Source organism: Gorilla gorilla, chromosome 6 (assembly GCF_029281585.2).
Source record: "Gorilla gorilla gorilla isolate KB3781 chromosome 6, NHGRI_mGorGor1-v2.1_pri, whole genome shotgun sequence".
Classification (NCBI taxonomy): domain Eukaryota; kingdom Metazoa; phylum Chordata; class Mammalia; order Primates; family Hominidae; genus Gorilla; species Gorilla gorilla.
The window spans coordinates 114305001-114520401 of record NC_073230.2 but is presented as its reverse complement, the minus strand read 5'-3'; the positions used below and the strand labels follow the sequence as shown (position 1 = coordinate 114520401).

Here is a 215401-nt window from a genome sequence, read left to right as displayed (position 1 = left end):
GACTGGGGAAGTGATAAATGTCCATGAAATCTTCACAGTTTATGTTCTGCCATGGCTTCAGCCGGTCCCTCCGTTTGGGGTCCCTGACTTCCTGCAACAGACAGGAGTTCCAGACCAGCCTGGCCAAGATGGTGAAACCCCATCTCTACTAAAAAATACAAAAAAAATGAGGGTGTAGTGGTGCATGCCTGTAATCCCAGCTACTTGGGAGGCTGAGGCAGGAGGATCTCTTGAACCCGGGAGGTGGAGGTTGCAGTGAGCCGAGGTCACGCCATTGTACTCCAGCCCGGGCGACAAGAGCGAAAATCCGTCTCTAAATAAATAAATAAATCTGTCAGGTGGTCTCCATCTCATAAAACCAGCTCCAGCAAACAGGGGTTGAAGCTCAGGATCCAGGCTGCTCTGTGGCCCACAACCCAGTCGAGCCAACAGGCCAAGACCTTCCTGACTGGTGGCCAGCGCCATGCCTGCAGGCCGCTCACACCAGAGATGCCACTTAGAACTCTCCACTGAGGAGTTCGATCGGTAGCGGGAGCAAAGAGCGGACCCCAGAGAGCCCTGAGCAACCCCGCTGCTGCCGGCCTAGTTACCGTCATACCACGGGAGGAGCCGCAGCTGCCACAGCTGGCCCCAGTCTCCATCACCGCAACCATGAGCAGCAAGGCCGAGACCCAGCAGCTGCCCGCCACCCCCGCCTTTCCCCCCACTGCCCCCCTCCCGTCCCCCCGCTGCCCCTGCCCTCAGCGCCACGGACACCAAGCCCGGCACTACGGACAGCTGCGCAGGGAGCAGTGGCCCGGGCGGCCTCGCATCGGCGGCGCCTGGCAGCGGGGACAAGAAGGTCATCGCAGTGAAGGTTTTGGGAACAGTAAAATGGTTCAATGTAAGGAACGGATATGGTTTCATCAACAGGAATGACACCAAGGAAGATGTATTTGTACCCCAGACTGCCATAAAGAATAACCCCAGGAAGTACCTTCGCAGTGTAGGAGATGGAGAGACTGTGGAGTTTGATGTTGTTGAAGGAGAAAAGGGTGCGGAGGCAGCAAATGTTACAGATCCTGGTGGTGGTCCAGTTCAAGGCAGTAAATATGCAGCAGATCCTAACCCTTATAGACGCTATCCACGTCGTAGGGGTCCTCCACGCAATTACCAGCAAAATTACCAGAATAGTGAGAGTGGGGAAAAGAACGAGGGATCGGAGAATGCTCCTGAAGGCCAAGCCCAACAATGTCGGCCCTACCGCAGGCGAAGGTTCCCACCTTACTACATGCGGAGACCCTATGGGTGTCGACCACAGTATTCCAACCCTCCTGTGCAGGGAGAAGTGATGGAGGGTGCTGACAACCAGGGTGCAGGAGAACAAGGTAGACCAGTGAGGCAGAATATGTATTGGGGATATAGACCACGATTCCGCAGGGGCCCTCCTTGCCAAAGACAGCCTAGAGAGGACGGCAATGAAGAAGATAAAGAAAATCAAGGAGATGAGACCCAGGGTCAGCAGCCACCTCAACGTCGGTACCGCCGCAACTTCAATTACCAATGCAGATGCCCAGAAAACACTAAACCACAAGATGGCAAAGAGACAAAATCAGCCGATCCACCAGCTGAGAATTCGTCCGCTCCCGAGGCTGAGCAGGGCGGGGCTGAGTAAATGCCGGCTTACCATCTCTACCATCATCCGGTTTAGTCATCCAACAAGAAGAAATATGAAATTGCAGCAATAAGAAATGAACAAAAGATTGGAGCTGAAGACCTTAAGTGCTTGCTTTTTGCCCGTTGACCAGATAAATAGAACTATCTGCATTATCTATGCAGCATGGGGTTTTTATTATTTTTACCTAAATACGTCTCTTTTTGGTAATAACAAACGTGTTTTTTTTAAAAAGCCTTGTTTTTCTCAATACGCCTTTAAAGGTTTTTAAATTGTTTCATATCTGGTCAAGTTGAGATTTTTAAGAACTTTATTTTTAATTTGTAGTAAAAGTTTACAACTTGATTGTTTCAAAAAAGTCAACAAACTGCAAGCACCTGTTAATAAAGGTCTTAAATAATAATAATAATAAGAACTCTCCACTGGGCACCCTCAAAATTGCACAAGTTCCTTCTGTTATTAGTTCATGCTGAGTTGTGATGCCAGCACTTCAAGCCTTGTTAATCATTGGATCAACAAGTACCGAGCTAGGTGCTAGAAAGAGATGGAAAAAGGCACCTGGGCCCAGCCCTAAGCCTGGATCGCGGACAGTGACGTTGGTCCACACCTCACCTGCCCTCTCTGCCCTGCTACATGCCCCAGACTTGCCCTGAACCGTGAGCTCTAGAAATTCCAGGTCCGGGTCGCGGCCACAGGGCAGTCAGGCGTGTCACGTGACCGCGCCGGGTAGAGAAAGACAGAGTCGCACGGCTGAGACGCCAGGCAGTCGCCTAGCAACAGCGGGACGCGGAGCGATGGAGACCAGCAGCAGGGAGCTCCAAGCCGCGGAGTATTTGGAAAAGCATCATATCAAGGAGTTGGTTAGCTACCTCACCAGCGCCCTCCTTTTCTTTCGGCCGGGTAAGGGCCCCCATGCCCCGGTACAGCCATCCCTCCATGTGGGGTTCGCTTCCCACACGAAACCCCCCTCTTACACATTCGCTTTCCACTGCCTCCCAGCCACGTGAGCCCTTCTGCTGTTGATTAACTCTGTGGCCTTCAATAAAAGTCCCTCAGGCTGCAGTACAATGGTGTGATCTCCTTTCACTACAACCTCCACCTCCCGGGTTCAAGCGATTCTCCTGCCTCAGCCTCCTGAGTGGCTGAGATTACAGGCGCCCGCCACCATGCATGGCTAATTTTTGTATTTTCAGTAGTGACAGGGTTTCGTCATGTTGATCAGGCTGGTCTCGAACTCCTGACCTCAGGTGATCTGCATGCCTCGGCGCCTCAAAGTGCTGGGATTGTAGGCGTGAGCCACCGCGCACGGCCAAAGTTTTTAATCTGGCAACTAAACAATTGATAGGGTAGGATAGAAGATGTTCTAGAGGGGATCGCTTTTCCTGACTTTTTTTACACATCTGAACCCCCTACAAAATTTGAATCGTTTTGTAATTTGGGAGTGGTGTGTCATTTAAAAGTTATATTTAGGTGAAAATGGTTTTATGTCCTCCCCAGGGTGCAGAATTGTAATTTGCCGACCTCCATATGGAGCGTCCAAAATGCCAAAATTGTCCATTTGCTTCTGTGTAAGGAAATGGAAATACCAAACATTCCAACTTTGCCAAAAAACACCCAACCAATATCATGTATAGGAGACAAAGTTCTTGCTAGTTGTTTTAAAGTATTAAAACAAATATTAGAAAAAAAAAAGGCCGGGCACGAGATGGCGCCACTGTAGCCTGGGCGACAGGGCGAGATTCTATCTCAAAAATAAAAATAAAAATAAAAAATAAAAAAATAGGCCAGGAGCAGTGGCTCAGGCCTGTAATCCCAGCACTTTGGGAGGCCGAAGCGGGTGGATCACTTAAGGTCAGGAGTTTGAGACCAGCCTGGCCAACATGGTGAAACCTCGTCTCTGCTAAAAATACAAAAAATTAGCCGGGTGTGGTAGCGCATGCCTGTAATTCCAGCTATTCGTGAAGCTCCTTGGGGGCGGTGACTCACACCTATAATACCAACGCTCTGGGAGGCTGTGGTGGGCAGATCACTTGACTTTAGGAGTTCATAGACCAGCCTGGGCAACATGGCAAAACCCCATCTCTACCAAAAATACAAAAACTTAGCTGCACGTGGTGGTGCGTGCCTATAATCCCAGCTACTCAAGAGGCTGATGTGGGAGGATCACGTGAACCTGGGAGGCGGAGGTTGCACTGAGCGGAGATTGCTACTCAAGCCAGGTGACAGAGTAAAACACCATCTCAAAAAAAAATTTAAAAATAAAGACAAATGTTAATTTTCTTCATCATAACAAGGGATATATTATGTTACATTCGTTATATAAAATATTTGTCAACGTTTATTTTTAAATTTCATTTTTATTGAAGTGGATGTATGGGGTTTAAAAATTGAAAAGTACTCCAAAGCTTATAATAACAGCATTCCTGTTGCTATCCCCAGCTTCTGCACAGAATAATTTCAACTCTTCTAGCAATATTCTTTGCTATTTATCTTGAGATTTCTAAATAACAGGCCTATATTGCTGCTGCTTAATGTTTTTCCCTCTAGGTTAGATACTAGCTTTATGCTGTGGAAGATGAAAACGCGCCTTTCTTAAACACACACCTCATACACCTGTTCCCACTCACACCCATCTTCCAGATAAATTTAGATCACAATTTTGATATCCTCAGTATTCAGAATTTTTAATATTGTTAAGCAAGTATCTATACTCCTTATACTTTGCTGATTATATTTCCCTTGTTGTTTTCCCTGGTTAATAATATATTTACATTTTTGGCTTAAATTTGTGTGATCATCACTAATTCATCCATACCCTCTTTTGCCACAGTACAGCTCTCCTCTCATTACATTTGCATTCACTGCGTAATTACCCCCACCACCACCACCCAAACCCCGTACCCCCAGCTCTGTGTCTTCCTGCTCCAGTCTGGACTGATAGCTACACAGTGGTTATTCACGGCTTCCCCTCACTCTGGTCGTAAGACGACTCTTCGCCTCTCTAGTGTTCGGAGCCTGTTTTATGGCACAGCCAGCAATCCCTCATTCTTGCTTTACCGCTTTCTTCTGGTGGAGCATATCCTTTAGTGGCTTCCTGAGAGAGCGTGCTTTGAGGGGTAAAGATTTTGGGAACACACGTATATAAAAATGTGAGTTCCTACATTCAAAACTTTTTAATAGAGTGGAGGCTGTGCACAGAGGCTCACACCTCCCAACACTTTGAGAGGCCGAGGCGGGTGGATCACTTGAGGTCAGGAGTTAGAGACCAGCCTGGCCAACATGGTGAAACCCTATCTCTACTAAAAATACAAAAATTAGCATGTGCCTCTAGTCCCAGCTACTCGGGAGACTGTGGCAGGAGAATCACTTGAACCTGGGAAGTGGAGGTTACAGTGAGCTGAGATTTCACTGTTGCACTCCAGCCTGGGCAACAGAGTGAGACTCTGTCTCATAAAATAAAATAAGAGTGGATACAATTTTAACTTGGAACATATCGCCCTCAGAATTTTTAAGGCATTGCCCCATTGTCTTCTAATTTCTCATGTTGCTCTGAAGAATTCTGATGTCATATGTCATCAGATTCTTGATCTGGCTATGAGGCAAGTTTATTCTTTCTGGAAACTTTTTAGGATTGTCTTTTTATCTTATCCCTGGTGTCCTAAATATATGCCTTGGAATGGTTTTGTTGTGGTTGCTGTTAATGTATTGTGCTCTAGGTACTTTATGGTCTTATTAAATTTGGAGATATTTTTCTTTCAGGGCTAGGAAGTATTTTTCTTATTTTCCTTACCTATATCTTTCTGGAATTATTATTGGATATTGGACATCTTGGCTTGATTCTCTAATTTTCTTTACATCTTGATATGTTGTATAATTTTTATCAGAAGAATGCAATTTACGAATCTGCAGATTCTCTTGAGAATTTACCAAATTGTTATTTTGATGCTCCTCACTGACTTATACTTACATTTCCTGTCTTCATTAGTGGTTCTTTATGGGTAAGATGACTGTATGAGTTATCATCCAAACCAGGGATATTTTGAGTGAAAATAGGTACTATTAATAATTATGCCAGGACAACATCGTAAACTAGGACTGTCCCAGGCCAACTGGAACCTTTGATTATCCTGAATACGGGTATCTTAAACATGATATGAACAACGAAATTTAAAAAGACAGGCTTGGGATGGTGGCTCACGCCTATAATCCCAGCACTTTGGGAGGCCAAGGTGGGTAGATCACTTGAGGTCAGGAGTTCAAGACCAGCCTGGCCAACGTGGTGAAAAACTATCTCTACTAAAAATACAAAATTATCCAGATGTGGTGGCACAGTGAAATGCTGTCTCTACTAAAAATACAAAATCAGGTGTAGTGGCACATGCTTGTAATCAGTTATTCGGGAGGCTGAGACAGGAGAATTGCTTGAACGCGGAGGCAGAGGTTGCAGTGAGCTGAGATTGCACCACTGTACTTCCAGCCTGGGTGACAGAACAAGACTCTGCCTCAAGAAAAAAAAAAAAAAAATTGAAAAGACAAAAGCACCATGGCAGCCAATGGGTCAACTGAATGAAAACTTAATTTTTCTGAGTCACAACATGAGCCCACTTACCTGATCTGAGTGAACTTCAGGATAGTCTCTGAGCATCTCAAACAGTTATAATACACACAAACAGAGGCCTTCATTTGGCCATCTCGGTCGCAACACAGAATCACACTCAAAGCAGCACAGTCATTCCAGCAATCAAGAGTAATTTGAAAGGAATCAAAAAGACTTTAATTCATAATCCACAGTAAAACCACTCAAAAGTCCTTCCTCCTTGTTCCCAGCTGTATTCTCCACAGCAGCTGCAGATCTTATCAGGTTCCAAATTCATGACACTCAGCCCATCCAACTCTTCTGTCTCCTCCCTATCTTGCATGTTTTTCTCAGCTCTTTATTATGTCAACCAATTTAGCATCTTGAAGATTCTTTTTTTCCTCCAGCACAAAAAGCCTTGTACCCATCTGGCAAAACCAGAATTTTCCAGTAGAAGGCGTTATGGGGGGAAAAGAACCTAAGCAGATAAAGACAAAATTCTCTTTGGTGGAAGGGAAGTCTGGGAATACTCATACATTAATTACATACCTACCACATAAATAGTGTAGCTGTTTTTTAAAACTGAGACGTGGGTACCACTTTTTTTTTTTTAAGACGGAGTTTTGCCCTGTCGCCCAGCCTGGGGTACAGTGGCACATCTTGGCTCACTGCAACCTCCGCCTCTGGGGTTCAAGTGATTCTCATGCCTCAGTCTCCAGAGTAGCTGGGATTACAGGTGCAAACCACCGTGCCCAGCTAATTTTTGTATTTTTAGTAGAGACGGGGTTTTGCCATGTTGTCCAGACTGGTCTCGAACTCCTGACCTCAAGTGATCCTCTCTCCTCGACCTCCCAAACTGCTTGGATTACAGGTGTAAGTCACTGCACCTGGCTGGGTACCATCTTCAATAATGAGAATTCCGGCTAGGCACGGTGGCTCACACCTGTAATCCCAGCACTTTGGGAGGCCAAGGCAGGTGGATCACGAGGTCGGGATATCGAGGCCATCCTGGCTAACACAGTGAAACTCCATCTGTACTAAAAATACAAAAAAATGAGCCAAGCATGGTAGGGGGCACCTGTAGTCCCAGCTATTCAGGAGGCTGAGGCAGAAGAATGGTGTGAGCCTGGGAGGCGGAGCTTGCAGTGAGCTGAGATTGTTCCACTGCACTCCAGCCTGGGCAACAGAGTGAGAATCTGTCTTAATAATAATAATAATAATGAGAATTCCTTAAAATATCTTTATAAACACCAAAGCTGGGGAGAGAAAACCATAGGTACAGAAACACTGAGCCAGAATAAGAAGGTAATGAAGCTAAAGAAGGGGTGGGCTGGCATGCAGAGTATGTATGCAGTGCTGTTGAAGTTTCCTGCCTGAGTCCTCCTAATGGCAGAGGAGAAAGGACTTGTCCATTCAGTGTCTGGGACCTTAGCCTGATGTGGCATAAGAAGTTTCTTTGAAGTCGTTTTGTCCTAAAAATACATGAGATCTGTTCTTTCGTAGATATACCTATTTCTTAATATAAATGTTTTGTATTACTCACCAAGGTATGATTGATGCTTAGAAAGACACACTAGCTTTATCCTGTGTCTTTGTGAAGCCCCTGGTATTTCTTTTTTTGTTAAGATGGAGTTTCGCTCTTGTTGCCCAGGCTGGAGTGCAATGGCGCGATCTCAGCTCACTGCAACCTCTGCCTCCCAGGTTCAAGCGATTCTCCTGCCTCAGCCTCCCTAGTAGCTGGGATTACAGGCATGTGCCACCATGCCTGGCTAATTTTGTATTTTTAGTAGAGACGGGGTTTCTCCATGTTGGTCAGGCTGGTCTCGAACTCCCAACCTCAGGCGATCCTCCCACCTCGGCCTCCCAAAGTGCTGGGATTACAGGCATGAGCCACCGCACCCGGCTGAAGCCCATGGTATTATGACATGTGTCCCAATTTGAAAACCTTGGAATTACAGACGAGTTGCAGAAAATAAGACTAGACGGTTTAATTGGGCAATTACTATTGAGGAAACAGGTAGGCAGTCCCCCATTCTCAATTCCAAAATTCTGAAAGCTCTAAAAACCAACAGTTTCATAAGTTAAGTGTAACAGCAAGACCTGACCTGACCTGAAATAATTTGGTAGGAAAAACTTGCCTCAGCTAGGGTATATTGGGAAATATAATTGCTGGTTGTTACAAAAAGTAGCTGGGCATGGTGGCGGACACCTGTAATCCCAGCTACTTGGGAGGCTGAGGCAAGAGAATCAGTTGAACCTGGGAGGCAAAGGCTGCAGTAAGCCAAGATTGCACCACTGCATTCCAGCCTGGGTGACAAAGTGAGACTTCATCTAAAAAATATATATATATGTATGTATGTATATGTTTATGTATATGATATGGTTTGGCTGTATCCCCGCCCAAATCTCATCTTGAATTCCCACACATTGTGCAAGGGACCTGGTGGGAGGTAATTGAATCATGGGGCCGAGTCTTTCCCATGCTGTTCTTGTGATAGTGAATAAGTCTCAGGAGATCTGATGGCCACTTTTTTTTTTTTTTTTTGAGACAGAGTTTCGCTGTTGTTGCCCAGGCTGGAGTGCAATGGCACGATCTTGGCTCACTGCAACCCCCACCTCCTGGATTCAAGTGATTCTCCTACCTCAGCCTCCTGAATAGCTGGGATTACAGGCATGCACCACTATGCCTGGCTAATTTTTTGATTTTTTTTTTTTTTTTAAGTAGGGATGGAGTTTCACCATGTTGGCCAGGCTGGTCTTGAACTCCTGACCTCAGGTGATCCACCCTCCTTGGCCTCCCAAAGTGCTGAAGCTACAGGCGTGAGCCACTGCACCTGACCTGATCTGATGGTTTTAAAAACAGGAGTTTCTGGCTGGGCACAGTGGCTCACGCTTGTAAACCCAGCACTTTGGGAGGCTGAGGCAGGCAGATCACAAGGTCAGGAGATCGAGACCATCCTGGCTAACACAGTGAAACCCCTCTATTAAAAATATACAAAAAATTAGCCAGGCATGGTGGTGGGCACCTGTAATCCCAGCTACTCGGGAGGCTGAGGCAGGAGAATGGCATGAACCTGGGAGGTAGAGCTTGCAGTGAGCCAAGATCGCACCTCTGCACTCCAGCCTGGGCAACAGAGCGAGACTCCATCTCAAAAAACAACAACAAAAAAAAAAGGAGCTTCCCTGCACAAGGTCTCTCTTTGCCTGCTGCCATCCGTGTAAGACATGACTTGCTCCTTTGTGCCTTCTGCCATGACTGTGAGGCCTCCCCAGCCATGTGGAACTGTAAGTCTATTAAACCCTTTTTCCTGTATAAATTACTCAGTCTCAGGTATGTCTTTATCAGCAGCATGAAAACATACTAATAGAGTACATATATTTGTTTATATATACTGTGTATATGTGTATATATATATACTGTATATATGTGTGTACATATACGGGTGTGTGTCTATATATATACACGTGTGTGTGTGTATATATACATATGGGTGTGTGTGTATATATATGTGTATATATATATATACACACATTGTGTGTGTGTATGTGTGTATATATATGGTTGCTGGCTATGCTGCCATTTCCCAGTGACAATTCTATGCTGTATAAAGAGGGAATATGAATTTTTAGGGGATGGCTTTAATAAAATTAGACAATTATATTAATAGTAACCCAAATGAGAGAGATTGCTGTGGGAGTGGTAGAGTAAAATGAATTTGAAAGCTATTGAGAAAAAACTCAATAGAGACTATCATGACTGACTAGATTTCACCATTGAAGATGCTTCCCATATTTTAGTAGAGTGTGGTAAAGTTTGCAAGCTTTAGAAGCACGTTGCCTGGATTCATACTGGCTGTGTGGCCTTGAGCAAGTGACTGTTGTGAGGAGTAAATGAAATGATCCATAGAAAATGCTTCACACAGTACCAGGCATATAGGAAGGGCTCAGTTAGCTATTATGATTAAGATGTTGAACCTGAACATTGTATCCCTTGAAAAATTGTTTTTTATATCAGCTGACATTGTAACATAGGTGGTTAGTAACATTTGGCTCTTCCTTTCATGATTTAAAAAGATTCTGTCTTTATTATATATATGTATGTTGTGATCATTTTCAAAACATTTTTAAAAGCAGGTAGAGTATAAATTGTAGTCTCCAAACATAAACATTGTAACATCCCATGCAGCCTAAAGGATACACAATAAGCCTGGTTTGGATTTTCATCAAAATGGTACACCAAGTTCCATTAGCATTATTTACTTATTCAAGCCTTAAAATGAAATGTAGTGAGTTGAAATTCAAAGTTGGCCTTTTTCCAGTTTCTGAATTTGATATATGGTCCAGGAAGAAGAAACAGAAGACTTCATACAAAATGTGACTGCCTTTAGTAGCCTATTTATTGCTAGAGCCTATTTGTACAAGTAAGGCACAATATTAGATTTAAAAGTCTACTTCTGGTTTCAACACATAAATTCCCAGGGATGAAAAAGATGGAGTGGAAACCTATAAATTAAAAGATTTAAAAACATAAACTGAGTGAAGAGACAACCTATGCAATGGGAGAATATATTTGCAAACTATATGTCTGATAAGGGGTTAATATCCAAAACATGTAAGACCTCAATAGTTAAAAAAAAAAATTTTTTTTAATGGGTAAAGGACATAAATAGACATTTTTCCATAGAAGATATAGAAATGGCCAACAGGTATATGAAAAAATGTTCAATATCATTAATTGGGTGAATGCAAATTAGAACCACAACGAGATATCACCTCACACCTGTTAGAAAGGCTGTTATCAAAAAACAAAAGAGAGCTGAGCACGATGGCACATGCCTGTAGTCCCAGCTACTCAGGAGGCCGAGGCAGGAGGATCACTTGGGTCCAGGAGTTCAAGACCAGCCTGAGCAACATAATGAGACCCCATCTCTAAAACACTAACAAAAGATGAAAGATTTCAAGTGTTGGCAAGGATGTGGAGAAAAGGGAACCCTTGTACACTACTGGTGAGATTGTGAATTAGTACAACCATTATGGAAAACAATATGGTGGTTTCTGAAAAACTTAAATATAGAACTTATCTGGCATTCCCACCACTGGGTATATACCCACAGGAAATGAAATCAGTATGTTGAAGAAATACCTGCACTTGTATTCATCGCAGCACTATTCACAATAGCCACTATACACAATCAGCCTAAGTGTCCATGGATGAATGGATAAAGAAAATGTGATATATACACAATGAAATACTATTCAGTCTTAAAAGATGGACATCCTGTCATTTGCAACAACATGGATGAACCTAAAAAACATTAAGTGAAGTAAATCACGCACAGAAGAATACCTCATGATCTTAATTATATGTGGAATCTGAAAAAGTCAAACTCATAAAAAGAGTTAAATGATGCTCAAGAGCTGAAGGGCAGGGGGATTGGGGAGATGTTGGCCAAAACATACAAAATTTCAGACAAAAGAGGAATAAGTTCAAGAGATCTACTGTATATCATGGTGACTACAGTTAATAATATATTTTATATTTGAAAATTGCTGACAGAGTAGATTATAAGTGTTCTCACTATGAAAAAGTATGTATAAGGGGACTTCAAAAAGTTCATGGAAAAATGGAATTAAAAGATTAAAAATTATTTCTCAACATAAGCTCTATCAAATTCAAGATACTTTTGTAAACAACGATACCAGCCATTTAATCCATCCCTAAAGAACTCTGAGGGCCCTGGGAATTTAACCATGTCAATGCAGTCTTTTTTATATCATTAAAGAAAAATGGGTGCCCTTTAAAGATTTTTTTAAGATCAGGAAACAAAAAAGTCAAAAGGAGCTAAATCAGGACTGTAAGGTGGATGCTAATGATTTCCCATTGAAACTCTTGTAAAATTGCCCTGTTTCATGAGAGGAATGAGCAGGAGCATTGTGGTGGTAGAGAAGGACTTTCTGGTGAAATTTTCCTGGGCTTTTTTTAACTAAAGCTTTGGCTAACTTTCTTAAAACATTCTCATAATAAGCAGATGCTATCATTCTTTGGGACTCCAAAAATTCAAAAAGCAAAATGCCTTGAGCATCCCAAAGAAGTGTTGCCATGGCCTTTGCTCTTGACCGGGTCAACTTGTGCTTTGACTGGACCATGTCACCTCTTGGTAGCCATTGCTTTGATCGGGTTTGTCTTTGGGATGATACTGTAGAACTACGTTTCATCTCCTGTTAACAGTTCTTTGAAGAATCGCTTCAGGATCTTGATCCCACATTTAAAATTTTCCGTTGAAAGCTGTGCTTTTTTGTCTGCAGCTGATCTGGTGCAATGGTTTTGGCACTGATTGAGTGGAAAGTTTGCTTAACCTTTTCAGTCAGAATTGCATAAAATGAACCAACTGAGATGGTTCGGGCTATTGTTTACGCTGTTAATTGTCAGTCCTCTTCAATTAGGGCACAAACAAGATTAAGTTTGTTCCTCACAAATTGATGTGGATAGGGCTGTAGTGAAATTGGCCACAAATTTTAACAGTTGAAGTTGGTGATGGGTTCATTTTACTTTTCTGTCTACTTTTATAAACATGAAATTCTCATTAATGATGTAACTTTAAAAATTTTTTTTTTTTTTTTTTTGAAACGGAGTCTCGCTCCGTCGCCCAGGCTGGAGTGCTGTGGCGCAATCTCAGCTCACTGCAAGCTCCGCCTCCCGGGTTCACGCCATTCTCCTGCCTCAGCCTCCCGAGTAGCTGGGACTACAGGCACCCGTCACCACGCCCGGCTAAGTTTTTGTATTTTTAGTAGAGAACGGGGTTTCACCGTTTTAGCCAGGATGGTCTCGATCTCCCGACCTCATGATCCACCCGCGTCGGCGTCCCAAAGTGCTGGGATTACAGGCGTGAGCCACCGTGCCCAGCCGTTACTTAAATTTTTTAAAGAAAATATGAGTTGGCCAAGCATGGTGGCTCATGCCTATAAATCCCAGCATTTTGGGAGGCCGAGGTGGGAGGACTGCTTGAGCCCACGAGCTCGAGTCTGGTCTGGGCAACATAGCAAGATCCTGTCTCTAACTTTAAAAAAAAAATGTAAGAGTAAAGCTTAAGATTGAAATGATAAAATGGTCAGGCAGCAGGCGTGGTATATACCATCCAAACTGCTCTATCACTACTGTTTTTGGCTTCTTTTCATCATGATTGTTCTGCATTATTTCTGAAAAGTGAGTTGATTGTGATTTTTTATTTTTAAAATTGCTTAAACTACAGAATATTTATCCAAATTGCTTTGTTAGAAATGAGTACATGTGCTTCCTGGAGGACCATATTTATCAGTCTTTGTTTTTATTATATATTTATATGTGTGTGTGTGTGTATATGTGTATATATGTGTGTGTATATATATATTTTTTGTTTGTTTATTTTGTTTTTTTTTTTTTGAGACAGAGTCTTGCTCTGTTGCCCAGGCTGGAGTGCAGTGGCGTGATCTTGGCTCACTGCAACCTCTGCCTCCCGGGTTCAAGCGATTCTCCTGCCTCAGCCTCCCAAGTAGCTGGGATTACAGGCATGCACCACCACGCCTGGCTAACTTTACTAGAGATGGGATTTCTCCATGTTGGTCAGGCTGGTCTCAAACTCCCAGCCTCAGGTGATCCGCCCTCCTCGGCCTCCCAAAGTGCTGAGATTACAGGCATGAGCCACCATGCCCGGCCTATTATTTATATCTTATCAATTATTTAGGTGGCCAACTTCTTCCCTGTATTATGCTGTTCCCTCTATGTTTTTGGTTTTCAACCCTGTCTGCAACTTATAGTCACTTGGGGAGTTTTTCTAAAAAATGCCCAGGTCCAGTCTCTATAGTTTTCTATTCTATCATCTGAGATAGGGCATTTGTATATGTAATTATTTAAGTGTTCAATGTCTTACCTTCTTTCTGGACTGTTTATGAAAACTAAGGCCTGTGTCCCCAGCGCCTAGTACAGTGCCTTTGCTATAGCTGTTTAATAATTGTTAAATGACTACTTCTATTTGCGACATATTTTAATTTCATATCAGAAAGAGCTGGAACTATTCTTTTGCAGAAAAACCAAAAGAATATTTAATATCTCTATTGGAACGACTGAGAATTGCAAAAGTAACAGGCGTAGCATTTCCTTTCTTTATGGATAACTCTAACATTGTGGCTATGTTTGAGATGATGGACTCCTCAGGCAGAGGCACCATATCATTTGTGCAGTATAAAGAAGGTCAGTACATTCTACAAATTGAGGTAATAGTTTGTGGTCATTCCACAATTTTTTCTAGCAGAAAATACTTCTCACTTTGTAAAATTCTCACTTCATTTCTTCTCATTATTTTACAGCCCTAAAAACCCTGGGTCTAAGCACTGAAGATGAAGATTTACAAGATGATGGACATAAAATAACTTTGGATAAATTCAAGGAGGAAGTGTAAGTTTATTTTTAAGTGACAAATATTTTAATAAGGTGGCATGATTTTGAAGCACAATTAATACCTTTAAAATAGGTTCCTATCTTTTGAAAGAAATATTTTGTTCCCTTGAAACTTTCAGCTGACTGGAAAGTGAGGACAAGGAAGGCTGACAGTAAAGTCCCTAAACTTGGGAATAGGAGGGGAAAATGCTGGGGTTAGAGAGGAAGTTCCAGAGGCAGCTCCATTCTTTTTTTTTTTTTTTTTTTTTCCTGAGATGGAGTCTTGCTCTGTTGCCCAGGCTGGAGTGCAGTGGCAATATGTCGGCTCACTGCAACCTCCACCTCCCGGGTTCAAGCGATTCTCCTGCCTCAGCTTCCCAGTAGCTGGGCTTACAGATGTGCATCACCACATCCAGATAATTTTTTTGTAGTTTTAGTAGAGTCAGGGTTTCATCATGTTGGCCAGGCTGGTCTCAAATTCCTGATCTCAAGTGATCCACTGCCTCAGCCTCCCAAAGTACTGGGATTACAGGCATGTAATGGGCTGTGCCCAGCCAGCTCCATTCTAAATAGGAAGCCCCAGCAATTCTCAAAGGATGAGGTGAAGAAGCATCAATATGCTAGGACAACTAACAGAAACATTTTGAGCTCAACACACTAGCTGGAAACTCTCTCTATAAAATACATACTAATAGAATTTATCTCAAAATATTTCCTCAAAATTATCACAAAGTAAATGTTTATCAGTAGCATAGGCTGCATGTTAGTCTGATAATTTTAGATTTTGAGATATTACAGGATTAAAAGTACTAACCCACTGCTAAGTCAGAGAAAAACCATTAGAATAAAATTTAATAATTGTAGAAAGTTTCCAGGGAATCTAGCTCAATTTTTTAAAGAGTTTTACTCTGAGATTTTATTAGTCAAGTAACTATTATTGAATACACCCCAAGGACAAGGAAAAGTTACAAGAAAAAATAAACTTTTGAGACTTTTGTCTCATAAGTTACATAAATAATAAAAATGTTTAATTACATTCCCTACCACATAGGAATGTTTGAGTCAGAGTGCCATGGCCTGAAATGTTTCATCCAGAAAGAAAGGGTTGCCCACTGTCACACAGAATGAAACTAGGAAGCATTTAAAATAGAAGGGCATTTGTGAGAAATGAAGAACAATCCTATCTTATTCACCATCTCACAATGTGTTTTGTTTTTTTCTTTAGAGACAGGGTCTTGTTCGCTTGCCCAGGCTGCTGTGCCGTGTCACAATCACAGCTCACTGTAGTCTTGACCTCCTGGGCTCAAGCTAGCCTCCCACCTCAGCCTCCCAAGTAGCTAGAACTACAGGCATGCATCAGGGTCTTGACATGTTGGCCAGGATGGTTTCGCACTCCTGCCTCAAGCGATCCTCCTACCTCAGTCTCCAAAAGTGCTCGGATTACAGGCATGAGACACTGTGCCCTGCCAGTTTCCTTACAGAAATACAGTTAATTCCCAAACTAGATACAGGTGCCTCAATTACAAATATGCATTCAAAGGGAGTTTTAAAAAAATTTATTGGCTATGTTTGATTATCCACAACAGAATTTCCCTTAATTAGCACAGGAAATTGAAAGTTGGTTATAATTTAATATCTCTGCTCTTGTCTTCAACAGACATACTCAGCATTTATACTTGTAAATAGAATTGAGTTTTCATTGTTTCGTTTTCTGTTTTTGTTTCCTTAGGAACAAGAGGATGAAGGAAATATGGTCAGCATTTTAATAACACCATAAATCCAAGATAATAAGTAATTCTATAAAGTTTTCCAGTTTCATTAATTCAGAATTTCAATTTCATCATATAACTTGAAATCCAATTGGCTTCCTCTTTCTTAGAAACAAAAACCAAAGAAACCTTTTTCTGAAAGACATTATTTTCCAGTATTAGGCCAATTTGTCCTCAAATTAAGTAGAATCTCAACATCTTGTTGAGCCAGTTTGTAAATTCCAACTTCATTTAATGCTGCTGTGGCAGGAAGCTGCCCTGAAGCTGACTGCAGTACATCTTTCAGGAGTAGTGCAGAACCGACGTTCAAATTCAAAACAATACAGGCTTCTTTTATACTGTTTAGGAAAAACAAAGGAGGGAAATGAGATCTCCATTATCTGCATCAATTATATTACAATTTTGAGAATCCTAAACAGCTTCTCTGCACTGCTGGTCCACATGTTCTCTATAAAAATATTTATGGATTTATTATTTGGTTCTTTTAACATGGTAAGACTACACAGGTGCAGAGTTGCTATTTCTTTAGATTACTATAAGGTAATACGATCCCTATTTCAATATGTATCTGTTATTTCCCTAAATACAATACTTAATATTAACACTGTATTAAATATAGCTATAACTTTAGGTAGATTAGAATATGGGAAAAGACAAAAATAAGAGATAAATGAAAGCAGCAGAAAGAACATTAAAATAAATTTTAAAAACAGTCCTATGAAACATGTAAACATAAGCTTTCATTTTATAAGTCTAAAAGGAATGCTTTATAACCTCACAAAACCCAAACATAATTTAAATTTTACTTTTTTTTTTTTGAGACATGGTCTTGCTCTGTCACCTAGGCTGGAGTGAAACTGCATGATCATAGCTCACTACAGCCTCAGCCTCTCAAGTAGCTACGACTACAGGTCCACACCCCCACACCTGGCTTTTTTTTGTTTGTTCATTTTAATACTTTCTGTAGAGATGGAGTCTTGCTATGTTGCCCAGGCTGGTCTCAAACAGCTGGCCTCAAGCAATTCTCCCACCTCTGCCTCCCAAAGTACTGGGATTACAGATGTGGGCTACTATGCCTGGCCTATAAATTTTAGATCAACAAATCCTGAAACTATAATTATATTTAGAACCAAAATTAATGTCAAATGTTTAAGGAAACAAATTTCTTTCAGGCCTGGCCTATTACGTATTAAACATATTTGTAATTTTTTTTTTTTTTTTTTGAGACAGAGTCTTGGCTCACTGCAAGCTCCGCCTCCCGGGTTCACATCATTCTCCTGCCTCAGCCTCCTGAGCAGGTGGGACTACAGGTGCCCGCCACCACGCCTGGCTAATTTTTTTTTTTTTTTGGTATTTTTAGTAGAGATGGGGGTATCACTATGTTAGCCAGGATGGTCTCGATCTCCTGACTTTGTGATCTGCCCACCTCGGCCTCCCAAAGTGTTGGGATTACAGGCGTGAGCCACCACGCCCGGCCCTGTAATTTCTTATATTTAGTGAATAGGGCACAACTGTACTTGTTTTCATTTTCTATTTATTCCTCCAGTAACTAAGCAACTAGAAGCATTAAACCAAATACTAGAAAACAAAACCCAACATGTAATTTATATCTAGTTCTGAAACTTTTTGAGGTCATGGGTCACATCTATCATCTTGGTTTCCCCATTGTGCTGTAAGCATACAGTAGATAGACAATGTTTTAAAATTTCAACTGATCTTATCCCACCCAAACATCTCCAGAACCCTAAAGTTAAAAGGAGTTAGCCTCCTGTAACAATTTGATACATTAATATTAATTGTTAAATGTTGAGCTTACTGTTTAAAATAATTTTCTGGTCTCTTGCAATAGTGAGAAAACAAAGGGAAAAGATTCCGAGTCATATCAAACTGCAGCTGGGCTGCTCCTCCTTCATTGAAGTGATTAGCAAGAATTATCTGAAACAAAGAATAATTCATATAACAGTTGTCTTTATTATCACAGCCCAAAAACAGTCTATTCTTACTTACTTCTTGGTAGATGTATACATCCAGCTTCTCTACGAGCATTTGCCAGAAAATTTTAAATAAGGAGAAACAAAGCTGCTGCTCCAGCTGAAGTAAATGGTCCCGTAACGTCAGCAGCAACGGGCAAGCCGAACTGGACAGGGACATCACTGCCTGCTCTGACTGAGATGGCAAGGACAACCATCTGGAAAAAACACATTTTTACCAAAAATTTTTCATCAGTTTCTATTTTTCAAGTTTTTAAATCATTTTAAATTTGAGGAAGTGTTCTGTCCTAGGGCATTTTGGATAAGAAAAAATATACAGCCTAACATTAAAAGCTCTATCAGAAAATAAATGTACCTGTATTTATATTTTCACTCTCAAATACTCTTTAATATGGGGATATATCCAAAATATCCCCAAATTTTAATATGTGAATTACTGATATAAAGCAATTACAATTTAAAATGTCACTTAATTTTTGCATTTTATTTATGTAGTTTTTCTTTTTTTTTTGAGACAGAGTCTCGCTCTGTTGGCCAGGCTAGAGCCACAGGGTTCAAGCAATTCTCGTATCAGCCTCTCAAGTAGCTGGGATTACAGGTGCCCACCACCACGCCCAGCTAATCTTTGTATTTTTTAGTAGAGACAGGGTTTCGCCATGTTGGCCAGGCTAGTTGCGAATTCCTGCCCTCAAGTGATCTGCCCGCCTTGGCCTCCCAAAGTGCTGGGATTACAGGTGTGAGCCACTGCACCCAGCCTGATTTTAGCATTTTAATTAAGACATCGGCTAATATTATGCTCTAATTTTCAGTAAAAACAGGACTAATAAACGAATTTTAAGCACTCTGTGTGGCAGGGACTATGCTAGGACAAAAAGATACTGCTTGCTATCAAGGATGAAAGTAACACAGGTGTTCACAGTGAATGGTAGTGGAATAAACCACAACAAAAGTATGCAGAGTACCACAGGTGCACTTTACTTTGCAAAATGGGAGACAGGTTAGGCTATTCAACCCCAGATCACACACTATCCTATTGATATATTTACAAACAACTAAATTATAATCAGTTTATTCTGATTAAGAATGTCAGCCAGGTGTGGTGGCTCACACCTGTAATCCTAGCACTTTGGGAGGCTGAGGCAGGTGGCTCGCCTGAGGTCAGGAGTTGGAGATCAGCCTGCCCAAAATGTGAAACCACATCTCTACTAAAAATACAAAAATTAGCCGTGTGTGGTGGTGCATGCCTGTAGTCCTGGCTACTTGGGAGGCTGAGGTGGGAAGATCACTTGAACCTCTAAGGCAGAGGTTGCAATGAGCCAAGATCGTGCAACTGCACTCCAGCCTGGGTGACAGAGTAGGACTGTCTCAAAAAAAATGTCCAAGAGAACATACTTTAGAAATATTTCCATCAACAATAAAATTTAAAGTACATAAGGCCAAACCAGGTTCTATCTAGACACCTTGGAAATCTGACCACATATTCTTTAACTTTTACCAAACTGGTGTTAAGAGCTGACTTACATAGAGGACATACCTTTCTTTTTTATACAATTTTGCAGCATCTTTAACTTCTCTAAAAACGTGGTCTACTTGACGGGTCAACATATCATGCTTTAAACGTTCTAAGAGGTTAATCATGTCATCAAAGACAGAACTCTCCATAGAGGCTAGCTGTCCTAGCTGCAGTTTACTCAGAGTATTATTCTCCGCAAACACCTCCAGTGCAGCCTGTTGAAGTTGTAGAAAGAACTGAAAGCAAAAACATGTTAACACATTAACATACTTTTTTTTTTAACAGTTTGAAATAGAATTCATATGTCATACAATTCACCCATTTAAAGTGTATAATTCGACCGGGCACGGTGGCTCACGCCTGTAATCCCAGCACTTTGGGAGGCTGAGGTGGGTGGATCACCTAAGGTCAGGAGTTCGAAACCATCCTGGCCAACATGGTGAAACTCCATCTCTACTAAAAATACAAAAATAAGCCGGGTATGGTGGCATGTGCCTGTAATCCTAGCTTGAACCTGGAAGGTGGAAGTTGCAGTGAGCTGAGATCATGCCTCTGCACTCCAGCCTGGGCGACAAAGTGAGACTCCATCTCAAAACTAATAAAAGTGTATAATTCAATGATTTTTTTATATATTCAGTTGTATATCCATCACAATTTTAGAACATTTTCATCACTGTCCAAGAAAAGCCCTCACTCTTAGCCGTTATCCTCCAATACCGTCTCCCCACTCCCTCAACTCATAGGCAACCACTAATCGACTTTCTGTCTCAATGGATTTGCCTATTCTGGACATTTCATATAAATGAAATCATACAACGTATGGTTGGTTGTGACTGTCTTCTTTCAGTACATTTTTAAGGTCTATCCATATTGTAACACGTATCAGCACTTCATTTTTTTACATTGCCAGATAATATTCCATTATATAGATAGACCACATTTTATTTATCCATTCATCAGCTGGTGGACATTTGGGTAGTTTCTACTTTTTGTCTATTATGAACAAATGCTGCTGTGAACATTTTTGTACAAGTTTTTGTTTGTTTTGTTTTTTTGTTTTTTGTTTTGAGACGGAATCTCGCTCTGTCGCCCAGGCTGGAGTGCAGTGGGGTGATCTTGGCTGACTGCAGTCTCCGCCTCCCGGGTTCAAGCGATTCTCCTGCCTCAGTCTCCTAAGTACCTGGGATTACAGGTGTGTGCCAGCACACCTGGCTAATTTTTTTTTTTTTTTGTAACTTTCGTAGAGATGGTGTTTCACCATGTTGGTCAGACTGGTCTCAAACTCCTGACCTCCTGATCCGCCCGCCTCAGCCTCCCAAAGTTCTAGGATTACAGGTGTGAGTCACCAAGCCTGGCAGTACAAGTTTTTATGTGGACATATGTTTCATTTCTCTTGGTATGTACTGAAGAGTGGAATTGCTGGATCTTATGGTAAGTCTATCTTTTAACAGTTTGAAAGGCTGGGCATGGTAGCTCATGCCTGTAGTGCCAGCACTTTAAGAGGCTGAGGCCAGAGAATCATTTGATAGTGAGACCTTATCTCTAGAAAAAAATAAAAAATTAGCTGAGTGTGGTGGCCACAGACCTGTAGTCCCAGCTACTCAGGAGGCTGAGATGGGAAGATTGCTGGAGCCCAGGAGGCAGAGGTTGCAGTGAGCCAAGATTGTGCCACTGCACTGCAGCCTGGGCGAAAGAACGAGATCTCATCTCAGAAAACAAAAAAACAGTTTGAGGAACTGCCATACTGTTTTCCACAGCAACTGTACCATGTTACATTCCCACTAGTCAATGTTAAACTATTCTGAAATGGAACAATCTCAAGATATATTGTTAACCGCAAAAAGCAGAAGAGTTTGCATAGTATGTTACCACACGTTGACATACACACACCAGTATTTATATAAATAGCTTTAGTAGTATATACAAGAAATTGATCAAAGTGATTGGCTTTAGGGAAGATTAGAATTAAGACTTATTTTCACTATATATATTTTTTCAATATATACAGTTTTGTGGCTTTTGAATTTTGTATCACATGGATTACATATAGTGAAAAATATTTTTCTCTTTCAATTTCTGTGTACGGTAATCATGAACTTAAAAAAAATGACACTATCGGCCAGGCGTGGTGGCTCATGCCTGTAATCTCAGCACTTTGGGAGGCTGACGCAGGTGGATCACCTGAAGTCAGGAGTTCGAGACCAGCCTGGCCAACATAGTGAAACGCCATCTCTACTAAAAATACAAAAATTACCTGGGCATGGTGGCAGGCGCCTGTAATCCCAGCTACTCGGGAGGCTGAGGCAGAAGAATTGCTTGAACCCAGGAGGCAGAGGTTGCAGTGAGCCGAGATCGTGCCACTGCACCCTAGCCTGGGCGACAAGAGCGAAACCCCATCTCAAAAAATGACAACAAAAAAATGACACTATCTACTTGTTTTTTTTATTTTTTATTTTTTGAGACAGAGTCTCACTCTGTCCCTCAGGCTGGAATGAAATGGAGCAATCTCGGCTCACTGCAATCTCCCCTCCCTGGTTCAAGCGATTCTCCTGTGTCAGCCTCCCGAGTAGCTGGGACTACAGGCGAGCACCACCATACCTGGCTAATTTTTGTATTTTTAGTAGAGATGGGGTATCACCATGTTGGCCAGGCTGATCTTGAACTCCTGACCTCAGGTGATCCACTCGCTTTGGCTTCCCAAAGTGCTGAGATTACAGGTGTGAGCCACCATGCCTGGCGTTGTTCTAAATAAAATTAAAAATATTTTTTAAATGACACCATCAACAAGCATTTAAGCATAAGATTATAAAGGTCTGAAATTTTATTTTTCCAAAATAAAATTAACAGAGGACTAAATAAATCACCTTGCCAAGGTTATTTTTTTTTCTCTAAAACTCTGAATAGCATTAGGCCGTGAACACATCATAAGCCATATTAAGGTCATCAAATATTTGGCTTCCCTTGATGGCCTGGCACGGTGGCTTACGCCTGTAAACCCAACACTTTGGGAGCCTGGGGCGGCGGATCACTTGAGGTCTGAGGTTCGAGATCAGCCTGACCAACATGGTGAAACCCCATCTCTACTAAAAATAGAAAAGTTAGTCGGGCATGGTGGCGCACACCTGTAATCCCAGCTACTCAGGAAGCTGAGGCAGGAGAATAACTTGAACCTGGGAGGCAGAAGTTGCCGTGAGCCAAGATCACACCACTGCAATCCAGCCTGGGTGACAAAGTGAGACCCTTGTCTCAAAAAAAAACAACAAAAAAAAAACATTTGGCTACCCTTGAAATGTTTTCTTAAGAATTTTCAGTTGCTTTTCTTTTAAAGTTCTTGAAATAAAACTAATTAAAATTTTAAAAACCAAAAGCCATTGAGAATTCTCCCAAAGATTTCATGGATAACGAACAAACCATAAAATCTGGTGGTTCTTTTTTTTTATACATTTACTATTAAAATTCTGACTACCCAACATGAACCTAAATCATCTCTTTGTCTCTCCCCATCTCCCTCTCTCCTCCCGTGCCCACGCCCCATATCTTTTTGCATGACAATGTGTCACGGGCATCAACTACTTTTACATGGCAACTTTTCCCCTTTTAACAGTACCCCAATTTTCCTTTGGGGAACCACTTCCCCAATCTGAGACAACTTAGGTGGTGTCAGCCCTATCCTTTGGTGCCAGGGATGCACACATAACTTGGTAATACCATGCCCTGGCTGCACTAGTGATTGTTCAGAGATAGACATATGAGAGGCACCTTGGTATTTCTGCTGAAACTATCAGAGAAGCAGCACTCTTCTTTTGAGATTGCAGAAGGACCATGTGAGCCTGGAGCCACCTGTGGCCACACGTCCAGAGCCTGACTCAGAACAAAACCAGAAATGGACAACTTTAGAACAGCCATGCCTAATCCTTTTAGAAAGTTAAAACCCTCACCTCCCATATCTCACCCCACATCCCAACTTAGGCCAGTTTGAATTTGATATCTGTCACCTACAACTGAAAAATTCCTAATTCTGAATGGCTGCTTATTTCAGGCTTGGCACAATCTGGCAACTGGCAGACAGTTATCAGTAGAGAACCTGAAACAAATGGAAAGTGAATTCTGTCCATTCTTTTTCCTTTTTCTAATTATGCAATACAACAGCTTTAATAATTTTTACTTACTTATACAGTATTCACTGGCTGAAGGACTGTGAATATGATTAAAGAATGTTTGAGGTTAAGACAGAACTTGCACTATATAGTTATTGTTTTTTTTTTTTGAGACAGAGTTTTGCTCTTGTCACCCAGGCTGGAGTGCAACGGCGCAATCTCGGCTCACTGCAACCTCTGCCTCCCAGTTCAAGCTATTCTCCTGCCTCAGCCTCCTGAGTAGCTGGGATTACAGGCGCCCACCACCAAGCCTGGCTAGTTTTTGTATTTTTAGTAGAGATGGGGTTTCACCATCTTGGCCAGGCTGGTCTCGAACTCCTGACCTCAGGTGATCCGCCTGCCTCGGCCTCCAAAAGTGCTGGGATTATAGGCGACAACTACCGTGCCCAGCCACGCCTGGCTAATTTTTTGTATTTTTAGTAAAGATGGGATTCCATCATGTTGGCCAGGCTGGTCTCAAACTCCTGACGTCAGGTGATCCACCCACCTTGGCCTCCCAAAGTGCTGGGATTACAGGCGTGAGCCACCACACCCGGCCTGATTTGCACCATCATAACCATGCTAGGACACAATTCATTCACAATTTGAACAATCAACTCTGAAATTTATTTCTCTGCTGACAGAGAACCTAGTTAATTCAGCATGAGATTATACGTTTTCTAAGGGTAGGGATGATGGCTAATTCATCTTTCTTTTTTCGGCAGGGGGAGTTGCCCAGGCTGGAGTGCAGTGGTGTGATGAAGGCTCACTGCAGTCTCAACCTCCCGGGCTCAAGCAGTCTTCCCACCTCAGCCTCCAAGTAGCTGGGACCACAGAGCATGCCTGCCATGCCCAGTTAATTTTTTTTATTTTATTTTATGTAGAGACAGGGTCTCCCTATGCTGCCCAGGCTGGTCTCCAACTCCTGAGCTCAAGTCATCCACCCACCTTAGCCTCCCAAGCAGCTAGGACTACAGGGGTACGCCACCATGCTCAGCTAATTTTTTGTATTTTTTGTAGAGATGAGGTCTCACCATGTTACCCAGACTGGTCTTGAACTCCTGGGCTTAAGTGATCAGCCCACCTTGGCTTCCCAGAGTTGGGATTACAGGTGTGAGACATCATGCCCAGCCATCTTTCTTAAACAGACTATAGCACCAAGTAAAGCAGTTGCTGATGTTCTACAAATAATTTCATTGAAGAAAAAATTCTGGCACAAGAATCAAGAATAACAATTTGTTTCATATTACTAAAAACGCTTAGCAGAATATGGAGCTGTGGGGGTGCTGAGAGAATACTTACTTAAATTAGAAACACAACACATAAAAGTACAAAATGAATGCATGTATGCTAATTAGCTGACTTTATTTATTTATTTTTTTTTTGAGACGGTTTTGCTCTTGCTGCCCAGGCTGGAGTGTAATGGCGTATTCTCAGCTCACTGCAACCTCTGCCTCCTGGGTTCAAGCGATTCTTCTGCCTCAGCCTCCTGAGTAGCTGGGATTACAGGCATGTGCTACTAAGCCCAGCTAATTTTTTTATTTTTAGTAAAGACAGGGTTTCACCATGTTGGCCAGGCTGGTCTCGAACTCCTGACCTCAGGTGATCCACACGCCTTGGCCTCCCAAAGTGTTGGGATTACAGGCATGAGCCACCACACCCAGACTGATTAGCTGACTTTATAAACAAACTGATCATTACCCTCTATCGTATAATCATATTATGAAATAATTGTTTTATTTTCTGTGCTCAGCAGAATGACATTATGCACATGGATTTCAGTTATTTTTATAGGAAAAAAACTTTAACTAATTACTAAGTCCCAGACAGAGTACAGATAAGCATAAACTATGATTGTGTTTATCAGATTTTTATCTTGTTTATATCTATGATGAGTATATTTATTATATTTATTTTTGCCCCCTATTTATTTAGCTTATTTAAAATTTAAATAAAAATGGTTTTTGTTTGGCTTTTTCTTTCACATTAAAATAGGTATTATGAGGAATACATTTTCTTCTATACAATGCTTTAGAAGTAACCATAAATTTTTGTTCTACATATAACAAAATGTACTATATAGTGCATTAATTGGTATACAATTTTTATTCCTAAACTCATAATTTAAAATTTAATGCTTTCTAGACTTCCTTCCTAATCCAGGCATTTAATGTTTTTACATGTCCATGTTTGAATATATTTCATTTCTGCTTTTATTTCCTGTTTTATTGCATTAAGATAATGTACAGAAATTTTAAATTAATTTATCTTGTCCATCTTTGTGACTCATCTGGACACACTTGAAAATTGTGTTTTTCCCTGTTATACTATGGAATATATCACTAATCTTCAGTTAATCAATCTAATTATTTAACTTAACAATTTTTTAATTCTCACTTTACCTATCACATTCTAATAGTATATTTAAGTCTTTAGTTAAAATTGCATTTGTCTTGTTTACCTTTCTGTTTTCATTTTATGACACAATTATATATTTTATATTTTTAATAATTCATATTAAAATTTTCATAGTCATTATCAGATTTATTCAGTACAGTTAGTTTCTTTAATATTTAATGTCTATTCTATTTTACCATTTCATGGTCATCCTAGTTCTCTGTTTATGCGTTCTGTCATGAAATGTACTTTATGGGACACCCAAGTTGGTATAAACCTAAGTTGATTTTGTATTCTCACAGATGATCTCAGAACAGTGATTCTTAACCTAAGGGCACCCTGTTCAAGAAGAGAGTTCTGAAGGTACTCTGAGATTATGTTAATATCTAAACCATCTAAAAGAATTCATCTGTCTATGTCAAGGTTATAAAGGCTAATTAGACTTTTGTTTGGAAGCATCTATTGGAAAATCTGGTTGCCAAAGAGTCCTGATAGCCAGGATATTCCTTAAATTAATAAAAACAGTAAAAATAAATTACTACTTAATAATTATACTTAGGCATATCAAATCTGTCAGTAGGTTTACTTAATAATAATTAGGCAGATCAAATCTTGTCAGAATCTGCATGGAGAAGGCAAGGGTCAGTAGAATTTGGAGGGAAAAGGTCTTATGGTATTTGTTAACTGGACCCAAGGTTTTTATTTATAGATTTATTTAAAATATACCTTCCAATAAATCAGTTAATTTTTTCAGATACAATCATAGTGCTGTTTTTTTAAAAGAGTTCTTACCTTTTAGAGATAAATACTAATATATATCTCTCTATATAAATATTACCATGAAATATGATATCTGAGATCTGCTTCAAAATAATCAAGTATTGGGGGGCAGAAAAGAGGTTTAAATAAAACAAAATTGGTGTAAGAAGTTGAGTGAGCTAGGCATGGTGGCTCACACCTATAATCCCAGCACTTTGGGAGGCAGAAGCAGGTGGATCACCTGAGGTCAGGAGTTTGAGACCAGCCTGGCCAATAAGGTGAAAACTCGTCTCTACTACTAAAAAAAAAAAAAAAAAAAAATTAGCCAGGCGTGGTGGCGGGTGCCTGTAATCGCAGCTACTCAGGAGGCTGAGGCAGGATAATCCCTTGAACCCAGGAGACAGAGGTTGCAGTGAGCCGAGATCGCACCATTGCACTCCAGCCTGGGCAACAAGAGCGAAACTCTGTCACAAAAAAAAAAAAAGAAGTTGAGTGATAGCCACACCACAGAAGTTCATTTTCCTATTCTATTTACTCTTGCATATATTTGAAAATATGATACATGAAATGTTAGTTTCTTATTTTTATTTTTTGTAGAGACAGGGTCTCACTATGTTGCACAGCTGGTCATGAATTTCTGGGCTCCAGTGATCCTCCCACCTCAGCCTCCCAAGTAGCTCGGACTACAGGCATATGCCACCATACCTGGCTAATTTTATTTTATTTTTTATTCTTTGGAGAAATGGCGTCTCCCTATGTTGCCCAGGTTGGTCTCCAACTCCTGGGCTCAAGCAATTCTCCCATCTCAGCCTCCTAAAGTGCTGGGATTAAGAGCATGAGCCACTGCATCCAGCCAAATAGATTTTTAATGTATGAAACAATTAAAACTTTAAATGTTTCTTCCTATTTTCATGACTCTTTATAATCTGTCATGTTTTGAAGACATTCAAGAGGTATTAAACATTATTCTTTTATTTTCCTTAAAGTCCTGGATTGCTTTTGACATCATTATTTAATCTTAGCTTTTCCTGTGATTGCAATTACCATACATGAATATTTCCAAGTATGGTTCACTCTATAAACAACTATTTCATGAAAGGCTTGCTTGCTTTTCCAATGATTAAATACATTAAAATATCAGGACTATTTAACTACTTGAGATTTGATTGAGAAAAATGTGTATTTTAATTACACCTTCTAATTATGGCACTATGGTTCTGTCTAGCATGTTTATTTTTGCTTGCAATAGATTCAACATTTTGAAAAGTATTAATAAAATAGTTCGAACTAGTAATATATCACTTAATATAAAAGCATATTAACTCACAACATTGTCAGCCCAATCTGCTAGTACTGTTGAGATGTAGTTCACAGCATTAAGAATTGCACAGTATCGAAAGCCAAGGGAAGCTCTAGTCTCTTCTTTCATCACCTGTGTTAATCGTATCCTAAAATCATCTACTAAGTCCTTCTGTAACTCCAGGAACTGAAGCTTTCGGGAAGCTGTGGGAAGATTTTTATACCTGTCTGTGGAAAAAGTTATTAAGACATATGAAGGTTTTGGTACCATCTATGATATAGTTATAAGTTTTCCCTACTGTCCTGCTTCAGTGCTTTTGTCAAAAATCAATTGACCAGTCAAGAATGGATTTATTTCTGAGCTCTCTTAAGGATGTGAGTTTCAAAAGTATATACGTTTGCCAAAACTCATTGAACAATACACATAAGATCTGCACATTACACTGTGTGTAAACTATACCTCAAGTTTTTAAAAAGGCAAATGAAAACATTATATATAAAAATGACAGTTTTGGCCAGGTGTGGTGGCTCACACCTGTAATCCCAGCACTTTGTGAGGCCAAGGCAGGTGGATCAACTGAGGTCAGGAGTTCAAGACTAGCCTGGCCAACATGGTGACACCTCATCTCTACCAAAACTACAAAAATTAGCCGGGCAGTAGTGGCGTGTGCCTGTAATCCCAGCTACTTGGGAGTCTGAGGCAGGAGAATTGCTTGAACCCGGGAGGTGGAGGTTGCAGTGAGCCAACATGGCACCACTGCTTTCCAGCCTGGGCAACAGAGTGAGACTCCATCTAACAAAAAAAAAAAAAAGAAAAAAAAGAAAAAAAAATGACAGTTTCTTCAACAAATAAATGGCATTTTTTTAAAAAAAGAAAGAACTTCAATAAATTAAAAGATACACAATTAAGAATTTACAGGCAGTTGGCTGGGCACAGTGGCTCACACCTGTAATCCCAGCACTTTGGGAGGCCGAGGTGGGTGGATCACGAGGTCAGGAGATCGAGACCATCCTGGCTAACACAGTGAAACCCCGTCTCTACTAGAAATACAAAAAAATTCGCCGGGCGCAGTGGCTCACGCCTGTAATCCCAGCACTTTGGGAGGCTGAGGCGGGTGGATCATGAGGTCAGGAGATCAATACCATCCTGGCTAACACGGTGAAACCCCATCTCTACTAAAAATACAAAAAATTAGCCGAGTGTGGTGGTGGGTGCCTGTAGTCCCAGCTACTCGGGAGGCTGAGGCAGGAGAATGGCGTGAACCCGGGAGGCAGAGCTTGCAGTGAGCTGAGATGGCGCCACTGCACTCCAGCCTGGGCGACAGAGTGAGACTCCATCTCAAAAAAAAAAAAAAAATTAGCTGGGTATGGTGGCGGGTGCCTGTAGTTCCAGCTACTCAGGAGGCTGAGGCAGGAGAATGGTGTGAACCCAGGAGGTGGAGCTTGCAGTGAGCCGAGAATGCGCCACAGCACTCCAGCCTGTGCGACAGAGCGAGACTCCGTCTCAAAAAAAAAAAAAAAAGACAATTTACAGGCAGGCATGGTGGCTCACGCCTGTAATCCCAGCACTTTGGGAGGCCGAGGCAGGTGGATCACCTGAGGTCAGGAGTTCGAGACCAGTCTGGGCAACATGAAACCCCATCTCTAGTAGAGCCGCCACCATGCCTGGCTAATTTTTTTGTATTTTTAGTAGAGACGGGGTTTCACTGTGTTAGCCAGGATGGTCTCGATCTCCTGACCTCGTGACCTGCCCACCTCAGCCTCCCAAAGTGCTGGGACTACAGGCGTGAGCCACCGTGCCTGGCCAACTGCCTGTAAATTTTTGTATTTTTAGTAAAAATACAAAAAAAATTAGCCAGGCATGGTGGCAGGCATCTGTAATCCCAGCTACTCAGGAGGCTGAGGTAGGAGAATTGCTTGAACCCAGGAGGCGGAGGTTGCAGTAAGCCGAGATCACGCCATTGCACTCCAGCCTGGGTGACAAGAGCGAAATTCTGTCTCAGAAAAAAGAATTTACAATTGACATGACGACATGTCTGAAATTTTCTTTGAAATACTCCAGAAAAAAAAAATTGAGGAGTAAAATATAACAGAAAAGTGATAATTGCTTTAAACTTTGGTAATAGGTACCTGAGAGTTCATCATGTTATCCTACTTTTGTGCATGTTTGAAAATTTTCTGAATAAAAAGTTTTTAAGAGACACATGAATTTTCCTTAATTTTTTTGTCTTAGTGTTTTTCATATTTTTCTTATAGTTAAAAATATGGAATGATGACTGGGCGCGGTGGCTCACACCTGTAATCCCAGCACTTTGGGAGGCCAAGGCAGGTGGATCACAAGGTCAGGAGTTCAAGACCAGCCTGGCTAAGATGGTGAAACCCCGTCTCTACTAAAAATTCAAAAATTAGCTGGGCGTGGCAGCAGGTACCTATAATCCCAGCTACTTGGGAGGCGGAGGCAAAAGAATTGCTTGATCCTGGGCAGCAGAGGTTGCAGTGAGCCGAGATCGTGCCACTGCACTCCAGCCTGGGTGACAGAGTGAGACTCCGTCTCAAAAAAAAAAGGAATTATTTACTGACTGGGCTGGAATGATACTTCTTCAGGTTACCAGACAAGCCTAAGAAACGGACAGGCTAGTGGTTGACGAAGGTGAAGAGGGCCAGGGATGGTGGCAATGAGGGTCCAGTGGCACCTGGACAACAAGCAGGCCCACAAGGGGGCAACATGATTGGCTAAAGACCAACCAGGGCCAGAGGATGCTAGGCTACCCTCCAGCCAGAGAATCCCTGCACTGTAACAAAAGTTCCTATTACTACTCCAATCCTTAAAATTACTTCATTATTTTACTCTCTTCTGCAATCTTTGATAAATCAAGATCAAGACAATATTTAAAATATAGGCCAATCACCATTTACTGAAGACACCTAAAAAGCCAAATAGCAAGACAGTTTGGATAATAAAATTAAATTCCTATTTAATTGTTTTTGTGTAATTATTCAGGAAGTTTTCCTTCATGTATACCAATGTTTAAATCCTTAAATTATTAAAAACCCAAAAGTTAGAATATTGTGTTAGATTTCTACCAATATAGAAACTGAATTTGAAGATAACAACCATCATATAATATTAATTTGCTGAGCCATTTATTGATTACTTTATTGATAGAGTCTCACTCTGTCACCAAGGCTGGACTGCAGTGGCGCGATCATGGCTCACTGCAACCTCTACCTCCCACGCTCAAACAATCCTCCCACCTCAGCCTCCCAAGTAGCTGGGACTACAGGCACACACCACCACACCTGGCTAATTTCTGTATTTTTTTGGAAGAGAGGGCGTTTCACCATGTACCCCAGGCTGTTCTCGAACTCCTGGGCTCAAGCAACCTGCCCGTCTCAGCCTCTCAAAGTGCTGGGATTACAGGCATGAGCCACTGCACCCAGCCTACTGAGCTACTTTAAAAACTACCACGTGAAAACAGTACTTTTAAAACAAAGTCATATCTTAAAAGACATACTTACCAGTTATAACCAAGAGTAGAGTCATAAAAGTTTCTGCACAATCTGGAACTTTCATTTCATCCACGTCAGTGATATCCTTATATTGCGATACCCAGGCAGCTTCTGAGGAAAGCATTGAGTCCATTTTTTGAAGAGCAACTGATAAGCAGACAAAACAATTATGTCAATTAAGTAGTTACAGTCGTTCCTAATTATTCAACTTGTAATTTTTTAGGAATGATGGCTTTTCTATAAAAAAGAAACAAACCTACAATCTCCCACTGGTTGTACTAATTTAACTTAATTAATGCTTTAAACAGGATACTTTACTCCCACCCCCAAATTTTGAAAATAGTTATGTTGACTAGATAAGCTACAGTAAAAAATATTCTATTGGCCAGGCGCGGTGGCTCACACCAGTAATCCCAGCACTCCAGGAGGCCAAGGTGGGTGGATTGCTTGAGTCTAGGAGTTCACAACCAGCTTGGGCAAAACCCCAGGGAAACCCCATCTCTACAAAAAATACAAAAAGTAGCCAGGCATGGCTTGCATATACCTATAGTCCCAGCTACTGGGGTGGCTGAGGCAGGAGGATCACCTGAGCCCCAGAGGTCGAGGCTGCAGTAAGCCATGATCGGCCCACTCCACTCTAGCCTCGGTGACAAAGTGAGACCCTATCTCAAAAATAAAAAAATAAAATATTCTGACACTTTGGGAGGCCAAGGCAGGTGGATTACTTGAAGTCAGGAGTTCCAGACCAGCCTGGCCAACATGTTGTAACCCTGTCACTCCTAAAAACAGAAAAATTAGCCAGGCGTGGTAGTGCGTGCCTGTAATCCCAACTACTCGGGAGGCTGAGACAGGAGAATCGCTTGAATGCAGGGGGTGGAGGTTACAATGAGCTGAGATCGAACTACTGCACTTTAGCCTGGACAACAGAGCAAGAGTCTGTCCCAAAATAAATAAATAAAAATAAAATAAATTATATGATAAAATCTATAAAACAAACACCCCACTGGCTTGACTATTCCACTCTAGAAATATGTAGAGTGTAATTTCAGGAAAAATGGAAGTTTCATGTGAAGTAAAGAAAAGATTATCTCTGAAGGAAACAGAAAACCCTGAAAAGGAAATTTCAAATGGCTCTAGTTCCTATTTAGAACTGGAGAAGAAAAATATCAAAAATGTATATCCACAGAAACAGACATATCTCCCTACCATCTGGCCACATCAGCACTTACATTTTCTCTCCACAGTCAACCATCTCTGAAAACAGGTTTCCTCTGATAGAATATGCATACAACTAGCAAAAGTGCCAGGATAGCCATGAACACTGTGTAGCTCCCTTTCAAACAAGAGTACTTCATCCACCAAATGACAGAAGAGATTGTCATCATATAGCAGACAAGGAATATCAGTGGCTAACTTCTCAAGAACCAGCATCATAAGGCCCCGAGAAAATTCAAGCTAAAAAAATACACAAACATGAGGTATGTAAATAAAAAGTTATCCATGCACACATACAGTTCTAAAACAGAAACACTTATGACTGAGTCTCTTACCCTTGCGTTTACCAAAGAGCCTACTTTGTCTAATATTGGCTGAATCTTCTCATCCAGAAATTCAGTATGGTTTCCAATCCACATAAGTACTTGAGCCAAGTACCATTCTGGCTAAGGAAGGAGGAAAATAGTTTGAATTCTTAAGTCATTCCAATTAGAAAGTTACAATTACATGGTTCTATTTAATTGTATATGCACAACACTTATAAAAATTAGTTGAAAATTCCTGTATGTAAGAGCACAATTTCTACTCCGAATTTTAAACTCCTGCAAGGCTTAATAATCAAATGTTTGCCAATGTACTCCCAACAAATTTCAATAATATGACTTAAGTCAATTAACTCATAAATTTACAATGCCATATATATTTAAAACCTAGCACTTCAATAATATGTAAAATGATGAGTATTACAAAGAACTGATGGCCTATATTTTTTGAAATAGCATTTGAAAATAATTTTAATATTATTTTCTTATAGTTTTTATTTTCAAAAAGTAAATCAAGAAAAAATTGCTGGCCAGGCGTGGTGGCTCATGCCTGTAATCCCAGCACTTTGGGAGGCCGAGGTGGGTGGATCAGCTGAGGTCAGAAGTTCAAGACGAGACTGGTCAACATGGTGAAACCCCGTCTCACCCAAATATACAAAAATTAGCTGGGTGTGGTGGTGGGCACCTGTAATCCCAGCTACTCAAGAGGCTGAGGCAGGAGAATCGCTTGAACCCAGGAGGCAGAGGTTGCAGTGAGCCAAGATCGCGCCATTGCGCTCCAGCCTGGGCAACAAGAGTGAAACTTCATTCCAAAAAAAAAAAAAAAATTGCTAATCTGCATTACAAAAACTACACATGTCTTATACAGGTTTAAGAGCAGAAATACCAAGTACATGCCAGGCACAGTGGCTCACTCCTGTAATCCCAGCACTTTGGGAGGCTAAGTCAGGTGGATCACCTGAGGTCAGGAGTTCCAGACCAGCCTGACCAATATGGTGAAACCCATCTCTACTAAAATTACAAAAATTAGTCCAGTGTGGTGACATGTGCCTGTAGTCCCAGCTACTTGGGAGGCTGAGGCAGGAGAATCACCTGAACCTGGGAGGTGGAGGTTGCAGTGAGCGAGATTGCACCACTGCACTCCAGCCTGGGTGACAGAGCGAGACTCCAACTCAAAAAAAAAAAAAAAAAAAGAAATACCAAGTGCTTACTATTTGCTTTGCTTTGTTTTGCAGTGATAACTCAGCAATATCTGATGCCCAAGAGCGGAAATACCATTTTTCCTACAGTATATGAACACAAGTCCTCAATTATATGTATGAACAGCAGTAACAAAACAGGAATGTAGCCCTTTAGAAAAAAAAACAGAAATGTGAAGAGAGTCAGATTTTAACTTAAACCAGCAAAGGTATAGAAACTCTAACATTTGTTACCAATAAAAACCAAGGACAAGAGCTGGCAAAACACACCTTGCTTAACACATTAGTCTGCCGGTTCCCTCTGAAATGATACCTGAACCTCTTCTGAAGAGGAGTCAGCATAATCTGGATGGGCAGGATGACAGAAGGGGAGGCAGGAAGAGAGTATTTTTCTGGGAGTTGCTTTGGCTCAGTAAGTAATTCATCTCTGACATAATCAAGTCAAGGAAAAAGAATCAAAAGCATACCTAATATACACACACATATGTATGTATACACACACAATAAATTTTTCCAACAAATGTATCAGATACTCAGTAGAGTTAATTATGATGCAAATAATATGTAACCTTATTTTATATTGAATAAACATAGTTAATTCTTTATATTGAATATACATTCAGTTAAAATGCACAAAAAGCCAGGCATGATGATAGTGAATCATGCCTGTAATCCCAGCACTTTGGGAGGCTGAGGCGGGTGGATCACCTGAGGTCAGGAGTTCGAGGTCAGCCTGACCAACATGGAAAAACCCCGTCTCTACTAAAAATACAAAATTAGCTGGGCATGGTGGTGCACGCCTGTAATCCCAGCTACTCGGGAGGCTGAGGCAGGAGAATCACTTGAACCCGGGAGGTGGAGGCTGTGGTGAGCCGAGATCATGAGATCACGCCACTTCATTCCAGCCTGGGCAACAAGAGCGAAACTCCATCTCAAAAAAAAAAGCACAAAAATGGTATTAGAATTAATCTATAAATCTTTCCTAAAATAGTAACAAAAAAAATTCAAGTATCATTTGATTAAATTCACGCTATGTTACTAAAGGTTTCCTCCCAATTGCCCATTTGTTCTATTGCCCCAAGAGACCTTTTTGTGCTATGAACTTGGACCAGTCATGTATCCCGGAACTCTTCCTTACAGCCCTCACACCTACAAGCAATTCACTTTGCAAGAGTACAGTCCACCACTCGGTGGACATTTACAGACCAAGTCCAAACACAGGATTCTTATTTAGCTTTCTTGGCCACTTTGGAAAAGTTTTACTCTCTAGCCACAAACCCATTCTAGGAAAAAGAAATTTTAGTAAGTTTTCAGCTGCAACAAAGATACGAGGTTTGTAGTTTCAAAAGCTGACAAAACAGTGTCTCCAGGTAACTGTACATCTCCAGGGCACTGGCAGGTCGACTTAAGCCAACAGCTTGTGATTGAGGGGGTGCGATGAATGGCCAATGAAGCTGTGCTAAAATTTCCTCAAAATCACTGCAATGGAAAAGTAACACATACATTTCAGTACATCACCAAATGATCACCAAATACCCATCGGAAAGCAATTACCACAAAATATGGGTAAATTCCCTACCTTGTAAGCTTGTCCTTGAGAATTTTATGCCAGAATTTAACTGTGGCTCTCATGAAACCAAGAAGATGAGTACAGGATGATTCCTGAAGTTTGATGTCAAGTTCTGCCATAGACACTAGAGTGGAGGCTGCCTCCGGTACATTATTGGTCATCAGATATTGCTGAATGTTATCACTGTAAACAAAGTAAAGCAAATTTTTTTTTCTTTTGAGACAGAGTCTCACTCTGTTGCCCAGGTTGGAGTGCGGTGGCATGATTTGGCTCAATGCAACTTCTGTGTCCCAGGTTCAAGTGATTCTCCCGCCTCAGCCTCCACAGTAGCTGGGATTACAGGCATGCGCCCCCATGCCTGGCTAATTTTTTTGTATTTTTAGTAGAGACAGGGTTTCACCATGTTGACCAAGCTGGTCTTGAACTCCTGACCTCAAGTGATCCGACCGCCTCGGCCTCCCAAAGTGCTGGGATTAGAGGCATGAGTCACCGTGCCCAGCCAAAAGCAAATTTAAAGAACGGATTGCTCAGAATAATTTCAAATTCGGAAAAAGTGCTTCTTCTTCATGTTTTATGTAAAGTTACATCCAAGGAAGAATGAAGCACCACCCTGAGGTAGCCTTTGTTTTTTAACAAAGCAGCACCCTGAGGCCTTTTACCAAGGCCTCTCTGGGAGTCTAGAGTCCTCTACTTCTGCATTCTTCTAAGAGCAGCAGCCTGCAGCCTATGTTCAAGACCTCTCCCGGGACCTTTCCCTTCCTACTCCTCCTGACAGACCTGTTTTGTGTCATATTCCTTTGGGCACCACTCATTTCTGATAAATCTGCCTTTTACAAGGTCTTCAGTAACTTAATCCAAGGGAATAATGTGGTAGTATCTGGTAAAGTCAAGTATGATGGTCTTCAGTTGTTACCTACTTTGCCCAGCTGAACTTGATTTCCCACTTCAAAGAAATATAATTCCAGGCGGGGCTTGGTGGCTCACCCCTGTAATCCCAGCACTTTGGGAGGCCAACATGGGTGGATCTCCGGAGGTCAGGAGTTTGAGACCAGCCTGGCCAACTTGGTGAAACGTCCCCCCCCCCGCCCGCCAATCCCCCGTCTCTACTAAAAATATAAAAACTAGCCAGGCATGGTGGTGGGCACCTGTAATCCCAGCTACTCGGGAGGCTGAGGCAGGAGAACTGCTTGAACCCGGGAGGCGGAGGTTGCAGTGAGCCAAGATCACGCCACTGCACTCTAGCCTGGCAACAGAGTGAGACTCCATCTCAAAGAAAAAGAGGCCAGGCGTGGTGGCCTCTTTGGGAGGCCAACATGGGTGGATCACCGGAGGTCAGGAGTTCGAGACCAGCCTGGCCAACTTGGTGAAACCCTCCCCGTCTCTACTAAAAATATAAAAACTAGCCGGGCGTGGTGGTGGGCACCTGTAATCCCAGCTACTCAGGAGGCTGAGGCAGGAGAATTGCTTGAACCCAGAAGACAGAGGTTGCAGTGAGCTGACAGGGTGCCGCTGCACTCCAGCCTCAGCAACAGAGTAAGACTCCATCTCAAAAAAATATATATATATATACAAATATTACAGAAGAATTTCAAATGTACAAACAGAATACGAGTACTGCCTTTTTTTTTTTTTTTGAGAGAGGCTGCAGTGCAGTGGTGCAATCACGGCTCATTGCAATCTTAACCTCTCGGGGCTCAAGCGATCCTCCTACTTCAGCCTCCCGAGTAGCTGGGACTATGGGTGCTCACCACCAAGCCTGGCTAATTTTTTTTTTTTTTAACAGAGATGGGGTTTTGCCATGTTGCCCAGACTGGTCACAGAATTCAGAGCTCAAGCGATCTGCCCACCTCAGCCTCTCAAAGTGCTAGGACTACCGCATGAGCCACCATGCCCGGCAGGAGTACTGCTTTTAAGGAAGGAATGAAATAGATTTCCTCACAACACTAAAGCATGAATGACATTTACAACATAGGAAAAGCTAGAGAAACAAGGTTCACTCAGAGTGATAGTGCTACACTATAGTATCCAAGAAACAGAGCTAATATAAGGATGCTAATTCTAGCAAGAAGAAAATACTTGCAAAAAGACAATGTACATCAGAATAAAAATAGGCCATTATAAAGAAATTTAGAGATGAAGAAAATCCCAGAAGCTCTAAAGGAAAGCTGGAAATGGAGAGATTATCATAAAAGACCTCAGGGAAATAACACATTATTAAAGACAGAAAAATAACTGTGCTCTACCTGCTTATGAATTTGATCCCTATTTCTAATAAAAATCCCTCGGCATATTTCCCTTATAAACAATTCAGATATCTGAAAAGTTTATCAAGGCCAGGTGCAGTGGCTCACGCCTGTAATCCCAGCACTTTGGGAGGCCAAGGCAGGCCGATGACTTGAGGTCAGGAGTTCAAGACCAGCCTAGCCAACATAGTGAAACCCTATCTCTACTAAAAATACAAAAATTAGCTGGGCGTGGTGGCATACACCTGTAGTCCTAGCTGCTCGGGAGGCCAAGGCAGGAGAATCGCTTGAACCCGGGAGGTGGAGGTTGCAGTGAGCTGAGATTGTGCCACTGCACTCCAGCCTGGGCAACAGAGGAAGATTCCAACTCAAAAAAAAATAAAAAGAAAATTAAAATAAATAAGATAAATGTGAAAAAAAAGAAGAAAAAAGAAAAGGTTATCAATAACCATGGACCTAATTTAGTTAATCTATTACTTTGGCTACTACAAGAGTGAGGCTTTCAAATAACGTATTTTACTTAATAAAGTTATTAACATTGCCCCTTACTGATATTTCCTTTCTGAGGGACAAGGAGAAATGCAGCAAAATAAAGCAAGGTTTAAAATTCCTTCACTGCAAATAATTTATCTAAACAAGAATGAGATGTTCTAAACCACTTTATATGTAAAACTCATACATGCAAAACAAAGTTTTTTTGTTTTTTCGTTTTTTTTTTTGGGGGGGACGGAGTTTCACTCTTGCTGCCTAGGCTGCAGTGCAATGGCACAACCTCAGCTCACTGCAACCTCTGCCTCCCGAGTCCAAGCAATTCCCCTGCCTCAGCCTCCCGAGTAGCTGGGATTACAGGCACGCGCCACCATGCCTAGCTAATTTCTTTTTTTTTTTTGTATTTTTAGTAGAGACGGGGTTTCACCATGTTGGTCAGGCTGGTCTCAAACTCCTGACCTCGTGATCTGCCCGGCTCGGCCTCCCAAAGTGCTGGGATTACAGGTGTGAGCCACTGCACCTGGCCTAAAAACAAAGATTTCTATATTATATTGATATGTAAAATTCTTTAAAATGTTGGGAAATATATGCAAGAAAAAGAAATACATAACATATCCATAACAAAAGTAATATTAGGTTTATTAACTATGATACATTTGAAACAGGACATTAAGACTCTCGGAAGACTTTTCTCCCTCAGGTTTTCCAGGCAAAATTAATCGTTGCTGACAGCTTTGCAGCAACTACTAGTTAAAACAATGCAAGGATAGGGGGGACCTTATCATCTACTAATCTAGGTGGAAATGTTACTTTGGGTTGTTTGAAAGGCAAAGCTAGATACAGTTAACTACCAGTGATAGGTATTCAACTCAAAATGAACTAAGGTCAAGCCTTACTTCCTTTTTTGTTTTCCCTACCCAGAGGTAGCAGAACTCTTGTTATTCATCCAAGAATACTGTGTAGCTGTTATGATTCCCACTGAAAAATATTCAAATTATAAAAAAGCAATCCATTTCATTAACTGACCAGTTCTAAAAATTAAATAAGAATAACTATTACCAAACTCTGTGTTTTATTAATTTGGCATTACAAAGAATAGTCTTTATCATGTGTTCATAATCCAACTGTAAGACTTAAAAGTTTGGCCGGACGCGGTAGCTCACGCCTGTAATCCCAGCACTTCCAGAGGCCGAGGCTGGCGGACAGCGAGGTCAACAGATCGAGACCATCCTGGCTAACATGGTGAAACCCCGTCTCTACTAAAAATACCAAAAAAAAAAAATTAGCCAGGCATGGTGGCAGGCGCCTGTAGTCCCAGCTACTCGGGAGGCTGAGGCAGGAGAATGGCGTGAACCCGGGAGGTGGAGCTTGCAGTGAGCCGAGATGGCACCACTGCACTCCAGCTGGGCGACAGAGCGAGACTCCATCTCAAAAAAAAAAAAGACTTAAAAGTTTAACGTACTTACATTACCTTCTTTCAAATGCTAATTAAGCTCCCTGAAAAGCTTATGTTCACTCACAATAAAGGAAAAGAATCATTATCATAATGCTATTTTCACAACAACTGGTAAAATTATATTATTATAATCTTTAATTAACTCAATTATTTAATGACACACATGTACTCTCTAAAACAGAAGCCTCAAAGGAAAATAGTAATTGTGAGAACAAAGCGGCCCATTTTACCTTAGTTCTTCAATTTGTGAAATCCATTTAAGGTAAGCAAGATGACGTTCGATCTCTTCAATCTGGCTAATCATGGCTCCAAGATCATCCATCCAAGGTTGCGCAGTCAGCAAATGGCTGTTAATGGTGCTGAAGAGATGAGTTTCCTGCTCCAGAAACTGATTAAGAAATTGCTTTGATTCCTCTGCATTTTTTAAGGCACTTCGAATTCTTTTAGGAATTTCTGATGAAATTGTAAGTACCTGACCATAATTTTAAAAAAGAAAGAAAGAAAGAACAGCGGCAATCAGATAAAATTTTCACAATTTTTTTTTTGAGAGGGGATCTCATGCTGTTGCCCAGGCTGGAGTGCAGTGGTACCATCATAGCTCACTGCAGCCTGGACTTCCTGGGCTCAACCAATCCTCCCACCTCAACCTCCCCAGTAGTTGGGACTACACGTATGCACCACTACACCTGGCTTTTCTATTTTTTTTTTCTTTAAATAGAAACAAGGTCTCACTATGTTGCCCAGGCTGTATGTAACCTTTTTTATTAGTTCATTCCCTTCAAAATACACATTTTTTGTAACAGAACTGAAAATCATCCATCAAAACCTTCAAAAAAAGGTTTGATTTCTTCATCCTGTACTAATCAAATCCAAACATAACATGATGTTTTATATACACACAAATAGCAGGAAGAAGTATGCCTTTGTGTTGAAAACAATAAGTGAAACAAAAAAATAAAAATAAAATAAAAAATATATGCATACATACATATACACATACCTGTAGAGAAAGGGACTTAACTCACTGGCTCCAGTAAGCATCTAGAGGTCTGCCTCCATAGGCTCAGTAGAGGATCCAGCTAGAGAAAACTTATTTTATTTTTTTGAGACAGAGTTTCGTTCTGTCACCCAGGCTGGAGTGCGATGGCGTGATCTCAGCTCACTGCAACCTCCACCTCCCGGGGTCAAGTGATTCTCCTGCCTCAGCCTCCTAAGTAGCAGGAATTATAGGCACGTGCCATCACGCTCGGCTAATTTTTGTATTTTTAGTAGAGACGGGGTTTCACCACGTTGGTCAGGCTGATCTCCAACTCCTGACCTCATGATCCGCCCACCCCAGCCTCCCAGAGTGCTGGGATTACAGGCATGAGCCACCATGCCAGGCCGAGAAAACTTATTAATACATGCTCTACCTGCTAAATATTTTCCTTCAAAGCAAAGGAAGGGCCGGGCACGGTGGCTCACACCTGTAATCCCAGCAGTTTGGGAGGCCAAGACAGGCGGATCATTTGAAGTCAGGAGTTCGAGACCAGCCTGGCCAACATGATGAAACCCCATCTCTGCTAAAAATACAAAAACTAGCCAGGTGTGGTGGCACACACCTTGTAATCCCAGCTCTAGAGAGGCCAAGGCAAGAATCACTTGAACCAGGAGGAGGTTGCAGTGAGCTGAGACTGCACCACCGCACTCCATCCAGCCTGGGTGACAGAGCAAGACTCCTCAAAGAAAAAAAAAAAAATGCAGGCTGGGTGTGGTGACTCACACCTGTAATCCCAGCACTTTGGGAGGCCAAGGTGGGTGGATCACAAGGTCAGGAGTTCAAGACCAGCCTGGCCAAGATGGCAAAATTTTGTCTCTACTAAAAAATACAAAAAAATTACCTGAGCATGGTGGCACACACCTGTAATCCCAGCACTTTGGGAGGCTGAGGCAGAGAATTTCTTAAACCCGGGAGGCAGAGGTTGCAGTGGGCCGAGACTGCGCCACTGCCATCTAGCCTGGGTGACAGAGCAAGACTCCATATCAAAAAAAAAAAAAAAAAAAAAAAAAATGGAAACAAAGATCTCATTCTAACAGGCTGAGCATCTATATTTTGCCAACATCCCCCAGGTGATTCTGAATTAAGGCCAGGCTAAGAAGCATCGACTTGATGAGATGATATCCAGGCAATGCCTTTAGAAACGGCATTTAGTGGCCAGGTGCAGTGGCTCACGCCTGTAATCCCAGCACTTTGGGAGACCAAGGAGGGCAGGTCACTGGAGGTCAGGAGTTCGAGACCAGCCTAGCCAACATGGTGAAACCCTGTCTCTACTAAAAATACAAAAATTCAGCCGGGCACAGTATCTCATGCCTGTAATCCTAGCACTTTGGGAGGCAGAAGCTGGTGGATCACTTGAGGTAAGGAGTTTGAGACCACCCTTGCCAACACGGTGAAACCCCGTCTCTAATAAAAATACAAAAACTAGCCGGGTGTGGTAGTATGAGCCTGTAATCCCAGCTACTCAGGAGGCTGAGGCAGGAGAATTGGTGAAACCAGGAGGCGGAGGTTACAGTGAGCTGAGATCGCTCCACTGCACTCCAGCCTGGGCGACAGAGTGAGACTCTGTCTCAAAAAATAAAATAAAATAAATACAAATACAAAAATGAGCTGAGTATGGTGGCGCATGCCTGTAATCCCAGCTATTCGGGAGGCTGACGCAGGAGAATCACTCGAAACCCGGAAGGCAGAGGTAGCAGTGAGCTGAGATCACACCACCACACTCCAGCCTGGGCGACAGAGAAAGACTCCATCTCAAAAAAAAAAAAAGAAAAAGAAAATGGCATTTATTAAATGAATTTTTTTTATAGTATGTGGGAAAACATATACAAATATTAGTCATCAGCAAAATACAAAGAACATTATAGAATAATTTCAATCAACAGTGATTAGATACTTATTCTGTACCAGGCACTGCGCTAGAAATATGCAGATAAACAAGACACAGCATCCGTCCTTCAGGTCACTTTGGTATATAAGAGTGTTGTAAGCAAATAATTTCAACAGTGGGATTAATGCAATAAAATAGACAGGCTATATTTAATGAATGGGCACATTAATCACCTAAAGATCTTGTTATAATACAGATTCTGATACAGTAAGTCTGAAGTAAGACTGAGATTCTGCATTTCTACAAAGCTCCCAATCTGCCTAAACTAACATGGTATCAGCAAGAGTGGGAAAGATGGGCCGGGAGCAGTGACTCACGCCTGTAATATCAGCACTTTGGAAGGCCAAGATCCACTTTTGGGCAGATCACCTGAGGTTGGGAGTTTGAGACCAACCTGACCAACATGGAGAAACCCCATCTCTACCAAAAATACAAAATTAGCCGAGCGTGGTGGCACGTGACTATAATCCCAGCTACTTGGGAGCCTGAGGCGGGAGAATCACTCGAACCCGGGAGGTGGAGGTTGCAGTGAGCCAAGACTGTGCCATTGCAGTCAAGCCTGGGCAACAAGAGTGAAACTCCAACTCAAAAAAAAAAAAAAAAGAGTGGGAAAGATGGGATGGATACCAGAGATGTTGAGGCTGAACTCAGATGACTTGGTGATGGGATAGAGGATGAGAGGATGATAAGAAGGAATCTAGGACTCCTAGGCTTCAGGTCTGGGTAACAGGCAGATAGTGGTGCCGTTATCTAACCAAGACAGACAAGCCTCTAAAAAATTGATCAGTATAGTTTTGGACACGCTGAATTTAAGGTTCAATAAGGAATTTCAGTAAAAGTTTCTGTGGTCATTAGGGAAACAAACCTGATTACAGTGGGTAAAAGATGAATGACAAAAAGTAGAGATAGGTAACAAAGGTTACTTTCTGAAGCCTGACAATCAAAGGAAAGAACTAATACCTGCTAAAAGATCAAGGGTTTTTTTGTTTCTTTGTTAAGGTTTTATGGAAAAGACCTGTCTATGTGCACATGCTGAAGGGATAGGACTGGTTGACGAACACAGGGTAAAATTATAAGAGTGACACAAGTTTACTGAGGTGGCAGAGAGAACCTGGGGTATAAGGTCTGCCTTCGACTGATCCTTTGCTGAATGAAGAGGTTAAAAATGACTGCACATAAATTTGTGGATTGTGGGATAGACTATTCAACAGACGGAATTCAATGCTACTAAATTCATGCTAGGCTTCTATTTTTTTCTGCTAGGGAAAAGGAAAGGGCAGAATGGACAGGTTGGGTAGATGTCTCAAACAGAATCTGAAAGAACAGTTGAGGGGAGTAGCAGAGGAGCTGATGTTCCCATGGAAGGACTGCTGGTGGGGCTGAAGACTCAGCCAGGGTGGCAGACCACACACATAGATTGGCATCAATCTACTCAGCTGCATGACTTCCTCCAACTGGGCCCACAACAACCTGCCTGCAGGAGTGAAAAGGCAGACAAAGCCAGGCTAAACTTGAAGACTAGCAGTAGTTGTGGTGGGAAGACAGGAAGGTGTGGGGGCCTAAGGTAATGGGGACAGGAGAACATAAGATGACCAAAAACCTGGAAATAACCCACACAGAATTTACTTAACCTAATTTAGTAGCTATATGATAAAAATGTTTTATCTTGGCCGGGTGTGGTGGCTCATGCCTGTAACCCTAGCACTTTGGGAGGCCAAGGCAGGTGGATCACGAGGTCAAGGAATCGAAACCATCTTGGCCCAAATGGTGAAACCCTGTCTCTACTAAAAATACCAAAATTAGCTGGGCGTGGTGTCGCGTGCCTGTAGTCCCAGCTACTCGGGAGGCTGAGGCAGGAGAATCACTTGAACCCAAGAGGCAGAGGTTGCAGTGAGCCGAGATCACGCCATTGCACTCCAGTCTGGGCGACAGAGTCAGACTCCGTCTCAAAAAAAAGAAAAAAATGTTTTATCTTTGACAAACACACCATTGCCAAGTAGAGGGGCCTACTTATTTTTTTGTTTAAGCTTATACTCATTGGGTTTTTAAAAAATTATTTTAAGTGATATGTTCATTGTAAAAGAAAAAAAAACCTATAAATACATAGAAATATATATTTTTGAGATCGAGTGTCGCTTTTGTTGCCCCGGCTGGAGTGCGATGGCATGATCTCAGCTCACAGCAAACTCCGCCTCCTGGGTTCAAGCGATTCTCCTGCCTCAGCCTCCCGAGTAGCTGGGATTACAGGTGCCCGCCACCACACCTGGCTAATTTTTTTTGTTGTATTTTTAGTAGAGTCGGGATTTCACCATGTTGGTCAGGCTGGTCTCAAATTCCTGACCTCAGGTGATCCACCTGCCTTGGCCTCCTAAAGTGCTGGGATTACAGGTGTGAGCCACCGTGCCAGGCCTAAAAATATTTTTTAAATACATCACTTGTCAACCAACCACACAGAAATAACCGTTACGTTATACTTCTTTTCACTTTATACTTCTCCCTATGGGTACATTTATTAAAATCTGAAATGTGGCCGGGTACAGCAGCTCACATCTGTAATCCCAGAACTATGGGAGGCCAAGGCAGGTGGATCACCTGCGGTCAGGAGTTCAAGACCAGCCTTGCCAACATGATGAAACCCCATCTCTACCTAAAATACAAAATTAGCTGGGCAGGGTGACACATGCCTGTAATCCCAGCTACATGGGAGGCTAAGGCAGGAGAATTGCTTGAACCTGGGAGGCGGAGGTTGCAGTGAGCCAAGATGGCGCCATTGTACTCCAACCTGGGCAACAAGAGCAAAACTCCGTCTCAAAAAAAAAAAAAAAAATTGAAATGATGGTGTTTACACCATGGTATATATTTTTGTATGCCATGAAATTATTTGCTTGTAAAAGCAATTTAAAAGTCCCTGTATGTTCACTAGAAACAGATTGAAAGGAAAAAAAAGTCACTCTATGAAAATCTATGGAAAATGTTAGGTCTCACTATGTTTTCAAGACAAACCATATCAGTAGGAACTTTGTCTTTTACCTAATTTGTAAAATAGGTAATACAATGTACGTTCTTAAATCCTCTTAAACAGTTTACAATAGACTATTTGTCACATTCTATATCTTTAAAATTCTATATATAATAGATTATATTATATTGTTAAAAGTATACCACTGATAATTATTTCAGTGAGTTTCAATACTTACCTGTTCTTCTAACTGCATTTTACTTACTGTCCTCTGTTCTATGAGTTTATCAAGTTTCTTTAAAGATTTAAGGTCATTTCCAACTTCCTTTTCTATGAATGCAGACACATAAGAAGCGAGATCACCATTATCTGTACCTTCACTGACTTGTTTACTTCCAATAAGAACTGTAACATTTATGTCACCTACAACAAAAGAATAACAATTACTCAATGCCACTAAGTACTATGGAGTTAAAGAAAATATAAAACATGTAAAAGCAGTTTATCTGCCTTCAAAGTTAATAATTTTGCCAGGCACGGTGGCTCACACCTGTGATCCCAGCACTTTGGGAGGCTGAGACAGGTGCATCACCTGAGGCCAGGAGTTTAAGACTAGCCTGGCGGCCGGGCGCGGTGGCTCACGCCTGTAATCCCAGCACTTTGAGAGGCCGAGGCGGGTGGATCACGAGGTCAGGAGATCAAGACCATCCTGGCTAACACGGTGAAACCCCGTCTCTACTAAAAACACAAAAAATTAGCTGGGCGTGGTGGCGGGCGCCTGTAATCCCAGCTACTGGGAGGCTGAGGCAGGAGAATGGTGTGAACCCAGGAGGCGGAGCTTGCAGTGAGCCGAGATCGCGCCACTGCACTCCAGCCTGGGCGACAGAGCGAGACTCCGTCTCAAAAAAAAAAAAAAAAAAAAAAAAAAAAAAAAAGACTAGCCTGGCAAACACGGCGAAATCCCGTCTCTACTAAAAATACAAAAATTAGCCAGGCGTGGGGGCACAGGCCTATAGTCCCAGCTATTCGGGAGGCTGAGGCACGAGAATCCCTTGAACCCAGGAGGCAGAGGTTGCAGTGAGCCAAGATCACACCACTGCACTCCAGCCTGGGCGACAGAGAGAGACTCTGTACCAAAAAACAAAACCAAAACAAAGCGCCACTGCACTCCAGCCTGGGCGACAGAGACTCTGTATCAAAAAACAAAACCAAAACAAAACAAAGCTAATAATTTAAAGAACAACACACACTGACAAATGCCCAGAAGAATAGCTCTAAAGCACTCTATCAACCAACTACTGCAAAATGCTTAAGAGCTGAGGGAAGTATTAAAGGAAAAATTCCTAAAGTGTGATCCAATAACCACAGGTTTCAATAGACAAGGAATAATACCTTTTCAAAATGTGTAAGGAACCAGTAGTATGGTCTAGAGCAACACCAAAAGAAGACTCTTGTTTTAAAGTGTTTTTAAAAAGACCGGGCGCAGTGGCTTACACCTGTAATCCCAGCACTGTGGGAGGCCAAGGCAGGAGGATCACTTGAGCCCAGAAGTTCTAGACCAGCCTGGGCAACAAAGCAAGACTTCATCTAACAAAATTAGCCAAGAATGGTGGAACACACCTGTAGTCTCAGGTGGGCTGAGGTGGGAGGATTGCTTGAGCAGCCTGGGAGATGGAGGCTGCAGTGAGCCACGATCTCACTACTACATTCCAGCCTGGACAGCAGAGCAAGACCTCATCTCTTAAAAACAAACAAACAAACAAAAAAAAAGTAAAAAAGTTTTGGCTGGGCGAGGTGGCTCAGGCCTGTAATCTCAGCACTTTGGGAGGTTGAGGCAGGCAGATCACAAGGTCAGGAGTTCGAGACCAGCCTGGCCAATATGGTGAAAACCTGTCTCTACTAAAAATACAAAAATTAGCTGGGCATGGCGGTGCATGCTTATAGTCCCAGCTACTCGGGAGGCTGAGGCAGAAGAATCGCTTGAACCCGGGAGGCGGAGGTTGCAGTGAGCCGAGATCACGCCACTGCACTCCAGCCTGGGCAACAGAGTGAGACTCTGCCTCAAAAAAAAAAACAAAAAAAGGTTTTTAAGCTTCAAATGTCATTGATGTCATTGTACAAAGATATCTTTGTCAGAAACAGAAAAAAGAAAATATGAGAGAACAAATTACTAGGAAAAAATCAAAATGACAAATGCAACCACTAAATAGTATAAAGTGAGATTCTTTCCATGGCAAATAAACTACCTGTTTTGTGACATTTAATAAGTCCAATACACATTAGGCTTATTAATATTAATATCTAAATAATGATATGCCGAAGTGCAAAATGTAAATGTCAGATATTGTTCAACTATTTATGTAAAGATTAACAGAATATATACCAATGTTTTATACAGAGTATGTTCCTGTCTCCACCCCTACACCCCAACAAACAAAATTTCCTTTGTTCTACTTAACTTATATGAATTAAATTAAAAGATTTTTCACATGCTGTGAGAATCAGGAGGTGGTACTGACCTTTTCCCCCTTTCCTGTTCAGTGCAAGATCCAGAACCCAAGCTATCCATTGTGCCTTCCCAGAGAAATTTTAAATTGACAATTTAGAGGGTAGGAGAGGCAATATTAACATAACACTATGCCTCAATTTTCCAACTAGAAAACAAATTGTAACATTTGCCCCAGCCTATATCTCAAGGTTATAAACGGGACTATATAATACAAATTATATATTAATTATACTATATAATTATATATAATATTAACGTATAATAATCTACTATTATGTACAGAATTCACAATGCCTTTTTTAAATCTTAAATAAAACAAGTGATTTGTGTGGTGTATCTGCAGATAAATGGAGGCAGGAAATGTTTTGTGAATGCTAAAGTTGCTGTATCTTAGGGAGGAAATTCCACCTTCATTTTTTAAAAAAAATTACACCCACTGGGCACAGTGGCTCATGCCTATAATCCCAGCACTTTGGAAGGCCGAGGACGGTGGATTGCCTGAGGTCAGGAGTTCAAGACCAGCCTAACCAACATGGTGAAACCCTGCCTCTACTAAAAATACAAAAATTAGCCGGGTGTTTGGCGGGCACCAGTAATCCCAGCTACTGAGGAGGCTGAGGCAGGGGAATTACCTGAACTTAGAGGAGGAGCTTGCAGTAAGCCGAGATCGCGCCACTGCACTCCAGCCTGAGAGACAGAGTGAGACTAAGTCTCAAAAAAAAAAAAAAAATTACACCCTTGATGTGTAACCATTCAAATGTGGCATAGTACATTCTTAGCGAAATGACATTCTTCAAAATGACACACCGGTGGTTTGGGAGGTTTTTATGTGTCTCCTTTTCTATTTTTTGTAAAGAGCACTCCTAACTGCAAAGCAGTTTGAGCTGTGGAAAGAGGAACAAGGTCAAAGTCCTTGATATGATAGTCTACATCTATTATTTTATTAAAATGACAGCTCAGTAGGCATCAGACTACTTTCCAGGCATCTGAATGAGGCAAAGGTGGAAAATGGAAAGGGAAGGGTTTAACTGAGAGATACAGGGCACTCTCAAATCCTTCAAGAAAAAGGAGCTGAGATGTGGCAGTTATGACAGTCATGTGCTATGGACTGCTCAGAGCCTTCTTTCTGAGGCAGATTCTATCAGCCGCTAATGTTAAGGGCAAATCTTACTCCTAAGGGCCATGTGGTAATGTGGGCACCGTTTTTCTTACTGCTACACATTCCCAACTGTTTGCCACAGTCAAAAGAATCAAAAATCCCAATAGCAGAGCTATCACATGCTTTTCCCCTTCCTCTCCCAAAAAATGTCACTTCAAAGGTCCCTAAAGAGCCCTTGATTTGCAATGACCTGCCATCAAAGTAAAATGGCAAAAGTTCACATCCCTGACATATACTCCCGTACTAGGGAGGAAATGGTGGTACTGACCTTTTCCCCCTTTCCTGTCCAGTCCAAGATCCAGAACCCAAGTTAACCGTTGTGCTCTTGCCAGAGCAATTTTAAATTGCCAATTTACTGAAGGTGAACTAAACAACTGTCATTTGCCTCCTTTGAACCCAATTAGGGTGGTGGTCGTCTGTCCTAGATCATGGGCCCCTCCAAATTCCTGATGCTTAGTAAGTTGATGTTTCATTAAAATGACAGGCAGGCCCCAATTATTCTGAGTACTGTATGATAGGCAGACTTCCAGCGAAAACACTCTAGTCCCTGTACTAGGTATGGATCGGGAAGTGCTCTTCTCCAAAGCATCCCATATTTTACAATTTTAGAAAGACAAAAATATGTTTATCATGGTCATCAGTATGACCATATAAGCATGCTGTGCAGAAAACGATACTGCATCTAAAAGATAGGCAAAGAACCTTTCTCTATTGCAGACCCTGGAAGGCTGAGTTTGGGCGGGATAGCTGGGAAGAAAAAGCTAAGGTGTTTGGAGCTGGCTTACTTTTCTCCTCGAGGTTCTTTCTTTCGTCACCACTTTCAGAGCAGCACTAGAAGAAGAACAGATGTGACAAGCACATTAAGATTAAAGTCGTGGATGGAAAGCATACGGGGCTCCCAAAGGGCACCCACTGGAGGCCAGAGAGGTTCCAGACGCTCTCCCACTTTCTGAGCGACCAGGGCCGTCCGAATCAGGTACCTCAAAGTGCCACTTTCCTGGTGCCACCACTGCCACCTTCCCAGGAGGTCTGTGTCACCTCCGCAGGACCTGGAGTTACCTTGCCTGCCCACTAGGGCCACCTCCCCTAGAGAAATCTGTCATCTCACCAGGGCCGCCAAAGCCACCTCACGGGGACTACCGCCTCCTCTAGGAGGTCTTACAAGGGCCTCTAATCTAAGCCGCGGGAAGCACCTTCACAAGCTTACAGGGCCACCGCACCGGGACTATCTCCCCCGGGAGGTCTGTGCCACCTCAATGGGCCACCAATGTCCCCTCCCAGGGACGCCAGGGCCGTCTCACCGGGGCTGCAGGAGAGGCGCCGATCTCGCCGGCTGGTAGCATCTCGCCTCCGCGAGAGTCCTCGGTTCCATTCGCAGCCAGCGTGGCCTGTGGAGTCTGGCTAAGGCCAGCGACACACTGACCTACCCAGCCTCAGAGGCCGTAAGACTGAGTGCCACAGCGACTTCCTCTCGATGTCTCACTGGTTTCTTCCTCTCAGCCCAGAGAGGCCCTGCCCGTGCAGCCGCCGGCCGTGCTCTGTTCCTCCCCCTCCTGACCGGAGGTCGGAACGGCCACTCAGGAAGCGGGCACCCGCCCTTAAGGAGCTCCAGAGAAGGGATTCGCTCACTCCACCGCGGTAAAAGTCCACTCCACCGCGGTAAAAGTCCCCTCCACTTTATTGAAGCTCTTAATGATGGAACTTTAAGATATCCCTCTCCCAAAGCCTTAAATTCAATATGAATAATTTAAATTTATATTTTAGGCAATATCCAGATGTTCTGAGAGTGTGGGGGGCTTGTTGACTAGGAGCTTCGGTGCAGGGTTATTTGGTTCGAATGTTTAGTTTGGGGTTTCCAATGAATGTCAGTATCTTTAGATATTTCTTTTAACGTTGGTCAGAGTCCCTAGAGATGAGCTTCTGATTTCCTGCCTAGAGGGTGTAGAGGTGGTTATAAGCGTTCTGGGAGCTGAATGAAGAGAACAGAGCATCTAACATGTGTTTCGCCCAAAACCCTGTCTTTTACCAGGGAGGAGGAAAGGGAGCTACCTAGCAGCAAGGGTTGTGTAGAGGACCTGTGGACTTGACAGCCTCATAAACAAACTAACACGGAAGGGGTACCATAGAGACCATAACAAACAAGGGGGGGGGAAAGCAACCCTCAGAGGAAACAGAAACCACACGGTGAGAAGAAAAATCACATACATGTGCACAGAGATATATAATCGAGCTACAAATTACTATTGCAAGCATAAAACAAGGATACTGGCTGGGCGCGGTGGCTCACGCCTGCAATCCCAGCACTTTGGGAGGCCGAGGCAGACGGATCACGAGGTCAGGAGATCGAGACAATCCTGGCTAACATGGTGAAACCCCGTCTCTACTAAAAATACAAAAAATTAGCCAGGCGTGGTGGTGGGCGCCTGTAGTCCCAGCTACTCAGGAGGCTGAGGCAGGAGAATGGCGTGAACCCAGGAGGTGGAGCGTGCAGTGAGCAGAGACCGCGCCACTGCACTCCAGCTTGGGCGACAGAGCAAGACTCCGTCTCATTAAAAAAAAAAAAAAAAAAAAAAAACAAGGATACTATTTTTTAAATTACCTATTATGGGAACATAATCGTATATATTTATAGTGTTGCTCAGGCTGGGGTGCAATGGCGTTATCTCTGCTCGCAGCAACCTCCGCCTCCCAGGTTCAAGCGATTTTCCTGCCTCAGCCTCCCAAGTAGCTGGGATTACAGGCATGCACCACCACGCCCGGCTAATTTTGTATTTTTAGTAGAGACGATGTTTCTCCATGTTAGTCAGGCTGGTCTCGAACTCCCGGCCTCGGGTGAACCGACTGCCTTGGCGTACCAAAGTGCTGGGATTACAGGTGTGAGCCACCGCGCCCGGCCTTTTTTTCTGGGGCGGGGCGGGGGACGGGTAAAGAAACTTTTAATGAGGATTCAAGGTTTGTAAGGAAGATGCAGAGGACCCGCGCTCAGCCCCAGCCTCCTCACGTGTACATGGCTCCATGGAGGTTCTCCAGTCGGTTCTGCTGCTGCTGTTTTCGAGCCTTATCTCGTCTGTGCTCCTCATAAGTGTAGTCATCAGTGGGCAGCTCATGGCGGCACAAGGGACAGGAATTTGTCTTGCTTAGCCAGGGCAGAATGCAGCTGGAATGGAAAAGGTGATGGGAAGCATCTCAATGGCAGTCTCCTCCTCAGATTCCAAAAGATACGCGGGGCACTTGAGCTCAGCCTGAGAGCCTCTGATGACTGCCCTGGGGAGTTTCTCAACCACAATCTTGGCAGCTGGTGGAGGCAGGTGGTGGTCCCAATCTACTACCAACCCCAAGTCTTCAAAGTCCATCCTATTGAAAAGTGACCTTACCAGCTCCAGCACCATGTTGGTTCGAGTCTCCTGCTTGAGGGTCCAACGGCTCACAGTCGTGTTCATCGATATAGGACGCCATGGCTACCCAGCCGTCCGACATGTGATGTTTTGATACAGGTATACAATGTGTAACTATCAAATCCGAGTAACTGGGGTATCAATCACCTTGAGAATTTATCATTTCTTTGTGTTAGGAACAGTCCAATTCCACTCTTTTAGTTATTTTAAAATATGCAATAAATTATTAACTGTAGTCACCCTGTTTTATTGTTGTTGTTGTCGTCATTTGTTTTGGTTTTGGTTTTTTTGTTTGTTTTTTGAGACAAGTTCTCCCTCTGTTGCCCGGGCAGGAGTGCAGTGGTGCAGCCATAACCCGCTGTAACCTCAAACTCCTGGGCTCAAGGGATCCACCCACCTCAGCCTCCTGAGTAGCTAGGACTACAGACTGGCACCACCATTCCTGGCTAACTTTTTTTTGTTGAAACAGTGACTCGCTATGTTGCCCAGGCTGGACTCTACTCCTGGGCTCAAGCGATTCTCCTGTCTTGACCTCCCAAAGTGCTAGGATTACTGCCATGAGCCACTGCACCTGGCCCCTAACTGTATTTTTGGACCCATTAACCATCCCCAATTTATGCCTTCCTCCCTGCTACCCTTTCAGCCTTTGGTAACAATCATTCTACTCTCTATCTCCTTGAATTCAATTTGTTTAGTGTTAAGCTCCCACATATGAGAGAAAAGGATACTATTTAAAAGGAGCATTGGCTGGGCACGGTGGCTCCTGCCTGTAATCTCAGCACTTTGGGAGGCTGAGGCAGAACAAATTGCCTGAGGTCAGGAGTTCAAGACCAGCCTGGCCAACATGGTGAAAGGCTGTCTCTACTAAAAGTACAAAAACTAGCCAGGCCTGGTGGTGGGAGCCTATAATCCCAGCTACCCAGGAGGCTGAGGCAGGAGAATCTCTTGAACCCAGCAGGCAGCGGTTGCAGCGAGCCGAGATTGCACCACTGCACTCCAGCTGGGCAACAAAGCAAAACTCTCTCTCAAACATAAATAACTAAATAGATAAATAAATGAATAATAAAAGGAGCACTCACTTGTAAATGGGGAGGGTAAAAATAAATAAAAAGAGCATTCAGAGATGAAAAAATATGACAGCAGAAATTAAAATTTCAAGAGTGGGAAGACAGCCCAAGTGCAGTGGCTCACGCCTGTAATCCCAACATTTTGGGAGGCCAAGGCACATGGATCACTTGAGGCCAGGAGTTCGAGACCAGCCTGGCCAACATGGTGAAACCTGGTCTCTACTAAAAATACAAAATATTAGCTGTCCATAGTGGCACGTGCACCTATAGTCCCTGCTGCTTAGTAGGCGGAGGAACAAGAATTGCTTGAACCCAGGAGGCTTTTAATTTCTGCTGTCATATTTTTTGGTCTCTGAATGCTCTTTTTATTTATTTATTTTTATCCTGCCCATTTTCACAAGTGAGTGCCCCTTTTATTATTTATTTGTTTGTTTGTTTCTTTGAGACAGAGTTTCGTTCTGTTGCCCAGACTGGAGTGCAGTGGCACGATCTTGGCTCACTGCAACCTCCGCCTCTGGGGTTCAAGTGATTCTTCTGCCTCAGCCTCCCTAGTAGCCAGGATTACAGGTGCCTGCCATCATGCCCGGCTAATTTTTGTATTTTTAGTAGAGATGGGGTTTCATCACACTGGCCAGGCTGGTCTTGAACTCCTGACTTCAGGTGATCTGCCCACCTCAGCCTCCCAAAGTGCTGGGATTATAGGCATGAGCCACCGTGCCTGGCCTTTTCTTTGTTTTTTTTTTTTTTTTTTTTTTTGCTTTTTTTTCCTAGAACATTTATCAACATTTATCTTCCCACACTTTGTTTGTTTTTATTTTGAGACGGAGTCTCACTCTGTCGCCCAGGCCGGAGTTTATTGGCAAGATCTTAGCTCACTGCAACCTCTGCCTCCCAGGTTCAAGTGATTCTCCTGTCTCAGCCTCCCAAGTAGCTGGGACTACAGGCGTGCACCACCACGCCTGGCTAATTTTTGTATTTTTAGTAGAGATGGAGTTTCACCATGTTGGCCAGGCTAGTCTCAAACTCCTGACCTCAAGTGATCTGCCTGCCTCAGCCTCCCAAATTGCTGGATTACAGTTGTGAGCCACCACGCCTGGCCAAAAACTGGAATTCTGTACTTAATTAGTGAACTATGAATCAAATCTGAGGTTAGAATAAAAACGTGGGTTTTTTTTTTAACACTCTTGTAGTCAAGAATAAAAATAGACATTAAAGATCTCAAAAAATTTAGCTTTTGTTTTATTTATATATTTATTTGAGACAGAGTCTCACTCTGTCACCCAGGCTGGAGTGCAATGGCACGATCTCGGCTCACTGCAACCTCTGCCTCCCAGGTTCAAGCAATTCTCCTGCCTCAGCCTCCCGAGTAGTTGGGATTACAGGCGCCTACCACCATGCCAAGCTAGTTTTTGTATTTTTAGTAGAGACAGGGTTTTGCCATGCTCAGGCTGGTCTCGAACTCCTGACCTCAGGTGATCCGCCTGCCTTGGCCTCCCAAAGTGGAATCACAGGTGTGAGCCACCGCGCCCAGCAAGCTTTCATTTATTTCTCCTTTCTCGGGAAGCTACTGAAGGTTGTACTCCACTAAAATAAGACAGTAAACCAAGAATAAAGATGACATAGGATATAGGAAACAGAAAGATTCAACACAGGAACAGAGATGCCCTGAGAACAACTGTGCAATAGGCGTAGATTGGCGTAGGCCAGGAGGTTCCAGAAGAGACTGCTTCAGAAAGATGAAAATAGAACACCTCATCTAAACCTCTGGAAAGGGGAGATTTACACAATCATTGAGGGGTTTGGGCTTGGTCTAGTGATGAATAGTAAACTAAAATAAGATAATTATTAACTAGAGGAAAAACAAAAGCAGTACAGAAGAGAAGTAATCATAGTTTCTTATTTGCCTAAAATGTGAATGATATTTACCTAGTCATAATGAAGTAAACATAAATCCAAAAAAAGGACAGTATAAGGGATGGAAAGTTTGGTGGAGAAAGGGGAAGGAAAGAGAGCTAAATCTTTATTTTCCATTAAGTGAAGTCAGTAAATAATGTCTAAAAGTGAAAAATCAAGAAATAACAATACAAACACATTACATGGAGAGATTAAGGTAAATATCAAAAAAATTAGTTAAAAGAGGTGAAATGGGCCGGGCGCGGTGGCTCACACCTGTAATCCCAGCACTTTGGGAGGCCAAGGCGGGTGGATCACCTGAGGTCCGGAGTTCAAGACCAGCCTGGCCAACATAGCAAAAACCCATCTCTACTAAAAATACAAAAATTAGCCAGGCATGGTAGCATGTACCTGTAGTCCCAGCTAATCAGGAGGCTGAGGCAGGAGAATAGCTTGAACGTGGGAGGCGGAGGTTGCAGTGAGCCAAGATCATGCCATTGCACTCCAGCCTGGGCAGCAGAGCAAGTCTCTGTCTCAAGAAAAAAAAAAAAAAAAAAAGAGGTGAAATGACTGCCTTTGAGAAGATAGAAACAGGTGAGGGCTGAAGTGGGAATACAGTCCCTGCTGCTTCATTGCAAACCTTACAAAGTTTCTACAGAATTATTTGACTCTAAATTACAACATGTATAATTCTGATAACAATTAAAAATAAAATTAAAGGAGAAAAAATAATGCCCTAAACCCAAATTTTGGCTTCTGAAAAATCCACTTTCTGATAAAGGAAATAGGGAAATAAATAATTTAAGATTAAATGTACAGTTTTGACAACAGAAATGTTGGCAATGACTGAGGAAACACAGAAAACAGTAAACTACTATCTGGGGCATAGAGAAAGGCATCCGAAGTGGACAGCATAGTAGTCAATAATAAGGATGAAAGAAGAGAGAAAGTGTGTGTGATAGGCACCTAGCAATCTGTACTGTGAGGTGGAGTTAAAAGCGGGATACTGTACGTTATACATAATAGACATGTTAGAATGGAATTTTGAAGTCGAAGACAACATTCAACTGTTACATGTTTATTAGAAGAAGTTGGTACTAGGAAGAGGTTTTGAACACTTTTGTGTTATTTTAATTAAAAAACCAATAAAGAGTTGCCCATTTTGGAAAACAGAAAGCTAAAAATGCATGTTTCACTTGTACCTTGACCTAGGCAGTTTTGGCTGAAATGCAAAAAGAGTAAGGTTTGTCTAAGAAACCTTAGAAATGGCCAAAGAAATGTGAAAAATCTTTCCTCCAAATCTGTTTATGAGGAGTTGGGCTGCACTCTCAGAGTTTTTTTTTTTTTTTTTTTTTTTTTTTTTTTTTTTTGAGACAGAGTCTCGCTGTTTCACCAGGCTGGAGTGCAGTGGTGAGATGTCAGCTCACTGCAACCTCCGTCTCCCAGGTTCAAGCGATTCTCCTGCCTCAGCCTCCCAAGTAGCTGGGACTATAGGTGAGTGCCACCACACCCAGCTAATTTTTGTATTTTTAGTAGAGATGGGGTTTCACCATGTTGGTCAGGATGGTCTCGATCTCTTGGCCTTGTGATCCGCCCGCCTCAGCCTCCCAAAGTGCTGGGATGACAGGTGTGAGCCACTGCACCCAGCCTCTCAGAGATTTTTTTTTTAAGCCTTTACTTTTTTAGAGCAGTTTTAGTTTACAGCAAAATTGAGAGGAAGGTATAGAGATTTCTCATATACCTCCTGACCCCACACTCCCATAGCCTCTCCCTCACCAAAGTGGTACATTTGTTATAATTGATGAACCTACATTGACACATTATCACCCAGAGTCCATAGTTTACATCACTGTTAGTGCTGTAGATCAGCAGTTCCCAACCTTTTTGGCACCGGGACTAGTTTCATGGAAGACATTTTTTCCTCAGACTAGGGGGTAGGAATGGGTTTCAGGATGAACTGTTACACCTCAGATCGTCAGGCATTAGATTCTCATAAGCTGCGTGCAGCCTAGATCCCTCACATGTGCAGTTCACAATAGGGTTCTCGCTCCTATCAGAATCTAATCCCACCACTGATCTGACAGGAGGCAGAGCTCAGGCGGGAATGCTGCAGTGCAGCCTGGTTCCCAAAAGGCCACACTGACTGGTACCAGTCCGCGGCTTGGGGGTGCTGGGGACCCCTGTTGTAGATTTTATGGGCTTGGACAAATGTATCATGACATGCAGCCAGCATTACAGTATCATACAGAATAGTTTCACTTCCCTAAAAATTCTCTGTGCTCCACCTATTCATCCTTCCCTTTCTCCTAACTCCTGGCGACCACTAATTTTATTACTGTCTTATACAGTTTTGCCTTTTTTAGAATGTCATTTTGTCATTTAGTTGGATTCATATAGTGCGTGTCCTTTTCAGATTTTTTGTTGTTGTTGTTGTTGTTTTCTAGACAGAGTCTTACTCTGTCGCTCAGGCTGGAGTGCAATAGCATGATCCCGACTCATCCTAACCTCCACCTCCCAGGTTCAAGCAATTCTCCCGCCTCAGCCTCCCGCGTAGCTGGGATTACAGGTGTGTGCCACCATGCCTGGCTAATTTTTTGTATTTTTGGTAGAGATGGGGTTTCACGGTGTTGGCCAGGCTGGTCTCGAACTCCTGACCTCAAGTGATCCACCTGCCTCAGCCTCACAAAATGCTGTGATTACAGGCCTGAGTCACCATGCCTGGCCCAGATTGGCTTCTTTCACTTAGTAATATGCGTTTAAGGCTGGGCATGGTGGCTTACGCCTGTAATCCCAGCACTTTGGGAGGCCAAGGTGGGCAGATCACCTTATCTATTTAGATCTCAGAATAAATAAATAAATAAAATAAAAAATATTTATTTACGTTTCCTCCATGTCTTTTCATGGCTTGCTAAGATCATTTCTTTTTGGCACCAAATAATATTCCATTGTTTGGATACAGCACAGTTTATTCAGCTACTGAAGGACATCTTGATCTTTTTTTTTTTTTTTTTTTTTTTCGAGACGGAGTCTCACTCTGTCCCCCAGGTTGGGGTGCAGTGGCATGATCTTGGCTCACCACAACCTCTGCCTCCTGGGTTCAAGCAATTTTCTGCCTCCGCCTCCTGAGTAGCTGGGATTACAGGCGCCCACCATCACGCCCGGCTAATTTTTGTATTTTTAGTAGAGACGGGGGGTTTCACCATCTTGGCCAGGCTGGTCTTGAACTCCTGACATTGTGATCTGCCCACCTCGGGCTCCCAAAGTGCTGGGATTACAGGCGTGAGCTACCATACCCGGCCCGTCCTTAAGTTTTGGCAATTATGAATAATGCAGCTATAAACATACATGTGCAGGTTTTTGTGTGAACGTAGTTTTCAACTCCTTTAGGTAAATATCAAGGAGTGTAATTGCTGAATTGTATGGTAATAATATATTTCTTTTTTTTTTTTTGAGACAGAGTTTCCATCTTGTTGCCCAAGCTAGAGTGCAATGGTGCGATCTCAGCTCACTGCAACCTCCGCCTCCTGAGTTCAAGCGATTCTCCTGCCTCAGCCTCCCAAGTAGCTGGGATTACAGGCGCGTGCCACCACGTCTGGGTAATTTTTTGTATTTTTAGTAGAGACGGGGTTTCACCGTGTTGGCCAGGCTGGTCTCAAACTCCTGACCTCATGATCCGCCCACCTCGGCCTCCCAAAGTGCTGGGATTACAGGCGTGAGCCACTGCGCCCGGCCGGTAATAGTATATTTCATTGTGTAAAAAACAAAACAAAACAAAAAAACAAATTGGGCAGGGCATGGTGGCTCATGCCTATAATCCCAGCACTTTGGGAGGCCTAGGCAGGCAAATCACTTGAGGTCAGGAGTTCAAGGCCAACAGGCAAAAACCCCGTCAAAAAAATTAGTCTGGCATGATGTCAAGCAGTCGTAGGCCCAGCTACTCAGGAGGCTGATGCAGGAGAATCGCTTGAACCCTGCAACAGAGTGAGACTCTCTCTCAAACAAAATAAAACAAAACAGAAAAACTATTAGAGGCTGGGAGCGGTGGCTCACGCCTGTAATCCCAACACAGAGGCTGAGGCAGGCGGATCACGAAGTCAAGAGTTCGAGACCAGCCTGGCCAACATAGTGAAACCCCGTACTCTACTAAAAATACAAAAAATAAGCCGGGCATGGTGGCGCGCGCCGGTAATCCCAGCTACTCGGGAGGCTGAGGCAGGAGAATCGCTTGAACCCGGGAGGCTGAGGTTGCGGTGAGCACCGATCGCGCCATTGCACTCCAGCCTGGGCGACAGAGCAAGACTCCGTCTCAAAAAACAAACAAACAAACAAAAAGCAAAAAAACTATTAGAGCCTGGGCAACATAGTGAAATCTTGTCTCTACCCCCCACCCCCCAAAAAATTAGCCTGGGTGCGGTGGGATGCACCTGTAGTCCCAGCTACTTGGGATACTGAAGTGGGAGGATTGCTTGAGCCTGGGAGGTCGAGGCTGCAGTGAACTGTGTTCACGCCACCGCACTCCAGTCTGTGCGACAGAGCGAGACTCTGTCCAAACCAAACCAAACCAAAACAAAAAAAACCTATGATCCGGTTTCTTGAAGCAGATCCTATGGCAAGCCATCAAGCCAGAGCGGTAAGAAGTAGGAAGATGGTGCTTTTAGATCCACTACATTCCCAGGATCAAATGTAGAACAATATTTAGTCCCTAAAGTGATTCTCTTTCCATTATTGTTAACTGCGTGGTCGGTGCAACGTGAAAGGGCCACAACTATGTGAAGGAAACACTTAGAATATAACACCAAAGGAGGCAATCGCTGTCTTAGACTTTCTAAAGATCTAAAGAACTCTTAGATGCTTGGTGAAATCGCTCTCTGCCGCTGGTGCGACTCAGGCTCGGTGGCGAGGAAGGTCCGGGGTGAACGCGCGCAGGCTGGGAGTCCGCGTTGGGGTGCTCCCTGGCTTGCAGGCCGCTCCGAGGCGGTGGGCCGGGGGCGGGGCCGGCGGCAGGGAGCGGACTCCGCCCCCGGGGCGGGTCCAGTCGGGCCGCGGCGCGTAGCTGCGCCGCACGTGTGCGAGCCCGGCCGCCGGTGAGTCGGCTGGAGCGCATCTGGTCCTTGGCGCGGAACGCGCTGCTTATGCCTGGCCGCCCTAGCCCCTGGCTCATCCAAGTGGCCTTCGCCGCTCTCTTGCGTCCCAACCAGAGCGCTGGCCACCTCGCCGCCCAGCTCACGCCGCGCCCGCGCTCCCAGGCTCCGGGTAAGTGCGCGGCCTCCCCGCGGCCGCCGGGGCTCCTCGGCCTGGCCCTGGCCCCAGCCCCAGCCCCAGGGCCCCGCCCCAAGAGGCAGTGCGGACTGGGAAGGCGGCCCCGCAGTGGTCAGAGCCCGCGGCGCCTCCATTATGGATCGCGCCCGCGGGAGCACGGTTGGAACCCGGTGGGTCCTGCGCTTCGGCGGTGCAGGCGCCGCTCTCCGCTCTCCGCTCCCCGCTCCCCGCTCCCCGCTCCCCGCTCCCCGCTCCCCGCTCCCCTCTGCCTGGCCAGTCGTCCGGAGGCGCCGCGCCCGAGCGCTCCCCTCTTCCCCGCGCGGCGCTGTCCGCCGGGGGCCCCCTTCCCACTCCTCCCTTTCTTTGCCCCGGACGCTCCCTAAACTCTTGTTCCTCCGTCAGAGGAACACTGGCCCTGAAGCCCTTCACGGTGCCACTGCTTCGCCGCGCCTGCCTTCTGTGGGTCCAGCCCACGTGTTCCACCCCTGTGTCATGCGTCGCCGCTCACTGGGAGCCTACTAGGCGCCACGCGGGCTCTGGGGACTGCTTGCTTTGTATGCATTTCCCAGAGTAGGAGTGGACGGGCTGCAGACTCAGAGTGCTTTCTCCAGCCCTCAAGCTGGGTGAATGCTTAACGAGTGGATGGAGGTGCTGCTGTGCAAGCTGAAATTCGAGTCCTCCTCGTCAGCCCTGCGCAGAGGGGTTTAGAAGCACACCTTCGTTGCCTGCCGAGTAGGGTTGGCAAAGAGTTTAGTTTTTCAAATATTTGGTCCCGTCAGACTACTTTTTTTTTCCATTCCAAAAATAAGGGTTACTAAGGTTCCCCCCCATCCCCAAGCCTCTAATCATCTATGAAATGACTATGCCCCATTGGCCTGGGGGAGCCTCGACTATTGAGGGATCTGTCGAAAATCAGACTGTACAACACTATTGAAAAGGGGATGGTTAGGCAATTGTTAGGTTCAATCATTAGGAAAGTAGCCAACAGTACGTACTTAACAACTCCTTGTGAACATGTTTTTGGTTTTTTTATTTTTATTTTTTAAAATTTTTTGAGGCAGAATTTTGCTCTTGTTGCCCAGGCTGGAGTGCAGTGGCGTGATCATCGCTCACTGCAGCCTTGAACTCCTGGGCTCAAGCAATCCTCCCACCTCAGCCTCCCAAGTAGCTGGGACTATAGGCATGTGCCACCACACATGGTCTCGCTGTGTTGCCCAGCCTGGCCTCAAACTCCTGACCTTAAGCAATCCTCCTGCTTTGACCTCCCAAAGGGCTGGAATTACAGGCTTGAGCCACCACACTCGGCCTTGAACATATCTTTGTTTATTGATTTATTTTTTTTAGACGGAGTCTCGCTCCATCACCCAGGCTGGAGTGCAGTGGCACGATCTTGGCTCACTGCAACCTCAGCCTCCTGGGTTCAAGCGATTCTCCTGCCTCAGCCTCCGGAGTAGCTGGGATTACACGTGCACGCCACCATGCCCAGCTAATTTTTGTTTGTTTGTTTATTTATTTATTTGTTTGTTTATTTATTTATTTATTTATTTATTTTGAGACAGTCTCGCTCTGTCGCCCAGGCTGGAGTGCAGTGGCGCAATCTCCGCTCACTGCAAGCTCCGCCTCCCGGGTTCACACCATTCTCCTGCCTCAGCCTCCCGAGTAGCTGGGACTACAGGCGCCCGCCACCACGCCCGGCTAATTTTTTGTATTTTTAGTAGAGGCGGGGTTTCACTGTGTTAGCCAGGATGGTCTCGATCTCCTGACCTCATGATCCGCCCGCCTCTGCCTCCCAAAGTGCTGGGATTACAGGCGTGAGCCACCGCGCCCGGCCTAATTTTTGTATTTTTAGTAGAGATGGGGTTTCACCATGTTGGCCAGGCTGGTCTTGAACTTCAGACTTCAGGTGATCCACCCGCCTCAGCCTTCCGAAGTGCTGGGATTACAGGCGTGTGCCACCACACCCGGCCTTGAACGTGTCTTTTGATAGAGGCAGGGGCATGCATGTACTGTATTAATGAAACAGCGTTTTTCCTTACCTAGGAGAGAGAGAGAACAATCCAGCTGGTCATACTGTCGACTAAGTTTGCTCCGGTTTCAGGTCCTTTACACGTGCTGTTCGGGCTGCCTGGAGCTCTCCTCACACACATCTTTTCCTGTCTGGTTCTTCCTTGTCTTTGCGCAGAAGTCTCCTCTTTAGACGAGGCATCACTGAAGAACACCCCTCTTACTCTCAGCCCCTTACCCTGTTTTAATTCTTTGGAGCTTGCATGTCCTGAGATTAATTTTATTTTGTTCTCAGATATATTCTCAAATACATTGTAAGCTACATGAGGACAGGAAATGGTATTACCCTTTTCTTCCAGTGCCTACAACAATGCCAGACACATAGGACACTTGCTCAATAAATATTTGCAGAATGAATGACCCTCATAGACTTAATGATTTTGCATATTAGAATGCAGTGTGTCTGCCGGGCCTGGTGACATCATGCCTGTAATCCCAGCACTCTGGGAGGCCGAGGCAGGCAGCTCGTTTGAGGTCAGGTCAGTAGTTTGAGACCATCCTGGGCAACATGGCGAAACCCCCTCTCTACTAAAAATACAAAAATTAGCTGGATGTGGTAATTTTAGCCCATGCCTGTAATCCCAGCTACTCGGGAGGCTGAGGTAGGAGAATCGCCGGAACCCTGGAAGTGGAGATTGCGGTGAGCCGAGACTGCACCACTGCACTCCAGCCTGGGCAACAGAGGAAAATTCCATCTCCAAAAAAAAAAAATTTAGTGTGTTCTCTGTGCTCTGGCCCTAAAGAAAATGCTCACTATTGTGAGAGCTATAGAGATTACTGATAATTTGCAGGGGATGGAGGAAAGATGTATTTACAAAGTGAAAGTTGTGGATAGTTTTGAAATATAATATGATAGAATTAAGACTAATGGCTGTTTTTGTAGGTTGGGCGCGGTGGCTTAGGCCTGTAATCCCAGCCCTTTGGGAGACCGAGGCGGGCGAATCATGAGGTCAGGAGTTCGAGACAATCTTGGATAACACGGTGAAAGCCCATCTCTACTAAAAATACAAAAAATTAGCCTGGTGTTGTGGCAGGCGCCTGTAATCCCAGCTACTCAGGAGGCTGAGGCAGGAGAATCTCGTGTACCCGGGAGGCAGAAGTTGCAGTGAGACGAGATTGCGCCACTGCACTCCAGCCTGGGCAATAGAGTGAGACTCCGTCTCAAAAAATATACAAAATAAAATAAAAAATTATTCAAAAAAAGACTAATGGCTGTTTTTCTGATGTTTATTTTGGAGGAATTAATTAATAAGGGACTGTTTGGCCTGGGCAGTGGTGCACACCTGTAATCCCAGTTGAGGCAGGGCGGATCACTTGAGCTCAGGAGTTTGAGACTAGTGTGCAACATGGCAAAACCCTGTCTCTACAAAAAATACAAAAATTAACTGGGCATGGTGGCACATGCCTGTAGTCCCAGTTACTCGGGTGGCTGAAGTGGGAGGATCGCTTGAGCTGGGAGGTCGAGGCTGCATTGAACTGAGATCACGCCACTGCACTCCAGCCTGGGTGACAGAGTGAGACACTGTCTCAAAAAATAAATAAACAAACAAGAGACTGTTGTTAGTGTTATATTAAAATTTTGAAAATGCTAAACTTAATTTTTGTTACAGGTGTAAAGGATTTTATTTTATTTTTTGAGACAGGGTCTTTCTGTCACCCAGGCTGAAGTGTAGTGGCACCATCACGGCTTACTGCAGCCTCAACGTCCTGGGCGCAGTGGATCTTCCCACCTCAGCCTCACGAGTAGCTGGGACTACAGGTGCATGCCACCTTGCCCGGCTTATTTTTATTTATTTTTTGAGACAGAGTCTCCCTCTGTCACCCAGGCTGGAGTGCAGTGGCGCAATCTCGGCTCACTGCGACCTCTGTCTCCCCAGTTCAAGCAATTCTCCTGTCTCAGCCTCCTGAGTAGCTGGGATTACAGGGGCACACCACTATGCATGGCTAATTTTTGGATTTTTAGTAGAAACGGGGTTTTGCCATGCTGGCCAGGCTGATTTCGAACTTTTGACCTTGTGATCTGCCCACCTCGGCCTCCCAAAGTGCTGGTATTACAGGCATGAGACTCCACACCCAGCTGCCTGGCTAATTTTTTAATTTTTTGCAGAGACATGGTCCCACTATGTTGTCCATGCTGGTCTCAAACTCCTGGTCTCAAGCCATCTGCCTACCTGCATTTTTTCAGAGATGAAGTCTCCCTCTGTTGCCCAGACTGGAGTGCAGTGATGTGATCGTAACTTACTACAGCCTTAAACTGGTCTCACACAGTCCTCCTGCCTCAGCCGCCCTGTTAGCTGGGACTACATGCACACATGCCCAGCTAAGAGTACTTCTTAAAGCTTAGTTGGTGAATCTAGTATTTTAATGAAAAGGGTTTAAAATACTGTTAAAATTATAATATTTCTATTCTCAGTTGTCTCATTTGGAGTGCAGAGGAAACAAAAAACATTATTTTAGCATTCCCTCCAAAGAAATGTGAAGGATTGGCCGGGCGTGGTGGCTCATGCCTGTGATCCCAGCACTTTGGGAGGCCGAGGCAGGCAGATCACCTGAGGTCAGGAGTTCAAGACCAGCCTGGCCAACATGGTGAAAACCCGTCTCTACTAAAAATACAAAAATTAGCCGGGCGTGTTGGCGCATGCCTGTATGTACTCTCAGCTACTTGGGAGGCTGAGGCGGGAGGATCACTTGAACCCAGGAGGTGGAGGTTGCAGTGAGCAGAGATCACACCACTGTACTCCAGCCTGGGTAACAGGGTAAGACTCCATCGCCAAAAAAAAAAAAAAAGAAAAAAAGAAATGTGAAGGATTTTAAGTTTTGGGGAAAGTATCAGAGGAGTTCATTCTCTTCCTGGTTTAACATCAGGCTTCTGGTCTATGGGGTTTTACTTGACAATTAAGATACCATCATTACTATCATGGATAGTGTATTTGTGCAGCATGTTTTCTTAAAATTTTTTCTTTTAAATATGTCAAAAAACGCATAAAACTGCCCTCTCCCCCCTTTTCACATCTAGTAACTTTATATCTTCATTCAAGATAGAATGCTTGGGCTTTCCTGACTGCAAAACTGATTTCCTTGGGCCTCTCACCTTGGGGTAGTCAGGCTTGTTTTATCTTTCCAATTTAATTCTCTCAGGCCTCTTCTATGTTCATAAGATCACCTCTCTCTCCTCTCCCCAACCCTCAATTTAAAAATTATATTCCAGTCCAGGTGTGGTGCCTCACGCCTGTAATCCCAGGACTTTGGGAGGTCGAGGTGGATGGATCACCTGAGATCAGGAGTTCGAGACCAGCCTGACCAACATGGTGAAACTCCGTCTCTACTAAAAACACAAAAATTAGCTGGGCGTGGTAGCGGGCGTCTGTAATTCCAGCTACTCAGGAAGCTGAGGCAGGAGAATCACTTGAACCCGGGAGGTGGAGGTTGCTGTGAGCTGAGATCAGCCAAGATCGCGCCATTGCACTCCAGCCTGGGCAACAAGAGCAAAACTCTGTCTCAAAAAAAAAAAAAAAATTCCGTTTCAGCTTCCCTTTCACGTAGTTCCTGCTTGCGAAAATGACACTAGTTTGAGTTTTGCCTTTCCTAGTCCAGAACTCTGAACAGTTCTTCTAGTAAATATGCTCTCAGCTTTTAGGCATATAGGACAGAACTTAGAAAAATATATATTAAGTGATTTAAAAATCATTGGTACTATATATACTTTAATAATTAATTTGGGCCGGGTGCGGTGGCTCATGCCTGTAATCCCAGCACTTTGGGAGGCCAATGTGGGTGGATCACTTGAGGCCAGGAGTTTCAGACCAGCCTGGCCAACCTGGTAAAACCTGGTATCTACTAAAAATACTAAAATTAGGCCAGGCGTGGTGGCTCACGCCTGTAATCCCAGCACTTTACAAGTTTGAGGTAGGCGGATCACCAGGTCAGGAGTTTGAGACCAGCCTGAGCAACATGGTGAAACCCCATCTCTAGTAAAAATACAAAAAATTAGCTGGGTTTGGTGGCACGTGCCTGTAATCCCAGCTACTCAGGAGGCTGAGGCAGGAGAATCGTTTGAACCCAGGAAGCAGAGGTTGCAGTGAGCCGAGAACACACCACTGCACTCCAGCCTGGGCAACAGAGTGAGACTCTGTCTCAAAATAAATAAATAAATAAAATAAAATACAAAACTTAGTCGGGCCCAGCTACTCAGGAGGCTGAGGCGTGAGAATTGCTTGAACTCAGGAGTTGGAGGTTGCAGTGAGCCGAGATTGTGCCACTGCACTCCAGCCTGGGTGACAGCAAGACTCTGTGTCAAAAAAAAATTAATTTGTCTATGATAGGGCCATTGACTTAAACAATGAAAAATGTAATTTCATTTGAAATTTAAAAGTGAGTTTAGTTTATTCTTGTCTTTTCAGTTAGTATATCAAGAAAAAGAGATCAGACAGATGTCCACAAATATCAAGAAAAAGACTGGCAACCTAAAGGCCTGTTGTCAACCTAAAATAATCAAAAGCGTCAGAATCTAGTACAAAGAGAAATTATTCAAGTGCAAAGTTTGAGGATGTCCCACCTGGAAACACCAGTTCTAAAAAAATGGAGTCAAAGTTCTGAAGTAGGGAAGTTTAGGTTTTATATAGGCAGAGACAGGAGTTTTTAGCAGGATTACAACATTTTTCTTACAGGGTTGGCACATAGTTACAGCAATTTGATTGGTTATAGGCAGTGTTTCTTTTTGGGGAGAGTACATTGGGGAAGGTGTAATAGTTATGGGTTTTCTGTCATACGGTTTAAGCATAAGCAGGACACCAAAGGGAAAGTTCCTCTCTAACAAGGGTCATTAATTAAGAATTTTTAGTCATTGTAGGCCGGGCGCAGTGGCTCACGCCTGTAATCCCAGCACTTTGGGAGGCCAAGGCGGGCAGATCACGAGGTCAGGAAATCGAGACCATCCTGGCTAACACAGTGTAACCCAGTCTCAACTAAAAATACAAAAAATTAGCCAGGCGTGGTGGCGGGCGCCTGTAGTCCCAGCTACTCGGGAGGAGGCTGAGGCAGGAGAATGGCGTGAGCCCAGGAGGCGGAGCTTGCAGTGAGCCGAGATTGCGCCACTGCTCTCCAGCCTGGGGCACAAAGTGAGACTCCGTCTCAAAAAAAAAAAAAAAAAAAGAATTTTTAGTTATTATATGGAACAGGAAAAATGAAAGTAAGCTAATCTGTAATCTGAAAAACAGAAATTGTAACCATATGTGACTCAGATCATAGTCACATCTCTCTCAAGGCTTAAAAAGTGTTTTGGGGATTCCAACAGCTTTTAGATTCTGTTTTCTTTTCTTTTCTTTTCTTTTTTTTGAGATGGAGTCTCGCTCTGTCACCCAGGCTGGAGTACAGTGGCGCGATCTCGGCTCACTGCAAGCTCGGCCTCTCGGGTTCATGCCATTCTCCTGCCTCAGCCTCCTGAGTAGCTGGGACTACAGGCGCCCGTCACCACGCCCAGCTAATTGTTTGTATTTTTAGTAGAGACGGGGTTTCACTGTGTTGGACAGGATGGTCTCGGTCTCTTGACTCGTGATCCACCTGCCTCGGCCTCCCAAAGTGCTGGGATTATAGGCGTGAGCCACTGTGCCCAGCCAGCTTTTTTTCTTTTTTTAAACTCCTCCAGACATAACAACAATACAGTTCAGCTATGTAAATCATCCATAATAACTATTTTTTTTTTTTTTTTGAGACGGAGTCTTGCTCTGTCACCCAGGCTGGAGTGCAGTGGCACAATCTCGGCTCACCGCAAGCCCCACCTCCTGGGTTCACGCCATTCTCCTGCCTCAGCCTCCAGAGTAGCTGGGACTACAGGCACCCGCCACCACACCTGGCTAATTTTTTTGTATTTTTTAGTAGAGACGGGGTTTCACCATGTTAGCCAGGTTGGTCTCGATCTCCTGACTTCGTGATCCGCCTGCCTTGGCGATCCGCCTGCCTTGGCCTCCCAAAGTGCTGGGATTACAGGCGTGAGCTACCGCGCCCAGCCCATTAATAATAACTATTAAGGACTAACAGTTGAATAAGAGGAGCTATTACAGACCTTTGGCCAAGTCATCACATTTTACTTTTACAGAGAAAGAAACAGATTCGAGAGGTTAAGTCACCCACTTAGTAAATGGCAAAACCTAGATCTGTCTCCAAGATTGTTGAGAGGGGGAGGCCTGACCTTTTTTCCGCATAAGGAGAGGAGGTGAATATTTTGCTGACTGTGAAGTCCCTGTGCCAAGCTGTGTGAATGGCTGTTATTGGCCACTCTTTCTTCCTTACTGAGAGTTCTGGCCTCTGGAAGGGCATCAGGATCTCCTGGTAGAGCTGTGATGCCAGCTGGGAAGCTTGTATGGTCATTGGGGAGGCATTGCAGGTTTTCGGTAAGGGCATGTGTGACACAATGTGATGAGTGCCCACAGATCATCTCCACTGGGATGTCTCCCCAGGTACCTGCAACACCACAGGACTATGGGTGGGCTCATCTTCTTCCAACACCTGCTCTTCTTTCTGGGGCCCTCATATCAGGAGGACCACCACTGTCCTCTCAGTTCCCCAGGGATGGAAACTTGAGTCATCCTGAAGTATTTCCCCTTTCCTCCCACATTTGTCACCTTCTCCTGTCCCTGCTACTACTTCCTAAATGTTCTTGAAAGTTGCCTTTTTCTGTCTCCCTTGCTTCAGCCTTAGATCAGATTATATTAATTTCTTGCCTAGATTACAGCTGTACCCTCTTACCTGGTCTTCCAGCCTAACCCCAGTTTCTCTTCAAAGGGGTGCCACAGAATCTTTCTAAATTACAAATTCAGTGGTGGTCTGGTTTTCAGGTTGTGACTCCCTCCTTGTAGCCTCATGTGGCCTCCGCCCCCTCCCGAGCTGTAACCCCAGACTCTCCTTGTATGTCTAACCCCCACAGTGGGCGATGAGTTCTTTTGCTCTTCCAGCACTCTGTGAGCTCCCACGCCCCCATACCTTTGCACATGCTGTACCTGTGACCCCAAATGACCTTCTTCTGCTTTTCCTTCCTCTTCCTTATGCCACAAAATTTGGCCCAGGCATTGTTGTCTTTGGTTAGGTTTTGTCTTCGGTGTGTTCTCCCGGTCCTTGTGTAAGCCCTGGTCCATTTTCGTCTCCTTCATTTGTACAAAACCTCTGAGGGTAGTTTTGTTGCTGTAAGGTGAGAGTGAAATCGTATCAGCATTTCATAAACCAGCGTTCTTTTTTTGACTACACCTGTTCAGGACAAAGAGTAAGTGCTTTTTTCTTTGAATTAGGGATACTTTTATGTAACTACAGTTGTGGTCTACTTCTATTCCAGTTTCAGTTTCTTCCATTTTCTGTATTTAATTTCTTGTCTTTCAAAGGATTTTTTTTTTTTTTTGAGACAGAATCTCCCTCTGTCACCCAGGCTGGAGTGCAGTGGTGCAATCCTGACTCACTGCAACCTCCGCCTCCCAGGTTCAAGCGATTCTCCTGCCTCAGCCTCCTGAGTAGCTGGGATTACAGGCGCCCGCCACCATGCCTGGATAATTTTTTGTATTTTTAGTAGAGATGGGGTTTTACCATGTTGGTCAGGCTGGTCTCGAACTCCTGACCTTGTGATCCACCCGCCTCAGCCTCCCAAAGTGTTGGGATTACAGGCGTGAGCCACTGCACCAGGCCTCCAGAAATTGTTTTAACTGACATTTTTTTCAATCCTCTCTCTCCTATTTTTTGTAGCTGTCATAATACTTTTTTGTTTTGTTTTGTTTGAGATGGAGACTCGCTCTGTCGCCTAGGCTGGAGTGCAGTGGCGTGATCTTGATTCAGTGCAACCTCTGCCTCCTGGGTTCAAACGATTCTCCTGCCTCAGCCTCTCAAGCAGCTGAGATTACAGGTGTGTGCCCTCACACCCAGCTAATCTTTCTATTTTTACTAGAGAGGGGTTTCACCATGTTGGCCAGGCTGGTCTCGAACTTCTGACCTCAGGTGATCCACCCACCTCAGCCTCCCAAAGTGCTGAGATTTCAGGCATGAGCCATGCGCCTGGCCTGAACCACAGTACCCAACCACTTTTTTTTTTTTTTAATGAAAATTTATTCTTAAATGTACAACAGGCTCCAAGACCATACTTTAAGTAGCTATAGGTGGCAAAAGATGTTATGGCAGGGAATACAGATGTTTAAACAGGAATGGGGCCAGGTGCGGTGGCTCACGCCTGTAATCTCAGCACTTTGGGAGGCCGAGGCGGGCAAATCATGAGGTCAGGAGTTCGAGACTAGCCTGGCCAACATGGTGAAGCCCCGTCTCTACTAAAAATACAAAAAATAAGCTGGGCATAGTGGCGGGCGTGCCTGTAATCCCAGCTACTTGGGAGGCTGAGGCAGGAGAATATCTTGAACCCAGGAGGCGGAGGTTGCAGTTGAGCCGAGACCGCACCACCACTGCACTCCAGGCCTAGGTGACAGAGTGAGACTCCATCTCAAAAAAAAAAAAAAAAAAAGGAATGGAACCAAGGGTCACCTTTGCCTCAAGTACAAGGAATGGCTAGCTTTTTGCTGGATTTCTTAATACCACCTGTGACCAGGGGGCCCTTCCCTGTCGCTTTTAGCCCAGGGAGTTTCTTCTACTCCTCTTTTATTCTATTTGAAAGCCTTGTCTTCCTTGTCCATCTCCTTGGCCACTTCCTGAACTATTTTAGGGGCTCCTTGACACCTGTGAGCCACGCAAGCACACTGTCCCTGCGGTCCCAGCTCACTTACCCTCCCGTCATAATCCTTTTTTGCTTTTACTTTTTGCATGTACTTGTTTTCTGATTTTCTTTTTGTTCATGATTTTGGACAAAATCATGGTAAGATCAAATATGGATTCTTAAAATTTAGTTAATCGGCCGGGCACGGTGACTCACGCCTGTAATCCCAGCACTTTGGGAGGCCGAGGCGGGCAGATCACAAGGTCAGGAGATTGAGACTGTCCTGGCCAACACGGTGAAACCCCGTCTCTACTAAAAAATACAAAAAATTAGCCGGGCGTGGTGGTGGAGACCTGTAGTCCGAGCTACTCGGGAGGCGGAGGCAGGAGTGGGAGGCGGAGCTTGCAGTAAGCCAAGATCGTGCCACTGCACTCCAGCCTGGGCGACAGAGCGAGACTCCATCTCAAAAATAAATAAATAAATAAATAACATTTAGTTAATCATCATTATTATTTTGCTGTAGATGCTTATATAGGTGGCTTTCTTGTTAACCATGCCTTGGAGAACTAGCATATTTATTTTCTGCTCATTTGCTTTATTTATGGATATGTTTACTACGTTCATCAGTATGTTACCTTCAGCATCTTGTATGTAATTAACATAGAAAAAGTTTTATCCTTATTTTACCAAGAGCATCAAATTAGACCAGACATGGTGGCTCATGCCTGAAATCCCAGCACTTTGGGAGCCCAGTGTGGGGAGATCACTTGAGGTCAGGAGTTCGAGAGCAGCCTGGCCAACATGGTGAACCCCTGTCTCTACCAAAAATTACAAAAATTAGCCAGGCGTGGTGGTACACGCCTGTGATCCCAGCCACCCGGGAGGCTGAGGTAGGAGGATGGCTTGAGCCCAGGAGGTGGAGGTTGCAGTGAGCCGAGATCGTGCCACTGCTCTCAAGCCTGGGCAACAGAGTGAGACCCTGTCTCAAAAAAAAAATTAAAATTTGCCATTTTAACCACGTGTGCAGTTCAGTAGTGTTAATTGTATTCACATTGTTAGGCAATCACTATCCAGAACTTTTCATCTTGCAGAACTATATCTCTATACCGCCTGTATGACACCTCCCCATTCCTTTTTTTAAATGGGGTATGACAGGTATGGCTTTCATGTCAGTAAGCGTGGTTATACAATATATTTTTTTTATTTTTTATTTTTTGGAGATGGAGTTTTGCTCTTGTTGCCCAGGCTGGAGTGCAAAGGCACAATTTCAGCTCACCACAACCTCCACCTCCTGGTTTCAAGTGATTCTCCTTCCTCAGTCTCCCGAGTAGCTGGGATTACAGGCATGTGCCACCATGCCCTGCTTATTTTGTATTTTTAGTAGAGACGGAATTTCTCCTTGTTGATCAGGCTGGTCTCAAACTCCCGACCTCAGGTGATCTGCCTGCCTCAGCCTCCCAAAGTATTGGGATTACAGGTGTGAGCCACCGATCCCGGCCACAATATTTAATCAGTTTTTTGAAAGGATAATACATATACATCAAACAAGCTTCAAATGATTACAACCATGTTATTGAGTGAGAACAGCAAATTTCCCACCTCAGTCCCCAGCCACCACTTCTAGACCTTCTCCTAGAGGTAACCACCCTTCCCAGTTTCTTGTCAATGTTGCTACATATTGTTCAGTTTATGTACCCAAGTTTCATTGCTCTTAATGTTTTGCTAATATAAAAGCACTGTGGCCAGGCGGGGTGGCTCACACCTATATTCCCAACACTTTGGGAAGCCAAAGTGAGAGCATTACTTGAGCCCAGGAGTTCAAGACCAGACTGAGCAATAATAGCGAGACCTAGTCTTTACAGAAAAATAAAAATAAAAAAACTAGCCAGGCTTGGTGGCATGCTGCTGTAGTCCCAGCTACTGGGGAGGCTGAGGCAGGAGGATTGCTTGAGCCCAGGAGTTGGAGTTTGCAGTGAGCTGTGATCATGCCACTGCACACCAGACTGGGTGAAAGCGCCAGACCTTGTCACTGAAAAAAAGAAAAAAGTATGGAGATGAATATCCTTAGAGCTAAAACTTTATTATTTCTTAATTATTTTCTTAAGATAAATCCCTAAAAGTAGTATTACTGGGTCAAAGAGCATACATATTTTTAAGGCTTGTGATGATGCACACTGTAAAATTCCATGCAGAAGTATTATGCCGGTTTTCTGTCCCACAAAAAGTGTATGCCAACATCAGGAAGAATTATTTCTATAAATGATTTTTAGGATCGTGTGAACAACATTAACTATGCCTTTATCTGCTGAAACCAACTTCTTTCCTTTTTTTTTTTTTTTTTTTTTTGAGATGGAGTCTTGCTGTAGTCCCCCAGGCTGGAGTGCAGTGGCACAATCTCGGCTCACTGCAAACTCCGCCTCCCAGGTTCACGCGATTCTCCTGCCTCAGCCTCCTGAGTAGCTGGGATTACAGGCGCCCACCACCACGCCCAGCTAGTTTTTTTTTGTATTTTTAGTAGAGATGGGGTTTCACCATGTTGGCCAGGCTGGTCTCGAACTCCTGACCTTGTGATCCGCCCACCTCGGCCTCCCAAAGTGCTGGGATTACAGGTGTGAGCCACCGTGCCCGACCTTTTTTTTTTTTTTTAAGACGATGTCTCACTCTGTCGCCCAGGCTGGAGTGCAGTGGCACGATCTTAACTCACTGCAACCTCTGCCTCCTGGGTTCAAGCAATGCCCCTGCCTCAGCCTCCCAAGAGCTGGGACTATAGGCGCCTGCCACCCACCCCCAACTAATATTTAGTAGAGACGAGGTTTCACCATGTTGGCCAGGCTGGTCTTGAACTCCTGACCTCAAGTGATCTGCCTGCCTTAACCTCCCCCAAAATGCTGGGATTACAGGTGTGAGCCACCGCGCCCAGCCTGAAACCAGCTTTTATATAGGTGATTTGTTACTTTCTACTCTTTCCTAACAGGTTTTCTTAAATGTTTTCTTGGAGCCTTAAAGATGGAGATGACAGAAATGACTGGTGTGTCGCTGAAACGTGGGTCACTGGTTGTCGAAGATAATGACAGTGGAGTCCCAGTTGAGGAGATAAAAAAACAGAAGCTGTCGGAATGCAGTCTAACCAAAGGTCAAGATGGGCTACAGAATGACTTTCTGTCCATCAGTGAAGACGTGCCTGGGCCTCCTGACACTGTCAGTACTGGGAAAGGTGGAAAGAATTCTGAGGCTCAGTTGGAAGATGAGGAAGAGGAGGAGGAAGATGGACTTTCAGAGGAGTGCGAGGAGGAGGAATCAGAGAGTTTTGCAGACATGATGAAGCATGGACTCACTGAGGCTGACGTGGGCATCACCAAGTTTGTGAGTTCTCATCAAGGGTTCTCGGGAATCTTAAAAGAAAGGTACATTTAGTTTATGAATAAAGTTATTTTGATTGTATTAGGTTTCTTCTTTAGAAGGAAATTAGCTTTATATTCTTCCACTTAGCTTTCTATCTCCAAGGATTGTTTATACTACTGATCAAAAGGAATAGGATGAAGGAAACCTGCCTGAATAAATAGCCTTGGATTTTTAAATTTTAATTAATTAATTTTTTCCCTTTTTTTGAGAGAGGGTCTCACCCTGTCACCCAGGCTGGCATGCAGTGGCATGATCATGCCTCAAATAAATTCATTCACCAGGCACAGTGGCTTACGCCTGTTATCCCAGCACTTTGGGAGGCCGAGGCTGGCGGATCACTTGAGGTCAGGAGTTTGAGACCAGCCTGGCCAACATGGTGAAAGCACATCTATACTAAAAATACAAAAATTAGCTGGGCGTGGTGATGGGCACCTGTAATCCCAGCTACTCGGGAGGCTGAGGCAGGAGAATCGCTTGAACCTGGGAGGTGGAGGTTGCAGTGAGCCGAGATTGCACCACTGCATTCCAGCCTGGGTGACAGAGCAAGATTCTGTCTCAAAAAATAAGTAAATGAATAAATTCATTTAAATGGTTTCAGATTTTCTCCTGAGTTTGTTTTATAATCTTAAACTCTTTTTTCATTTGAATGTGCCACAACTATGGTAGAAGAAGGTAGTCTTTGGAGCCAGGTGGATCCCAGTGTGAAGTTCGCTACTTAGTAGTTACTTAGCCTCTCTGAACCTCAGCATCCTCATTTAAAAAATGGATCAGGCCAGACACGGTGGCTAATGCCTGTAATCCCAGCACTTTGGGAGGCCGAGGCGGGCAGATCACTTGAGGTCAGGAGTTTGAGACCAGCCTGGGCAACATGGCGAAACCCTGTCTCTACTAATAATACAAAAATTAGCCTGGCCTGGTGGCACACGCCTGTAATCCCAGCTACTCGGTAGGCTGAGGCAGGAGAATCACTTGAACCCAGGAGGCGGAGGTTGCAGTGAGCCAAGATCAAGCCACTGCACTCCAGCCTGGGCAGCAGAGCAAGACTCTGTCTCAAAAAAAATAATAGTAATAAAATAAAATTTTAAAATGGATCATATTACCACATTGGGGTTGTTGAGGATTTTGAATAATGCTTGTAAAATATTTAACATAAAGGTAAGCTTCAGGCTAGTTCATGGTAGACTTACTGGGTTCTGATTCAATTAACCATATAGCATATTTTGTGATTTAATTTAGTTTGGGCTGCCTGAATCGTCATAGGGTAATGTTAATAAGCTTTTGTTTTTGCATTTCTCTGGAAGAATATTCTAGAACCTAAGAGGGTCTTTTCTTTAAGTTCTCATATAAAACTTGAGCCAAGATATGGCTCAGCATTCATTAAGAAACCAGAAAAGACCGGATGTGGTGATTCACGCCTGTGATCCCAGCACTTTGGGAGGCCAAGATGGGCAGATCACTTGAGGTCAGGAGTTCGAGATCAGCCTGGCCAAAATGGTGCAACCCTGTCTCTACTAAAAATACAAAAATTAGCTGGGCGTGGTGGCACGTGCCTGTAATCCCAGCTACTCGGGAGGCTGAGGCGGGAGAATCACTTGAACCCAGGAGGCGGAGGTTGCAGTGAGCAGAGATAGAGCCACTGCACTCCAGCCTGGGCAACAGAGCAAGACTCCATCTCAAAAAAAAAAATAAATAAATAACTCCATGTGATTTTGCACTGAAGATTTTTTTAAATTCCTTGTTTTGCACAATAGTAAGGCTTGCTGTTGATCAACTTTATCTTAAAATTAATAGAAAAAAGGATGTTAATTATCTGAAAGTTCATGTTTTCTTTCATCAGATACTCCGACTTCGTTGTTCATGAAATAGGAAAAGATGGACGGATCAGCCATTTGAATGACTTGTCCATTCCAGTGGATGAGGAGGTAGAAGTAGCTCTTTAGCAGATGTCACCTTCTGTATAAAAATAGCATTTCCTAGAGATTTAGAAATACAGAGCTTTATTAAACTTGAATTCTATGTATGATTGATTGTGAGTTCTCATGGTTATTTTAAAGGACCCTTCAGAAGACATATTTACAGTTTTGACAGCTGAAGAAAAGCAGCGATTGGAAGAGCTCCAGCTGTTCAAAAATAAGGAAACCAGTGTTGCCATTGAGGTAAATAATGCAAAAATATATGAAAAATTATTTAGGGTTTTAGTTGCTTTTTGGGTGGATGTTAAGTGTTTATGGAAAAAATTACAATGGTTAACAAAGGGTGACTTTTTGCTCTATTGGATCTAAAGGATATTACACTAAAAAAATTTTTTACTGGAGCAGATAACTAGTATCCCAGATAAACTATAGCCCCCCACAAAGTTACATTTTTGTTTAAAAACATGTTTATTTGGGTACAGTGTTACGTGCTATTCCAAAGTCCTAGCTACTCCGAAGGCTGAAGCCAGAGGTTTACTTGAGCCCAGGAATTGGAGACTAGCCTGGACAACATAGTGAGACATCATCTCTGAAAAAAAAATTTAGGGACCACAAATGAACAACGACATATGTTGTTTAGAATCTCAGAGTACCAATTATACTACAATGTCCGTTGTAACAGGACCACCATTTGCTGCCTGTCAGGTATGTGACCCAGGTCAGATTCTGGCTTCAGCAGCTTCTTGGCCTCAGTTGGGACTCTGGGAAGGGGAGGAAACGGGGAAAGGAAGTAGGGGAGCATTTATTTGCTCATCATGGGTCAATTCTGCTATTGAAGAAAAGGAGAGCTCAGCTACTAAGTAGAATAGTAAATTTTGTTGTTAAAGCTTTTGTTCGCCGGGCACGGTGGCTCACACCTGTAATCCCAGCACTTTGGGAGGCCAAGGTGGGCGGATCACTTGAGGTCAGGAGTTCAAGACCAGCCTGGCTAACATGGCGAAATCCCGTCTCTACTAAAAATACAAAAAAATTAGCCAAGCGTGGTAGCACAGGCCTGTAGTCCCAGCTACTTGGGAGTCTGAGGCAAGAGAATCACTTGAACCTAGGAGACAGAGGTTGCAGCGAGCGGAGATCACACCACTGCATTCCAGCCTGGGCGACAGAGCGAGACTCCATATCAAAAAAAAAAATTATGTTAAATTAATTTTGTACTACATTTTAATGAGCTATGGGGTTTTTGGTTGTCTGAAATTCCCCCTCCCATCACTCCTAGTTAATAAGCATACTACAACTTTTCAGAATTCATTATCTGCCCCTTGTCTCCCTCCTTACCTGAGCTTCCCAAAAGTGTGTGGTATTGCAATGTTAGAAATCTTCGATTACTGACAAAATCTTTAGACAAAACCTTTAGCAATGCCAAGAAGAAAATTTCTGGCAGATTTCTAGAGCAATCCAGAAGGATGGTCCAAGTTTCCTTTGCTTGTACAATGCAGAGGTTTATCTTAGGCTTATAATATGTATTTTCGTATACATGTGGTAAAATTTACTATTGTCTTAAAAACTGAGGTTTTCCCATCTACTGAAAGTCTTTACATTTAAAAGGCATAAACTATGGGCAAGCTTCCTCATTTGTAAAATGAAGATGGACTTTCTGAGTTTTTGAGGTCTAAACATGTATTCATATACACAAACTGTCGTTCTCCTTGCTATCAGTAATTTCAGATCTAGACTCACTTTTTGCTATGAAGAAGTCATTTACCTGTAATCGTAATGTAGTTTGGTGGATTTTTTTCGTTTTTTATTTTGTTGAAGTATCATTAAGTTGCTGGGCGCGGTAGCTCACACCTGTAATCCCAGCACTTTGGGAGGCCGAGGTGGGTAGATCACCTAAGGTCAGGAGTTCGAGACCAGCCTGACCAACATGGAGAAACCCCATCTCTACTAAAAATACAAAAAATTAGCTGGGCGTGGTGGCGGGCGCCTGTAATCCCAGCTACTCAGGAGGCTGAGGCAGGAGAATCACTTGAACCTGGGAGGTGGAGGTTGCAGTGAGCCGAGATCGTGCCATTGCACTCCAGCCTGGGTAACAAGAGTGAAACTGTGTCTCAAAAAAAAAAAAAAAAAAAAAGCGTCATTAAGTTTAGCCAGTAGCAGTTGCAGTGTATCTCAATGTTTTCAGCTTGCAGGTTACAACCCATTAATGGGTCATGAAATCAGTTTAGTAGTGGATCTCAACCAGCATTTTTAAAAAATGGAATAAAATAAGGGCTGGGCACAGTGGCTCAGGCATGGAATTCCAGTACTTTGGGAAGCTGAGGTGGGCAGATCGCTTGAATTCAGGAGATCGAGACCAGCCTGGGCAACATGGTGAAACGCCATCTCTACAAAACATAAAAAAATTAGCTGGACATGGAGGCACATGCCTGTAGTCCCAGCTACTTGAGAGGCTGAGATAGGAGGATGGCTTGAGCCTGGGAGGCAGAGGTTGCAGTGAGCCAAGGTCGCATCACTGCACTCCAGCCTGGGTGACAGAGCCAGACCCTGTCTCAAAAAATATATATAATAATAGCAATAACATAGAAAATATTTGTGCATTACAAATAGTATGAATCTTGTTTTGTGAATTTTTTTTCGATTCTTAAAATGAGGTATATACACACACATTTGTGGTTGTATTGAGTAAAGAGGGAGGGAAAATTCTCAGTATGAGATGCACTCACAAGCTGAAAATATCATGTAACTAGTGAGTTTATATCATGTTGATTTTTCTTTACTGTAAACCCATGTGCTAGAACCTCATTATAAAATAATTCAGAATATAATTCAATAAGAAGCAGCTGTAGGTTGGATTGTTCAAAGGACTGAGCTTCTCACATACCAAAAGGCCTAGCTTTGCCTGCATTTTCACGTAGGAGCCCTAAGGTGTCTGTCCAGCAGAGACCCCGAGAAGGAGCATCTGGGTTGGTGGCCCATGGGTTTGACAGCCTGGATTTTAAATCCAGCTCTACCACCTTCCAGCTATATAACCGCAGACACAATTCCTCACTTCTAAATAGACATAATGGTGTTATGATGGAGAGATTACAAAGATTAAATAAAATGATGACCACAGTGCTTTGTACAGTGTCTGGCAGATGGATGTGCTCCATCAACAGGCTCCCGGGATTTGCAATATTGGGAAGCTCTGAAATATTTCTGAGACTGGGCACGGTGGCTCACGCCTGTAATCTCAGCACTTTGGAAGGCCAAGGCAGATGGATCACTTGAGGCCAGGAGTTTGAGACCAGCCTGGCCAACATGGTGAAACCCCATCTCTACTAAAAATACAAAAACTAGCCAGGCTTGGTGTCGTGAGCCTGTAATCCCAGCTACTCAGGAGGCTGAGGCAGAAGAATCCCTTGAACCCGGGAGGCAGAGGTTGCAGTGAGCTGAGATCACTCCACTGCACTCCAGCTTGAGCGACAGAGCGAGACTGTCAAAAAAATAAAAATAAAAGATTTTTGAAATCGTATGCAGGCACTTTTGTTATTTTGCGTAGTTAATAAGGTGAGCAGTGTTTTTACTAATTCACTGTGTTACTTCCCTATTTAATGTTTGTTAACTTGGTGGTATTGCTATCTGTTTTTTTTAATAGGTTATCGAGGACACCAAAGAGAAAAGAACCATCATCCATCAGGCTATCAAATCTCTGTTTCCAGGATTAGAGACAAAAACAGAGGACAGGGAGGGGAAGAAATACATTGTAGCCTACCACGCAGCTGGGAAAAAGGCTTTGGCAAGTAGGTGTCTGTGAGCGGCTTCCTCCTGCCAGGCAGCCGTGAGCGGCAGGCCCCGGTCCTCGTTAGCCTTGCCTGTTCATGTTCAAGGGCTACTATAGTGCTGCTCAGAGAACAATATTGATCATGTCCCTCCTTCAGAGAGGGTGAGTATTGTCACTTCAGATGCCAGCGCAGTCCTGCAGCCTGCCTGGCAAGGGGCATTAGGTCTTTTATGTGAGTAAAGATTTGCTGAAATTATAGTAGTGCCTGAGAGAGAGTCTTAGGGATTTGATATGTTCCCTGAAGAGCAGAGCATACTGAGTGGCAATTCAAGAAGAAAATAGAAGGATTATTTCTCATTCTGTGTTCTTCATGGAGGAAAGAAAGTTTTCAGATGAACAAAAAACGCTTGTCACCTATCCCAGTGGCACATTTTTTGCAAGGCCCCTATTTTTTTTTTTTTTTTTTTTTTTGAGACGGAGTCTCGCCCTGTCGCCCAGGCTGGAGTGCAGTGGCACGATCTCGGCTCACTGCAAGCTCCGCCTCCCAGGTTCATGCCATTTTCCTGCCTCAGCCTCCTGAGTACCTGAGACTCCAGGCACCTGCCACCACGCCTGGCTAATTGTTTGTATTTTTAGTAGAGACGGGGTTTCACCTTGTTAGCCAGGATGGTCTTGATCTCCTGACCTCGTGATCCACCCGTCTCGGCCTCCCAAAGTGCTAGGATTACAGGCGTGAGCCACCGCGCCCAGCCAAGACCCCTGTATTGAAAGAGGCATATTTTTTTGCCAGGCCCCTATATTGAAAGAGCTTTTGCTTTCCAACTGTATCTTCTTCAGTCACACATAAAAAATATGGAATATATAGAAAGACACCCTTTTGTCTCAGCCCATCTTTTGTTGTGTATCATTCATTTGAAATGGGCATAGTCCCACTGAGTCACTGATATTTATGTTCTAATGTGTTATCTACAGCCACAAAAGTTTCTATTTGCATATAACCTTTCAGGAAAATTAGGTAATTTTTTTTTTTACCTACCAAATTGACAGATAAAATTTAAATGAAAATTACAACAAGAAAAAGTTATTTCCTCACCCTCATCTCCTACTAGCGGTGGCCTGTATTAATGAACAGTTATTCCTAGATATATTTGGGGCAAAATTCTAAGACCATATAACAAAAAACTGTTTATTTATTAGGGCTCTGTCAGTATTCTTTTAGGTTAATTCAAAAGATAATACTGTGATGGATGAAGCCTTAATTGCTTATAACCGTGTTTCTAGTGAAATGAGAGGGTATAACAAAAAAGAGAACAGGAGGAAAGCTTCGCTGTGCCTGAGGAAATAATCTAGTCAAGGCAGCAAGTCTGGGTAGTGCTATAGAGATGAGATACCTGAGCAGTTCCAGAGGAAGAGGTGGAGATCAGAGGCCAGTTTTCAGTGAACACTGTAAAGAAAAGCCAGATGATGTGTCCTGGAACTGCTTGGGGCATGAGTTCTGAATTACTTTTTACTCCACAAACGAATGGTGTGGTTGCTGTGTGTTTCTTTAATGTCTGGGTCATGGTATAAAATATCACCTGAGCAGCCTTTTTTCAGCCAAGGTTGCTCAAAGAGGAGTGAGCCCAGTGGAAAGTGATTTGAGCCACTGTTGGTTCAGTTCTCCCCAGGATAGTGTGTAGCTAGTAACTACTGTAGATGGAGAGGAGAGGTGACTTCTACAGACAGCCATGCCTTGGGGCACTTGGTCCTAATTCTCTCAGGGAACCCAGTTGGGAAGGCTGCTAGGGAGTTATTTTTTGTCAAGAAACAGCCCATGTTGGTCAGCAGTGCTGCCCATTATGAAGGCGGGAAGACAAGGCAAGGTCTTATTCTGCTTGGTGTGGTCATGAGGAAGCAGGTTGGAAAAAGCAGAAACTGTTTTTTTGACTGGTGGCTTCTTGGAAGTGATAATCATTTCTTAGGATGCTGGGTTTTGTGAGAGGGTGGAGGGCATTTGCAGGCCAAAGCAGCCATTACAGCCTTTCTACCCATCCCCTTCATTAAACACAGTGCCAGGTCTCTCATGTTGTGTTTTTATCCACATTTTCTCTGCTTATGCGACACCCGCCTTTCTTTTTGTTGTTGTTGTTGTTACGAAGTTTCCTTAAGATTTTACAAGTGAAGTACTGAGTTGTGCGATGTGAGCCACCCTTCCCCATTTTCCTTTGGACACCTTCAGTAAGAAAGGAATTTCTCACTTTAAAAAGAAGCAAGAAGGAAGTCAGATTGGATCAACTCCCTCTTGTATAGAGAACCACACTTCTTGGGCTTGTGGTGTTGTGGCATTTCTTCAAAGATGGACTAAATCTCTGCCATCTCTCCCACCTCCTCATGGAAGGCCACCCCTGGCACAGATGGGCACTTAGGAGCCTGCATTCATTTTTATAGACCCCACTCTCCCCAAGCTGAGAGTGGCCTAAAGTGAACACCCCTAGGAAAGGAGGAAGAGCTGGTATCCAAAGATTATTGTTCATGGCCCTTTACCAGTGACAGCTTGTCCTCCTGAGCCATCTTGCCTAGCATTTGAATGATTTAGCTTTTAAAGTATCATTACAAAGCTTTGTAATTTACAGTTTTTTTTTTTAGCTGTATTACTACCAGATCCTGATAGAAATTGTTATTATGCATTATCTAGCAGATTCACAATATTCTTAACCTGAACTTTTCTCAGATAGAACTGTGCATCCTAAAACATAGATGTGGTGGATTCTAAATCATTGTTCCCAAACACCACAAATTACCAACTATTTAAACTCAGACTTTATTTTATGTGTTAAGCCAGTCTGATAGGGCACATTGCTTTACCTACCAAAATGTATATGTGATTTTTTTTGAAAATACCATCTAAACTATCATAACATTACTGATAAATTAATTTATATTTTGAGACAGTATACATTCCAAATGCCTCTAAGAACATAGTTTTTAAAGACTTACGTAAAAAAAGAAAATTCTGCCATGTGATAGGTACAGGTTCTCTATACTTTCTGAAGTGAATGGTCCCCAGGGAGGGATCCCTGTATGTAGGAATCCATAGAGACTCAGGAGGAAGAGCTAGACAGGTACAAAGAAGCTCTCTGGGAAAGACTGGTGGTATGGAATCCACAGGAATAGGGAATCCCAATAATCACAGTGATCAATGGACTACCATTGCTTCCATTCCTGTGGCAATGGAAAATGCTACAGGTAGGTCCAGCAAGATAATTACTCTGAAACCTGTCTATCAGTTTAGCAACATGGAAGTTGTTGGTGTCTTTTCACCAGAGCATTCTAGTGGAATGATGAGGTTGGAAACCAGTTTACATAGTAGGTTGAGATGGAAGGTAGTATATACAGACTGCTTTTTCAAATGACCTGCAAAGAGGAGAAGAAGCGAACATAATTAAGGAGAGGGGAATATAGGTTAGGCTTTTAAGATGGAAGAGCTGTGAGTTATTTATATATGCAAGGGAGACAATGGAGGGCCAGGCGCAGTGGCTCACACCTGTAATCCCAGCACTTTGAGAGGCCGAGGCGGGCAGATCACTTGAGGCCTGGAGTTCCAGACCTGCCTGGCCAACATGGCAAAACCTCATCTCTATAAAAAGAAAAATATATATTTTCAAAAAGGAAAGAGACAATGGAGAGAGAAGGTGAAAATTCAGGGAGGCAAATAACAAAATAAAGATAATGGATGGAGTAGGATCCCTGAAAAAGCTGAAGGTTGGTGTGCAGGGGTGTGATGAATGACCTTGAATAAGAAGGAAAGAATGTTCCGCATGCTACCCCATCTTTTCATCTTTCTCAGCTAGAAACATTTTTCCTTCTTTATTCATGGAGATCTTTGTGCTCAATAAATCAAACTTCCTGAACTTGGTTTCCCTTTCTACTAGACTGGGACTGCCTTGTTAGGCCCTCAGAAGCTGGATGCAGCCTTCTTCAAATAGGAACCATATTACCCAGCCTGGAAATTCTGTGCATTTGCAGTATAAATCAGTGTCTCAAAAATGTCTGCAAGTTATTTTAAATTCACTCAAATTGTAAAGCTAAGTATATGCTGCTTAGCATTCTTAGTGGGTGGAGTTTTATAAAGTCACACAAATTGCCCAAAACAAATGGAGACTCATTGATTTTCTGTTATTTAAAATATTCCCAGTTAATCAATGCATATGCTTACTATTTTGTATATTGAGTGTACTTAGAAAAAGAATGCATACTTGTATCTGTTGTTTGCAAAGGAGATAATTGTATGCATGCTCAGTGCTTGGATTTGCTAAATAGAAGATGCATGCTTGTGAGCCAAAACTCATACTCTGTTGTCATGGTTTCTCTTAAGGTATAGCAGCATTTAGTTTTTGAGTCTTGTGGCTTCATTTATTTCTTGCCATTATACTTAATTATGAATACTCCAAAGGGGTAGTTGAGAAAAATGTAGCTACACTTCATCAACTTTTATCACAAGCGTTTTTAAAGTTTTTATTATGGACATTTTCAAACTTGCAGTCAAATAGAGGAAATGGTATATGGAACCTATGTACCCATAAACCATCTTTAAGATTATCAACATTCTGTTGTTTTATTGATCTGTCCTTCCTCCTTTTTTTTCTTGCTGGAGCATTTTAAAGGAAATTCTACATAGCATGGCTTTTCACTCATAAATATTGCAGTATGTATTTGCCAGATGAGGACTGAAACCCCAAACTATTATCACATCCAAAAACATCAACAATAATTTCTTCCTGTCACATACCTATTGCATATTTGGTTTTGCTGTATCTCAAAAATGTCTTTTTTATATGCAGATGGCTTGTTCAAAGAATGACAAAAACAAGGTCAGAACATTGCACTCATTGATAAGCCTCTTAAGTCATCTCTTAAATCTTTTTTAATCTATAAAGAACTTAGCTGTTTTCTATAATATTTAACATTTTTCAAATTTAAAAGTCTTTATAATTCAATGCAAGGAATTCATGAAATGCAGAAAAGTACAAAGCAAAGCAATAGTTACTTGTAGTCTCACTATCAAAAAAAAGATAATCACAAATAGCATTTTGGTACATGTCCTCCCATATTTAAGAAAACAGATCTCTTTTTGGGGAAGCATTTACTATCCTTAAACCTTTTGCTTCATCCCATGGGTACAGACAGTGCAGCTTTGAGCATGAACTAACATGTCCATTGTGAAGGGATTGAGACAAGGAGGCTGCACCTGTAGAAGAGTTTCCTACTTGTTCACTGTTTGCCTCTAAAACATTCCATTGTTAATGTCTAAATGGCTGTTAACCCACCGCATAACTACCGGGTGCTGTAGAAGTCCTCAGTGTAAACTTAACCATGCGATCATTTGCATGTTCACCTCTAAAGCACTTTAATATTATAAATTAAACATTGCTCTTTTGTGCTCTTTATGCTGTGCATTTGGACAGAGGTCAGAACTGCAGCAGGTAAGAGCATTTGGCATTTCATGTAGATAAAGTGAAATGCCAAAGATTTTGTCACAAGTGCTAAGTATAGACAACTTTGCTTAACTGATAGTGAGCTGGAAGGAAAACCGAAAATGATATTCCTACTCAACAGTTTTCTGAAGAACTTGTGAGGAATTCACACCAAGGACTAAAGAAATACTTGTAATACTTTTCTGTCCAAGACAGAAAAAACTCACATATTTATCAAGAAGGAAGGGTGATTCACTAAGCATACATGCTATGGCAGTTTTCTGAAATGGTTTATGGAGTCTTTTGTTCTTTTCATTGTAACTTATCACTAACTTACCAAACAGTGCTTTTGCCTTGACAAAGCCAGGTATCCAAGTACCAGCTTCGGTACCAGCAGTATCTTAAGCCTCTGAAGATAAGGGATTCATGAGTTCATGAAAAAGGATTATTTTTAAAAGAAGAGGACTCTTTCTAGGAATTGTTGTATGAAACATTTTTTCAGTTTTTCTTTCATGGAGTTACAGTAATCAAATGAACTAGATGTGTTGTTTAAGTAACAACTGCAGCTCTGTGCCACACAGGACTCATGAATGTTATTGTACAGCGTCTATGAAGTGCAGTTTAGGCTTACATATTTTTCCCAAAGTACTTAAAAAAAAACAACACTTTGAGCAGCTTAAATCTAAAGCATATATATGTATGTCTCTCTGTCTCTCTCTCTCTCTCTCTCTCTATATATATATATATATATGTAGATATGCATACTTTTTTGTTTTTTTTTTTTTGAGACGGAGTCTCGCTCTTGTTGCCCAGGCTGGAATGCGATGGCACGATCTTGGCTCGCTGTAACCTCCACCTCCCGGGTTCAAGCAACTCTCTTGCCTCAGCCTCCCAAGTAGCTGGAATTACAGGCACTCGCCACAATGCCCAGCTAATTTTTGTATTTTTAGTAGAGACAGGGTTTCACCATGTTGGCCAGGCTTGTCTCAAACTCCTGACCTCAGGTGATCCGCCCGTCTCAGCCTCCCAAAGTGCTGGGATTACAGTGCATGGGATTACACTCGGCCTAAATCTTACATTGTTTAACACAGGATTGAACAACTGAAGTAACACTAGCTGCTCAGAAGTTAACATTTAACCTGGCTTAATTTTTTTATGTTCTTTTTTTTAATTAAAAATATTTTTCTTTTATTTATTTTTTGAGACAGGGTCTTGCTCTGTCACCCAGGCTGGAGTGCAGTAGCATGATCTCGGTTCACTACAACCTCCACCCCACGTGTTCATGTGATCCTCCCACCTCAGCCATCTGAGTAGTTGGGACCACAGGCGTGCACCACCATGCCTGGCTATTTTTAGTGGAGACGGGTCTTGCCATGTTGCCCAGGCCAGTCTTGAACTCCTGAGCTCAAGCCATCTGCCCGCCTTGGCCTCCCAAAGTCCTGAGATTACAGGTGTGAGCCACCGTGCCCAGCCACATTTTAGCTTTTTATTTTTAATATGGATAGATAATGTTAAGTGTCTAATTACAGGAAATGTAATACCTCTAGTCCACACAGCTATAAGCACTTAACCTGTATTTCTTTATCAGACTAGAACTGATTTTCCACTCAAAGGTTCTATAGCGAAAAATGAGCTCTTACATCTATAACTTTTATTATGGTATATATAATGTTAATTTTTTTGCTTTCAAGATCCAAGAAAACATTCTTGGCCAAAATCTAGGGGAAGTTACTGCCACTTCGTACTATATAAGGAAAACAAAGACACCATGGATGCTATTAATGTACTCTCCAAATACTTAAGGTGAGTTACTGTTGTTATGCCTATACTAAATCAAAGCAACAGAAACGTATATTCCTTTTTCCATGCTAATGGAAAAAGGAGCAGGAGGAGCACAGATTACAGATAGTAAACGCTCCTCCCAATGATAGTTTTCTTTCTTTCTTTCTTTTCTTTTTTTTTTTTTAGACAGTCTCACTCTGTCACTCAGGCTGGAGTGAATGATGGTATGATCAGGCTCACTGCAGCCTTGACTTCCTGGGCTCAGGCATTCCTCCTACCTTAGCCTCCTGAGTAGCTGGGATTACAGGCATATGCCACAATGCCAGGCTAATTTTATTAGGTTTTAGAGACAGAGTCTTACTATATTGCCCAGGCTGGTCTTGAACTCCTGTGCTCAAGCAGTCCTCACACTTCAGCCTCCCAGAGTGCTGGGATTAAGAATTGCCGATCGGCCTGGCGCGGTGGCTCACACCTGTAATTCCAGCACTTTGGGAGGCCGAGGAGGGCAGATCACGAGGTCAAGAGATCGAGACCATCTTGGCCAACATAGTGAAACCCAATCTCTACTAAAAATACAAAAATTAGCTGGGCATGGTGGCATGCGCCTGTAGTGTTAGCTGCTCAGGAGGCTGAGGCAGGAGAATTGCTTGAACCTGGGAAGCAGAGGTTGCGGTAAGCCGAGATTGCGCCACTGCACTCCAGCCTGGCAACAGAGCAAGACTCCATCTCAAAAAAAAAAAAAAATCACTGATCATGGATAGGAAGTGCATTGTTTCTTCCAGGCATGAGCCACTGTGCCAGGCTGTGAGGATAGTTTTCTTAGGCAATGGATGAATTAATTTTTTTGACCCCCACATACATAGTGCCAATAATTCAAGATGAAAATTCCATAAGTAAATGATTCGCATGCAGCTGAGAGTTAACCAATCTGGTTGAAAATAAAAATTAACTTTCTCTTTTGAAAGCCTATACTTATCCTTTGACGTGGTTGCAGAGGTTGGTTTTGCCAGACCGGGAGCTCTCAATTCCTGGAGACTGACTAAACCTGAGACCGGTCTGATTTTCTAACAGGAATGTAAATATAGCAGAGACTGGATCTCTGGGGATCGGCAAGTTGCCAAAGCTTTTCTTAAAAATGGAAGTGGCTACACACCACAGCAAGTCTGTATGCTGTGGAAATTTGGTTTCCAATATATATTTAACTCATTTTAAATATGGAAACAGTGTATTAATTTGCTAGGACTTCCATAACAAAATACCACAGATCAGGTGGCTTAACAGAAATTACTTTTCATATGCTTCTAGAGGCTAACAGTCCCAAGCTCAAGGTGTCAGCAAGTTTGTTTTTTTTCCGGAAGCCTCTCTCCTTGGCTCGCAGATGGCTGCCCTCTCACTGTGTCTTCATGTGGCATTTTCCCTGTGCACGCACACCCCTGGTATCTGTGTGTGTCCCCATTTCCTCTTCTTATGAGGACACCAGTCAGATTGGATTAGTGCCCACCCTAAATGGCCTCATTTTAACTGAATCACCTCTTTGAAGGCCCTGTCTCCAAATACAGTCACATTCTGAGGTCCTGGGGGGTCAGAGCTTCAACATACTAATTTTGGGGGAGACACAGTTCAGCCCATAATACACAGTACCCAATTAAGTAACATTTATTTTGCTCTATTTATTAACTCCCTGGGAGAGAGTCTGTGCTACTATGCCTGTACCTGAGCCAGAGAGAACAGACGATTCTTGACAGAAATAGGTGGGTGGGGAGGGAGTTTCTCCAAGATCGGGAGTTGAGGATTGCTTAGGGTTTAAGAAATCCTTCCTGGCTTTTTCCTTCTCATATGGAACGGTTAAGTTTATAAAATACTTCTTAGTTAACTAGGTTACTTATTATCTTCATATCAAAACTATTCAGATTCCAGTTTTAGCATTTCATTTGGCTTTTTTCATTTTTTAATACAAAGCAATAGCAGCATGGAAAATTCACACAATAACTTTTTAAAAATTGAAGATAAATTTTCATAGTGGTACATTATATCTCTAGAATGCATTTTTCTTTGCTTTCACTGTCTTATGTAATGTAATGAATTGCAGGTGATGGGTAGGAAGTGCATTGTTGCCTTTTTTGTTGCTGGCTAGCCAAGTCTTTGAACAACATTAGTTATTTACTAATAGCCACAAATGTTTACACTGCTAAGAAAGGAATTATTGACTGGGCGCAGTGGCTCACCCCTGTAATCCTAGCACTTTGGGAGGCCGAGGCGGGTGGATCACCTGAGGTCGGGCATTCAAGACCAGCCTGGCCAACATGGCAAAACCCCATCTCTATTAAAAATACAAAAAATCAGCCAGATGTGGTGGTGCATGCCTGTAATCCCAGCTACTTGGGAGGCTGAGGCAGGAGAATTGCTTGAACCCAGGAGGCAGAGGTTGCAGTGAGCCAAGATTGTGCCGCTGCACTCCAGCCTGGGTGACAGAGACTCCGTCTCAAAAAAAAAAAGCAAAGAATTATTTGGCCATCATTTACCTTTTTTGTTTTTTTTTAAAGAGAGCAGGTCTTACTACGTCACCCAGGCAGGAGTGTAGTGTGCAGTGGCTGTTCACAGGCACCATCATAGCACACTGCAGCCTCCAACTCCTGAGCGCAGACAGTCCTCCCGCCTCAGGCCTCCCCAGTAACTGGGACTGTAGGTGCATGCCACCACACCTGGCTATCATTTACTTTTCTAGCTTGCATATGAATTTATGTTGTTTTAGTAGATTTTTTTTTTTTTTTTTTTTTGAGACGGAGTCTCACTCTGTGGCCCAGGCTGGAGTGCAGCAGAGTGGTCTCAGCTCACTGCAACCTCAGCCTCCTGAGTTCAAGCAATTCCCCTGTCTCAGCCTTCCGAGTAGCTAGGACTACAGGCACACACTACCACGCCCAGCTAATTTTTGTATTTTTAGTACAGATGGGGTTTCACCATATTGGTTAGGCTGGTCTTGAACTCCTGACCTCAGGTGATCCACCCGTCTTGGCCTCCCAAGTGCTGGGATTACAGACATGAGCCACTGCGCCCAGCCTCCCTGGATTCATGTTAAAATAAAGTTTCTCCTCATTCTTCTCTTACTGTGTTATGATTGTAAGTATGTTTATATTAAAACTTAAATTATGAGAATTAGGATTTCCTTATAATATTACAGTATGTGACTTCAGATGATCTTGTTTCTCTCTTACCAGAGTCAAGCCAAATATATTCTCCTACATGGGAACCAAAGATAAAAGGGCTATAACAGTTCAAGAAATTGCTGTTCTCAAGTAAGTAGAGAGCAAGTAACAGGATTTATACTGTAAATATCCTGGCACTGCTTTTCAGAATTCTCAAATTTACTTTGGGGGTTTCTCTCTCAGCTTTAGATGGTGCTTCTGCCTATTTAAAAATTACTTTTCATTCTGTTTTTTTCTTCTTCTTATCTATGAAACGTGTATTATTTGTGTAATTTTTAAAGATTTTTTTTGGTAAAGCCAAGAGAATAATGCTTCTTTCTCTCTTTTGTTCATTCATTGTTAAATATGTTATTTAAAATTACAAAATAGTGAACATGCTGTTTTGTTGTACACCCGAGAGCTACAGATAAAAGCAATAGTCTGTGTTTTTGAAGCAATTATAATTAGTGGAATAGACGGACATGTAAATCAGAACTTCTCCTGCAGTGAGATAAATACTGAAATAGAGATATACTTTGGATGTTAATGTATGCCTGTCAACAAGCGTGGGAGTTGATGTGGAGGGAACACAGGAAAGCTTTCATAGAAAATGGGATGCTGAGTTTTAATTTAGTTCAAGGCTTCTCAACCTCTCCACTGTTGCCCTTCAGGGCTGGATAATTCTTTGTTGTAGGGACTGTCCTGTGCATTGCAGGATGTTTTGCAGCATCCCTAGTCTCTACCCACTATGTAGCAGTAGCAACTCCTTGCCCAGTTATGATAGCAAAGAATGTCTCCAGGCATCGTCAGATATTCCCTGAGGGCCAGAATTGCCCCCGATTGGGAACCACTGGTCTGGATTCTAGAAGGATGAGTAGAGATTTCCTGGGGCTGGGTAGGATTTAGGGTTGTTTTTTCCAAACCAAAAAAGCAGGTTAAGAAAAGACGTTGGAAAGCATATTTGGTACCTGGCATGTACTTTAGTTTTTGAGGAGCATAGCGAGAAATAAGGATCTAGGAGTTAGGCAGGGTGTAGATCCTGAAGGGCCTGTTAGGTCAGGTTGAGGGTCTTTGCCTCAACCTTAATCTAAATGGGGATTGGTGTATAGAGGCTGGATTACGGATCGCGGGTGGAGCAAGACACGCAAAACTAGAGACCAGGGCTATTGACATATTCTGGGGAGGGAGAATAAGGGTCTGAACCCAGTTAGTCACAGTGAAGGTAAAAGAGAAAGGATGAATTTAATAGCTGTACTGTGTCAGACACATGTAGGCTGTCTTATTAGTATACCTCCAGAGGCAAGGAATGGTGGGAAAGAGAAATAACATAGGGGCAAGGAAACTTCTGGGGGTGATGGATGCATTGTCTTTAATATGGTAATGGTTTCATGGGCTTATACACATGTCAAAACTTGTACAATTTAAATGTGTACAGTTTACGTCAGTCATACTGCAATTAAAAATAAAGTACGCTACCTCTACTTAAATACATGTATTTATTTTGGTTTCTCGGATTTTTTTTTTTTTTTTAGTATTGCTGTGTCGCCCAGGCTAGAGTGCAATGGTGGGATCTTGGCTCACTGCAACTTCCACCTCCCCGGTTCAAGTGATTCTCTTGCCTCAGCCTCCCAAGTAGCTGGGATTACAGGCATGCACCAGTGCGCCTGGCTAATTTTTATATTTTAAGTAGAGATGGAGTTTCGCCATGTTGGCCAGGCTGGTCTTGAACTCCTGACCTCAGGTGATCCACCCACCTCAGCATCCCAAAGTGTTGGGATTACAGGCATCAGCCACCACGCCCAGCCCAGATATTTATTTTGAATTTCCTCATCTTTTTATAAAGAATTTATGGTGGTATCTCCTGTTTACCCCATAATCCCCTACAATTGGGCTTCTTTCCCACTACTTTTCTGATTCCCCTGAAATAATGTAGTTGTTGAACCGGTTGTATCGTAATGTTTATTCCAGTTCTTCTTCTTCCTTGACCTTGAGACAGTGGCATGATGTCATAAAAGCAGTCATCTCACCATTGCTTTTACTGGTGGTGTGTACAAATATTGAAGCATTTGAAAGAGAGCAGGAGTAAATACATGAAGATGATGGTGTTCCTATCTGGTGGCCTGGTTTCATTTTCTCACTGTGGCATATAGAATGTGGAGTCATTCTATATGCTCAGAGTGAAGGGGCAGGAGTGGGTAAGGGAGCTTGAAAGAGAGTGGAGATTTGAAATAACCTTTGTGGGTAATGGACCAGGGACTCCCCAGAAACTCAGAAGAATGGGGGTAGGGGGACAGGGGTTTGAAGGCTCAGGCTTTCTCATCCTCTGTGGATAGAGGTCACAATAGAAGGTTTTTGCCTTGTTTTTGGTATCTAAAATACCTAGTCACCTTCTGTGATTTCTAGCTGGCTCTGTGAATTTTGTTTCTGATAAAAAAAAAAAAAAAGTCGGTTTATTTTGTTTCTTTTTCTTTTCTTTCTTTCTTTTTTTTTTTTTTTTTTTTTGAGATGGAGTCTCGCTCTGTTGCCCACGCTGGAGTGCAGTGGTGGGATCTCACCTCAATGCAAGCTCTGCCTCCCGGGTTCACGCCATTCTCCTGCCTCAGCGTCCTGAGTAGTTGGGACTACAGGCGCCCGCCACCATGCCCAGCTAATTTTTTGTATTTTTAGTAGAGATGGGGTTTCACCGTGTTAGCCAGGATGGTCTCGATCTCCTGACCTCGTGATCCACCCGCCTCGGCCTCCCAAAGTGCTGGGATTACAGGCGTGAGCCACTGGGCCCTGCCTATTTTGTTTTCAACACAGAAAGAACTAGGTAGAAAATGAAAGGCCTGCCATAACTGTACTTCCTCCGAGATCACCTTATTCACAACATGGTATATATTTTTTGAGGGACTTTTTTTCCTTTTTAAACAACAATACTTATGTATTCTTATTTTGAACAATAGGTGGTGTACCTTATTTCCTGTAGGTATATAGCAAAATACGTTTGAATGTATGGATATATCCTAATTTAAACTATTACTCTATTTTTGAATGTTACATTGTTTCTCGTTTCTTGCTGTTATAACCCAGTCCATGACAGACATATTTGTAGCTAAATCTTGGCACACATCTGTGATAACTTCATTAAGATAAACTTAGCTGTGAGATTACTGACTTAAAGGGAATATGACATTTTAATGTGATTTGTCTTTTTTCTTTCCATCTGCTGGTCAAAACACAGAGAAATTCTCTCTCTCTCTTTTTTTTAATAGCAAAGCCTAATTATCCTGCAAAAAAGTGGTACCAATTTACCACCTTTATTCTGGTTCCCTAGAATCTTCCTCAGCATGGTGTTATGATGGGGACAGGGAGTCATTTGCTAATTTGAGGGTCAAAAAATGGCATCTTGTTATTTTATTTTGCGTTTTCTGATGTGAAGTCTTAGAATAGTTGAAGACCAAGAATATTTCTTTTTTTTCTTGGTCAGCCAGCAGATGTCACACTTCATCAGGACACTGCTCTGTCCTCAGATTTTTGCTGCCTTTATCATCTTCCTGTTGACTTAGTAAGAAACTGTGTTAGACACCTAAATGTTGGCCCTCTGAAAGCACACAGCACTTATCTCGCGGATACAGGCTACACCCTTTGTTTAATGGATACATGGGGCCAGGCAGATTGGCCTTTCCCGTGGGAACTTGTGAATAGGAGAAACCCACTCTGCCACACAAGCATTTGAATGATTGCTGGATTGATCAGTCCTGGGGATAAGCAGCACGTCTTTTCAGCTTCATGAAACTCTAAAGCCACCTAGTAGTTTTAGCAGGGTCTCAGGCAGGAACAGTCTCATTCAGAATGATTTGTTTCTTTTCCTGCCTGTTCCTGCCAGTCTCCTTTCTGAACTTGGGCCAGTATTTCCCTGGCTTTGTTAATTAAGGTTTTCTGTGCAACATGTTGCTTAATTGGTTCCTGATGTTTAAAAGCAAGATTTTTATATTCCCTAGTTACTCACTGAATTTGCTGTAAATTTACAACCAAAGACCTTGATCTGGGATCATCATAATTAAAACTGTGAATAGTATCATGAAGACATTGTCAGCTTCATTCCATTTCTCAGGGAGCACCCACACCAACCAGAACTGAGTATAGTTCTTGCTTTTTGCTGTGCCAGTGGAATTTAGAGATGGATGTCTATCGTATATACAAGAATTGATACTACTATTCAGCCACAAAAAAGAATGAAACAAAATACTGATAGATACTTAAAACATGGATAAACCTTAAAAACATTCCACTAAGAAGTCAGGCGCACAAGGCCAGATATTGTATGATTCTGTTTATATGATGTGTCCGAAATAGGAAAATCTATAGAGGCAGAAAGTAGATTAATGGTTGCCAAGGTCTGCAGGGAGAGGAAACGGGAGTGACTGCTGAATAGGTACAGGGTTTCTTTTTCAGGTGATGGAAACGTTCTTGAAGTATATAGTGGTGATGGTTTCACATTGTTGTGAATATACTAAAAATCACTGACATATACACTTTATAACAGTTAAAATGGTGAATTATATATGTGTATATATTTATTTATTTATTTTATTTTATTTTTTGATACAGGGTCTCGTTCTGTTACCCAGGCTGGGGTACAGTAGCACAATCTCGGCTCACTGCAACCTCAGCCTCTGAGGTTCAAGTAATCCTCTTGCCTCAGCCTCCCGAGTAGCTGGGATTACAGGTGTGCACCATCATGCCCTGCCAATTTTTGTATTTTTAGTAGACACGGGGTTTCACCAGGATGGCCAGGCTGGTCTCGAACACCTCATCTCAAGCAATTCAGCCACTTTGGCCTCCCAAAGTGCTGGGATTACAGGCGTGAGCCACCATGCCCAGCCTTGTGAATTTTATATTATGTTAACTTTATCTCAACTTAAAAAAAAAGGACAGAACTATCAGGCACTTCTGTGGCACCATCAGGAAGCAGTCTCCGGAACACTCTCTCTAGGACAGCTCCTGATCCTGAATTGTTCTGTCAGTTTCTACAGCAGTAGTTCCTGGCTGAAGAGGAGTTCTGTCCCCCTGTTCCTCACTCTGTTCATACTGATCCTCCGCTTCTAGATTCCTTGGGATACAATCCCTGGGTTAATTCGTGCTCTTGGGTTCTACCATTGCCCCCATACATAGTCCAGGAATTCAAGGTTACAGTGAGCTATGATTGCACCACTGCACTCCAACCTGGGTGGCAGAGCAATTCCCTGTCTCTAAAAAAGAAAGAAAAAGTTATATAAGATAAGAAAATATACAAAGATCAATATGCACAGCCGGGTGCGGTGGCTCACGCCTGTAATCCCAGCACTTTGGGAGGCTAAGGCGGGCAGATTACTTGAGGTCAGGAGTTCCAGACCAGCCTTGCCAACATGGTGAAACCCCGTCTCTGCTAAAATTACAAAAATTAGCTGGGCTTGGTGGCAGGCACCTGTAATCCCAGCTACTTGAGAGGCTGGGGGCAGAAGAATTGCTTGAACCCAAGAGGCAGAGGTTGCAGTAAGCCTAGATCACACTAGTGCACTCCAGCCTGGGTGACAGAGCAACACTCTGTCTCAAAAACAAAAAAAAAAAGAAAGAAAGAAAGAAAGAAAAATAAATATAGCACCTGGATAGGTGCAGTGGCTCACGCCGGTAATCCCAGCACTTTGGGAGGCCAGGGTGGGCGGGCATGGTGGTGCATGCCTGTAGTCCCAGCTTCTCAGGAGACTAAGGCTGGAGACTTTGTAAGCCCAGGAAGCAGAGGTTGCAGTAAGCTTAGATCGCACCACTGCGCTCCAACCTGGGCGACAGAGACTCTGTCTCAAAAACAAAAAAGAGATATAGCACTTAAAGCAATTTCATACTGGAACATGACTAGGTAGAATAGAGTAATCCTAGACACAGATACATCCAAGGATTTAGTACGTATTCAAAGTATCATTTAAGATAAGTGGAGAAAATAATGGTTGATTCAAAAAATAAATGGTTGATTCAAAAAATGTTGGATAACTTGAGTAACCATCTAAAAAACCATTTAAGTGTGGCTCCCCTACCTCATTTCCCTTTGCTAAATAAATTCCAGGTGGATCATAAATTTGAACATTAAAATGCAACTTTAAAAGGACTCTACTTAGGCCGGGCACAGTGGCTCATGCCTGTAATCCCAGCACTTTGGGAGGCTAGGGCGGGCAGATCACCTGAGGTCAGGAGTTCAAGACCAGCCATGACCAACATGGAGAAACCCTGTCTCTACTAAAAATACAAAATTAGCCGGGCATGGTGCCGCATGCCTGTAATCCCAGCTACTCGGGAGGCCGAGGCAGGAGAATCGGTTGAACCCGGGAAGCGGAGGTTGCAGTGAGCCGAGATCGCGCCATTGCGCTCCAGCCTGGGCAACAAGAGCAAAACTCCGTGTCAAAAAACAACAACGACAACAACAACAAAAAACAGTACTCTACTTACATTTGAGATTTAAAAAAAAGAATCTCTGACCAGTTGTGGTGGCTGACCCCTGTAATCCCAGCACTTTGTGGGGCTGAGGTGGGAAGATCACTTGAGTTTGAGACCAGCCTGGCCAACCTGGTGAAACCCCATCTCTGCTAAAAATACAAAAATTGGCCAGGCATGGTGGTGTGTGCCTGTAGCCCCAGCTACTCAGGAAGCCAGGGCAGGATAATTCCTTGATTTCAGGAGCCAGAGGTGGCAGTGAGCTGAGATCATGCCACTGCACTCCAGCCTGGGCGACACAGAGCAAGACTCCATCTTAAAAAAAAAAAAAATCTCTGACTGGTGACATCCTAAGTATGAGTTAAATCTCAGAGCTTTTTTTTTTTTTGACAGCCAAGCTGGAGTGCAGTGGCACGATCTCAGCTCACTGCAACCTCTGCCTCCCGGGCTCAAGCAATTCTCCTGCCTCAGCCCCCAAGTAGCTGGGATTACAGGCGTGTGCCACCACACCCGGCTAATTTTTGTATTTTTAGTAGAGACGGGGTTTCACCATATTGGCCAGGCTGGTCTCGAATTCCTGACCTCAGGTAATCCGCCCGCCTCGGCCTCCCAAAGTGCTCGGATTACAGGCATGAAGCACCGCGCCCGGCCCCAGAACTATTTTTTTTTTTTTTTTTTAAGAAAAAAAGATTCATGAATTTAACTAAAGTTTCTCTATATAGTTGTTTGTTTTAATTTTAGAGATGGGATCTTGCTGTGTTGGCCAGGCTGGTCTTGAACTCCTGGGCTCAAGCTATCTGCCCATCTAGGCCTCCTAAAGTACTGGGATTACAGGTGTAAACCACCGTGCCTGGCCCCTACATAGTTTTTATTTACAGAAGAATGCCAACAAATATAGAAACACAGTTTCAGTCAACACAGTAATAATCAATTCAGCCAACAGTCATGCTTGGGTACCTAAATAATTGGGTAAAGACTTTGGGGGAACAGGATTTTTACACAATTTCAAAAGTATTTCCCCACTGATGACTAATTAAAAGCAAAGACAAAGAGACTCTTAGAGTGTAAAAATCTAGTAAATATTATCCTAATTAAATGATTAAAGTTATTATCAATGTTGGACAAACTCAATCACTGCCTTTTGATGTGATGCATTGAAAAGGGCCATATCACCTCAGTAATATTTCTACCAAAGTGTTTACCTGAGTCTCAGCATGAGGAAACAATCAGATAAATCCACATTGAAAGACGTGTAAAAGTGCTGGCCTGGATTCTTCTAAGGGTCAGATATCATGAAAAACAAGGCTAGACAGATCACTTAGTGGAAACCAAACAGACATCACAACTGCAATGTGTGATCCTCAATTGGATCCTGGCAGCCTAAAAAACAAAAAGACGGCCAGGTGCACTGGCTCATGGCTGTAATCCCAGCACTTTGGGAAGCTGAGGTGGGTGGATCACTTGAGGCCAGGAGATCGAGACCAGCCTGGCCAACATAGTGAAACTCTGTCTCTACTGAAAATACAAAAAAACATAGCCAGGTGTGGTGGCATGTACCTGTATTCTCAGCTACTCGGGAGGCTCAGGCAGAAGAATCTCTTGAACTTATCTCACGCCTGTAATCGCAGCACTGTGCGAGGCCAATGTGGGCGGATCACCTGAGGTCAGGAGTTCAAGACCAGCCTGGCCAACATGGTGAAACCTGTCTCTACTAAAAATATAAAAATTAGCTGGGCATGGTGGCTCATACCAGTAATCTCAGCACTTTGGGAGGCCGAGGCAGGTGGATCACCTGAGGTCAGGAGTTCAAGACCAGCCTGGCCAACATGGTGAAACCCCATCTGTACTAAAACTACAAAAATTAGCCGGGCATGGTGGTGTGCGCCTGTAAGCCCAGCTACTTGGGAGGCTGAGGCAGGAGATTCACTTGAGCCAGGGAGGCGGAGTGAGCCGAGATCATGCCACTGCACTCCAGTCTGGGCAACAGAGAGAGACTCTGTCTCAAGAAAAAAAAAAGGAAAGAAAGAAACAACATTGGCTGTTAGTGGTGACACTAGAGATAAAAAGGGGAGAAAGGCTTTTCAGTATTCTGTTTCTCTATATACATTTCCTATTGAAGAAGGCAAGGAATTTCTAATGAAAATTTCTATATACTAAGTGATAGCAGCATGGTACAGATTTGGGTAGAATTCCAGCTATATATAACATGTCTTTTAAAAAAAGAAAGGGAGGAAATTAAAAGTTAGATGTCAGTGGAAATTTTTTTCAGGCAATGAAAGTATGAATTTCTTTTCCTTTTCTCTTTTTTATATTTTCCAAGTTTTCTGTAATGAGTTTACAATATTTTTCTGATTGACAAAAATAATGACCTTTTTTTAAATGCTTGATACCATTCTTTCTATGGGATTTGTCTCTGTCCCCATCCCTTTTCTCACCCCTCTCCCCACAAAAAGTAGAAAATTCCACAGATATTATTGTTCTGTTACTCATCAGCATATAAATAACAAGAGGCTTTAAGTATATAAAATATGGCCAGGAGTATGCAATTTGAACAGGAGCACGTACCATTACACTGAAGGAAGAATGCAGAGAGAAGAGAAGGACACGCCCACCTCACCTGCTGCAGTGCCTTTTCCTTTCAGGGGGTCATAGGTGTGCTGTATCTTGTTTTCTGTACTGTTCCAGGCAGACAATCAGTATCTCATGATCCTCTTTCTACTCTTTTTTGTTTTGTTGCTTTTTTTTTTTTTTTTTTAAAGAATAACTGCACAAAGACTTGCCCACCTGAATAAGTGCTTGATGAACTTTAAGCTAGGGAATTTCAGCTATCAAAAAAACCCACTGAAATTGGGAGAGCTTCAAGGAAACCACTTCACTGTTGTTCTCAGGTAAAGAACTGCAGGTGGGAATGTAGACCAGAGGGTCTGGCCAGGGCATCTTGAGTATGTTACTCACGGTTGGTCATAAGGTCCTGGTGAGCTGGTACTAACAGAACAGGAGTGGCAGCAAGGGAGGGCAGAGCAGGGCCTGGCAGGGCTGGGAGAGCAGATACCTCTGTGAGAGCAAATACCTCTGTAGGATTTGTGTGGACACCTTGCCCGTTGAAAACCTAGCGCAGCCTTTGGAAAGACACCATCTCCTTCAAATATTGTGGTAAAAGACACCGAGCCGGCTGGGCGCAGTGGCTCACGCCTGTAATCCCAGCACTTTGGGAGGCCTTGGCAGGAGGATCACAAGGTCGAGAAAGGATCGAGAAAGGATCGAGACCATCCTGGCTAATACGGTGAAACCCTGTCTCTACTAAAAACACAAAAAATTAGCCGGGCGTGGTGGCAGGCACCTGTAGTCGCAGCTACTCAGGAGGCTGAGGCAGGAGAATGGCGTGAACTCGGGAGGCAGAACTTGCAGTGAGCCGAGATCGCTCCACTGCACTCCAGCCTAGGGGACAGAGTGAGACTCCAACTCAAAAAAAAAAAAAAAGACACTGAGCCTGTGATTCCACTTAGAGCGCCTAGAATAGGCAAATCCATGGACATAGAAAGTAAAATAGTGGTTACTGGGGAAAGGGGTAGGGGTAATGGAAAGTTACTGTTTAGGGGTACAGAGTTTCATTTTGGGAACAGGAAAAAATTTGGGAAGTAGATAGTGGTGAGGATTGTCCGACATTGTGCACATAATTAACCCATTTATGCTAGTGTTCCATTATTGGAACACTAAGCATGTAGGAATTATTTATATCCTACTGCTCAAGGTCATCGCCAAGGTCTGATTGCAAAAATTCAAAAAATTGCAAACTCTGCCATAAATGGGTTAATACCGCCAAACTGCACACTTAAAAATGGCTAAAATAGTAAATTTGACATTATAAATATCTTAACACAATTTAAAGAAAGAAAGAGCCCTTGGGAGGTAGAGAGAAAGCTGCAGGAGAGTGAACGAAAGACTTGGAAGCCAGGCTGTAGTCATTTATGATCTGCATCCCTGAGTATTTGACTGTAACTTTTTTCCCTCTGGATAATTTGTGTCCCTGTAGAAATATAACAGGAACTGATAACCAAGTACAGCAAGCTATGAACTCTCTCAAGGAGATTGGATTTATTAACTACTATGGAATGCAAAGATTTGGAACCACAGCTGTCCCTACATATCAGGTTGGAAGGTTGGTATTTAATTTCTTTTATCAGAAATAGCTTTCTCATAAAAAAAGCAGGGTTTGTTGGTGGTGGTGTTTTTAATTATTTCTACGTTCTCCCATGTCTGGGGCAAATGAACCACAGTCTCATGATTTTTGTTTTAAGTTAATGAATGCACAAGGTAAAAAATCGGAGTTCAAAAGGATATGACCTGAAAAGTGAGCTTTCCTACCACTCTTGGTTACCCATCCAGGGGTTCTATTTTTATTTTTTTAGTTTATTTTATATATTTATTTTTTTTGAGATGGAGTTTCGCCCTTGTTGCCCAGGCTGGAGTGCAATAGCGCAATTTCGGCTCACCGCATCCTCTGCCTCCCAGGTTCAAGTGATTCTCCTGCCTCAGCCTCCTGAGTAGCTGGGTTTACAGGCATGCACCACCATGACTGGCTAATTTTGCATTTTTAGTAGAGATGGGGTTTCTCCATGTTGGTCAGGCTGGTCTCGAACTCCCAACCTCAGGTGATCCCCCGACCTCAGCCTCCCAAACTGCTGGGATTACAGGCATGAGCCTCCACACCCAGCTATTTTTTTTATTTTTTATTTATTTTTTATTTTTTTGAGATGGAATCTTTCTCTGTTGTTCAGGCTGAAGTACTGTGGTGCGATGTTGGCTCACTGCAATCTCCACCTCCCAGGTTCAAGCAATTCTCCTGCCTCGGCATCCCGAGTAGCTGGGATTGCAGGCTCTTGCCACCACATCCAGCTAACTTTGTTGTATTTTTAGTAGTGACGGGAATTTCACCATGTTGGCCAGGCTGGTCTTAAACTCCTGACCTCAAATGATCCGCCCACCTCAGCCTCCCAAAGTGTTGGGATTACAGGTGTGAGCCACTACGCCCAGCCCTGTTTTTATTTTTATTTTGTAACAGGTAAGTCTTGGCTCAGTAAGTGATTCAACAGTAATCTGTTGGGTAACTCAGACCCAGAGTAGCCAGACAGAGATGTTACATTTTCTGATCTGTGTTAACACGTTTATTAAACTTTGATCTGCTCTTCCCTCGCTCTTAATTTGATTTTATTTTTTATTTTTATTTTTTGAGATGAAGTCTCGCTGTTGCCCAGGCTGGAGTGCAGTGGTGCCATCTCCGCTCACTGCAACCTCCACCTCCCAGGTTCAAGTGATTCTCCTGCCTCAGCCTCCCGTGTAACTGGGATTGCAGGCATGCACCACCTCACCCAGCTAATTTTTGTATTTTTAGTAGAGCCGAGGTTTTGCTATGTTGGCCAGGCTGGTCTCGAACTCATGACCTCCAGTGATCTGCCCGCCTTGGCCTCCCTAAGTGCTGGGATTACAGGCATGAGCCACTGTGCCTGGGCCCCTTCCCTCACTCTTTAAAGAAAGTAATAAATGATAAAATTAGTGACATGGAATTTAAGAATTGTCATTTACTTTTAAACAATTAAGAACCCCTCTAGGGTAACCTACAGTGGGAATCCCATCAATAAATAGTTGGGTTCCTAAATCTACTTCTGGAATCCTGTTGCCCAGCAGAGACTCTGTTACATAAACTAATTATTCGCGTGGGAGTTAGAATTGTGGTAGTTACAAGCTGGAAGTTATCTAAGCGTCCATGTTCTTCCTTGTCTTTCGGACCCTTCATGTTAGCAAACTTAGGCTTTGAGAGGTCTGCCTGAACTCATCAGTTGCTTGGCTTTAGTTTGGGAATAGAGTTTTCCGGGCTTCCAGTCCATTGTTTCAGCATCTAAACTATGAAGTTGCATTCGTTTTTGTGATTTTAAAAGCGCAAAATGATAAAAATCTATATTTCCTCTGCCTCTTTGAGGAGGTTAAAAAATCAGGTGAAAACAGACTTGAGTTCTGAGACTTAAATTACTCATCTGTAGAATGGAGATAATAATACCAATTCACAGAATGGTGAAAATGAAGTGAGATGATGTTTATGCTACATCTATTTTTATGCCTAGAATATAGTGATTGCTAATATGTTTTCAACCTTGCTAATGGTCAGAGGACATTGACAAAATAGTAAAAATGCTAATTGTATTATGGGACAGAAGGAGCGCTGTATCAACCTATAAATTTGTAATTAATTTGGCAGAAGGACAGCCATGGAATCCTATACGTTGTGTATGCCAAAGATAGTGTAAATAAATATAAGTAACTAAAATGAGGTCAAATTTATCCCACAGCAAAAATTACATAGCGTGACCAAAGGTCAGTATGGTCAGCTCAAAATTCCAAATCATTCATTTTCACAACATAAGAATATTTCCTGCTTTCAAAGAAACCCACTGTTAACACCATAGAATTTCCTGAAGGAAAAAACAGACTTTCAGTTTATATTGTATAGGTGGAGAAATGACTTGTATCCAAAATATTAAAAGCTCTTACAACTCAAGAACAGAAAGACAACACATTCTAAGACTTAGCAAAGGGTCTGAACAGACCTTTCTTTAAATAATGTAATCAAATGGCCAATAAGCACACAAAAAGATGCTTATCACTAATCTTTAGGAAATGCAAATCAAAACCACAGTGAGATGCCACTTCTTACCCACTAGGATGGCTAAAATAAAAAAGGCAGAGAATAACAAGTGTTAGGATTAGAGAAATTGGAACCCTTATACATTCCTGGTGGAAATGTAAAATGGTATAACGATTTTGGAAAATAGTCTGACAGTTCCTCAAAAGGTTATAAAGTTAGCCTATGACCCAGGCATTTCTAGGTATATACTGAGGAACACTGAAAATCATATGTTCACACAAAAGTTTATACAGATGTTCATAGCAGCCAAAAGACTGGAAACAACCCAAATGTCCACCTACTGATGAATGGATAAACAAAATACAATGTAATATGCAATAATATACAGTGAACTATTACTTAGCAATAAAAAGGAATGAAGTACTGATACATTCTGCAACGTGAATGAACCTTGAAAACATCGCTAAGTAGGCAGGCACAGGGGCTCATGCCTGTAATCCCAACAATTTAAGAGGCCAAGGCAGCAGGATCACTTGAGGCCAGGAGTTCAAGACCAGCCTGGGCACCATAGCAAGGCCCCATCTCTACAAAATAAAATTTTTAAAAAATTAGCTGAGTGTGGTGCTGCCTGGCTTTGGTCCTAGCTACTCAGGAGGCTGAGGCAGGAGGATCACTGAAGCCCAGGAGTTTGAGGATGCAGTGAACAGTGTACCACCACTGCACTGTATACTAGATGACAGAGCAAGACCCTGCCTGTGAATGAATGAATGAATCAATTTCTATGAAATTGAACTGGCCAACATAGTGAAATCCCGCCTCTACTAAAAATACAAAAATACAAAAATTATCTGAGTGTGGTGGCATGCACACCTGTAATCCCAGCTACTTGGGAGGCTGAGGCAGGAGAATTGCTTTAGCCCGGGAGGCAGAGGTTGAAGTGACCCAAGATTGTACCACTGTACTCTAGCCTGGGCAACAGAGTGAAACTCTGTCTCAAAAAAAATAATAAAATAAAATAAACTCAAAATGGACCAAAGATCTAAACATAAGATCTAAACATAAGAGCTGCACTTATGCAAACTCTTAGAAGAAAACATGGGGAAAAATTCATAATACTGGATTTGTCAGTGGTTTCTTGGATATGACACCAAAAGCACAGGCAACAAACAAAAGAAAAAATAGATAAGTTGGACTTTATCAAAATTAAAAACGTGCATCAAAGGATGCTATCAACAGAATGAAAAGATAACCCACAGAATAGGAGGAAATATTTCAAATCATACATCTGATAAGAGACTTAAATCTAGAATATATAAAGAACAACTCAACAACAACCAAAGAAAAACCAATTCAAAAATGGAGAAAGGATTTCAGTAAATGTGTTTCCAAAGATAAACAGACTGGTATTCAACATCACTAGTCATTAGGGAGATACAAATCGAAACCACCACGAGGTACCACTTCATATCCGTTGGGAAGGCTATTATCACAAAACAACAAATAACAAGTGTTGATAAGGGTACAGAGAAATTAGAAACCTGGGCTTTGCTGGTGGGGATGTAAAATAGTATAGCCATTGTGGAGAACAGTATAGTGATTTCTTAAGAAATTAATTATAGGCCAGGTGCGGTGACTCACGCCTGTAATCCCAGCACTTTGGGAGGCTGAGGTGGGTAGATCACGAGGTCAAGAGATCGAGACCAGCCTGACCAACATGGTGAAAACGCGTCTCTACTAAAAATACAAAAATTAGCCGGGCATGGTGGCGCATGCCTGTAGTCCCAGCTACTCAGGAGGCTGAGGCAGGAGAATTGCTTGAACCCGGGAAGCAGAGGTTGCAGTAAGCCGAGATGGTAGCACTACACTCCAGCCTGGCGACAGAGCGAGACTCTGTCTCAAAAAAAAAAAAAAGAAATATAAATTACATTATGAACCAACAATTCCACTTCTCAGTATATACCCAAAAGAAATGACAGTGGGAACTCACCAGATATTTGTACACTCATGTTCATAATAGCAGCATTCACAATAGCCGAAAGGTAGGAGCTACCCAGGCAACCCAAGTGTTTATCCAAACAAAATGTGGCCCATACCTGCAATGGAATATGTAACCCTTTCAAAGGAGGGATTTTTTTTTTTTTTGAGACGGAGTCTTGCTCTGTCGCCCAGGCTGGAGTGCAGTGGTGCCATCTCAGCCCATTGCAACCTCCACCTTCTGGGCTCAAGTGATTTAAAAGGAGGGAAATTTTGACACGTGCTATCACATGGGTAAGCATTGGAAACTTTATGTTACCTGACATAAGCCAGTAACAAAAGAACAAATATGGTATGATTTCTCTTATATAAGGTTCCTAGAGTAGTCAAAGCCATAGACAGAAAGTAGAATGGTGGCTTACAGGGGTTAGGGGGCTGGGTGGATAGGGATTTATTATTTAATGGGTATAGAGTTTCAGCTGGGGAAGATTAAAAAGTTCTGGAGGTAGACAGTGATGATGGTTGCCTGACAGTGTAAATGCACTTAATGCCACAGAACTGTATACTTAAAAATAGCCAAAAAGGTAAATGTTATGTTACATGTATTTTACCACAATAAAATAAAAGAAGGTAGAAGAAGGAAAGATAAAGTAAGAAAAGTACAAAACATCTGGTCAGGCGTGGTGGCTCACACCTGTAATGCTAGCACTTTGGGAGGCCAAGGCGGGCAGATCAGGAGGTCAGGAGATTGAGACCATCCTGGCTAACACAGTGAAACCCCATCTCTACTAAAAAAATACAAAAAAATGGCCTGGCGCGGTGGCTGACGCCTGTAATCCCAGCACTCCAGGAGGCCGAGGGGGGCAGATCACAAGGTCAGGAGATCAAGACCATCCCAGCTAACACAGTGAAACCCCGTCTCTACTAACAATATAAAAAATTAGCCAGGCATGGTGGCGGGTGTCTGTAGTCCCAGCTACTTGGGAGGCTGAGGCAGAAGAATGGCATGAACCCGGGAGGTGGAGCTTGCAGTGAGCCGAGATCGTGCCACTGCACTCTAGCGTGGGTGACAGAGCGAGACTCCATCTCAAAAAAAAAAGTACAAAACATCTTAATGTGCAGCATGCTAGATAGTACAGCCTATTGTAAACCAAATCTCTGTATATTTAATATGGCATTGTATACTAAACCTTTAAAGTGTATGGTAGCATCTTAAAGGTGTTGAAAAGTCCTGTAGTTAAGAAACTGTTTAATATGTTATATCAGGTGTTGGCAAAGGTTTTCTGTAAAGGAACAGTTAGTTAATATTTTAGGCTTTGTGGGCCATTCAATGTTTGTTGCAGGTACTGAGCTCTGGAGTTACACTGCAAAAGCAGCCATGGACAATATGCAAAGCAATGAGCATGGCTGTTTTCCAATAAAACTACAGAATTAGGTGGACAACCAGATTGGGCCTGCAGGCTGTAATTGATATTTAACAAAGGTTTTTTTGTTTTATCGTGTTTTATTTTTGAGACGCAGTCTTGCTCTGTCGCCCAGGCTGGAGTGCAGTGGCACCATCTCGGCTCACTGCAACCTCCGCCTCCTGGGTTCAAGCAGTTCTCCTGCCTCAGCCTCCCAAGTAGCTGGGACTACAGGCACGTGCCACCATGCCCGATTATTTTTTTTTTTTTTTGTATTTTTAGTAGAGATGGGGTTTCACCATGTTAGTCAGGATGGTCTTGATCTCCTGACTTTGTGATTCGCATGCCTCAGCCTCCCAAAGTGCTGAGATTACAGGCATGAGCCACCATGCCCGGCCTAACAAAGGTTTTTTAGTGTAAAAATCTGTGTATTATATCTGTCAGATCAGTCCCTAGTACCAACTAGTACTATACTCTTTTTGTCAGTATTGGCTAAAAGATTATCCAAGTAAACAATTTATCACCGCAGGACTATATTTAAGGACTGACTTAACATGGCTTGTTCCAGGACTGTGGTGGGTGGCCAGCAATAGGAAATCTGTTGATGTAATTACATTATTGGATTGAAAATCCAGGTGATGTCATCGATAGATACCAAATAGCATTTTAGAACATTTAATATCCAGAAATACCCAGTATTGTGTAACTTAAATGTGAAAATAAAGAACCATAATTAACTGGAAAAACAAAAATTAATAGAAGGGGATTCCTATATTCTTTTGATAGGGAAGAGTCTTTCTAAACATGACTCCAAGATGAGAAATCTTAAAGGAAAACTTTCAGATGTAATACACAAAATATAATTTCTGTACAGCAATACTATAGTAAAAGTTAAAGGAAGAATTACATACACTTATAGATTTGCCAACAAAAATATGCTCTAAAGTGTTAACAGTGCTTAATTTCTTAGAGATTGAATAATACATAACCTTTCTTATGTACCGTTCAGTTTTTTGAAAGCATATATAGGCCAGGCATGGTGGCTCATGCCTATAATCCCTGCACTTTGGGAGGCCAAGGCGGGCTGATCACTTGAGGCTAGGAGTTCAAGACCATCCTGGCCAACACGATGAAACCTCGTCTCTACTAAAAATACAAAAATTGGCCGGGCACAGTGGTACATGCCTGTAATCCCAGCACTTTGGGAGGCCGAGGCAGGCGGATCACGTGAGGCCAAGAATTCAAGACCAGTCTGGCCAACATGGCACAACCCCATCTCTACTAAAAATACAAAAATTGGCCAGGCATGGTGGCGCAAGCCTGTAATCTTAGCTATTTGGGAGACTGAGGCACAAGAATCGCTTGAACCCGGCAGGCAGAAGTTGCAGTGAGCTGAGATTGTGCCATTGCACTCCAGCCTGGGCAGCAGAATGAGAGTCCATCTCAAAAAAAAAAAAAAAAAAATTAGGCAGGCGTGCTGACTCAGCCTGTAGTCCCAGCTGTGCAGGAGGATGATGCAGGAGAATTGCTTAAGCCCAAGAGGCAGAGGTTGCAGCGAGCCAAGATCATGCCACTGCATTCCAGCCTAGACAACAGAGGGAGACTGTCTCAACAAATAGAATTTTTTTAAAAAGCATATAACCTTTATAATCATCAAATATATAGATATTTCCATTTTGACAAGAATGATAAGAGTAAATCGTATTTATTCTATTTGCCTAGGCAAGAAGGTATTAACATGGATAAATCTTTTGAGAAGTTTCAAACAAGTTTTCACACATAAAGACTTAACTGCAATTTATATAAATAATACCATGTGGGCCGGGCACGGGGGCTTATGCCTGTAATCCCAGCACTTTGGGAGACCAAGGCGGGTGGGTCACAAGGTCAGGAGTTCGAGACCAGCCTGACCAATATGGTGAAACCCCATCTCTACTAAAAAAAAAAAAAAAAAAAAAAAGTAGCTGGGCAAGGTGGCGGGTGCCTGTAGTCCCAGCTACTCAGGAGGCTGAGGCAGGAGAATGGCGTGAAACCGGGAGGCGGAGGTTGCAGTGAGCCGAGATCGCATCATTGCACTCCAGCCTGGGCAACAGAGCGAAACTTCACCTCAAAAAAATAATAATAAATAAATAATACCATGTGTAACTACTTAAAGCGTGACTGTAGTATTTATACTATTATCACATTTTTAAACTGAAATGATAGTAAATGTTACGGGTAAGCATTATGTTTTCCATTTTATTCTTTTTTTGAAAGTTCTTTTGGCACTTGAAGTTCTTTTACATTTCAAATCTGTATCATATTAGATTTTCTGCCTACTTTTAAGTTTAATAAGATGATGTAGGACCAGGTGTAATGGCTAATACCTGTAATCCCAACACTTTGGGAGGCCAAGGTGGGAAGATCATTTGAGCCCAAAAGTTTAAGACCAATAGTGAGACCCCATCTCTACAATAAATTAAAAACTTAGCCAGGTATGGTGGTATGCATCTGTAGTCCCAGCTACTGTCAGGATGGTGGGAAAGCTGAGGTGGGAGAATCACTAGACTAGAGCCTGGGAGTAGAGCCTGGGAGGTCAAGCCTTCGGTGTATAGTTAATATGATTTGTTGACTCTTCAAAGATTTGTGCATATAAAGTTTTATCTTCATGCAAAATTTAGTAAAATAAATGTTGTTTAATTTTAGAGCTATACTACAAAATTCCTGGACAGAAGTCATGGATTTAATATTGAAACCCCGCTCTGGAGGTGAGAATAAAATTCATGTTAAGAAAATAAATAGAATGTATGGCTAGGTATTCATGAAATTGCTTTGAATAAAAGCTTTTGTGCAAATTGACGTTGTTGTTTCAGTATTTGTTTTTACAATAAAAGTATAAGTTTATATTTTTCAACAGTTTTATATGTATATTTAAGATTTATAATTTATATCCTATTTTAGCTTTTTTTTTTTTTTGGATAAGGAGTTTTAGTCTTGTTTCCCAGGCTGGAGTGCAATGGCATGATCTCAGCTCACTGCAACCTCTGCCTCCTGGGTTCAAGTGATTCTCCTGCCTCAGCCTCCTGAGTAGCTGGGATTATAGGCTTGCATCACCATGCCTGGGTCATTTTGTATTTTTAGTAGAGACAGGGTTTTACCACATTGGCCAGGCTGGTCTCGAACTCCTGGCCTCAAATGATTGGCCTGCCTTGGCCTCCCAAAGTGCTGGGATTACAGGCATGAGCCACCATGCTCAGCCAGAATGTTGCTGGCTGGTCATCCGCCCACCTCAGCCTCCAGGAGTGTTAGGATTACAGGCGTGAGCACCACGCCCAGCCTCTATTTTAGCTCTTTAGCTTGTTCAGTGTATTAATTCATAACTGAACATAAATATATTTTAAAAATGAATATATATTTTTCTTCACTCACTACTAAATCTGAGTGTATAAGAATCTAAAACATTTCACTTGTGTTTATTTTGTTAAAACATAGTGTAATGGAATATAAAAACTTGGCAAAAACACCTTGAGGATTTGCAGTGTGAAGTCACCAAAAACTTTCCAAAGAGTATCTCTAAAATCATCTTGAATGAAAAGGATTAAACTACTGATTGTCAAAATAATTGTGCTCACTTTGGGTAATTCATTTGCAAACTATAAAAAGATAAAATTATCTAATTTTAAGGAAAGTAACCCGTTAAACTTGACATTACAATGGAAAAAGAGAGAAGGAAGAAAGTACTACCGTGTTTTTGTCATGTTGAATCAGCTGTGATAATGAAGTTAAATAGCTTTTACTTTTGACCTGAGGGTGATTGTATGTTGACAAAGCCAAATAGTTCTGTAAACTTTCTGCGTTTCCCATCTTTGCGCTTCCTCAGATGAGTGGAAGCTATAAACAGCACCTATATTTCAAGTAGCATTTTCTAATTTTGTGTTCTCTGTGAAGTGTACTTTAAGTTATGGAAGTCTGTCTATTGGGTAAGTCATTTAACCCTAGCTTTTTTCCCCTGCAGCTGAAAAGGGCTACTTGGTTAAATGCAGAGAAGAATGGGCAAAGACCAAAGACCCAACTGCTGCCCTCAGAAAACTACCTGTCAAAAGGTGTGTGGAAGGGCAGCTGCTTCGAGGACTTTCAAAATATGGAATGAAGAATATAGTCTCTGCATTTGGCATAGTGAGTGCAATTTGTGAAGTCAGGCAATGGCTCAAGGCGTTTTAATGCTTTTTAAATTTCATCTTGAAAGATTTTACTAAACTTTGAAAGAGCAGAAGGTAAATAAGGATCCTTTGGTGATCTCTGAGGTGTTTCACCTGAGTAATCTTTGTTCAAACCCTGAGTGGTGATGTGGGGGTGGATGCGGTCATTACTTATTGAGGGCACAAGAAAAGTGTCATCGTGGAAAACATAATCTTCAGTGGAAATTCTGTGTAAATTAAGTCTCTTGGTATTTGAGAAATTTCGAATCTATTGTGTAGTCATTTCTTGATCATTCCGTTACCAGAACTGTAAACTGCCTTAGTAAAAGGGTTGAACAGTAAGCAGTCTATAGTTGCATTTTAGTCTGGTTTCATCATGGTGATTCAAGAGTAGCCTATGTCAGTATTTGGATATGTATAATCCAGGACTCCATGCACTCCAGCCTGAGCAACAAAGTTAAAGTTAACAAATGTTAAAGTTTAACCCTTAAGCCTAAGTCTTACTTTTCCTAGATGCACAAAGAAAGCAGAATTCTTGCTGCATGGAATTAGTTGTCAGTTCAGTCATTAGGTTCTCTCTTTAACCGTGGAATTATGGGAGAAAAAAGCACTGTTAGCTTGAAAATTGATGTGTAAATTCCTTAAGTTTGAAGACTGTGCCATTGATGTAAGGCAGGCTTGTCCAGCCTGCAGCCTGCGGGCCACATGCAGCCCAGGACAGCTTTGAATGTGGCCCCACACAAATTTGTAAACTTTTCCTAAAACATTATGGCCGAGCATGGTGGCTTATGCCTGTAATCCCAGCACTCTGGGAGGCCAAGGCGGGCAGATCACTTGAAGCTAGGAGTTCGAGACCAACCTGGCCAATGTGGTGAAACTTTGTCTCTACTAAAAATACAAAACAGGCCTGCGCAGTGGCTCACGCCTGTAATTCCAACACTTTGGGAGGCCAACGCAGGTGGATTTCCTGAGGTCTGAAGTTCAAGACCAGCCTGGCCAGCATGGTGAAACCCTGTCTCTACTAAAAATACAAAAAATAGCCAGGCGTGGTGGCAGACGCCTGTAATCCCAGCTACTTGAGAGACTGAGGCAGGAGAATCGCTTGAACCCAAGAGGCAGAGGTTGCATTCAGCCGGGATGGCACCATTGCACTCCAGCCTGGGCAACAAAGTGAGACTCCGTCTCAAAATGAATAAATAAAACGATTGTCTGGACATGGTGGTGCGCACCTATAGTCTCAGCTACTCAGAAGGCTGAGGTGGGAGAATCACGAACCTGGGAGGCGGAAGTTGCAGTGAGCTGAGATCGTGTCATTGCACTCCAGCCTAGGTGACAGAGTGAGACCTTGTCTCAAAAAAATAAAAAAGAAAAAAATGAGAGATTAAAGTAGAAGGAAAAAAGAAAAATGAGAGATTAAAAAGAAAAAGAAAAAATGAGAGATTAAAGTAGAAGTTTTGGCTGGGCACAGTGGCTCAGGCCTGTAATCCCAGCACTTTGGGAGGCTGAGGCTGGTGGATTGCTTGAACCTGGGAGTTTGTGACCAGCCTGGGCAACATGGCAAAACCCTGTCTCTAGAAAGAAAATTCAAAGAACTAGCCTGGCATGGTGGTGCACGCCTGTAGTCGCAGCTACTCGAGAGGCTGGGGTGGGAGAATCACCTGAGCCTGAGCGTTTGAGGCTACAGTGAGCCATGATCACGCCACTGCACTCCAGTCTGGGCAACAGAATGAAAACCTGTCTCAAAAATAAATACATCAAAGTAAATAAATAAGTACAGTAGAAGTTTCTTATTACTACGATTACCACTAACAAGCAAAGTGTCTTAGAAAGTACAGCACTTTTTGGCTGGGCGTGGTGGCTCAGGCTTGTAATTCCAGCACTTTGGGAGGCCAAGGTGGGCGGATCACCTGAGGTCAGGAGTTTGAGACCAGCCTGGCCAACATGGTGAAACCCTGTCTCTACTAAAAATACAAAAATTAGACAGGTGTGGTGGTGTACCCCTGTAATCCCAGCTAGTCTGTAGGCTGAGGTGGGAGAATTGCTTGAACCCGGGAAGTGGAGGCTGCAATGAGCCTAGATCGTGCCACCGCACTCCAGCCTGGGCAAGAGAGCAAGACCCCATCTCAAAAAAAAAAAAAAAGTACAGCACTTTTTATATTTAGAATATGTTTTCTTGCCTATTTTTTTCCTTCCCTCCAGATACCCAGAAATAATCGCTTAATGTATATTCATAGCTACCAAAGCTATGTGTGGAATAACATGGTGAGCAAGAGGATAGAAGACTATGGACTGAAACCTGTTCCAGGGGACCTCGTTCTCAAAGGAGGTAAAAAGGCAGATGTCTTTGTTACTCAGCTAAGCTAGGGTTCATTTAGTTGCCACTAGTGGCTTTAAAATCCATCCTGGCTATTAATTAAGAAAGAGAGATGTGGCGAGGCATGGTGGTACACGCCCATAATCCTGACACTTTGGGTGGCCAAGGTGGGTGGATCACCTGAGGTCAGGAGGTCAAGACCAGCCTGGCCAATATGAAGAAACCCTGTTTCTACTGAAAATACAAAAATTAGCTGGGTGTGGTGGTGCATGCCTATAATCCCAGCTACTCAGGAGGCTGAGGCAGAAGAATCGCTTGAACCCAGGAGGCAGATGTTGCAGTGAGCCAAGATGGTGCCACTGCAGTCCAGCCTAGGTGACACAGTGAGATGCCATCTCAAAAAAAAAAAAGAGATGTCTAGTAAGTTTGAGATGAAGGGACCCTGCAAACTTACATTGGTTAGTTTGTATCTGTATTTTTAAAGAAAAAATGTATATCTGATTTAAGTAAGCACCTCGATCTCAAACTCCCCACCTCGGGTGATCCGCCTGCCTTGGCCTCCCAAAGTGCTGGGATTACAAGTGTGAGCCACTGTGCCCGGCCTGAGTAAGCACCTCTCTCTGGGCCTCCCTTTTCTCAACTCAAATAGGATTTGGGCTAAATGGATGGCTGAAATCACTTTCGAAACTTCGATCTAGGTCTAGCAAATAAATACACCTCTGGATGTGTCTTGTTAGCCAACCTTAAAGAGTTTCTTCAAGTCACTGGGCGCGGTGGCTCACACCTGTAATCCCAGCACTTTGGGAGCCAAGGCGGGCAGATCACGAGGTCAGGAGATCGAGACCATCCTGGCTAACACGGTGAAACGCCGTCTCTACTAAAAATACAAAAAATTAGCCGGGCGTGGTGGCGGGCGCCTGTAGTCCCAGCTACTCAGGAAGCTGAGGCAAGAGAATGGCGTGAACCCGGGAGGCAGAGCTTGCAGTGAGCCGAGATCACACCACTGCATTCCAGCCTGGGCGACAGTGGGAGACTGTCTCAAAAAAAAAAAAAAAGAGTTTCTTCAAACTCAAATAGAATGGGCATTTAGTATATGCTGTGCCCAAAATGTTCCCAAGACACTGCTAATATCCCATCTTCCATGGAGCCCATTGTGTGTGCCAGGCCTTGGCACTAAGCCCTGTACCTGTGTCTTTTAGTTTAAAGCCTCAGTGTTACTGTGAAGTACTTTCTGTTTTTTCAGGTGAGGTTTAGTCACTTGCCCAAAGTTCCACAGCTAGTTTAAAAAAAAAAAAAAAAACAGAAAAAACTGAGATTCAGAGTTCTATCTGATTCCAAACTCCATGTGTGTCTCTGGCATACTAGGCTACCATCTATTAGCTGAATACATGATCTGCTCATCTGCAGGCAGACCCCATAAACCCACTAAGGTTCTAACTCTGTTCAGAAATTTTAAATTATTTTTCCTGATTTAGCTTTTTTTCCTCATGCCATGTTGGTCACATCCAGTGTATTTTAATGTCCTGGGTGCCGCTGTCTTTCATCCTCTTAAGTACATTCCAGTTTTTTTTTTTTTTAACTGTTTTTTTTTTTTTCCAGCAAAATGCATCCATTTATGATGCCACTGCAAATACGATTTTGTAGTATGGTGGCTTTTCAAAGTGTTTTCTTGTGTTACTTTATTTAAGAAAGATAGAGGAACTGATTTTAAATAGTAGGCATTCAAAAAAATGTGGATGCAGCTGAGAGATAAATGTTTTTAAATTTTCATTGAAATTTTTACTTTAGATTTGGTGCAGTAGCTCACACCCGTAATCCCAGTACTTTGGGAGGCCAGGGCAGCAGAATCACTTGAGCCCAAGAGTTCAAGACCAGCCAGGGCAACAAAGACCCATCTCTACAAAAAATTAAAAAACTAACCAGGCGTAGTAGCACACACTTACAGTCCCAGCTTCTCAAGAGGGTGAGGCAGGAGGATCACTTGAGCCCAGGAGGTTGAGGCTGCAGTGAACCTTAATCACACCACTGCACTCAGCCTTAGTGGCAGAGCAAGACCCTGTCTCAAAAAACAAAAAAAGAATTTCTTTTACTTTTTCTAAGTCCTTGATTTTTATTTCTTGGGTAGAGTAGAAAAGACAGAAGGATATATATCCAAACTTAATTTTTTTTTTTTTCCTTTGAGACAGGGTCTCACTCCAAGACCCAGGCTGGAGCACAGTGGTACAGTCACATCTCACTGCAGCCTCAACCTGCCAGGCTCAGGTGATCCTCCTGCCTTAGCCTCCCAAGTAGGTGGGACTACAGGTGTTTGCCACCACACCCAGCTAATTTTTATATTTTTTGTAGAGATGGGGTTTCGCCATGTTGTCTAGGCTGCTCTGGAACTCCTGGGCTCAAGCAGTCTACCCACCTCAGCATCCCAGAGTGCTGGGATTACAGGCGTGAGCCACTGCTCCTGGCCCCAGCTTAATTTCTTTTTCCTTTTTTTCTTTCTTTTTTATTTTGAGAGGAGTTTCACTCTTGTCACCCAGGCTGGAGTGCAACGGTGTGATCTCAGCTCACCGCAACCTCCGCCTCCCGGGTTCAAGCAATTCTCCTGCCTCGGCCTCCCGAGTAGCTGGGATTACAGGCATGCGCCACCATGCCTGGCTAATTTTAGTATTTTTAGTAGAGATGGGGTTTCTCCATGTTGGTCAGGCTAGTCTCGAACTCCCAACCTTGGGTGATCCACCCACCTTGGCCTCCCAAAGTGCTGGGATTACAGGCGTGAGCCACCACGCCTGGCATAATTTAAGCTTTTAAGTCACTGAACCTGTACCAACTTGTACTTCTGACTTGCTTAGATGTGTATAATTTTAGAAGACTGAGTTCATAACAATATTGCCTATTTTCTTAATTTATTGTTCACTTGTGAATTTACAGCCACAGCCACCTATATTGAGGAAGATGATGTTAATAATTACTCTATCCATGATGTGGTAATGCCCTTGCCTGGTTTCGATGTCATCTACCCAAAGCATAAAAGTAAGTTCCCTGTATGGGGAAAATAGTTAAAACAAGTTTAACATAATGAAGCTACTATTTCAAGCATATATAAACTTTGGTTATTTATGACAGTCTCCCAGAAAGGGATGCATTCACATGGAAAATTTAAATTAAGAAACTCTACCTCTGAATCTAAAATAAAAGTTGAAATTATAAAATAAATAGGTCAGGCGCGGTGGCTCACGCCTATAATCGATCCCAACATTTTGGGAGGCTGAGATGGGTGGATCGCTTGAGCTCTGGAATTCGAGACCAGCCTGGGCAACCTGGCAAAACCCCGTCTCTACTAAAAATACAAAAATTAGCTGGGCCTGGTAGTGCACACCTGTGGTTCCAGCTACTTGGGAGGCTGAGGTGGAAGGATATCTTGAGCCCAGGAGGCAGAGGTTGCAGTGTGCCAAGATCATGCCACTGCACTCCAGCCTCAGCGACAGAGCAAGACTCTGTCTCAGAAAAAAAAAAAAAAAGGGAAGGGGGGGATTTGTTAGGGAAATTGGCCTGCTTGATTGTGGAGTTGAGAAGTCCCACGACAGGCCATCTGCAAATGGGAGAACTGGGAAAGCCAGCAGAATGGTTTAGTCCAAGTGTGAAGGCCTCAGAACCAGGGAAGCCAATGATGTAACTCTCAGTTGGAGGTCAAAGACTTGAGACCTGGGGAACCACCAGTATAAGTCCCAGAGTCCATAGGCCAGAGAACCTGGAGTTGACATCCAGAGACAGGCGAAGAAGGGCATCTGGCTCTGGGAAGGAGAGGGAGAGAATTCAGCCTTCCTCTGCCTTTATGTTCCATCCAGGCCCCCAGCCGACTGGAGGTGTGCGCCCACCTTGAGGGCAGATCTTCCCCATTCTGCCCACCAACTCACATGCCAGTCTTCTCTAGAAACATCCTCACCAACACAGCCGGCACAGTCCGGTCACTCTAATCAAATGCCAAACCACCTGGATTTCCCTCTGAGAAGAAGGCTGAGCTCAGTGCCTACTGAAGCAGTGAAAATAAATCATGTTTTACTAGCTGTTGGGGTCTCCCTTACCCCAGTCAAGTTGACACCCAAAATCAACTATCATAAGAAAGAAAACATTATTTTCCTCTTCTCTCTTAAACCTTTTGGGATCAGGAACTTTGCCAGTACCAATTAGAACATAAATTCAGCAAAGCCTTTGACAAAGCCGTTCATGAAAACCTTGTAGCCAGGATGGCCATTTGTAGACTGGATGGGTGATATTTCAGGTTTCTGGGTATGTAACACATGCATACCTGGTACCTGACAGTGCTTGATTGAGGGATCCCTGTTGTCCTTAGTGTGTGGTGAGGGACCTGTTCTAGCCAATATTTTTTATGAGTAACTTGAACAAAGAAATTTGCTTGTTATATTTGCAAATTGTGCAAAATAGTTAGTATTAATTATATGAAAAATACATGTTTAAGAATTGCATAATATTCTACTGCAGTATTAATTTTAAAAACACAATTTCAATGTATTTGCATTTGTCCATCCATTAATTTATCAAATATGTATGACACCTCATATTCAATGTCTTGTATTAGTTACTGAATGAGTAGAAGGCTAGCAAAAGTTGTAATAGAGGGGCAAGTTTGCAATAAATAATTTAGTAAGATGTTAAAAAAAAAAAAAGAACTGCAGAGGGTATTTAATAGGAATAAATGTAAATTCCCACATTTATGCCCAGTGATCAAATGCCGATAGAAAAGGCCCAGTTTGATAGTAGTTTGTATAAAAAGCTTAAGATATCTGGAGTTATTGTTGTGTGTGAGCCTGTTACCCTGGGGCAGATAAAAGGTTTGGTGGGAAATACAGAAATGTTAAAGGAGGGACAGCTAAGGGAAGCATTGTTTGGTCTAGAGAAGATACGGCTGAAAGATCCAGTACTTATGACTATATGTGAAAGAAGACAGTTAATCCACTGTGTTCCAAAGCGTCAACAGAAGTTATAAGAAAATGGATTTCAGCTTGGAATAGGAAGAACTTTCTAATAATTGCATGCCTCACAAAGAAGTATTTCCCCATTAATGACTGTGCAAGCAAAGGCTGGAAGACTGTCTCTCTTGAGTGCTATAAAAAAGACTCTACATCAGGTGCGCGGGTGAGCCAGATGGTTTTCCAAGGTCTCTTATTTTTATACATTTATTTATAACTACCTCTTCCAGAGAGAGTTTGAAGCCTCTGTATATGCTGTCTTCCAACTCTCAGCCCATATAAAATGCAGTTTAGCAACTTTGGATGAAATGGCCTTTTGTAGTTGGCTTGGGAACCTTACACCACAGGTACTATGACTGGTTCCAAAAATAACTTAAAAATTGGCCAAACCAAAGCTCAGTACACCCTGTAGTCCTAGTTACTAAGTCACTAAATTTTGATTCCAGGGAACAGATTTTGGATTATAAATTAAGGTGACTAATTTTATTAGGGCAGTCTAACTGAACTTACATGTTACTCTCTTTATAATCTAGTTCAGGATAACTTGACTGACAAGCTGCATTTCAACCAACTTTTTGTATTTTATATTAGTTCAAGAAGCCTACAGGGAAATGCTCACAGCTGACAATCTTGATATTGACAACATGAGACACAAAATTCGAGATTATTCCTTGTCAGGGGCCTACCGAAAGATCATTATTCGTCCTCAGAATGTTAGCTGGTGAGTAATCATCTAGAATGAAATAGAACTGAATTACCATATAAGTTGTAAGCTTTTGCTTCACTTTATATAGAGTCATGTACTGCACAAGAATTTTCAGTCAGTGACAGATTGCTTATATGATGGTGGTATCATAAGATTATAACACCATGTTTTTACTTACCTTTTGTTTTTTTTGGTTTTTTTTGAGACGGAGTTTCACTAGTCACCCAGGCTGGAGCACAATAGCATGATCTCGTCTCACTGCAACTTCTGCCTCCCAGGTTCAAGTGATTCTCCCGTCTCAGCTTCCAGAGTAGCTAGGATTACAGGCACCTGCCACCACACCTGGATAATTTTTGTATTTTTAGTAGAGGCAGGGTTTCACCATACTGGCCAGGCTGGTGTCAAACTCCTGACTTCAGGTGATCCTCCTGCCCCGGCCTCCCAAACCGCTGGGATTACAGGCGCGAGCCACCACACCTGGCCTTACCTTTTTTCTTTTCTCTCTTTTATCTTCTTTTCTTTTCCTTTTCTTTCTTTTTCTTTTCCTTTTCTATCTTTTTCTTTTCTTTTTTTTTTAATAAGAAAGTTCTATTTGGTTTTATTTTTTTGTTGTTTTTTTTTGCTTTCTTTTTTTTTTTTTTTATTGATCATTCTTGGGTGTTTCTCGCAGAGGGGGATTTGGCAGGGTCATAGGACAATAGTGGAGGGAAGGTCAGCAGATAAACAAGTGAACAAAGGTCTCTGGTTTTACTAGGCAGAGGACCCTGCGGCCTTCCGCAGTGTTTGTGTCCCTGGGTACTTGAGATTAGGGAGTGGTGATGACTCTTAACGAGCATGCTGCCTTCAAGCATCTGTTTAACAAAGCACATCTTGCACCGCCCTTAATCCATTCAACCCTGAGTGGATACAGCACATGTTTCAGAGAGCACAGGGTTGGGGGTAAGGTCATAGATCAACAGGATCCCAAGGCAGAAGAATTTTTCTTAGTACAGAACAAAATGAAAAGTCTCCCATGTCTACTTCTTTCTACACAGACACAGCAACCATCCGATTTCTCAATCTTTTCCCCACCTTTCCCCCTTTTCTATTCCACAAAACCGCCATTGTCATCATGGCCCGTTCTCAATGAGCTGTTGGGTACACCTCCCAGACGGGGTGGTGGCCGGGCAGAGGGGCTCCTCACCTCCCAGAAGGGGCGGCCGGGCAGAGGCGCCCCCCACCTCCCGGATGGGGTGGCTGGCCGGGCGGGGGCTGACCCCCCACCTCCCTCCCGGACGGGGTGGCTGCCGGGCGGAGATGCTCCTCACTTCCCAGACGGGGTGGCTGCCGGGCGGAGGGGCTTCTCACTTCTCAGATGGGGCAGCTGCCGGGCGGAGGGGCTCCTCACCTCTCAGATGGGGCGGTCGGGCAGAGACGCTCCTCACCTCCCAGACAGGGTCGCGGCCGGGCAGAGGCACTCCTCACGTCCCAGACGGGGCGGCGGGGCAGAGGCGCTCCCCACATCTCAGACGATGGGTGGCCGGGCAGAGATGCTCCTCACTTCCTAGATGGGATGGCGGCCGGGAAGAGGCGCTCCTCACTTCCCAGACTGGGCAGCCAGGCAGAGGGGCTCCTCGCATCCCAGATGATGGGCGGCCAGGGAGAGACGCTCCTCACTTCCCAGACGGTGTGGCGGCCGGGTAGAGGCTGCAATCTCGGCACTTTGGGAGGCCAAGGCAGGCGGCTGGGAGGTGGAGGTTGTAGCGAGCCGAGATCACGCCACTGCACTCCAGCCTGGGCACCATTGAGCACTGAGTGAACAAGACTCCGTCTGCAATCCCGGCACCTCGGGAGGCCGAGGCTGGCGGATCACTGGCGGTCAGGAGCTGGAGACCAGCCCGGCCAACACAGCGAAACCCCGTCTCCACCAAAAAAATACGAAAACCAGTCAGGCGTGGCGGCACGCGCCTGCAATCGCAGGCACTCGGCAGGCTGAGGCAAGAGAATCAGGCAGGGAGGTTGCAGTGAGCCGAGATGGCAGCAGTACAGTCCAGCTTCGGCTCGGCATCGGAGGGAGACCGTGGAAAGAGAGGGAGAGGGAGACCGTGGGGAGAGGGAGAGGGAGAGGGAGCTATCTTTTTCTTTTCTTTCTTTTCTTTTTTTTTTCTTAATAGAGGCAGGTTCTTTCTCTGTCACCCAGGCTGGAATGCAGTGGCATAATCATGGCTTCCTGCAGCCTCAAGCTCCTGTGCTCAAGCAATCCTCCCACCTCGGCCTCCCAAAGTATTGGGATTACGGGCATGAGCCACCACGTCCAGCCTGTGCCTTTTCTGTGTTTAGATGCACAAGTACTTAAACCATTGTGTTACAGTAGCCTCCAGTATTCAGTACAGTAACATGCTGTATAGGTTTGTAGCCTAGGAGCAATAGGCTATAGTCTGTAACCAAGGCGTGTAGTAGGCTATACCATCTGTGTTTGTGTAAGTACATTCTGTGATGTTTACACGGTGATGAAATGCCTGACAAGGGTTAGAACATGTCCCTCTTGTTAAGCAGTGCATGACTGTACTTTTTCAGTGCTTACAACCCAGCATATAAGTGTTTCATAAGTGTCAGTTATTATTGTTATTATTACTATTGTTACCACTACTGCTACTACTTTGTATTTTTCAAATCATCAAGAAGTAAATGAAGCTAAGCCGGGCACAGTGTCTCATAAGTAAGCCCGGAGACTCCAGAGGCTGAAGCGGGAGGATTGCTTGAGGTCAGGAGTTTGAGACGAGCCTGGGCAATATAGTGAGACCCTGTCTCTAAAAAAAGAAAAGAAATAAAGAAGCTGTTTTGAATATAAACAGTTATGGGAAGTGAGTTCATTTACATTTTGTTGGCATCACTGAATTATTGAAGAAATGTGTAGAGTGAACTTTTTTCCTATTTCTAAAAACTTAGATTTGCTTTCAGAGCTATCTCTGAGCAAATTACCTTACTTAGAATTAGCTGTGAGTTCCAAACACTGCTCTGGTTGTTTTAATATCATGTTTCTAGAGAGGAAAAGATACTTGTGTTAGTTCGTTTAAAAATACTTTATTGGAAGCCCAAGGTGGGAGGATCACTTGAGCCTAGGAGCTTGAGACCTGCCTCCGCAACATAGCAAGACCGTCTCTACAAAAAATTAAAAAAATTAGCCTGGTGTGATGGTGCACACCTGTAGTCCCAGCTGTTTGGGAGGCCGATGTGGGAGGATTGCTTGAGCCTAGAAGGTCGAGGCTGCAGTAAGCTGTGATCATGCCACTGCCCTCCAGCCTGGGTGACAAAACGAAACCCTGTCTCAAAAACAAATTTTAATACCCAATATTATCTAAAGCTTTATTTGATAATTTAAAAATGAAATCCTGAACTAGTTGCCTATTTCCAGGAAATTATTTTATTCCCTATTTCTTTCTCTTCTCCATCTCTCTTACCTCCTCCTCTCTGGATTATAGGCAAGAGGTCCACATGGTTGGACTTTGTCTTCCCCACTCCAGAGAACTGTTCCTTCTCAGTAACAAGCTGTTGTTGGTTGTGGCACCCAGTCTGGAGAAAATGTAAATGCCATAAGTAATTTGATCACAGCTGTGCAAAGTGAAGTTTACTGCCTCTCAACTTCATTTAAAAAGAATTGTCGGCCGGGCACGGTGGCTCACGCCTGTAATCCCAGCACTTTGGGAGGCCGAGGCGGGCGGATCACGAGGTCAGGAGATCGAGACCATCCTGGCTAACACGGTGAAACGCCATCTCTACTAAAATACAAAAAATTAGCCGGGCATGGTGGCAGGCGCCTGTAGTCCCAGCTACTCGGGAGGCTGAGGCAGGAGAATGGTGTGAACCCGGGAGGCGGAGCTTGGAGTGAGCCAAGATCGCACCACTACACTCCAGCCTGGGCGACAGAGCGAGACTCCGTCTAAGAAAAAAAGATTTGTCAGTTGTACATTTTTAAAATTTTAATTATTAATGTGAAGAAATGGGGTTTCACCATGTTACCCACGCTGGTCTTGAACTCCTGGGCTTAGTCAGTCATCCCACCTCGGCCGCCCAAAGTGTTGGGATTAGAGGCATGAGCCACCATGCCTGGCCCCAGTTGTACATTTTTAAATAACTAATAGAATATAATTGGATTGAGCCTATTATATTTGGGCACAGTGGCTCACGTTATAATCCCAGCAGTTTGGGAGACTGTGGCGGGTGGATCACCTGAGGTCAGGAGTTTGAGACCTCCCTGGCCAACATAGTGAAACCCCATCTCTACTAAAAATACAAAAAATTAGCCAGGCATGGTGGCAGACACCTATAGTCCCAGCTACTTGCGAGACTGAGGCAGGAGAATTGATTGAACCCAGGAGGCAGAGGTTGCAGTGAGCCAAGATCACACCACTGCACTCCAGCCTAGGTGACAGAGTTGAGACTCCATCTCAAAAAAAAAAAAAAATTATATATATAAGCAAAACTTAGGTATAAAATCTGGCCCTGCTGTATTATTCAAGATTCCTAACTATAATTATTTACAGTAAACTTACTTTTCTTGCTAAATAAATGATGATGAGTGGCTTAGTACCTTTTATGAAAGTTCACATTCACACTTATCTTTATTCATATGTTTTGAAGGGAAGTCGTTGCATATGATGATCCCAAAATTCCACTTTTCAACACAGATGTGGACAACCTAGAAGGGAAGACACCACCAGTTTTTGCTTCTGGTAAGTTTACTCAGTCATCAGCTCTGTGTTGACTTTGAAATGTTTTGTTAAACAAAAACTTAATTTTTTTTTGAAAACTGCTCTTACAAGCACTACCACCACCCATGATTTCATTGTTGTGTTTTATGACCTTACTTTCACAATTATGGCTGGAAGTTAGTGATTAAAACCAGTAAATCCTCCTGAAAATAAGTGCATGTCATAGATGGTTGTGATATTAGGTGATGGAGTATTTCTCCCCATCCCCCACAGAGACTTACCAAAGGTGAGTGAAAATTCAGGAAGAGTCTAAAAAATTAAATTGGTTGGCCAGGCGCGGTGGCTCATGCTTGTAATCCCAGCACTTTGGGAGGCCGAGGCGGGCAGATCACGAGGTCAGGAGATCGAGACCACGGTGAAACCCCGTCTCTACTAAAAATACAAAAAATTAGCCGGGCGTGGTGGCGGGTGCCTGTAGTCCCAGCTACTTGGAGAGGCTGAGGCAGGAGAATGGTGTGAACACGGAAGGCGGAGCTTGTAGCGAGCCGAGATCGCGCCACTGCACTCCAGCCTGGGCGACAAAACAAGACTCCGTCTCAAAAAAAAAAAAAAAAAAAATTGGTGGCTGGGCGTGGTGGCTCACACCTGTAATCCCAGCAGTTTGGGAGACCGAGACGAGTGGATCACTTGAGGTCAGGAGTTCCAGACCAGCCTGGCCAACATGACAAAACCCCGTCTCTACTGAAAATAAAAAAAAAAATTAGGTGGGCGTGGTGGTGGGCACCTGTAATCCCAGCTACTCGGGAGGCTGAGGCAGGAGAATCGCTTCAACCCGGGAGGTGGAGGCTGCAGTGAGCTGAGATTACACCACTGCACTCCAGTCTGGGCAACATAGCAAGACTCTGTCTCAAAAAAAAAATTAATTAATTAATTAAATTGGCATTCTCATCATCAAATTCTTGTTCTGTTTTTTCCCAGGCCATAATTTATTATTATTTCTTTAACTTTACATGCATTTCTCTTTTGTGTTCTTCTGTCATCTGCCTTTTTGTGAAAGTTCCTGGGCAGAATTTCTGTAACCATTCAGCAGGTTCACACTCACAGATCTCTTACTTCCACGGTCTCATTCTCCGAGGCCCCCTGGGAAGTGGAGTCTAAGGAAAGCAGCACAGTTCTTTGTATTTGCTTAGAGATTATGTGACTCTCGCTGGTCTGTCTGCAGCTGCCTTCATTTTCTGACTGTTTTCTTTCTTGCCTTGCAGAAGGCAAATACAGGGCTCTGAAAATGGATTTTTCTCTACCCCCTTCTACTTACGCCACCATGGCCATTCGAGAAGTGCTAAAAATGGATACCAGTATCAAGAAGCAGACGCAGCTGAATACAACCTGGCTTCGCTGAGCAGTACCTTGTCCACAGATTAGAAAATGTACACAAGTGTTTGCTTCCTGGCTCCCTGTGCATTTTTGTCTTAGTTCAGACTCATATATGGATTTCAAATCTTTGTAATAAAAATTATTTGTATTTTTAAGTTTTTATTAGCTTGAAATAATTTGCAATATTTGTACATGTACACAAATCCTGAGGTTCTTAATTTTAGCTCAGAATATAAATTAGTCAAAATACACTTCAGGTGCTTAAATCAGAGTAAAATGTCAGCTTTACAATAATAAAAAAAGGACTTTGGTTTAAAGTAGCAGGTTTAGGTTTTGCTACATTCTCAAAAGATAGCAGGAGTATTTGACACATCTGTGATGGAGTATACAACAATGCATTTTAAGAGCAAATGCAACAAAACAAATCTGGACTATGGATAAATAATTTGAGAGTTGCCACCCACAAATATAAATACAGTACTCATGCTGACTGAAATAATAAGACATCTACAAATTTATAAACAAAAAGTGATTGTCATTATCCTGCTTATGTACTAGATTCAGGCAAGCATTATAGACTTTTTGGTTGCAGTGGCTTTTGCATTTATATTATCAATGCCTTGCAGGAACATTGCGTTGATAGGCCCATTTTATTTTTTTCTTTTTTTTTTCGAGACAGGATCTCACTCTGTAGCACAGGCTGGATTGCAGTGCAATCCTGCAATTCTCAATCTTGCACTGCAGCCTCGACCTCCCAGGCTCCAGTGACTCTCCCACCTCAGCCTCCTAAGTAGCTGGGAGTACAGGCACGCACCACCACGCCTAGCTGATTTTTATATTTTTTTGTAGAGACGGGGGTTTTGCCATGTTGCCGAGGCTAACTCCTGGGATTACAGGCATGAGCTGTGCTGGCCGGGTTTTTTTTCTTGATGTAAACGTGTACAGCTGTTTTATTAGTTAAGGTCTAATTTTTACTCTAGGTGCCTTTTATGTTCAGAACTCTTTCCACTGGACTGGTATTTGCTCAAAAATAAATAATGGTAGAGAAGAAAACTATAAAAATGGACAAGGCTTTCTTCTATCAGTAGCGTTTACCCTTTGTCACCAGTGGCTTTGGTATTTCCATGTCTGGCATTGCATAAACTTCTCTGGTGTGAAAGGATAAATATGCCTTTCTAAAGTTGTATATCAAAATTGTATCAATTTTTATTTTCTATGATTTCTAGAAACATGTAATAAATATTTTTAAAATCTCCTTTCTACTGGTTATGTAAAAATCAAATAAATATATCAAAATGAGTGCAGATAAGAATCTTGACCTTGACTAAAGGTAAGGAACTAAATGAATGTGGGATCCTCATCAGAAATGGTGTTGACACCAAAATGTGTTGTGATCAGCTGTGAAGTATGAGGATAATCTGAGTCAAATGCTACGAATAATTGACTGTGTTGGACTGGACTCCAGGTTATTGGAATCACTCACTCACCTTCCAATGTGTTTTATGGAGTAGAAAAGAAAGGCATGGAAAAGAGCTACCATACCAGGAGCATCGCACCATAGGAATGTGAATGACATTTGTCTTGTATCTGGTAGTAGAAATGAGATTCGGAACTGTTTTTCAACCCTTTTGTTTTAATGACATCCACCACCACCACACTGCTGAGGCTTAAAAAAGATTGGAAATAGCATGGTAAATTTTATATTTTTATATATTTATATATATATATATATATATATTTTTTTTTTAGACAGTGTTGTTCTGTCACCCAGGCTGGAGTGCAGTGGCGTGATCCTGGCTCTCTGCAACCTCCCACTACCAGGTTCAAGTGACTCTTGTGCCTCAGCCTCGTAAGTAGCTGGGATTACAGGCACCGCTGCCAGGCCTGGCTAATTTTGTATTTTTAGTAGATGCGGAGTTTCGCCATGTTAGCTAGGCTGGTCTCAAACTCCTGGCCTAAAGTGATCTGCCCACGGCTACCTCCCAAAGTGCTGGGATTACAGACGTGAGCCACCATGCCCAGCCCAGTCAATTATCCTTTTTGCTAGCTAGTTTTGAAAGAATATTTTGTCCTAGGTCAGGCACGGTGGCTCACACCTGTACACTTTGGGAGACCAAGGTGGGAGGATTGCCTGAGCCCAGGAGCTTGAGACCAGCCTGGGCAACATAGTGAGACCCTGTCTCAAATATATATATATATATTTTTTGTCTTGCAAAAGCTAAACATGTATTAAATGTATAGTAGTCCTGTCTGTACCTTCCAGTAATAGCTGGAGTTCTCCTTCATCTGACAGAAAATTATTTATGAAGGGATCTAAGTCTTTCTGTTGCAATTGCATTCAGCAGTCCTGCATTTACAGGTTGAGTATCCCTTAAACACAAAATGCCTGGGACTAGAAGTGTTTTGGATTTTCATTTTTTTTTTAGATTTGTACTTCAACTTACTGGTTGGAATCCAAAAATCCAAAATGCTCCAATGAGCAAGTTTTGGATTTTGGATTTTCAGATTTGGGGTGCTCAACCAGTATAAATTTGCATTCCAAAACAAAAGTGAAGCTAAACTTGTGTTTTCTTCATCTGGGAAATACTTACGGCTCTATCGTTAACTTTCCTGGCTGTGTTAGCTAGTCCCAGTTTGTACATGTCTCTTCGTAAACACCAGTGGATAAATAATGATTCAAGGCAGATTCTTCAAGCTGTTTTGAGACTCAGGGGGCACACCACCTAACTCTAGGGACTTAGTCAACCTGAAATAAATCATTGCCTTAGCATAGAATTCAGAACATTTTTTGTTGTTCAGAAAGGGAGGAAGTTTCTCTTAGACAAATTTACAAAGCCTGAAAGCAACCTCATCCTCAACATAAAAGTATCATTGCTTCCTAAATTTTTGCCTAAAATAAATAATAAAGGATCATTCTTTTTATTATAATGTAAAACCAACACTATTCCGTAACAGGAAAGGAAGCTAAATAATCAAAATTGTTCTTTCCAATGTTTTTATTCATGGTTTCATGTTGTAGATAATAACCAGACTGCTATTATACTAATAAAAAAAATCCTGATTGCTTCCTGAATCTTCCTGGTTTCATGTTGTAGGTAATAACTAGACAGCCATTATACCAGTTTTAAAAATTTCTGGTTGATTCCTGAATCAACCAAAAAATTGGTAACAGCTGCAATAGTACATCAGTACTTAAAACTTCACCAGTTGCTCCAGGCTGTATGAATTAACATCGACTGGTATTTGCACTGGAATGCATTTTGTGGTCAATTTGCACTTAAAAAAAATAAGGATGTGTGTGTGTAATACAAAATAGAATACATATAAATGTTTTATAGCTACCTATGTGCACTGATGTGCATGTGCCTTTTTGAAACCAAAGCAGACCTGGAGTGTACCATGTAGTTTTTTATTTCAGATATATGAAGAAATGAAACCACACTGGAAGAATTACAAAGCTGAGTATGGCCAGCTTCTCATCTTTGTAAATTCAAAAGCATTTGCTTGCTCAGCAAAGGATAACTTTAAGGCTTTCTTTGTTCAGTGAAATCTGCTTTTCCACTTAGTGTAGGGTAGAACTTAGTTTTGGATCATGAACACCTTGGAAAATCTGAGGGAGAAGTATAGACATTGCTTCCAGGAGAAGGAAAGTGGGAAAGTGTATCCATATGTGTGTGTGTTACAAATTCATGCAAACTTTTTATATAATTTTAGTGGCTTCAATGTATTCAGTAAGACCCCCTACTCTAGGTAAGTGCTTTCCAACCTTTAATGTACTTAAGAGTCACCTGGTGATCTTATTAAACTGCAGGATGTATTTCAGGAAGTCCAGGTAGAATATGAAATACTGCATTTCTAACCAGTTCCCTACATGTGCTGCTGTTATCCAGACCTGTACTGGCCAACACAGTGGCCACTAGCCATGTGGCTACTTAAACTTGACTTAAGCTTCTCAGTCACAGTTTCAACTGCTCCATAGCCAAATATATGGCTAGTGGCTCTGTGGTGTACAGCACTGACCCAGTTAATAAATCACCTGAGATACAAAGGAGAGTCTACATTGATCAGATGTGATACTGTTGCAGGCTGGGTGCTGCAGCTCATGCCTGTAATCCCAGCACTTTGGGAGGCCGAGGCGGGCGGATCACTTGAGGTCAGGAGTTCAAGACCAGCCTGGCCAACATGGTAAAACCCCGTCTCTACTAAAAATACAAAAATCAGCCAGGCATAGTGGCAAATGCCTGTAATCCAGCTACTCGGGAGGCTGAGGCAGAATTGCTTGAACCCAGGAGGCAGAGGTTGCAGTGAGCCAAGATCACACCATTGAACTCCAGCCTAGGCAACAGAGAGAAACTCCATTTGAAAAAAAAAAAAAAAAAGTGATACAGTTGCAAATGTTGCAGAATTTCTGCTCCTTAGTTCAGCTAAATCCAAGCTCTTGTGTCATGACCAGGAAAAAGTTAGGCACAGACACATTGAAGGGTGAGGGGAACAGAATTTATTGGGCAAAATGGGCAAAAGAAAAAAAACTCTCAGAGAAGCAAGAGGGGTTTCTGCTAACAGGCCCCACCTCACAGATTGATTCCAGGCCATACACAGGAACTGAAGAACCCAGGCTCCTTCCCCCTGCAAGCAGCGTGAACTTCTGTGACTCCGTCCTGTTCTCCCAGTGCTCAGGCCGGTCCAAGATTCTCCTGGGACCCTCCCCTGTATTTTCCTCTTGCTTCTATCAACACCTGGTGATGCTGATGATTACAGGCAAACAATGAATATATGTGCAAAAGGGATTACATTGTAATTAGATCCAAGGCTCATATTGATGACCTAATATTTCACACTTGAGATCGCTAAGAGCCTTCCTTAAACTCACTTCCATGCTTCTTATTTTTTGGCTTCCTCCAGGATCACTAATAATTCTTTTTTCCTTGTTTGTTTGTTTGAGACGGAGTCTCACTCTGTCACCCAGGCTGGAGTACAGTGGCGGGATCTCAGCTCACTGCAACCCCTGCCTCCTGGGTTCAAACAATCCTCCCACCTCAGCCTCCCGAGTAGCTGGGACCACAAGCACGTGTCACCATACCTGACTAATGTTTTTGTATTTTTGGTAGAGAAGAAGTTTCGCCATGTTGGCCAGGTGGGTCTCGAACTCCAGGGCTCAAGTGATCCACACATCTCAGCCTCCCAAAGTGCTGGGATTACAGGCGTGGGTCACTGCTCCCCGCCTTTTCTTTCTTTGCTACCCTTGTCCAAAGGTTTCGTCAAACCATTCTTAAGGCACTGTGGCCTTGTTACTCCATACAGAAAATTTACCCTCCATCCCCTAAAAAAGTCATAATTGTTGTAATTAAAAACTCCTTGGCTGTAGCTTCTTATGAAAGCAGCAGCTGCAAAAAGCAGGAATGGTCAGAGAGCCCATATTATTGTGTTGTCCTTCAGGTATACTGTGTTGATTTTCTGTTACGGCTTATCCAGCTGTGCTAGACTCCTGGAAAGTGCCCAGTATGTAAAAAGAGATGACAACAGGAAACTATGGTGGGAGAAGTTATTCAAAGCCCCTGTCTCCTAATGCATATTTACAGTCCCCTCAAAAGCCCTACATGGATCTTTAGAGCAGCTTTGTCCAATACAAATATAATGTGAGCCACGTATGTGATTGAAATTTTCTGGTAGCCTTATTAAGAAAATGAAAAGAAACAAGTAAAATTAATGACGTAGTTTCTACAAAGCAACATATCCAAAATATCGTTTCAACTTATAAGTAATATAAAAAATATTTTACATTCTCTTTTTTGTACTGTCTTAAAAAACCAGTGTCTATTTTACCCTTAAAATATATATCAATTTGGACTAGCTGTATATTTCGTGCTCAATAGCCACTTGTGGCCAATGGCTACCACATTGGACGTTGAGTCTTCAGAAAGATCACTTGTTCTTTGTTGCATGTCACCAGTATAATGGTAAATTTGAGTATTAAGGTTTGATTTTTTAAATTGGGAATATGGAGGTTGGAAGCACAGCTAGTTAAATATGATTTTGAAATGTTTACTGGATTGTTAAGTTTTATACTGATTGGGAGTAAATACTTTTGCTATGGGAGCACATAACAAACATGGTTGTTATTAGGTTCTAAAATATTATCAGAGTGTTTGAAATTTTCCAAGCAATTCAGATAACATCCTACAATTTTCTTTCACCTATAAATAATGAAAAGCTAATCCTCAGTGCAGCCTCTATTTAGATTTTATTTTATTTTTTATTTATTTATTTTTGAGACTGGGTCTCGCTCTGTTGCCCAGGCTGGAGTGCAGTGGTGTGATCTCGGCTCACTGCAACCTCCACCTCCCGGGTTCAAGCGATTCTCGTGCCTCAGCCTCCCAAGTAGCTAGGATTACAGGCGTGAGCCACCATGCCCAGCCTTCTATTTAGATTTTAAATTCCATGTTCATGGAATATAAATTGAGGTTTGGGAGATGAGAATAAGGATAGAGTCAGAAGTAAAAAAAATTTGTGAAAACAGCACATGAAGCTAAGAACTCAGGTTGTACAGGATGGCAAGGTGATTAGGCAGGGCTGAGGTTTTGTTTTGGCTTTTATTAATGATAGCTTTATTGAGGTATAATTTACAAACCATACAATTCACTCATTTAAGTGTACAAAGGATTTTGGTGTATTTGGAGTTGCGCAACCATTATCACAATCATTTTTACTTTTTTTTTGAGACAGAGTCTCGCTCTGTTGCCCGGGCTGGAGTGGCATGATCTCAGCTCACCACAACCTCTGCCTCCCAGGTTCAAGTAGCTCTCCTGCCTTAGCCTCCCAAGTAGCTGGAACTACAGGTGCGTGCCACCATGGCCAGCTAATTTTTGTATTTTTAGTAGAGACGGGGGTTTCACCATATTGGCCAGGCTGGTCTTGAACTCCTGACCTCGTGATCTGCCTGCCTCAATGTCCCAAAGCGCTGGGATTACAGGCGTCAGCCACTGTGCCCGGCCCATTTTTTTATAATCTCAAAAAGAAACTTCAAATGCATTAGCGTTGACTTCCTATTATCACCTCAGCCCCAGCCCTTGGCAACTGCTACTTTCAATCTCTGTTGATTGGTCTCTTCTAGTCATTTGATATAAATGAAATTATACAATATGCGGGACTGACTTTCACTTAGCATAATGTTTTCAAGGTTTATCCAGTTTGTGACGTAAAAGTACTTTATTCCTTTTTTAGGCAAACAATACTCCATCTATGAATATACCACATTTTATTCATGTTCATCAATTGATAGACGTTTGGGTTGTTTCCACCTTCTGGCTTTTATGAATAATGCTGTTATAAACATTTTGGTATGAGTTTTTGTACGGTCATATGTCTCCATTTCTCTTGAGTATAAAGCTAGGAGTGGAATTTCTGTGTCATATGATAACTGTGTTTAATCTTTGAAGAACTGTCAGACTGTTTTCTTAAGTAGCTGCACCATGTTACATTCCCACTAGGAGTGTATGACAGTTCTATTTTCTCCACATCCTCGTCAACACTTGTTGTTATCTGTCTTTGTGATTGTAGCCATCCTTTTGGGTATAAAGAGGTTTCTCTGCTGGGCGTGGTGGCTCACGCCTGTAATCCCAGCCCTTTAGGAGGTCAAGTCGGGCAGATCACTTGAGGTCAGGAGTTCAAGACCAGCCTGGCCAACATGGTGAAACCCCATCTCTACTAAAAATACAAAAATTAGCCAGACATGGTGGCAGGCGCCTGTAATCCCATCTGCTTGGGAGGCTGAGACAGGAGAACTGCTGAACCTAGGAGGCAGAGGTTGCAGTGAGCCAAGATTGCGTCACTGCACTCCAGCCTGGGCGAGAGAGCAAGACTCCATCTCAAAAACAAAAATAAAAATAAATTTAAACAAATGAAAATAAAGTGGTTTCTCACTACAGTTTTGATTTGCATTTCCCTGATGACTATGTGGAATATTTTTGTATGCTTATTGGCCATTTGTCTATTCTTTGGAGAAATGTCTATTGAGATCTTTTGCCCATTTGGGGGCTGTTATTTTTCTTTATGTTGTTGAGATCTAGAGTTCTTTGTATGTTCTAGGTACAGATCCTTTACCAGGTATACGATTGGCAAATATTTTCTCCCATTCCATGGGTTGTCTACTTTCTTTTTTTTTTTTTTTCTTTTGAGACAAGCTCTCACTGTTGCTCAGGCTGTCTGTAGTAACACGATCACGGATCACTGAGGCCTCAACCTCCCAGGCTCAAAAGTAGCTGGGACTACAGGCACACACCACTACAGGCTAATTTTTGTATTTTTGGTAGAGATGGGGTTTCACCATGTTGCCCAGGCTGGTCTTGAACTCCTGAGCTCAAGCCGTCTGCCTGCCTCGGCCTCCTAGAGTACTGGGATTACAGGCTTGAGCCACTGAGCCTGGCCTATCTTTACTTTCTTGAGGGTTGGGTTTTTGTTTTGTTTTGTTTTTTGAGACAAAGTCTTGCTCTGTCACCAGGCTGGAGTACAGTGGCGTGATTTTGGCTCACTGCAACCTCCCCCTCCCGGGTTCAAGCGATTCTCCTGCCTCAGCCTCCCGAGTAGCTGAGACCACAGGCACATGCCACCACGCCCACCTAATTTTTGTATTTTTAGTAGAGACGGGATTTCACCACGTTGGCCAGGATGGTCTCGATTTCTTGACCTCGTGATCTGCCTGCCTCGGCCTCCCAAAGTGCTGGGATTACAGGCGTGAGCCACTGCGCCCAGCTGAGGGTTGGGTTTTAAAGGCTGTAGGAGTTATTCTTTATTGAGATTTTGTTTCTAAACTAAGTTCCTATGGTGTCCATAATAACTAGATTGCTGCAGTGTCCACAGTAACAATCTGAAAATGGATTTTCATGACTGGGAGGGCTCAGGGTTAAGCCCTGAGCTTAACATAACTTTACAGGATGAAAATAGTCAGGCACTGCCAGGAGCGGTGGCTCACACTTGTAATCCCAGCACTTTGGGAGGCCTAGGCAAGCGGATCACTTGAGATCAGGAGTTGAAGACCAGTCTGGCCAACATGGTGAAACCCTGTCTCTACTAAAAATACAAAAATTAGCCGGGCGTGGTGGTGGGCGCTTGTAATCCCAGCTACTTGCAAGGCTGAGGCACGAGAATTTCTTGAATCCGGGAGGCAGAGGTTGCAGTAAGCCAAGATCTCGCCACTGCACTCCAGCCTAGGTGACAGAGTGAGACTCCATCTCGAAACAAACAAACAAACAACAACAACAACAAAAACCACTTAGGCGCACTTGGGAGCGCTTTTGTTTCAGCTCAGTTCAACTCCACCTGCACCCTCTGAGAGCTGCAAATGGGGAACATAACTCTCCTTAGCCCAGCACCCACGTCTGTTCTTTACTAGCCACATTCATCCTGTTTTCTACATTTCTCTCTTCCTGTTTACAAAATTAATTTTCAACATAGAAGATCTTACTACCTGTTTTGGCCTAGACAAATGTTTCACTACCAAAAAACTTGCTCGTCAAGCTGACACAGAGTCATTCCGCTTAACGAGTTAGCCACCTTCCATTAGCTTATCCCTTTGGAAAGATGATAGAGTCTTAGTTGATCCTTTTTTCTAATAATAATATCTGTCTAATAAAGTGGAGCTAAAGTCTGTTTCTTTCCTGTGCCATCCTGGTTTCTTAGGACCCCTGCACATTAATTAGGAGGAAGTCATGATGTGGATAACTCCAAAAAGTGAAAATCCAAAAGTAAATAAAGCACTGGAGGCTGCTGTGATAAAGAGGAAAGGACATCAAACCAGGAGTCAAAATGCACAGGCTGAAGTCCTGGCCCTGCCACTGACTGTTGCTCAGAGACCTTCAGAGATCCACATCCCTCCTCCGGACCTCAGCTTTCTCCAGAGAATCCCTCAATGCTAACTGTTGCAGAGTACTCCATGGAGTGCACCCATCACACGTGGACTATACAGAGCTCCAGGGATGGACATCAGATTGCCTCTAACTCCTCATCACCCTAAACAACATTGTCATCAACTCCATTGCACATGTCTCCTTGTGGACCCATCACAGCACCATCAGTTCCCACTGTTGCAGGCTAAGGAAGAAGCCTGTACACAGTCCCATCTGGGTGGGATTGGCTGTCCACAGAGGTAGGAAGACGAAGTGATGCCAAGTAGGATCATCTTCCCTCCAGAACTTGGGCCCAGGCTTCCAGGAGTTGTCATCTATGCTTGGAGCAATAACTCATTTTCTCTCCTCTCTTACCATGTGAATTTTTCACTACTTTAAAAAATTGCTGGCTGGGCATGGTGGCTCACGCCTGTAATCCCAGCACTTTGGGAGGCCGAGGCGGGTGGATCACGAGGTCAGGAGATCAAGACCATCCTGGCTAGCATGGCGAAACCTCGTCTCTACTAAAAATACAAAAAATTAGCCAGGCGTGGTGGCAGGTGCCTGTGGTCCCAGCTACTTGGGAGGCTGAGGCAGGAGAATGGCGGGAACCTGGGAGGCAGAGCTTGCAGTGAGCTGACATAGCGCCACTGCACTCCAGACTGGGCGACAGAGCGAGACTCCATCTCAAAAAAAAAAAAAAATTGCTGGCCAGGCACGGTGGCTCACGCCTGTAATCCCACCACTTTGGGAGGCCAAAGCAGGTGGATCACCTGAGGTCAGGAATTTGAGACCAGCCTGGCCAACATGGTGAAACCCCGTCTCTACTAAAAATACAAAAATTAGCCAGACATGGTGGCGGGTGCCTGTAGTCCCAGCTACTTAAGAGGCTGAGGCAGGAGAATTGCTTGAACCTGGGAGGCGGAGGTTGCAATGAGCCGAGATTGTGCCACTACACACCAGCCTGGGCAACAGAGCGAGACTCCATCTCAGAAAAAAAAAAAAATTGCAATATACATTCATAACCAAGTCCACTTTCAAATAACACCATACTGCTTCATGAGTAGTACAGGTCCTTCATGGATAGTACAGATACTTTATAACAGTATTTGCTGGCCAGGCACGGTGGCCCATGCTTATAATCCCAGCACTTTGGGAGGTCAAGGTGAGCGGATCACGTGAGGTCAGGAGTTCAAGACCAGCCTGGCTGACATAGTGACACCTCGTCTCTACTAAAATACAAAAATTAGCTGGGCACGGTGCCAGGCACCTGTAATCCCTGCTACTCGGGAGGCATCCCAAGTTGGGATTGCACCGTTGTACTCCAGCCTGGATGACAGAGTGAGACTCTGTCTAAAAAACAAAAAACAAAAACAAACAAACAAAAAAACAGTATTTGCAACTCCTTTCTACTGCTTTCTAAAGCAAAGAAACACGGCTTTCATTGATTTCACATTTCCATGCTATAATCATGCAATTCCTTCTTGCTATTATTATTTTGAATGGTCATATATTAGATCAGTTAATAAGAAAAGTAAAAGGTTATTTTTATTCCTTCTCTGATTCTCTTCCTTTCTTGATATGCATGAGAGTTTCTGACCTATATCATTTTCCTTTTCACTGAGGAACTTCTTTTAACAGTTTTTGCAAGGCAGGTCTGCTGGCAATAAATTCCCTCAGTTTTTGTTTTTTGAAAAAGTCTCTTTCTCCTTCACTTTTACAAGATAATTTCACTGGATGTAGATAATTCTAAGTTGGTGGGTTTTTTCTGTCAACACTTTAAATATTTCATTCCACTCTCTTTATATTTTCATGGTTTCTGATGAGAAGACCAATGTAATTCTTATGCTTGTTCCTCTATGGGTAAGGTGTTTTTTCCTGGCTTCTTTCAAGATTTTATCTTTGGGCCGGGCGCGGTGGCTCACGCCTGTAATCCCAGCACTTTGGGAGGCTGAGGCGGGCGGATCACAAGGTCACGAGATCGAGACCATCCTGGCTAACACAGTGAAACCCCGTCTCTACTAAAAATGCAAAAAAAGTAGCCGGGCGTGGTAGCGGGCGCCTGTAGTCCCAGCTACTCGGGAGGCTGAGGGAGGAGAATGGCGTGAACCCAGGAGGCGGAGCTTGCAGTGAGCCGAGATCGTGCCACTGCACTCCAGCCTGGGCGACAGAGGGAGACTCCGTCTCAAAAAAAAAAAAAAAAAAGATTTTTATCTTTAATTTTCTGCAATTTGAATATGATACGCTAAAATATAGTTTTATAATATTTATCCTGCTTAGTACTCTCTGAGGATTCTGGATACAATGGTTTGAATGGGTCCCCCAAAATTCATGTATTGGAAACTTGATCCCCAATGTGGTAGTGTTGGGAGGTGGGACTTTAACTTTTAAGAGGTGGTTAGGTCACGAGGGCAGGGCCATTATCTGGGGAATGGGTTTGTTACCACCAGAGTGAATTCCTTATAAAAAGAGGAGTCTGGGTTTCTCTTGCATTCTCTCTGTCTCTCATCCTCTCTTGTCCTCCCACCTTCTGCCATGGGATAACATAACAAGAAGGCCCTTGCCAGTTGCCAGCTCTTTGATCTTGAATGTCCCAGCCTCTAAAACTGTGAGAAATAAGTGTATATCCAGTATAAATTAAACAATCTCAGATATTCTTTTATAGCTGCACAAAAATGACTAAGACACTGGATGTGATTTGATGTTTGTCATTAATTTTGGGAAAATTTGTAGTCATTATTCAAATATTTCTTCTGTTCTCTATTCTTCTGGTTTTCCAAAACATGTATGTTATACTTTTTCATATTGTCCCACAGTTCTTGGACATTCCATTCAGGTTTTCTTGTTTTATTTTTTCATTATTTTTTCTCTTTGTATTTCAATTTGGAAGTTTCAGTTAACATATCTGCAGGCTCACTGATTTTGTCCAGTCCACTGACATTCCTCATTTCTGTTACGGTGTTATTTTTAAAATTTCTAGCATTTCCCTTTATTGCTTCTTAGAGTTTCCATCTCTCTGCATACATTATGCATCTGTTCTTGCATGTAATCTACTTTTTCCATGAGAGCCCTTAACATATTAATCATAGTTATTCTCAGTTCCAAAATCTGTGACACCTAGCTGAGTCTGGTCTGATGCTTGCTTTGTTTTTTTTCTTGCCTTAAAACATAGTATGCCACGTGATTTTTGTGTAGAAATATGTGCATTATTTATCAGGTAAGAGGAACTGAGATAAGTAGGCAGATAGTGTGAGGTTTTGTGTTAATCTGGCTAGGAGTAGGACTGCGTTTAAATTTGTTGCTATAGGTGTTGGAGGCTTTAATTTATTCTAGTGTCCTAGTTTTTGTCTCCCCTGTTGTCTTTGTGTTTCTCTAAGAACTCCTTAAATGGAATCGTTACCTTGCAACTCCTTCAGCTGTAATCCATTGTTATTATACAGCAATCACAGCTCCTTCAGCTGTAATTCATTGTTATTCTACTGGAGCCATGTTGATGTGGTGGTAAGGTACACAAGGGAAATACAAATCATTGTATAATTCTATTATTAAAGCTCAGGCATGGCCGGGTGCAGTGGCTCATGCCTGTAATTCCGGCACTTTGGGAGGCTGAAGTGGGCAGATCACGAGGTCAAGAGATCGAGACCATCCTGGCCAAAATGGTGAAACCCCGTCTCTACTAAAAATACAAAAATTAGCCGGACATGGTGGCAGGCGCCTATAGTCCCAGCTACTAGCGGGGCTGAGGCAGGAGAATCGCTTGAACCCGGGAGGCAGAGGTTGCAGTGAGCCAAGATCACGCCACTGCACTCCAGCCTGGCAACAGAGTGAGACTCTGTCTCAAAAATAATAATGATAATAATAATAATAATAATTAAAAAAATAAATAAAGCTCAGGCTTGTATCTCTGGACTGTGACTTTTTTCATCCTTAGGTGAGACAGAAAGGCTAGTGGGGCTGAATTTGGGTAACTTCCCCAGGTCAGATAAGGCTCTGATAACGTTCTTGCCCTGCTGACTAGGCCTTTGTTATAGAGAATACTGTGACATATTTTCGAATGGTTAATTTTCCTCTTACACTACCAGAAACAAGTGTTCCTTCCTGATTCTTTATAGTAAGAATCTGGTTGGGTTCCTAGAAGTAAAACCCACTAAGACTCCAACCCCCAGGAGTTTCTCACTCTTTTTTTTTTTTTTTTTTTTGAGATGGAGTCTCGCTCTGTTGCCCAGGCTGGAGTACAGTGGCATGATCTCGACTCAGTGCAACCTCTGCCTCCTAGGTTCAAGCGATTATCCTGCCTCAGCCTCCAGAGTAGCTGGGATTACAGGCGCCCACCACCACGCCCGGCTAATTTTTAAAAATTTTTTTTAGTAGAGATGGGGTTTCACCATGTTGGCCAGGCTGGTCTCGAACTCCTGACCTCAAGTGATCTGCCACCTCGGCCTCCGAAAGTGCTGGGATTACAGGTGTGAGCCACCGCAGGAGTTTCTCACTCTTATGCTGGTCCACACCCAGCCTTTAGCCATTCATCGGTTACCATGTAAGTATTCCTGCCAGTGTATGACTGCTCCAAGTAAACTGACCTCATCTGTGATTCTCCTTATTCTCCTGTCTCTCTGGATTTTGAGGTGATGCTTTGCCCTGCAACCTCAACTGTCTCATGGGTCCAAGAAAAATTATTAAAGTCATTGATTTTCAGTTTTTCAGCTTTCTTACTGAAAGGACATGAGTGACAAATTCTAAGCTCTTTGCATGTCAGAAATGAAACTGGAATGTATTTTTTTCAAATATATATGTAATTATATATAATTAGTCTCTTCTAATTGGAATAAATGTCATAATGCTAATGCTTTTCGGTCACCATTATAGTAATCCTAAACCTAAAATACCTTGTCAAGAGTTTGATGTGATTTCTAATTTTTTCTCTATGTTTATGTGTTTCTGTATCTATATATATTAATATATATATACATACACACATATATAGATATGTGTATATATATCTATAGATCTATGTGTGCACATATATACATATCTGTATGTGTGTGTGTGTATAAATCCACATATACATTTTTTACATGGGTGTGATGTGTGTATAATGCTATGCTGTAACTTCTTTTTCCATTTAATATTCTCTATACTGTCTTTTCCTTTAAAAGCTAAATTTAGGGTGGGTGCAGTGGCACATGCCCGTAATCCCAGCACTTTGGGAGGCCAAGGCAGGTGGATCACTGGGGCCAGAAGTTTGAGACCAACCTGGCCAACATTATGAAACCCCGTCTGTACTAGAAATTCAAAAAAAAATTAGCCAGGTGCAGTGGTGCGTGCCTGTAATCCCAGCTACTCATGAGGCTGAGGCAGGAGACTCACTTGAACCCAGGAAATGGAGGTTGCGGTGAGTCGAGATTGCGCCACTGCACTCCAGCCTGCGCTACAGAGCAAGACTTCCTCCAAAAAAAGATTAAAAAAAAAAAAAAAGTAAGAAAATTAGCACGGTATGGTGCGCACCTGTCATCCCGGCTACTCAGGAGGCTGAGGCAGAAGAATTGGTGGAAGTTGCAGTGAGCCAAGATCACACCACTGCACTCCAGCCTGGGTGACAAAGCGAGACTCCGTCTCGAAAAAAATAAAAACAAAAATAAAAATAAAATAAAATAAAATAAAATAAAATAAAGGCCGGGCATGGTGGCTCACGCCTATAACTCCAGCACTTTGGCTTTGGGAGGCTGAGATGGCCAGATTGCCTGAGTTCAGGAGATCGTGACCAGCCTGGGCAACACGGTGAAAGCCCCGTCTCTACTAAAATACAAAAAAATTAGCTGAGCGTGGTGGTGGGCGCCTGTAGTCCCAGCTAGTCAGGAGGCTGAGGCAGAAGAATTGCTTGAACCCTGAGAGGTGAAGGTTGCAGTGAGCCGAGATTGCACCACTGCACTCCAGCCTGGGTGACAGAGAGAGACTCCGTCTCCAAAAAATATTAATTAATTAAATAAAAGCTAGATTTATTTCAAATGAAGTTTACATTCAAGTGACAAAACTATTTTTCCTCAGTAATCTTGAAATTTCATCTATTCATAATTACTAATTTTCTTCAATAAATATTGATGTCTCTTTGAATCTATAAGTAAAATTTTGTATGGCCGGGTGTGGTGGCTCATGCCTGTAATCCCAGCACTTTGGAAGGCCGAGGCAGGAGGATCACTTGAAGTCAGGAGTTTGAGACCAGCCTGGCCAACATGGTGAAACTCCGTCTTCACTAAAAATACAAAAATTAGCTGGGCCCGGTGGCACACGCCTGTAATCCCAGCTACTTGGGAGGCTGAGGCAGGAGAACCGCTGGAACCTGGGAGGCGGAGGCTGCAGTGAGCCATGGTTGCCACCACTGCACTCCAGCCTGGGCGACAGAGCGAGACTCTGTCTCAAAAGAAAAAAAAAAAACTGTGATTCTAGGACAGGCATGGTGGTGTACACCGGTAATCTTAGCACTTTGAGAGGCTGAGGTGGGAGGATCACGTAAGGCCAGGAGTTCAAGACCTGCCTGGGCAACATGGCAAGACCCTGTCTCTAATAAATAAACAAATAAATACAAAAATACATAAATAAGCCAGTCAGCCAGGCATGGTGGCACATGCCTGTAGTCTCACCTACTCAGGAGGCTGAGTCTGGAGGATCACTTGAGCCCAGGAGTGTAAGGCTGCAGTAAGCTATGATTGTGCCACTGCATTCCAGCCTTGGCAACAGAGTGAGACCCTGTCCTTGAAAAAAAGAGAAAATTTGTGATTCTATTTAAAACACAGGCAAATAAATCTTTAACTCATTTTCCCACTAATTGCCTGAGCAAGTATTCGATTAACTTATGTCATTATTTTTCTAATTCCTATATAAAATATTAACATATAATAAAAAAATGTTTTGAAGGTTCAAGAGATGTTTTTGTTTTTGTTTTTGTTTTTGAGACAGAGTCTCTCTCTGTCTCCCAGGTTGGAGTGCAGTGGCATGATCTTGGCTCACTGCAACCTCCGCCTCCCGTATTTAAGTGATTCTCATGCCTCAGCCTCTCGAGTAGCTGGGAGTACAGGCCCCTGCCACCATGCTAAAAATTAGCCATGCCCAGCTAATTTTTGTATTTTTAGCAGTGACAGGGTTTTAACATGTTGGCCAGACTGGTCTCGAACTCCTGATCTCAGGTGATCCACCGCCTCAGACTCCTGAAGTGCTGGGATTACAGGTGTGAGCCACTGCACCTAGCTAACAGATGTTTTAAAATACATTTTCTGGGGGCTGGGCGCGGTGGCTCATGCCTGTAATCCCAGCACTTTGGGAGACCAAGGCTGGCGGATCACCTGAGGTCAGGAGTTCGAGACCAGCCTGACCAACATGGAGAAACCCTGTCTCTGCTAAAAATGCAAAATTAGCCAGGCGTGGTGGTGCATGCCTGTAAACCCAGCTACTTGGGAGGCTGAGGCAGGAGAATCACTAGAACCCGGGAGGCAGAGGTTGCAGTGAACCGAGATCGCACCATTGCACTCTAGCCTGGGCAACAAGAGCGAAACTCCGTCTCAAAAAAAAAAAAAAATCATTTTTTTGGTAGCTACACTTTCAGATATATTTCTGATTCAAGATGGCAGACTAGGCCACGCGCGGTGGCTCACACCTGCAATCTCAGCACTTTGGGAGGCCAAGGCAGGTAGATCACCAGAGGTCAGGACTTCAAGACCAGCCTGGCCAGCATGGCGAAACCCTGTCTCTACTAAAAATGCAAAAATTAGCTGGGCGCAGTGGTGTGTTCCTGTAACCCCAGCTATATTGGAGGCTGAGGCGGGAGAATTGCTTGAACCCGGGAGGCAGAGGTTGCAGTGAGCTGAGATTACGCCACTGCACTCCAGCCTGGAGACAGAGTGAGATTCCATCTCAAAAAGAAAAAAGAAAAAGTTGGCAGACTAAACACACACCTCCATCTTCTTTCCTTCCCAAGGTCTCAATGAATTATGGAATTATAGGAAAGAGCCAGCAGGTGGAATCCTATCCATGGAGAAAAAGAAGAGGAAGTTGCACTTAGCCCAACACATGGTATGTAATAAAGGAAATCCTGGCAACTGGCAAACCCACGGTCAACAAAAAGAGCAGGGCTGTGCCAGGAAGCCATCTTTAGGGTAATTCATTAAGGAAGCATGCTTGGAATTACAGGGACTATCAGCTCCCTCCTATTCTCCTCTTCCACCATGATTCATTCAATGAATATTTGTTGAGCACATTGCAAAGCACTAGGCACTGTTTTGAGTGTTTTGCCCTCAGGATAAAGCGCATGAACAGTTTTCTAAAGCAAGTGGACAGGCAGCCCAAGGAGGGCACCCAGTGAAGTGCTTCATGCCCAGGTGAAGGAGAGCAGAGCTTGCGCTGCCTTTAGAACTCCATAGAAGACGTGGGTGGGGAGCAGGACAGGCAGCTCTGCCTAGGAAAGAAACACACGAAACCTGTTCCATTGGAAATACAACCCTCCTGAATTTAGCAATCGTGGGGTTCCCCAGACTGCTCACCCACACATCTTTTATTTAGTGAAGTATGCCCTGCCACTTACATGAAAGCTGCCAGCTCTTCCCTCAGGGAGAGGCCTGCCGGAAAACAGATCACTGATACAGAAACACACATGCCCACCTCAGCCCAGACTAACCAATGGAGGGCTTTGCTCCTACCTATGAGTGAATGTCAGAGCTCGCTAAACAGGAGGAAAGGCCACAGAAGCATGGAGGAAAAGGACCGGGTAGGCCTGGTGGCTCACTTTGGGAGGCTGAGGCAGGTGGAGCTCTTGAGCCCAGGAGTTCAAGACCAGCCTGGCCAACAGGGTGAAACCTTGTCTCTACTAAAAATACAAAAAAAAAAAAAAAAAAATTAGGCAAGTATGGTGGCGCATGTCTGTGGTCCCAGCTACTCGGGAGGCTGAGGTGGGAGAATCATCTGAGCCTCGGAAGTCCAGGCTGCTGTGAGCTGTGTTCACACCACTGCACTTCAGCCTGAGCAACAGAAGTGAGACCCTGTCTCAAAAAAAAAAAAAAAAACCACCACAAAACAAAACAAAAACAATAATAAAGGACCAAGATGAACTAACTGAATAACAGACCCCCATCAGAAATAGCAACACCTCTGAAAACAAGATAATTTCAAATTGTCCTAATTAGTGTATACGGTATACTATGGCAGAATGCAAATGCGCTATGCCATGTATTAGTATTAAGATACATGGCATAGTGCAAAAAGTCTTCAGTGAAAGAACATTAATCAGATAACTGAATGAGTGATTGCCAAAATACTGTAAAGGATTGGGAAAATGATCAAGGGGATTCGCTGTGAACCAAGTAATTGGGAGGACACAGTAGAGGAAGTCTCTCAGAACATAAATCATAAAGACAGCAGATGGAAGATATCTTAAGGTAAAGAAGGAGAGAATAGAGACAAGAGAGTGGGAAAATAAATAACAAAAGAAAATTTCCCCTAACTCAGGCAAAAATAACCCACCAAGTATCAAACAGGGCTAATTAAAAATATCTACATATTCTAGTGAGATTTCAGAAATCCAAAAGTCTTCAGTAGTGGGAGTTGAAAAACCATGTCACTTGCAAAGTATCCAAGTTCAGACTGCTTTCAGATTTCTCATCACCAAGTGCTGGAAGGAATTGGAAAAACATCTTCAAAGATGGAGGAGAAAAGCGTTAGACCTAAAATGTTATACTTAACTAAGGCATCCATCAAATGTGAAGATAAAATAAAGATATTTTCAGACATAAAGATATTCAAAAAAGCCTAATCCTTCATGAGAAATTTTTTGAGGGGATTTTCCGAAAAAAAAAAAAAAATCTAAACAAATCCCAGAAAGGAAGATGACATGGGAGTAGCAACTAGAAATTGAAGTATAGGGCCAGGCACAGTGGTTCACATCTGTAATCCCAACATTTTGGGAGGCTGAGGCGGGAGTATCGCTTGAGCCCAGGAGTTTGAGACCAACCTGGACAACATAGGCACAGTGGCACATGTCTGTAGTCCCAGTTACTTTGGAGGCTGAGGTGGGAGGATCCTTGAGCCCAGGAGGTCAAGGCTGCAGTGGGCCGAGATCATGCCACTGCAATCCTCCAGCCTGAGTAACAGAGCCAGACCCTTGTGTTAGTCTGTTCTTACACTGCTATAAAGAACTGCCCAAGACTGGGTAATTGATAGAGGAAAGAAGTTTAATTGACTCACAGTTAGTTCCACATGGCTGGGGAGGCCCAGGAAACTTACAGTCATGGCAGAAGGGGAAGCAAACACGTCTTTCTTCACATGATGGCAGGAAGGAGAAGTGCCAAGCAAAAGAGGGAAAAGCCCCTTATAAAACCATCAGATCAGCCGGGCATGGTGGCTCACACCTATGGTCCCACCACTTTGGGAGGCCGAGGTGAGTGGATCATTTGAGGTCAGGAGTTTGAGACCAGACTGACCAACACGGTGAAACCTCATCTCTACTAAAAATACAAAAAAAATTAGCCGGACATGGTGGCGTATGCCTGTAATCCCAGCTACTTGGGAGGCTGAGGCAGGAGAATTGCTTGAACCCAGGAGGCAGAGGTTGCAGTGAGCTGAGATCACGCCACTGCACTCCAGCCTGGGCAACAGAGCTAGACTCTGTCTCAAAAAAAAAAAAAAATCAGCTCTTGTGAAAACTCACTCACTGTCATGAGAACTGCAGCATGGGGGTAACCACAACCATTATTCAATTACCTCCTACCGGTTCCCTCCCGCGACACGTGGGGATTATAGGAACTACAATTTAAAATTAGATTTGGGTGGGGACACAGCCAAACCCTATCAACCTTGTCTCAGGGGAAAAAAAAAAGAAAAGGCTGGGTTTGATGGCTCACACCTGTAATCCCAGCCCTTTGGGAGGCTGAGATGGGCAGATCACCTGAGGTCAGGAGTTTGAGACCAGCCTGGCCAATGCCATCTGTACTAAAAATACGAAAATTAGCCAGGCGTGGTGGCATGCACCTGTAATCCCAGCTACTCAGGAGGATGAGGCAGGAGAATCACTTCAACCCAGGAGGCAGAGGTTGCAGTGGGCCGAGATCACGCACTGCGCTCCAGCCTGGGTGACAGAGTGAAATTCTGTCTCAAAAAAAAAAGAAAAGAGTAATTAAAGTACAGTACAATATGATTAATGATGGAAATAAAAAATATGTTAGATATTGATATTAGGAAGGTTCTCCTTTGATTGCCCAACTATTCATGAACTAAGGTTTTGTGAATCAGGATGTCAAAAAAATATAAGCTAGGGTTATATATGTATATTTTAATTGGTTCCAGTACACTAGTTCTATAATAATAATGTTTGCATATTCACAGTTTTTATGATATTTCTTTGGTTTTCCTCTTTTAGGATTTATTCATTCATTCAACAAATGTTTGCTCAGCACCTATTGCATGCTAGGAACTGTTCTTGGGAATGGGAATACTCAATGAACACAGCAAAACCTCCCTCATGGGCTTACTTTCTAGTGAGGAAACTATGATAACATTTAAATATTCTGGGGAAACACTGTTTCCCTAAATGTACACAACACTCCTGACATCAAATGTGTGGGTTTTTTCCTGCACCGACCAATCTCTGACCAGCTGGCTGTCCTCCAATGTAATGCAATTCTGACTCTATCCACCTGTAGTTTTTGTTGTTGTTGTTGTTGTTGTTGTTGTTGTTGTTGTTGTTGTTGTTTGAGACAGAGTCTCACTCTGTTGCCAGGCTGGAGTGCAGTAGCACAATCTCGGCTCGCTGCAACCTCCACCTCCTGGGTTTAAGTGATTCTCCTACCTCAGCCTCCTGAGTAGGTGGGACTACAGGTGCCCACCACCACACCCAGCTAATTTTTGTATTTTTAGTAGAGACGGGGTTTCACTATGTTGGCCAGGATGGTCTCAATCTCTTGACCTCGTGATCCACCCACCTCGGCCTCCCAAAGTGCTGGGATTACAGGCGTGAGCCACTGCACCTGGCCCACCAAGGAAATTTTATAGGTTTTAGGAGTGCTGTGCCAGGAATGTGTGATGAAGACCAATTTTAAAAAATTATTATTATTGGGCAGGGTGCGGTGGCTCACGTCTGTAATCCCAGCACTTTGGGAGGCTAAGGTGGGCAGATCACGAGGTCAGGAGATCAAGACCATCCTGGCTAACATGTTGAAACCCCGTCTCTACTAAAAATATAAAAAAATTAGCCGGGCATGGTGGCGGGCACCCGTAGTCCCAGCTACTTGGGAGGCTGAGGCAGGAGAATGGCGTGAAACGGGGAGACAGAGCTCGCAGTGAGCTGAGATCATGCCACTGCACTCCAGCCTGGGCGACAGAGCAAGACTCCAGCCTGGGCGACAGAGCGAGACTCCATCTCAAAAATATATATATTTATTATTATTATTATTATTATTGGTGTGGTTTTTTGTGTGTGTGTGGTGGAGTCTTTCTCAGTCGCCCAGGCACAGTCGCCCAGGCTGGAGTGCAGTGGCACAATCTTGGTTCACTGCAACCTCTGCATCCCGGGTTCAAGCAATTCTCCTGCCTCAGCCTCCCAAGTAGCTGGGACTACAGGTGAGGGACACCATGCCCAGCTAATTTTTTTTTTTTTTTTTTGAGACGGAGTCTCACTCTGTTGCCCAAGCTGGAGTGCGGTGGCTCCATCTCGGCTCACTGCAACCTCTACCTCCCAGGTTCAAGTGATTCTTCTGTCTTGGCCTCCCGAGTAGCTGGGACTATGGGCATGGGGCGCCACCACGCCAGGCTAGTTTTTGTATTTTTAGTAGAGACGAGTGTCACCATATTGGCCAGGCTGGTCTCAAACTCCTGACCTCGTGATCTGCCTGCCTCAGGCTCCCAAAGTGCTGGGATTACAGGCATAAGCCACCGCTCCCAGCCTTTTTTTTTTTTTTTTTTGAGATGGAGTCTTGCACCATAGCCCTGGCTGGAGTGCAATGGTGCGATCTCGGCTCACTGCAACCTCCGCCTTCCAGGTTCACATGATTCTCCTGCTTCAGCCTCCTGAGTAACTGGGATTACAGGTGCACACCACCACACCCGGCTAATTTTTCGTATTTTTAGTAGAGACAGGGTTTCACTATGTTGGCCAGACTGGTCTCGAACTCCTGACCTTGTGATCTGCCCGCCTTGGCCTCCCAAAGTGTTGGGATTACAGGCCTGAGCCACTGCACCCAGGTAATTTTTGTATTTTTTGTAGAGACGGGATTTGGCCATGTTGGCCAGGCTGGTCTCGAATTCCTGGCCTCAAGTGATCTGCCCGCCTTGGTCTGCCAAAGTGCTGGGATTGCAGGCATGAGCCACCATGCCTGGCCGAATTTTTTAAAATTATAATTAATTGTATCATGAATATATAATATTAAATCTTGATAAATGCTGTAAAGAAAATTAAACAGTAAGGGAATGAATGGGGTGGACAGGAAGAGTTGCCTTTTTAGATAACTTTCTCAGGAAGATGGCGTCTGAGCTGAGATCTAAATTAACAGTAAGCCATGAAGAGCAAATGGAAAGGTCCTGAGGCGGAAACATGCATGGCCTGCAGTAGCAAAGAGAAAATGTAACTTTAGACAGAACTATAAATACAGCATATAAATATGATGTCTTGACAAAGTAAGATAATATTTTAACTAGCAAAAATGTGGAGGAGGCAAAAATAATAACGACAGGCCAGGTGCAGTGGCTCACGCCTGTAATCCCAACACTTCAGGAGGCAGAGGTAGGTAGATTGCTTGAGCCCAAGGATTCGAGACCAACCTGGAAACATAGTGAGACCCCATCTCTACAACAGATAAAAAAATAAGCCAAGCATGGTGGCACATGCCTGTAGTCCCAGCTACTCCAGAGTTTGAGATGGGAGGATGGCTTGAGCCCAGGTGGTTGAGGCTGCAGTGAGCTGCAATCATGCCACTGCACTCCAGCCTCGGTAACAGTATAAGACCCTGTCTAGAAAGGAAAAGACAAGACAAGACAAGACAAGAATAAATGCATTAACTTAGCCAGGCGCAGTGGCTTATGCCTGTAATCCCAGCACTTTGGGAGGCCGAGGTGGGTGGATCACCTGAGGTCAGGAATTTGAGACCAGCCTGCCCAAGATGGTGAGATCCCATCTCTACTAAAAATACAAAAAATTAGCGAGGCATGGTGGTGGGCACCTGTAATCCCAGGTACTCGGGAGGTTGAGGCAGGAGAATCACTTGAACCCAGGAGGGAGATATTGCAGTGTGCTGAGATTCCGCCGCTGCACTCCAGCCTGAGCGACAAGAGCGAAACTCCATCTCAAAAATAAAAAAAAAAAAAAAGAAATAAAAAAGAAAAGAAAAGAAATAGATGATATCATATAATATTTAAAGGCAAAAAAAGACAACCATTAGAAGTAAAATAGGAGCCAACTAGAATCACTGGGAGGTCTATGGAAAGAATTAAGGGGATATATTATAAGTGTAATAAATCGTTTATCTTATATGGCAGTAAGTGAAAAACACAGTCCAAAGTTGATAAATTAATTGAGGGCTGTGTAGGCCCCAACCTGTCCATGGTTTGGGGTTGCTCTCTGCCTCACAAAGCAAAGGGGAGCGTTTGTCTTTTGGGAAGACAAAGTTGTTTTCTCTGAAAAAGCCTCCTGCGTGGTTGCCTTTGGCATGTACCAAGTATAGGACGGCCTCAACTGAAAACCTAGGCTCATCAGGGATTGAGGCCTCATGAGTCTGGGTTTTCAGTTGAGGTCTAGAGAGAAGACAGGGACCATAACTAGAAAATCCTGAGTGGGATGCACTTATGCCCAAACTCAGCCTGGGCTTCATTACTGTCGTACAAGTGGATTCTTTAATAATAATAATTTGTAAAAAATACAGTGCCCAAACTTGATAAATTAGCATACAAAAGTAATGCCAAGAAAGGATGATTTTACTATTATGATGATTATGAATTAAAACCAGAAACTATGAATGGTGATTGATTCTGGATGTGGACTGGTAATGTGTGGGGGGAGGAGAGACTTTCATTTTTCATTTCTGCACCTCAGTGTGACTTGAGTTCTTTCTACCCCCCCTTTGTTTTTTTTAACCTTGCATGGATAACTGTAATTTTAAAATAGCTCTAAAATAATATAGAACTTGGCCGGGCACGGTGGCTCATGCCTGTAATCCTAGCACTTTGAGAGGCCGAGGCGGTGGGACCACTTGCGGTCAGGAGTTCAAGACCAGCCTAGCCAACATGATGAAACCTTGTCTCGGCTGGGCGCGGTGGCTCATGCCTGTAATCCCAGCACTTTGGGAGGCCGAGGCGGGCGGATCACGAGGTCAGGAGATCGAGACCATCCTGGCTAACATGGTGAAACCCAGTCTCTACTAAAAATATAAAAAATTAACCGGGCCTGGTGGCGGGCACCTGTAGTCCCAGCTACTCGGGAGGCTGAGGCAGGAGAATGGCGTGAACCCGGGAGGCGGAGCTTGCAGTGAGCCGAGATCGCGCCACTGCACTCCAGCCTGGGCGACCTAGTGAGACTCCGTCTCAAAAAAAAAAAAAAAAAAAAAAAAAAAAAAAAAAAAAGAAACCTTGTCTCTACTCAAAATACAAAAATTAGCTGGGCATGGTGGCGCACACCTGTAGTCCCAGCTGCTCAGGAGGCTGAGGCAGGAGAATCACTTGAAGCCAGGAGGCGGAGGTTGGAGTAAGCTGAGATTGCACCACTGCACTCCAGCCTGGGTGACAGAGCCAGATTCTGTCTCAAAAAATAAAAATAAGGCCGGGTGTGGTGGCTCACACCTGTAATCCCAGCACTTTGGGAGGCCAAGGTGGGCGGATCACAAGGTCAGGAGATCAAAACCATCCTGGCTAACATGGTGAAACCCCGTCTCTACTAAAAATACAAAAAATTAGCCAGGTGTGGTGGCAGGCACCTGTAGCCCCAGCTACTCGGGAGGCTGAGGCGAGAGAATGGCGTGAACCTGGGAGGCGGAGCTTTCAGTGAGCCGAGATCACGCCACTGCACTCCAGCCTGGGCAATAGAGCAAGACTCCATCTCAAAATATAAATAAATAAATAAATAAATAAATGAATAAATAAATAAATAAATATATATACACACATAACTTATTTTTTCCCAAAACAATTAAAGTACCTTACAAAAATACAAACCATAATAATAGTAGTAATAATTAGACTAATTCAGGAAAGCGGGAAACTCATTTGTCTTCATCAGTTTGGGCTGCTATAACACTACCATAGACTGCGTGGCTTAAACAACAGAATTTTATATCTCACAGTCCAGAGAACGTTCAAAATCCGAGTGCCAGCACGGTCCCGTCCTGGTAAAGGCCCTCCTTCTGGTTTGGAGATGGCTATCTCTTCGTTTGTTTGTTTTTTTGTTTAGTTTAGTTTTGTTTGTTTTTGAGACAGAGTGTCACTCTGTCACCCAGGCTGGAGTGCAGTGGCACGATCTTGGCTCACTGCAACCTCCACTCCCCGGGTTCAAGTGATTCTCCTGCCTCAGCCTCCAGAGTAGCTGGAATTACAGGCGCACGCCACCACGCCCGACTCATTTTTGTATTTTTAATACAGACAGGGTTTCTCCATGTTGGCCACACTGGTCTCGAACTCCTGACCTCAGTTGATCCACCCGCCTCAGCCACCCAAAGTGCTGGGATTACAGACGTGAGCCACTATGCCTGGCCCAGGTGGCCATCTTCTTACTGTGTGCTCAGATGGCAGAGAGAGAGAAAGCAAGCTCTCTCATGGCTCTTCTTATAAGGGCACTAGCCCCATCATGTGGGCTGCATCCTCATGACCTAATTACCTCCCAAAGGCCCCATCTCCAAACACCATTACACTGGGGATTGGGATTGCAACATACGAATTTGGGAGGACACAAGCATTCAGTCCATAGCACACTGTAGGAAGTCTGAAGCTGGGGGTAACAGTATTTTAAAACTATTTAATATGTAACTAATTTTTTTCACGGTTTAGCCATTAAAAGATTAATGATCTGCCGAATACTTCTTGAAAGTCTGTTAACTCCAACAGGAAATTCCCTCTTTGGAGATAATCACCCCCTGGAGATGGCTGAGGGAATGAGCCAAATAATTCCAGCCAAAAGCCCTTGATCAACACAGTATGTCAGTTTCATGTGCAGTCTGATCTGCTTTTCCAAATTTAATTTAGATAGTGAGTACCTGAATATAGAGCCTTTGTTGTGATAGATATGTATCTATTTGTGAAAATGAAGATGGTATCCAAGCTTTGAAACAAATGCTGTCTACATTTATCACTTGGCAACATGTTGTGTTGGTCAATAAATCCTAAAAGATGACAGCTCTTGCACTGAAAACATTAAAAATCTTCTGTTTGCATTTATGACATGTCACTCAGCCAGCAGAGGGAGACATGGCTGTATACCTTTTAGCAATTATTGTTTCATCAACTAGCAATAAGAAAGATATAGGGCCGGGCGCGGTGGCTTACACCTGTAATCCCAGCACTGTATGAGGCCAAGGCAGGAGGATTGCTTGAGCCCAGAAGTTCAACACCAGCCTGGGCAACATAGTGAGACATCATCTCTATTTCTCAAAAAACAAACAAACACACAAATATATATATATATATATATATATATATATATATATATATATATGGTCTACCTAAGCATCAAATAGATCTTAGTGATTACACAGACAAAGTTCTACATTTTTCAGATGAGCGAAATGAAACCCAAAACAGTAAAGTGATTGGGCTAGAGTGAACAGCTGTCTCCTGTCTGACTCCTATGTCAGTGCTCTTTCCTCTCTACCTAAGTTCTAACTGCACTCTCAGCATTTTGAAAATGTGGTTGGGGGCTGGATGCGGTGGCTCACACCTATAATCCCAGCACTTTGTGAGGCCAAGGAAGGCAGATCACGAGGTCAGGAGTTCGAGACCAGCCTGACCAACATGGTGAAACCCTGTCTCTACTAAAAATACAAAAATTAGTTGGGCATAGTGGAGCACGCCTGTAATTCCAGCTACTCAGGAGGCTGAGGCAGGGGAATCGCTTGAACCCAGGAAGCAGAGGTTGCAGTGAGCTGAGATCATGCCACTGCACTCCAGCCTGGGTGACAGAGTGAGACTCTGTCTGAAAAAAAAAAAAAAAGAAGAAGAAAATGTGGTGGGAGAGAGTATTATTGATTGTCACAATGATTGGTCAGACTACTGTCATTTTAATGGGTGGAAATCAAATGTATAAGACATCTGCAGGCAGGGCATGGTGGCTCACACTTGTAATACCAGCACTTTGGGAGGCTGAGGTGGGAGAATTGCTTGAGCCCAGAAGTTGAAGACCAGCCTGGGCAACATAGGGAGACCTCATCTCTACAAATAAAAATAAATATAAATAATTAGTTGGGCATGGTGGCATGTACCTGTAGTCCTAGCTACTCAGAAAGCTGAGTGAAGAGGATCACTTGAGTCTGGGAGGTCAAGGTTACAGGGAACTGTGATCACACCATAGCACTACAGCCTGGGTGACAGAGCGAGACCATGACTCAAAAAAAAAAAAAAAAAAATCTGTAATACAGGGACACAAGTACCTTTGGCAGATTGTTAACATATTCTGATTTTTCCAAGAATACAATTATATATATGAAAGGAGGATTTGACTTTATGATGTCTTGAACTTTACCAAGGGTTTTCTACCATTGCAGACAATCATAACATCTATATCACTACCATGTGGGATAATTGACTCATTACTATACAACACACCTGTATTACTCTGTGCTTGTAGCTGGCACATTTACTGTGATGCTATGTGAAGATGCAAGTATCTGATTATTTCATTAAGCCTTCTTGCATAGTCATATCTTGATATGTACATATTGAAATGCTTATTTCCTTTTTTAAAGATTAAAAAAATTTAATTGATACATAATTGTACAAACTTACAGCGGTACATGTGATATTTCAATATATGCGTATGTTTAGAGGTCAAATTGAGGTAACTGGGATATCCATCACCTTCAACATTGATCATATTGCTGTGTTGGAAACATTCAAATTTCTCTCTTGTAGCTATTTAAAAATATACGGCCAGGTGTGGTGGCTCATGCTTATAATCCCAGCACTTTGGGAGGCTGAGACAGGTGGATCACAAAGTCAGGAGTTCAAGACCAGCCTGACCAACATGGTGAAACCCCGTCTCTACTCAAAATACAAAAATTAGCTGGGCGTGGTGGTGCACACCCATAATCCCAGCTACTCAAGAGGCTGAGGCAGGAGAATCGCTTGAGCCCGGGAGGCAGAGGTTGCACCTGGGCAACAGAGTGAGACTCTGTCTCAAAAATAAATAAATAAATAAATAATATATATACACACAAACAATGTTGTTAACTATAGTCACCCAGCTGTGCTATAGGATGCTAGAGTTTATTCCTCCTTTTCTTTTTTTTGAGATGGAGTCTCACTCTGTTGCCCAGGCTGGGAGTGCAATGGGGTGATCTCAGCTCACTGCAACCTCCACCTCCTGAGTTCAAGCAATTCTCCTGCCTCAGCCTCCTGAGTAGCTGGAAATACAGGTGTGTACCACCACACTGAGCTAATTTTTGTATTTTTTAGTAGAGATGGGTTTTCACCATGTTGGCCAGGCTGGTCTTGAACTCCTGACCTCAGGTGATCCACCCACCTTGGCCTCCCGAAGTACTAGGAATACAGGTGTGAGCCACCGCACCTGGCCTATTCCCCCCTTCTAACTGTAATTTTGCATCCATTAACCATTCTCTTCTTATTCCCCCTTCCCTTACTCTTCCAAGCCTCTGGTAACTACTGTATTTCCTTTATTTCTGTTTTATGATATAGGCATACTTAATTTTATTGCACTTTGCTTTATTGTACTTTGCAGACATTATATGACTTATTTTGTTTTGCCTTTTAGGGATGGGGTCTCGCTATGTTCCTCAGGCAGCAGATACATTGTATTTTTTGCAAATTGCAGGTTTGTGGCAACCCTCCATTAAGGAAGTTGATCAGTGCCATTTTTCCAATAGCATGTGCTCACTTCATGTCTCTATGTCACATTTTGGTAATTCTCATAATATGTTAAGCTTTTCAGTATTATTATAACTGCATGGTAATCTGTTACCAGTGATCTTTCATGTTACTATTGCAATTGTTTTGAGGCACAATGAACTGCACCACATAAGCCATTGAACTTAATCAATAAACGTTGTATGTGGTCTGACTGTTCCACCAACTGGCCATTCCCCCATCTCTCTTTCTCTACTTGGACTTCCCTATTCCCTGAGACACAAAGATATTGAAATTAGGCCAGTCAAGAACACCACAGTGGCCCCTAAGTGTTCAAGTGGAAAGAGTCACATGCCTCTCACTTTACATCAAAAGCTAGAAATGATTAATCTTAGTGAGAAAGGCATGTTGAAAGCTGAGATAGGCCAAAAGCTAAGCCCCTTGCATTACACAGCCAAATTGTGAATGCAAAGGAAAAGTTTTTGAAAGAAGTTAAAATTGCTACTCCAGTAAGCACATGAATCATAAAGCAAAACAGCCTTATTGCTGAAATGGAGAAAGCCTGAGTGGTCCAAACAGAAGACCAAACCAGCCACAATGTTCTCATAAGCCAAAACCTAATCCAGAGCAAGGACAATACTTTTTTTTTTTTTCAATAATTTAAATTAGAGACAGGGTTTTACTATGTTGCTCAGGCTGGTCTCAAACTCCTGGGCTCAAGAGATCTGCCCACATCAGTGCCCCAAAGTGTTGGGATTACAGGCACGAGCCACCACACGCAACCACTCTCTCCAACTCTATGAAGACTGTGAGAGGTAAGGAAGCTAGAAAAGTTTGAAGCTGGCAGAGGATGGTTCATGAGGTTTAAGGAAAGAAGGCATCTATCTACATAGTGAAAATACAAGGTGAAACAAGTACAAGCTGCAGCAAGTTATCCAGAAGACCTAATGAAGATCATTGATGAAGATGACTACATTTTTTTTTTTGAAATGGAATCTCACACTGTCACCTGGGCTGGAATGCAGTGGCGTGATCTCAGCTCACTGCAACCTCTGCCTCCCGGGTTCAAGTGATTCTCCTGCCTCAGCCTCCTGAGTAGCTGGGATTACAGGTCCACCACCACACTCAGATAATTTTTTGTATTTTTAGTACAGACAGGGTTTCACCATGTTTGCCAGGCTGGTCTCGAACTCCTGACCTCATGATTCACCCACCTTGGCCTCCCAAAGTGCTGGGATTACAGGTGTGAGCCACTGCACCCAGCTGAAGATGACTACATTAAGCAGACTTTCAATGTAGACAAACAGCTTTCTTTTGGAACAAGATGCCATCTAGGACTTTCCTAGCTAGAGAGGAGAAATCAGTGCCTGGCTTCAAGGCGTCAAACGGCAGGCTGACTTTCTCAATAGGGCCTAACGCAGCTGGTGACCTTAAGTTGAAGCCAATGCTCATTCACCATTCTGAAAATCCTAGGGCTTTTAATCCTAAGCATTATGCTAAATCTGATCTGCGTGTGCTCTATAAGTAGAACAACAAAGCTTGAATGACAGCACATCTGTTTACAGCATGATTTACTGAATATTTTATGCCAACTGCTTGAGACCTACTATTCAGAAAAAAAAGATTCCTTTCAAAGTATTATCACTCATTGACAACGCACCTGGTCACCCAGGAACTCTAGTGGAGATTTACATGTAAACCCATTTTCATGCCTGCTAATATAACATACATTCTGTGGCCCATGGATCAAGGAGTAATTTTGACTTTCAAGTTTCATTATTCTTACTATTATTTTATTTATTTATTTTGAGATGGAGTCTCACCCTGTCTCGCACACTAGAGTATAATGGCGTGATCTCGGCTCACTGCAATCTCTGCCTCCCAGGTTCAAGTAATTCTCCTGCCTCAGCCTCCCAAGTAGCTGGGATTATGGGTACCTGCCACCATGCCTGGCTAATTTTTCTATTTTTAGTAGAGACAGTGTTTCACCATGTTGGCCAGGCTGGTCTCGAACTCCTGACCTTAGGTGATCTGCCTGGCCTGGCCTCCCAAAGTGCTGGGATTATAGGCCTGAGCCACCATGCCGGCCTCAAGTCTCATTATTTAAGAAATATCTTTTGGGCTGGGTGCAGTGTTTCACACCTGTAATCCCAGCACTTTGGGAGGCCGAGGCAGGCAGATCACAAGGTCAGGAGATTGAGACCATTCTGGCGAACACGGTGAAACCCCGTCTCTACTAAAAATACAAAAAATTATCCGGGCATGGTGGCGGGCACCTGTAGTCCCAGTTACTCGGGAGGCTGAAGCAGGAGAATGGCGTGAACCCGGGAGGCAGAGCTTGCAGTGAGCTGAGATCGCGCCACAGCACTCCAGCCTGGGTGACAGAGCAAGACTCCGTCTCAAAAAAAAAAAAAAAATGGTTTTTACATTTTTCAGGATTGTGAAAAACACAAACAAACCTGCCTCTTTACAAAAAAAAGTTTGCTGATTCATAGATCCTGGATATGGACATCAAAAAAAAGTTTTTTTTTTTTTGGCTAGGTGAGGTGTCTCACACCTGTAATCCCAGCACTTCATAAGGCTGAGGCAGGTGGATCACTTGAGGCCAGGAGTTCAAGAACAGCCTGGGTAACATGGTGAAACCCTGTCTCTACTAATAATACAAAAATTACTGGGGCGTGGTGGCAGGCGCCTGTACTCCCAGCTACTCGGGAGGTTGAGGTGGGAGAATCACTTGAACCTGGGAGGCAGAGTTTACAGTGAGCTGAGATGACACCACTGCACTCCAGCCTGGGCAACAGAGTGACACTCTGTCTCAAAAAAAAAAAAAATATATATATATATATTTTTAACAGACAGAGTCTCGCTCTTGCTCTGTTACCCAAGCTGGAGTGGCAAGGTCATAGCTCACTGCAGCCTTGAACTCCTGGGTTCGAGCAATTCTCCTGCCTCAGCCTCCCATGTAACTAGGACCACAGGTACGCACCACCATGTCTGGCTAATTTTTTTTTCCTTTTTGTAAAGATGGGTCTCCCTATGTTGCCCAGGCTGGTCTTGAACTCTTGCCTCAAGCAATCCTCCCCCGTCAGCCTCCCACAGTTCTGGATTACAGAAATGAGCCCTGCTCCTGGCCTGGACAATATTTTTCACAGCCCCATAACATATTCTTTAAGTAATTCTTCATGAATTTCATCATGAACAACGTTGGTCTTCAGGTAGCTTCTCAATTCAGAACCCAATGTAGATATGGTCTTATTACCTCATTGCTTGCCAAAATTTAAGGATAACCAATCATTCATGATGTAATATTTTTGTAGCTGTAATTTGTTAGAGACGTAATAAGTTCAAAATGTTCACAACATTTCCCAAAACTATCAGCTAATAGTAAAGCCCTACTAAACCCATTTTTACTGTTTTATTCATGCTCAAGGATTACTAGGAATATCAACTCCAGGTGTTAGAAGAAAATACAATTTTTTCCATCTAAAATCTTACATTATGTTTCTTTCTTTTTTTTTTTTTTTGAGACGAAGTCTCTCCCTGTCCCCAAGGCTGAAGTGCAATGGTGCGATCTCAGCTCACTGCAACCTCCACCTCCCAGGTGCAAGCGATTCTCCTGCCTCAGCCTCCCGAGTAGCTGGGATTACAGGCACGTGCCACCATGCCTGGCTAATGTTGTGTATTTTTAGTAGAGACAGGGTTTCACCATGTTGGCCAGGCTGGTCTTGAACTCCTGACCTTGTGGTCCGCCCACCTTGGCCTCTGAAAGTGCTGGGATCACGAGCGTGAGCTACCATGCCCGGCCTGTATGTTTCTTTGGTTAAAGAAGGGCAGGTATTTTTAGATGTCTTATATAATATTAGCATTCACTCAAATATTCTCAATTTATAGTTTTTTCCATGACTGTAAATAACAAAGATTCCTACCTCAACTCTGGTTAAGATGCTTTATCCCTCTAAGAGTTATTATATATGTAGGCCAGGCGCGGTGGCTCACGCCTGTAATCCCAGCACTTTGGGAGGCCGAGGCAGGTGGATCAGGTCAGGAGATCGAGACCATCTGGCTAACACGGTGAAACCCTGTCTCTACTAAAAATACAAAAAATTAGCTGGACGTGGTCATGGGCACATGTGGTCCCAGCTAATCGGGAGGCTGAGGCAGGAGAATGGCGTGAACATGGGAGGTGGAGCTTGTAGTGAGCCAAGATCATGCCACTGCACTCCAGCCTGGGCAGCAGAGTGAGACTCTGTCTCAAAAAAAATAAATAAATAAAATTTTTAAAAAAGAATTATATATGTAGATATGTATTATATATTATAAAAGTACAGATGTATATATGTTATTACATATCGTAATATGTATATCCTGAGAGCCAGGTGTGGTGGCTTATACTTGTAATCCCAGCACTTTGGGAGGCTGAGGCAGGCAGATTGCTTAACCCAGAAATTTGAGACCAGCCTGAGCAACACAGGGAGACATCATCTCTACAAAAAGTACAAAAATTAGCCGGGGGTGGTGAGACTGAGGTGGGAGGATCGCCTGAGACCGGGAAGGTAGAGCCTGTAGTGAGTCGTGATTGTGCCACTGCAGCACTCCAGCCTGCCGAGGGAGACCCTGTCAAAAAAAGAAGGAAGGAAAGGGAGGGGAGGGGAGGAGGGGAGGAGGGGAGGAGGGGAGGGGAGGAGGGGAGGAGGGGAGGAGGGGAAGAGGGGAGGAGGGAAGGATGGAAGGAAGGAAGGAAGGGGAAAGAAAAAGAAAGAAGGAAAGAAGGAAGGAAAGGAAGGAAGGAAAGAAGGAAGGAAGGAAAGATAAAGAGAGAGAGAAAGAAAGAAAAAGGAAGGAAGGAAGGAAGGTAGAAAGGGAAGGAAAATGTATATGCCTCTCAGAATTGTAAAAACGTCTTGTTATGGTTTGGCTCAGGGTCCCCACCCAAATCTCATCTTGAATTGTAATCCCCACATGTGGAGGGAAGGACCTGGTGGGAGGTGATTGGATCATCGGGCAGTTTCCCCCATGCTGTTCTCCTGATAGTGAGGGAGTTCTCATGAGATGTGATGGTTTTGAAAGTGGCTGTTTCCTCTGCACTCTCTTTCTCTTGCTGCCGTGTAAGACACACCTTGCTTTCCCTTCTCCTTCTGCCTTGATTGTAAGTTTCCTGAGGCCTCCCCAGCCACGTGGAACTCTGAGTCAATTAAACCTCTTTCATTTATAAATTACTCAGTCTCAGGTATTCTTTTTTGTTTTTTTGTTTTTGTTTTTGAGACGGAGTCTCACTCCATCACGCAGGCTGGAGTGCAGTGGTGCAATCTCGGCTCACTACAAGCTCTGTCTCCCGGGTTCAGGCCATTCTCCCGCCTCAGCCTCCCAAGTAGCTGGGACTACAGGGGCCCACAACCACGCCTGGCTAATTTTTTGTATTTTTAGTAGAGACGGGGTTTCACTGTGTTCGCCAGGATGATCTCGATCTCCTGACTTCGTGATCTGCCTGCCTCGGGCTCCCAAAGTGCTGGGATTACAGGCGTGAGCCACCACACCCGGTATTCTTTATAGCAGTATGAAAATGGACTAATACATGTTGATTTTATTGTTTTATTTTTTGAGAGAAGCGTGGTGGCACAATCTTAGCATACTGCAGCCTTGAATTCCTGAACTCTAGTAATCCTCCTGTCTCAGCCTGCTAAGTAGCTGGGACTACAGGCACATACTACCATGTCCAGCTAATTATTTTTATTTCCTTTTTGTAGGGATGGGGGGGGGGGTCTCCCTATGTTGCACAGGCTGGTCTTGAACTCCTGGCCTAAAGTGATCCTCCCACCTCAGCCTCCTAAAGTGCTGAGACAACAAGTGTGAGCCACCACGCCCAGCTTGAGTTTTCTTTTATTTATTTATTTATTTGTTTTTTGGAGATGGAGTCTCACTCTGTCAACCAGGCTGGAGTACAGTGGCATGATCTCAGCTCACAGCAACCTCCATCTCCACCTCCCAAATTCAAGAGATTCTCCTCCCTTAGCCTTCCTAGTAGCTGGGATTACAGGCATCTGCCACCACGCCCGACTAATTTTTGTATTTTCAGTGGAGACAGGGTTTCGCATGTTGGTCAGGCTGGTCTCCAACTCCTGACCTCAAGTGATCCGCCTGCCTCGGCCTCCTGAAGTGCTGGGATTACAGGTGTGAGCCACCATGCCCGGCCAGAATTTTCTTTACATATACCATTTTTATTTTTTTGTTGTTGTTTTGAGATGGAGTTTTGCTCTGTTGCTCAGGCTGGAGTGCAGTGGCCCAATCTTGGCTCATTGCAACCTCTACCTCCCGGGTTCAAGAGTTGCTTTTTTTTTTTTTTTTTTTTTTGAGACAGAGTCTTGCTCTGTCTCCCAGGCTGGAGTGCAGTGGTGCAATCTCGGCTCACTGCAACCTCTGCCTCCCGGGTTCAAGCAATTCTCCTGTGTCAGCCTCCTGAGTAGCTGAGATTACAGGCGCCCGCCACCACACCCAGCTAATTTTTTTGTATTTTTAGTAGAGACAGGGTTTCACCATGTTGGTCAGGCTGGTCTCGAACCCCTGACCTCGTGATCCACCTGCCTCGGCCTCCCAAAATGCTGGGATTATAGGCGTGAGCCACCACACCCAGCTAGTTTTTTGAATTTTTAGTAGAGATGGGGTTTTGCCACGTTCGCCAATCTGGTCAGGAACCCCTGGCCTCAAGCAATCCACCTGCCTCAGCCTTCTAAAATGTTGGGATTACAAGTGTGAGCCACCACTCTCAGCCAGTCTTTTCACTGTCTTATCAGTGGATTGTGAAAAGCACATGATCTACATTTCGATGATGTCTAACTTATCCTGTATTCTTTTTTGGACTGTGCTTTTGGTGTTGTATCTCTTATCCTTACCTTTTTAGTGTACATAATTATAAATGTTTCTAACAAAGCTTAAAGTTATTCATTATTTAAAATGGCAATGATTTAACTACTGTTTGAACATCTCTTCTTGCTCCAACTATTGTTTTAAAACCCTCAAAATGTTCAATTTAATTAAATGTACTGAAATAGTTTATCAACTTCTGAGCTTACTGTTATTTTGCCTTTGAGTTTGCTTTTTTTTTTGCTTAAATATATCATTTTGTAATTATTTTAGTGACATATTAGAATGAAAGAAAATTTTGTATCTTGGTAGAGTTCATTTAGGGCTAAAAGACCAGAAGTGCTACTTTACAAACAGCCACATTTATGGAACATATTACTAGCAGGAATGGTATAATGATTCAAACTTTTTATAAGCTTGTGAGAAACACAGGGAAATTAACTATAGATCCCAAACTTATAATGTGTAAATATTCCCACCCTTTCAAGGTAAAGTCATGGCAAGTATTTTATGTAAAGTCCTTCATGCCACTGTCAGGGGAAAAAAAAAAGTCTAGCTAGGTTAAAAGTCCTAGCTAAATAAATTATTATTTTGGGGTGTAGTGGCCTCACACCTATAATCCTAGCACTTTGGGAGTCCAGGTGGGTTGATTGCTAGGGCTCAGGAGTTTGAGACCAGCCTTGACAACATGGAAAAACCCTTTCTCTACTAAAAATACAAAAATAATAGCTGGGCATGGTGGTGTGTGCCTGTAGTCCTAGCTACTCAGGAGTCCAAAGTAGGAGGATAGCTTGAGGCGAGATCGCACCACTGCACTCCAACCTAGGTGACGGAGCCAGACCCTCTCTCAAATATAAATAAATAAATAAATAAATAGTCGTTCTAAATGTGTATGGCACTTTAAGAATGTTGCTTTTTTTTTTTTTTTTTAATAGAGTTGGGGTCTTGCCATGTTGCCTAGGCTGGTCTTGAACTCCTGGATTCACGTGATCCTCCCACCTCAGCCATATGGCCCAAGAATGTTACATCTTATCTTGTCTCTAAGCTAGTTGAATTTTTGTTATTACTGCTATTAAGAACTTCCTATAATTGACACTATGTGTTAGGCACTGTACTAGCTGCCTATCATATATCAGCTCTACTTTTTACAAAACCACAAAACCCCCAGAAGACAAGTGATGTCATTCTCATGTTGCAGAGGGGTAGACTAAGATCTAAAAAGATTAAAATACTTGTTCACAGTCCCTGCTGGGAAATGACAGAGCTGGGATGGGGCATCAGTGGGCCTTTTACACAGATCAGATTTCTGACACATTGTTAAATTCAATGTTTGCTGAAATGAAACCTTCCTCATAATTATATTTTGTATTTATTTACTTTTAAAAAATTCATTTTTTCACACTGAGAATAAGAAAAAGAGAAATTAAAAAAATTAAATTCGTTTTATTTCATTTTAATTGACATGTAAAAATTGTACATATTTAAGGCCAGGCATGGTTGCTCATACTTGTAATCCCAGAACTGTCAGAGGTCAAGGTGGGAGGATCGCTTGAGGCCAAGAGTTCAAGACCAGCCTGAGCAGCATAGTGAGACCCCCTGCATATACAAAAAAATAAAAAGTTTTTAAATTAGTCAGGTGTGTCACATATGCCTGTAGTCGCAAGTACGCTGGAGGCTGAGGCAGGAGAATCCCTTAAGCCCAGGAGTTCGAGGCTGCAGTAAGCTGTGATTGCACCACCACAATCTAGCTTGGGTGACAGAATGAGACTCTGTATTAAAGAAACAAAAGAAGGGCCGGGAGCTGTGGCTCACGCCTGTAATCCCAGCACTTTGGGAGGCCAAGGCAGGTGGATCACGAGGTCAGGAGATCGAGACCATCCTGGCTAACACAGTGAAACGCTGTCTCAACTAAAAATACAAAAATTTAGCCAGGCGTGGTGGCACACACCTATACGCCCAGCTACTCTGGAGGCTGAGGCAGGAGAATGGCTTGAACCTGGGAGGTAGAGGTTGCAATGAGCTGAGATCGCACCACTGCACTCCAGCCTGGTAACAGAGCAAGACTCCGTCTCAAAAAAAAAAAGAAAAAAGAAAAAAAAAGAAACAAAAGAAAACACAATCAAAAAAATAATACTGTATATATTTATGAGATGCATAGTGATGTTTTGAAACATATAATGTATAGTGATCAGATCAATGTGATTAGCATGTCCATCATCTCACACATCATTTCTTTGTGTTAGGAAATATCCTCCTTCTAATTATTTGAAAATATGTAATATATTATTGTTAAGTATACTCATCCTAAAGTGGTGTAGAATACTAGAATTTATTCCTCCTATCTAGCTGTAATTTTGTATCCTTTAACAAGTCCCTCCCTCTTCCACCTTTCCCCTACCATTCCCAGCCCCTAGTATCTGCTGTTCTACTTTTTATTTCTTCTTTTTTTTTCAGATGGAGTCTCGCTCTGTCGCCCAGGCTGGGGTGCAGTGGCATGATCTCAGCTCACTGCAACCTCCGTCTCCTGGATTCAAGTGATTCTTCTGCCTCAGCCTCCCGAGTAGCTGGGACTACAAGCATGTGCCACCACACCCAGCTAATTTTTCTATTTTTAGTAGAGGCCTGTTTCACCATGTTGGCCAGGCTGGTCTTGAACTCCTGACCTCAAGCGATCTGCCTGCCTCGGCCTCCCAAAGTGCTGGGATTACAGGTGTGAACCACTGCACCTGGCCACTTTGAGCTTTCTTTATCTGGATGTTCATCTCTCTCTGAAGACTTGGGAAATTTTCAGCTATTATTTCATTAAATGTGTTTGTTATATCTTTTTTCCTTCTCTTTTTCTTCTGGAATGTTTATAATGTGAATATTTGTTCACTTAACAGTATCCTATCCCATAAATCCTGAACCTTTCTTCGTTCTTTTTTATTTTTATTTTTTTGAGACGGAGTCTTGCTCTGTTGCCCAGGCTAGAGTGCGGTGGCGTGATTTCGGCTCACTGCAACCTCCGCCTCCCGGGTTCAAGTGATTCTCCTGCCTCAGCCTCCCAAGTAGCTGGGATTACAGGCACCCGAAACTGCACCCAACTAATTTTTGTATTTTTAGTAGAGACAGGGTTTCACCATCTTAGCCAGGTTGGTCTCGAACTCCTGACCTCGTGATCCACCCGCCTCAGCCTCCCAAAGTGCTGGGATTACAGGTGTGAGCCACCACACCTGGCCCCTTCTTTTTAATTCTTACTTTTATTTTAATTAATTAATATATTTATAGAGAGAGTCTTGCTCAGTCGCCTAGGCTGGAGTGCAGTGGCAAGCTCTCTGATCACTGCAACCTCCACCTCCCAGGTTCAAACAATTCTCCTGCCTCAGTCTCTTGAGTATCTGGGACTACAGGCACACGCCACCATGCCTGGTTAGTTTTTGTATTTTTTTATAGACAGGGTTTCACTATGTTAGCCAGGCTGGTCTCAAACTCCTGACCTCAAGTGATCTGCCTGCCTCAGCTTCCCAAAGTGCTGAGATTACAGGTCACTGCACCCAGCCTTAATTTTATTATTTATTTATTTATTTATTTTTTCTTCCTATGTTATTTCAAAAGACCTGTGTTCAAGTTTAGAAACTCTTTCTTCTGCTTGGTCTAGTGTATTGTTGAAGCTCTCAATTGCATTTTTTTTTTTTTTTTGCATTTTAATTGAACTCCTCACCTCTAAGAGTTCTCTTTGTTTTTTTGTTTTGTTTTGTTTTTGTTTTTTTAGACGGAGTCTTGCTCTGTTGCCCAGGCTGAAATGCAGTGGTACGATCTCGGCTCACTGCAACCTCCACCTCCCGGGTTCAAGGGATTCTCCTCCTTCAGCCTCCCGAGTGGCAAGGATTACAGGCGTGTGTCACCATGCCCAGCTAATTTTTGTATTTTTAGTAGAGGCAAGGTTTCACCATGTTGGCCAGGCTGGTCTCGAACTCCTGACCTCAGGTGATCCGCCCACTTCGGCCTTCCAAAATGCTGGGATTACAGGCACGAGCCACCGCGCCTGGCTGGTTCTTTTTTATATCTATCTCTTTGTTGAATTTCTCATTCAAATAATAAATTATTTTCCTGATTTCATTGAATTATCTATCTTTATTCTCTTGTATCTTGCTGAGCTTCCTAAAGATTATTATTTTGAACTTTTTTTTTTTTTTGAGACCAAGTCTCACTCTATTGCCCAGGCTACAGGGCAGTGGTTTAATCTTGGTCACTGCAACCTCCGCCTCCTGGGCTCAAGTGATCCTACCACCTCAATCTCCCAAGTAGCCGAGACTACAAGCATGCACCACCATGCCCAGCTAATTTTTGTATTTTTAGTAGAGATGGGAGTTTCACTATATTGGCCAGGTTAGTCTCGAACTCCTGACCTCAAGTGATCCACCCATCTCAGCCTCCCAAAGTGCTGGGATTACAGGCATGAGCCACCCTCCCCAGCCTATTTTGAATTCTTTTTCTGGTACTTTGTGTATTGCCTTGGGATTGGGGTGTGTTACTGGAGAAATATTGTGTTCTTTTAGAGGTGTCATGTTTCTTTGCTTTTTTTTTAATGTTTGACATGTCCCTACATTGATTTCTACACATCTGGTGGAAATCTTACCTCTTCCAATTTTATGGAGTAGGTTTCATAGGGAAAGACTTATTCATAGAGATGGGTCTTGGGGTGTCAGTTCAGTAGCATTCATTGGCCTTGGTTCTAGGTGGATGCAGAAGTGAAGCCTTTGTGTAGTTTCTTCAGCTGTAATCCACACTAGTGATGTTTGAGAGTGTCTCAATAGCCTAGGCTAAGAAAGTTCGAGGCAGTGGTAGTACAGCTTTGCCAGAGGTGGGCTCACTAGGCTGTTTCTCTGGTCAAGGATGTGTGCATTCACATGGTGCATTGATCAACTTAAGGTCTGCTTCACTGGGTTGGAGTCATGAGGCTGTTACTCAGAATGAAACATAGAATTAGGAGCTGTGTGGCTGGGTGCAGTGGCTCACGCCTGTAATCCCAGCACTTTGGGAGGCCGAAGCAGGCAGATCACTCGAGGTCAGGAGTTCAAGACCAGCCTGGCCAACATGGTGAAACCCTGTCTCTACTAAAATACAAAAATTAGCCAGGCATGGTGCATGCACCTGTAATCTCAGCTACTCAGGAGGCTGAGGCAGGAGAATCTCTTGAATCCGGGAGGCAGAGGTTGCAGTGAGCCGAGATCGTGCCACTGCACTCCAGCCTGGGCAACGAGAGTGAAACTCTGTCTCAAAAAAAAATAAAAAAAAAAAGAATTAGGAGCTGTGCTGGTAGATTGTTGAAAGACCAAACTGAAGGATAGCACTTGAAGTTTGTCTTTCTTCTCCCTGTTCTCAGATCTTAGGAACTCAAAAGACCTCTCCAATCATGGGGGTTTATATTAGTTTCCCAGAGCTGCCTTAACAAACTGGGTGGTTTAAACAACAGAAATTTATTCCCTGACAGTTCTGGAGGCTAGAAATCTGGAATCAAGGTGTCAGCAGGTCCATACTCCTTCGAAAAAAATCTTTCCTCCTTCCTTGCCTCTCCCTAGCTTCTGGTGGCTGCTAACAACCTTCCCTGGCTGTATTCCAATTCCTGACTCCATTATCACATGGACTTCTTCCCTCTGTCTTTTTATCTTCTGTATCTCTGTGTCCAATAACCTTCTTTTAAATTTTGAGATGGGCTCTCGCTCTGTCACCCAGGCTGGAGTGCAGTGGCACGATCATGGCTCACTGCAGCCTTGAACCCCTGGGCTCAAGCAATGCTCCCACCTCAGCCTCCCGAGTAGCTGGGACTGCAGGTACACACCACTACACCCGGATAATTTTTTTTTTAACTTTTATTTTTTCTGAGACAATGTCTCATTCTGTTGCCCAGGCCGGATATGGCCATCAGGCCACCACGTGCAATCTCTGCCTCCTCTGTTCTTTCCTTCCAGCAAAGCTCACATTTTGTAGCCTGTAGCCAAGTTGTTGCAGAGGAGAGTAATTTGAGCATTTAATCTCTTTTTACGTTTTAATGTCTGACAATTTCTTAAGATATTAACCTCAGGTGGCCGGGCACGGTGGCTCATGCCTGTAATCCCAGCACTTTGGGAGGCCAAGGCGGGTGGATCACGAGGTCAGGAGATTGAGACCATCCTGGCTAACACGGTGAAACTCCGTCTCTACTAAAAATACAAAAAAAATTAGCTGGGTGTGGTGATGGGTGCCTGTAGTCCCAGCTACTCCGGAGGCTGAGACAGGAGAATGGCGTGAACCCGGGAGGCAGAGCTTGCAGTGAGCCAAGATCGCGCCACTGCACTCCAGCCTGGGCGACAGAGCAAGATTCCGTCTCAAAAAAAAAAAAAAAAAAAAAAAAAAATGTTAACCTCAGGTAATTTTTAAATTTTTCTTTTTGAGACAGAGTCTTGCTCTGCCACCCAGGCTCACTGCAACCTCCACCTCCCAGGCTCAAGCAATTCTCCTTCCTCAGCGTCCCAAGTAACTGGGATTACAGGTGCATGCCACCACACCTGACTAATATTTTGTATTTTTAGTAGAGATGGGGTTTCACCATGTTGACCAGGCTGATCTTGAACTCTTGACCTCAAGTGATCTGCCCACCTTGGCCTCCCAAAGTGCTGGGATTACAGGTGTGAGCCACCAATCCTGGCCAGTTTTTAAGATAATTTTTTAACAGTTTCATATGAGAAATCTCAAACATATGCAAAAGAATTATTTTATTTTTGAGACGAAGTTTCACTCTTGTTGCCCATGCTGGAGAGTGATGTCCTGATCTTGGCTCACCCCAACCTCCGCCTCCCAGGTTCAAGCGATTCTCCTGCCTCAGCCTCTCAAGTAGCTGGGATACAGGCACCCACCACCAAGCCCAGCTAATTTTGTTTTTTTAATAGAGACGGGTTTCTCCATGTTGGTCAGGCTGGTCTCGAACTCCCAACCTCAGGTGATCCACCTGCCTCGGCCTTCCAAAGTGCTGGGATTACAGGTGTGAGCCACCATGCCCAGCCAAAAGAACACTTTTTTTAAAATTCTGAAATCTGTGTGCAGTGGTTCATGCCTGTAATCCCGGCACCTTGGGAGGCCAAGGCAGGAAGATTGCTTGAGCCAAGAAGTTCCAGACCAGCCTGATCAACATAGCCAGACCCCGTCTCTACAGAAAAATATATATACAAATTTTGTGTTTTTTGTTTTTTTTTTTGAAACAGAGTATCACTCTGTCACCCAAGCTGGAGTGCAGTGGCAGACTCTTGGCTCACTGCAACCTCTGCCTCCCAGGCTCATGATCCTCCTGAGTAGCTGGGACTACAGGCGTGCACCACCATGGCCAGCTAATTTTTGTACCTTTTGTAGAGACAGAGTTTTGCCATGTTATCCAGGCTGATCTGGAACTCCTAAGCTCCAACAATCTGTCCATCTCGGCCTCCCAGAGTGTTTCGATTACAGGTATGAGCCACCGCACCCAGCCCCCTCCCCCAAAAAAGTTTTAAATAAATTAGCCCAGTGGTGCACATCTGTAGTCTTAACTACTCAGGAGGCTGAGGAGGGAGGGTTGCTTGAGCTCAAGAGTTTGAGGTTGCAGTGAGCTATGATCACACCACTGCACATCAACCTGGGTGACAGAGCGAGACTCTGTCTGTAAAACAAATACAAAAACAAAAATTAAACCCCTATGTACCCCTTACTTAGCTTCAACAATCTGATCCACTTATGACCAATTTTGTTTCATTTATTTCCCCTCAGCTCCACCACTGGATTTTTTTTTTTTTTTTGCATTTTTTTTTTGTTGTTGTTATTTTTGAGAAACGGTCTCACTCTGTCATCCAGGCTCGGGTGCAGTGGTACAATCATGGCTCACTGCAGCCTTGACTTCCTGGGCTCAGGTGATCCTCACACCTTAGCTTCCTGAATAGCTGGGTCTACAGGTATGTGCCACCACCTCTGGCTAATTTTTTTATTTTTTGTAGAGACAGGGTCTCACTATGTTGTTCAGGCTGGTCTAAAACTCCTGGAATCAAGTGATCCATGTTGACCTCCTAAATTGCTGGGATTACAGGCATAAGCCACTGTGCATAGCCCACAAAAATTCTTTGAGGTTCTTATCCATTTTTAAGAGTGTCAAGAGGCCCTGAGACCAAAAGTTTGAGAACCACTGGCTTAGACCATTCAAAATGTAGCCAAAACTAGAGCTCTGCCAGCATGGAGCAACAGGAAAATGGTTTCTGGATAGATATCGAACGACATCTGCTACTGGAAGGAGTTGGTTTGGAACTGGTACATGACAAAGGAAGAAAGGAAGTAAATGTAAGGCTGGCTCGGGATAAATAAAAGCAAATCAACTTTTCTTCCTATAAGGATTATGGGAAGTGTCTAGAAGGCTGTGATTAGCAGTGAGAAGTCTGAAGCAGGGAATGAGGAAAGTGTCTGTCTATAGTGTTATTAAGAGTAGCGTAGGAAATCTGTAGTAAGGAGAGGCTGGATATCAGGAGGTCAGTTAACCAGTGAAAGTGATTATACTAATCCTGTGCCTCAAATGTGGAAATATTTCTACCTTTTTTTTTCTTGGATTATATGTTTGCATTTCAAAAAACAACAATTTTAAGTTGTCAAACAAAGTGATCCAGAGGAAAAACTATGAAGAGGACAGTTTGATGAGGAAGTGGAGGAGCATGTTCACAGACACATAGGGTCTATGATAGAATCTTAATTGAGAGCTGCTGAGGCAAATGATCCAGTCTCATCTCTGTCCAAGGTGCTGCAAGTGAGGGGGCTCCGGAAGTACTATAGAAGTTAAAGTTCAGGATGTTACTCTGTAATTGTCACTGGTCAATGAAAGAGTCCTATTTGTTCTTTTAGAAGACATCGGTCTATTTTCAGACTTTATGCCACTAAAAATGTGCTTGGTAAGCTTTTTTTATTTCTTTTACATTTCTCAGCTAACTCATTTTCTGGACACTTCCATCGTCTCTAAATCTATTTTATTTATTTATTTTAGACAGAGTCTCGCTCTGTTGCTCAGGCTAGAGTGCAGTAGCCTGATGTCAGCTCACTTCAAGCTCCATCTCCCATGTTCAAGCGATTCTACTGCCTCAGCCTCCCGAGTAGTTGGGACTATAGGCGCACACCACCACAGCCGGCTAATTTTATTATTTATTTATTTATTTATTTTTATTTATTTATTTAGAGACGGAGTCTGGCTCTGTCGCCCAGGCTGGAGCGCAGTGGCGCAATCTCGGCTCACTGCAAGCTCCGCCTCCCGGGTTCACGCCATTCTCCCGCCTCAGCCTCCCGAGTAGCTGGGACTACAGGCGCACGCCACTACGCCCGGCCAATTTTTTTGTATTTTTAGTAGAGACGGGGTTTCACCGTGTTAGCCAGGATGGTCTTGATCTCCTGACCTCGTGATCCGCCCGCCTCGGCCTCCCAAAGTGCTGGGATTACAGGCGTGAGCCACCGCGCCCGGCCTATTTTAGTTTTTTAATAAGGAATCTTGCTCTGTCACCCAGGCTGGAGCACAGTGGCACAATCACAGCTCACGGCAACCTCCGCCTCCTGGATTCAAGCAATTTTTCTGCCTCAGCCTCCCAAGTAGCTGAGATTACAGGTGCCTGCCATCACGCCTGGCTAATTTTTCTGTATTTTTACTAGAGAAGGGGTTCCACCATGTTGGCCAGGTTGTTCTCAAACTCCTGACCTCAGGCGATCCGCCCGCCTCAGCCTCCCAAAGTGGTGGGATTATAGGTGTGAGCCACTGCAGCCGACCTCTGAATTGATTTTAATGTTTGCCAGGAACTATTAGCAGCCAAGTTTGCCGTCATGATGTTCAGTTTGTTTTCAGATAGCCTAAATACCTCATTTTTAGTGGTGCTATATGTGCATATATGTAAACATATCACTATCAACTCAAATTTCTCTTTGGAACTTTGGACTGGGATATAAGAGCTTTGATTCTCTCCAGAAATTTCTACTGCAGCTGGAGAATCTGCCTGCTAATATGGCTATCACAAGAACTCTCACTCTTCAATTGTTTTCTTTTAGTCACAGATTTAATTGTCTTTCATCAATTAGGTAGTTTATTTGAGCTTCTTTAGATTGCACAACTCATTTAAATAACTCATACTTTATACTTATTATTCATTAAATAATTTTTTTCAGAGGGATCTATGTGCAAAAAGAAGTGTATGTTGAAAAAAAGGATTGTATATGTCCTAGCTCTCCTGCCTACTGCAAATGGGAACAGACACCCTTACCTATTCCACAGGTTGATTTTGAGACCATACAAAAAAATGGATTTGAAAATATTCTTGGCTGAGCGAGGAGGCTCATTCCTGTAATCTCAACACTTTGGGAGGCCAAAGCAGGATTGCTTGAGCCCAGGAGTTTGAGACTAGCCTGGGCAACATAGGGAGATCCTGTCCCTACCAAAAAAAAATTAGCTGGGTGTGGTGGTGCACACTTGTGGTCCCAGCTACTCAGGACACTGAGGTGGGAGGATCACTTTGAGGCTGCAGTGAGCTGAGATCGTGCCACTGCACTCCAGGCTGCGTGACAGAGAGAGATTCTGTCTCAAACTAACGATCATCATAATAAATTTTAAAAATAAATAAATGTAATATGTATTTGTATTATATTACTTAGTTTCCTGTGATTGTTCAAAAAAAGCTGTTGACTCGCTGACCTCATATAGACATAGATGCATTGGGAAGCAAGCTCCAGATGAGGTCCAGCAGGAATATATATATTCTTGTATATATATATATACACACACACGTATATCCACACACATACATATACACATATATATACACATGTGTGTATATGTATATACGTATATGTATATATATACACACACGTGTATATATATGTATATACACATATGTATACATATGTATATATATACGCACACGTGGTGGATTGTTGTAAAATGATCCCAATGAATCACACCTCCCTGAATTCACATCTTTGTGTGGTTGCTTCTTGAAGGGAATCTGGCTTTAGGATTTGCTTAAACCAACAGAATATTGTAGGGTTGGGCACAGTGGCTCATGCCTGTAATCCCAGCACTTTGAGAGGCTGAAGTGGGAGGATTACTTGAGGCCAGGAGTTCAAGACCAGCCTGGGCAACATGGCAAGACCCTGTTTTTCAAAAAAAAATGAAAAATTAGCATGGTGTGGCAGTGCTTGGTTGTGGTCCCAGCTACTTGGGAGGCTGAAGTGGGAGGATCACTTGAGCCTAGGAGGTCAAGGCTGCAGTGCACCAAGATTGCACCACTGCACTCCAGCCTGGGCAACAGAACATCACCCTTCTAAAAAAAAAAAAAAAAAGAAGAAGAAGAATATTGTTGAAGTAACATTTTGTTAGTTCTAGACCCTGCAAAAGCTTGTGCCTCCACTCTCTTGGGACCTGAAATTTAAAGAAGCTCAGACAGACGATTTAATGATGAAAGACCACATGGCCAGAGAGGGCCCACCTTTCCAGTCAGTCCTGCCAAACCTCCAGATATATGGATGAGGCTTTCTTGGACCACCAGCTTCAGCTGACCCATCCGATGGATGCAGCAAGATGACTGAGCTCATAAGACCAGAAGAAAAACCTCCCAGAGAACCAACGTAACACAGAATTGTGAGAAACAATAAACCACTGTTGTCTTAAGCTATTAATTTTGTTTGTTTGTTTGTTTTTGCACCAAAAGGCAACTGAGGCAATACCCAACTTGCAAGAACCAGATTCCTTAGGTATTGGGGGACTATACATTTAGCATTATACAGGAAAGAGAAAAGACAGGGAGAGCATGAGAACTGAAGAAATGTCTGAGAAGTCAGACATAGAAAGAACCTGTATCACTTTGCATGAAGACTTCACAGCATGTTGACTTCCTCTCCGGTAATAAATACCACATGAAAAGAGACATCCATTTGCTATAAGTCCATGAGTGATGAGTCACAAAATATGCCTTACACACCAGAGATTCAAAAATAAATTTATTTTTAGCTGGATGTGTTGGCACACACCTGTAATCCCAGCTGCTAGGTAGGCTGAGGCAGGAGAATCACTTGAACCCAGGAGGTGGAGGTTGCTCCAACCTGGGCAACAGAGTGAGACTCTGTCTCAAAAAAATAAAAATAAAATAAAATAAATAAATAAATTTATTTGTATTTCATAGCTAAGTATATCTGCTTCCTCAACATTTTGTCAATGAAAAAGTCTGTATTTTATGGATTGTTTTAACTACTCTGTAAATGGAATCTCAATAAGTTGTACTACTTTTAAAATCAGAAGAAAGGCACACCTAACATACAAGTACTGTAGTATATAAAGTTTAAATTTTTTTAATTTTTAATTTTTATGGGTATATGTTGGATGTATATATTTATGGTATACATGAGATATTTTGATACAGACATTCAATGTGTAGTAATCACATCAAGATAAATGTGGTATCCATCACATCAAACATTCATCATTTCTTTGTGTTATGAGCATTCCAATTGTACTCTCTCAGTTATTCTAAAATGTACAACAAATTATTGTTAACTGTAATCACCCTATGGTGCTATCAAGTACTAGGTCTTTAACTATATTTTTGTACCCATTAACCATCCTCATTCCCCTCTCCCCACTAACCTTTGCAGCCACTGGTAGCCATCTTTCTATTTTCTATCTCCATGAGTTTCATTGTTTTAACTTTTAGCTTCCACAAATGAGTGAGAACATGCAAAGTTTGCCTTTCTGTGCCTGGCTTATTTCTTCTTTTTTCTGAGATGGAGTTTTGCTCTTGTTGCTCAGGCTGGAGTGCAATGGAGTGACCTCAGCTCACTGCAACCTCTGCTTACTGGGTTCAAGCGATTCTTCTGCCTCACCCTCCCCAGTAGCTGGGATTACAGGCATCCACCACCAGGCCTGGCTAATTTTTTCATATTTTTAGGAGAGACGGGGTTCCCCCATGTTGACCAGACTGGTCTCGAACTCCTGACCTCAGGTGATCCACCCACCTCGGCCTCCCAAAGTGCTGGGATTACTGGCGCAAGCCACCACGCCCAGCCTTGCCTGGCTTACTTTACTTAACATGATGACCTGGCCAGGCATAGTGGCTTACGCCTGTAATCCCGGCACATTGGGAGGCCGAGGCAGGTGGATCACCTGAGGTTACGAGTTCAAGACCAGCCTGACCAACATGGTGAAACACCGTCTCTACTAAAAATACAAAAATTAGCTGGATGTGGTGGCACATGCCTGTAGCCCCAGCTACTCAGGGAGGCTGAGGCAGGAGAATCGCTTGAACCTGGGAGGTGGAGGTTGCAGTGAGCCGAGATCTCCAGCCTGGCGACAGAGCAAGACTCTGTCTCATAAATAAGTAAATAAATAAATAAGTAAATAAATACATAAAACATGATGAACTTCGGTTCCATCCATGTTGCTGCAAATGACAAGATCTTATTTATTTATTTATTTATTTATTTATTTAGAGACAGAGTCTTGCTCTGTCGCCCAGGCTGGAGTGCATGGTGCGATCTCGGCTCACTGCAACCTCTGCCTCCCAAGTTCAAGTGATTCTCGTGCCTCAGTCTCCCTGAGTAGCTGGGATTACAGGCGCCTGCCACCAGGCCAGGCTAATTTTTGTATTTTTAGCAGAGATGGGGGTTTCGCCGTGTTGGCCAGGATGGTCTCGAACTCCGGACCTCAGGTGATCCACTTGCCTCGGCCTCCCAAAGTGCCTGGATTACAGGCATGAGCCACTGAGCCCAGCTGTACCACGTTTTCTTTATCCATTCATATGTTGTTGGACACCTAGGTTGCCTCCAAATCATGGCTATTGTGAACAATGCTGCAATAAACATGGGACTTTATATCTCTTCAATGTACTGACTTCCTTTCTTTTGGGTGTATACCCAGCAGTGGGATTGCTGGATCATATGGTGGTTCTATTTTTGGTTTTTTGAAGAATCTCCATATTGTTCTTCATGGTGGCTTTACTAATTTACGTTCCCACCAGCAGTGTACAATGGTTCCCCTTTCTCGACATCCTCAATAGCATTTGTATTGCCTGCCTTTTGGTCAAAAGTCATTTCAACTGAGGTGAGATAATATCTCATTGTAGTTTTGATTTGCATTTCTCTGATGATCAATTATGTTAAGCATCTTTTCAAATACCTGTTGTCCATTTGTATGTTTTCTTGTGAGAAATGTCTTTTCAGATCTTTTGCCCATTTTTAAATCAGCTTATTAGATTTTTCCCTGTTGAGTTGTTTGAACTCCTCATATACTCTTGTTATTAATCCCTTGTCAGATGGGATAGTTTGCAAATATTTTCTCCCATTCTCTGGGTTGTCTCTTCACTTTGTTGTCTGTGTTTCCTTTGTTGTGCAGAAGCATTTTAACTTGATGTGATCCTATTTGTCAATTTTTACTTTGGTTGCCTGTGTTTTATTATCATTATTATTTTTGTTTCGTTTTGTTTTGAGATGGAGTCTCGCTCTGTTGTCCAGGCTGGAGTGCAGTGGTGCCATCTCGGCTCACTGCAAGCTCTGCCTTCCAGGTTCACGCGATTCTCCTGCCTCAGCCTCCCGAGTAGCTGGGACTACAGGCACCCGCCACCATGCCCAGCTATTTTTTGTATTTTTAGCAGAGATGGGGTTTCATCATGTTAGCCAGGATGGTCTCGATCTCCTGACCTCATGATCTGCCAGCCTCGGCCTCCCAAAGTGCTGGGATTACAGGCGTGAGCCACCGCCCCCGACCCTATTATCATTATCATTATTATTTATTGAGATGGAGTCTCGCTGTGATGTCCAGGCTGGAGTGCAGTGGCGCCATCTTGATTCACTGCAACCTCCTGCCTCCTGGGTTCAAGCGATTCTCCTGCCTCAGCCTCTCAAATAGCTGGGATTACAGGCATGCATTGCCACCACACCTGGATAATTTTTTTTTTTTTTTGTATTTTTAGTAGAGGTGGGGTTTCACCATGTTGGCCAGGCTGGTCTTGAACTCCCGACCTCAAGTAATCCGCCCGCCTTGGCCTCCTAAAGTGTTGGGATCACAGGTGTGAGCCACTGTGCCAGGGCGATTGCCTGTGTTTTATGCATAAAAATAAGTTCATGCAATTGGTAACTGTGTTATTTAGAAAGCATAACTGTTATTTTACAAACAAATGTATATATTGCCTTACTCCCCCTCCTCCTTCTTCCCTGCCCTGATTATTCTTGAGTGGATTTAAGAGTTATAGATGCTGGTCAGGCTTCTATATTAATAACTTCCACCAAGCTGCTACTTTTTCTCCATGTTGAGCTCAGGTCAGGAACCCTGAACTCCCAGCTGGTGCTAGAAACCCATTGGGGCTTGAGAGTTTGGCTTGTGACTGCTTCATGTGGGGCCTGCAGATGTAGCAAACAACTTTTCCTTGGGGCTTACACAGATCATTCTTACAGTATCACAGAGGTTTAGGGGGGCACCTTGAAGTCTGAGGCCCTGTAAGAATAAATCTTAAAGGGATCCGGTTCTAAAGATTCTTCAGTGAGGGTTTGAACTATGAGGTTGATGAGCCAGATACAAGGCTGCCCAGTCTATAAGCAGATCCCTGTCACAGTTGTGTTGCGTCTGCTCCTGATCAATTCATTTAGGCAGACTGCGAGGAGAGGAATGTGTCTCGGAGGTCAATAGAAGCAACCTGTAGAAACTGAGGCCTGCCTATCTACAACAGCCCAGTGGTATATGTGATGGGGTTACTGAGCAGTCTGTAGGCAAGATTGGCCTCAATTTACATTAGTATTTCACATTGGTTCAACTGTACAAAAAAATAGGTTTAAACTTTCTTTTTTTTTTTGAGACAGGATCTTGCTATGTCACCCAAGCTGGAGTGCAGTGGTGCAATCTTGGCTCAGTGCAGCCTTGATATCCCAGGCTCAAGTGATCCTCCCACCTCAGCCTCTCAAGTAGCTGGGACTACAGGCACGCACCACCACGTGTGGCCTATTTTTGTATTTTTTTTTTTTTTTGAGATGGTGTCTCACTCTTGTTGCCCAGGCTGGAGTGCAGTGGTGCAATCTCGGCTCACCACAACCTCCACCTCCCGGGTTCAAGTGATTCTTCTGCCTCAGCCTCCCGAGTAGCTGGGACTACAGGTGCATGCCACTACGCCTGACTAATTTTTGTATTTTTAGTAGAGATGGGATTTCACGATATTGGTCAGGCTGGTCTTGAACTCCTGACCTCAGGTGATCTGCCCACCTCAGCTTCCCAGAGTGCTGGGATTACAAGTGTGAGCCACTGTGCCCCGCCATATATAGGCATGAGCCACCGTGCCTGGCCCAGAGTTTAGTTTTCTTAACATTGCAATATAAAAATTCTGGAATAGAAGGCCAGTGGCTCGCGCCTGTAATCCTAGCACTTTGAGAAGCCAAGGCAGGCAGATCACTTGAGCTCAGGAGGTCGAGACCAGCCTGGGCAACATGGTGAAACCCCATCTCTACAAAAAATTAGCTGGTCGTGGTGGCTCACGCCTGTAGTCCCAGCTATTTTGGGGGCTGAAGTGGGAGGATTGCTTGAGCCTGGGAAGTCGAGGCTGCAGTGAGCCGAGATCTCACCACTGCACTCCAGCTTATGTGACAAAGTGAGACGCTGTCAAAAGAAAGGAAGGAAGGGAGGGAGGGAGGGAGGGAGGGAGGGAGGAAGGAAGGAAGGAAGGAAGGAAGGAAGGAAGGAAGGAAGGAAGGAAGGAAGAAAGGAAGGAAGGACGGAGGAAGGAAGGAAGGAAAAGAAAGATTGATTCTGGAGTAGAAATTAAATTACAGGCTGAGTGCTGTGGCTCACACCTGTAATCCCAACACTTTGGGTAGCTGAGGTGGGAGAATTTCTTAAACTCAGGAGTTTGAGACCAGCCTGGGCAACATGGGGAAACCCCGTCTCTACAAAAAACAAACAAAAAACAAACAATAAAATTTAGTGGAAGCCAGGGCTCACGCCCTGTCATCATGGCACTTTGGGACACCAAGGCAGGATGATCACCTGAGGTCAGGAGATTGAGATCAGCCTGGACAACATGGAGAAACCCCACCTCTACTAAAAATATGGTGCGTCTGGTGGTGGGCACCTGTAATCCCAGCTGCTTGGGAGGCTGAGATTGTGCTACTGCTCTTCAGCCTGGGTGACACAGCAAGACCCCATCTTAAAAAAAAAAAAAAAAGGCAGGACGTGGTGGCTCATGCCTGTAATCCCAGCACTTTGAGAGGCCGAGGAGGGGAGGTCACCTGAGGTCAGAAGCTCCAAGACCAGCCTGGCCAACATAGTGAAACCTGCCTCTACTAAAAACACAAAAAAATTAGCTAGGCGTGGTGGCATGTACCTGTAATCCCAGCTACTAGGGAGGCTGAGGCAGGAGAATCACTTGAACCCGGGAGGCAGAGGTTGCAGTGAGCTGCGATGGCATCACTGCACTCCAGCCTGGGCGACAGAGTGAGACTCCATCTCAAAAATCAAAAAACAAAAAGCCTAGCGGGTGTGGTGGGTAGCAACTGTAGTCCCAGCTACTTGGGGGACTGAAGTGGAAGCATCACTTGAGCCCAGGAGGTCGAGGCTGCCGTGAGTCAAGACCGTGCTATTGCAGTCCAAGCCTGCTGACAAAATGAGATCCTGTCTCAAAAAAAAAAAAAAAAAAAGAAAAAAAAAGTATGAAGTGTATTGACTTTTTTCTAAATTTAAAAAGTTTTGAGGATTACGTGGTGGCGGGCGCCTGTAGTCCCAGCTACTCGGGAGGCTGAGGCAGGAGAATAGCGCGAACCTGGGAGGCGGAGCTTGCAGTGAGCCGAGATCGCGCCACTGCACTCCAGCCTGGGCGACAGAGCGAGACTCCGTCTCAAAAAAAAAAAAAAAAAAAAAAAAAAAAAAAAAAAAAAAAAAAAAAAAAAAAAAAGTTTTGAGGATTAGATGTGAAATACTGGGAATGCTTTAAAATCAATGCAATCACTAGTATAACCATTTTAGAAAACTTTTGGCTGTATGTGCTAAAAATGCACATAGATATAACCTATGACTCAGCAATTCCATTTCTAAATATATACACATATTCACCAAAAACCTCATATAAGGGTGTTCACAGCAACATTATTCATAATAGCTTAAGTTGGAGACAACCCAATCACCGATGACTGGTGGAATCACCTATCCATCAGAATCTAGGGGGGACACAGAAATTATTTACTTTTTATTGAAGTTGGACCAATTATTTTATTTTATTTTATTTTTTATTTTTTTGAGATGGAGTCTTGCTCTGTCGCCCAGGTTGGAATGCAATGGCACAATCTCAGCTCATTGCAACCTCTGCCTCCCGGGTTCAAGAGATTCTCCTGCCTCAGCCGTCTGAGTAGCTGGGACTACAGGCGCGTGCCACCATGCCCAGCTAATTTTTTGTATTTTTAGTAGAGACCGTGTTAGCCAGGGTGGTCTCAATCCGCCCACCTCGGCTTCCCAAAGTGCTGAGATTACAGGCATGAGCCACCGCGCCCAGCTGGACCAATTATTTTATAATAAAAAAATTAAGGAATTGTTTGTTTGAACAGGTATTAGAGAACTAAGTAAAGGGGATACTGAACTAACCCAGTAATAAATCAGGAATCAGCACCCATCTCTGGGGCTGGGAAATACAGTTAGCAGTAAGGGTTATCAGACCTCAGAAGCTTAGAGGAGGGAGCTGGGACCCAGATGTGTAAAGAGGGAGTACTCCCAGGAGTTGCTATTATTTCTAGGGGAATATAATGAGGCTGATTTGAGGAGCTCCATGAAACCTGGGACTGGAACCATTGCTGTCCCTGTGATAAAGAGCCAGTGCTGAGACGACGGTGACCAAAAGGCCAGCAAACAGGAAGGAGCATTTCCCTGCTCCTGTCCCTCTTCTCCAGGCTTCCAGTCTCCCTCTAGTGACCCCAACTGGCAGAATTAATGGCGGAGCACATTGGCAAAGGAGAAATAAGATCACATTTCCTCTGTTATAAATGTGGCTTGGCGTGGCTCATCCCAGCACTTTGGGAGGCCTAGGTGGACAGATTACTTGAGGTCAGGAGTTTGAGACAAGCCTGGCCAACATGGTGAAACCCCGTCTCTACTAAAAATACAAAAATTAGCTTGGCATGGTTGTGCATGCCTGTAATTCCAGCTACTCAGGAGGCTGAGGCAGGAGAATCGCTTGAAACCGGGAGGCGGAAGTTGCAGTAAGCCAAGATGTGGCCACTACACTCCAGCCTGGGCGACAAGAGCGAAACTCTGTCTCAAAAACAAAACAAAACAGCAAATAAACAAATGTGGCCACAACTCCCCCCTCACAAAGCTGATAATAGAATGGTGGGTTTGGGGCTGAGATAGTAGTTTAATAAATAATGTGAAGACATTTTTAAAATATGGCATATTCATACAATGAAATACTATAAAACAATGAAAAGATTGTACAGACAACACATGGGTGAGGCTCACAAACAAAACGTTGAGAAAAACCAGCCAGATACAAGAGTAATTAGTGTAGGGTTCCATTTCCATAAAATTTAAAAGCAGGCAGTATGAATCTGTGGGGTTAGGAATTAGAATAGAGGCTATCTTGGTAGGGGCAGTGACTGAGGAGAGAGGAGGGGGACTTTTGGGATACTGGTAATATGCAATTGTCTTTTTTTTTTTTTTTTTTTTTTTTTAGACGGAGTGTCGCTCTTGTTGCCCAAGCCGGAGTGCAGTGGTGCCATCTCCACTCACCGCAACCTCCACCTCCCAGATTCAAGCAATTCTCCTGCCTCAGCCTACTGGTAGCTAGGATTACAGACGCGCGCCACTATGCTCAGCTAATTTTTGTATTTTTAGTAGAGATGGGGTTTCGCCATGTTGGTCAGGCTGGTCTCAAACTCCTGACCTCAGGTGATCTGCCTGCCTCGGCCTCCCAAAGTGCTGGGATTACAGATGTGAGCCACCATGCCCAAACTATTTTTTTTATTCTTAATTTTTTGAGATGGAGTCTTAACATGTTGCTCAGGCTGGAGTGCAGTGGCACCATCTCGGCTCACCACAACCTCTGCCTCCTGGTTCAGGTGATTCTCCTGCCTCAGCCTCCTGAGTAGTTGGGATTACAGGTGCCTGCCACCACGCCTGGCTAATTTTTGTATTTTTAGTAGAGACGGGGTTTTGCCATGTTGGCCAGGCTGGTCTCGAACTTCTGACCTCAAGTCATCTGCCTGCCTGGGCCTCACCAAAGTGCTGGGGGAGGCAGAGTTTGCAGTGAGCCGAGATGGTGCCACTACACTCCAGCCTGGGCAACAGAGGGTCTCAAAATAAAAAAAAATAAAAAAAAATTTTTAAGTTGAATCTCTTTCATTAGTTACAATAAAATGGAAAGCAAATTCTTTTTTTTTTTTTTTTTTTTTTTTAAGACGGAGTCTCACTCTGTCTCCTAGGCTGGAGAGCAGTGGCACGATCTCGGCTCACTGCAAGCTCTGCCTCCAGGGTTCACGCCATTCTCCTGCCTCAGCCTCCCTAGTAGCTGGGACTACAGGCTCCTGCCACCACGCCCGGCTAATTGTTTGTATTTTTAGTAGAGATGGGGTTTCACCGTGTTAGCCAGGATGGTCTCGATCTCCTGACCTCGTGATCCGCCCGTCTCGGCCTCCCAAAGTGCTGGGATTACAGGCGTGAGCCACCGCGCCTGGCCAGAAAGCAAATTCTTATACTCAGAGAGCTCAAGCATTTGAGAAATGAGTATTATATCAGAGCTATATCCATGTTCTAAGACTTGGAAAAAATGGAGCCCAGAGTGTTAAACTTAGCACAGATTATGGCCAGATCTTCTAATCTATTTGATTATGTGCTGGCATATTAGACAATATTCTAAATTTTAATACAGTCCCAGGTAAATCTTTGGGCATCATTTTTGAACTGGCTTATGTAAGAGTCTCCTATACTATTTTATTTATAACAAACTTGTCACTATTGGTGATTTTCTCTAGACAATCCAGTCCCTATTCTTTTTTGTTTTGTCTGAATGTTGAACTGAAAATTCCCTTTGATATCTACTGCTTAAATAAATAGCAGAATAAGAGCCTCTAAGGATTCTCACTTGAAATCAGAGGCATTTAAAGGAAAGAAGGAATGACCCCTTGTGGTGATTTTAAAATATGTCCAGCATTCTTTGATAATCCTCCCTTCCAGAAAGGGACTTAATTCCCCTTCTTTAAGCATGTGCTGTACTTATTTCTGATGATTAGAATGTGGCAGAAATGATGGATTGTGACTTCTGAGGGTAGGTCATAAAAGGCATTGAAGTTTCTCCCTTGTTATCTCTTGGATCATTCACTCTGGGGGAAGCCAGCCACTCAAGCAGTCCTATGAAGGAGTCCATGCAGTGAGGAAATGAGGCCTCTGCAACAGCCAGGCAAGTGAATTATCTTGGTAACAGGTCTTTCAGCCTCTGTCAAGCCTTCAGATGACTGCAGCCTCAAGTGACATCTTGACTCACCAGCTAAACTGCTCCCAAATTGCTGGACCACAAAAACTGTGAGTTATGAAATGTTTATTTTTTTAAGCTACTAAATTTGGGAGAAATTTGTTATACAGCAATAGATAAATAACACATTGCTCAACATGGCACATATATATGATCAGCTAATATTTATTGAATGCTTAGACACTTCTCTAAGTGTTTCATGTGAACTAAGTCATTTAATCCTCCAAACAGACATGCTTAGGTACTCCTCCAAGTATTTTATGGGAATTAACTCATTAAATCCTCACAACAAATTTATAGGGTAGGTAATATTACTATCTAAATTTTGCAGATCAGGCAATTAAGGCACAGAGAGACTAATTTGCTCAAGCTGACCCAGGTAAATAATGGCAGAACTAGCCCTTGAACTCTGGCAGTCTGGCTCTGCCACTCTCTTCTATGTTACACTATTATGATGGTGCTATTGCCACTGAGAAGTACACTATAGTGAAACAACAAAAGACAGGTTTAAGCTTCATAATTGAATGGGCAGATTAGATATAAATAAACTTTAAAGAATTTAAAAGCCTTGGAGGTGCTTTTAAAAGGAGGCTTGGGCCAGCCTGGCCAACATGGTGAAACCCTAAAATTTTAGTCTCTACTAAAAATACAAAAATTAGCTAGGCGTGGTGGCATATGACTGTAATCCCAGCTCCTAGGGAGGCTGAGGCAGGAGAATCGCTTGAACCTGGGAGGCGGAGGTTCCATTGAGCTGAGATTGCGCCATTGCACTCCAGCCTGAGCTTCAAGAGCAAAACTCCATCTCAAAAAAAAAAAAAAAAAAAAGGAGGCTGGATTTTCATCCATTAAAGGCCCCAAGATGGGTGATATGACTTCCTGTCTTTTTCCAATTCTATGACATATTAAATATACCTTCTAAGATGCAACATGATTTAGTGACTCCACTGGGAGATATCATAATCCAATTGGTTTTACAACATTCTTTTCATTTTCTAATACATTTGGGAAAAATTAATACTATGTGGACATTTTGAGTTTCATTGTAACAGATTGGGGAAAAATACATATGTACTGCCTTTTTCACTTATTTTGGACTGCTGTGGAGACCAAAATATATCCAGTTTTATAAATATTTAATACTTCCCCTTATTAATTATAATATTTGCATAACTAATTTCATTTATGCAATAATAAAAAAGTTTAAATCATCCTCATTACATTATTTATCTTAAAAATTCCTTTAAAACCGGTTGGGTGCAGTGGTTCACACCTGTAATCCCAGCACTTCGGGAGGCCGAGGTGAGTGGGTCACTTGAGGTCAGGAGTTCAAGACCAGCCTGGCCAACATGGTGAAACCCCGTCTCTATTAAAAATACAAAAAAAAATTAGCAGGGCATGGTGGTAGGTGCCTATAATCCCAGCTACTCAGAAGGCTGAGGCAGGAGAATCTCTTGAACCCATGAGGCGGAGGTTGTAGTGAGCTCAGATGGTGCCACTGTACTCCAGCCTGGGTGATAGACTGAGACTCAGTCTCCAAAAAAAAAAAAAAAATTACTTTAAAATGTCACTCTAGGCCAGGTGTGGTGGCTCATGCCTGTAATTCCAGCACTTTGGGAGGCTGAGGCAGGTAGATAACAAGGTGAGGAGTTCAAGACCAGCCTCGCCAATATGGTGAAACCCCGTCTCTAAAAAAAATACAAAAATTACCCGGGCATGGTGGCGTGTGCCTATAGTCCCCGCTACTCAGGAGGCTGAGGCAGGAGAATTGTTTGAACCTGGGAAGCGGAGGTTGCAGTGAGGCGAGATCATGCCACTGTGCTCCAGCCTGGGCAACAGAATGAGACTTCATCTCAAAAAAAAAAAAAAAAAGAAAGTCACTCAAGGGGGTCGGGGATGGTGGCTCATGCCTTTAATCCCAGCACTTTGGTAGGCCGAGGCGGGTGGATCACGACGTCCAAAGATCGAGACCATCCTGGCCAACATGGTGAAACCATGTCTCTACTAAAAATACAAAAATTAGCTGGGTGTGCTGGTGTGCACCTGTAGTCCTAGCTACTTGGGAAGCTGAGGCAGGAGAATTGCTTGTACCCATGAGGCGGAAGTTGTAGTGAGCCGAGATCACGCCATTGCACTCCAGCCTGGGCAACAAGAAGGAAACTCTATCTCAAAAAAACAAAATAAGTAAAAACAATAATAAAAAAAAGCATCCACTAAAAATAAAAATAAAAAAATAAAATGTCACTCTATTGTGATGCATTTCTGAAGAAATACTTAATTTCAAAGTCAACAGAGACTAGGTTTATAATTCTCTTCCTTCCTTTCCTTCCTTCCTTCCTTCCTCCCTTCCTCCCTCCATTTCTTTCTCTCTCTCTTTCTCTCTTTCTTTCTCTCTTTCTCTTTCTTTCTTTCTCTCTCTTTCCTCTCCTCTCCTCCTCCTCCTCCTCTTCCTTCTTCCCCTCCCCCTCCCCTTCCTCCTCCTCCTCCTCCTCCTACTCTTCTTCTTCTTCTTTTCTCTCTCTCTCTCCCTTTCTTTCTTTCAAGATGGAGTGTCGCTCTGTTGCCCAGGCTGGAGTGCAGTGGTGCAATCTCAGCTCACTGCAAGCTCTGCCTCCCAGGTTCACACCATTCTCCTGACTCAGCCTTCCAAGTAGCTGGGATTACAGGCACCTGCCACCAGGCCCAGCTTTGTATTTTTAGTAGAGATGAGATTTCGCGGTGTTAGCCAGGATGTTCTCTATCTCCTGACCTCGTGATCTGCCTGCTTCAGCCTCCCAAAGTGCTGGGATTACAGGCATGAGCCACCAAGCCTGGCTATCATTTATCATTTAATTTATCTTTTTAAGATGTATGGTCTCACTGTTCAGGCTGGACTCAACTACTGGAGTCAAACTACTGGACTGAAGCTGACAGGACAGGTGAGCACCTCTGTGCCCCACTTACCATTCTTTCTAAAAGCTACTAGCTGGGCACGGTGGCTCATGCCTGTAATCCCAGCACTTTGAGAGGTCAAGGCAGGCAGATCACCTGAGGTCAGGAGTTCGAGACCAGCCTATCCAACACGGAGAAACCCCGTCTCTACTAAAAATACAAAATTAGCCAGGTGTGGTGGCGCATGCCTGTAATCCCAGCTACTTGGAATGCTGAGGCAGGAGAATCGCTTGAACCTGGGAGGCGGAGGTTGCGGTGAGCCGACATCATATTATTGCACTCCAGCCCGAGCAACAAGAGTGAAACTATGTCTCAAAAAAATAAATAAATAAAAATAATTTTAAAAAAACATCACTATAGTATGTGTAAAGCTAATTGATAATTAATTTGGTATACTTTAATTCAATAAATTCAAAGCAATTCATAAATATCTGGTTTGCAAAGATAGTTTTCTTCTAATTTATAGAAGTAAAAAGGACTGGCAAGATAGCTTTAAGTTCTTTTTTTTTTTTGGGAGACAGAGTCTTGCTCTGTTGCCCAGGCTGGAATGTGCAGTGGTGCAATCTCGGCTCACTGCAACTTCTGTCTCCCAGGTTCAAGCAATTCTCCCACCTCAGCCTCCTGAGTGGCTGGGATTACAGGGGTGCACAACCATACCCCGCTAATTTTTGTATTTTTAGTAGAGACGGGGTTTCACCATGTTGTCCAGGCTGATCTGGAACTCCTGACCTCAGGTGATTCGCCCGCCTTGGCCTCCCAAAGTGCTGGGATTACAGGCATGAGCCACTGTGCCCAGCCAGCTTTAAGTTCTTTAATTCAGTGTTACCTTCTTGGTGAGGCCTTCTTGAACCATACTCCCAACAGATTGTTGATTTTTTTTGCTTTCAGTTTTTTTTTTAAATTTATTTTTTAGTTGATAGAGGTTGTGCGGGGGTCTCACTATGTTCCCCAGGCTAGTCTTGAACTCCTGGGCTCAAGCAATCCTCTTGCTTTGGACTTTCAAAGTGCTAGAGTTACAGGTGTGAACCACTCCATCCAGTCACTTTCTGTTTTTTTTTGTTTTGTTTTGTTTTGTTTTTGAGATGGAGTCTCACTCTGTTGCCCAGGCTGGAGGGCAGTGGCAAGATCTTGGCTCACTACAACCTCCACCTCCTAGGTTCAAGTGATTCTCCTCCCTCAGCCTCCTGAGTAGCTGGGATTATAGGCATGTGCCGCCACGCCTAGCTAATTTTTGTATTTTTAGTAGAGATGGGGTTTCACCTTGTTGGCCAGGATGGTCGGTCTCGATCTCCCAATCTCATGTCCCGCCCACCTTGGCCTCCCAAAGTGCTGGGATTACAGGCGTAAGCCACTGCGCCCGGCTGTTTTGTTTTGTTTTTAAATAAAAATGATCACCATCTAGTAAACATAATATATATTTCACATATTTATGTTGTTTATTTTCTGTTTTCTGGCAGTAGAATGTAAGCTCCATGAAGGCAGGGACATTTTTGTGTGCTTTGTTCACTGCTATAGAATCAGTGTCTAGAATAATGCTTGCTACATAATAGGTATTTGATAAGTATTTGTTGAAAATTGGATGCAAAAATCCAACAAACAGATTGGCGATGTATCTCCCAACTGTTGTTAAGAATTACTATTATTGGATATTTATCTTATTTGATTATCGAACTGACCTATGAGGACTAGTATTAGTACATGTTGTTATCACTTTCCAGATGTTGTAATTAAGTAACTTGCCAAAGGTCATGCAGAAATTAAGTAGCAGAAATGGGTTTTAATGTTACACTAAGTGAAAGACTCTCGCCACAGACTGGCTGAGCGCGTGGCTCATGCCTGTAGTCCCAGCACTTTGAGAGGCCGAGGCGGGAGGATCATGAGGTCAGGAGTTTGAGACCAGCCTGGCCAATATGGTGAAACCCAATCTCCACTAAAAATACAAAAATTAGCTGGGCATGGTGGTGTGCACCTGTAGTCCCAGCTACAGGCAGGAGAATCGCCTGAACCCGGGAGGCAGAGGTTGCGGTGAGCCGAAATCATGCCACTGCACTCCAGCCTGGGCGACAGAATGAGGCTCCATCTCAAAAAAAAAAAAAAGAACGAAAGAAAGAAAGAAAGACTCTGGCCACAAAAGGCCATGTATTGTATGATTCCATTTACATGAACTGTCCAGAACAGGCAAGCCTATAGAGACAGGAAGTACATTAGTGGCTGCCTAGGCCTAGTGCAGGGGAAAGTTGGAGGAAATGGGGAGTGTCTGCTAATCTGTATGGAGTTCTTTTTGGGGGGAACAATTTTTTTTTTTTTTGAGACAGTGTCTTGCTCTATTGCTCAGGTTGGAATGTGGCAGCGCGATCATAGTTCACTATAACCTCCCTAACCTTGAACTCCTGGGCTCAAGTGATCCTCCTACTTTAGCCTCCCAAAATGCTGGAATTATAATTGAGAGCCACCACATCTGGTGCAGAAATGTTTTAAAATTAGATTGTGGTAGTGGTTGCACAACGCTGTGAACATGCTAAAAACCATTGAATTCTATATTTTAAAATGGCTGAATTGTATATATGTGAGTTATATCTCAATAAAGCCTTTTTAAAAATAATAAAAAGGCCAAATGTGGTGGCTCATGTCCATAGAGTGAGACCCTGTCCTCTGAAAACAACAAAAAAATAGTGACAGTAATTTTTGTCAATATTGATACCAAAAACAAAAAACAAGCCAGAAACAAAGAAAGAAAGAAAAAAGGCAGAGGAGCAGGAAGGGCAAAAAGAAAAAAAAAGAAAAAAGAAAAACCAGAGGGAGAAATAAAAGCTCCTCCTTACGCGGTGGTGCACGCCTTTAATCCCAGCAGTTTGGGTGGCCAAGGTGGGCGGATCACCTGAGGTCAGGAGTTTGAGACCAGCCTGGCCAACATGGTGAAACGCCATCTCCACTAAAAATACAAAAATTAGGCTGGACGCGGTGGCTCAAGCCTGCAATCCCAACACTTTGGGAGGCTGAGGCAGGCAGATCACTTGAGGTCAGGAGTTTGAGACCAGCCTGGCCAACATGGTGAAACCTAGTCTCTACTAAAAATACAAAAAAATTAGCCGGGAGTGGTGGCGGGTGCCTGTAATCCCAGCTACTTGGGAGGCTGAGGCAGGAGAATCACTTGAACCTGGAAGGCGGAGGTTGCGTTAGGCCACGATCGTGCCACTGCACTCCGGCCTGGGCGACAGAGCGAGACTTCCCTTCCCCCTCCGCCAAAAAAAAAAAAAATACAAAAATTAGCCGGGTGTGGTGGTACATGCCTGTAGTCCCAGCTACCTGGGAGGCTGAGACAGGAGAATTGTTTGAACCTGGGAGGCGGAGGTTGCAATGAGCAGAGATCATACCACTGCACTCCAGCCTGGGCGACGGAGCAAGACCCTCTCTCAAAAAAAAAAAAGAAAAAAAGAATATCACTTAAGTCTGGGTATAGTGGTTCACACCTGTAATCCCAGCACTTAGGGAGGCAGAGGCAGGTGGATCACTTGAGGCCAAGAGTTTCAGACCAGCCTGGCCAACATGGTGAAAACCCGTGTCTACTAAAAATACAAATGGTGTGCGTCTGTAGTCCCAGCTACTTGGGAGGCTGAGGTGGGAAAATCACTCGAACCTGGGAGGTGGAGGTTACAGTAAGCTGAGATCACACCACTGCACTCCAGCCTCGGCAACAGAGCAAGACACCCGTCTCAAAAAAAAAAAAAAAAAAAAAAAAGAAAAGAAAAGAAAAGAAAAAAGAATGTGTCACTTAACATAGATGGAATGATAGGATTATAAAATCACTGTTCTACAACCAGTGTGGTAATAGTTGATTTAGGCAAGAATCATCAATGGATGCCAACCCATTGAGATATTGTCAGGGAAGAGATATTTACACAGTTTCAAAGTATCACCCCGCACAAGTAACTTTGTTGTTTTGTTTTGAAGTGAAATTCACATTAAATGAAAGAAACCACTTTAAAGAGAACAATTCAGTGGCTTTTAGTCTATTAGCAATGTTGTGCCACCACCACCTCTATCTAGCACCAAAACATCTTCATCACACCGAAATAAAACTTGGTACCCATTAAGCAGTTGCTCCCTCCTTCTCCCACCCCCCAACTCCTGGCAACCACCAATCTGCTTTCTGTAGATTTGCCTATTCTGGATATCTCATATAAATGGAATCATACAATATGTGACATTTTGTGTCTGGCTGCTTTTATTTAGCATAATGTTTTTGATGTTCATCCACATTGTAGCATGTGTCAGTACTAAATTCTTTTTATGGCCAAAAAAATATTCCAGTGTATGTATATACCACAATTTGTTTATCCATTCATTTATGGATGACCATTTAGGTTTTTTCCACCTTTTGGCTGTGATAGCGCTGCTATGAACACTCATGTACAAAGATTTGTTTGAGTATCTGTTTTCAGTCCTTGTGCATATATACCTAGGAGTGGAATTGCTGTTAATTCTATAATTAGCTTTCTGAGAAGCCAACAGACTGTTTCCATAATAACTGCACCATTTTACATTCCCACCAGAAATGTAGGAGGGTTTCAATGTTTCCAACATATGAGGGTTCCAAAATCCCCACCAACACTTTTTTTCCATTAACATTTTTTTTTGAGATGGGGTCTCACTCTGTTGCCCAGGCTGGAGTGCAGTGGTGCGATCATAGTTCACTGCAGCCGCCAACTCCTGGACTCAGATGATCCTCCAGCCTCAGCCTCCAAAATGTTGAGATTACACTTGTGAGACATCACGTTTGGCCTTATTTTCCATTACAAAAATTTTTAGCCGGGCGCAGTGGCTCATGCCTGTAATCCCAGCACTTTGGGAAGCCAAGGAAGGTGGATCACCTGAGGTCGGGAGTTCGATACCATCCTGACCAACATGGAGAAACCCCAGCTCTACTAAAAATACAAAATTAGACAGGCGTGGTAGCGCATGCCTGTAATCCCAGTTACTCGGAGGGTTGAGGCAGGAGAATCACTTGAACCTGGGAGGCAGAGGTTGCGATGAGCTGAGATCGTGCCATTGCACTCCAGCCTGGGCAACAAGAGTGAAATTCCATCTCAATAAATAAATAAATAAATAAATAAATAAATAAATAAATAAATAAATAAATTAATTTTATAGTCATCCTAGTAGGTGTGAAGTAGTAGCTCATTATAGTTTTGCTTTGTATTTTCCTAACAGCTAATGACGTTAATTCTCTTGTCACATGCTAGTTTGGTCATTTGTATGTCTTTGGAGAAATGTCCATTCAAATCCTTTGTTCATTTTTCATATAGACTTCTTAAATACAGAGGGAAAAGGTACCTGTATCTTGGAGAAATAATTAACTGTAACATCACCAGTAATGGAACAAACCGACATCATATTTTGATGCACTAAGATGAATACAACATCATCTATAGTATACCAGACAAAATTGTTTAACTTGAATCTAATCATAGGGAAACAGACAAATCCAAAACAGGGAACATTCTGCAAAATGGTGGAACTGGATTCTTCAAAAAAGTCAATGTTATAAACAACAAAACAAAACAAAACAAAAAAAGGCTGGGTGCCGAGGCTCAGGCCTGTAATCCTAGCACTTTGGGAGGTTGAGGTGGGTGGATGACCCGAGGTCAGGAGTTTGAGACCAGCCTGGCCAATAGGGTGAAACCCTGTCTCTACTAAAAAAAAAAAAAAAAAATACAAAAATTAACTAGATGTGGTGGTGTATGCCTGTAATCCCAGTTACTCGGGAGACTGAAGCAGGAGAATGGCTTGGATCCGGGAGGCTGAGGTTGCAGTGAGCTGAGATTGCGCCACTGCACTCCAGCCTGGGTGATAGAGTGAGACTCCATTTCAAAATAAATAAATAAATAAATAGAAAGAAAGAAAGAAAACCAAAACACAAAACCAAGAATGATTCTAGACTAAAGGTGTTTAAAAAGACATGACAATTAAATGCAACGGATGATCCTTAATGGTAGACTAATTGGGAAAAAAAGAAAATCAGCTACAAGGGATATTACTGGGATATTTTGCAAAATTGAATATATATGGCCTGTATGTTACAGATGATTACATTGTATTAGTATGAAAGTTTCTTGGAGTGATCATGGAATTCTGATTATGTGGGAGATTATCTTTATTCTTAGTAGATATGTACTGACATATTTAGGGATAAAGGGTAACAGTGTCTACAAAAACTCAAATGATTCAGCAAAATAAACCATACACACAGACACATAGATAGCAAATGTGGCAGAATGTTAAAAATTGGTGAATATGGGTTAATTTGGCTGTTAATTTTATTTTCCTTGTAACTTTTCTATAGGGTTTGATATTTTTTTGAATATAAAAAGTTAAGGACTCTTCAAAATCCAAGCAGAGTTTCCCGTTCTGATTTATCATCCTTAGTGTAAGCCACCTTGTCAAAGATACAGTTGTGTGACCAATGAGGGAGTTAATAGTCAGAATGCGTATCTTTCAAAAACTATTGTAATTATTTACATAAATAAGAGAACATTGCAGTTATCTTTTTGTGCCACTATCAACTTGATTCACATCTTTTGTAGGCAGCCTGATGAGGTAAACCACGACGGCCAGGCCTGAATTTCGATCCTGGCTGGTTAAACTTTTTAACCTCGTTGGGACTCAGTTTCCTCATTGTAGGATGCAGAAAATAACTACTTGGTGTGATTGTTGTTTTGAATTGTTATACACCTGGTATTTACGGAAGCGAGTTTCAATTCATGTGCAAAACCTTTGTCCTACTTTGAATGCTATCTGTATCTTTTCCTTCATTAAACTCATGCAATCCTGGAGGGCGCTTAGAGGTGGGAGAGAAAATGACTTCTCCAAGGTCACACCGCTAATCGCGGACCCAGGTTTCCCAGCTTTTGGTCGTGTGCCCTTTCCACGCCTGCCGGAGAGGAGGAAGCGGCGCTCATGGGGATGCAAGGATGTAGAGGAGCAAAGGGAGAGAAGAGGCCGCGGGAAGAGAGGTGGTACGAGACCCGCGGAGGCGCCGGCCAAGGAAGGGCGCATGGAGCAGCGGGCGGCGCGACCGGCCGGGGTGCGGAGAGGAGAGGCCGCGGCGGGGAGGGAGGGTCCCGCGGGTCCGGTGCCCGGGAGAGGCGGGCGGCCTGGGCCAGCCGCAGGAGCGCAGGAGGCGGAGGCCCGGGCCGCGGGCTGGGGTGGGGGAGGCCGAGGGCCAGCGCGGCCATGGGCGGCGGCCACTTCTGTACAGGTGGGTGAGGCGGGGGCACGGGGCGCTGGGCGCGCGGCGCTGGGGTCCCGACCCCCGGGGCCGGCGGGTGGGGGCGGGGCGGGGGCGGGGCTGGACGGGGGCGGGTCTTGCTGGGTCCCTGCTGGAGCGGCGGCGGCGGCGGCGGCGCAGGCGCGGTTCTCGTCTCCTCCGGGCCGGTGGAGCGAGTGGAGGCTGCAGCCCAGCTCGTCTCGGCGCCCGCGTCGCCGCCGCGAAGCCCCCCGCCCCGCTTCCGCCGCGTCAGAATGAGCTCCCGGAAAGGTGAGTGGCCCGCGGCGCGCCCTCTCCCCGCCACGCGGCCAGCCCCGGCGGGCGGCCCGACCGTTAATGTGTGTCTTCTCTTCCCCAGTGCTGGCCATTCAGGCCCGAAAGCGGAGGCCGAAAAGAGAGAAACATCCGAAAAAGTGAGTCCACGCTGCGCCTGTCCCCGTTCCCCACCCCCGCCCCGTCGGAGGCGCCCGCGGCCGCGCAGGGGAAAGTTGTCCGGGTCCCCGGGCCGGCGGGCGGGCTGGTCCCCCGGGACGCTGGCGCTCGGCTCCTGCGCCCGGCGGGCGGCCCGGGGGGAGGGGCGGCGGCGGGGGAGGGGCGCGCGGGCCGCGGCCGGTTCCCTAGCATCACGGAGCCTCGACCCCGCGCCCTCCCGCCCCGGGTCGCCACCGGCCGGCGGGCGGGAGGCCGGCGGGAAGGCGCCGGGCAGGTCGTGCGCACCCGTCCTTTGCCCGCGAGCTGGCCCGGGGGTCGCGGCCCTTTCCAGGAGGAGCCCCGGCGTCCGCCGCTGGGCTCCGGCGCGCCCGCTGCGGGAGTGCAGCGGCTGCGTTGCTCCCACCTGAGCCGCGGGCCGAGGAGGCGGAGGGGCCGAGTGTGCGGGAGGGCGTGTGTCTCGCCTCCCCTTCCTCCCCGGCCCCCGCCTGTCGGCCTTTCTGCTGAGAACCTAAGCTGGTTGTCAAGTGGTTTGCCTCGGGCGTGTTCCTGGCGCGAGTTCAGCCCCGAGACCTGTGCGTTTCGGCTCTCGGGTTTGGATTCGAAACTTTCCGCTCGGGTTGAGCGTGACTTGGGTGCGCTGCGGGCGCCGGGGTCGCGGGCTGCGCAGGGCGGTGGGCGTGTGCGCGGGAGCCGGTCGGAGTGGAAAACGCGCCCGTGGCGGCCACCTCCAGCCTGGCCGCTCACCCGAGCAGGGGGGCCGCTGCCCAAGAACCCTTTCCTGGAGAGCTGCTCCGAGACCGCACAGCGCCGCCGCGTCTGCTTTTCCACTCCTCTCTCCTAATTTTTTTGATTTACCAGCGTTCGACATCGTTATCTCTTCCTCTAGATTAATTGCTTCGCTCTTTTGAGCAAGAATACTCTGTGTGGCATCTTTGGTACTATGGGGAACGAGAATCCAGCATCATCTTTAATAAAATCCAGAAACATTTTTGGTTGTTTCCTTTGAGGGGTACCTCGCAGCACGCTCACTTTTTTCCCCTTCTCGTTGGCCTTGGTCCTTCAGTTTCACAAAATGTGGTTAGTGACTTAAAAATACCTTAAAAAAAAAAAAAAAGAAAAAACCATTAGAGTAAGGGGAAAGCACTTCCTAAAGACTTGAAGAACTAATTGGTCGGTAAAAATTGGATATTGAATTCATAAGATGTTAAAATGGACTGGATTTTTGGTAGTTTTGGATGCTTTTAAAAAAATTAGTGCTAGCTTTCAAGTGAATTACAACCTTAAATTTGAGATTTCCTTTGGTGAACCATGGAAGTTTACCCAGTGGTAAGGAGAACTGTAATGTTTAGGATTCTGAATAAGTACTGGGTTTTAATCACAGCTCTTAATTCAAAGTATTGATTTAATTCCACGTAGTCTGTTATATTCAGAAACATAAAAAGAAGTGGAAAAAGTATGACCCCAGTGTCGGAGATGGCTATGTGTGCATGTATATTCAAATAGACACGTATATGTGCATGTTACCTTTACGTACATGTGGAAAAACAGTTATAATTAAGTCAGTATGTGTCTCGTATTTGCATATATTAGGGTATGATTTTCCTAATGGTCGAGGGCCTTTTTGGTGGGCTGCAGTTTGGATTTATGTGGTATGTTTATGAAGACTTAGTGAATAGACACAGTACTCAGCTTTTCCTCTCACAGATTAATCTGCCAGTTTCTCCCACTGTGTATTGTGTATATGTGATAGAATTTGAGGGGGAAAATAACACACCAGCTAATGATGAAACGAACTGGCTCTAGTCTGTAAGCCCAATTATATAAGTGATTGAGGCATTGCCATTTTTCACTTAACTCTTTGAATCAAGTCATAATTTTATTTAATACTTTTTTTGAGGCAGAGTTTCGCTCTTGTCGCTCAGGCTGGAGTGCAATGGCCCGATCTTGGCTCACTGCAACCTCCGCCTCCCAGGTTCAAGGGATTCTCCTGCCTCAGCCTCCCGAGTAGCTGGGATTACGGGCACCCGCCACCAAGCCTAGCTAATTTTTTTGTATTTTTTAGTAGAGACGGGGTTTCACCATGTTGGCCGGGCTGGTCTACAACTCCTGACTTCAGGTGATTCACCCGCCTCAGCCTCCCACACAGCTGGGATTACAGGCGTGAGCCACCGTGCCCGACCTGAATCAAGATATTATTTAAAAGAACTGTTTGATGTTATTTATTTATTCATGTCTTCAATAGGTATTTACATGTCTGTCTTCGGAGATGGTGTTAGAGGTTTTTTTTTTTTTTTTTGAGACGGAGTCTTGCTCTGTTGCCCAAGCTGGAGGGCAGTGGCGCGATCTCGGCTCACTGCAAGCTCCGCCTCCCGTATTCACGCCATTCTCCTGCCTCAGCCTCCTGAGTAGCTGGGACCACAGGCGCCCGCCACCACGCCCGGCTAATATTTTGTATTTTTAGTAGAGGTGGGGTTTCACCGTGTTAGCCAGGATGGTCTCGATCTCCTGACCTCGTGATTCGCCCGCCTCGGCCTCCTAAAGTCCTGGGATTACAGGCGTGAGCCACCAAGCCCGGCCGGTGATAGAGTTTTGAACAAGACAAAGCTCCTTGCAAAGCTAACCTTGGGAGGTTTGGGGAAAACCACAAAGAGGGTGACAGAAGATAATTTCAGATAGGGCTAAGGGATAGGAAGAAAATTAAGATGGGGCATCTTAAGTAATAATAATAGATGACATTTGAACACTGTGCCAGTCACTCTGTTGATTGTTTTACGTATACCTTGTGACAACCCTAAGAGGTAGGCACCGTTATTACGGACATTTTACAGATGAAACAGGGACACAGGGAGAGTAAGTAACATGCCCAGCTGTTGAATCAAGGCAGCCCGGGACCAGAGTCCACTCTCTGAGAAATGGCATTTGGGCAGGATCGAGAATGAGGAGGAGATCCAGTGTGGCAGAGGCCCTGGGGAGGAATGGGCTGGAAGTATTCGAGAAACCCAAAAGTAAGGGTGGCCCGAGTGGCCCAGAGAGGTTGATGGGAGGCAGGAGTCAGAGGGTGTCTACCCTCGTAGGCCATTGGAGGCTTACATGTGGAAGGGACAGGTTCTGATTCCTGTTTAAAAAGAGGGGTGCTGTCCGGGCGCGGTGGCTCACGCCTGTAATCCCAGCACTTTGGGAGGCCGAGGCGGGCGGATCACGAGGTCAGGAGATCAAGACCATCCTGGCTAACACCCCCTCTCTACTAAAAATACAAAAACAAAATTAGCCCGGCATGGTGGCGGGCGCCTGTAGTCTCAGCTACTCGGGAGGCTGAGGCGAGAGAATGGCGTGAACCTGGAAGGCGGAGCTTGCAATGAGCCGAGATTGTGCCAGAGCGAGACTCCATCTCAAAAAAAAAAAAAAAGGCCGGGCGCGGTGGCTCACGCCTGTAATCCCAGCACTTTGGGAGGCCGAGGTGGGCGGATCACGAGGTCAGGAGATCGAGACCATCCTGGCTAACACGGTGAAACCCCGTCTCTACTAAAAATATAAAAAATTAGCTGGGCGTGTGGGCGCCTGTAGTCCCAGCTACTCAGGAGGCTGAGGCAGGAGAATGGCGTGAACCCGGGAGGCGGAGCTTGCAGTGAGCGGAGATCGTGCCACTGCACTCCAGCCTGGGCGACAGAGTGAGACTCCGTCTCAAAAAAAAAAAAAGGTTGCTATGTGGAGAATAGATTGTGGGGAAGGGGGTAGTAGTGGAAACAGAAGTGGCCTGCAGTAGTGCATGGGAAACCAGGTGACGTTGAGTGTGTAAGGAGTGGCACCTGAGAAGTGGTAAAAGAATCTCCAGGAGACTAGTATTTTCAGGGTACCCGGAATTTTACAGACAGCTCTGACAGGTTAAGCCCACAATAGCTTCGTTTGGATCAGAATTCAGGTCTCTTGAAGCACTGTTTTTGCTTTTTGATTAATTTTCCAGAGGAGGAAAAGGAGTAATAGGTATAATTTTAAACTATTAATATGATGACTAGCAAACTTGAATTATGTGACTGTGGGTCTGGCTTGGTATAATATGATTTACTTTTGTCATTATCTACTTTTGTATATACAAGCAGGCTTTTAATTAATTTTAGTTCATTTCAAATCTGTGAGCTTTAATGAATTGAGCCAGTTCCTAGAGGCTACTTTTATGGTACACTGGAAATTGTAGTTGTCAGGAATAAGATTAAGATTATTTAGTGGGTCAAAAATTTTAATCCTGTTAGATCGTCCTGTGAGTTTAGTTTGCTAATTATTAATTGTGCTGCTTTGTGAGTAACAGGCAGAACGGAAGGACTGTAGTGCTGTTTAGTCACAAATCTTGGGAATTAGCTACATCACATAGCTTGGGATAAATTTTTGCCTTATAGTATGTTTATATGGAGGTACAATTTTTAAAAGATCTCTTCCATTTATTTTTTTCATAACTCTTTTATTGGGATATAGTTCACATACCATAACATTTACCTTTTAAAGTAGGCCATTTACAGATTTTTAGGCTATTCATTAAATTGTGCAGCCGTTATCTAATTCTATAACATTTTCACTTCCCCAGAAAGAAACTCCCTATTTATTTCCCAGTTATTCTCCATTCCCGTTCCCCCTGCGTTGGCAACAACTAATTTACATTCTAAGTCTCTATGAATCTGCTTATTCTGAACACTTCATGTAAATGGAATATACAGTATGTGGCTTTGTCTGGTTTCCTTAGAACAATGTTTTCAAGGTTCATCCATGTTATGGCACATATTAGTACTTAATTCCTTTATATTGTTGAATAGTTGTGTCAATATGCCACATTTTATCCATTTATCCATTGTTCCTTAAAATTTTTCTATTTCTGGCCAGGCGTGGTGGCTCATGCCTGTAATCCCAGCACTTTGGGAGGACGAGGTGGGAGGATCACGAGGTCAATAGTTCGAGGCCAATAGTTCGAGGCCAGCCTGGCCAATAGGGTGAAACCCTGTCTCTACTAAAAATACAAAAATTGCCTGGCATGGTAGTGTGCTCCTGCAGTTCCAGCTACTCGGGAGGCTGAGGCAGAAGAATTGCTTGAACCTGGGAGACGGAGGTTGTGGTGAGCCGAGATCATGCCGCTGCACTCCAGCCTGGGTGACAGAGCGACACTCTGTCTCAATTAAAAAAAAAAAAATTCTGTTTTGTTTTTTGTTCTTGTAAAATTTTTATTAAAACATTTAATTTTGAGGCCGGGTGCGGTGGCTCATGCCTATAATCCCAGCACTTTGGGAGGCTGAGGTGGGCAGATCACGAGGTCAGGAGATCGAGACCATCCTGGCTACGGTGAAACCCCATCTCTACTAAAAAAAAAAAATATATATATATATACAAAAAATTAGCCGGGCATGGTGGCGGGCACCTATAGTCCCAGCTAGTCAGGAGGCTGAGGCGGGAGGATGGCGTGAACCCAGGAGGCGGAGCTTGCAGTGAACCGAGATTGTGCCACTGCACTCCAGCCTGGGCGATAGAGCGAGACTCTGTCTCCAAAAAAAAAAAAATTTTTTTTTACTTTTGAAATAATTTCAGACTCACAAGACCTTGCAAAAGTGGTACAGAGTTCTTTGTGTACTCTTTATTCAACTTCCCTGACGTTGATATCTTAACCATAGAACATTGTTGAAACCAATAAATTGACATTGAGACAATGTTATTAATTCAAGAAAGATTTTACTTGGATTTTATCAGTTTTACATGCACTCTGTGTGTAGTTCTAACAAATTGTGTCACTTGTGTAGATTAGAATAATCACCACAGTCAGGATGCCAAACTATTTCATTACCACAAAGAACAGTCACTCTCTCTTCAAATCTAAGCTTGGGAAACACTGATCTGTTCTCTATCACTTAATGTTGCCACTTCGAGAATGTATTATAAATGGAATTATACAGTATGTCACCTTTTGTGATTCGCCTTTTTTCATGCAGCGTAATGCCCTTGAGATTCATCCATGTTGTTGCTTGTGTGAGCAGAGCATTCCTTTTTTTTTTTTTTTTTTTGAGATGGAGTTTTGCTCCTGTTGCCCAGGCTGGAGTGCAGTGGCATGATCTTGGTTCACCGTAACCTCCGCTTCCTGGGTTTAAGCGATTCTCCTGCCTTAGCCTCCTGAGTAGCTGGGATTACAGGCATGTGCCACCATGCCAGGCTAATTTTGTATTTTAAGTAGAGACGGGGTTTCTCCACTTTGGTCAGGCTGGTCTCGAGCTCCTGACCTCAGGTGATCCACCCGCCTTGGCATCCCAAAGTGCTGGGATTATAGGCATGAGCCACCGTGCCTGGCTGTGCTTTCCTTTTTATTGGTAACAAGTATTCCATTGTGTGGATTAACAGTTTATTCACAGGCTAAAGGATATCTGGGTATACTTTGCTTCTATTTTTTTTTGAGATGGCATCTTGCTCTGTCGCCCAGGCTGGAGTGCACTGGCGCAATCATGGCTCACTGCAACTGCCACCTCCCAGGTTCAAGCAATTCTCCTGGCTCAGCCTCCCAAGTAGCTGGGACTACAGGCATGTGCCACCACGCCTGGCTAATTTTTGTATTTTTAGTAGAGATGGGGTTTCACCATGTTGGTCAGGCTGGTTACGAACTCCTGGCCTCAAAGGATCTGCCTACCCTAGCCTCCCAAAGTGTTGGGATTACAGGCGTGAGCCACTGCGCCCAGCTTGGTGAGACAATTTTGGAATGTAATGATACAAGTTTATATCCTTATTCAGTAAGCCTCAACCCTTGAATTTATACTTCCCTGTAGTATAAATTCAAGCTCATAAGCCCATGACTTTGGAATACTTCTCATGGATTACCTAATTTTCATTTCTTATTTTTTTACACATTTGTTTATTCAACAAACATTTTTGCTTACTACCTCTACAGTAGAATACAGTAAATGGACACGAAGCAAATACCTAGTGCTGCAGATAGCTAGTGCCAGGGTGTGTGTTGGATGCTAGAAGAGTAAGATAATTAAAGTAGAAGAGATTGCTTTGTGAAAAGACCATTGCAGGACAGTGCGATGAGAACTGTAAGATTTAGGTACAGTAGTGCTTAGTTTTTTTGTTTTTGTTTTGTTTTGTTTTTTTCTTCGAGATGGAGTCTTGCTCTGTTGCCCAGGCTGGACTGCAGTGGCCTGGTCTTGGCTCACTGAGACAGGGTTTCGCCATATTGGCCAGGCTGGTCTCGAGCTCCTGATGTCATGATCCACCTGCCTTGGCCTCACAAAGCGTTGGGATTACAGGCTTGAGCCACTGCGCCTGGCCAGATTTCATTTTAATATTGTCATTTTAATGAAATAACTTTTTTTTTTTTCTTGAGACAGTCTTGCTCTGTCACCCAGGCAGGAATGCAGTGGCATGATCTTGGCTCAGTGTAACCTCTGTCTCCTGGGTTCAGGCGCTCCTCATGCCTCAGCCTCCCAAGTAGCTGGGATTATAGGCATGCGCCACCATGCCCAGCTTATTTTCTTTGTATTTTTAGTACAGCCTGGTCAGGAACTCCTGGCCTAAGCCTCAAGTGATCTGCCTGCCTCAGCCTTCCAAAATGCTGGGATTACAGTCATGAGCTACTGCCCCTGGCCCAGCTTTTTTTTTTTTTTTTTAAAGTAATAAAAGTAATATGGTCATGGTAAAAAATTCAGTACAGAATTCAGTATAATACAGAAGATTTAAGAAGTAAGCGTCAGCTGTGGCTCCACTAATTATTTTTAATTTAAAAATTTTTTAGTGGCCGGGCATAGTAGCTTACGCCTGTAATCCCAGCGCTTTGGGAGGCCGAGGCGGGCAGATCACAAGGTCAGGAGATCAAGACCATCCTGACCAACATGGCGAAACCCCGTCTCTTCTAAAAATACAAAAATTAGCCGGGCGTGGTGGCATGTGCCTATAATCCCAGCTGTGCAGGAGGGTGAGGCGGGAGAATCGCTTGAACCCGGGAGGCAGAGCTTGCAGTGAGCTGAGATGGCGCCACTGCACTCCAACCTGGGCGACAGAGCGAGACTCCATCTCAAAAAAAAAAAAAAATTTTTAGCATGTTAATTTAGGGTATCTAATTGTTTTGGTGTGTTATTCTGTTACTTGTGCATGGTTTTGTTCATTTTTTAAAAATTGAGTCCTAGCATACATGTATATGCATGTATGTAAAGTGCATTGATCTTTTAAAGATCAGTGGGGATCACTTGAGGTCAGGAGTTTGAGACCAGCCTGGCCAACATGATGAAACCCCGTCTCTACTGAAAATACAGAAATTAGCTGGGAGTGGTGGCACGTGCCCGTAGTCCCAGCTATTCCAGAGTCCGAGGTGGGAGAATTGCTTGAACACGGGAGATAGAGGTTGCTTTGAGCTGAGATCGCGCCACTCATTGCCAGCCTGGGCGACACAGTGAAACTCCGTCTTAAGGATAAAACATCATTTTTAATTTTAATTTTCTTTTTTAGAGATAGGATCTTGCTTTGTTGCCTAGGCCGCTTTCACCCTCTTGGGTTTGGGTGATTCCCCACCTAAGCCTCCCAAGTAGCTGGGACTGCAGGTGCCTACCACCATGCCTGGCAGTGCACTCATTTTTTTTTTTTGAGACGGAGTCTTGCTCTTTCGCTAGGCTGGTGTGCAGTGGCGCTATCTCAGCTCACTGCAACCTCCGCTTCCCTGGTTCAAGCCATTCTCTTGCCTCAGCCTCCTGAGTAGCTGGGAGTACAGGCTCGCGCCACCACTCCCCAGCTAATTTTTGTATTTTTAGTAGAGACGAGGTTTCACCATGTTGGCCGGGCTGGTCTCGATCTCCTGACCTCGTGATCCGCCCGCCTCGGCCTCCCAAAGTGCTGAGATTACAGGCGTGAGCCACCACGCCTGGCCCAGTGCATTCGCCTTAATTGTACAGTTGGATGATTTTTTTACATTTATTTATACCCCTGTAACGACCATGTAGATCAGTATATAAAACCCCTTCAATGCTCCATAAGTTTTCTCATGCCTCTCCCGAGTCTATACTCTACCACCTAGAAGCAACAACTTTTTTGATATCTATCATTATTGATTAGTTTTGTCTGTTCTTGAATTTCATATAAATGAAATCATATAGGATATACAGTCATCCCTCAGTATGCTTGGAGGATTGGTTCCGGGACACCCTCAAATAACAAAGTCTGAGGATACTCAAGTCCCTTGTAACCTTCACACATCCTCCTGTATATTTTAAATTATCTCTAGATTACTAATAATATATATACAATGTAAATACCATGTCAATAGTTGTTACACGGTGTTTTTTTAATTTGTAGTTTTTATTTTGTTATTATTTATTTACTTTTGATTGTTTTTGATTCATGATTGGTTGAACCTATGGATGCAGAGTCCACAGTTTCAGAAGGCTGACTATATATTTTTTTTTTTTTTTAGAGACTGGGTCTTGCTTTGTTGGCTGGCAGTGGCACAATCATAGCTCACTGCCACCTCAAATTCCTGGCCTCAAATGATCCTCCTGCCTCAGGCTGCTGAGTAGCTGGGACTACATGTGAGCACCACCATGCCCAGCTGATTTTAAAATTTTTTGTAGAGATGGGATCTCCCTGTGTTGCCCAGGCTCAAAGATGTAGTTTTGATTGAACTACTTTACTCTCCCACAAGTGTAAAGACACTTAAGGTTGCTTCACATTTTTGCCCACACTTGGCAGTGTCATTGTAATAAATTTTACCTATTATGGGTGTGTATTGATATTTCATTATGGTTTTCAATTGCATTTTCCTGAGTAATGATGTTAAACATCATTTTTTTTTTTTTTTTGAGACGGAGTCTTTCTCTGTTGCCAGGCTGGATTGCAGTGGTATGAGCTCGGCTCACTGCAACCTCCACCACCTGAGTACAAGCAATTCTCCTGCCTCAGCCTCCTGAGTAGCTGGGACTACAGGTGTGTGCCACTGTGCCCAGCTAATTTTTGTATTTTTAGTAGAGACGGGGTTTCACCATGTTGGCCAGGATGGTCTTGATCTCTTGACTTCGTGATCTGCCCACCTCGGCCTCCCAAAGTGCTGGGATTACAGGCGTGAGCCACCAGGCCCAGCCAACATCTTTTCATATGTTTCTTGGTCATTTGAGTTTCCTGTTTTGTGAAGCGCCTTTTTAAGTCTTTTGCCCCCTACCCTTTAAAAAAAATATTGTGTCGTAAGTTTTTCTTACTGATTTATAAAAATTTGTAGATTTTCAGATGACTTCTTTTTCGGATGTATGTATAAGTTGTGTATCTTTCTAATCATTATGGATATCAATTTGTAATCTAAAAGCAAACTGGAAATCAGGAGGGCATTCTAAACTGGTTCTGGAAGAACCAGTAATTCGCCAAGTAAAATAAGGGGGCAGGGCAAGGACCTTCCATGCCGAAGAAACACTGTAGTTGGTGTCAACATGTGGGGTTTAAAATGGCGTGTAGTCTTGGAATGTCAAGCAGGTTAGTAAGGCTGGAGTGCAGGGTGTGGTAAGCAATAAATAGGGCTCTGAGGAAGTCAGACAAAGGACTGGGGAGCTGTTAAGGGGTACAAACTCAGGTTTTTAGAAAGATTCCTTTAGCTGTTGTGTGGGGAGTTGCTTAGAGGCCAGGGGCTCCATTGGGAGGCTATTGCATGAGGCTTCAGGAGACTGATGTATATTAAGGGGCCAGAATCCACTAGACTTAGTGTCCAGTTTAATGTGAGAGGAGAGTGGGAGGGTTCTAGGATTAATTCCATGTTTCTGAATTAGCTAAATTTATGGGTGGTGTTGCCATTCTTTGCAATAGGGAATGCAGAGTGTGTTTCGCAAAAACTAATGGTGACTTTGGCCAGGCTTTTCTCTTTTTTTCTTCTTCTTTTTGATACGGGGTCTTGCTCTGTTGCTCAGGCTGGAGTGCAGTGGCGCGATCTCAGTTCTCACTGCAGCATCTGCCTCCCAAGTTCAAGCAATTCTCCCACTTCAGCCTCCTGAGTAGCTGGGATTACAGTGCCACTACCACGGCTCGCTAATTTTTGTATTTTTTTTTTTTTTAGTTGAGACGGGGTTTCACCATGTTGGCCAGGCTGGTCCTGAACTCCTGGCCTCAGGTGATCCACCCTCCTCCGCCCCCCAAAGTTCTGGGATTATAGGCATGAGCCACCGCGTCCAGCCTGGCCAGGCTTTTTGAGGTCTCTATATAAATTCCTTTAAGAGCTGTTTGGTCAGTGTTTATAGCTAGAGCACTGGAAAGAGCTCTGTTGAGGGTGATATATATTGGGAGTTGTCAGGTATAGCTGATGGTAGGGAACTGGCTGAATGAAGGTGCATTAACACGTGAAGAGAAGGCTACAGGTAGGGTTGGTAAAGGAGGAGCCAGAGAGATGGGAGACCCAGGAGAAAGTTGTCTTACAGAAACCAAGGGAATACAGCATTTCAGGAAGGGCGTGGTCAGCAGTGTTAGTCTGCAGATAAAATTCAAGTGAGATGAGCCTTAATCTTGGCCTTTGCTTCTGGCAGTTAGAAAATCATTAGAGACTATAGCTGGAACTATCTTAGCACAGTGTTTTAAAATAAAAGCAACCTTGCAGCTGTAAAAGTGAATAGGAAGACAGAGCAGGGTCCTTTTTGTTTTGTTTGTTTTTCTTAAGATTAGTTATTGAATAAGCTTTTGTGTGTTTGTGTGTAAAGGAGAAAAGGTGCTTTTTATTAAAAAAAAAAGGGGGGGTGGGGGGTGGGCGTGGTGGCTCACTACTGTAGTCCTAGCACTTTGGGAGGCTGAGGTGGGTGGGTCTCCTGAGGTCAGGAGTTCGAGACCAGCCTGGCCAACATGGCGAAACCCCATCTCTACTAAAAATACAAAAATTAGCTGGGAGTTGTGGTGCACGCCTGTAATCCCAGCTATTATGGAAGCTGAGGAAGGAGAATTGCTTGAACCTGAGAGGTGGAGGTTGCAGTGAGCCAGATCGTGCCACTGCACTCAAGCCTGGGCAACAGAGTGAGACTCTATCCCCTCCCCTCACCAAAAAAAAAAAAAAAAAAGAAAAAAAGGATGGCAAGGAGCTAGTAGAAAGTTTAGAGGTTGAAAATATGGGCAAGAAAAGGGGTATTTGGAGCAAAAATCCTGAGTTGTCAGGAAGTAGTGGGATTATAGCACAGGTTTTCAATGGATAGGGATGGGATGGGGTGAGGGTAGACGAACTACAACTCTGCTCTGAGATGAAGAATGCCGTAGGGGCGTGTGTTTGTGTGTGTGTGTTTTAAGAAATGAATTCTTGGCCGGGCGTGGTGGCTTGTGCCTGTAATCCCAGCATTTTGGGAGGCCAAGGCGGGTGGATCACAAGGTCAGGAGATAGAGACCATCCTGGCTAACATGGTGAAACCCTGTCTCTACTAAACAAAATACAAAAAATTAGCTGGGCGTGGTGGTGGGCGCCTGTAGTCCCAGCTGCACAGGAGGCTGAGGCAGGAGAATGGTGTGAACCTGGGAGGCGGAGCTTGCATTGAGCTGAGATCACGACACTGCACTCCAGCCTGGGTGACAGACAGAGACTCTGTCTCAAAAAAAAAAAAAAAAAAAAAAAAAAAAAAAAGAAATGAATTCTCATTACGTTGCCCAAGCTGGACTCAAACTCCTGGGCTCAAGTGATCCTGCTGTAGCCTTCTGAGTAGCTGGGACTACAGGTGTTTGCCCTACTGTGCCCAGCTATAAGTTGCATGTTTTAAAATACCTATGGTGAGCTTCTCCATACCGTTCTGGAATATTGCATAATACATGATATGGGTGCCATATTACCTCTGGAAAACCCAAAAAACTTGAATAGGGAAACATCTGGTCCCAAGGATTGTGGACCTGTGGTAAATATTCAGTAAAGGTTGGCCGTTTTGTGGTTGTTAGGCTTTTGTTGCTTGCTTATTTATTTCTAAATAGTTTACCTAGTTGTGCTAACTCAATTGTATTTCCACCTGTACTTGAGTGTGTTGACTTCTCTGTCCTTGCTCTAGTTCCAGGTTACCTTGATCGCTGTGATTTTGAATATATTTTCTTTTCTTTTTAAAATAGAGATGGGTATTGCTTTGCTGCCCAGGTTAGTCTTGAACTCCTGGCTTCAAGCTGTCTTCCCACCTTGGCTCCCCAAAGTGTTGGGATTACAGGTGTGAGCCAGTGTGCTTGGCCTGACTACATTTCAGTTTTTGGAAATGCGAGGGCTCTCTCATACCCCCATACCCACTTGTTACACTTGATTTTGTATTTTTGGGGGCCATTCTTGCATATTTTTTCATTAAGATGATATTTTCAAGTCCCTGTCTCAGTATTGTTTTGCTATTGGGTTGGGTTAATATTGAATTTGTAGTTTACTTAGGGAGACCTTGAAGAGTCTTGAATTAGCAACACATTTTTTTAAACATAAATTTTTTCCAGGTTTTAAAAATATTATATGCCATATCTAGAAATTATAAGAGTATAAAAAGAAAAAAAACAAAAATGACTCATATTCTCACCAGCCAGCATGATATGCACAGATAGGACGTTGCTAATATTTTGTTATATTTCCTTCTGGCCTTTTTCTCTTCCTGTGTTTTTGTTACTTACATTATCGTCTCTTATATATGATTTTGTATCCTGCTTTCCTTATTTTACATTTTGTTATAAATATTTTTCATGGGCTGGCTGGGTGCGGTGGCTCAAGTGTGTAATTCCAGCATTTTGGGAGGCCGAGGCGGGTGGATCACGAGGTCAGGAGTTTGAGACCAGCCTAGCCAATATGGTGAAACCCTGTCTCTACTAAAAACACAAAAATAGCCGGGCGTGGTGGCGGGCGCCTGTAATCCCTTCCCAGCTCCTCTGGAGGCGAGGCAGGAGAATTGCTTGAACCCGGGAGGTGGAGGTTGTATTAAGCGAGAGATGGCGCCATTGCACTCCAACCTGGGCGACCAAATGAGACTCTGACTCAAAAAAATATATATATATTTTTCATGTCTTTAAAAACTTCATAACTAATTATTAATGACTAACATTCTAATTTGTTTAATTTGCTTAAGTATTTCCCTATTGCTAGACAGATGTTTCCAGTTTTCTGGCATGGTATTACTTCAGTGAATATCTTTGTATGCATTTCAGATTTTCTTAGACTAGGTGGAATCCTGCAAATGGAAATATTAGGTCAAAGACATTGAACCTTTTTAAGGCTCTTAAATTTTGGAAAAGCTCTTTTAAAGAAGAATCAGCAGGAGTAGGACTAATTAACTATGGGACATGAAGAGAAGAGCAATACAAAATGACAGAATTAAAGGGTTTTTTGACTTAGACTGTTATACTTAATGGAGAATAAGAAAGTTGGCAGAAACTGGCTGGGCGCAGTGGCTCACGCCTGTAATCCCAGCACTTTGGGAGGCCAAGGTGGGCGGATCACTTGAGGTGAGGAGTTTGAGACTAGCCTGGCCAACATGGTGAAACCCCGTCTCTACTAAAAATATAAAAATTAGCTGGGCGTGGTGGCATGTGCCATAATCCCAGCTACTTGGGAGGCTGAGACAGGAGAATCAATTGAACACAAGAGGTAGACGTTGCAGGGAGCCAAGATCATGCCACTGCACTCCAGCGTGGGCGACAGAGCAAGACTCCATCTCAAAAAAGAAAGAAAGTCGGGAGAAATTGTTTGGAGATGAGGGAGACTTTGTTTTAGGCATAACCAAGTTGAAAGTGACTAGAACCGAAAAGGAAGTATGGTACAGGGAGCTGATGGGCAGGTGGGAAGCTGGGACTTCAAGGAGACATTTAAAGCACTTATGACAGTAAGGTTAGCTTACTGCAGGAAAGAGGATGGTGGAGAGAAGAGGGCTTGGTCTGAAATTTAGAAAATGTCTTTTGTGAGCCAGGCGCGGTGGCCCAGACCTGTAATCCCAGCACTTTGGGAGGCCGAAGCGAGTGGATCACTTGAGGCCAGGAGTTCGAGACCAGCCTGGCCAACATTATGAAACCCCATGTCTATTAAAAATACAAAAATTAGCTAGACGTGGTGGTGCACGCCTGTAATCCCAGTTCATAGGGAGGCTGAGGCACGAGAATCACTTGAATCTGGGAGGTGGAGGTTGAAGTGAGCCAAGATCATGCCGCTGTACTCCATCCTGGGCAACAGAGTGAGACTTCGTCTCAAAAAAAAAAAAGAAAAGAAAATTTTTTTTTTTTTTTTTGTGGCAAAGTAAAGGAAGGAAAGTTAAAGGATAAACCGGTTGAGGGAGAGAAGTCTAAGGAGAATGAGATTTGAGAAAAATTTATTATGTTTGTTTATCATTGATGGCCTTCAGATATCATTAGCATTAGTATCTTTTTTCTGATCTTGACAGTTTATAAATAATTTATCATTATTTCATTAGTTGGTATAGGTGGGTAGTATTATCTATGTTGGAACTAAGGATTAGAGAGATTTTTGTCTTGCTCTGTTTGTATTAGAGGTCCAATAGGACCCACAGATTTTTTTTGAGATGGAGTTCCACTCTTGTCACTGAGGCTAGAGAGCAATGGCGCTATCTTGGCTCACTGCAACCTCTGCCTCCTGGGTTCAAGTGATTCTCCTGCCTCAGTGGCCCAAGTAGCTGGGATTACAGGCACATGACACCATGCCCAGCTAATTTTTGTATTTTTAGCAGAGACAGGGTTTCACCACGTTTGCCAGGCTGGTCTCGAACTCCTGACCTCAGGTGATCCACCCGCCTTGGCCTCTCAAGGTGCTGGGATTATAGGCGTGAGCCACCATGCCCAGTCGTACCCACAGATTTTTAATATTGTCTTGTATTCTGTTTGCAAAGAGGAAAAATTATTACATATATTCAAATAAGGCAATATTAAAAAAAATCATTACCTGGAGTTGCCAGATTCTTAAGCTTATAGGCTTTTTTAATTCTAGGCGCATGACCACCAACCAAAGGTGAAGGTAGAGCAACTTGATGGAATCTTCTGGTGCTATAGTACAACTTGTGTGAATAGTTAGTGCTCAGAGAGTTTTTTCTTTCCTTTGTTTGGGTTGGGGTGCTTTATTTGGTTGTTGTGTATGTCTCCAAAGGAACCTTTCATAGTTTGTATTATGCTTTATATAGCTCGGTATAAGGCAGCCCTAATTCTAAGTTTCCTCATTCCCTAGTGAGAAGATTAAATTTTATGACAATTTGAGCATGTAAACTTTATGGATATACATGAAATAGTCAAATGTCTACTTATGATATTTAATTTCTTAAGTTAGTTACAAATATTTTTCAATTCACAAATAAAATTTTACATTAATTTAGAAATACTGCTTTTCCACTCTTGTTTTATGAAGCTGTTTTATGTAGACATTTCAGATTTGCAACAGCAATGACTATTATCATTGTAAGTGCTTTTTGAATCAGTTAAATGGTTTTCTAGAGAACTTTTTTTTTTTTTAATGAGATGGAGTCTTGCTCTGTCGCCCAGGCTGGAGTGCAGTGGCGCTATCTCGGCTCACTGTGGCCTCCGCCTTCCGGGTTCACGCCATTCTCCTGCCTCAGCCTCCTGAGTAACTGGGACTACAGGCGCCCGCCACCACGCCTGGCTAATTTTTTTGTATTTTTAGTAGAGGTGGGGTTTCACCGTGATAGCCAGAATGGTCTCGATCTCCTGACCTCGTGATCTGCCTGCCTGGGCCTCCCAAAGTGCTGGAATTGTAAGTGTGAGCCACTGTGCCCGGCCCAGGGAACATATTTTTTAATTATGTTTTTAGAACTGTAAATTTACAGAAAAGCTGTGGAGATGGTAGAGAGAGAGAACATCATATTTCCCACAGTCTAAACAGTTAGCATTATAGCATTTCTTTTTCTTTTTTTGAGACAGGGTCTCACTCTGCAGCCTTGACCTCCTGGGCTCTAGTGATCCTCCCACCTCAGGCCCCCAAGTAGCTGGGACTACAGGCATGCACTACCTACCATACCTGACTAGTGTTTTTTTTTTTGTAGAGATGGGGTCTCACTGTTGCCCAGGCTGGTCTCAAACTCCTGGTCTCATGTGATCTTCCCACCCTAACCTCCCAGAGTGCTGAGATTACAGACATGAGCCACCATGCCCAACTGATACAGTATTTCTTGAATTCATATATGATGCTGACACTGGATATTTTTTATTTTTGTAAACTACCTGTTTGCAAAACAGTGGGACAGTTTTAAAAATTTATTTTATGCAAATTACATTTGTTACTGTCAGAATTTAATGACTAACTTGATTTTTTTTTTCACAATGTTCCCGAGTAGCTGGGATTACAGGCACATGCCACCATGCCTGGTTGATTTTTGTATTTTGCGTAGAGATGGGGTTTTGCCATGTTGGCCAGGCTGGTCTTGAACTCCTGGCCTCAAGTGATCTATTCACCTTGGGCTCCCAGAGTGCTGGGATTACAGATGTGAGCCACCATGCCTGATCGAAACTACTTTTTTGAGGGATACTGTTTGAGAAAATACCTTGACTTACATTTGGGCATGTATAATACTTTATGTTGAATTCTTAGCCTCACTAGATAAATCCTACAAAACGTATATGTCCATGTTTTGTTACTGGTGTTTGAATTACGCTCCACATAGACATCTTTCTAGTTAAAGCTTTGCCAGTAAGTTTAAAATTAATAATCCGGCCGGGCGCGGTAGATCATGCCTGTAATCCTAGCACTTTCGGAGGCCAAAGCGGGTGGATTGCCTGAGGTCAGGAGTTCAAGAGCAGCCTGGGCAACATGGTAAAACCGTGTCTCTACTAAAATACAAAAAATTAGTCAGGCTTGATGGTGCACGCCTATAGTCCCAGCTACTTGGGGGGGAGGGTAAGGCATGAGAATCATTTGAACCTGGGAGGCAGAGGTTGCAGTGAGCCGAGATGGTGCCACTGCACTCCAGCCTGGGGGGCAGAGCGAGAGTCTGTCTCAAAAAAAAAAAAAAAAAAAAAAATTAAAAAAATTGGTTTGTCAGTTCCAGAGTGCATTGTTTCAGGCATCTCTTTGAAACATTATTAATGTAAATATTTTTAGGCATTATAATTTTCAAATCAGTCTTAGAATATGGAGCCTAAAAGGATAGGAATAAGAAGGAGCATCTAGATGACATGATTGAATGCATTAAACTTGGGTATGTTGTAACATACAACTGTCATTCAACTTTGTGAACATATAATGTGGGTACCTGTATCCCCCGAACTCCTGAAATTTAGATGTGTCTCTGGATGGACTGTGTGTGTTGGGCAGGTTTAGTAGATAGGGTGGGAGAAAGGGTAAGGAAAGACTGTAAGCTAGGAATAACATCCCCAGGAAGCCGAAGTTTCATTGAGATGTAGTAGAGATAAGATGGATAATTTACTTAAAAGAAATTCCTGGCACTTGGCAGTCCTACTTCTGTGGCTGGGTGCTTCATTTGGTCACCAGGTGCTGTCATTGCTTCTAACATCCAGGGTACAAAGGTTGCCACTGTGTTTGATGCCAGCTAGCTACTTTGGTCACTTTTGTTGTTGTTGTTGTTGTTGTTGTTGTTGTTGTTGTTTTGAGACGGAGTCTTGCTCTTGTTGCCCAGGCTGGAGTGCAATGACGCGATCTTGGCTCACTGCAACCTCTGCTTCCCGGGTTCAAGCGATTCTCCTGCCTCAGCCTCCTGAGTAGCTGGGATTACAGGCATGCGCCACCACGCCTGGCTAATTTTGTATTTTTAGTAGAGACGGGGTTTCTCCGTGTTGGTCAGGCTGGTCTCGAACTCCTGACCTCAGGCGATCCACCTGCTTCATCCTCCCAAAGTACTGGGATTACAGGGGTGAGCCACTGTGCCCGGCCTTCAGTCACTTTTATGGGGAATCTTATCCTATTGATTATTTTTATTTCTAGAATATCCTATTGATAGTTTTTTGGGGGGATTGGGCATGATGTATTTTATCCTAAAATAAGATGTTACTGAATGTTAATAGCAGAATTAATGTAAAATTGACTACATCTTTCACAGATGAAATACATCGTGTATAGCTGTGGGTCTGAAAATGTGTGGAGTGGCCTGGACTTTACAGAGCACCTGGATCAATGTTTTTCAGCCTTACTTTGTAGTAGCAGAATGCTTTGTGAAATAAAATCTTGTGTAGGCCGGGCACAGTGGCTCACGCCTGTATTCTCAACACTTTGAGAGGCCAAGGTGGGTGAATCACTTGAGGTCAGGAGTTCAATACCAGCCTGGCCAGCGTGATGAAGCCCTGTCTGTAGTAAAAATACAAAAAATTAGCTGGGCCCGGTTGCATGCTCCTGTAATCTCAGCTACTCAGGAGGCTGAGGCAGGAGAGTTGCTTGAACCCAGCAGGTGGAGGTGGCAGTGAGCTGAGATTGTGCCATTTCACTCCAGCCTGGGCAACAGAGCGAAACTCTATCTCGAATAATAATAATAATAATAATAATAATACTACTAATAAAATAAATCTTGTGTAGAACTCTATTATGTATAAAGCGGAAAAGGTGGCTCTAAGAGAATTGGCAGGTGAGAGCTTGGTCCTTGCCGCCTGGCCTTCCCCTTGTCCATTAGGGTGCTCCCCAAGGCAGCTTTGAAGAACACAGTTTGAAGTCCCTTGCCCTAAACCATTCCATGTTTTCACTGAGGGAAAAATGAAGGACTGAAGGAGCCTGAGTCTTTTTTTTTTTTTTTTTTGAGAGAGAGTTTCGCTTTGTCACCTAGGTTGGAGTGCGGTGGCATGATCTCAGCTCACTCCTACCTCTGCCTCCCGGGTTCAAGCGATTCTCATGCTTCAGCCTCCTGAATAGATGGGATTACAGGCATGCGCCACCACGCCTGGCTAATTTTTTGTATTTTTAGTAGAGACGGGGTTTCATCATGTTGGCAGGCTGGTCTTGAACTCCTGACCTCAAGTGATCCGCCAACCCTGGCCTCCTTAAGTGCTG

General features: G+C 43.5%; 4 protein-coding genes and 2 pseudogenes across 36 annotated transcripts in view; 4 read left to right on the top strand and 2 right to left on the bottom strand.

Annotated features, from left to right (window-relative positions):
• The first annotated feature begins 463 nt into the window (after positions 1-463).
• On the top strand, positions 464-2069 carry LOC109027763 (Y-box-binding protein 1-like; annotated as a pseudogene).
• A 345-nt stretch (positions 2070-2414) lies between these two features.
• Positions 2415-35030, top strand: EFCAB10 (EF-hand calcium binding domain 10). Of its 6 annotated transcripts, XM_019031058.4 has the most exons (5): positions 2417-2554; positions 14293-14457; positions 14574-14661; positions 16373-16396; positions 18430-18571. In XM_019031058.4, coding segments are annotated over exons 1-5 (384 nt in total). In that variant the 5' UTR covers positions 2417-2448; the 3' UTR covers positions 18431-18571. The 6 variants fall into 6 exon arrangements, with proteins under 6 accessions (XP_030868962.1, XP_018886603.1, XP_055248562.1 ...); XM_055392587.2 differs by lacking the exons at positions 16373-16396; positions 18430-18571 and adding an exon at positions 34791-35030; XM_055392588.2 differs by lacking the exons at positions 16373-16396; positions 18430-18571 and adding an exon at positions 25073-25136.
• Positions 16184-51590, bottom strand: RINT1 (RAD50 interactor 1). Its single transcript, XM_019031055.4, is given in 16 exon segments — positions 16184-16750; positions 18229-18347; positions 18420-18600; positions 19938-20152; positions 28536-28735; positions 32027-32164; positions 33247-33472; positions 33568-33678; positions 35025-35181; positions 36084-36233; positions 36334-36507; positions 40743-40984; positions 46637-46821; positions 50852-50897; positions 51368-51405; positions 51408-51590. Coding segments are annotated over 16 exon segments (2406 nt in total). The 5' UTR covers positions 51439-51590; the 3' UTR covers positions 16184-16557.
• Positions 51591-53050: 1460 nt separating this feature from the next.
• Positions 53051-53522, bottom strand: LOC101147495 (E3 ubiquitin-protein ligase RNF181-like; annotated as a pseudogene).
• Positions 53523-61436: 7914 nt separating this feature from the next.
• Positions 61437-127877, top strand: PUS7 (pseudouridine synthase 7). 3 transcript variants are annotated; one of them, XM_031013482.3, is made up of 17 exons: positions 61461-61674; positions 75396-75825; positions 77661-77745; positions 77878-77979; positions 81371-81515; positions 86941-86958; positions 88641-88752; positions 91947-92024; positions 101120-101248; positions 102394-102519; positions 111063-111124; positions 112372-112532; positions 114755-114881; positions 117792-117893; positions 120443-120572; positions 125178-125269; positions 126511-127877. In XM_031013482.3, the coding sequence occupies exons 1-17, from the start codon at positions 61554-61556 to the stop codon at positions 126645-126647; spliced, it is 2157 nt and encodes a 718-aa protein (XP_030869342.2). In that variant the 5' UTR covers positions 61461-61553; the 3' UTR covers positions 126648-127877. The 3 variants fall into 3 exon arrangements, with proteins under 3 accessions (XP_030869344.2, XP_030869343.2, XP_030869342.2); XM_031013484.3 differs by lacking the exon at positions 86941-86958 and having other exon boundaries at positions 61437-61674; positions 75420-75825; XM_031013483.3 differs by lacking the exon at positions 86941-86958 and having other exon boundaries at positions 61437-61674.
• A 56842-nt stretch (positions 127878-184719) lies between these two features.
• SRPK2 (SRSF protein kinase 2) overlaps positions 184720-215401 on the top strand; it is a 287622-nt gene continuing 256940 nt past the window's right edge. For 5 of the 26 annotated variants that reach the window (XR_010134723.1, XR_010134724.1, XM_063708702.1 and 2 more), the window contains exons 1-2: positions 194741-194883; positions 195425-195479. Coding sequence is in view for 19 of the 26 variants with exons in the window: in XM_063708702.1 (XP_063564772.1) it covers positions 194757-194883; positions 195425-195479 (182 nt within the window). In the remaining 7 variants the exon portion in view is untranslated. Of the gene's footprint in view, positions 184922-194700; positions 194884-195172; positions 195337-195424; positions 195480-215401 lie in introns of those variants that run through there. The other 21 variants (XR_008681377.2, XR_008681376.2, XM_055392583.2 and 18 more) reach the window with 18 other exon arrangements.

What these genes read in the sequence shown, in the direction of transcription:
- EFCAB10 (XM_055392587.2), top strand. Translation starts at nt 2,449, where the DNA reads ATGGAGACCAGCAGCAGGGAGCTCCAAGCCGCGGAGTATTTGGAAAAG. An exon ending in ATTTGTGCAGTATAAAGAAG is followed by an intron (nt 14,458 to 14,573) that starts GTCAGTACATTC and finishes ATTATTTTACAG; the next exon opens with CCCTAAAAACCCTGGGTCTA. An exon ending in GATAAATTCAAGGAGGAAGT is followed by an intron (nt 14,662 to 34,790) that starts GTAAGTTTATTT and finishes TTTGTTTTGCAG; the next exon opens with TGATAACTCAGCAATATCTG.
- PUS7 (XM_031013482.3), top strand. Translation starts at nt 61,554, where the DNA reads ATGCCTGGCCGCCCTAGCCCCTGGCTCATCCAAGTGGCCTTCGCCGCT. An exon ending in CCATTCCAGTGGATGAGGAG is followed by an intron (nt 77,746 to 77,877) that starts GTAGAAGTAGCT and finishes GTTATTTTAAAG; the next exon opens with GACCCTTCAGAAGACATATT. An exon ending in CGTCCTCAGAATGTTAGCTG is followed by an intron (nt 120,573 to 125,177) that starts GTGAGTAATCAT and finishes TATGTTTTGAAG; the next exon opens with GGAAGTCGTTGCATATGATG.